The following is a 270612-nucleotide window of genomic DNA, read 5'->3' as shown; positions in this document are numbered from 1 at the left end:
GTGACCGCTGAAGAGGGGTAGAAGCTGCAGCACAGAAGACGGGGAGGAAGGCAGGGACAGCGCGAGGATCGCTGGGACTAGGTAAGTATACCTCAGCGCCCTCACCCCCTCACCTGCCGACCCCACCGCTACCGTGACTCGAGTATAAGCCGAGGGGGGCACTTTCAGCCCAAAAATTTGGGCTGAAAATCTCGGCTTATACTCGAGTATATACGGTAGCTCAAAAAAATAAAGGGAGCACTAAAATCCCTCATCCTAGATATCATTGAATGAAATATTCCAGTTGTAAATCTCTATTCATTACATAGTGGAATGTGTTGACAACAATAAAACGTAAAAATTATCAATATAAATCACAAATAATATCCCACGGAGGTCTGGAGTTGGAATGATGCTCAAAATCAAAGTGGAAAATGAAATTACAGGCTGATCCAACATCAGTGAAAATGCTTCAAGACAAGGAAATGATGCTCAGTAGCGTGTGAGGCCTCCACGTGCCATGATGTCCCAGATGTGTTCAATCGGATTCAGGTCTGGGGAACGGGAGGGCCAGTCCATAGCATCAATGCCTTCATCTTGCAGGAACTGCTGACACACTCCAGCCACATGAGGTCTGGCATTGTCCTGCATTAGGAGGAACCCAGGGACAACCGCACCAGCATATGGTCTCAAAAGGGGTCTGAGGATCTCATCATCTCATCTCAGTACCTAATGGCAGTCAGGCTACCTCTGGCAAGCACACGGAGGGCTGTGCGGCCCTCCAAAAAATGCCACCCCACACCATTACTGACCCACTGCCAAACTGGTCATGCTGAAGGATGTTGCAGGCAGCAGATCGCTCTCCACGGCGTCTCCAGACTCTGTCACGTCTGTCACATGTGGTCAGTGAGAACCTGCTTTCATCTGTGAAGAGCACAGGGCACCAGTGGCGAATTTGCCAATCCTGGTGTTCTGTGGCAAATGCCAAGTGTCCTGCACAGTGTTGGGCTGTGAGCACAACCCCCATCTGTGGATGTCGGACATTCTTCTCTCTTAAGCCTCATGCAACACCATGATGACCATCACCCCAGGACATTTTGACATAATTTGATACCTAGACTCTGAGGAGAGGAGATGGAAGAGAACACATGATGGAATAAGAAAGAAAGTGGATAACTTGGCAGGGAGCTGTGTAGCCAGGACAGGTCAGCTGTAAAGTGGGTATATTTTTTAATTTTTAAACGCCTTCCCAGCCCTCCGAGAATCCAATAAAGTTGCAAAAAATTCTGTGAAATCAACATTATTTATAGAATTTGATGCATATTTGACTCACCTTGAATTGATTTGTCTATCTCTAATTTTAACATATGGCACATACCATCCTGTTTAGCCCTTATGCAGGAAGCCTAACCTAATGTGCGACATCATGTTCCAAACAATGCAACCTCCTTTTGGTGTAAATTTCTGGCAAAAGGTAAGTCAACAAATCGTGAATATACATTTATACTTTATAGTCTGAAAATGTTCCAGATTTACCTTACTGCATGAGATATAGTACAGTCAGTACATCAATGGTGTCACATCCTAATTTTTTAGCTGTTGTGAAAGTTTCAGCATACCAAGGAAGATGTAGATTGCCCCACAACATGCTTGGACTAGAAGTTTACAAAAAACAGAATGTCACAATTGCAGAACACCAATGTAATGTCAATTCATATACTGTAAAATATTAGGTGCAAAATTAATGGAAGCGAGCACTGAATGCAAGCAATGATTAATATATAGAAAGGAGCTCACAGTATCACTCATATGGAAAATGATGAATCTTATTTTAATTGATATGCATCTTTGCATATATAATTGGGTTGATAGGAAATTTGGGTCATTTTGCATGAGTGAGCCTAATAAATGGATGAACTTCCTGCTACACAGCACAGAGTCCTTTGGATTCCCTGTGCTAATCCAGAGTTTAGTGATTGTGTCAGGTGCAGGCCTGTATGCTTCAGCAGCTGCCTCATCCTCATCAATGCAAATGAGCCAAGCCCTACAATCAGACCCTCATGAGTCTTAGGACTGATTGCAAAGGGCAGACTGTGAGCACCACATAGGATTTCACTTTCTAATCATTCCTAACCTGGAAAATATCTATATTTACAGCCCCTGCCAGTTGCAATCTGGACCCACCATGTGCATTGGGTGTGTACATATAATACTAATTATTTCCCTATTATTTAAGCTTATAGCCGTTCCAATGTAATCAGCAGAATTCATTTTTATGCACTGCAGGAGCTTGAAATATTTTATTAAACATTATTTCCTTTTTAATTCTGTGTAGAAATCAATTTTTATACAATGTTTAATAGATGAGACCTATCAGAACCACACTAGGAAGGTGACGTGAAACTTCTGAGCTTATACACGTGATCTAGGTGTGTCGTGAAGAATCTTCATGCAAAAACGCTAGAAACACAGTGGGGGAAATTTATGAAAGCTTTCTAATTCTTAATGCAAATTTAGAGCAGACAGCCTTAACATGATCCAAATTTATCATATTGTGATGAACCTGTCTAAGTTTAAGACTGTCTAGTCTAAGTTTACAGTCATGGCCAAAATATATATATATATATATTTTTACAAAGTTTTCTGCTTCAATGTTATTTTTTTGTCAGATACTATAGTTACTGAACTACAATTATGAGTATTTCACAGGTTTCTAAACTTTTATTAAAAAATACATCAAATGTAATGTCTAGAAATGAGTGAACGTGCTCAGTGATACTCGAATATTACTCAAGTATCTGGGTGCTCGAATATGCTCAGCACTCGGATTTGAAGCTCGAATCTCCGCCCCGCATATTTGGCGCCTGTTTCACAGCCAAAAAACATGCAGGGGATTGCCTGTGAGTCCCTGTAATGCTGTAGCCATCTTGGTAGTGCCATTACTGTAATTGGCATTACTTCATCAAAGGTTATAAAAGAACAGGTGCCGCCACATTTGGCACACGAATGCCATTGCACAGCTCAGAGACAATTTTTATTGGAGGGAGATAGGTCTTGTCCAGGCCTGTGTGCACAGATCAACAAATCATAATCCTGTAGTGTTGATACTGGTGCTGAATCTAAACCATCATGCAAGAAGTTCTTCTAAGGGCTCATGATGTTCTTTTCTTGTTTCTATGCGATACATTCTGCATTTAGCCTAGCGACAGCTGCAGGAGAAGGGAGAGTGGCAGAATACAGTGTCTAGGCAGGGCTTAGGGCTGTGCAGTCCATTGATAAATATATCTGCTGCACATGACCACATTCTTTTTTGGAGAGCTGAAAAAATTGACTAGCTTGTCATCCATAAAGTACTACATTTCATTACTAAATTTCAGAGGTATATAACACTCCAAAAAAGCGTTCCAAAAATTTTATAGATTCAATTACCGTATATACTCGAGTATAAGCCGAGATTTTCAGCCCAAATTTTTGGGCTGAAAGTGCCCCTCTCGGCTTATACTCGAGTCAAGGTGGGTGGCAGGGTCGGCGGGTGAGGGGGTGAGGGCGCTGAGGCATACTTACCTGCTTATAGCTATCCTGGCGCTCCCCCTGCCTTTCACACGGTCTTTGGTGCTGCAGTTCTTCTCCTCTTCAGCGGTCACGTGTGACCGCGCATTAGAAAAATGAATAGGCGGCTCCACCTCCCATAGGGGTGGAGCCGCCTATTCATTTCTCTAATCAGCGGTAACGGTGACCGCTAATAGAGGAAGAAGCTGCGGCACCGAAGACAGCTGTCCGGGAGAAGGAGCCGGACGCCAGGACCAGGTAAGTATCGCATAGTCACCTGTCCACGTTCCAGCCGCCGGGCGCCGCTCCATCTTCCTGGCGTCTCTGCGCTCTGACTGTTCAGGTCAGAGGGCGCGATGACGCATATAGTGTGCGCGGCGCCCTCTGCCTGATCAGTCAGAGTGGAGAGACGCCGGGACCGGACGGCGGGAGCTGCAAGCAAGAGAGGTGAGTATGTGTTTGTTTTTTTTGTACTGCAGCAGCAGCAGCAGCGGCAATGGAAGAGCTTTCTATGGGGAAATATGAACGGTGCAGAGCACTATATGGGGCACAGCTATAGGGCAATAATGAACGGTGCAGAGCACTATATGGGGCACAGCTATAGGGCAATAATGAACGGCGCAGAGCACTATATGGGGCACAGCTATAGGGCAATAATGAACAGTGCAGAGCACTATATGGGGCACAGCTATAGGGCAATAATGAACGGCGCAGAGCACTATATGGGGCACAGCTATAGGGCAATAATGAACGGTGCAGAGCACTATATGGGGCACAGCTATGGGGCAATAATGAACGGTGCAGAGCACTATATGGGGCACAGCTATAGGGCAATAATGAATGGTGCAGAGCACTATATGGGGCACAGCTATAGGGCAATAATGAACGGCACAGAGCACTATATGGGGCAGAGCTATAGGGCAATAATGAACGGTGCAGAGCACTATATGGCACAGCTATGGGGAAATAATGAACGGTGCAGAGCACTATATGGGGCAATAATGAACAGTGCAGAGCACTATATGGCACAGCTATGGGGAAATAATGAACGGTGCAGAGCACTACATGGCACAGCTATGGGGAAATAATGAACGGTGCAGAGCACTATATGGCACAGCTATGGGGAAATAATGATCTATTTTTATTATTGAAATTCACCGGTAAATGCTGCATTTCCACCCTAGGCTTATACTCGAGTCAATAAGTTTTCCCAGTTTTTTGTGGCAAAATTAGGGGGGTCTGCTTATACTCGGGTCGGCTTATACTCGAGTATATACGGTAGTTATCTATAGAGTATTACTTGCTTTGTCGTACATTTTGGTGGTAAATAACACTCAAAAAAAGTGTTCAAAAGGTTTTCTGTATTCACTGAGTCATCCATAGAGTATTATGTGCTTAGTGGGTGAAAAGCTGACAGAGACAGTAGACTCCCGCAAGACTCCCAAGGGAGCTACCAGAGGAATATCAGAGTCAGACCAAGCTGGTGTGACAGTGAAGGTGGTAGGAGCCTGTGGTCCAGGACTGGATGCTTCACTGGAACCACCAAGGCCCAAACTCAGGCCGCAACCTTCACTGCTAGCGTTCTTGCGGACTGCAGACGGGAGAGCCAGGATCCAGGAACTAGTGAGCAGACAGCAGGGCCTAGACTGGTCAGAAGAGAGATGAAGATTAGCCAGAACCAGGGCTGGAGACATGCTAGCAGGCCTGCTAGCCACAAGGTATTGAGATTTGGCATACGGGGGAGATTGTTACAAAAGTTTGGCAGCAGAGATGGGGGTCTATAGGAGAGCTTTGGACCGTAATCACATCTTATTCAATCAGCTGTCAGTAGAGACGGAACACTTGCCTCAAAAGTTGCAAGAGCTGATGGCTGGAATCAGGGTCATGTTTCTCAAAATGGAGAGGCACCATCGCTGGTATGTGGTTGGTGTGATCAGAGAAGGGAGTAGGATGAATCCTTCTTGTGAAATTAACAGGCCTGGGAGATGCTCATTGAGGCAGCTTGAGATGGGTCTATCACTCAAGAGATAGGACTGTCCTTGGGGTTCCCCACCTCCTATCAGGGAGCACCTCCTATCAGGGACTACAGGTGACACAGGGGCTTTCACCCATTTCTACATGTTAGGAGCTCAGACACTACCCAAAGCTGGTTCACTAACAACCCAGGCACCTGGGAATCTAGCTCCAGGAAGCAGGTGGATGCAGTCACCCCAGTGTTCCTAGGAAGATGAAGCGGACACCTAAATAGGATTACTGCATTACCCTCCTTATAATTTTGTATTGTCTTAGCACTTTGTGTAAATATTTTATGAGTGTAGGAGCGCATCAACTACACTTTCAAAATATTTTAATGAGAGCCACCAGTTGCTGCCTTCAAGGGTCTATGGATGATTGGACAGCTCTCCTTAAATTTTTTTCCTGGATTTGCACTGTGTGCAAAACCTTTATGAGTGTAGAAGAGAAACTATACTTTCTTAAAATTTTTATGAAGCACTCCAGTTGGTGCCTTCAAGGGTGTATGGATGACCTCACTTATAAAGGCTTTGCACTTTGTGCAAAGCCAGGAACAAATGAGTGTAGAAGTACATCAACTACAGTTTCAAAATATTTGAATGAGGCCAGCAAGTTGCTGCCTTCAAGGGTCTATGGATGACTGCATTACTATGTTTATAATTTTTTTCCTGGCTTTGCACTTTTTGCAAAGCCTTTATGAGTGTAAGAGTACATCAACTACACTTTCAAATTATTTACGTAAAAACAAATTCTGCATTGAATTTGTCATCCATAGGCTTTGTGCTACATTACAGTGGTATATAAAACTTATTAAAAAACGTTAAAAAAAATTCTGGATTCAACTAACCATCCTAAGGCTATTTACACACATTGAGTAAATGGATGCAGGAATTACTGCACCATTTCTGCATCTCTTGCAGAAAAAACGCAGTGGCAAAAAATGCATGTTTTTGCTGCGTTTTTCCCCTGTGCTTTTAACTGATTTGAGTGAAGTCAATGGTCAAAAACACTGGCAAGAATGGACAGAGAATCAACATGCTGCAGATTATTTTCTGCACGAAATCTGCAAGTCACAAATAAGCAACTTGTGCATGACACTTCAGGTTTCTCTTTCACTTTGCTGGAATCAGGATTGCTTCAGGTGTTGCTAGGAAATCTGCATGGCAACAACGCACCAAAAAGGTACCAAATTTGCAATGTGTGCATAAACCCATACCATATCATGTGCTTTGTGTAAAATTATGGTGGTTTAAAATAAAAAAACAACCTTTCACATTTCATAGTTCCAAAAATTGACTACTGTCATATATACTCTAGACCTTGGTTTGTGTGAAATTTCGTTCGTTTGAAATAAAAAAGAAAAATTGTCCTGCTACAGGTGTACAAATTTGGTCCCTTGATACTTGGTCCCAAGACACTACTATTTCTCCTGATGTGGCATTCCTGCCTTGTACCAAGTGTCCAGAAAAATCACCTGTGCCCTTACTAACATGGTTACTGGGATTGTCCATGGTTACTGGGACACATGGAGAAATGCTTGTGGCCAGGGACACTACATTTCCCTGATGGCACACAGTGTGAACAATGTGGAGACTGGGGAAGAGTCCCACCCTGGTATGGAACATGTGCTACTGACGCCGAGGATTTCTGGCCCTACTTCTATCAGGGTTTCCTACACCTCCTATACCAGTTCCTACTCCCCCTCCTGCTCATCCTCCATCTCCGATGTACTATCTCAGAGCATGTTGTCCAAATCAGCCGGAAGTTGGAATCTCTGTTAGACTCTCAGTGAAGCAGGAACAGGTTCTGCTGAAGCTAATTTGTCATGGGGATAAACTGCATACGGCCACAGAGTTATTGAAAGGAATAACAGACTAGAAAGATCTGTGGCTCTTGCCGCTAAACCTACAACTAGGCATGGCCATTTGTGATAATGGCCGTAACTTGGTGGTGTCTGTGAAGCTTGGCAAGCTCATACATGTACCATGGTTGGTCCATGTGCTCAACTTGATAGTCCAGATTTGCCAGAACTTCTGGTCAAGATATGCTACGTCAGTGCTCATTTCCGCAAGTTAGCTACAGCTGCCGCCACTCTGGGAGTGCTGCAGCGGCACATGCAAGTGCCAACTCACTGACTAGTGTGCGATGTAACCAGCCTCTGGGACTGCACAGTGCACATACTGGCAAAGCTTTGCGAGCAGCAGATGCCAGTTGTAGAATATGGCTCCAACACGCCCTTCGACATTCTGGTCAGCCTCGGCACATAACAACTGAGGAGTGGGCAAGGATGTCTGACATTTGTGTGGTTCTTCAAGACTTTGGAGGACTCCACAAAAGATGGTGAGTGGCGATGATGCCATCATCAGCACAACTTTTCCACTTGTGTACCTACTTAAACAACCACTGCTAACAATTAAACATGAAGCTTTGCATGCGGACCAGGTGGAGATGGAGGACAACAGAAAAATACTACCAAGCTCAGGCCCGATCTCATCTGCTCAGCGAGGATTGGGTAACAATGAGGAGATGGAGGCTGAGGAAGAGGAGGAGGAGGAACAGGAGCTGGCTGATAGCACAACAGAGGCTAGTACCCACACAAGTTTCATCCCATCTCTCCTACGTGGATGGGCTGAGAAAGAGAATGGAGAAGGAGGTGGAGATGGAAAGTAGTCATCATAGTGGAGACAGGGAAGTGTAAGCTATAGGGACCTTGGCACATCACATATATACTGCTGCCTTTCCCATGACCCTTGCTTTACATTCATCTTGGCCAAGAAATAGTACTGGTTGTTCACCCTGCTAGACCCACGCAACAAGGAGAACTTTGCATCTTCCTTCCTGAGGCAGAGAGGTCCACTAAAATGGTGCAATACCAGAAGGCTATTGAGGAAAATATGTTGAAAAAATTCCCATCAGAAAACTTTAGCGATAGGGGCAAGCTTTCTTGTCCAACCAAGGAGGAGAGGTAAGGGAAACACACACCACATACAGCAGAGGCAGGGGCACATTGTCAAAGACACCCTCACAGCATCCAGGGCCTGATGACATGGTATTTTTGATGAGGGAATACTTTTTAAAGGTGGTCAAACAATACCTGGCATACTCCCTAATTCCTCTGTGACCTTCAGCTATTGGGTCTCAAAGCTGGACACTTGGCATGAGCTGTCCTTCTATGTCAAGGAGGTGTTGTGCTGCCCTGCCGCTAGTTTCTTATCTGAGCATGTTTTTAGTGCTGTTGGGGAGGTTATAACAGACAGGTACTTGCACCTGTCAACAGAAAGGGCTAAGGGTGGTTTCACACTTGCGTTTTTGTCTGCAGCGTTTTTTTTCAAAAAAACGCATGCATTTTTTTTTCCTATATTTAACATTGAAAACGCATGCGTTTTTTTGTGTACGCGTTTGGTCGCGTTTTTTGACGCATGCGTTTTTTTACTGCATGCGTTCATTTTCTGAAATGCTACTTGTAGTATTTTTAGAAGCGTTTTTTGGACCAAAAAAAAACGCATGCGTTTTCATGCGTTTTTTTTGGGTCAAAAAATACATTGGAGTCAATGGGGACGCATGCGTTTTTTGGTGCATGCGTTTTTTGCGGTAAAAAACGCATGCGTTTTTTTATTAAAAAACCAGAAAACACACTGATATGCCACCCCCCAGCATAAAGGTGATAAAGGGAACCTAACCCTACCCCTAACCCTACCCCTAACCCTAAGGGATCCTACCCCTAACCCTACCCCTAACCCTACCCCTAAGGGATCCTAACCCTACCCCTAACCCTACCCCTAAGGGATCCTAACCCTAACCCTAATCCCTTTATGGTTAGGGGTAGGGTTAGGGTTAGGGTTAGGGGTAGGGTTAGGGGTAGGGTTAGGATCCCTTAGGGTTAGGGTTATGATCCCTACCCCTAACCCTACCCCTAAGGGATCCTAACCCTAACCCTAATCCCTTTATGGTTAGGGTTAGGGGTAGGGTTAGGGGTAGGGTTAGGGGTAGAATCCCTTTAGGGTTAGGGTTATGATCCCTACCCCTAACCCTACCCCTAACTATTTCTGTTTATAGTGGGTTTTTTACTTTATTTTGATGATTGGCAGTTGTCACACATTTTTCTGCATGCGTTTAAAAAACGCAAACGCATGAAAAAACGCATGTAAACGCGGTTAAACGCCGCTTTTTTTTCACATGCAAAAACGCATGCGTCAAAAAAACGCAGCGTTTGCACGCGTTTACATGCGTTTTTTCACCATGCGTTTTTTTGCGTTTTTTACCGCAAAAACGCACCCGAAAAAACGCCAATGTGAAACCAGCCTAACATGCTTACTCTGGTAAAAATGAAAAAAGCCTGGATTAGCCCAGACTTTTCCACACCACTAAATGACAGCAGCACAAAAAGTGTTTTTAATCTTCAGTATTTGTATGAGGCCTGGTCGTTGTCTTAAATGGTCTGTGGATGACTGAATGACCCTACTTATAATTTGTTCCTGGTTTTGAACTTTGAGCAAAGCCTTTATTAGTGTAAGAGTACATCATCTAGACTGTCAAAATATTTCAATGAGGCCCGCAAGATGTTGCCTTCAATTGTCAATTGATTACCCTCCTTTAGAAAAGGAGCAAAGCCTTTATCAGTGTAGGAGTACCACTACCTGACAATTTGAACATAATGTGTATGAGACCCTCCTTTATGCTTAATACAAGGAGTATCTGTGTCTCTCATCCATCTATTTTTTGGCAGTTATTGCTTCTTTCATGAATTACCCAGAAATTTCCATTTTTTTTAAATAAAAAAATAGTAAAAATGTAATACAAATGAATAAATAATTCTATTTTGGTTTACTTAAATTTAAATTTTTTTTAAAATCCTTTTTAAATCTTGCTTTATATGCAAGTAATCATTATACAGGAAAGAATGTTCCGTAACTTTTTTCCTGTTAAAATAATTTCAATTTCTGGTTGATTTTGAATGTTTTATGGTCAGTTTTTAAAGTGGAGTAAAAGTGTGACACCATTGCTCTCAGCAGCGATCTGGGAGTCAGAGATGCTTCCAGGGGTCTTCCCCATGCTGTTCTTTTTCCATTCAGCACTTTTTCCATCCATTTCAACATTTTTACTGCCCCCATACCTCCTTGTAGGATCTGCCGAAAATATGAATTTCTCATTGACTCCCATTATACTCGTTACTCGAAACAAGCATTAGGAATTTCTCAGTTTTAGTAAGGAGCATTCAAGCATTTTATTAATGCCACAATTTTGTTCCAGCATGTGTTAGGTCTCGAGTTCCCACTTCTGCACAGGGGGAATCTCGGGCCGTCTCCGCTGCGGTCTCCCATTCCTATCCAGCTGCAGTGGAGTCTGCTCAGCAGGGACGTCGGTCCCAGCGTCTTGCTCGGTCTCGCTCTGTACAGAGAGTTACTGCTGCTTCTTCAGCTCCTGCCATTAAAGTCAGTGCTGGTCAGCAACGAGCGGACTTCTCTGGGACTAAGTCCTTATTTGCGCACACTGAGCATTCCCAGGGCAAGATCTCCCGTTGGAGATCGAGGGTCATGTGCTCAGGCTCTGCAGCGCATTCCATTGGTCCTCTTGGCAGGTCTTGGAAGGGCAAAGTTTCTGTGGCCACTTCCTGTCCTGCAACTATATAAACTGCGCATGACCGCACGGCCATGCGCTAGTGTACAATTATTATGTGTGTGTGTAGATGGATGTACTGTATGTCGATGGATGAAAGCTCCTAAGTATCCCTCCCTAGAGTTGTTGACTGCTCGCGGATGATGGTAACTCTCTAGCGCCCGACTATCCATCTGTATGTTACACACATCACAGCGTCCTATAGCTGTGCCTGCCTGTACGGCGCCGTGCGCTTGCCTTGCGCTTTCCATACCCAAGCCTGGGTGGTTAGTGGCGTCCGTCAGTGCAGCATCGCACGCACTCTTGTGCTCATTTATTACTAATAAGGTTCATTACACACCCAGTTGCGGTGTTGTGCCAGCAAGGGTCTAATCGGACTTCAATCCCTTTCGGGGTTAAGTTCGCTGACTACTTGCTCGCGCTCTATGTGCGGTACCGCGGTCCTGTGACTTAACAGGATCGCTTTCTTCACGTTGGGTGAGGTTTAACCCACGTGTTTATACTTTTAGTACCGCCATATAGTCTGTCATTCACTAGCAGCGGGTTTCGCCTGCACGGTGGACCCCGGACTGCGAACGCATCTATATCATCTTACTTGGTGCGTTCCGCCAGTCCTAACATTACACTAGCGCCAGGGTCTGGCTAGTGATGACAGACAAACAGCAATCCTTCCGGTATATCCAGCAGCTGGAGGGTAGGTTGGCGGCTCTCGAGAGCGCAACCTCAGCTGTGGATGTGACCGCAGTTGCTGTACAGGCTGCCAGCGTGGCTGCAGCAACTTGTCCATTGCCACCCCTGTTCCGACATTTTCTCGCCTCCCTCTGCCAGAAAAATTTTCTGGCGATAGCAAATTTTGTAGGGGATTTGTGAGTCAGTGCTCTATTCATCTTGAGCTCCTGGCTGCACGCTTCCCCACAGAGCGGGCTAAGGTGGGATTTATTGTATCTCTATTGTCGGACAGGGCGTTGGAATGGGCTACGCCGCTGTGGGAGCGTGGCGATCATGTGGTGCAGAGTGCTCCGCTGTTTTTGAGCACTCTGAAACAGGTCTTTTTAGGACCTCAAGTCACCCATGATACTGCGCTCCAACTGCTGGCATTAACTCAGGGTGAGTCCTTGGTCAGTCATTTTGCCGTCCAATTCCGCACTTTAGCATCTGAGCTGGAATGGTCGGATAAAGCTCTTATCCCCATATTTTGGAGGGGCTTGGCTGACCACGTAAAGGACACTCTGGCCACTAGGGAGATTCCTACCACACTGGAGGAGTTAATAACAGTCTCCACTCGAATTGATCTCCGTTTTAACAAGCGGAGGTTAGAACGAGCCCAGTGTAGGCAGAGGTTTCGGCTGGCTCCTACTTTCGCCAAACCTCTGGAATCTCCGGTTCTGGTTCCTGAGTCACATGAGGCCAGAGAAGGGTCACAAGCGGGATCTAAGTCCCGGACCGCTTGTGCACTCAGGGTCTGTCATGTTTGCCAGCAGTCAGGACATCTAGCCACCAGATGTCCTCAGCGGTCGAGGAAATGTCAGCGTCTAGTGGTCGTAGGTGGAGGTACACTAGACACGGCGACGTTTGCCTCTAAATTGTCCTTTAAGGGGACAATTACTATAGGCTCATTCTCCCACTCAGTAGAGCTCTGTGTGGATTCTGGGGCAGAGGGCAATTTTATGTCTTCTGCCTTCGCCCAACGTCACGCAATACCCCTGGTTATGCTAGCTCAACCTGTAACGGTACGAGTGGTGAATGGGTCGACACTGCCCTCACAGATAACACACCAGACCATCCCTTTTACTCTGTCCATGTCGCCATCTCATCAGGAGATTATTTCTCTGCTCGTCATTCCAGAGGGAATTGATAAGATCCTGTTGGGAATACCTTGGCTACGGTACCACTCTCCTCATATCGAGTGGTCCTCAGGCAGAATGCTATCTCTCCCGGAGATGGAGGCAATGTCACAGTACATCCAGGAAAATCTGGCAAGAGGGTTCATCAGGAAGTCAGTGTCACCTGCTGGGGCAGGATTCTTCTTCGTGCAGAAGAAGAATGGGGAATTGCGTCCATGCATAGACTACAGGGGTCTTAACGCCATCACCGTTAAGAATAAGTACCCTTTGCCTCTGATATCCGAGCTATTCGATAGGCTTCGGGGAGCAAGGGTATTTACTAAATTAGATCTGCGGGGTGCTTACAACCTGATTCGCATCCGTGAGGGGGACGAATGGAAGACAGCTTTTAACACCAGGGATGGGCACTATGAATATCTGGTGATGCCCTTCGGGCTCTGTAATGCCCCAGCCGTTTTCCAAGACTTTGTGAACGATATCTTTCGGGATATGCTTTCCACCTCGGTCGTAGTCTATCTGGATGATATTCTCATCTACTCTCCAGATATTGACTCCCACCGGAGAGATGTTAGCAAAGTCTTCGACCTCCTACGGGCAAACTCTCTCTATGCCAAGTTGGAGAAGTATATGTTTGAGCAGGAGTCCTTACCTTTCCTAGGCTACATCATCTCAGCCCAGGGATTGGCTATGGATCCTGCCAAACTACAGTCTGTGATGGACTGGCAGAAACCCCATTCTCTTAAAGCGGTGCAGCGCTTTATGGGATTCATCAATTATTATCGCCAGTTCATCCCGCACTTCTCAACTTTGGTAGCTCCTTTGGTTGCCCTCACCAAAAAGGGGGCGAATCCCAAATTGTGGTCTGAGGAGGTCTCCAAGGCCTTTATCTCTATAAAGTCATACTTCGCTAGCGCTCCCATTCTACATCGCCCCGATGTTGATAAGCCATTTATCATGGAGGAGGATGCCTCTTCTGTTGGTGCTGGAGCAGTCCTCTTCCAAAAGGATGCTCAAGGTCGGAAGCATCCATGCTTCTTTTTCTCCAAGACCTTCGCACCAGCAGAGAGGAATTATTCCATCGGGGACAGGGAGTTGCTAGCCATGAAGTTGGCTTTCTCGGAGTGGAGACATCTCTTGGAGGGAGCACGTTTTCCCTTCCAAGTCTTCACAGACCATAAAAATTTGGTGTACCTGCAGACAGCTCAGCGGTTGAATTCTCGCCAGGCCAGATGGTCCTTGTTCTTCTCACAGTTTCATTTCACCCTCCATTTCCTTTCTGGGGAGAAGAACATTCGGGCCGACGCTCTCTCTCACTCCGTTGTGTCATCTGCGGAGGAGGAGGAGGAGCCTCGGCTTATTGTCCCCACCGAGAGCTTGAGAACTGTGGCTCCGGTTTCGCTGGAGTCTGTGTCCCCGGGCAAGACTTTTGTTCCATCCAGTTTGCGACCGGAGGTTCTTTCTTGGGCGCACTCGTCCAGGGTGGGTGGACATTTTGGTACTAAAAGGACATCTGAGCTACTGGCGAGGACATACTGGTGGCCGCATATGGCCCGTGATGTCGCGGAGTATGTTCGGGCGTGTGTCTCTTGCGCCAGGAACAAGACTCCTCGGCAACGGCCAGCTGGTTTGCTTTATCCTCTGCCCATGGCGGACAGGCCCTGGGAGATGGTCGGGATGGACTTTGTGGTGGGCTTGCCCAAGTCTCGTAACTGCACCATTATCTGGGTGATCACCGACCATTTTTCCAAAATGGTGCATTTGGTGCCTCTTCCACGGCTACCATCTGCACGGGCGTTGGCTGTCTTGTTTATCAAGCATATCTTTCGCCTACACGGTATGCCAGACAAAATTGTTAGTGACCGGGGTCCCCAGTTGGCGTCTCGATTCTGGAGAGAGCTTTGTCGTCTACTCAGTATTGAGTTAAATCTCTCTTCGGCATATCATCCAGAGACGAATGGGTTGGTTGAAAGGGCCAACCAGACCTTGGTCACATATCTGCGACATTTTGTTTCTGCCAGGCAGGATGACTGGGCATCCTTGCTACCGTGGGCAGAGTTTGCACTTAACAATGCCGTAGCCGACTCCACCGGTCAGACTCCATTCCTCTTAAATTATGGCCAGCATCCGCGTGTTCCTGTGCCCATGCCTGTGTCTTCCGCTGACTCCAGGGTGGCAGACTGGGCTGTGGAGGCACGGGACATTTGGGATCGCACGCAGGATGCCATTCGGGCCTCCAAGGAGAGAATGAGGTCCTCCGCCGATGTTCATCGGCGCCCCGCTCCGACCTTTGCCCCTGGCGACTTGGTGTGGCTCTCCGCCCGTAACATCAGGCTGCGAGTTGAGTCCACTAAGTTTGCTCCTCGCTACTTGGGTCCCTTCAAGGTTCTCGAACAGGTTAATCCCGTGGTCTACCATCTGGCTATTCCTCCACGCTTGGGTATCACCGACACCTTTCACGTATCCCTCTTGAAACCCGTATACATGTCCCGGTTTTCCGAGTCATCTGCCGGGACATCGGGTTCATCTACGGACGATTATGAGGTGAACGCTATTTTGGGGTGCAAGGTGGTACGCGGTAAAAAGTTCTATTTGGTGGATTGGAAGGGTTATGGCCCAGAGGACAGGTCATGGGAACCTGCTGAAAACATTCGGGCCCCACAGCTCATTGCTGCCTTCGAGCGTAGCGAGGCCCAAGGAGGGGGGGGCCCTAGGAGGGGGGGTAATGTTAGGTCTCGAGTTCCCACTTCTGCACAGGGGGAATCTCGGGCCGTCTTCGCTGCGGTCTCCCATTCCTATCCAGCCGCAGTGCAGTCTGCTCAGCAGGGACGTCGGTCCCAGCGTCTTGCTCGGTCTCGCTCTGTACAGAGAGTTACTGCTGCTTCTTCAGCTCCTGCCATTAAAGTCAGTGCTGGTCAGCAACGAGCGGACTTCTCTGGGACTAAGTCCTTATTTGCGCACACTGAGCATGCCCAGTGTTAAGGCTGGCAATCAGGCAACACAGCGTGCAGTAATCAGCGCACATACAGAGATCTGGCAATAACCAAAAACAATAGGACGAGCTCTGAGACGTGGAATCTCTGTAGACTGCAGTACCTGATCTATCCTCACACAACTATAAGCAGCAGTGGATTGCGCCTATCACTACCTATGCAACTCGGCACTGCCTGAGGAGCTGACTAGCCTGAAGATAGAAATACAAGCCTGACTTACCTCAGAGAAATACCCCAAAGGAATAGGCAGCCCCCCACATATAATGACTGTTAGCAAGATGAAAAGACAAACGTAGGAATGAAATAGATTCAGCAAAGTGAGGCCCGATATTCTAGACAGAGCGAGGATAGCAAAGAGAACTATGCAGTCTACAAAAAACCCTAAAACGAAAACCACGCAAAGGGGCAAAAAGACCCACCGTGCCGAACTAACAGCACGGCGGTGCACCCCTTTGCTTCTCAGAGCTTCCAGCAAAAGTTAATAGCAAGCTGGACAGAAAAAACAGAAAACAAACTAGAAGCACTTATCTAGCAGAGCAGCAGGCCCAAGGAAAGATGCAGTAGCTCAGATCCAACACTGGAACATTGACAAGGAGCAAGGAAGACAGACTCAGGTGGAGCTAAATAGCAAGGCAGCCAACGAGCTCACCAAAACACCTGAGGGAGGAAGCCCAGAGACTGCAATACCACTTGTGACCACAGAAGTGAACTCAGCCACAGAATTCACAACAGTACCCCCCCCTTGAGGAGGGGTCACCGAACCCTCACCAGAACCCCCAGGCCGACCAGGATGAGCCACATGAAAGGCACGAACAAGATCTGGGGCATGGACATCAGAGGCAAAAACCCAGGAATTATCTTCCTGAGCATAACCCTTCCATTTGACCAGATACTGGAGTTTCCGTCTAGAGACACGAGAATCCAAAATCTTCTCCACAATATACTCCAATTCCCCCTCCACCAAAACAGGGGCAGGAGGCTCCACAGATGGAACCATAGGTGCCACGTATCTCCTCAACAACGACCTATGGAATACATTATGTATGGAAAAGGAGTCTGGGAGGGTCAGACGAAAAGACACCGGATTGAGAATCTCAGAAATCCTATACGGACCAATAAAACGAGGTTTAAATTTAGGAGAGGAAACCTTCATAGGAATATGACGAGAAGATAACCAAACCAGATCCCCAACACGAAGTCGGGGTCCCACACGGCGTCTGCGATTAGCGAAAAGCTGAGCCTTCTCCTGGGACAAGGTCAAATTGTCCACTACCTGAGTCCAGATCTGCTGCAACCTGTCCACCACAGAATCCACACCAGGACAGTCCGAAGACTCAACCTGTCCTGAAGAGAAACGAGGATGGAACCCAGAATTGCAGAAAAATGGAGAGACCAAGGTAGCCGAGCTGGCCCGATTATTAAGGGCGAACTCAGCCAACGGCAAAAATGACACCCAATCATCCTGGTCAGCGGAAACAAAACATCTCAGATATGTTTCCAAGGTCTGATTGGTTCGTTCGGTCTGGCCATTAGTCTGAGGATGGAAGGCCGAGGAGAAACATAGGTCAATGCCCATCCTACCACAAAAGGCTCGCCAGAACCTCGAGACAAACTGGGAACCTCTGTCAGAAACAATATTCTCAGGAATGCCATGTAAACGAACCACATGCTGGAAGAACAAAGGCACCAAATCAGAGGAGGAAGGCAATTTAACCAAGGGCACCAGATGGACCATTTTAGAAAAGCGATCACAGACCACCCAAATGACCGACATTTTTTGAGAAACGGGAAGGTCAGAAATGAAATCCATCGAAATATGTGTCCAAGGCCACTTCGGGACCGGCAAGGGCAAAAGCAACCCACTGGCACGTGAACAGCAGGGCTTAGCCCTAGCACAAATTCCACAGGACTGCACAAAAGCACGCACATCCCGTGACAGAGATGGCCACCAGAAGGATCTAGCAACCAACTCCCTGGTACCAAAGATTCCTGGATGACCGGCCAGCACCGAACAATGAAGTTCAGAGATAACTTTACTAGTCCACCTATCAGGGACGAACAGTTTCTCGGCCGGACAACGATCAGGTTTATTAGCCTGAAATTTCTGCAACACTCTCCGCAAATCAGGGGAGATGGCAGACACAATGACTCCTTCCTTGAGGATACTCGCCGGCTCAGATAACCCCGGAGAGTCGGGCACAAAACTCCTAGACAGAGCATCCGCCTTCACATTTTTAGAGCCCGGAAGGTATGAAATCACAAAATCAAAACGAGCAAAAAATAACGACCAACGGGCCTGTCTAGGATTCAAGCGCTTGGCAGACTCAAGATAAGTAAGGTTCTTATGATCAGTCAATACCACCACGCGATGCTTAGCACCCTCAAGCCAATGACGCCACTCCTCGAATGCCCACTTCATGGCCAGCAACTCTCGGTTGCCCACATCATAATTACGCTCAGCAGCAGAAAATTTCCTGGAAAAGAAAGCACATGGTTTGAACACTGAGCAACCAGAACCTCTCTGTGACAAAACCGCCCCTGCACCAATCTCAGAAGCATCAACCTCGACCTGGAACGGAAGAGAAACATCAGGTTGACACAACACAGGGGCACAGCAAAAACGACGCTTCAACTCCTGAAAAGCTTCCACGGCAGCAGAAGACCAATTAACCAAATCAGCACCCTTCTTGGTCAAATCGGTCAATGGTCTGGCAATGCTAGAAAAATTACAGATGAAGCGACGATAAAAATTAGCAAAGCCCAGGAATTTCTGCAGACTTTTTAGAGATGTCGGCTGAGTCCAATCCTGGATGGCCTGAACCTTAACCGGATCCATCTCGATAGTAGAAGGGGAAAAGATGAACCCCAAAAATGAAACTTTCTGCACACCGAAGAGACACTTTGATCCCTTCACGAACAAGGAATTAGCACGCAGTACCTGGAAAACCATTCTGACTTGCTTCACATGAGACTCCCAATCATCTGAGAAGATCAAAATGTCATCCAAGTAAACAATCAAGAATTTATCCAGATACTCACGGAAAATGTCATGCATAAAAGACTGAAAAACAGATGGAGCATTGGCAAGTCCGAACGGCATCACCAGATACTCAAAATGACCCTCGGGCGTATTAAATGCCGTTTTCCATTCATCTCCCTGCCTGATTCTCACCAGATTATACGTACCACGAAGATCAATCTTAGTAAACCAACTAGCCCCCTTAATCCGAGCAAACAAGTCAGAAATCAATGGCAAGGGATACTGAAACTTAACAGTGATCTTATTAAGAAGGCGGTAATCAATACACGGTCTTAACCAACCATCCTTCTTGGCTACAAAAAAGAACCCTGCTCCCAATGGTGACGACGATGGGCGAATATGTCCCTTCTCCAGGGACTCCTTCACATAACTGCGCATAGCGGTGTGTTCAGGTATGGACAAATTAAATAAACGACCCTTAGGGAATTTACTACCAGGAATCAAATCGATAGCACAATCACAATTCCTATGCGGAGGTAGGGCATCAGACTTGGACTCTTCAAATACATCCTGAAAGTCAGACAAGAACTCTGGGATGTCAGAAGGAATGGATGACGAAATAGACAAAAATGGAACATCACCATGTACTCCCTGACAACCCCAGCTGGTTACCGACATAAAGTTCCAATCCAATACTGGATTATGGGTTTGTAGCCATGGCAACCCCAACACGACCACATCATGCAAATTATGCAGTACCAGAAAGCGAATAACTTCCTGATGTGCAGGAGCCATGCACATGGTCAGCTGGGCCCAGTACTGAGGCTTATTCTTGGCCAAAGGTGTAGCATCAATTCCTCTCAACGGAATAGGACACCGCAAAGGCTCCAAGAAAAATCCACAACGTTTAGCATAATCCAAATCCATCAGATTCAGGGCAGCGCCTGAATCCACAAACGCCATGACAGAATACGATGACAAAGAGCACATTAAGGTAATGGACAAAAGGAATTTGGACTGTACAGTACCAATAACGGCAGAGCTATCGAACCGCCTAGTGCGTTTAGGACAATTAGAAATAGCATGAGTAGAATCACCACAATAGAAACACAGTCTGTTCAGACGTCTGTGTTCTTGCCGTTCTACTTTAGTCATAGTCCTGTCGCACTGCATAGGCTCAGGTTTACTCTCAGACAATACCGCCAGATGGTGCACAGATTTACGCTCGCGCAAGCGACGACCGATCTGAATGGCCAAGGACATAGACTCATTCAAACCAGCAGGCATAGGAAATCCCACCATTACATCCTTAAGAGCTTCAGAGAGACCCTTTCTGAACAAAGCCGCTAGTGCAGATTCATTCCACAGAGTGAGTACTGACCACTTCCTAAATTTCTGACAATATACTTCTACATCATCCTGACCCTGGCATAAAGCCAACAGATTTTTCTCAGCCTGATCCACTGAATTAGGCTCATCGTAAAGCAATCCCAGCGCCTGGAAAAATGCATCAACATTACTCAATGCAGAATCTCCTGGTGCAAGAGAAAACGCCCAGTCCTGTGGGTCGCCGCGCAAAAAAGAAATAATAATCAAAACCTGTTGAATAGGATTACCAGAAGAATGAGGTTTCAAGGCCAAAAATAGCTTACAATTATTTCTGAAGCTCAGGAACTTAGTTCTGTCACCAAAAAACAAATCAGGAATCGGAATTCTTGGTTCTAGCATCGATTTCTGATCAATAGTATCTTGAATCTTTTGTACATTTACAACGAGATTATCCATTGAGGAGCACAGAGCCTGAATATCCATGTCCACAGCTGTGTCCTGAAGCACTCTAATGTCTAGGGGAAAAAAAAGACTGAAGACAGAGCTAAGAAAAAAAAATGATGTCAGGATTTCTTTTTTCCCTCTATTGGGAATCATTGGTGTGTCTCCTTGTACTGTTATGGCTGGCAATCAGGCAACACAGCGTGCAGTAATCAGCGCACATACAGAGATCTGGCAATAACCAAAAACAATAGGACGAGCTCTGAGACGTGGAATCTCTGTAGACTGCAGTACCTGATCTATCCTCACACAACTATAAGCAGCAGTGGATTGCGCCTATCACTACCTATGCAACTCGGCACTGCCTGAGGAGCTGACTAGCCTGAAGATAGAAATACAAGCCTGACTTACCTCAGAGAAATACCCCAAAGGAATAGGCAGCCCCCCACATATAATGACTGTTAGCAAGATGAAAAGACAAACGTAGGAATGAAATAGATTCAGCAAAGTGAGGCCCGATATTCTAGACAGAGCGAGGATAGCAAAGAGAACTATGCAGTCTACAAAAAACCCTAAAACGAAAACCACGCAAAGGGGCAAAAAGACCCACCGTGCCGAACTAACAGCACGGCGGTGCACCCCTTTGCTTCTCAGAGCTTCCAGCAAAAGTTAATAGCAAGCTGGACAGAAAAAACAGAAAACAAACTAGAAGCACTTATCTAGCAGAGCAGCAGGCCCAAGGAAAGATGCAGTAGCTCAGATCCAACACTGGAACATTGACAAGGAGCAAGGAAGACAGACTCAGGTGGAGCTAAATAGCAAGGCAGCCAACGAGCTCACCAAAACACCTGAGGGAGGAAGCCCAGAGACTGCAATACCACTTGTGACCACAGAAGTGAACTCAGCCACAGAATTCACAACAGCCCAGGGCAAGATCTCCCGTTGGAGATCGAGGGTCATGTGCTCAGGCTCTGCAGCGCATTCCATTGGTCCTCTTGGCAGGTCTTGGAAGGGCAAAGTTTCTGTGGCCACTTCCTGTCCTGCAACTATATAAACTGCGCATGACCGCACGGCCATGCGCTAGTGTACAATTATTATGTGTGTGTGCAGATGGATGTATGTCGATGGATGAAAGCTCCTAAGTATCCCTCCCTAGAGTTGTTGACTGCTCGCGGATGATGGTAGCTCTCTAGCGCCCGACTATCCATCTGTATGTTACACACATCGCAGGGTCCTATAGCTGTGCCTGCCTGTACGGCGCCGTGCGCTTGCCTTGCGCTTTCCATACCCAAGCCTGGGTGGTTAGTGGCGTCCGTCAGTGCAGCATCGCACGCACTCTTGTGCTCATTTATTACTAATAAGGTTCATTACACACCCAGTTGCGGTGTTGTGCCAGCAAGGGTCTAATCGGACTTCAATCCCTTTCGGGGTTAAGTTCGCTGACTACTTGCTCGCGCTCTATGTGCGGTACCGCGGTCCTGTGACTTAACAGGATCGCTTTCTTCACGTTGGGTGAGGTTTAACCCACGTGTTTATACTTTTAGTACCGCCATATAGTCTGTCATTCACTAGCAGCGGGTTTCGCCTGCACGGTGGACCCCGGACTGCGAACGCATCTATATCATCTTACTCGGTGCGTTCCGCCAGTCCTAACAGCATGTAAATTCCAATTTCAGAATTCAGAATACAAAGTAAGTACATTAAGTGGCAAATTGTATTACGTATTTAAATAAAAACTCCAAAAGTTATCTCCTGTCTAGTAATATGGGCCATGTTATACTAAGGTTCATAGTGACCAATTATAATGAAGAATAAAAGCTTGGAATTATGTAATTAAATATTAAACCTCTTGGGATAATTTTCTAAAGGTTTTTTTAATAGAAAAAACCTAAGATAGAAATGAAATAGACATATACCCTGATGTAAGTAAGTAAAAAGCAACAGTGGATATAAACATAAGGTACTAAGTAAACACTGTTTTGCTCATAAAAGCCATCCCACATTACTTCCAAGGTCAGGAGTAGGGTTGAGTTTTTCAGGGTCGAGTCGGGTTTCACGAAACCCGACTTTCTCAAAAGTTGGGTCAAGTGAAATCAGCCGATCCTATTGAAAAGCCGGGTTCGGGGATCGGCCGAAACTCGAAACCAAATGTAAGTCTATGGTTTTTTTTTTTTTTTACATTTCCTTCAGGGCGATATAGCAGAAAAGCCGGTAATTCAATTACCGTCTTTTCATTTCTCCTGCCAAAACCCGACATGATATGAGACATGGTTTACATACAATAAACCATGTCATATCCCCCTTTTTTCGCATATTCCACACTACTAATGTTAGTAGTGTGTATATGCAAAATTTCGGCGCTCTAGCTCTTAAATTTAAGGGTTAAATTGCTGAAAAAATTGGCGTGGGCTCCCGCGCAATTTTCTCCGCCAGAGTAGTAAAGCCAGTGACTGAGGGCAGATATTAATAGCCTACAGAGGGTCCACGGTTTTTGGCCCCCCCTGGCTAAAAACATCTGCCCCCAGCCACCCCAGAAAAAGCACATCTGGAAGATGCGCCTATTCTGGCACTTGGCCACTCTCTTTCTATTCCCGTGTAGCAGTGGGATATGGGGTAATGAAGGGTTAATGTCACCTTGCTATTGTAAGGTGACATTAAGCCAGATTAATAATGGAGAGGCGTCAATTCTGAAAAAAAAACACACACACATTATTAAAAAGTATTTTAATGAAATAAAAACACAGGTTGTTTTAATATTTTATTGTACGATCAATCCACTCGCTGAAGACCCTCGCTCTGTAACAAATAAAAAATAATAAACCAACAATATCCATACCTTCCGTAGATCTGTAACGTCCCACGTTGTAAATCTATCTGAAGGGGTTAAAATATTTTACAGCCACAAGCTCTGCTAATGCAGCTGTGCTTGTGGCTTTAAACCCCAGCGAATGAAGGTAATGTAGGTCAATGACCTATAGTTACCTTCATTTGCGGTGATGCGCCCCCTGCTGATGTCCTCATATGAACTGGGAACTTTTCCCATGCTCCAGGGACATCCAGAAGGGGGCGCATCACCGTGAATGAAGGTAACTACAGGTCATTGACCTACATTACCTTCATTCGCTGGGGTTTACAGCCATGAGCAGAGCTGCATTAGCAGAGCTCCTGGCTGTAAAATATTTTAACCCCTTCAGATGGATTTACAACATGGGACGTTACAGATCTACGGAAGGTATGTATATTGTTGGTTTATTATTTTTTATTTGTTACAGAGCGAGGGTCTTACAATAGCAAGGTGGCATTAACCCTTCATTACCCCATATCCCACCGCTACACGGGAATGGGAAGAGAGTGGCCAAGTGCCAGAATAGGCGCATCTTACAGATGTGCCTTTTCTGGGGTGGCTGGGGGCAGGTGTTTTTAGCCAGGGGGGCCAATAACCATGGACCCTCTCCAGGCTATTAATATCTGCCCTCAGTCACTGGCTTTACTACTCTGGCGGAGAAAATTGCGCGGGAGCCCACGCCAATTTTTTCCGCGATTTAACCCTTAAATTTAAGAGCTAGAGCGCTGAAATTTTGCACATACACACTAACATTAGTAGTGTGGAATATGCAAAAAAAAGGGGGATATGACATGGTTTACTGTATGTAAACCATGTCTCAAATCATGTCGGGTTTTGGCAGGAGAAATGAAAAGCTGGTAATTGAATTACCGGCTTTTCTGCTATATCGCGCTGAAGTTAATATAAATATATATATATATATATATGTGTCTGAATGACATATATATATATATATATATATATATATATATAAAACGAAACCCGACTTAAGTAGAAATCGCCGACCGCCTACCCGATCACAGAGTGGGATCAGGTCGGGTTTCACGAAACCCGACTTTGCTAAAAGTCGGCGACTTTTGAAAAGTGTCGATCTGTTTCGCTCAACCCTAGTCAGGAGTGTCACATTGATAATTCATTTTTATATTAAAAATTGGCTACTGCCATCTACAAAGGTATCTGTCACCAAACAACTCACTAGACTGGCCAGATGCTTGATGAGTGAAGAGGACGCCTCTGTCTAACATGTCATGCATTTTTGAATGCCACACCATCTAAGCAGAGTTGGAGACACAGAAATTGTGGAGGTCATCCCAGCCTGAATACCCACCAGTGGATGGAATAGTGTCATAATCATCTTGCTCCATCTTCTGCATTTACGCTCCCTTTGAAACAGCAAAGGTAGCATTTAGTATACAGAAGACAGTCACAGGGCTGATCCAAAAGCAGACATCAGCTGTCCCTGACTAATGATGCTGAGTCCTTAGCCCAGTCTTCGGGAGTTTCTTATAGCCTCTGCTCTTACATTTCCTCACATAGACAAAACCGAATCTTGCTGAAGTAGCACCTTTGACTTAGTGGAATGAATCAATAATCCTCTATGAATATGTCTGGAAGACACAGACTGTAACGTTTCTCCTTATGGAGAGTGAAATACCAGCTGGCTTGTCAATGTAAGGAGGCTTATTTGACATGCAATGCTCCTCTGGGAAATTAAATATTCAAATTTCCTCTTCTGAGAAAAAGAGGACTTAAATTCTATAGCGCCACCTGTTGGAAGTAGCGATCCTACAAGTCACAATCAACCCTTCAACGAGTCGTGCAATATGACTTAGGATAAAAGCCAAATCAGTATCTCAATTCGCAAGTCATATTGCACGACTCGTTGAAGGGTTGATTGTGACTTGTAGGATCGCTACTTCCAACAGGTGGCGCTATAGAATTTAAGTCCTCTTTTTCTCAGAAGAGGAAATTTGAATATTTAATTTCCCAGAGAAGAGGCAATTTGAATATGATAAGATGTACAGAACCAGACTTATCTCTAGACATGGAGCAGAATATATGAATTCTTTAGTGAGTATAGTACCACTAACAAATTTATTAGTTTTGACCTCCACTAATAAAATATGTCCTATGACTGTGAAGTCACTGGTTCACAAGCTGGGGATCTTATAGATTGTAAACAAAGCGTCAATAGGATTACCGTATGTGTAATTCATCACAGCTCCTATAATGCTAGAATATTTCAATAAGAGCACAACATACTCATCTTGCCTGAAAATGAAGATCTGAATTTAGGCTGCACAAACCTGCAGTACAAAAAGAAAAGAAAACCATTTACCGTATATACTCGAGTATAAGCCGAGATTTTCAGCCCAAATTTTTGGGCTGAAAGTGCCCCTCTCGGCTTATACTCGAGTCAATGTGGGTGGCAGGGTCGGCGGGTGAGGGGGTGAGGGCGCTGAGGTATACTTACCTAGTCCCAGCGATCCTCGCGCTGTCCCTGCCGTCCCACGGGCTTCTGTGCTGCAGCTTCTTCCCCTCTTCAGCGGTCACGTGGGACCGCTCATTAGAGATATGAATAAGCGGCTCCACCTCCCATAGGGGCGGAGCCGCCTATTCATTCCTCTAATCAGCGGTGCCGGTGACCGCTGACAGGAAGAGCTGCGGCACCAAAGACCAGGCAGAGGGACAGCGCGAGGATCGCCAGGACTAGGTAAGTATAGCATATTCACCTGTCCTCGTTCCAGCCGCCGGGCGCCGCTCCATCTTCCCGGCCGGCGCCTCCATCTTCCCGGCGTCTGCGCTCTGACTGTTCAGGCAGAGGGCGCGATGACGCATACAGTGTGCGCGGCGCCCTCTGCCTGATCAGTCAGAGCAGAGACGCCGGGAAGATGGAGGCGCCGGAACGAGACGCCGTGAGCTGCAATCAAGGGAGGTGAGTATGTGTTTTTTTTTTATTGCAGCAGCGGCGGCAGAGATTTCTATGGGGCACAATGAACGGTGCAGAGCACCGTATATGGCACAGCAATGGGGCACAATGAACGGTGCAAAGCACCGTATATGGCACAGCAATGGGGCACAATGAACGGTGCAGAGCACCGTATATGGCACAGCAATGGGGCACAATGAACGGTGCAGAGCACCGTATATGGGCACAGATATGGGGCACAATGAACGGTGCAGAGCACCGTATATGGGCACAGATATGGGGCACAATGAACGGTGCAGAGCACCGTATATGGCACAGCGATGGGGCACAATGAACGGAGCAGAGCACCGTATATGGGCACAGATATGGGGCACAATGAACGGTGCAGAGCACCGTATATGGCACAGCAATGGGGCACAATGAACGGAGCAGAGCACCGTATATGGGCACAGATATGGGGCACAATGAACGGTGCAGAGCACTGTATATGGCACAGCAATGGGGCACAATGAACGGTGCAGAGCACCGTATATGGCACAGCAATGGGGCACAATGAACGGTGCAGAGCACCGTATATGGCACAGCAATGGGGCACAATGAACGGTGCAGAGCACTGTATATGGCACAGCAATGGGGCACAATGAACGGTGCAGAGCACCGTATATGGCACAGCAATGGGGCACAATGAACGGTGCAGAGCACTGTATATGGCACAGCAATGGGGCACAATGAACGGTGCAGAGCACCGTATATGGCACAGCTATGGGGCACAATGAACGGTGCAGAGCACTATATGGGGCACAGCTATGGGGAAATAATGAACGGTGTAGAGCACTATATGGCACAGCTATGGGGAAATAATGATCTATTTTTATTTTTGAAATTCACCGGTAAATGCTGCATTTCCACCCTAGGCTTATACTCGAGTCAATAAGTTTTCCCAGTTTTTTGTGGCAAAATTAGGGGGGTCGGCTTATACTCGGGTCGGCTTATACTCGAGTATATACGGTATATAATGTTTTTGCAGGTTGAGTCCTAATTGTGAATAACTTTTTTTCACCTCTTATGGTACATTGATAATGTCCGGTATCCCGCATATACCAAAAAAAATGTCTATTATTGGTTTTGCATTTGTCATATTCTGTAGACAAAACTCTAATATAGAAGTGTAAACAGCAGATGAGCGAATATTTCAAAACTGTAATTTGACAGCTCCAGGAAATTGTTTTCAAAAATTCGAATAGCTGCAAATAAATTTGCTGCCAATCGTGTTTATTCCAATTGCCCTCAAACAATATGATCAATACTCTGAGGTTTCCAAGTACTGTATCCTACCACTTTCAAGCTCTTCAATGCAAACACAGCCTTAGAAATGTCAAAGAGATGTAACCTAACAGCACTGTGCAAAAGTTTTAGGCAGGTGTGAAAATAATGCTACAAATTAAGAATGCATTCATAATTAGAATTAATAAATAGTTAAAAAATTCTTCTAGGTACACTTACTCAGTTTTTATAGGAACTTTTATTAGAACATTTTTCAAAAACATCTTGGAGAGCTGATCAAAAGACTTCTGTGGGTGTATATTGCCCAAGTCCTTCTATCTCTTCATGTAATTACACATATACTGGATGTGTTATGATGAGGTAATTCAGTACCACAATGGACATAGAAGTCAGAGCACATACAGTGATCTGACAATAACCCAAAAACATAGAACGAGCTCTGAGACGTGGGAACTCTGCTGACCGCAATCCCTAATCCTCTCCAACCACACTAGAGGCAGCCGTGGATTGCGCCTAACGCTCCCTATGCAACTCGGCACAGCCTGAGAAACTAGCTAGCCTGAAGATAGAAAATAAGCCTACCTTGCCTCAGAGAAATACCCCAAAGGAAAAGGCAGCCCCCACATATAATGACTGTGAGTTAAGATGAAAAGACAAACGTAGAGATGAAATAGATTTAGCAAAGTGAGGCCCGACTTACTAAACAGAGCGAGGATAGGAAAGGTAACTTTGCGGTCAACACAAAACCCTACAAACAACCACGCAAAGGGGGCAAAAAGACCCTCCGTACCGAACTAACGGCACGGAGGTACACCCTCTGCGTCCCAGAGCTTCCAGCAAGCAAGAAAAAACAAATAGACAAGCTGGACAGAAAAAAACAGCAAACAAAATAGCAAAGCGGAACTTAGCTATGCAGAGCAGCAGGCCACAGGAACGATCCAGGAGGAAACAGGTCCAATACTAGAACATTGACTGGAGGCCAGGATCAAAGCACTAGGTGGAGTTAAATAGAGCAGCACCTAACGACTTCACCACATCACCTGAGGAAGGAAACTCAGAAGCCGCAGTACCACTCTCCTCCACCAACGGAAGCTCACAGAGAGAATCAGCCGAAGTACCACTTGTGACCACAGGAGGGAGCTCTGCCACAGAATTCACAACATGGATGATACCGAAAGCAGATAACTGTTGGAGCCATGTCATCATTTCCAGGACTCTGGACTGGTTGTCAAAAATTGGGGTGACACCATGCTTTTTTTTAATTATTTATTTAAATAATTAAAAAATACGGCATGGAGACCCCTCTATTATTGATAACCAGCCTTGCTGAAGCTGACAGCTGAGGGTTGCAGCCCCCAGCTGTGAGTTTTGCCTGGCTGGTTATAAAAAATGCAGGGGGACGCACACCATTTTTTGTAAACAATTTTTTATTTACAGCACAGGAGCCAGCTAATGAATACACACATGAGCCGCTCCTGCTCTCGCTGTTATTAGCGGCAGTTGACACCAGTGACCGGAGGTAAATTTTATACCTCCAATCACAGCTGAGCGCTCACGCTGTATTTTGACAGAGTGGGAACCGCGGCTCTCTTACCGACAGGGATGATTTACAAGCTTTTATTTTTCACAAATGATATATATCCAACAATATACATCAATGAAGATGGGAATAACTCTTTAACGATGATGCATGGTGTAAAGATACAGTTGCAAACCAAATGGTTCAACTCTTTTGCAAATTAGGTTTAATAGAAATATTTACAAACGTTGAAGATCAATGTAAAAATCCCAGTATTGGTAATATAACAAGTGGTTTCCCCAAATTCCACAAAATGTGACTTTTAACCTTTTCACAACCTTGGATATACTGGGTACATCATGGTGATTTTGCTCGCACAAGAGCTGTGCACGTGCGATCGCCGCCAAATGTTCAGCTATCATTATAGCTGAAACCTGGCTCTCACTGCCAGGAGCAGTGCCCGCACATCTCCCAGCATTTCAACCCCCAAATGTTGTGAACGATATTAATCACAGCATTTAGAATGCAGGGAGAGATTGCACATGCTGCCCTCTGATCGGCAGCCCCTCAACGTCATTGCAGGGGCCCGATCGTTGCCATGGTGATTCGAAGTCCTAATGAAAAACTCCCAATAAAACAATTCTTAAATTGCTGATTTTTTTTTCATTCTGCCTCTCAAAAATCAGAATAGAAAGCGATCAAAAAACATTGTATGCCCGAAAATGGTACCAATAAAAATGTCAACTCATCCCGCAAATAGCAAGTCTTCACATGACTCTGCCATAAGAAATAAAGGAAAATTATAGCTCTCAAAATATGAATATGCAAAAAAAATTTGGGGGGAATAAAAAGTGTCTTTTAGTGTGTGACAGCATCCAAACATAAAAAAAATATAAATCTGGTATCGCTGTAATCGCACTGACCAGAAGAATAATGTCACGAAGTGACTGTCCAAGCGTGACACGACCCAACGGGGGCCCTGTGATAGGGAACGGGGAAATGGGCACCTCCTACATTCTCCTAAGGATGAGCCCTAATCTTCCTGTTGTCCCTATACAGGTTCTTTCAACCTGTCGCAGAGCTGGATACCTTAGCCCTCGCTCACCCTGCACCTATTCCTGGGTAGGGAATTGGCAAGTGAGGACACTGGTCCCACTGCTGCACTAATAAACACAAAGGGAAAGTTTAGACCAACAAGAAAAGCAAACAACACTTAGCTTATTGCTGCAAAGCACAGCACAGCAGGAAAGAAACAGCAGATGCACCGGACTCAGCTGAAGAACTACTTCTCCCAGCCAGCTCTTTCTCCAACTTGGTTGATCTTCAGAAGGATCTGTATAACCAACAGTCAGCTGATGCATCAGGTGATCTTATGAAGGATGGTGGGAGTGGTCACCACCAACATCAGCTGACCCAGCAGCAATGCAATGCAAAACAATAACACCAGCGGCCACTGGGGGGGGTGGGGGAAACTGCATTAACCCCAAATGACCAGAAAGGAAAAAAGGTTTTAATCAGAGGGAAACCAGATCTGCCATAGATCCAAACATGGATTGTGACAAATAAACTTGTCTAATCACTTATACTGCACGAGGAACGGTGTAAAAAATAAATAAGACTAATTCTTTAATTGCTGATTTTTTTCATTCTGCCTCCCAAAGATCTCAGTAAGGCTCTATCCTGAGCGCTTACACCGGGCTTTTCATATAAAGCTCTGAAATACGTAATTCAGACAAAACCCCCGGTGGAAAATTCCCTATAATGAGTCAGATGGGGACACTATGGACACTGTCCAGGCTATGATCTAGCAGTGTACGCCTTTTCAGGTGTGCAAAAAAGCACGGATGACCACAGTTTTGTGCCCTTCTGAAAAGAAGGATAATTTTGAACAGAGGCTAGAGGAAGTCCAGAGTGACTCATTATCATGAATGGATACCTGAGGGGTTCCATCTGAATCACATTATGTGAAGATTTAGGTGCAAACCCCATATTAAGTGTTCAGTGTAGAGCGCAGGATAAATGCGATACAAAACGTTATGCTTCAAATCAAACCACAAAAAAGCAAATTCCCACTCGGATCCGTCATCTGATAATTTAAATATAGGGGTTTCCACGTTGCTGGTAGTGCAAAGGCTCTGGAAAAGTGAAATGGCTCCTTGCCCCCCAATAGAAGGAGTTTGGCATGGAGACCTTCATCATTTAGGCTATGTTCACATATTATTATTATTTATTTATATAGCACCATTGAATCCATGGTGCTGTACATGAGAAGGGGTTACATACAAATTACAGCTATCACTTACAGTAAGCAAACTAACAATTACAGACTGATACAGAGGGGCGAGGACCCTGCCCTTGTGGGCTTACATTCTACAGTTCACATATCCAGTAATGATCCATTAGAACGGATCCAGCAGAAATCCGTTAGGAAAAAAGTTGTGCTGAGTTTGCTGACACAACTTTTTAGTCTGTTAATGACTAACTTATCATTGCCAGATCCAACATTTTATCATTGGAGTCGATGTCTATTTCTAAAGAATCTGGCAAGAAAAAGCCTTACTGTGCAAACTGAAACCTCAGCGCCCTGCTGTCACCAAATCTTAAGGTACCTTCACACGAAACGATATCGCTAGCAATCCGTGACGTTGCAGCGTCCTCGCTAGCGATATCGTTTAGTTTGACACGCAGCAGCGATCAGGCCCCTGCTGTGATGTCGTTGGTCGGGGCTAGAGGGCCAGACCTTTCTTTGGTCGCTGGCTCTCCCGCTGACATCGCTGAATCGGCGTGTGTGACACCGATTCAGCGATGTCTTCGCTGGTAACCAGGGTAAACATCAGGTTACTAAGCGCAGGGCCGCTTTCCTAAAAGTAAAAAAAACAAACGCTACATACTTACCTACCGCTGTCTGTCCCCGGCGCTGTGCTTCTCTGCACTCACTGTGAGCACAGCGGCCGGAAAGCAGAGCGGTGACGTCACCGCTCTGCTTTCCGGCTGCCCGGCGCTCACAGCCAGAGCAGAGAAGCAAAGCGCCGGGGACAGACAGCGGTAGGTAAGTATGTAGCGTTTGTTTTTTTTACTTTTAGGCTGGTAACCAGGGTAAACATCGGGTTACTAAGCACGGCCCTGCGCTTAGTAACCCGATGTTTACCCTGGTTACCGGCATCGTTGGTCGCTAGAGAGCTGTCTGTGTGACAGCTCTCCAGCGACCAAACAGCGACGCTGCAGCGATCCGGATCATTGTCTGGATCGCTGTAGCGTCGCTTAGTGTGAAGGTACCTTTACTACAGGTCTTTTGCCGTCTCTAGGAATTTTTTTTACTATCTACCTCTTCTTCCCACATCCAGATAGTTTATGTTCTTTTAACTTTCAACCTGTGTAGTATTGCAGATGGCAGAAACTGTAAGTGAGCAAAAAGAGGCAAGCTATGCTGTTGAGCTACTCTCAACTATTCTGACTTATTTCATTAAGACCATCAGAATTAAAATTGAACTCTAAATTTATGGAAAATTCTATTCTATGATCATATGAGTATCACCTGCAATACACTAATTGCATAGAGATTCTGACATAGTTTTTAACTACACGGATATAGCTTAGCGAGTCCTATTGATGTCTTCTTCATAAATGTAACATTAATTTATTATTTACCACAGTTTTGGGAAACTTGTTTCACTGTGCTAAAGAAACAACACAGAGTACCTGGGGGTTCATTTACATCAAACACGACCAAATAAGTCAAATAAATCATCATGTGAATAAAATGTAGTGTCATGTAAAAGACCACTGGATGTAAACATTCTAAAAATTCCTTAAAAAAATAAAACATGAAAATCTACCTGAAAGCTTGATACTATCTTACATAATAAATTTCCCATTTTTAAGACAAATGTATTTGTTAATTCAAGAATGGTCGCATAAATAATGATATTTACATTTTTTCATAGTCTGAGATGTCATCTTCAAAAGATCAAAATTGGTAAGATATGGACCAAATGCATATTCCTCAAAATAAGCATTCACTTCCTCCATCTGCAACCTCATCCGTCACTATAGCCATTCACTATAGCTTATGTCTGTCTCAGGCATTTCCTATAAAAAATAAATGTAGAGCCATTTCACGACCAGGACATCTTATTAATTGCTACATGCCTTTGGAAGGCTTTTGCCTTTTCCATAGCTGCTGAATAGAAAGCCAAGAAAAATAGCGAGCAATAAAATGAAAAATTTGAACAGAAATAACTGCATAAATACAATAGTAAACAATTTTGTCACACATACAAAAAAATAAGTAGATTGCAAAGTGATTTTGGACTTATAAATTTCTCCTGGTAAATGTATTTCTGCAGTACATGCACTTAGTGAGTGTTAAAGAAATATAGTGCTGAAATAGTTGTCATTTGGAAAATTTATATATACTGTATATATACACTGCTAAAAAAAATAAAGGGAACACTAAAATCCCACATCCTAGATATCACTGAATGAAATATTCCAGTTGTAAATCCTTATTCATTACATAGTGGAATGTGTTGAGAACAATAAAACCTAAAAATGATCAACGTACCATATTTTTCGCTTTGTAAGACACACTTTTTTCCCCCCAAAGTTTGGGGGGAAAATAGGGGTGCGTCTTACAATGCGGATATACCTTATCTGTGCTGCCGTGCTCTGTCCCTGGTGTTGCCGAGTGCTACTGCCGCCACGCTGTCCCTGGTGCTGCTGCCACCACACTGCCCCTGGGAGCAAATTTAGTGGACTCTACACGCAACTTGATATTGTGAGCAGAAAGCCACACAAAGTCGCCAGGTGTGAAAACTGGAGCGGGATGGCGATGCATGTCAGCAGAGGTCCTCATTCTCTCCTTAGAGGCCTGAATGGCATCCCGTGTACGGTCTCCAATGTCATGAGCCTCCACAGCCCACTCTACCACCCTAGAGTCGGAAGACGAAATGGGCATGGGCACGGGAACACACGGATGCTGACCATAATTAAAGAGGAACGGAGTCTGCCCTGTAGAATCGGCGACGACATTATTATGGGCAAACTCTGCCCATGGTAGCAAAGATGCCCGGTCATCATGCCTGGCAGAGACAAAGTGACGCAAATATGTGACCAGAGTCTGATTGGCCCTCTCCACCAATCCGTTCATCTCGGGATGATATGCCGAGGAGAGATTAAGCTAATACTGAGCAGCCGACAGAGCTCTCTCCAAAACCGAGAAGCGAACTGGGGACCCCGGTCACGGAATATTTTATCAGGCATCCCGTGGAGATGGAAGACATGCTTCACGAAAAGCATGGCCAGAGCACATGCTGATGGTACCCACGGAAAGGGGACAAGATGTACCATCTTGGAGAAATGATCGGTGACAACCCAGATGATGGTATTGTTACGGGACTTGGGTAAGCCCACAATGAAGTCCATCCCAACCATTTCCCAGGGCCTAGCTGCCACTGGTAGGGGATATAACAAGCCCGTGGGCCTCTGCCAGGATGGTCAGTTCTTGGCACAAGAAACACATGCCTTTAACGTAGTGCCTAACATCATGTGCCATCCGTGGACACCGATGTGACCTCACCAAAAGTTCAGTAGTCCTCTTGGTCCCGAAGTGCCCACCCAACTTAGATGTGTGAGCCCAAGAGAGAACCTCCTGCCACCGGTTCGGTGCTACAAGAGTCTTGCCTGGAGCTGACTAGCAAAACCGGAGCCACCGTTCGCAGACTCTCCGAAAGAACAATCAGCCGTGGGTTGTCCCCTTCATCGGAAGAGACCACGGAACGGGACAAGACATCATCCTGTAAATTCTTTTCCCCTGAGAGAAAGTGTATGGTAAATTTAAATCAGGAGAATAGAGACCACCTGGCCTGGCGAGAATTTAGCCTTTGGGCCATCTGCAAATAGAGCAGATTGTTATGGTCCGTAAACACCTGAAAGGGATGCCGAGCTCCCTCCAGGAGATATCTCCATTCAGAGAAGGCCAACTTCATGGCCAGTAGCTCCCAGTCCCCGATGGAATAATTCTTCTCTGCCGGTGATGACTTCAAGAAGAAGCAGGGCCTTTTCCAATCGTTAGAATCCTGCTGGTATAATACAGCTTTGCACCAACGGAAGAGGCATCCACCTCCAGAATAAAGGGTTTATCCACATCTGGCTGATGTAACACAGGAGCCCTAGCAAAATGGGACTTTAAGGAGACTAAGGCCTCCTTTGACCATAGCTTAGGGATAGCTCCCTTCTTGGTGAGAGCTACCAAGGTAGCCACCAGAGTAGACAAGTGGGGAATGAACTAGCGGTAATAGTTAGTAAATCCCATAAAGAGCTGCACTACTTTAAGGGAATGTGGCTCCTGCCAGTTCAACACCGATTCCACCTTGGCAGGATTCATAGCCAAACGCTTGGCTGAGATGATATAGCCAAGTAAAGGTAGTTACTCCTGCTCAAAGACACACTTATCAAGTTTGACGTAGAGAGTTGGCACGCAAAGTTCAAAGACTCTGTCAACATCTCAACGATGAGCATCCAGATAGGGAGATAAAATAAGGATGTCATCCAAATAGATGACTACTGAAGTGGATAACATCTCTCGAAAGATGTCATTGACAAAGTCCTGGAAGACGGCCAGGGCATTACAGAGACCAAATGGCATTAGCAAGTATTCATACTGCCCATCCCGGGTGTTAAACACCGTCTTCCATTCGTCATCCTCGCAAATGCGTATTAGATTATAGGTGCCTTGCAGATCTAACTTGTTAAACATCCTCGCACCCCGAAGCTGTCAAACAGCTCAGAGAGAAGAGGTAGAGGATAGTGATGAGCGAGTGTACTCGTTGCTCGGGTTTTCCCGAGCACACTCGGGTGACTGAGTATTTATGACTGCTCAGAGATTTAGATTTCATTCGGCAGCTGAATGATTTACAGTTACTAGCCAGGCTGAGTACATGTGGGGGTTGCCTGGTTGCTAGGGAATCCCCACATGTAATCAAGCAGGCTAGTAGCTGTAAATCATTCAGCTGCCACGATGAAAACAATCTCCGAGCAGTCATAAATGCTCGGAGGTAACACCCGAGCGTGCTCGGGAAAACCTGAGCGAGTACACTCGCTCATCACTAGTAGAGGATATTTATTCTTGATGGTGATGGCATTCAGACCCCCTATAATCTATGCAGGGACGGAGCTCCCCGTTCTTCTTTTGGACGAAGAACCTAGCTCCTGCAGGAGACACCGATTTCCTAATAAAAACCCCCTTGACAAATTTTCCCTTATGTACTTCGACATTGCCTCAGTCTCTGGGAGTGACAAGGGACGATGGGGAGGAAGAGTCTCTGCGGCTTTCTTAGAAAACACTGCCAATAATGCTTGGGAAGCAAAGTTAAATTCGCGGGAACCTCAGGTGACCCAACCTGAACCTGGGCCTTGAGACACCGACCCTGAAGTGCCTTACTCCAACCCCGTATACTCCCCGTGGCCCAATCAATATGAGGGTGAATGGTGACGTAACCAGGGGGATACTCAGCAACACCTCATCGATACCCTCATGGATGATGAGCAAGGAGATTAACTCCCAATGTTTTGGAGACACCTCGAGGGAAAGGGGAATGGTTTGATGGGTGATCTATGTGGGTACGTAGAACCATTAACCACTTTTACTGTAACGGGACTGGACAGCATGACAAGGGGTATTGCGTGTCGTAGGGTGAAGGAAGAGAACATAAAATTACCCTCTGAACCGGAATCCACACAAGCTTCTGCAAAAAAATAAATCGTCCATGGGACAGTGTCACCTTAAACATAATTCTGGAGGACAATACTGCCATGTCTAGTGAACCTCCTCCAATAGCCACTAGACGAGGTCGATTCCCTGCTGCTAGGAACACTTTTTGGCATAATGACCAGGCTGCCTACAAACTTGGCAGATTGGAGGTGCTTGAGTGGGATGAGACTTGGATACTGTTCGAGAAATCTCCATGGCGTCCTGCGACTCCAAAACCTGGGTTGGAGATTCTATAGGCTTGGTGAAGTTTCGAGCAAGCCAAAACCTCTGCCGACACTGGACTCACTCCAACACTCGCTCGGAATGACAAAGGTCGATGCAAGTAGAGACAGAAATTAACTCCTCTGGTGTGGCAGGAATCTCCCTAATGGCCAGAGAATCCTTTGCATGATCAGCCAATCCCTTCCAGAAGACAGGGATAAGAACTTTATCTGACCACTCCAACTCTGAGGCTAGAGTCCGGAAACGTATAGTGTAATGGCTGACCATGGAGGAACCCTGGGTTGAAACAAGAAGTTGGAGCGCGGTCACATGGGTGACACGAGGCCCTAAAAAGACCTGCTTCAGGGTGCTCAGAAAACACGAGACGCTCTGCACCACCAGACAGCTCCTACATCGGTGTAGCCCACTCCAAAGCTCTGTCTATTAACAGGGAGATCACAAATCCCACCTTAGCCCATTTGAATGGAAAACATGATGCCAGTAGCTCAAAATGTATAGCACATTGGTTCATGAATCCTCTACAGGTTTTACGGTCACCCGTGAACTTATCGGGCTGAGGGAGATGACAAAGGGACGGAACAGAGGTGGCAGCGGACACACGAGACACAGCTTCAGAGGCTGCATACCGCGGTAACATCAACAGCTGAGGTCGCACCCTCAAGAGCAGACAACCTGCCCTCCAGCTGCTGAATGTACCTCTGTAAATGCTGCTCATCCGCCATTGCTAGCCAGACCCTGGCGCTAAGATACTGTTAGGGCTGGCGGATCGCACTAAATATAAATAAAGATGAAATGCGATCGCAACCCAGGGTCCACCGTGCAGAGATGTGAAACTGAAGCTAATGAACAATGGTGGAAGCGTGCGGTAAGCGATCTGGAAAAGCACACGGGGTTATACGTCACTCTGTGTGCAACAGAAAGCAATTACGCAGCTCTGTCAGCTTCACAGAGGGGCAATATCAATATAGCACAGCTAGTTGCCACGCTAGTGGAAAATGGCACTATGTGAATTCCCCTGTTGCTTCACAGGTGAGCGCCACCCTCTCAGGGGCAAGGGAACCGGTAGTGGACACAGTCACAACTGAAGCACTCATACAAACTCCTCTCTGAAGAAGCCGGAACTATAAAGGCTATACGCCTGCCCTGAGCACACTCAAACAAGTCCACATTACCATAGAGTTCCACACATGCCTGAACATAAATGATCTTAGCGCTCTGACGGGTGCGCCAGAGATCCTTTTATAGATTGGCACAATCAGACAGGACCTTACTCACGGGCCAATCCACAGCCAGCACAGGACCTGAGCAGCTGACTACTGACTACCAATGAGAAGTCGCTTCACATGCATACTCAGTGGATTGATTTCTGGACTTAGATCCAGGAACATCTGCTCGCTGCCACCTATTGCTAGTTACTATAGCTGTAACTGGAAAGGCATCAGTAACTAGACGAATACCATGAGTCTGAGCATGACGCTGAGATCGACGTCTCTGTTGAGCAGGCTCCACTGTAGTCGGAAAAGAATGGTAGACCAGGGAGACAAATCGTGGGATCCACCTCGTGCAGTAGGAGAATCCTGGCACCTAGCACTCTGCTTCCCCATTTTGGAAATCCCTTAATTGGCTTTCAATTTCCCAGCATATCCAGTTCAAACTATTAACACTGACTTACAAAGCTATCCATAACCTGTCTACTCCATTCATCTCCGAACTAATCTCCCAATATCTTCCCTCACGCAATCTCCAGTGCTCCCAAGACATCCTTCTCTCCTCCACACTTATTCGTTCTTCACGAAATCTTCTCCAAGACTTCTCCCGAATATCTCCCATTTTCTGGAATTATGTGCCCTAACAAGTCTGATTATCCACCACATCTGGATTCTTCAGATGGAACCTGAAAATCCATCTCTTCAAGAAAGATTACAGACTGAAATAACCGCGCTGCCACCTGAACACCACCGGAGCAATTGCAACACCCAAACCCACTGTCTACGCCCTCTTCATTATATTCAATATCACCCAAACCAAAAACAAAGAATTAAAGACACACTGTAGTGTCATTGTCATTTCTGTCCGTTTTTTTGTCCCACTTCATTATGTAGAATGTAAGCCCTCAAAGGCAGGGTTTTCTCCCCTCTGTACCAGCCTATCATTGTTAGTTTGTTTACTGTGAATTATATCTGTATTTTGTATGTAATCCCTTCTCATGTACAGCACCATGAAATCAATGTTGCTATATAAATTATTAATGATTTACATCTGTTAGCCAGCTTGATTACATGTGGGGATTCCCAAGCAACCAGGCAACCTCCACATGTACTTATGCTGGCTAATAGCTGTAAATCATACAGCTGCGGCGATGAAAACGAAATCTCCAAGCAGTCATAAATACTCGGAGGTCACCTGAGCGTGCTCAGGAAATCTCAAGTAACGAGTATACTCCCTCATCACTAATTTTAACCTCATCGCTCCACAGGATTTGTTTCCAAAATGCATCAGTCTTGTATAGATGTTCTTTTGCATACTTCTGATGTTGAATTTTATGGTGAGGACACAGGATAGGCTTTCTTCTAATGACTCTTCCAAGAAGGCCTAATTTGTGCAGGTGTCTTTGAACAGTAGAACAATGTATCACAACTCCAGAATTTTCTAAATCTTTATGAAGGTATTTTGAAGTTGAGCAGGGGTTCTAATTTGCCTCTCATCAATCCTATGAGCAGCTCTTATTGAAATATTGCTTAGTCTTCCAGACCTTATATTGAGCTACACTGTTCCTGTTAACTGCCATTTCTTAATTACATTTCAAACTAAGGAAAAGGCAACTTGAAAACACTAAGGCTATGTTCACACTTTGCGGATTTTGCTGCGGATCCGCAGCGAATTTGATTGCTGCAGATCCGCAGCAGTTTCCCATGAGTTTACAGTACAATGTAAACCTATGGGAAACAAAAAACACTGTGCACATGCTGCGGAACAAAACGCGCGGAAATGCTGCGGATTACATTCCGCAGCATGTCACTTCTTTTCTGCGGATTTTCACCTGCTCCAATAGGAAACTGCAGATGAAAATCCGCATAAGAAACCGCAGTAAAAACCGCGATAAATCCGCAGTAAAAACCGCGACGGGTTTTCACTGCGGATTTGGGAATTCCGCTGCGGAAAAATCCGCAGTGGAATCTGCAAAGTGTGCACATAGCCTTAAGGTACCGTCACATTTAGCGACGCTGCAGCGATCTAGACAACGATCCCGATCGCTGCAGAGTCGCTGGAGAGCTGTCACACAGATAGCTCTCCAGCGACCAACTATGCGAAGTCCACTGGTAACCAGGGTAAACATCGGGTTACTAAGCGCAGGGCCGCGATTAGTAACCCGATGTTTACCCTGGTTACCAGTGCTAATGTAAAAAAAAAAAAAAAAACACTACATACTTACATTCCGCTGTCTGTCCCCCGGCACTGTGCTTTCCTGCACTGACTGTGAGCGCCGGCTGGCCGTAAAGCACAGCGGTGACTTCACCGCTGTAATCTGCTTTACGGCTGGCCGGTGCTGACAGTGCAGAGAAGCAGAACGCCGGGGGACGTGACAGACACCGGAATGTAAGTATGTAGTGTTTGTTTTTTTTTACATTTACACTGGTAACCAGGGTAAACATCGGGTTACTAAGCGCGGCCCTGTGCTTAGTAACCCGATGTTTACCCTGGTTACCAGTGAAGACATCGCTGAATCGGCGTCACACATGCCGATTCAGCGAAGCCTGCGGGAGATCCAGCGACGAAATAAAGTTTTGGACTTTCTGCTCCGACCAACGATGTCACAGCAGGATCCAGATCGCTGCTGCGTGTCAAACACAACGATATCGCTATCCAGGATGCTGCAACGTCACGGATCGCTAGCGATATCGTTGTGAAGTTGGTCAGTGTGAAGGTACCTTTAGCTTGTTTAGTGGGCCTCCACCACCATTTTAATTTTCAGAATGCCAAGCAGCTGCTTAGAAGAACCCATGTTTTGGCATGGCACAAGGTTAGAGAAGGCTGGGTTTTTATAAATCTGTGAAATTTGCATCACTTGACTTTTCCTAGCAATGATAGTGAACAAGCCATAATCCTAACAGGCTAATTAAGTTCTAAAACGTTGGCCAAAGTTACCTGGGCACACAGATGTCCAACTTTTGCATAGGTCCATTTTCCTTTTTGTAATTTTTAAAATTTAAAATATGACAATATTTTTTTGTTGCCTAAAATATAAAGGAAATGGACAGAAACAAAGCACCAGAGAGTTCTGAAGTGGCAAGGAATGCCCAGATCTAAATCCCATTGAACACCTGTTGAGATATCTCAAAATTGCTGTTGGCAGAAAGCACTCTTTAAATATGAGAGACCTGAAGCAGTTTGTAAAAGAAGAGTGGTTTAAAATTGCAGGTAAGAGATGCAAGAAGCTCATTGATGGTTATAGGAAGAGATTGATTGAAGTTGTTTATTGCAAAGGGTGTGCAACCAAATATTCACTTAGCCTGCCAACAATTTTGTCCAACCCATTTTTGGGGTTTTGCATAAATTAAGTTCAATTTTGCTTTTTTTCCTCTCTTTCTTTGTGTTGTTCCAATACATTCAAATTAGATAAACATGTGAATAACAAAACATGTGTAATTACAATAATTTTCTGGGAGAAATACTTCATTTTATGGAATAATTTCAAGGGTGCCAATATTTTCAGCTATGACTGTATAAGATAGCTGTCAGCTGACCCATGATTTGGATGGGAGATCTTTCCCCCAACTCCTCCATACCTAGGGGCACTCATTGTTCTGATAATTTCTGTGTTCTCTATGAGAGATGCATTATCAGACTCTTCTGACAATGGATTATCTTACCAAAAAACATTGGCTGTCTGAAATCGGACAAGCCATATCTTCTCTTCCCCGACATCATCTGATGGAAGAGAGTTCTGAGGCCCTCATACACATCAGACTGTGAGGTGAGCCCGCCTTTATTGGCTAAGGCTAGTTTCACACTAGCATTCAGCAGGGCTGCGGACTTCCTTTTTGATGCCCCGCTCACTGCCGCACCTCTTCATTCAGCTCCGACTATGGCTGCATGCGTTCTGTGTAGCCAATCTTTAACATTGAGTACGCAGGCCATGCGGATGTATGTGGATGCCTCTGCATGCATCGTTTTGATGGTGCGACGACCGCACCAAATTGCAACTCATTGTGTTCGCCGCAGGTCGCCACACCATCAAAACGACGCATGCGGAGGCATCTGCATACATCAGCATGGCCTGCGTACCTAATGGTAAAGATAGGGTACGTACGCAGCATGCCGACGTAGGCGAAGCTGACCGGAGGAGGTGTGGCAGTGGGCTTCAGAGGACATTCGCAGCCCTCCATCTGCAAATGTGAAACTAGCCTTAGGTTAGTCTAATGTGTAGGGAGTCCTGTCACGATACCTGGGTATAAATGCTGCAGGGGAGACTGCACCCAGCAGCAAAGGAGCTGAACCAGAAACCGGGTAACTAACATGAACACCAACGGGACCTTTCACATGAGAGAGTGACCAGGTAAAGCAGAAGGACCTATGATCATGTGACAGAGTGGGAGGCAGTCAGGGGGCAGAGCCAGATGCCGGGGAACAGAGAAGGAACAAGCATAAAAGAATAGTGAAAACATGCCGAGGTCGTAGCCAGGAGATTACAAGATACCAACAGGGAGAGTCAGAGAATAGTCAGAAACCAAGCCAGGGGTCAGTAATCAAGGAAAGCGAATAAGGGCTCCTTCTCACTTGCGAGAAATACATCCGAGTCTCGCAGGTAAAACCCAGCTCTGGCGCCGGCAATCCTGAGCGAAGCGTGCAGCTCCATATATTGCTGTGCGGCTACACGCTTCGCTCCAGAGTGCCGGCACCAGAGCTGGGTTTTAACCTGCGAGACTCGGACGTATTTCTCGCAAGTGAGAAGGAGCCCTAAAGCACATGACAGCAAGACACAAAGCAAGCCAACACACACTACAGAGGTCAAGCATACAGACTGCAGAAAACCTATAGCTGACAAGGATACCAGGTTAGGAGCGAGTATAAATAGCCCTCCCATCTTGAAAGAGAGGCTAAGAACATTAACCCTTGAGAGTACAAGACATAACCTTGTCCTAACCATGACAAGTCCGTAAGGCTTACCAGCTTCTGTGGTCCTTTTCTTTTCTGATGACACTCTTTATAGCATCTCTGGCCAACCTAACAGCAAGTGTTATTTTCTTTCATATACTTCGAAAAACAATGTACACTTCTAAGCTTTGTAGCAAAAAGCTTCTTGTGTAACAAAGTTCACCCCAATCAGATTCAGAACATCAAGAAAGTGATGCCAACTTAATGACACCTTCGTCTCCTGCAGTATGATATTAAGTAACAAGATTTCAGATGTTGCCAACATACACACAAATGGGGAAACTATTATGTTATGCACCTACTGTATGTACTGCATAATTGCCAGTATGTTCTTGATTATTAAATTGTATAGATGGGTATGGATAAATCTACTTGATGTTCAGCAAAATCACAGAGGTAGGAGTTGAATATAACATTGTAAATGTAGTGTTGTCCAACACAGTGTCTTAACCAGTTCATTTAACAAATCGATTCTATGCTATTTTTTTTATAAAGATTTACAGTAAAGTTTGCCAGTGCCATATGCTGAAAAACAGCCACACACCATGATATTCCCACCTCCAAACTTCCTTGATGGTATGGTGTTTTTTGGGGGAAAGACAGTGCCATTTGGCATAAAAACATGGTGTGCATCATGGCATCCAAAGAGTTAAATTTTGGTCTTATCTGGCCAGGCAATATTCTCCCAGTATTTCACAAAGTTGTCTAAATGTTGTTGAGCACTTTGACATGCTTTTTTTTCCCCGGCAATGAAGTCTTGCATGGTGAGTGGCCATAGAGGTTGAGTGCATTACAAACAATTGTATTTGCTGCGTCCAGGTCTTTCTGTAGCTCTCCACAGGTGGTTCCTTTTCTTCTGATAATTCTTTTCACGCCTCTGTCTAAAATCTTGTGGGGAGCACCTGATCGTGGCCAGTCTATGGTGAAATTATGTTTTTTCCACTTCTGTATTATGGCTCTAACAGTGCTCATTGGAACCTTCAGCAGTTTGGAAATTCTTCTGTAATCAATGCCAACGGCATGTTTTGAAACAATAAGGTTGCAAAGTCTTTAAGAGAGGAGACAATTTTACCCATCTGACATGTTTCTTGTATTGCAACTTCGTAATGAGAAACTTTTTTTTGGCCATCAGTTGAACCAGCGGATATTTTTCACGAAATGGCAGGATTGCTTTCTAATTACTGATTTCAACTGGAGTCATGACTTTCCATGGTTTTTTGAGCCTCTATTTCTTCATGTGTTCAGTACTTTTTCCCTGTGTTATTTCTCATTATTACACATAACCTAATTTATGGACATCTATGGTTTGATTTCTTTGCCTGTGTGGATTGAATGGGTTGTTACCAACTTCTGGTAATAATTTCTTGTCAATAGTACTTTTAAAATATATTTACTTAGAAAATTGGTGATGTGTTCAATACTTATTTCACCAGCGGTATACACATCAGACTTGCCTTCTTAAATCAGAATTTAGCAGTTTTTCTGGAAATGAAAATGTTGTTTTAACTAGAATTACCTAAACAAAATCTGTTAATATCTCATATACATCATGCACATCTTGCCATATAAATGTAAACTCATAAGCATGACATTTCACGAGCAAAGATTGTGAGCAGGATTCATGCACAGAGTTTATGGGTACATTTCTTAATTCAAAGTAATTCCCAATCAAGAAATAACCTTTAGATGCAAAAAAAATGTTTAGCATTCAATTCAATTATTAACTTCACTTCTCATGAATAATTAGAAAACAAGGGTTATAGTAAAGTCTCCTTGGGATTACATGAAAATTCAGAAGGATTTGAACAAGTCTACATCCACAGAAGATCTCTGGTTATTTCTCCAAGATGTTGGGAACAACCTACCTGCCTAGTTCCTTCAACATCTGTGTGCAAATATTCCTAGAAGAATTTGTGCTATTTTGAAGGCAAAGTGTACTAATCACACGAATATTGATTTGATTTAGATTACTCTTTTGTTCCTTTTAATTTGTATTTTGTTAATTGCTAAAAATAAACTATTAACAAGTTTGCATAATACTGTATATGGAAAACAGGCAGAATGTGCAGAAAAAGCAGCATATGGGAATGTGAAGAGACAATTGGATATAAACAAACTTGTAGTAAGGAAAACATTCACCTATCTCAAATTCGTATTCATGTTCGGTTCCCGAGCATTTTTTCCCCAAAATCAGCAAAATTTCATTACAGTTCAGTAAAAGATCGTGTTTCCACTAATGTTTTTTTTTTGCTTTTGTCTGTCTAGGATAGTGGTGCAGGGGGGAAGTGATTTATGAGCGGGGGAGTGTGTCTAGGTCAGAGGAGCTGTGGAGTGTAATTTTTTTTTCATTCTTTCATAACTTAATGTGTGTACATTCTGACAGCCAATCGGTGCAGATACCATCTACAATATCATGACACAAAGTCTTCTGTGATTGGTTGTTGAATCAATTGTCACTGTCCATATAAAAAGAGGACATCTTGTTTTGTTGTCGCCATTTTCTCTGTATCACCGTGCAGAGACGCAGCTCATGCTACTGCTGCTGAAAGTGAACTTGTCAGCTAGCTAGCTAGAATCGTGTCCTTTGCAAAATTGGTCTTCCAGCATCTAACTAGACTGTGCTAAATGTGTTGCAGTCCCAGGAAACCCCATTTGCTAATCAAAATTGTTTGGGAAAAAATTGTATTGCAGTGAGGAATCAAAAGGCCCCATTTCTTCTTACAAATCATTAGGCCTAATATTGGGGTTCTGCTAGGAGGCCCTATTTGCTAATCCAAATCGTTTGGAATACAATTTTATTGCAGTCAGGAATCAGGAGGACACATTTCCTCTGAAAAATCATTAACCTAATATAGGGGTTCAGCCAGGAGGTCGTATTTGCTAATCCAAATCGTTTGTGATAAAACTGTGTTGTAGTCAGAAATCAGGAGGCCATATTACATCTTAAAAATTATTTGGTCTAATATAGGGATTCATCCAGTAGTCCCCATTTGCTAATAGAAATAGTTTGGGATAAAATTGTGTTGCAGTGACGAATTCAGAGGCCTGATTTGCTCATCAAAATAGTTAGGTTTAAGAGTGTTGTACAGGCACACTAAGAAAATATATAGTGATTGTTGAGAGTTGCGAATCTGCAGTTTAAAGGGGTGGCAAGGGTTACCTAGCCTGGGCCATTGGGAACGCAAAGGATGACCCAACTTACGTTATCTGCCAAATTTGCAAAAAAAACATTCAGTAGAGGAAAAAATTGCAATAATTTGACTACATGCATAAACCAGCACATGCTAAATCAGCATGCCTTAGTCTGAGAATCTCACTGTGCTAAAATGCCAACTAGCATCCCTCGCCAACCACCGACCAGTGCATCAATCACATCTGCTGCTTCTTCCTCCTCCGTGACCATGTCAAGCATTCTCACATAGGTCTCTGGCCACAGAAACTTCAGTTGTTTACCCCCTAAAGTCGGGGTGAGTGAGAACCCGTCAGTTGTTACCGAAATGGACATGCCTGCTGTTTTTATGTCATCTAGCACAACACATCTTTCTCAATCCACCATAACACCTCTGCCTGCACCTTGCAAACAGTCCAGAAGTGCATCCTGATCAGCCTCTATCAGCATACCAGCCAGACCTCGGTGCAGCAGATGTAGTCACATAAAAGACTGTTTCCTCCTACACATGCCAAAGCTAAGAGCTTGACCTCCACCATCTCCAATTTGTTGGCCACGGAATTCCTGCTTTCCCCTTGGTGGATACAAATAGCTTCCAAAAGTTGATGGCCATCGCAGTCCCCCAGTACCAGTTGCCCAGTCACCATTACTTCTCTAAGACAGCTGTGCATGTGTTACACCAGCATGTCTCAGACAACATCACCCGTTCCTTGAAAAAAAATCTATGTCTGCCAAAGTGCATTTCACCATTGACACCTGGACGAGCAAACATAGGCAGGGGAATTATATCTCACTGACCGGGCACTAGGTGATTCTGGTGGCAGCGGGGGCAGGCAGTCAAGGGCCTGCTCCACAAGTCTTGGAATCCCAAAGGCTTGCGGAACAAACCTCTGTATCTAACACTTCCTCCACTTCTTCTGGCTCCTCCACTCCCTTCTAGGGCCTCCATCTGAGCCCTCAACCCCTCCATTAATGAAACACGAGTTACAGCAATGCAGAGAGAATCTCCCCCATCTCTGTACTGTGCAGCCAGGGCTCACCACAATCAGGCAGGTTTCAAATTAATATACTTTGGAGATTGCAGTCACACAGCTCAAGAGTTCTGGATACAGTTGTGCTCAAAAGTTTACATACCCCGGCAGAATTTTTGCTTTCTTGGTCTTTTTTGTTTTTTAGAGAATATGAATGATAACCCCAAAACTTTTTCTCCACTCATGATTAGTGGTTGGGTGAAGCCATTTATTGTCAATCTACTGTGTTTTCTCTTTTTAAATCATAATGACAACATCCAAATGACCCTGATCAAAAGTTCCCATACCCCATTTCTTAATATTGTGTATTGCCTCCTCTAAGATCAATGACAGTTTGAAGTCTTTTGTGGTAGTTGTGGATGAGGTTCTTTATTTTTTTTCAGATGGTAAAGCTGCCCACACTTCTTGGCCAAAAGCCTCCAGTTCCTGTAAATTCCTGGGCTATCTAGCATGAACTGCGCGCTTGGGATCTCCCCAGAATGGCTCAATAATATTGAGGTCAGGAGACTGAGATGGCCACTCCAGAACCTTCACTTTGTTCTGCTGTAGCCAATGACAGGTCGACTTGGCCTTGTGTTTTGGATCGTTGTCATGTTGGAACATCCAAGTACGTTCCACAGGGTGTGTGAAAGAGCAGTAGATATGAAGGAATGTAGAAGCTAGTAGATAGTGTAGGGTTGCTAATGGTTGCGTAGTCGATGGGAGGTATGTATCACAGAGATGGCTGGTCTCTGATGTAACCTAGAGTATTTTCTCCATTGCATGCAAGCACTGAGAGGCTGGTTTGTTGCACCTGGGACCAGGTTGCGGGTAGCTGAGAGATGGGCGGGTCAAACTACACATATATCTCACCTCTGAGTGTGGTTAACCCCTTCATGACCCAGCCTATTTTGACCTTAATGACCTGGCCATTTTTTGCAATTCTGACCAGTGTCCCTTTATGAGATAATAACTCAGGAACGCTTCAAGGGAACCTAGCGGTTCTGAGACTGTTTTTTCGTGACATATTGGGCTTCATGTTAGTGGTAAATTTAGGCCGATAATTTTTGCGTTTATTTCTAAAAAAATCGGAGCTGGAGGGGGTTAAAAAAAGGTCACCCGGAGCGATCGTAAACCTGGGGGGCAAAGCCACCCCCCCTGGGGTGAAGTACAGGTCCCCCTGCACCTGCGGGTATGGTGACATTTAAATGACCCCGGTCACTGGACCCGCAGGGAAGCGTTCCCGCCATGTCGCCACGTAGGCATCACAGGTCGGATTGGCACCGACTTTCATGACGCCTACGTGGCATCAAAGGTCGGGAAGGGGTTGACAGCCCATATATAATGGAGGCTGTTGTTTGGCACATGGTCTGTGACTGGAAGTGTGGAGGCCCGCAGTGCTATATGGACTGTTTTGTTTTCTGTTTGTTTTCACTTTGTGCGACAGAAGGCTGTCTTTTGTTTACTTAAACTTAAGCAGGTTTATGGAGCTAATAAACCTGACTGGACATTTTCATGAAAACTGCTTACTGTGCTTACCGCAAACCGCAGCTGGGTGAGTAAAACCTTACAATAGATAAAGTAAATAGACATGGTAGAACCATCTTGTAACACAAGCAAAGTAGAAACAAGCTTGTTTGAATGTCTTGTATAGTCTACCTGTCGAAATGCCTTAAGGCCCCTTCACATTAAGCGACGCTGCAGCGATACCGACAACGATCCGGATCGCTGCAGCGTCGCTGTTTGGTCGCTGGAGAGCTGTCACACAGACAGCTCTCCAGCGACCAACGATTCCGAAGTCCCCGGGTAACCAGGGTAAACATCGGGTTACTAAGCGCAGGGCCGCGCTTAGTAACCCGATGTTTACCCTGGTTACCAGCGTAAAAGTAAAAAAAAAACAAACACTACATACTTACCTACCGCTGTCTGTCCCCGGCGCTCAGCTTCTCTGCACTCCTCCTGTACTGGCTGTGAGCACAGCGGCCGGAAAGCAGAGCGGTGACGTCACCGCTCTGCTTTCCGGCTGACCGACGCTCACAGCCAGTCCAGGAGGAGTGCAGAGCACAGCGCCGGGGACAGACAGCGGTAGGTATGTAGTGTTTTTTTTTTTTTACTTTTACGCTGGTAACCAGGGTAAACATCGGGTTACTAAGCGCGGCCCTGAGCTTAGTTACCCGATGTTTACCCTGGTTACCAGTGAAGACATCGCTGGATCGGTGTCACACACGCCGATCCAGCGATGTCCACGGGAGATCCAGCGACGAAATAAAGTTCTGGACTTTGTTCAGCGACCAACGATCTCCCAGCAGGGGCCTGATCGTTGGTCGCTGTCACACATAATGATTTCCTTAACGATATCGTTGCTACGTCACAAAAAGCAACGATATCGTTAACAATATCGTTATGTGTGAAGGTACCTTTAGACTTTAATTAATATGGCACTTCGATAATTTCTGCACAAGTGCCGCCTAATTCATGTTTTAGTAATGTACACATAAAAGTGTTCAAGACTTTTACATGAACAAACCTATACATCCATGCTCGTCATTTTCTGTTTGTGTGTATAACATGGTTTGAGCTTGAGATGTAAGTCTGACTTTCACACAAATCTACATCTATCTCTAATTTCGTATTCGTTGAGATATAATGAACACAGTGAAATGTGTTTGCCGTTCCATGTGCACTTTTCATTGTAAACCTGTTACAATTACAGCGTCTTAATGTGCCAGGCCTGCCAATAAAAGATGCATTTTGTGCCATAGTTAATGGAATCCACTTTTCTAGCTGTGGTGTGCTCCAAGGCTAAAACAAATGCATAGGTTTTCAATTTTTACTATTAGTGCTCATTTTCTGTGTACTGACGGAATATTCTGAACCTTTAGAAAGATGAATACTCATTTTTTTTCTCTTTGTGTTACATCTAATCTATCCAGCCCAAGTAAGTTACAATACCATTGTTGCTGGATGATTTTTTTTAATACTCATTTATGTCAATAAGATAATGGAAAATATTTGATAATTTACAGATGCTGGATTAAAAGGGGTGAAAACATTGAGAAAATAATATACTGCTAGTAAAAATCATCTACCACTTGGTGTTTACAGTTCTTTTGTAAGCCTACATTTTTCCAATGATAACAGACTATAACACTGCGCTAATTACTGAATGTTTAGACGAACTGATAAAAAAGGGAAAATAAGCTTAGGATCAGACTACACTAGACTTCTTTGTAGTCTGTAACCATGGAAATACATTGATTTGCTTTAGAGCTGAACCTTCAGAGTTCTTTTTAGGAAAAGGTGATCATTAACGTGCCTCATTTTTCATTTTGTAGCAACAATGCAGAAAGTTGCTTGTAAAGTAATTTTGCTATATTTATGTAGATGCTCTGTGGCATATGTCACTTTTCAAAAAGAGATAACCTTTAGCACTCAAGTAGTTCACGATAAGTTCACTTTGAAACGATGATTTTTATTAACACTCAGCCGGTATTATTTGAACAACAGACATCATAGTATTCCGACGTTTCGGCAAATTCTGCCATTTTCAAGGAAGTCTACAAGATTAGAAAAAAACAAATGAACAATATCATAATAAACAATACTCAACATCAAGAAATGAAGTGAATGGACAAAGCAAAAAGCTCATATCAGGACCTACGGCTGAATGAAAGACAATGAAAGAGAATATAACCAGTGAACTAGTATTAAGACTGGTGTGAGAAAGGCCAAAGAACCAGTGTAACACATGGGGGCAGACAGCTGAAGGAAAAAAGGGATAACAATGTCCTAAAAGCCTAGTAAGTCATAGGGAAGTGTATAAAAAATGAAAAGAAAACGAAAAAAGGATCCCATATAGAATGTGCCAGTGTATGTATATTGCTGTAAAATATATATCAAGTGCCTTCAGGCAGATAGGAGAAACCGCGCTAAAGGTACCATCACATTTAGCGACGCTGCAGCGATCTAGACAACGATCCCGATCGCTGCAGCGTCGCTGTGTGATCGCTGGAGAGCTGTCACACAGACAGCTCTCCAGCGACCAACTATGCGAAGTCCCCTGGTAACCAGGGTAAACATCGGGTTACTAAGCGCAGGGCCGCACTTAGTAACCCGATGTTTACCCTGGTTACCAGCGTAAACGTAAAAAAAAAAAAACACTACATACTTACATTCCGGTGTCTGTCCCCCGGCGTTCTGTTTTCCTGCACTGACTGTGAGCGCCGGCTGGCCGTAAAGCACAGTGGTGATGTCACCGCTGTAATCTGCTTTACGGCTGGCCGGCGCTGACAGTGCAGGGAAGCAGAACGCCGAGGGACACGACAGACACCGGAATGTAACTATGTAGTGTTTTTTTTTTTTTACATTTACACTGGTAACCAGGGTAAACATCAGGTTACTAAGCGCTGCCCTGCGCTTAGTAACCCGATGTTTACCCTGGTTACCAGTGAAGACATCGCTGAATCGGTGTCACACACGCCGATTCAGCGATGTCTGCGTGAGATCCAGCGACGAAATAAAGTTCTGGACTTTCTGCTCCGACCAGCGACAGCACAGCAGGATCCAGATCGCTGCTGCGTGTCAAACACAACGATATTGCTAGCCAGGACGCTGCAACGTCACGGATCGCTAGCGATATCGTTGTTAAGTTGGCCAGTGTGACAGTACCTTAAAGCAAGAAATCAAGAATCAAAAACAAACCACCGTAATTATATACAATAAGAGGTCCAATGACTAAATAGTCAAAATCGCTGACAAAGGTAATTAATATAATATACCTGCAGCGGTGTGATTGACCAGCGTGCATCCAGTGATCCCAGGAGGTAGGGTGTATGCTGTGGCTGGAAACCGAGTATAAATGCCGCAAAAAAGACGATGTCACTTCTGGTGCAGGATTCGTAAATAGTCTGGAAAAACCCGAAGTGAAACTGAAAGTGCGCACATGTGCAGTGTAACGCCCGAGCGCCAAAGTGGAAAATACCAGGAATAGACCGTATCTACATAGCAGCCACTAAGGCAAGATAAAGCAGGCACATGCACAATGTATAGCAAGAGTCCCATAGCGAAAAAGAGGGGGGTAAAGGACTATTAACACTTATATCTTTAACGCCACTGGGAAGAAAAATAGAGGCAAAAAAATACTATACGGAGGGCCTTACAAAATATGAGAAGAGAGGAGAACAAAAAGAACATCTTAGATAGAACTAATTTAATAATGTAACCAATACATGACAAATAACCTATAAATCCATGGGTAAGACAATAGGAATAAAGAGAGAAGGGGTGTCACCCAGTAGAAGGACGAACTTTGAAAGAAGTGTTGAGATCATAGTGGAATCTAGAAAAAGAACCACAGAAGAAAAATTAATATGAGTCACAAATTTTGCATCCTATAATAATACAAGTTATATTGGCAAAAATCCGTAATATGGTATTAAATCAATATTATCTCTGGAGGGCATCATATTCCCTATTCATCCCTCGTGGGTGGAGTGTCTGAAGCGTGCCTCATTTTTCATTTTGTAGCAACAATGCAGAAAGTTGCTTGTAAAGTAATTTTGCTATATTTATGTAGATGCTCTGTGGCATATGTGACTTTTCAACATTCCTAAGAGTCAAAGGTTATAAGATATCTATATGTACATGAACCATAGCTAGGAAACAGCTACCTATTCAACACCGCTGTAACAAAAAGTGAAGGTTGTTTACACGAACTTCAAGTTTTGCTTACAATGTTGTTGCTATCCTGACCCTAAAATATTAGATAGCAACTGTCATATTATGCATTAAAACTATTAAAAAAGAACTATTCTTCACATTGTTAGAATTTATGGATTGCTATTATACTTTTTCTAGTGAGAAATGACAGACAAGTCTCAAGATGAAAATTCAGTTTAGCTATTAAAAGGTTATTTACAAGTAGTCAAAGTCCATGTTGCAAGTATGAGAAAAATGCAGCGCCCAGCATTAACAAGTAGTGATGAGCTAACCCGTGGATGTTTGGGTTCACCGCATTCGGCCAAACTAGAGTTGAAAGTTTGGTTTAGTATCTGAACTTGACCCCAAACCCAAAATAAGTCAATGAAGACCAGAACTTGGGTTCTTTAAAATGGTTATAAAATGACCAAAGTAAGGGCTAGGGGCTGCAAAAGGAAGTTAAATCGGGGAAAGAGCAGGTCAATTACCCTGCAAACAAATGCAGATAGGAAATTACTTAAAATGACAGAATTAAAAAAATATGCACAATATATTCTTGAACCATGAGATCACCTTTTGGCGGGCTTCGGGAATCCAGTATGGCTTCAAGTTTACCCAGACATGAGGCTCCATCAGAACCTCATGATCTATGATTTTATCACAACCTGGCATTTCTGAGAACAGGTCTCTATTCTGATGTAGCACTGTTGCTCTTGGGCACGGTGTCTGTCACCTTTACCTCTTCCACATCAGCTTCAGGCTTAGCCACTAAACATGGAGTTTCCATGGGGTCCCTATCTCATCATGGCTTAATCAGGTTGACGTGGTACACCAGGTAGGGCTTCCTTCTTCCTAGTTGGTGGACTCTGTAGTTGACATTTCCAACCTTTTCAACTATTTCATAGGGGCCCTGACACTTGGCCAGAAATTTGCTCTCCACCGTAGGTACCAGCACCAGTACTCGATCCCCAGGGTTGAAGTGTCTCTCACTCGCCGATCTATTGTACACCCTTGCCTGTGCCTCTTGTGCTTTAAGGTGATCTTTCACGGTGGTCATCAACTTGGCAATTCTCTCTTGCATTTGGGCCACGTGTTCAATTACACTCCGGTAAGGTGTAGACTTCACCTCCCAGGTTTCCTTTGCTACGTCCAGGAGTCCACGGGGGTCTCAATCATACAAGAGTTCAAAACGGGAGAATCCAGAAGAGGCTTGTAGGACTTCTCAGAGGGAGAACAGAAGGTACAGCAGTAGACAGTCCCAGTCTCGTCCATCATTCTCTACGACCTTCTTCAGCATGGCCTTTAAGGTTTTAATAAACCTTTCCACCTGCCATCCGCCAATGGATGGTAGACTGAGGTTCGGAGTTGTGTGTTTTGCAGGGTTTTGCACAACTCCCTCATCACCTTTAAGTGGGGTCCCTTGGTCCATTAGGATCTCCATGGGCAACCCTGTTCTATAAAAGACATGGACCAACTCCCTTGATATACACTTGGAGGATTTTCGTAGTAGTAAGGCCTATGGATACCGTGTCATATAGTTGAGTACCAAGATATACTGATGCCCCCTCTGGAAGGCTTGACCAAGGGACCCACTAGATCCATGGCTATGCGATCAAATGGAACCTCAATGATGGGCAATAGCACTAAAGGGCTATGGAAGTGTGTTACAGGGAGGTCACTGGCAGGTGGGGTATGGCCTACAGTAATTTACAATTCAATTGGACAACCAGACCAATAGAATCTCTAGAGGATCCGTTCCTGTTTTTTTTTTACCCCTAAATGACCACCTAACACATGAGTATGGGCCATATTTAACACCTTGTGTCTGTACACCCTGGCACTACTAACTGGTCTATTACATCCTCTCTCAGCTTGGTGACCCGATAAAGTATATAATTATTAACTCCCTATTCATGGTAAGATACGGGTATCAGCCTCTGCCTCTTGAGTGACACCATTAAGTACCGTCACATTATCAAACACCCCTTTTAGAGTTAAATCCCTGAGTTAGGTGGTTCCCAAGTTTCCTCCAGGTCAGAGATGTTGGCCTCTGGGGATACTCTCTCATCCTCATCACCAAAAAGAACTTAGGAGCGACTTGGCAACCAGATATCCTCCCTTTTTCCCACAAGTCCCAAAATAATGCAATGCCCTGCCCTATTATAATAGGGTGCAATAGGTCCTTGACTAGGACCACCTCATGGGGCTCGGAGCCAGTTTGTGTTTATGACCAGTAGGGTCATAGGGCAGTCTTTAGAGTCGCCATAGATACAGGGGATGCCCACCATCTTCCCAGGAATCAGCCAATGAGAAATTGTGGCCCCCACTTAGGCTAGGAAACTACCAAAGTCCAACAGGCCAGCCATTTGCAATTTGTTCACTGATATGGGACATGACTGGGGCCCCTCACTCGGTTGAGGGACAGCAGCACTACTTGCAGGATATACAAAATACGAGCAGCACCATCCTGTGCTGCAGTCCATCGGCTTGGTGGTTATGGGACAATGGGCGGCTATGTGATCTGGGGTATGATACTTCCAACAAATTACACTATTGGATGGGGCATTTGACAATAACTCACATGCCTCCTGGGCACTTAAACACACCCCAGATGCGTTGGAGAAGGCTGTGGATTTGGTTGCCAGTCGAACTGAATCAGCTGATGAATCAGCTGATGAGTCAGCTAGGAAAGCCGCAGCCCCATGCACTAAAGGTACCTTCACACATAACGATATTGTTAACGATATCGTTGCTATTTGTGACGTAGCAACGATATCGTTAATGAAATCGTTCTGTGTGACAGCGACCAACGATCAGGCCCCTGCTGGGAGATCGTTGGTCGCTGAACAAAGTCCAGAACTTTATTTCGTCGCTGGACTCCCTGGAGACATCGCTGGATCGGCGTGTGTGACACCGATCCAGCGATGTCTTCACTGGTAACCAGGGTAAACATCGGGTAACTAAGCGCAGGGCCGCGCTTAGTAACCCGATGTTTACCCTGGTTACCATGCTAAAAGTAAAAAAAAACAAACACTAGATACTTACCTACAGCCGTCTGTCCTCCAGCGCTGTGCTCTGCTCTCCTCCTGCACTGGCTGTGAGCCGGAAAGCAGAGCGGTGACGTCACCGCTCTGCTTTCCGGCTCACAGACAGTACAGGAGGAGAGCAGAGAAGCAGAGCGCAGCGCTGGAGGACAGACAGCGGTAGGTAAGTATCTAGTGTTTGTTTTTTTTTACTTTTAGCATGGTAACCAGGGTAAACATCGGGTTACTAAGCGCGGTCCTGCGCTTAGTTACCCGATGTTTACCCTGGTTACCGGCATCGTTGGTCGCTGGAGAGCGGTCTGTGTGACAGCTCTCCAGCGACCAAACAGCGACGCTGCAGCGATCCGAATCGTTGTCGGTATCGCTGCAGCGTCGCTTAATGTGAAGGGGCCTTAAGGCAGTGTTCCTCAACTCCAGTCCTCAAGAGCCACCAACATGTTTTCAGGATTTCCTTAGTATTTCACAGGTGATGGAATAATTGCCTGTTAAGGTGATGCAATAATCACCTGGGAAATACTAGGGAAATCTTGAAAACATTACCTGTTGGTGGCTCTTGAGGACCAGAGTTGGTGAAAACTATATTAAGGGAATGAAATCTAGTATCTAATCCCTAGATACCCTATCCCTGAGCTTCTTCTCTAATTGGTCTAACCAAATCATTAAACACTTGTAGGCTGCTGTTACAGAAGGTCTTAAATTATTATTATCATTATTTATTTATATAGCACCATTAATTCCAAGGTGCTGTACATGAGAAAGGGGTTACATACAGGCTTGTAGATATCGTTTACAGTAAACAGATTTACAGTAACAGACTGGTACAGAGGGGAGAGGACCCTGTCCTTGCGGACTTACATTCTATGGGATAGTGGGGAAGAGACAGAAGGTAGGGGTGAGGCGGCGGCTCTGGCGGTGGTGAGGCGGCGGCTCTGGCGGCTTTCCAGGCACCATTAAGGAAGAAATATGCTCCTTTGTCTAGTGGATCCTTCAATTCTCCCATGTCCTCAAAGGGAAGGGCAAATTTTCTGGAAGCCTTAGCAACAGCTACGTCTAACTGGGGCTTTATCCCAGGATGTGGAAACTAGGTCACCAAAATGATATTTCCTTTTGAGGGATGGCACAGAGGAGTTTTTTCATTCAGGTCTATTCCATTCCTTCTTAATTAGAGATTGCATATTTTCATTAAGAGAAAGTGACCTACACTTCTTCTTTTCAAGTACTCCCTCCAAACAATTTCCTGTACTGATTTTTAAGGATGAGGGTCCATCACTGCCATTGTGGCCTTACAGCCTTGACCAGACCATCTGTTTTTTTCTAATGGAAAACAGTGGCACCCTCCCATCTTTTCCTCTCAGGATGAAGAAGATACCGACGAACCCGAATCTCTCTGTTCTTCCTCTGAACTATTGGTCTCGGATTCAGGGCACCTCCCACTGGTGTTTTGGCTCTTGATATTACCCCACTGGAAGAAGGATTTAAAGGTGCTTTTGACCTCCATTCTGATTACCAATCTTAACTTGGAGGCAAAATTTGAGGTCGCCTCACATGCCACCTGCTCTATGGATGAATGGCAGTCTTTTATCCCCGGTGACCGGTAAATCCTCGCTACAAATTGGGCAACTACTGTGCTTGGTCTTAGCCTAGCATTTTCCTCCCTAAATAAGTGAGAAAAAAAGGGGGACCCCAATTACAAAGTGAACTTTCACGAAGATTACTCACCAGTCAGATGGAGCCGTGGCTAGCGCTTTAAAAATAAGGAATGGGATCCACTGATGGGCCTCTGTAGGCTGGAGATTTATTCACAACACCGGAGCTCCTGCTCTGTTGGGTAGAATGGCCACCTGCTCTATGGATGAATGGCAGTCTTTTATCCCCGGTGACCGGTAAATCCTCGCTACAAATTGGGCAACTACTGTGCTTGGTCTTAACCTAGCATTTTCCTCCCTAAATAAGTGAGAAAAAAAGGGGGACCCCAATTACAAAGTGAACTTTCACGAAGATTACTCACTAGTCAGATGGAGCCGTGGCTAGCGCTTTAAAAATAAGGAATGGGATCCACTGATGGGCCTCTGTAGGCTGGAGATTTATTCACAACACTGGAGCTCCTGCTCTGTTGGGTAGAATGGCTGCCGGAATATGCAATCTGCCATGATGCAGGTTCATGCTGTCGCATCTCCTTCCTCTGTCTCCTTGGTTGCTGCTGCCTTGGCTTCTGCTGTGGTGTTTCACCATCCTGCGCCCCCATTCCCATAGATTACCGCCTATGCTGCAGGGAGCGTCTTACCATGCTCCCTTTTGATTGCAAGCAGAGTCTGCCTGTCCCCAGTGGTGGTGGCTTCAGGACACCGCACCAGATGTGGCATGGGTCTTCTTGTTGCCTGTACCGGTCTGGTCAGGCCTGGACTCCATTGTTCAGTGTTCATTCTTTAGGTACACCATAACTGAAAGGTTCTACATTAAGGACAGGAAACCAACTGATGCGACGGAGAGGTACTGCCTTTTTATCTGTAAATTTCCTTTCCTTGAAAGGCGGATGCCCTATTTCTGTGGTGCAGTCATGGGGAAAGGAGAAAAAATAATTACATTTTTACTACTAAAATTTTGTTTTATCCCCAGATTTTTCATTTTCACATAAGAAGTGGGTAAAAATGTTACCATAAATTGTCCTACAATTTCTACTGAACATGGCAATACCCCATATGTGACTGTACAGTACTGCCTAGCCATACGAAGAGACTCCGGAGAGACGGGGCACTACTTGCCTCCCGGAGACCAGATTTTTCCAGAATAGTTTGCGGACTCCACATACAGAGCCCCTAAGGGCTAGAAGAGCAGAATCCCTCCCTCAAGCAACCTCATTTCGGAAATTATACCGCATTTGGAATTTATCTACAGGTGTAGTGACTATTTTGACTCCAATGACTATTGCCGAGTGAAAATTGCAAACTTTCATTGTAATAACCAGTATGCTGTAGTGGCCAGTACGGCGTAGTGACCAGCAGATTATAGTGACCAGTACGTTATGCCCAGTTCATGCTTCTGGAGACATGCACCCATAAGTTTGGCGGGCTCTCACCGCTTCAGCAATGTCAAACATGTGGACTCTATATGTGGTTTAGGCACACTGTGGGGCTCAGTAGAGATGGGGACATTTGGATTTGAGAGCGCAAAATTTGCTGAATTTCTTTTGAGGGGCGAGGAGCCATTTAGCTTTTCCAGAGCCTTTGTGCTACCAGTAAGGTGGAAGCCCTTATATTTCCATTAACAGATGACAGATTTGAGTGAGGACTTGATTTTTTTGTGGATTGAGTTGAAGCTTTTGTTAGGAACATTTTACATAACATTTGGGATCACATTTATCTGGCACTCTAAGCTGAGCACTTACATCAGGGTTTCCATCTAAATCTCTGAGTGACGTGATTCAGATGAAACCCCCTAAGAATCCATTCACTATAATGAGTCTGCAGAATTACTCTGGACTCTGTCTGACCTTTGTTCAGCGTTATCCTTTTCAGAAGTGCACAAAACTGTGGCCGACAGCACTTTTATGCAATCCTAAAAAAATGGACACCGCCGGGTTACAGTTCCTCCATATGCCTCATTATAGAGAATCTTCCAACAGGGGATCCATCTGAATCACGTATTTCAGAGATTTACACAGAAATCCCGAGGTAAGCGCTCAGTGCAGGATAATTGTGAGCCAAGCCTTGCTGCGATCTTTGGGAGGCAGAATTAATAAATCCAACAGCAGGTGAAGAATTGGTTTTATTCTTTTTACGCCGTTCCTCGTGGAGTAGAAGTGATATGGCGACTTTATTCTTCAGGTCAGTGTGATTACAGCGATACCGTTTGGCTGCTGTCACACACTAAAAAAACGCTTTTTATTGCAAAAACTATTTTTTCCATCTCTATATTTTGAGAGCTATAATTTTTTCATATTGCAGCCCACAGAGTCATGCAAGGGCTTGATTTATGAAGGACGAGTTGATGTATTTATTGGTACTAATTTCAGACACATGACATTTTTTCATCACTTTCTATTCCAATTTTTGGGAGGCAGAATGAACAAAAACCAGCAATTCAGGATTTTTTATTTTATATCGTTGTGTATGGTAACATTTTTTTTAGGTTGTTACAATTTTACATAAAAACTATTTTATGGAAAAAAATAACTATTTTTGCTTTATTCTGAAAGCAATGACATTTTTTATTTTTCTGCTGATGGAGCTGTATGATGGCTTGTTTTTTACGGGACAAGATGACGTTTCAGCATTACCATGATTATTTATATTTGTCTTTCTGATCGCGATTTATTCCATTTTTTGTTCGGCGGTATGATAAAGCATTGTTTTTTTGCCTGATTTTTATTTAGCTTTTTATAGTGTTTACTAAAGGTGTTAACTAGTGGGACAGTGTTATAGGTGGATCATTCCGGACATGGCAATACTAAATATGTGTACTTTTATAGTTTAGATTTTTTTTGTTAAAAATATTTATTCATGGGTACAATTTATTTAGATTTTTTTATTATTTAAAAATAAGTATTTTTACATTTTTTTTTTAATTTATTTATTTTTTAAAACCTGTATTTAACTTTTCTTTCTTTAACTTTTATTTTGTCCCACTATGGGACTTTCATTTTTTGCAGGCTGATCGCTTGTATAGCATAGAGATGCAGGAGCATCCTTATGCTATGCAAACTGGCAGGCAATCTTGCTGATCATGCTTTGAGCATGATCGAGCAACTTTGCTAGCTCTGGTGACTTGTATATCGTCATGATGACATTGGGTCATCATGGCAATGATCGGGACCCCGCGATGATGTTGCGGGGTCTCCAATCCAAGTGTAGAGGGACCTTCTTTCCTCTGGCTGCTCCCGAAATGCTGTGTTCGAGTTCAATCACAGCATTTAGGTTAGAGTGCAGGAAGTGGTTAAGGGCTGCCCCTGGCACTGAGTGTGGGTAGCAGCGATCAGAATCAGATGACACCCGGTGGCGATCGCGTGCACACATAGCCTCTGTGCGCGAAAAATGGCCAGGAAGTATCCATATGTTCCAGGTCAGTAAGTACCAAGTTACAGGGACATATGGATATGTCTCGGGTGGGAAAGGGTTATACAGAAAATGAATCAATGAACCATCCAGGGACGTAAAGGACCTGGGACCAGTCCTTATTGTAGCAAAATAGGTGGAAAAAGAAGGTATCGTAGATGCATTGTTCCGTTTGGTTGAATTTTTGCATGGGTATCACAATTACCAAAACATTACACCAGTAACAATAAAAAAGATAACAGAAAAATTAGCATTTAAGGGGACATGTGAAGGAGAACCTTGAAGCAACATGTGCAAACTAATTTATAAGTTATTGATTTTGGTAGCAGTGACATCATAGCTAGAGAAATTTATAAAGACAGTTATAGTGGAACTGTATGCATCTGTTCCTGAATGTCAGAACTGCAGAGGTCATTTAAGAAGCTTTATGTCTTGGCTTTATTTATTTTCAGTGGGTCTCAATATCTAAGGCACATACAAAGACTGACATCTCATCAATAACTGCAGCCAAAATTAAATATAAAATGTTGCTTATCCATAAAAAATAGTTTATGAATTTAGGATTTAGAAAATGTTCACACACTATAGTGAAAGTCCATTAATAATTGTAATAGAAACTGTGTAATTTTTTAATTTCCCTATGTTGCCGCTGAAGGGAATCTGAAAATTTTCAGCTGAACTACTTCACAAACTATGGCTGTTTGCTTGGTTATCAGCAACAATTCTAGTAGCTTTTTTTTGGGAGGGGGGGGGGCAACATTTTCAATGTTTACTTGTGCTGCATGCAATGGATATACGTTTTATGTAAAAAGAATGGTGATATCACAGAATGATCACAGCTGTGATACACGATATTTGGAGGGTTTTAGAGTGATGTTATGGTTTGAAGAGAGCTCCAAAATTTGAGGCGAGATGCAAGAAGGCCTACATGCAAAAAAATGTGCAAAGGTGATTTTGTATATGTGTATTAGAGATAGAAAGATAGGATGATGCAAAGTTAGATAAGGCTTTGTAGATTAAATGGAGGATACTGGATTGGATTCTCTGACTAGAAGCCAGTGTAAAGAATAACATAATTGGGTGGTATTGTATTAAGAAAAAAAAGGTACAAACAGTTGAAACTAGAAGTTTACATACACTATGTAAAAAGACACTTCTGCATGTTTTTCTTAATATCTGACATGAAATCAAAATAAACCTTTCTCGTTTTAGGTCAATTAGGATTACCATGATTATTAATATTTGCCAAATGCCAGAATAATACGAGGGAAAGAATGTTTTAAGGACTTTTTATTACTTACTGCAAAGTCAAAAGTTTACATACAATAGGATTACTATGCCATTAAACAATTCTGGACTGCCCATATAATGATGTCATGTGTTTGGAAACTTCTGAACCACATGACATCATCACAACTGGAACACACTGCTTTATTGTGTAACATCATGGGAAAGTCTAACGAAATCACCCGAGATATCCGGAAGAGAATTGTGAACTTGCACAAGTCTGGCTCATCCTTGGGTACAATTTCAAGATAACTGAAGGTGCCTCATTCATCTGTACTAACAATTATATGCAAGTACAAAGAAGATGTGAATGTCCAGCCATCATACTGCTAAGGAAGGAGATGGGTTCTGTGTCCAAGAGATGAACGTGATTTGGTCCGACATGTGCATATCAACCCAAGGACAAAAGCAAAAGACCTTGTGAAGACGATGGCAGAACCTGGTAAGATTGCGTCAATATCCACAGTGAAACGAGTACTGCATCAACATGGGCTGAAAGGCCACTCTGCCAGGAAGAAGCCATTACTCCAAAAGAAACATAAAATAGCCAGATTAATGTTTGCAAATGAACACAGGAACAAAGATCTTAATTTTTGGAGACATGTCCTGTGATCTGATGAAATTAAAATTCGACTTTTTGGGCATAATGACCATCGTTATGTTTGGAAGAAAAAAGGAGAAGCCTGAAAGCCTAAGAACACCATCTGAACTGTGAAACATGGGGCGGCAGCATCATGCTGTATGGTTGTTCTGCTGCAGGAGGGACTGATGCACTTCACAAAATAGATGGCATCATGAGAAAAGATTATGTGGCAATACTGAAGCAATATCTCAAGACATCAGTCAGGAAGTTAAGGCTTCAGTCAGGAAGTTAAGGCTTGGGTGGAAATGGGTCTTCCAAATGGACAATGACCCCAAGCATACTGCCAATATGGTAACAAAGTGGCTTCAGGATAACAAAGTCAATGTTTTGGAGAGGCCATCACAAAGCCCTGATCTCAATCCTATTGAAAATTTATGAGCAAAGCTGAAAAGGAAGGTGCGAGCAAGGCGACCTACAAACCTGGGTCAGTTACACCTGTTTTGTCAAGAGGAATGGGCCCCAATTCCAACCAACTATTGTGAGAGCCTTTTGGAAGGATATCCCAAACGTTTGACCCAAGTTATACAGTTTAAGAGCATCGGTATCAAATACTAATGACTTTGACATTGCAGTAAGTAATAAAAATGCCTTAACACATTCACTCGCTCTCATTATTCGGGCATTTGGCAAATATTAATTAATTATGGTAATCCTAATTTACCTAAAACGGGAAAGGTTTAGACTGTTTTCGTGTCAGATATTGAGAAAAACATGCATATGTGTCTTTTCATAAAGTGTATGTAAACTTCTAGTTTCAACTATAAGTTGAGCAGCAGAGTTAAATTAGTTAAGTCATTTAAAAAAATATGGCTATGAGTAAAAAAAAAGCTTTACTTACTTTTAAAAGCTCTTTCCAGCTTCAAAAGTTTTTGCTGACACAGCTTATAGTGGTGACATATTGTTTACAACCCCTGAGTGCTGTAGCCAATGAATTGTCTCATAGATCCTGTGCAGTCTACCTCGGCACCACGGCTAATCCCAATGATTGACTGGGAAGTCTTGTCAAGAGCTTCAGGAAGCAGTAGAAAGGCCACATTACAGTGGCAAAAGCTTTAACATGTAAGGCTGGGTTCACAGACCCGCTTAACGGACTACGTTACACTGCAGCATAACGCGGTGTAACGTAGTCCGTTAATGCCGCCATTACTTTCAATGGCGGACGCATCGCTAGTGCACGCCCACAATGGGCGTACGCTAGCGATGTTCCGTCATTGAGTGACGGACCCGAGACGCGGGCTGCAGCGTTTCCGGATCAGTCACTGCTAGCACACAGCTAGGGCAGATAGAGCTGGCAGATGCTCCATCTGCGCTAGCGCAGTGCAAACATCAGCACTTGCGCTAGTGCAGTCCGTTTAATGGATGTGTTGAACGGACTGCACAACGCAAGTGTGAACTTAGCCTAAGTAAAACTTGTTTTGTTATTTTCAAGCAATACTCAATTACGGCCTACTTTGTTTAAACAAACAAAAAAACAACTCCTTTAAAGATAGCTTGGAGATGTATTAAGCTGCATTCACACTGAAAGATAATCGTGACTGAGTGTTCGTAAGGATGCTCTTTTCATTATAAATTTTCAGTGTAAACCGATTTCCGAACATGCAAAGGAAAAGCAAAATGCTCATTCAATGTGTGAAATTAATTTTTGTGCAGTGTAAATAATCATCATTCTTGTTGGTTCATCATCCTGTGTAAACAGGAATCAAACTGCTCAGATCCATGGTAATCTTTGTACGCTGAATGATCTATGGATTATTTAGTGTGCTTTGTTTACAGCGTTCTGCCTGCATTAACAGGCTATTCGACAACCGCAAATCGGTATTGATTACAGATCTACTGTCATTTATGTCTGTGAGTAGTTCTGTTTAAACAGACCCTCAGTCATTTTATCGCAGGCAAAAAATAAGTTATTGCGCACATGCCAGCACTTTTTGCAGATCCCAGCAGAAGGAAGGGATGGTTACATTAAGTTTTTTCCCATTGGAAATGAAAGATGAAAAGATTGTAGAATTATTGGGGATCTCAGCTGCTGGACGTTTACTGATAGAAACACATTTGTTCAGAGCGGCCTATCACGTTCACTAATCAAAGTTATGTTATGTTTGTGTGTAGCCCATTCACTATCCCCATCTATTCCCCACCCTCTGAAGATGGCTGGACCATGATTGTAAATACATCATTGTAAATACACACCTGTACTTTGTATCTCCCCCACCTCATTGTAGATTGTAAGCTCTCACGAGCAGGGTCGTCTTATTTTGCTTTAATTATTGTATTGTTAACGTTGTTAATTATGACTTTTGTGTTTGAAACTGTTAAACTGTAAAGCGCTGCGGAATATGTTGGCGCTATATAAATAAAGATTATTATTATTATTAGATAAAGCATTTCTGATTGTCAGTTCATAAAAGCATTCTTTGGAATCCCCTTTAAGTTCTTTGCAAAATATAACGAACCGCTATCACTTGTTGTTTAAAAATGAACTTGGCCACCTGTATCCTTTCTCCTTGCCTTGTTGTTTCACATCTCCAAACTGATAAATAATATAGCCAAGGCTTGAAGTTATATGTGAGGAGTTTAGGTTTGCTCTTGAGGTAATGGTCTCAAATAAAGGTCATTCAAATGCAAATTACTATAGTTCTCAAGATGAGCTGCCATGCATCAAAGAGTAAGATCAAAGGCTGAGTGCATAAAAAAGGCCTAAGAGATATTTGCAAAACATTTTTTTTTACATATGGTATTTGATCAAAACAACGTAAACTAAAATAAATAAATAATGTCATTCACATCAAACAGTTACATTCTATATGTAAATAATGATTTTGATCGACTTTCTTTTTCATATACATCACAAGGCACTTCAAACCAAGAACGATAACCCTCGTTTATGGAAGACACAGTCACTCCCTTCTTAATCATTCATGAAGCAGCGCTAACTAGATTAGTGCGTACAGCAGAGCTTCACAATGTATATTACAATTATGCTGCTGTAAGTCATCTTCTATACAGATATGAAAGCCACAGCTCGTTCTTGTGAACAGTGCTCCTGATTCTGGTTAATATGTAAATATATTATAATGTATCAGTGTGGTGAATGTACGAGCACTCGGGTTTCCAGGGCAAACACTGGAGCCATAGGAGGATTAAAGTATGAGAGTGCAGAACACTATCACCCACCAAAGGACTATTTCCAGGTGAAAAAAATGTATACAAGTAATTTGGAAGGTTTTAAAATGTCAACGTAATTAGAACGCAAAATTATATTTCAAATTCTGTTAAATGAATTAAAGCTCCGTTCACCAACAATCCAATGGAACATTATGAATCAATTGAGTGAAAGGAGCTTAACCCCTTTCTGACATCGGACGTACTATCCCGTCCATGTGGGGTGGGCCCCTATGACCATGGACGGGATAGTACGTCCAGCGCGATCGGCGGCGCTCACGGGGGGAGCGCCGCCGATCGCGGCCGGGTGTCAGCTAACTATCGCAGCTGACATCCGGCACTATGTGCCAGGAGCGGTCACGGACCGCCCCCGGCACATTAACCCCTGGCACACCGCGATCAAAGATGATCGCGATGTGCCGGCGGTGCAGGGAAGCACCGCGCAGGGAGGGGGCTCCCTGCGGGCTTCACTGAGCCCCCCACAGCAACGCGATGTGATCGCGTTGCTGCGAGGGTCTTACCTCCCTCCCTCCCTGCTCGAGCCCCGGATCCAAGATGGCCGCGGATCCGGGTCCTGCAGGGAGGGAGGTGGCTTCACAGAGCCTGCTCAGAGCATGCACTGTGAAGGCTGCAGCGCTGCATGTCAGATCAGTGATCTGACAGAGTGCTGTGCACACTGTCAGATCACTGATCTGTGATGTCCCCCCCGGGACAAAGTAAAAAAGTAAAAAAAAAAATGTTCAAATGTGTAAAAAAAAATAAAATTCCAAAATAATGAAAAAAAAAAAAAATATTATTCCCATAAATACATTTCTTTATCTAAATAAAAAAAAAAAAACAATAAAAGTACACATTTAGTATCGCCGCGTCCGTAACGGCCCGACCTATAAAACTGGCCCACTAGTTAACCCCTTCAGTAAACACCGTAAGAAAAAAAAAAAAAAGAGGCAAAAAACAACGCTTTATTATCATACCGCCGAACAAAAAGTGGAATAACACGCGATCAAAAAGACAGATATAAATAACCATGGTACCGCTGAAAACGTCATCTTGTCCCGCAAAAAACGAGCCGCCATACAGCATCATCAGCAAAAAAATAAAAAAGTTATAGTCCTGAGAATAAAGCGATGCCAAAATAATTATTTTTTCTATAAAATAGTTTTTATCGTATAAAAGCGCCAAAACATAAAAAAATGATATAAATGAGGTGTCGCTGTAATCATACTGACCCGAAGAATAAAACTGCTTTATCAATTTTACGAAACGCGGAACGGTATAAACGCCTCCCCCAAAAGAAATTCATGAATAGCTGGTTTTTGGTCATTCTGCCTCACAAAAATCGGAATAAAAAGCGATCAAAAAATGTCACGTGCCCGAAAATGTTACCAATAAAAACGTCAACTCGTCCCGCAAAAAACAAGACCTCACATGACTCTGTGGACCAAAATATAGAAAAATTATAGCTCTCAAAATGTGGTAACGCAAAAAATATTTTTTGCAATAAAAAGCGTCTTTCAGTGTGTGACGGCTGCCAATCATAAAAATCCGCTAAAAAACCCGCTATAAAAGTAAATCAAACCCCCCTTCATCACCCCCTTAGTTAGGGAAAAATTAAAAAAATGTATTTATTTCCATTTTCCCATTAGGGCTAGGGTTAGAGTTAGGGCTAGGGTTAGGGCTAGGGTTAGGGCTAGGGTTAGGGCTAGGGTTAGGGTTAGGGCTAAGGTTAGGGCTAGGGTTAGGGCTAGGGTTACAGTTTGGGTTGGGGCTAAAGTTACAGTTAGGGTTTAGATTACATTTACGGTTGGGAATAGGGTTGGGATTAGGGTTAGGGGTGTGTCTGGGTTAGAGGTGTGGTTAGGGTTACTGTTGGGATTAGGGTTAGGGATGTGTTTGGATTAGGGTTTCAGTTATAATTGTGGGGTTTCCACTGTTTAGGCACATCAGGGGCTCTCCAAACGCGACATGGCGTCCGATCTCAATTCCAGCCAATTCTGCGTTGAAAAAGTAAAACAGTGCTTCTTCCCTTCCGAGCTCTCCCGTGTGCCCAAACAGGGGTTTACCCCAACATATGGGGTATCAGCGTACTCAGGACAAATAGGACAACAACTTTTGGGGTCCAATTTCTCCTGTTACCCTTGGGAAAATACAAAACTCGGGGCTAAAACATATTTTTTGTGGGAAAAAAAAAGATTTTTTATTTTCACGGCTCTGCGTTATAAACTGTAGTGAAACACTTGGGGGTTCAAAGTTCTCACAACACATCTAGATTAGTTCCCTGTGGGGTCTAGTTTCCAATATGGGGTCACTTGTGGGGGGTTTCTACTGTTTAGGTACATTAGGGGCTCTGCAAATGCAATGTGACACCTGCAGACCATTCCATCTAAGTCCTCATTCCAAATGGAGCTCCTTCCCTTCCGAGCCCTCCCATGCGCCCAAACAGTGGTTCCCCCCACATATGGGGTATCAGCGCACTCAGGACAAATTGGACAACAAATTGTGGGGTCGAATTTCTCCTGTTACCCTCGGGAAAATACAAAACTGGGGGCTAAAAAATAATTTTTGTGGGAAAAAATTTTTGTTTTATTTTTACGGCTCTCCATTATAAACTTCTGTGAAGCACTTGGTGGGTCAAAGTGCTCACCACACCTCTAGATAAGTTCCTTAGGGGGTCTACTTTCCAAAATGGTGTTATTTGTGGGGGGTTTCAATGTTTAGGCACATCAGTGGCTCTTCAAACGCAACATGGCGTCCCATCTCAATTCCTGTCAATTTTGCTTTGAAAAGTCAAACGGCGCTCCTTCCCTTCCGAGCTCTCCCATCCGCCCAAACAGTGGTTTACCCCCACACATGGGGTATCAGCGTACTCAGGACAAATTGTACAACAACTTTTGGGGTCCAATTTCTTCTCTTACCCTTGGGAAAATAAAAAATTGGAGGCGAAAAGATAATTTTTGTGAAAAAATATGATTTTTTATTTTTACGGTTCTACATTATAAACTTCTGTGAAGCACTTGGTGGGTCAAAGGGCTCACCACACCTCTAGATAAGTTCCTTAGGGGGTCTACTTTCCAAAACGGTGTCACTTGTGGGGGGTTTCAATGTTTAGGCACATCAGTGGCTCTTCAAACGCAACATGGCGTCCCATCTCAATTCCTGTCAATTTTGCATTGAAAAGTCAAACGGCGCACCTTCCCTTCCGAGCTCTCCCATCCGCCCAAACAGTGGTTTACCCCCACATATGGGCTATCAGCGTACTCAGGACAAATTGTACAACAACTTTTGGGGTCCAATTTCTTCTCTTACCCTTGGGAAAATAAAAAATTGGGGGCGAAAAGAATTTGTGTGAAAAAATATGATTTTTTATTTTTACGGTTCTACATTATAAACTTCTGTGAAGCACTTGGTGGGTCAAAGTGCTCACCACACCTCTAGATAAGTTCCTTAGGGGGTCTACTTTCCAAAATGGTGTCACTTGTGGGGGTTTCAATGTTTAGTCACATCAGGGGCTCTCCAAACGAAACATGGCGTCCCATCTCAATTCCAGTCAATTTTGCATTGAAAAGTCAAATGGCACTCCTTCGCTTCCGAGCTCTGCCATGCGCCCAAACAGTGGTTTACCCCCACATGTGGGGTATTGGCATACTCAGGACAAATTGTACAACAATGTTTGGGGTCCATTTTCTCCTGTTACCCTTGGTAAAATAAAACAAATTGGAGCTGAATTAAATTTTTTGTGAAAAAAAGTTAAATGTTCATTTTTATTTAAACATTCAAAAAATTCCTGTGAAGCACCAGAAGGGTTAATAAACTTCTTGAATATGGTTTTGAGCACCTTGAGGGGTGTAGTTTTTAGAATGGTGTCACACTTGGGTATTTTCTATCATATAGACCCCTCAAAATGACTTCAAATGAGATGTGGTCCCTAAAATAAAATGGTGTTGTAGAAATGAGAAATTGCTGGTCAACTTTTAACCCTTATAACTCCCTAACAAAAAAAAATTTTGGTTCCAAAATTGTGCTGATGTAAAGTAGACATGTGGGAAATGTTACTTATTAAGTATTTTGTGTGACATATCTCTGTGATTTAATTGCATAAAAATTCAAAGTTGGAAAATTGCAAAATTTTCATAATTTTCGCCAAATTTCCGTTTTTTTCACAAATAAACGTAGGTACTATCAAAGAATTTTTACCATTGTCATGAAGTACAATATGTCACGAGAAAACAATGTCAGAATCACCAGGATCCATTGAAGCGTTCCAGAGTTATAACCTCATAAAGGGACAGTGGTCAGAATTGTAATAATTGGCCCGGTCATTAACGTGCAAACCACCCTTGGGGGTAAAGGGGTTAAAGGAGTAGGCCAACCTATGCTTCTTTGAGCTAAAGACTTGCTGACCCATGTCTGACTTCAAGCAAACAGCTTTGGCCACCTGATTGACAGTAAGTGATTATGTCCTGGTCATCAGTCACCTGAATGCTGAAGTTTGGGAGTAGCTGCAGGGGTAAGGCGTCTGGAGTGGGATATCAGAGAAACATCTGATTACATTCTGTTCTTGTCACCTGGCCTCAGAATTCAGATAACCAAAGAAAGGAATATTCTCTCCGCTATCTCCTGAAGTGCCATGGAGAATGATTCCATTTGAACGGAAGACAATAATCCTCTATTTGATGATCAGTGTAGGTCTCAGTGGATGGAGTTTCCCAGGGAAACCCAGTCAGCTGGGCATTTCCCTTCCTGCAGCTGCCAGGTCATCAGCACTCAACATTTTTGTGAAAGTTAATTGTTATTTTTTTCCTCCCACATTCCATTAATTCCTATGAAGGTTAATAAACTTCTTGAATGTGGTTTTGAGGACTTTGAGGGGTGCAGTTTTTAGAATGGTGTCACATTTGGATAGTTTCTGTGATTTAATGTGGTCCCTAAAAAAAAAGGTTTTGTAACTTTTGTTGAAAAATTAGAAATTGCTCATCAACTTTGAACCCTTCTAACTTCCTAGCAACAACAAAAAAATGTTTAAAAAATGCTGCACATGTAAAGTAGACATGTGGGGAATGTTATTTACAGTCATGGCCAAAAGTATTGACACCCCTGCAATTCTGTCAGATAATATTCATTTTCTTCTTGAAAATGATTGCAAACACAAATGATTTGGTATTATTATATTCATTTAATTTGTCTTAAATGAAAAAACACAAAAAGAATTGTCCTAAAGCCAAATTGGATATAATTCCACACCAAACATAAAAAAGGGGGTGGACAAAAGTATTGGCACTGTTCGAAAAATCATGTGATGCTTCTCTAATTTGTGTAATTAACAGCACCTGTAACTTACCTGTGGCACCTAAAGGTACCGTCACACTGACCAACTTCACAACGATATCGCTAGCGATCCGTGACGTTGCAGCGTCCTGGCTAGCGATATCGTTGTGTTTGACACGCAGCAGCGATCTGGATCCTGCTGTGACATCGCTGGTCGGAGCAGAAAGTCCAGAACTTTATTTAGTCGCTGGATCTCCCGCAGACATCGCTGAATTGGCGTGTGTGACGCCGATCCAGCGATGTCTTCACTGGTAACCAGGGTAAATATCGGGTTACTAAGCGCAGGGCCGTGCTTAGTAACCCGATGTTTACCCTGGTTACCTGTGTAAATGTAAAAAAAACCAAACACTTCATACTTACATTCCGGTGTCTGTGGCGTCCCCCCGGCGTTCTGCTTCCCTGCACTCCTCCTGCACCCTGTGTCAGCGCCGGCCAGCCGTAAAGCAATTACAGTGGTGACGTCACCGCTCTGCTTTTACGGCCAGCACTTACACAGTGCAGGGAAGCAGAAAGCCGAGGGACGCGACAGGAATGCAAGTATGTACTGTTTGTTTTTTTTACATTTACACTGGTAACCAGGGTAAACATCGGGTTACTAAGCGTGGCCCTGCGCTTAGTAACCCGATGTTTACCCTGGTTACCCGGGGACTTCGGGATCGTTGGTCGCTGGAGAGCTGTCTGTGTGACAGCTTTCCAGCGACCACACAGCAATGCTGCAGCGATCGGCATCGTTGTCTAGATCGCTGCAGCGTCGCTAAATGTGACGGTACCTTAACAGGTGTTGGCAATAACTAAATCACACTTGCAGCCAGTTGACATGGATTAAAGTTGACTCAACCGCTGTCCTATGTCCTTGTGTGTACTACATTGAACATGGAGAAAAGAAAGAAGACCAAAGAACTGTCTGAGGACTTGAGAAACCAAATTGTGAGGAAGCATGAGCAATCTCAAGGCTACAAGTCCATCTCCAAAGACCTGAATGTTCCTGTGTCTACCGTGCGCAGTGTCATCAAGAAGTTTAAAGCCCATGGCACTATGGCTAACCTCCCTAGATGTGGACGGAAAAGAAAAATTGACAAGAGATTTCAACGCAAGATTGTGCGGATGTTGGATAAAGAACCTCGACTAACATCCAAACAAGTTCAAGCTGCCCTGCAGTCCGAGGGTACAACAGTGTCAACCCAATCTATCCATTGGCATCTGAATGAAAAGGGACTGTAAGGTAGGAGACCACGGAAGACCCCACTTCTTACCCCAAGAGATAAAAAAGCCAGGCTGGAGTTTGCCAAAACTTACCTGAAAAAGCCTAAAACGTTTTGGAAGAATGTTCTCTGGTCAGATGAGACAAAAGCAGAGCTTTTTGGGCAAAGGCATCAACATAGAGTTTACAGGAGAAAAAAAAGAGGCATTCAAAGAAAAGAACATGGTCCCTACAATCAATCATGGCGGAGGTTCCCTGTTTTGGGGTTGCTTTGCTGCCTCTGGCACTGGACTGCTTGACCGTGTGTATGGCATTATGAAGTCTGAAGACTACCAACAAATTTTGCAGCATAATGTAGGGCCCAGTGTGAGAGGTCATAGGTCTTCCAGCAGGACAATGACCCAAAACACACTTCAAAAAGCACTAGAAAATGGTTTGAGAGAAAGCACTGGAGACTTCTAAGGTGGCCAGCAATGAGTCCAGACCTGAATCCCATAGAACACCTGTGGAGAGATCTAAAAATGACAGTTTGGAGAAGGTACCCTTCAAATATCAGGGACCTGGAGCAGTTTGCCAAAGAAGAATGGTCTAAAATTCCAGCAAAGCATTGTAAGAAACTCAATGATGGTTAGCGGAAGCAGTTGGTCGCAGTTATTTTGGCTAAAGGCTGTGCATCCAAATATTAGGCTGAGGGTGCCAATACTTTTATCTGGCCCATTTTTGGAGTTTTGTGTGAAATGATCAATGTTTTGCTTTTTGCTTCATTCTCTTTTGTGTTTTTTCATTTAAGACAAATTAAATGAAGATAATACCAAATAATTTGTGTTTGCAATCATTTTCAGGAAGAAACTGAGTATTATCTGACAGAATTGCAGGGGTGTCAATACTTTTGGCCATGACTGTATTAACTATTTTGTGTGGTATAACTATCTTATTTTTGGGCATAAAAATTTAAAGTTTGAAAATTGCAAAGTTTTCATATTTTGTCAAATCTTCAATATTTTCATAAATAGATGCAAAATTACATAAACCAAAATTTACCACTAGCATGAAGTACAAAATGTCAAGAAAAAACAAATCTCACAATCACTGGGATCCTTTGAGGCGTTCCAGAGTTATTGCGAAATAAAGTGACACTGGTCAGATTTAAAAAAAAAAAATTGGTATGGTCAAAAAATATAGTTCTTACCGATAACGGTATTTCTCTGAGCCCATGACGGCACCACGGAGAGAGGGGATCCGCCCACCAAGGACAGGAAACCTAGGGTACCGTCACACTATACGATTTACCTACGATCATGACCAGCGATACGACCTGGCCGTGATTGTAGGTAAATCGTAGTGTGGTCGCTGGGGAGCTGTCACACAGACAGCTCTCCAGCGACCAACGATGCCGAGGTCCCCGGGTAACCAGGGTAAACATCGGGTTACTAAGCGCAGGGCCGCGCTTAGTAACCCGATGTTTACCCTGGTTACCAGCGTAAAAAACAAACAAACAGTACATACTTACATTCCGGTGTCTGTCCCTTGCCGTCTGCTTCCCGCACTCACTGACTGCCGGCCGTAAAGTGAAAGCACAGCACAGCGGTGACGTCACCGCTGTGCTCTGCTTTCACTTTACGGCCGGCAGTCACTGAGTGCGGGAAGCAGACGGCTAGGGACCTGACGGACACCGGAATGTAAGTATGTACTGTTTTTTTTTTTTTACATTTACGCTGGTAACCAGGGTAAACATCGGGTTACTAAGCGCGGCCCTGGTTACAAGCGAACGCATCGCTAGATCGCATCGCTAGATCGGTGTCACACACCGATCTAGCGATGACAGCGGGAGATCCAGCGACGAAAGAAAGTTCCAAACGATCTGCTACGACGTACGATTCTCAGCAGGATCCCTGATCGCTGCTGCGTGTCAGACACAGCGATATCGTAACGATATCGCTGGAACGTCACGAATCGTACCGTCGTAGCGATCGAAATGGCACTGTGTGACGGTACCCCTACAGATAAAAAGGGCGGTACCACTCTCCCGCATCAGCTGTTTACTAGAGAACGATGGGAGACTATGGAACAGCTTATTAGTTTCAATATTACTTAACTTAATTGAGATACCGCGTGACCTGTCATAAATAAACTATGGCACTATATTAACGTGCACACCCATGAGTGAAGGGAGGGAATGTACGGGTGCCGTCATGGGCTCAGAGAAATACCGTTATCGGTAAGAACTATATTTTTCTCTGTCGCCCATGACGGCACCACGGAGAGATTTGCATAGATAGTACATTCAGGGAGGGACCACCGCTTCCAGAACCCTTTACCGAAAGTAAGGTCCGAAGAGGAGATAAGGTCCAATCTATAGTGCCTATAGAATGTGGAAGGTGATGACCAAATAGCAGCTCTACATATCTGGTCAATCGAAGCTCCGGCCTTCTCCGCCCAAGAAGCTGCCACTGCTCTCGTTGAGTGAGCCTTGACCTTCACTGGAACAGACATTCCACTTGATGAGTATGATAGGCTGATAGCATCTGTGATCCATCTCGCCAGAGTAGCTTTGGAGGCCTTTTTCCCCTTCCAGGGATCCTGAAAGCACATAAAAAGAGAGGCATCCTCACTACTCTCTCTGGTGGCTTCTAAGTACTGTATGAAGCATCTCCTGACATCTAGTGTATGCAATGATTCCTCCTCCCTATTTTTAGGGTTAAGACAAAAGGAGGGTAGAGATATCTCTTGAGTTCTGCGGAACCGGGATGCCACCTTCGGGAGGTATGCTGGATCTATTTTGAGAGTAACACTATCCTCTAAAAATCGTGTATAAGGAGGGTTAGCAGATAGTGCCTGTATGTTGCTTATTCTACGAGTAGATGAGAGGGCGACGAGCAGGGATGTTTTGAGGGATAGGAGTTTTAATGGGATATCCTCTAAGGGTTCGAAGGCGGTTTAGACAGAGTTTTAAGGACCGAAAATAAATCCCATTGAAGGGAACTTTACTGGAAGTGGCCTCGAACTACCTGCTGCCCTGATGAACCTGGAAACCCACCGATTCATAAAGTGATGTTTTAAGGGACAGATTCCCAGAGAAGCCTCTGACCGGGGTTCAAAAGGAGGTTTGTATAGGGATATAATATCCAAGTTTAAATTCCAAGGAGGAGTAGACCGAGAGGGGATGGGTCTAGACCTGGCCAACGCTTTGATGAACCTGGATATCCCAGATATCCAGCCGGGTCGTAATTGTACAGGGCCCTTAAAGCCAAGACCTGAACTTTTAAAGTATTTGTGGCTAGTCCCTGTTCCAATTCCTTGCAGAAACTCTAAGACAGTTGTTATTGGAAACTCCCTCTTCTAACTTGGAACCTGAAAGGAAGTTCCTCCAGGTATCCCCCCCCCCAGCAGTTTGGTGGTTCCTATATGGTCTTCTCTACTCCTGGAAACATTCACGATCAATATTATGGCTAATATTCTGAGGAGTTGCACAAGAGAAGTCTGGGTGACCAGCCTTTTGACCATTGCCACATATTAGGGCTCTGAGTACCGGCCCCCGACCACCTGCTCTATATTTCCACGAGGAGGGGACTTGGAGAAGCAACATGTGCCTGTTCAGACTGGATTACCCAGTCATGCACCGCGACGTCTGCTTGCGTCATAAGGGCGCGTTCTCACCCCGCGCGTGCGCACTAGCCTCCGGTCCTGGACTGCGGGAAGATCAAACCAATAACACACCCCCCCCCCCCGGAGGGTTTCAGCCCTGGGCTCAGCTCCTGTGTTTCTCTGGAGAAGATTCTGGGAGAGGCAGCATGCGGCTTTTTTTTTTTTTTTTTTTAACGCTGCACACCTGGGGCCCCGGCTTTTGCAGATTGCAGGCTTACGCTTCAGGAGGGAGAGCGCCACTCTCCCCGTAACCACAGAGGGACCCCCCTGTATGTTTATCGCTGCTGCGGCATCTCTTTTTTTTTTTTTCGTGGCTAGTGCTGCGGTTTGCGCTGCGGCTCGCCCTTTAACAACTGATTACTGAAGCAGCCTCTTTTTATGCGGCGGCGATTCCCGCCGCTTGATCCAATTATGCGCCTGCACAGAAGCGCCTCTTCCGGCGCCTGCGCAGGAACGCTGTCTGCCGGCGCCTGCGGAGTGTGCCATTATCGCTCTTTCCACCAGCTCGCGCAGTTTGCACAAGATGGTGCCGCACATGACCCGCTGCCCACTGGAGCTCCCGGTCTCTTTGCAGCCTGCCCTAACGCGCGGTTCCCTGCACGCCGGACAGCTATGCAGTGTGCAGGCTGACGCTTCCAAAGGGAGAGCCGCGCCGCTCCTCCCGCAACCACAGAGGGACCCCCCTGGATGTTGCCGCTGCTGCATCTTACCTGGGGAGGTGACCGCGAACTCCATGTCACCTCCCCCACACACCCTAAAGGCCTACTAGCCCCAGCGGTGGTGCCTCGGGTCACCACACCAGCCGAGGCAGAGGGACCCCAGCTGCCAGAGTCGGACTGATTGGCCCCGGAATCCCATGACGATCTTCCTTCTGGTAAGTCTGTAGGTCTCCCATCAAGGTCAGGAAACCAACTGATGCGGGAGAGTGGTACCGCCCTTTTTATCTGTAGGTTTCCTGTCCTTGGTGGGCGGATCCCCTCTCTCCATGGTGCCGTCATGGGCGACAGAGAAATTAGCTCTGTCGCAAAGAGATTAAGGTGCATTACGTTTACACTTTCTTTGTAATTATGCTCTGTTTAAATGATTATTTTTAAGATACATGTATATTGGGTAAACATGTCAAATGCTGCGAGATAAGGAATTGTCCATATAGAAGTCTGAGTCATCATGTGCAAATCTTTCAGATATAAAATACTGTTCAGATGAAGAGAACACATCTTTGACATCGTTCCTATAGCTGAGAACTTATTTACGCCTGCATAATATATCTTCAAATTAATGGATGACTACATTGATTCAATGAGATCAATGACTTACTCCACAAATCCTGTCAGTTGTAACTTTCTGAGTCTGCAAAGAATTCAAAGAATCATAGAACATTCAACAGTTAACTTATTAAAATAGTTTTCGTTGAACTCAAAACCATCTATTTTAAAAGTGATCCACTTTTTATCAATCTTGGGAAAACCCATCCATATTCCCTAGTAGAGATTTAGGACACCAAAGAGACTATACCCACACTAGAGACCCATCATCTTGGCTAAACTCACAAACAGTAAGGCCATGTGCACGTTGCGTTTTGCAGTATTTTTTACATGCGAAATTTTCACAAAAAACTGAAGGGAATCCTGATGCCAGAAAAACAAATGAGAATTCTGAAGTCTCATTACACACGTTGCTTGTTTGTATCTTGCAGATTTAAATCTGCTGCATGTCAATTCTTTGTGTTTTTTCATGCACTGACTTCAATGAAGTCAGTAAAAAAAGTTACAAAAAACGCAGGTCTAAACATTGCTGCAGATTTTCTTTTTTGTAGTGTTTTTAGACAGCAGTGAATGCTATAGAGATAGTTTATTATCAATTTGGCCTCAGTCTCATCATGAGTCAAATAGCCCCTGGGCATCCCAGGAGCACATTTATTTGGTCACTATTCTCCTGCATCGTTTACAGGTGTATTAAATATATTATGGTTGAGTGTGGTTGTTATTTGATTTTGACCCTTGATCTACTCATTTGTTTGCACTTGTTTACAGTGGCATGTACAAGTTTGGGCACCCCTAGTCAAAATGACTGTTACTATGAACAGTTAAGTTGAAGATGAAATAATCTCTTAAAGGCTTAAGATGAAACACATCCTTTGTATTTCAGGCAAAACATACAGTACAGACCAAAACTTTGGACAGACCTTCTCATTTAAAGATTTTTCTGTATTTTCCTGACTGTGAAAATTGTACATTCACACTGAAGGCATCAAAACTATGAATTAACACATGTGGAATTATACACTTAACAAAAAAGTGTGAAACAACTGAAATTATGTCTTATATCCTAGGTTCTTCAAAGTAGCCACCTTTTGCTTTGATGGCTGCTTTGCACACTCTTGGCAATCTCTTGATGAGCTTCAAGAGGTAGTCACCGGGAATGGTTTTCAATTCACAGGTGTGCCCTGTCAGGTTTAATAAGTGGGATTTCTTGACTTTTAAATGGGGTTGGGACATCAGTTGTGTTGTGCAGAAGTCTGGTGGATACACAGCTGATAGTCCTACTGAATAGACTGTTAGCTGCTTTTTTCTTGCCATAATACAAATTATAAGTAAAGAAAAAGGAGCGGCCATCATTACTTTAAGAAATGAAGGTCAGTCAGTCTGAAAAATTGCGAAAACTTTGAAAGTGTCCTCAAGTGCAGTGGCAAAAACCATCAAGCGCTACAAAGAAACTGGCTCACATGAGGACCGCCCCAGGAAAGGAAGACCAAGAGTCACCTCTGCTTCTGAGGCTAACTTTATCCGAGTAACCAGCCTCAGAAATCGCAGGTTATCAGCAGCTCAGATTAGAGACCAGGTCAATGCCACACAGAGTTCTAGCAGCAGACACATCTCTACAACAATTGTTAAGAGGAGACTTTGTGCAGCAGGCCTTCATGGTAAAATAGCTGCTAGGAAACCACTGCTAAGGACAGGCAACAAGCAGAAGAGACTTGTTTGGGCTAAAGAACACAAGGAATGGACATTAGACCAGTGGAAATCTGAGGGTGGTTTGCACGTTAATGACCAGTCCAATTTTTGCAATTCTGACCATTGTCCCTTTATGAGGTTATAACTCTGGAACGCTTAAATGGATCCTGATGATTCTGACAATGTTTTCTCGTGACATATTGTACTTCATGATAATGGTAAAATTTATGTGATATTACCTGCATTTATTTGTGAAAAAAATGGAAATTTGGCGAAAATTTTGCAATTTTCCAAACTTTGAATTTTTATGCCCTTAAATCAGAGATGTCACACAAAATACTTAATAAGTAACATTTTCCACATGTCTACTTGACATCAGCATAATTTTGGAACCAATTTTTTTTGTTAGGAAGTTATAAGGGTTACAAGTTGACCAGCGATTTGTCATTTTTACCACACCACATCACATTCGAAGGGTATGTGCACACGTTCACGTTTTTTCGTGTTTTTTCATGATAAAAACGCATTACAAACTGCAGACATATGCATCCTATCATTTAGAATGCATTCTGCAATTCTTGTGCACATGATGCGTTTATTTCCGCTGCATGACCATCTCTACCCTCACCTACTGTATCCTCACCCATCCCTTGTAGATTGTGAGCCTTCGCGGGCAGGGTCCTCATTCCTCCTGTACCAGTTATGACTTGTATTGTTTAAGATTATTGTACTTGTTTTTATTATGTATACCCCTCCTCACATGTAAAGCGCCATGGAATAAATGGCGCTATAACAATAAATAATAATAATAATAATAATTTCCGCAAAAAAAGCATTGCGGTAAAAAAAGCAGCATGTTCATTAATTTTGCGGATTTTTTGCGTTTTTCCCACTATTCTATGCATTGGGAAAAAATGCTAAAAAAGCGCACAAAAAACGCGCATAAAAAAATGCGTCAAAAACGCATGCAGATTTCTGGCAGAAATGTCCGGTTTTTGTCATGAAATTTCTGCTAGAAAACCCTGACGTGTGCACATACCCTGAGGGGTCTAAATGATAAAAGTTACCCAAAAGTGACACCATTTTATTAACTGCACACTTCAAGGTGCTCAAAACCACATTCAAGAAGTTTATTAACCCTTTCAGGTGCTACACAGTAATTTTTGGAATGTTTAAAAAAAAAAAAAAAAAGAGCATTTAACTTTTTCACAAAAAATGTACTTCAGATCCAATTTTTTTTATTCTCCCAAGGGTAACAGGAGAAATTGGACCCTAAAAGTTGTTGTGCAATTTATTCTGAGTACACTGATACCCCTGTGGGGTAAACTACTGTTTGGGCGCATGGAAGAGCTCAGAAGGGAAAGAGCACAAAATTGCCTGGAAATGAGATCGGACGCCATGTTGTGTTTGGAGAGCCCTTGATGTGCCTAAACAGTGGAAACTCCCCAAGTGACCCCATTTTGGAAGCTAGCCCCCAAAGGAACTTATCTAAATGTGTGGTGAGCACTTTAAATCCCCAAGTGCTTCACAGAAGTTTATAACGTAGAGCCGTGAAAATAAAAAAATGATATTTTTTCCACAAAAATCCTTTTATCGTCCCCAATTTTTTTATTTTCCCAAGGGTAACAGGAAAATATGGAACCAAAAAGCTTAGGTGAAATTTGTCACGAGTACGCTGATACCACAAATGTGGGGGTAAACCACTGTTTAGGTGCATGGCAGAGCTCGGAAGGGAAGGAGTATCGTTTGAATTTTTCAACGCAAAATTGGCTGATCAGACGCCATGTCGCATTTGGAGAGCCCCTGATGTGTCTAAACAGAGGAAACCCCCCACATGTGACTCCATTTTGGAAACTAGACCCCTCATGGAATGTATTTAGATGCATGGTGAGCACCCTGAACCACCAGGTGCTTCACAGAAGTTTATAACTTATAATAAAATCACATTTTCCTCACAAAAATGTTATTTTAGCCCCTAATTTTGCCTTTTTGATAAGGGTAACAAGAGAAATTACACCATACAATTTGTTGTGCAATTTCTCTTGAGTACTCCGATACCCCATATGTAGGGGAATACGACTTTTGAGGCACAGTGCAAAACTCAGAAGGGAAGTGTCACAGATCCCAGGGAGGATATCTTTCTCATTCCGACTGCTCATACTAATATGTCATGAACCGGGGTTGTTTGGTTGCCCCAATTCTTTCTGAAGGGGATTTATCTTTATCCCACTTCCCCATTCTGGTTTAGAACCTGCAGCTCTCTGGCACCCCCCTTACCCTCAGGTCAGACAGGGTACTGCACCTCGAATAATTAGTCCCCAGAAAGGATGCCTTTCTTTGTACTGGCTAATTAGCACACTGCAGCGAGGGCGATATAACTACTCCCACTCAGGCGGGAATAATTATCAATGGTGTCCGTCGCTAAAAGGTTCCCCAAACGCACAGGACAAATCCATTGCCACCAGCTCCGATTCCTTAATTAATATCGGGTCTGAGGCCAACCCAAATTACTAGCATAATTCACTTCAGAGGATGTGACAGTACATTATAGTGCAAGGAGAAACGAAGCTAGTAATTGTATTTATTTTACTCCAAAAGGTACGCAGTGTTTACAAAAGAGTAAAAGATTATAAAAGAAGACAAGCATCGACAAGTATCGTACGTACAAACAATTACAAATAAAAAAGGATTAAAGTTAAAAAAACACTTACAGTTCTCTCATATCATTTAAGGTCATAGCAAACCATGTGGCTGGGGGAGGGGCGAACATCAGAATGCATTACAGAGCATCTCTCAGCTAGCTTCCTGGTCAAAGGCTAGTGAAAAATGAGCTCTCACGGTCTTATACCCCTTGGTCGTGACATCATTGATTGGGCGGAGATATGGCGTGCACTCCTACTTTCTCAGAGGGACTCAGAGTTATGGAAAATTTATATCCACCGTAGCTCCAGGATGCAACCTCGTATAGCGATGACGGAATTACCATTGATCTTGTTTTGCGACTAGCATTCCATTAAGACCAAACATGACCTTCTTTGCACCGCGAGTAAGCAGTAATTCGTTTCTCGGATACAAAGGGTACAGGAAATTGGAAAACGCACTGGGTGATGGCCCGGCCAATGCACATACCAAACAAATAACTTTCATATCTCTGTCTCTAATTGGGGTCAAGTTATGCCTATTAAGTTTGTACATGAACAAAAGAGCACATGGTTTCAGACAAAAGACTGTTTTTTTGCACACTCCTGCTTCGAGAGGGAGGAAGGACAGAGTCCCATACTGTTTCATGTTACAGCTGTATTGTCAGCAGGGAGAAAGAGTTGGGAGGAAGTGGGGTCAGAAAGCTTGCAGCGTGTCTGTGCTCAGCTTTACTGAACGTAGCAGAGCTCAGTGTGCGTGATCATAGACAAACAAATATATCATATTCCTGACAGGAAGAGGCGCGATATAGTTCATATTTTGCTGGAATGGTTTGAGGGTGCCATGTCACATTGGCAGAGCCCCTGAGGTGCCAGAACAACAGAAAACCCCTATATGTGAATTCATTTTGCAAGCTACACTCCCCAATGAATTCATCTAGGGGTGCAGTGATCATATTGACACCACATGTGCCTCTGCCTCACAGAATTTTATACCACTGAGTGGTAAAGAAAGAATAAATTACATTTTTATCACTAAATTGTTTTTAGTTTTTAATTTTCTTAAAGGCTAATAGGATTTTTTTTTTTTCTTTTTACAACAAACTGAGGTACATTTTTTCCAGAGTGTGCCAAAATCCTATATGTAAATCGAGACATATTTTTCAGGCACAGTGCAAAGCTCAGAAGGCAAGGAGCACCAGATTTTACTGTTATGGTTTGCAGGTGCCTGTTATGATCTGGTGGCCTAGGAGCAGCAGGAGACGGACTCTGGAGAAGGTGGTCCCTGTACTGACCGCAAACCCTGAACCTAGAAGCGCAACTAGAAGTAGCCGTGGGGGGAACCCAACACTCCCTAGACCCCTCGGCACAGCCTAAGATCTAACTACCCCTAAAGACAGAAACAGGAAACCTCATAGAAAAAGTCAACCACCAGCACTCGGATGGGGGATGCACGCTCAGGAGTCCAAGGATCCAGTCAGACCCAAAATCACAAGCAGCGAAAAAGGAGCAGCATCCATACCAGGTGAATCGTGTCCAAAACGGTCTTTATTCAGCCATATAAAAGATACAACGTTTCGGCCAAATTGGCCTTTGTCAAGCATACAAAACATCAACAGTGGCCATCTTAAATAGTGTGGAACCTATACAGGGACCAATCACTACCAAGGGGCGGCCTTTATTCAGTCCCATTAAAATCACATAATACATATTCGAATTGTGCGCCACATTTAGAAAATAAACAATCAACACCTGATCACCATCATATTACATAAATATTAACCAAACTGACTAAGAAAAACATAAGGAACATAACATCCGATCGGTGGCCCAATCCTGGCTCTAGCTGTTTCATTGTCATAGTAATATTTCCACCAATCCCAGATGTAGTCCATGTCCACACACCGGTTGTCCAATCGCCATCTGTTTAACAAAGGGCACAACAGCTGATCCCAATGACTCGCCTCTTACCCATGTGGATATATCCGTCCACCTACGAACGCCGGCGCCTGCGCAGAGCGCACACCAAAGTAGCGGTCATCTGACCATCACCTGATGTGGCACACGGCGCCCGCGCCCGGCGTCGCAGGCCGAACGTCATCGCTACTCGCCACAAGCAGCAGATGCAATCACATGACCGGCAGGGCGGTGCCATGACGCATAAGCGCCCACACCCCCAGCACGCCCATACGTCGCATCGCGCCTGCACAAATAGGGATGCTACGAACTTAGCCAAATCCATGGCACCCGCCCTCCATTCACATCGGATAATTTACAGGGCGATTAACAGGGCGAATCATCGTCACAAGGCGATTTGGCAGACAAGGACCAAGGGGAGGAAGAGAAAACATATCAAAGTATAGAAAAACAAAATACAGGACAAAAAGGGAGATTTTCCCAATATCCTCCGTATGTTGCTTGGATATCAAATCCCGAGTGCACTGTAAACACAAATGAAAAAAAAAAAAAAAAAGAGGAAAAAAGAAAAACAATTAAAAACATGCAACAGCACAAATTTAAAAGTACACAGAAACGGAAGCATACATGAGGAAAGGCAGGGGGTCAAGACACATTAACCTATATGCATGTCATATGAATATAACCAAAGAGGTCTTAGCCTATATAATATCTACGTTAGAACATACATATTTGTAGATTATAATCTACATTCAACCTTCTAGGTTGTAGAGTCTCTAAAACCGAGATCCACCTCAACTCCTTTTGTTTAAGTTTAAGTGTCCTATCTCCACCTCTCCTCCAAGCTGGGACCCCATCAATGACCCTAAAGCGCAGTTGATTAATAGAGTGTCTACATTCACTGAAGTGTTTGGGTATTGGAAGTTCATGTAAATTGGTTCTTATTGTGCTCTTATGCTTACTTATTCGTGTTTTAACTTCCATTGTTGTCTCACCAACGTACATAAGTCCACATGGACATACTATCAAGTAGACAACAAATTTCGATGTACATGTATACCGATCTTTAATCATGAATTTTTTACCAGTTCGAGGATGGTGAAAACTATCCCCCTTAAGCATGTTGCCACAACAGGCACAGTTAAGGCAGGGAAAGTTGCCCATCCGTGGAGGATATAATGTCCTCTGGATGGCAACCCTGCCTGTCCCAACATTTGACTTCACCAATTGATCCTTAAGATTACGCCCCCGTCTATAGGAAAGAATAGGACGAGAGCAGAAATCTTGAACGTGAGGTAAACCTTTTTGTAGTAGCCCCCAGTGTCTATTCAGAATATTAGAAATGCCACTGCTGGCTGGGCAATAGGTGGAAACAAATGGTATACGTTTCTGCTTGGCCTTAGTTCCATGGGTTTGAAGCTCACCATCAACTAATCTGGTTACTCTATCCTTATGCCCCAACACTTTCTCCTTTGGATACCCTCTTCGCATAAACTTCTCACACATTTCTGTCAATCTTTTATCACAGACCTCATTATCTTTAACTATCCTCCGTACCCGAACCAACTGGCTCCAAGGTAGTGAATCCATCATTCTTTTAGGGTGGTAGCTATCATAGCACAGAAGGCTGTTTCTATTTGTCGTCTTTGTAAATAGATCTGTCCAAAGATTGTCACCTTGCTTATACAGCATGGTATCTAAAAATTGCACCCTGTCCACTGAGTGTGTCATAGTGAACTTCAACTCAGGGTGCATATTGTTCAGCTCAGCTAGAAAACCAAAAAGATCCTCCTGGGTCCCCTCCCATACGCAAAAAATGTTGTCGATGTAGTGCCACCAGGCCCGGACGTGACACCAGAAGATGGATCTGTACACATGTTGGTCCTCGAGTACCGCCATATAGATGTTGGCATACGTAGGGGCCACATTGGACCCCATGGCGGTACCCCGTAACTGCTGGTAGTAGTCATCCCCAAAGAGGAAAAAATTCCTCCCGAGGATGAACTCCAGCAGTGTGAGGACCAACTGTGCACAATCCGGGGCCACGTCCGAGCCCGACAGCGCCACACCGACAGCATACAGACCCCTTTCATGTTCGATAGATGTGTACAAAGACACTACATCGAAAGACACCAAAAAAGTAGAGGTACTCACAGAGATGGTACTCAATTTCTCCAAAAAGTCACTTGTGTCTCTAATATAGGAACGAGCAGAGGTGGAGAAACCACGTAGAATTTTGTCTAAAAAAATAGCCACTTTGTTACACATAGATCACCTCCCCGATACGATAGGACGCCCGGGGGGGTTTAACAAGTCCTTGTGTATTTTTGGCAATGTGTACAGGACTGGAGTAATTGGCGCAGTAACAAACAAAAATTCAGCCAACTTCTGATCAATGAGTCCATTGTTCAAGGAGTCATTGATCAGAAGTTGTAGCTCCTTCTGGAAAACAACAGTAGGATCACATTTAAGTTTCTTATACACCGCAACATCTGACAATTGTTCCATAATTTCCGCTCTATATTTCGCTGTATCCATGATCACAACTGCTCTGCCTTTATCAGCCGGTTTAATTGTAAGTTCGGTATTATTTGACAGACGATCCAGGGCCTGCCTTTCAATGATGGACAGATTATTATATCCAACATTCCGGAACCCCTCCTTATATCTTTTTACATCCCTCTCCACCAATGCAATATAAGACTCAACAAAGTGATTTTTCACCTGGGGTTGAAAGGAGCTCTTATTAAACAAGCCAGCTCTTTTAAGTGTAAATTCCCCCGTCTTATCATCAATGGATTCATCAGTTTTCAAACTTGTCTCTGAAAAGTAAGAGGTTAGCCGAAGTCTCCTGTAGAAGGCGAATAGATCTCATTCAATTTGAAACCAGTCAGGAGAATTTTTGGGGCAAAAGGAAAGTCCTTTAGACAAAATATCACATTCAATGTCTGATAATTGTACGGATGAAATATTTACCACCAATTCATTGCGGTTCAGTTCCCTTTCCGTCGTTCGTCCATATTCCGTGTTCTCATGGGGGACCTTTGATTCTTCCTCCTCTCTCTGTTCATGCCGCCTCCTCTTGTGTTTCCTGCCGCCTCTGCGGTTCCTCCTTTTGTTGTTGTTGCATCCAATTGCCTGGTTCCCAAAAAACTCAAGGAAGAAGAAAAAGTTCCCAAATTCGAATCATCAGTGGAGTCAGACTCTGCCGTAGTAAAACCAAACTTATGTAGATCCCTCTCCTGTGGCCTCCTTCGTTGTTTCTGTTGGGAGGTCCTAAATCTCTTTTTCTGGAATGCCGCTTGTGCACCAGGGTGCCATGAAAAAACACGGCCTGATCTGTAGTCCTCCATATCACGGAACCACTTGAATCTCTTAGTTTTTTCAATATCAGCACGAAATTTGGCAAGGTTCTCATTTACTTTAGTTTTATAGGCTTCAAACTCATGTGCTGACATCAACGTAGTCAATTGTTGCTCCAAATCCACCACAGATGCTTTTACCTGCTCCATCTCCTTCCGGAGGAATTCGATGTTCAAGAGCATCAAATCAAAAGAAAATTTATTAGTGATGGATTCAAATTTGTTGCAAAATTGGACATTATCTACTAGCAAAGTGGGGCGTAAATGCGGGCGTAAGCCACGAGGTATCCTCTGGGCTTTATAATACTCAGTGAGTGTAGTCACATGAAGTTCTAGAGAGATCAATCTCCTTTGCTCACTCTCGTGTCTCTTGCATACCATATCCGCAGTAGGTTTGCTTAAAAAAGCATTATCACTAGAGGAGCCAGACAGGATCCGTATAGCATCCTCCTCTGTGTACGAAAAAGTTAAGGCATTGTCCAGTTCACCCACCTCTGGATTACTTATCGGCTCCATAGCCTTAATCCGGTGCACGTTGGTTAGGATCCAAATCACAGCCACATAGAAAAAGTCAACCACCAGCACTCGGATGGGGGATGCACGCTCAGGAGTCCAAGGATCCAGTCAGACCCAAAATCACAAGCAGGGAAAAAGGAGCAGCATCCATACCAGGTGAATCGTGTCCAAAACGGTCTTTATTCAGCCATATAAAAGATACAACGTTTCGGCCAAATTGGCCTTTGTCAAGCATACAAAACATCAACAGTGGCCATCTTAAATAGTGTGGAACCTATACAGGGACCAATCACTACCAAGGGGCGGCCTTTATTCAGTCCCATTAAAATCACATAATACATATTCGAATTGTGCGCCACATTTAGAAAATAAACAATCAACACCTGATCACCATCATATTACATAAATATTAACCAAACTGACTAAGAAAAACATAAGGAACATAACATCCGATCGGTGGCCCAATCGTGGCTCTAGCGGTTTCATTGTCATAGTAATATTTCCCCCAATCCCAGATGCAGTCCATGTCCACACACCGGTTGTCCAATCGCCATCTGTTTAACAAAGGGCACAACAGCTGATCCCAATGACTCGCCTTTTACCCATGTGGATATATCCGTCCACCTACGAACGCCGGCGCCTGCGCAGAGCGCACACCAAAGTAGCGGTCATCTGACCATCACCTGATGCGGCACACGGCGCCCGGCGTCGCAGGCCGAACGTCATCGCTACTCGCCACAAGCAGCAGATGCAATCACATGACCGGCAGGGCGGCGCCATGACGCATAAGCGCCCACACCCCCAGCACGCCCATACGTCGCATCGCGCCTGCACAAATAGGGATGCTACGAACTTAGCCAAATCCATGGCACCCGCCCTCCATTCACATCGGATAATTTACAGGGCGAATAATCGTCACAAGGCGATTTGGCAGACAAGGACCAAAGGGAGGAAGAGAAAACATATTAAAGTATAGAAAAACAAAATACAGGACAAAAAGGGAGATTTTCCCAATATCCTCCGTATGTTCCTTGGACATCAAATCCCGAGTGCACTGTAAACACAAATGAAAAAAATAAAAACAAAAAAAGAGGAAAATAGAAAAACAATTAAAAACATGCAACAGCACAAATTTAAAAGTACACAGAAACGGAAGCATACATGAGGAAAGGCAGGGGGTCAAGACACATTAACCTACATGCATGTCATATGAATATAACCAAAGAGGTCTTAGCCTATATAATATCTACGTTAGAACATACATATTTGTAGATTATAATCTACATTCAACCCTCTAGGTTGTAGAGCCTCTAAAACCGAGATCCACCTCAACTCCTTTTGTTTAAGTTTAAAACACGAATAAGTAAGCATAAGAGCACAATAAGAACCAATTTACATGAACTTCCAATACCCAAACACTTCAGTGAATGTAGACACTCTATTAATCAACTGCACTTTAGGGTCATTGATGGGGTCCCAGCTTGGAGGAGAGGTGGAGATAGGACACTTAAACTTAAACAAAAGGAGTTGAGGTGGATCTCGATTTTAGAGACTCTACAACCTAGAGGGTTGAATGTAGATTATAATCTATAAATATGTATGTCCTAACGTAGATATTATATAGGCTAAGACCTCTTTGGTTATATTCATATGACATGCATATAGGTTAATGTGTCTTGACCCCCTGCCTTTCCTCATGTATGCTTCCGTTTCTGTGTACTTTTAAATTTGTGCTGTTGCATGTTTTTAATTGTTTTTCTTTTTTCCTCTTTTTTTGTTTTTATTTTTTTCATTTGTGTTTACAGTGCACTCGGGATTTGATATCCAAGGAACATACGGAGGATATTGGGAAAATCTCCCTTTTTGTCCTGTATTTTGTTTTTCTATACTTTGATATGTTTTCTCTTCCTCCCTTTGGTCCTTGTCTGCCAAATCGCCTTGTGACGATGATTCGCCCTGTTAATCGCCCTGTAAATTATCCGATGTGAATGGAGGGCGGGTGCCATGGATTTGGCTAAGTTCGTAGCATCCCTATTTGCGCAGGCGCGATGCGACGTATGGGCGTGCTGGGGGTGTGGGCGCTTATGCGTCATGGCGCCGCCCTGCCGGTCATGTGATTGCATCTGCTGCTTGTGGCGAGTAGCGATGACGTTCGACCTGCGACGCCGGGCGCGGGCGCCGTGTGCCGCATCAGGTGATGGTCAGATGACCGCTACTTTGGTGTGCGCTCAGCGCAGGCGTTCGTAGGTGGACGGATATATCCACATGGGTAAGAGGCGAGTCATTGGGATCAGCTGTTGTGCCCTTTGTTAAACAGATGGCGATTGGACAACCGGTGTGTGGACATGAACTACATCTGGGATTGGTGGAAATATTACTATGACAATGAAACAGCTAGAGCCAGGATTGGGCCACCGATCGGATGTTAAGTTCCTTATGTTTTTCTTAGTCAGTTTGGTTAATATTTATGTAATATGATGGTGATCAGGTGTTGATTGTTTATTTTCTAAATGTGGCGCACAATTCGAATATGTATTATGTGATTTTAATGGGACTGAATATAGGCCGCCCCTTGGTAGTGATTGGTCCCTGTATAGGTTCCACACTATTTAAGATGGCCACTGTTGATGTTTTGTATGCTTGACAAAGGCCAATTTGGCCGAAACGTTGTATCTTTTATATGGCTGAATAAAGACCGTTTTGGACACGATTCACCTGGTATGGATGCTGCTCCTTTTTCCCTGCTAGAAACAGGAAACCTATCTTGCCTCAGAGAAAATCCCCAAAGGATAGATAGCCCCCCACAAATATTGACTGTGAGAGGAGAGGGAAATGATATACGCAGATATGAAATAAGATTTTAGCATAGGAGGCCATACTAGCTAAAAAGAAAGAATACAGGTCCTTCTCAAAAAATTAGCATATAGTGTTAAATTTCATTATTTACCATAATGTAATGATTACAATTAAACTTTCATATATTATAGATTCATTATCCACCAACTGAAATTTGTCAGGTCTTTTATTGTTTTAATACTGATGATTTTGGCATACAACTCCTGATAACCCAAAAAACCTGTCTCAATAAATTAGCATATTTCACCCATCCAATCAAATAAAAGTGTTTTTTAATAACAAACAAAAAAACCAACAAATAATAATGTTCAGTTATGCACTCAATACTTGGTCGGGAATCCTTTGGCAGAAATGACTGCTTCAATGCGGCGTGGCATGGAGGCAATCAGCCTGTGACACTGCTGAGATGTTATGGAGGCCCAGGATGCTTCAATAGCGGCCTTAAGCTCATCCAGAGTGTTGGGTCTTGCGTCTCTCAACTTTCTCTTCACAATATCCCACAGATTCTCTATGGGGTTCAGGTCAGGAGAGTTGGCAGGCCAATTGAGCACAGTAATACCATGGTCAGTAAACCATTTACCAGTGGTTTTGGCACTGTGAGCAGGTGCCAGGTCGTGCTGAAAAATGAAATCTTCATCTCCATAAAGCATTTCAGCCGATGGAAGCATGAAGTGCTCCAAAATCTCCTGATAGCTAGCTGCATTGACCCTGCCCTTGATGAAACACAGTGGACCAACACCAGCAGCTGACATGGCACCCCACACCATCACTGACTGTGGGTACTTGACACTGGACTTCAGGCATTTTGGCATTTCCTTCTCCCCAGTCTTCCTCCAGACTCTGGCACCTTGATTTCCGAATGACATGCAAAATTTGCTTTCATCAGAAAAAAGTACTTGGGACCACTTAGCAACAGTCCAGTGCTGCTTCTCTGTAGCCCAGGTCAGGCGCCTCTGCCGCTGTTTATGGTTCAAAAGTGGCTTTACCTGGGGAATGCGGCACCTGTAGCCCATTTCCTGCACACGCCTGTGCACGGTGGCTCTGGATGTTTCCACACCAGACTCAGTCCACTGCTTCCTCAGGTTCCCCAAGGTCTGGAATCGGTCCTTCTCCACAATCTTCCTCAGGGTCCGGTCTCCTCTTCTCGTTGTACAGCGTTTTCTGCCACATTGTTTCCTTCCAACAGACTTACCATTGAGGTGCCTTGATACAGCACTCTGGGAACAGCCTATTTGTTGAGAAATTTCTTTCTGGGTCTTACCCTCTTGCTTGAGGGTGTCAATGATGGCCTTCTTGACATCTGTCAGGTCGCTAGTCTTACCCATGATGGGGGTTTTGAGTAATGAACCAGGCAGGGAGTTTATAAAAGCCTCAGGTATCTTTTGCATGTGTTTAGAGTTAATTAGTTGATTCAGAAGATTAGGGTAATAGGTCGTTTAGAGAACCTTTTCTTGATATGCTAATTTATTGAGACAGGTTTTTTGGGTTATCAGGAGTTGTATGCCAAAATCATCAGGAATAAAACAATAAAAGACCTGACAAATTTCAGTCGGTGGATAATGAATCTATAATATATGAAAGTTTAATTGTAATCATTACATTATGGTAAATAATGAAATTTAACACTATATGCTAATTTTTTGAGAAGGACCTGTAGAACAGAGTACTATGCGGTCAGTATAAAAACACTAGAAAATATCCACCGCAGAAAATACGAATCACCGCATCTGACTAAAGAAATGGGGGGTATATTTGCATCTCCAGAGAAATCGCTAGGCTGCAAAAAATCCTTCACAGACTAAGCTGGACAAGACAAAAACATGAAAATGCACAGAGCTATAAGGTCCACAGCAGGTGGACAGCAAAAACAAAGCCAGGACTTATCTTTGTAGAAAAATACAGCAAACTGGAGAGACCAGCAGGGAAGTGAATCCTTCAAGAACAATGGACAACTGGCACTGACTAAAGGATCCTGCAAAGCTATATACCCCAGTCAGTTTTGCAATTAGTAGATACACCTGTCCACTCCTGCAGTCCAGGCACAACTGCATTACCCTCTACAACCACCGGAGGGAGCCCAAAAGCTGAATTCACAACAGGTGCCATGACTGGGAGAACCCATGAGGAGCCAGAACAACAGAAACCCCATAAGTGACTCCATTTTACGAACTACTCCTCTCAACAAATTCATCTAGAGTTGCAGTGATCATATTGACACCATGGGTGTGTCACAGAATTTTATACCATTGGGCATTGAATGCAAAATAACTATATTATAACTAAATACCACCAAAATTTTGTTTTAGCCAAAGATTTAACATTTTCACACAAGAAGTGGATAAAAATGGCACCAAAATTTGTCCCACAATTTCTACTGAACATGGCAATACCCCATATGTGGTTGTACAGTACTACTTATCCATACGGACTCGGGAGGAACGGAACGCTATTTGCCTCTTAGAGAGCAGATTTTACTAGAACAGTTTGCAGAATCCATATACAGAGCCCCTAATTGTTGAAGACCAGAATCCCCCGTCAAGTGATCCCATTTGGGAACTATACACCGTGGGGAATTTATCTACCAGTGTAGTGACGATTTTGACTCCATAGGTATTTTCCAGAAACAAGCAGCAATGAATGTTGCTGAGTGAAAATGTCAAACTGTCGTTGTAGTGACCAGTACGCTGTAGTGACCAGAATGCTGCAGTCACTAGTATGTTATGCCCAACCCGTGCTTCTGGAGGCATGCACCTTTAAGTTAGGCGGACTTTCATTGCTTCAGAAATGCCAAACGTGGACACAATATGTGGTTTAGCTATACTGAGGCTCAGAAGAGAGGGGGTATTTGGATTTGGGAGCGGAAAATTTGCTTAATTTCTTTTGGGGGGCGAGGAGCCATTTAGCTTTTCCAGTGCCTTTGTACTACCAGTAACGTGGAAGCCCCCTACACTTCCTTTACCAGATAACGGATCTGAGTGAGGTCTTGCTTTTTTTGTGGACCGAGTTGAAGCTTTTATTGGGAACATTTTCCATAATGTTTGGGATCACATTTTTCCGGCACTCTACGCTGAGCACTTACAATGGGGTTTCCATCTAAATCTCCGAGTGACGTGATTCAGATGAAACCCCTGAGGGATCCATTCACTATAGTGAGGCAGCAGAGTTACTCTGGACTCCATCTGGCCTCTGTTCAGCAGTGTCCTTTTCAGAAGTGCACAAAACCGTGGCCGACAACACTTTTATGCAATCCTAAAAAGACTGACACCGTCGGATCACAGGTCAATTGGCATCCACAGTGCCTCTATCTGCCTCATTATAGGGAATCTTCCACCAGAAGTTCCGTCTGAATCACGTATTTCAGAGATTTACACGGAAACCTCGGTACAAGCGCTCAGCGCAGGAATAATTTTGCGCCGATCCTTACTGCGATCTTTGGGAGCCAGAATGAAAAGATGAACAGTATGTGAAGAATTGGTTTTATTTATTTTTGCTTTATTATAGGAGAACAAGTGCTTCAATGGAATTAGGCGTTAGGTATTTTTAGTGTTTAGTGTTTGTTATTCTTAAATAAAAATGGAAAAGTGGGTTTTGTTTTATTTCTAATAAAATACCATATATACTCGAGTATAAGCCGAAACGAGTATAAGCCGACCCCCCTAATTTTGACACAAAAAACTGGAAAAACTTAATGACTCGAGTATAAGCCTGGGGTAGAAAATGCAGCAGCTACTGGTAAATTTCAAAAATATAATGCTCCATAAAGTTCATGATGGGCCCATATAATGCTCCATACAGTTGATGGTGGGCTCATATAATGCTCCATAAAGTTGATGATGGGCCCATGTAATGCTCCATAAAGTTGATGATGTGCCCATAAGATGCTACATAGAAAATATGCCCCATGTAATGCTGCATTAAAGTTCATTATGGCCCCATACTATTAAAGGGAACCTGTCACCCCGTTTTTTGAGATTGAGCTATAAATACTGTTAAATAGGGCCTGCGCTGTGTGTTCCTATAGTGTATGTAGTGTACCCCGATTCCCTATGTATGCTGAGAAATAACTTACCAAAGTCGCCGTTTTCGCCTGTCAATCAGGCTCGTCAGGTCGGGAGGGCGTGGTGACATCGCTGGTTCTTCCTCAGCTTTACGTTGGTGGCGTAGTGGTGAAGACACAGCGCGCGATCTGCGCTGTCATCCCTTTCGTCGGTGGGGGCGGCCATCTTCCTGGGGCCGCGCGTGCGCAGATCGAGTGCTCTGCTGCACGGGGCTTCAGGAAAATGGCCGCGGGATGCCGCGCGTGCGCATTAGAGATCGCGGCGGCCATTTTCCCAAAGCCGAGTTTGCATCTCGGCTTTGGGAAAATGGCCGCCGCGATCTCTAATGCGCACGCGCGGCATCCCGCGGCCATTTTCCTGAAGCCCCGTGCAGCAGAGCACTCGATCTGCGCACGCGCGGCCCCAGGAAGATGGCCGCCCCCACCGACGAAAGGGATGACAGCGCAGATCGCGCGCTGTGTCTTCACCACTACGCCACTACGCCACCAACGTAAAGCTGAGGAAGAACCAGCGATGTCACCACGCCCTCCCGACCTGACCAGCCTGATTGACAGGCGAAAACGGCGACTTTGGTAAGTTATTTCTCAGCATACATGGGGAATCGGGGTACACTACATACACTATAGGAACACACAGCGCAGGCCCTATTTAACAGTATTTATAGCTCAATCTCAAAAAACGGGGTGACAGGTTCCCTTTAAATACTCACCTGCTACGGCGTGGTCCCTGGCAGCTTCTCCCGGACAGATGGTCTCCGGCGCCCGCAGCTTCTTCCTGTAGTAAGCGGTCACGTGGGACCGCTCATTACAGGAATGAATATGCGGCTCTACCCCTATGGAAGTGGAGTCCATAGTCATTACTTTAATGAGCGGTCCCACGTCACCGCTGAACAGAGGAAGAGCTGCGGCACCCAGAGACCATGGGACAGGCAGGGACAGCGACAGGAGCGCCGAGACTAGGTGAGTATATGACAGTCCTCTCTCCCCCTCACCCGCCGACCCCACCGCCGATCATGACTCGAGTATAAACCGAGAGGGGACTTTCAGCCCAAAAATTTGGGCTGAAAATCTCGGCTTATACTCGAGTATATACAGTACTTTATTCTGGCTGTGTCTTTATTTACCATATAACTATAGGATTAGAAATGGATAGGTGCCTTATAGATGCTTCTCCATTACTAAGCGATGGGCTTGATTTCACCTGACAATACAAAGGTGACATAAACCACACAAATATGAACTGCACCTGCCACCGCTACGGGGCAAGTGGGAAAAGCAGGGCAAAGTAACAGAATTGGCGCATCTAATAGATGTGCATTCTCTGGGCAGCTGCAGGCTGCTATTTTTAGGCAGGGGGGTCAATATCCATGGCCCCTTAACAGCCTGAGAATACCAACCCCCAGCTGTGAGCTTTAGCAAGGCTGGTTGTCAAAAACGGGGGGACCCCACGCTGTTTTTTGTCAATAACTTGTTTTAAATAACTAAAAAAATGGCATGGGAACCCTTCTATTCTTGATAACCAACATTGCTGAAGCTGACAGCTGGTTATAGAAAATACAGGGGAATCCACGCTGTTTTTTTTTCATTTATTTATAGCGCAGGCGTTGGCTGATGAATACCCTCATCAGCCGCTCCTGGTCACTAATTAGAAGCAGCAGGGGTAGCCTGGAGTAATAGTCCCATCAGCTGCCGCCTGCTATCACTTTTATCACTTAAATATAACTCATCATTCTCCTCTGCTTGCTCCTATCGCCGGCAAAACACGGGAGAATGATGAACAGCACTTACTTTAACGCTTCTTCACTGGCTCCCGTGTGGTACAGATGCGGAACACGAATGCCACATGTGTGCTGCAAGTATTACACACATGGTACCCATATCTCCGGTACGGTTTTTTTTTTTTGCAGTATCAAAAATATCAGGATGTGTGAAAGAGACCTTATAGTGGATTTTTATGTTTGGCTGCTGTCCCGCACTAAAAGACGTTTTTTATTGCAAAAAAAATAGTTTTTACATCACCACATTTTGAGTGCTATAATCTTTCCATATTTTGGCCCACAGAGTCATGTGAGGTCTTGTTTTTTGCGGGACAAGCTGATGTGTTTATTGGTACCATTTTCGGGCACACATTTTTTGATCGCTTTCTATTCCAATTTTTGGGAGGCAGAATGAATGAAAACCAGCAATTTCAGGAATTTCTATTGAGTTGGGTTATGCCGTTCCACGTGTGGTTAAATTGATAAGGCAAAATAAAGTAGAGATCTTTCTCTGGTCCTCCTGCGCTCCCCCACCAACTCACTCGATGTTATAACCTACAACACCTTAGCTATTCGACGACTCACTTGGCAGCCTTAAGGTACCTTCACACATAACAATATTGTTAACGATATCGTTGCTATTTGTGACGTAGCAACGATATCGTTAATGAAATCCTTATGTGTGACAGCGACCAACGATCAGGCCCCTGCTGGGAGATCGTTGGTCGCTGAATAAAGTCCAGAACTTTATTTCGTCGCTGGACTCCTGCTGACATCGCTGGATCGGCGTGTGTGACACCGATCCAGCGATGTCTTCACTGGTAACCAGGGTAAACATCGGGTAACTAAGCGCAGGGCCGCGCTTAGTAACCCGATGTTTACCCTGGTTACCATGCTAAAAGTAAAAAAAAACAAACACTACATACTTACCTACCGCTGTCTGTCCTCCAGCGCTGTGCTCTGCTCTCCTCCTGTACTGTCTGTGAGCCGGAAAGCAGAGCGGTGACGTCACCGCTCTGCTTTCCGGCTCACAGACAGTACAGGAGGAGAGCAGAGAAGCAGAGAGCGCAGCGCTGGAGGACAGACGGCTGTAGGTAAGTATGTAGTGTTTGTTTTTTTTTACTTTTAGCATGGTAACCAGGGTAAACATCGGGTTACTAAGCGCGGCCCTGCGCTTAGTTACCCGATGTTTACCCTGGTTACCGGCATCGTTGGTCGCTGGGGAGCGGTCTGTGTGACAGCTCTCCAGCGACCAAACAGCGACGCTGCAGCGATCCGGATCGTTGTCGGTATCGCTGCAGCGTCGCTTAATGTGAAGGGGCCTTTAGATTAAAAACAACCACCCCCTCCCATGATTGTGCATACACTTCTCTATGGGTCACCTATTTCATGGGCCTGCCTCTGCTGACAGGACCCTGTTCTACCTCTAGAGCCGAAGTGCGGAGCCCGACCTTAACCCAAAAAAATTATTCTAATTCGGTTACAGTTCATTGTCTGCTCGTATGTTTTTTTCTCGCCTGTCTTCTTTCTGTCTTTAAATATCTTTTGTTACCCTACTGACTCACTGTCATAGGTTTCCGGAAGATACAGTCTCGGTCTCTTGGAGACACTACTATAATCATTTGGATTTTAATACCTGAAATAGTTTTCCCCCCTTTGTTTATACAGTTCTATGGTCTGACCCCAGTCCGTTCACAAGATGCTGATCCGAATGATTTTCTTCTTTACTATAGTGCCGCATTCGTTATTTTCTGGATTAAAAGTGTAATACAATTTTTCAATGTTTATCTTCTGATGGGCCGTTGTGGGCCACAATTCTTGATTTTGTTATGGTGTGTTATGAAAATTTTTCTTAAAATAATTAAAAAAAAATTGATAAGGCAGTTTTATTCTTCGGGTCAGTACAATTACAGCGATACCTCTTTTTTAGCTTTATGTTTTGGCGCTTTTATACAATAAAAACTATTTTATGGAAAGAATAATTATTTTTGCATCTCTTTATTCTGAAAGCTATAACTTTTTTATTTTTCTGCTGATGGAGCTGTATGGCAACTTGCTTTTTGCTGGACAAGATGACGTTTTCAGTGCTACCATGCTTATTTATATCCATCTTGTTGATTGGCGATATGATGATAAAGCATTGTTTTTTTTTTTTGGTTTTTTTTATATGGTGTTCACTAAAGGGGTTAACTAGTGAGATAGTTTTATAAGTTGGGTCACTGAGGATGCGGCAATACCAAATATGTATTCTTTTGTGTTTTTTCATTCAAATATTTATTTAGAGAGACTATATATTTTTTTTTATTATTTTTGATTTTATTTTTTTAAATATTTTTACAATTTAAAAAAAAAAGTCTACTTTTTTACTTTGTCCCACTATGGGACTATCATTTTTTGCAGGTTGATCGCTTATATAGCATGGAGATGAAGCAGCATTTCCATGCCATAGAAACTATCAGCTCTGCACTGACAGACAAGCTTGCTCGTCATGCACTGGGCATGATCAGCAAGTTTGCTAGGTCTGGTGACCCAGATATCGTCATGACCACATCAGCTCACCATGGCAATGATTGGGGCCCTGCGTCACGCTGCAGGGTCTCCAATCCAAAGGGAGAGGGGCTGTCAGCTCTCTGCCAGCTTCCGGAATGCTGCGATCGTGTTCACTCGCAGCATTTCAGGGGTTAAAGTGCCAGGAGCCGTGTGTGACGGCTCCTGGCACTTAGTACCAGGTGTCAGAATCACCTGACACCCGGCAGCGATCGCCCGCGCACCTCCATGTGAGAGGGTGATCGCCTAAACGTAATGATCCATCCCTGGTCAGATAGGCCCAGGATGGATAGGCCCAGGGCACATGGCTGGATTATTACATCTAATGTCAGGAAGGTGTTAACGATGGGCCTAAATCTAACCGATACCTAGATAAACCTAGCTACTCAATTTCCTGCCAGATCATAACAAAACAGGGCTCCCAGAGCTGATAACTGGAATTTGAGGTTGCTAGTAGATAGCTCCATCTCCAGACCTTTTTTGCAGGAACTCTAGAATTTGACCTACTGTGACTTCCCCTGTAATTTTTTAACTTGAGGTAGGCAAAAACTATATCCAGGTTCTGGCTTAAATTCTGGTTGTGGCCACTTTCCTGCTCATTAGTGGCCACCAAATTGGGAGAAAAACCTTCTCCCCTCCCCCCCATGAACAGTGCCCTCTCAAATTCCATGCCGTCAGATGTAGGCTGGACACTTGTGGATGCCAGACTGGCCCTTGAGAGACAAGCTCTGGTCATCATCAAGTTGTGTAACCAGCAAAGGTAAAGCAGGCAGCTATCAGCTTTGGAGGGTCGATGGATACACATTATGCTCTAGAAGTGGAGCATCACTGCCCTGGTGCATTGGAAATCGGGGTAATAGTAGTTCAGGTTGATGTCAGCTGTGAATTGTCCAAAAAAATACACCTGAAATCAAACCGTTATTAGTAATGGAGAGGCATCTATCAGACGCCCCCCCTTTACTAACCCAGTAAATGAAAAAAAAAAAAAAACAAATCTTTAAATAAAAACTACTCCACACTTCCTCAGGTTCACGTCATTTTTTTCACTTATTCATAAAAAGCTGTTCAATATACTCCACAGGGTGCAATATTGTATGTCAGGGTGTTGTGCAATTATGTGTCTATATTAGACCAGTATGTTCTGGCTCTGGTACCAGACTGAACTTTATGTCCAAAGCTCGGTTCGGGTACAAGAACTCTACTAGAACTTGGAACCCGAACCCTATTGAAATGTATGGGAAGATGAAATTCGGAGCTGGAAAATTATCTCTCTTCCCGAACTTCCCCCAGAACTTCGCACATTAAAAACGGACTTCTGGGAGAAGTCTGTATTCAGAGTTCAGCACTAGGCACCAAGTGTCAGGTACAAACCCAAAACTTTAAAAGTTTGGGTCTGCTCATCTCTATTCTATATGTCCATGGACTAATCTACATGTCTGTTTGTCTATTATCTATCTCTACATCATTCTGAGTTTTTACCGCTGCATTTTTCCTGCCAAGATGCAGAAATAGTGCACAAATTTCTGCATAGAAATACAACATTTGCACATACCATTACTCAAACATTTCAGGGAAGATATTCTTTTAAAAGCCAGCTGGGGACTCTGCTTCTCAGGTGACTATTCCAAGAGGCCAGTCCCCACGTGCTCCTCCCAACTCCCCTAGACAAACGTGTGGAGAGACTTGTCAAACTAAAGGCTACTTTCACACTTCCGTCTTTTGTCCTCCGTCGCAATCCATCGGTTTGGGCAAAAAACGGATCCTGCAAATGTGCTTGCAGGATGCGTTTTTTGCCCGTAGACTTGTATTAGCGACGGATGGCCACACGTCGCGTCCATTGACGGATCAGTCGTATTTTGGCAGACACGACGCACAACAAAACGTTCAATGTAACATTTTTTGTGCGTTGCGTCCGCCATCTTCGACCGCGCATGTGAGGCCAAATAATAATAATAATAATCTTTATTTTTATATAGCGCTAACATATTCCGCAGCGCTTTACAGTTTTGCACACATTATCATCACTGTCCCCGATTGGGCTCACAATCTAGAATTCCTATCAGTAGGTCTTTGGAATGTGGGAGGAAACCGGAGTGCCCGGAGGAAACCCACGCAAACTCTTTGCAGATGTTGTCCTGGGTGGGATTAGAACCCAGGACCCCAGCGCTGCAAGGATGTAGTGCTAACCACTGCACCACCGTGCTGCCACCGTCTCCGCCCCCTCCTCCCGGACTGCAGAATGGGCAGTGGATGCGTTGAAAAACTGCATCCGCTGCCCACGTCATGCAGTATTTTCACAATGGCTGTCGGCCCGACCGAAATGTGAAAGTAGCCTAAGGCCAGTCTCACACGTCCAGATAATTCCGGTACCGGAGAAAACGGTACCAGAGTTATCCGTGTCCGGGTGTTCACGTAGGCTGTGTGGGATCTGTGTGATGTCCGTGAACGTTTTTAGGGTCCGTGTGCTGTACGTGTGTCCGTGTATTGCAACAATTTTTACAATTTTAACCCTACGACAGGAAAAACGCACACGGACAGCATCCGTGTGCGGTACGTGTTTACACGGACCCATTGACTTTAATGGGTCCGTGTGATCCGTGTGCTCCCACGAACATCGACATGTCTCCGTGTTTTGCAAACGGACACACGGTCCGTGAAAACACGCTGATATGTGAAGAGACACATTTATTTTAATGTGTCTACGTGAGTCAGCGTCTCCGGTACGTGAGGAAACTGTCTCCACACGTACCGAAGCCACTGACGTGTGAAACCGGCCTAAGGGGATGGGGCAAGGAGACAAATGCGGCGGTGATGCAGAGTGAAATGAACCTGACTGAAATAATATTAGACCGGACTCTAGTGAATTGTCAGGTTACGCCTCTACCTTAAAGTGCTATAAACATAAGGATGAATGACCTCGGGGAGATCAAAACATCCTACACCGCGGAGACACCATCACGTGTCTCAACGCAGTGATCCAGAACACTGCCCCCATCCCTTATGGGAAATATGCAAATGCATATGCAAAACAGCTGTCTGTGGATGGATACCATGTTTTGGCATAGGTGGTTTTCCTTTTTAGATGCTGCCCTTTCCGTGTTTGTTCCTTCCGGTGAATGACCTGGCTATTTATTGCTTGCGTTGAGAAGCACGTGATGGTGTCTACGCGGCTTTTCTACATGCATTTGCATATTTCCCATAAGGGATGGGGGCAGTGTTCTGGATCACTGCGTTGAGAAACACGTGATGGTGTCTCCGCGGTGTTGGATGATTTGATCTCCCCGAGGTCATTCATCCTTATGTTTATAGTCCTTTCACTAGGCACTGCTCCTAATAGCTAGTTTCCTACTCCACACTGATGAGGGGCAAATACCCCGAAACAGATGTCTGTGGATGGATACCATGTTTTGGCATAGGTGGTTTTCCTTTTTGGATGCTGCCCTTCCCGTGGTTGTTCCTTCCCGGTGAAAGACCTGGCTATTTATTGCTTGAGTTGAGAAACACGTGATGGCGTCTCCGCAGCTTTTCTACATGCGCCTACCTTAAAGTGAACCTGTCAGCAGGATTGTGCACAGTAACCTACAGTATCAGGTCGGTGCCGATATACTGACTAAAATGATATGCTTGTGCTCCGGGGCAGCCTGTCGGGGGGGTCGTCTTCATGTGGTGCTCTGATTAGGTAATCATCAGTATGGTTTCTGACAGTGACCCTCAATGGCCTGCCCCCTATTTTACATTCTGATTAAATATATTTAAAAAAAATAATAATACCGTATATACTCGAGTATAAGCCGAGATTTTCAGCCCAAATTTTTGGGCTGAAAGTGCCCCCCTCGGCTTATACTCGAGTCACGGTAGCATTGGGGTCGGCGGGTGAGGGGGTGAGGGCGCTGAGGTAGACTTACCTAGTCCCAGCGATCCTCGCGCTGTCCCTGCCGTCCCACGGGCTTCGGCGCTGCAGCTTCTTCCTCTCTTCAGCGGTCACGTGGGACCGCTCATTAGAAAAATGAATAGGCGGCTCCACCTCCCATAGGGGCGGAGCCGCCTATTCATTTCTCTAATCAGCGGTGCCGGTGACCGCTGATAGAGAAAGAAGCTGCGGCACCGAAGACAGCTGTGACAGGCAGGGACAGCGCGAGGATCGCCAGGACTAGGTGAGTATGTTATATTCACCTGTCCACGTTCCAGCCACCGGGCGCCGATCCATCTTCCCGGCGTCTGCGCTCTGACTGTTCAGGTCAGAGGGCGCGATGACGCACTAGTGTGCGCGGCGCCCTCTGCCTGATCAGTCAGTGCAGAGAGACGCCGGGACCGGACGCTGGGAGCTGCAATCAGCGAGGTGAGTATGGCTTTTTTTTTTTTTATTGCAGCAGCAGCGGCCATGGCACAGACTTATACCGAGCATCTATGGGGCAATATGAACGCAGCAGAGCACAGTATGGGGCAGATATGGGGAAATATGAACGCAGCAGAGCACAGTATGGGGCAGATATGGGGATATATGAACGCAGCAGAGCACAGTATGGGGCAGATATGGGGATATATGAACGCAGCAGAGCACAGTATGGGGCAGATATGGGGATATATGAACGCAGCAGAGCACAGTATGGGGCAGATATGGGGATATATGAACGCAGCAGAGCACAGTATGGGGCAGATATGGGGATATATGAACGCAGCAGAGCACAGTATGGGGCAGATATGGGGATATATGAACGCAGCAGAGCACAGTATGGGGCAGATATGGGGATATATGAACGCAGCAGAGTACAGTATGGGGCAGATATGGGGATATATGAACGCAGCAGAGCACAGTATGGGGCAGATATGGGGATATATGAACGCAGCTACTGATGTCTCAATTGATTTTACTTTTATTGGTATCTATTTTTATTTTTGAAATTCACCGGTAGTTGCTGCATTTCCACCCTAGGCTTATACTCGAGTCAATAAGTTTTCCCAGTTTTTTGTGGCAAAATTAGGGGGGTCGGCTTATACTCGGGTCGGCTTATACTCGAGTATATACGGTAATTGCCTGCAGAATTATAGCATATGTAATGTGCACTTCATTTTTTTTTCTTTGCTGGTATCCATAAATAAAAAAAAAAAAAGTTTTAAAATGGCACCAGCACAGTAGCAGCTATTGGTGGTTGCCATCTTTGAGGAGAAATTTGTGTTACTCTAGTAAGATGGTGCCACCTGCGCAGTAGCAGCTATCAGATCGCCGATAGCAGCTACTGCACAGGCGAGGCTGGTTCCATTTTCAAACTGATTTTTATTTATTTTTTTAGGATTTTATGTATACCAAAGAAAAGAATGAACTTACCGTTACATATGCGATCTATATATTATTCATTATGTAAAATAGGGGCAGGTCAATGAGGGACCTGTCAGAGGTCATATGGATGAATACCTAAGCAGAGCACCACATGAAGACCTACCACAGACCACGAGCATATCATTAAGGGTATGTGCACATGCTGCGGATTCGCAGCAGTTTCCCAAGCATTACAGTACCATGTAAAGCAATGGGAAATGAAATCTGCAGTGCACATGCTGCGGAAAAAAACGGGCGGAAACGCAGCGGTTTATTTTCCGCAGCATGTCAATTCTTTGTGCGGATTCCGCTGCGGGTTTGCCCCTGCTCCAATAGAAATCTGCAGGTAAAAACCCTCAGAGGAAACCACAAAAGAAACCGCGGTAAATCCGCAGTAAAAACCGCAGCGGTTTTTCACTGCAGATTTAGCAAATCTGCTGCGGAAAATTCCACAATGGAATCTGCAGCGTGTTCACTTAGCCTAAAGGGAACCTGTCACCCCCAAAATTGAAGGTGAGTTAAGCCCACCAGCATCAGGGGCTTATCTACAGCATTCTGTAATGCTGTAGATAAGCCCCCAATGTATCCTGAAAGATGAGAAAAAAGAGGTTAGATTATACTCACCCAGGGGCGGTCCCGGTCCGATGGCCGTCGCGGTCCGGTCCCTCCCATCTTCTTACGATGACATCCTCTTCTTGCATTCACGCCGCGGCTCCTGCGCAGGGCCTCACTGTCCTTTCCCAAGAAGAGGACGTCATCGTAAGAAGATGGGAGGCCCCGGACCGGGACGCCCATCAGACCCGGACCGCCCCTGGGTGAGTATAATCTAACCTCTTTTTTTCATCTTTCAGGATACATTGGGGGCTTATCTACAGCATTACAGAATGCTGTAGATAAGCCCCTGATGCCAGTGGCCTTAGCTCACCTTCGACGGAAAATAAAGATTACATAACAACAAGATGGATTTTTATCAAGGTATCATTTTAATCAGTATAATGGCACCGACCTGACAGATTCTGTAGGTTACTGAGCACAATCCTGCTGACAGGTACCCTTTAATAGTAGAGCAGGGGTGGACTTATTTGTGCAACCTGTGCAGTTGCACAGGGGCCCATTTCTACCTCCAAAGCAGGTGCAATTTTGCGTTTTTTAGGAGTTCTTGGGCTGCAAAGACCTCATATATTGTTATTGCACAGGGCCCTTTTCTCTCTGTGTCCCCCAGTGGTTAATGCATACCAAAAAAGCAGAGAACATCCCCCTCAAAATATAGACCCCTTTTCCCAGAACAGATGATCTAATTAATGCAGATATTAGGCCCAGCAAGGGCAGGTTTACACAAGCAAGTTTTTATTCCAAGTAGTGTCTGTGGGAAAAAAAAAGTCCTACTACCAAGGTCTTTCAATAGAAGAAATGATACTTCTTGGAAATTGGGCTGTTTAGAAGCAGTTTTTTTCCCACTGAATCTGCATGTAAAAAAAAAAAATTATATATCCCAGAATGCAGTATTTTATTCCGTATGTTGTCAGACTCACCCATTCACTTCTATGGGTGAGCAAGTAATGGATCCCATATGAAACATGTATATCATCAGATTTTTACTGATACATGGCAAATCTTTGACTATTCTCAGTTGTTGCCCATGTGCAATCTGTTTCTACACATTAATTAAAAGAGCATTTACTGTAGTTTCCCATGTTAAAGTTTTCTGAATAAAACTGAATTTTGTATACACTTGTGTGAACCAGGCCTAATAAAGACTCCAAATAAAGTGCAAACATAATTACACTTTTAGGACAGACTCCACACACTTCAAAAAGTAAAACTCCCCAAAAATACCGGATTACTCACCGGTAATGCTCTTTTATAGAGCCCACGACAGCACCCACTAGAGAGAGGGGATCCGCCCCTAGGAACAGGAAACCTACAGAGAGATAAAAGGGGCGGTCCCCCCCTTGCTCCTCAGTTGTTTTACAGAGAATAGGAGGAACCGCCGCTAGGTTTTAGTTAAAAGGCTCAGATAGATAGATAGATATATATATATATATATATATATATATATATATATATATATATATATATATATATATATATATACACATACATACATACATACATACATATATATATATATATATATATATATATATATACACACACACACACTTACAAACTTATACTATATCTTTCTATTATTTACACATCACCGCAACTGTACCACGTGCAACTATATAAAGAAAAGGGAGGGATGTGAATGGGTGCTGTCGTGGGCTCTATAAAAGAGCATTACCGGTGAGTAATCCGGTATTTTCTATTCGCCACGACAGCACCCACTAGAGAGATTTACAGAGACTATAGATTGGGTGGGTTTACTGAGTCAAGGACCGATACCCAAAAGGTTAGATCAGAAGCAGAAGATAGGTCTAATCTATAGTGCCTATAGAAAGGTATTAGGCGAAGACCAAGTTGCAGCCTTATATATAAGGTCTATTGGCACGTTCGCCCTTTCTGCCCAGGAAGTCGACAAGGCTCTTGTAGAATGTGCTCCTACATGCATTGGAGGATCTCTTCCTCTAGCTTTATACGCCAAGATTATGGTATCTCTGATCCAGCGAGATAACGTGTTCTTTGTGACTCTGGATCCTTTGGTTTTACCCTGGAAAGACACAGAGTGAGCCCTACTCCTCCTCCAGTCCCTAGTTCTCTCTAAATAGGCCAGACTTCTGGAGTTGAGTGGTCTTTATAAAAAGTAGGTAATAAGATCTCCTGGGATCTATGAAAACTAGTGGCTACCTTAGAGAGAACATGGGTCCGTTTTCAAAATTATTCTGTCTGATGTCACAGATAAAAAAGGAGGATCTATTGATAATGCATGGAGATTGCTCACTCTTCTAGCAGATACCAAAGCTACTAATAATACTGTTTTCAACAAGATATCTTTTAATGAGGCTGTATGAAGAGGCTCAAAAGGGCTTTGTGTCAATGCATCTAGGAATAAAGTTAGATCCCACTGCGGAATCTGCGGTATATTAATTGGTCTTGATCGCTCACATGCAGATATAAATCGGGATATCCACCTATTTCCCACAACGTCATAATTAAAGAGAGCTCCAAGAGCTGAAACCTGAACCTTCAGAGTGCTTACGGAGAGCCCTAACGCCAGACCCTTCCGTAGAAACTCTAATATAGAGAATATAGGAACTTCAGAAGAAAGTTGTGCGGTATGGAATTCGAGAAATTTCTTCCAGATTTTAACAAATTCTGGTAGTGGAAGGCTTTCTACTCCTCATGAGGGTATCTGTTAACCCTCTAGAAAATCCCCTAAGATTTAATAACCGCCTCTCAAATTCCAGACAGTCAAGTTCATGCCCTTTACCTGAGGATGGAGGAATGGTCCCTGAGACAGGAGGTCCTTGTACTGAGGCAGAATCCAGGGGTCTGTAATTGACATTGCCCTGAGCCACGAAAACAATGGCCTCTTGGGCCAGAATGGGGCTATCAACAAAACCCTTGCCCCTTCTTCCCTTATTTTTCTTATTACTATGGGCAATAGATTCCATGGAGGAAAAGCATAAGCCAGGTCGAATGTCCATGGTACCTGGAGGGCATTGAATATGTCTGTATTGTCCTCTCTGCATAGAGGCAAACACTTTGACTTGACGGTTGGCTCTTGTGGAAAACAAGTCTATTTGAGGTACACCCCATCGGGCTGTTATTAATTTGAAAATCTTTCTGTTGAGCATCCATTCCCCCTGATGAAGAGTGTGACGGCTGAGGAAATCAGCACGAAAGATGCCTATGCTTCTGATGTGTACCGCTGACAAGGATAGCAGATGACCTTCGGCTAACTCCATGATGTCTGATGCCACCCCCATAAGATTGTCTGACCGTGAACCTCCCTGATGGTTCAGATAGTCCACCGTGGCGGTGTTGTCGGAGAAGACCCTTGTGTGAGAGCCTCTCAGCTGAGGGAGAAAGTGGAGTAGGGAATAATATATAGCTTTTAATTCTTTAACATTAGAGGAATTATTAAGCTCTGATCTGGACCAGAGACCCTATCTGATCCTGAAAATGTGCCCCCTCAGCCTTCAGGACTAGTATTTGTGGTCACTTTACTAGAAGGGGGGGGGGGGGAATCACCCATAAAACTCCTTTCGACATATTTTCCCAATTCAACCACCATGTAAGGGAGTGTACTACTTCTAAAGTTAGAAAAAACTGTCTTCTCCAAACATCCTCTCTTTTTAATGTCCTCTTCTAATACAAACTTCTGCAGATGTCTAGTATGGAATTGTGCCCACTGAACCGCAGGAATACAAGAAGTCAGGGATCCTAGCAATGACATGGCACTTCTCAATGACATACGCTTTCTGATCGCTAAGGTCACTTTATCTACTATGGAGGCCTTCTTATCAGGAAGCTTACATATTTGGACAACTGAATCCAGAAGGAGCCCAAGAAATTTTTGACATGTTACCGGCTGGAGTCTGGATTTTCCCCAGTTGACAATCCAGCCAAGTGTTTGCAAAGAAAACACTACTTCCTCCAACCTGTGCTCACACTGTAGGGAGCTTTTACCTACAATCAACAGGTCATCTAGATACAGAATTACCAGTGTGTCTTTTACCCAGAAATGACATTACTTCCAATAACAATTTAGAAAAAACCCTCGGAGTAATAGATAAGCCAAAGGGCACTGCTCTGTATTGCAGATGATGAACCCGCCCATCTATAACAACTGCTACCTGAAGGAATTGCTGGTGTAACTGGTGAATAGGAAGATGGTAATAAGCATCCCTAAGATCCAGTACTACCATGTAACAATTTGGAAATACATTTTTTATAGCTGAACGAATGGATTCCATTTTAAATGTTCTGGGTTTTATAAAGGTGTTCAGTTTTCTCAAATTAATTATAGTTCTGAAAGAGCCGTCAGGTTTAGTAATCAGAAACAAGGGAGAGTAAAATCCTTTCCCTATTTGAGATGGCGGGACCTCTATTAAGACTTGTTTGGACAAGAGGGATTTCAAGGAAGTGAGAAGGAAAGAACCCGGAGGTGTTTGAATAAAATCTAAAGTGAGGCCTGAAGATACCAAATTGATGGCCCATGGATTAACAGTTATTTCCTTCCATTGTTCAACAATTACTAGTAGTCTAGCTCCCACTGGTGAAATATGATCAACGGAACTTATCTGCTGGTTTAAAGGGGCGTTTATTGAACAAATGTCCTTTTGTTTGAACTCTTTATTATTCCAACGGTCCTTAAAGCCTCCCTTCTTGCCAAATGGTGGCTTCCTGAACGCCCTTCTGTAAGAAGGAATAAAGGGATTAGGGAACCCCTTCTTCCTTTCACCCGCCTTAGCATTTCATCTAGGACCGCTCCAAAGAGGTACTCACCCTGACAGGGTATGGCACACAACTTAGACCTGGTTTGGGCATCTCCCTTCCAGTTTTTTAACCATAACGCACGACGAGCCGTATTAGTGAGGCTAACTGTTCTGGCTGCCAGGCAGAGATATAAGGTACGGATTGAGGCATCAGATATAAAAGCCGCAGCCCCCTTAATCAAAGGAATAGCAGCACGCAATTTCTCCCTGGATACGTTGATGTTTTGGTCCAGCTGCTCTAGCCAAACCAGCATAGATCTGCTAGTTGACGTGGCTGAGATTGCTGGTTTAAACGTGGTGACACAGGCTTCCCATGATTTTTTAAGAAGTGCGTCCGTTTGGTTTTTTTTGTCCATAGGATCTGACAAAAAGCCTGCATCCTCCACAGGTAAGGAGGAACGGCGAGAGGTGGATGCCACAGCCGCATCCACTTTAGACCAAGTCATCATTTTCAAAGGGGTACCGCCTTTTACATGATACTGGCACAAAACCCTTTTTGTCCTTTACTCCACTCTCTTTTATCAAGGTCTTTAATGGCCTGATTTACAGGGAACACATGGCCCTTACGTTGGGAAAGACCTGTGAACATAACGTCCTGAGGTGTCTGAGGTTCCTTAGACTCTGATAACCCCATAGTTCCTACCACATTTTCAGGCGAACTACCTCCCAAGGACTGAAGCTCTTCCCGGATCATGAGACATATCTCATTCATTCTGACCGAACTCTCCTGTTGCAAAGTGTGATCTATGCAATTTTGACACAATTTCTTTATATACGAGTCAGGTAGAGGCTCGTTACATATTGCACACTGCTTGTGCTTAGTCTTTCCCGTCCGTTTAGCCGGCTGCTGGGTTCTTTGATCGCCCTGGGGTGTAGAACGGGACGACTTTTTTACTGAGTTAATCAGTGGAGTCACTCACTTTCGAGTGTCCACTGCCTTCCTTTCTAGCATCACCACTAGGCAGGATTAAATCCTCCAGTGGGCGCTCGATATTCTCCTGAGACGACATGTTGCGCACAGACTAATGTCCTATCTGCTCTAATAGTGTAGGATATTTGAGGAAACACACCCCCTCTTTTTTTTTTTCTTCCATACCTGACCAGTGGGGAGTCAGATCGGAGTAGCGGTGTGTGACGCTGGTGTGGGCCATGGCCAGCACTGGACACAGCAGAAGTATGAACCCGTCAAGTATGCTGCCCCATTCTCCACCGTCGTCTATCGCCAGGGCATCGCATCCACCGCTGCAATGGCGTCCATACCGGAACACCAGACTGACCTCGCGCCCCCGGAAGTTCAGCCATCTACTTCTGGGACGCAGTCGCAGACCATACCGCGCATGTGCACGCTCTATCTCTTCCATGCGGCTGAAGTTACCGCTACTGAGCCCGCCGCTGCAGCGCTATCCGTGCTGCACCACCACCTTGAACAGAGGGGTAAGCTATAATTGTCTCACAGTGACTACTTACCGGCTTATAGCCGAAGGGACATCTGCAGCCATGCGGTGGAGCGATACAAGTGTCCCAGCAGGGAGACTGTTGACCATCCGGCATCCATACTGATGCGATCAGAAGAGGGGGGAGCCAACAGGAACATACCCCCGTCTCTGATACTCACTCTGGAGCCCCTGCCGCTCAACAGAGACGTACAGGCGGCAGTCCAGGCGAGCTTTCCTCTTCTTAAACTTGCAGAGATTCTCTCTGAGGGTTTCCCACCAGGAACAGGAAACCAACTGAGGAGCAAGGGGGGGACCGCCCCTTTTATCTCTCTGTAGGTTTCCTATTCCTAGGGGCGGATCCCCTCTCTCTAGTGGGTGCTGTCGTGGCGAATAGGAAAAAATCGATTTTATTCATTTATTTAGAGCCATTAATTCCACGGCACTTTACAGACATTATCATCGTTGTCCCCGTTGGAGCTCACAATCTAAATTCCCCATCAGTATGTCTGGAGTGTGGGAGGAAACCCACATAGACAGGGGAAAACATACAAACTCCTCGCAGATGTTGTCCTTGGGGTATTTAAATACCTCAGCACAAAACAAAAAACAAACAAAACACTCAAAAGAACAGGCTGCCTTAGATTACAGAATACATGGCCTTCCTCAGCACGGAGCCCAGGTCTTTATTAACCCCTTCAAGACCTTTGACATACTTGTATGTCAACTTTGATGCCGTTACCTTTGATGAAGGCTTGCATGCATGCAAAAATTGCATCTTTCCCAGCAGATGATGGCTGATAAATCAGCCATCATGTGCCTTTAACAGACGCAGGTGGGGTGGAGCTGAGCTCTGCCTGTGGCAGTTAACCTTTTAAATGCTGCTGTCAATCTATGACAGCAGCATTTAACACATGCCGTTCACGGAGCGCATCATTCCACACGATGGGTTGCAATGACGGCTGGAGGTCTGCTGAAGAACTAGCCTTCATCGTAGATCGTGATATTCTCTATACACAGCAGCGCTGCTAGCGATGGCATAAGTGACTAGACGCAGTTTACAGTCCCCTAAAGGGACTAGGATATACAGTAAAGTTTTTAAAAATAAAAACAAACGTTCAAATCATCCCCTTTTACCTCATTAAAAAAAAACATATTTGGTATTGCAGCATTTATGAAAGTCCAATCAAAATATGCCGTAATCTGATTGGTAAATGGCTTAACAAGAAAAAAAAACTGGCAGAATTACATTTTTTGAGCATAGCAATCTACTATATAATTGTCTAAGGGTCACTTCCATCTGTCTGTCTGTCCTTCTGTCACGGCTATTCATTCGCTGATTGGTCTCGCCAGCTGCATGTCATGGCTGCCGCGACCAATCAGCGACGGCCACAGTCCGGAAGAAAATAGCCGCTCCTTACTGCCCGCAGTCAGTGCCTGTTGCCCGCATACTCCCCTCCGGTCACCGCTAACACAGGGTTAATGCCGGCTGTAACGGACCGCTTTATGTCGCGGGTACCGCATTCCGTTACCGCCGCTATTAACCCGGTGTGTCCCCAACTTTTTACTATTGACGCTGCCTATGTTGCATCAATAGTAAAAAATGTAATGTTAAAAATAATTAAAAAAAAAAACTGCTATAATCACACTCCGTTGCAGCTCGCGCCGGCTGCCATCTTCCGTTGCAGGTTCCGGTGGCAGAAGGACCTGCCATGACGTCACGGCGATGTCATCACAGGTCCTGCACTCATACCAACCCTGGGACCGGAAGCTGCCGTGGACTACAAGGGCTCCCTCGGAAAGGTGAGTATATGTTTATTTTTTCACCTGTGACAAACCTGGCTGGGCAATATACTACATAGCTGGGCAATATACTACGTGGCTCTGTGCTGTATACTACGTCACTGGGCAATATACTACGTGGCTCTGTGCTGTATACTACGTCACTGGGCAATATGCTACGTGGCTGTGCTGTATACTACGTCACTGGGCAATATACTACGTGGCTGGGCAATATACTACATAGCTGGGCAATATACTACGTGGCTCTGTGCTGTATACTACTTTGATGTGCAATATACTACGTGGCTCTGTGCTGTATACTACTTTGATGTGCAATATACTACGTGGCTCTGTGCTGTATACTACGTCACTGGGCAATATACTACGTGGCTGGGCAATATACTACGTGGCTTTGTGTTGTATACTACGTGGCTGGGCAATATACTACATGGCTGGGCAATATACTACATGGCTGGGCAATATACTACGTGGCTCTGTGCTGTATTCTACTTTGATGTGCAATATACTACGTGGCTCTGTGCTGTATACTACGTCACTGGGCAATATACTACGTGGCTCTGTGCTGTATACTACGTCACTGGGCAATATACTACGTGGCTCTGTGCTGTATACTACGTCACTGGGCAATATACTACGTGGCTCTGTGCTGTATACTACGTCACTGGGCAATATACTACATGGCTGGGCAATATACTACATGGCTGGGCAATATACTACGTGGCTTTGTGTTGTATACTACGTGGCTGGGCAATATACTACGTGGACATGCATATTCTAGAATACCCGATGCGTTAGAATCGGGCCACCATCTAGTATTACAATAAGAGGCAACCAAAACATTACATCTACCCCAAAAAGGAGATCAGTAAAAAGTCAGGTCAGATGCAAAAATATAAGCCCTCGCCCAATCCTAGAGAAATTCCGATATTGTTTTTTTCTCCATTTAAACCCAACTATCCGTGTTTCCTATCTGACCTGGAGGATCACATCACACGGACAGCTTTACCGGAGAGAGAACACGGTAACGGAACGATGCGCTGGGAATCTCCTTCCCTCTGCACCACGTGAGAGAGTGATTGATACAGTACAGCTGGCTCCGCAAAGAAACAAGCCCCCGAGTGGAAGGAAAAATAGAGAGTTATGGCTCTCGGAAATCGCCATGAGGTGGTGAAGGGTTAATGCCAGCTCAGCCCGCCTCCGCTTTACACCCTCCATTTTCTACACTGTGCCGCAGACCCCCAACTCCTAGTTTCTGAATTCCACGGACCCCCTATGAGACCCCGGCCCATTAGCATCAAACAGATAGAGCACTGAGCGCCGCCTCTGACTGCTGCCAGCCGCGCCGCGCCCGCGCACGTCACCGCCGTGCTCGTGCACTTACTCCAAGCCCGCGCTCACAGGATGGCCCCGCCTACTCTCCTGACCGTGCTCTCTGGCAGACAAGACAACCGGAAGACGCCTGAATGCGATCACGTGACTCCACGTTACTGCGTGACGTCATGACCACAAGCCGCCCACGCACTCCGGCATTGCCTCCACATGTGGTCGTTTCCCACCCAGAACAGCGCTGCGCTTCCTGCTATCTAGCTCCTCCCACCCAGGATCTGGTCACATGAGCGTGACGTCACCGAAGGTCCTTTAGCCCACTAGGATTTAACATCTGCCGTGCCTGGAGAGAACGGTGTGTACCGGGGGCAGGAGGATGCATGTGGGGTTTATGGAGCCTTGCCTCACCCGCGTCATGCTCCGGGCGCAGCAGTGCACGCCGTGCAGCTCTACAGTCAGACGCCGGCCAATGACCTCTGCTGTAGTGCTATGAATGGGAGCACGGAGTAACCCTGCCTCCGTCATTGACTCGGCAAAATGGCGCGCAAGAAGAGGGGGCAGATTTATAAAGCTCTGAAAGTACTGTCGTACATAGCCACCAATCACAGCACAGCTTTAGGTCTTCAACTGCTGACTACAAATGAAAGCTGTCATGTGAGTGGCTGCTGTCTCCCATAGCAACCAATGTCAACACAACTTTCAGTTTTCAACAGCAGACTAAAAATGAAAGCCTTGCTGTGATAGGCTGTGGTCTATAGCAACCAATTACAGAATGCTGTGATTGGTTATTATCTTTCCTTAAGGTCCTGACCATTGCATCAGTCTGAGTGTGTCCTATTCTTTTTCCTTGGGCAGAGTCTGAAGAATATCGCAGCATGCACGACTTGCATCCCATATTCTGATCGCATTCGCTCATGCATGGAAAACATCAGACTGCACTCAGATGTCATCTGATTTCACAGACTGACCGAGTGGAGAAGATGGAAAAAAAAGATTTCCTCTCTTCTCCACAATGGAGAAAATCTGATCATCCTATAATAATCCTATCCTGATCAGTGCCATTTATATAAGGCTTCTTTCACACTTCAGTTGTTTGGCGTCAGTCACTTCCGACATAGTGACGGATTGACGGATCCGTCACAATTATTGAGAAAACGGTTCTAACGGATCCGTTTTTTTGACGGATCCGTTACTTGGGGGTTGTCTGGGAAAAGTATCTACTTTTTGGAGCATGCGCAATTGAAAAAACGGATTGGGGCGACGGATCCGCCGAAAAAACGGTTGCGGCAGATCCGTCGCCCATAGGCAGCCATTCTATGGAATGGCGGATGCGACGGATCCGTCGCGATCCGCCATTTCGGCGTTGACAAAAAACGTTTCAATGTCCGTCTATTTTCAGAAAACGTCCGCCAAATTTCGACGGATCTGTCGCATGGCGGATGGAATGGACGACCATCCGTCACAATCCGTCGCTAATGCAAGTCTATGGGAAAATAACGGATCCGTTATTTGAGGAAAATGGCGGTTTTAGACTGACGCCAAACAACTGAAGTGTGAAAGAGGCCTAATCGTCCCAGCTATCTCTGATGAGAGAATGCAGTGGTGACCTCAGCCTTCGGCCTTCACAAACCACCTTGCAGGGGACTGGGACGGGTCCAGCTGGTCATACGTCCGGGCGTTACATGTACGTTGCCTCGCTCCTGACTTACAAGTGTCTGTAGACGACACCCATTTGCCTTTCTTCTCCTTATGAACCTGATTCCGATGCTAAGATGTTTGTGGAAATTAGAAAATTAAAGGCAAACACATTGTACTCCACAGATCTGGGCAGTGACGTGTAGCCGACATGTACACATAAAGGACCTTCCCGCCATCTACAGCAGGTGATCACTGGCATTGGGCACATGTTGGCGTATAGTAATGTTATCGTTGGGGTCAGTGTGTGCTGGTATTCCTGCAGGTTTTACTTTCCAAGCCTTTCCAGTTATGGGATGTGCCAAAGATTGCGCTATGGCGATCCTTCATCACCCCTGCCACTTTTATGGCTGAATTCAGACTGACCCATCTCACGGTCCATTTACAGGCCGGACTCACTTCTGGGCTACAAACCTGAACTTGCTCAAAAATATACCTATAAAGAGAAAAATCAGACAAACTGCACATTTTGCAGTGGTCTCTTCATTTTTGCTAGAGCTGCATTTCTATTCAGCCGCACACTCCGGTCCCGAGTGCCGGATATTGATGCGAGAGACTCGCGCCACACTCGCAAGTGTGTCCCCAGCCTAAATCTGTAATCAGGATGGTGCCCAGTAATCTACAGACACCGTGTCAGGTCGGCACTGTTATACTGATTACAATGATACCTTGGTTGATGAAATCCATCTTGTGGTTGTTGATTAATCTTTATGTTCAGTTTTGAGTTAATGATATGCTCGTGCTCCGGGGCGGCCTTTGGGGGGTCTTCATGTGGTGCTCTGCTTACATATTCATACTGATGGCTTCTGACAGGTCTCTGATCCTTCAGTGACCTGCCCCCTTAATGTCATGCTGCATAGGATATTGTGTATAAAAATAATAATAATATTCATCATGCAGGCACCTGCACTGTAGCATGATATAATGGATAATATGCTTGTTTTCGTTCAGACAAAATTTTTTATTTTCCAACAAAACTATCTTAATCATAGATGATGTTACTGTGCAGGCGCTGGCGCCATTTTACTACAGGGGAAAAAAAATGTTTTTTTCCCTCTTGCAAGATGGCGCCTGCCCAGTAGCATCTATCGGAACGCAATACATGCTACTGCGTCGGCGCCATTTTGATGAAGTTTTTAACCCCACAATACTATATGACTGAATCATAAATGAATATATGCATATTATACATTGCGTCATGGTACAGCGCAGGCGCCACCTCTGGCACCATTTTGATAAATGTTTATTCCCCCCCCCCCCCAATATTTTATGCAGTATGTACAATGGCAGGCAGGTCACTGAGGGATCTGTGACCTGTCAGAAGCCATTAGTATGAATATATAATCAGCACCACATGAAGACCCCCACAGGCCGCCCTGGAGCACGGACATATCATTAACGCAAAACTGAAAATAAAGATCAAACAACCACAAGATGGATTTCATCACCCAACGCATCATTGTAATCAGTATAATGGCGCCGACCTGACAGTGTCTGTAGGTTACTGTGCACAATCCTGCTGACAGGTTAGCTTTAAAAGCAAAACAACTCAAAAATTGGCAAAAAACGTATAGAGGTGCAAATACTAAAGCCATCAATAAAGAGCAAATGACTCCACAAAAGTGGAGAGACACCCATGATGAACGAGTATCTGTTTTTTTTTTTAGTTAAAGATATGTGAAAAGCCCCATAGTTTTAATGGGTCCATGTTCTAACTAGAGGGGAAAAAAAGGAACCAAGTAAAGATGGCTGTTCTCTAATACCATCCTAACTGGGTCGAGGGCAGAGTATGTCAATCCAAGAGATATGACCCGTAGAGGCACTTGTTTGCTATTATCCGTCAGTCTTAGGCAGGGCTGTGTAGTTGGTATAAAATGGACAGACTCTTAAAATGTCTAATAAATACAATGCAGGACGGGCTGTACATTTTTTCTAAGAATTTGGGAAAGTTATGAGATGTCCTATAAATGTCTTTTCTGTTCCCGATCCTAGGATAGTAACATAGTTAGTAAGGCCGAAAAAAGACATTTGTCCATCCAGTTCAGCCTATATTCCATCATAATAAATCCCCAGATCTACGTCCTTCTACAGAACCTAATAATTGTAAGATACAATATTGTTCTGGTCCAGGTAGACATCCAGGCCTCTCTTGAACCCCTCGACTGAGTTCGCCATCACCACCTCCTCAGGCAAGCAATTCCAGATTCTCACTGCCCTAAGAGTAAAGAATCCTCTTCTATGTTGGTGGAAAAACCTTCTCTCCTCCAGACGCAAAGAATGCCCCCTTGTGCCCGTCACCTTCCTTGGTATAAACAGATCCTCAGCGAGATATTTGTATTGTCCCCTTATATACTTATACATGGTTATAGTAACATAGTTAAATCTGGGCTTTTAGTTGAGATGAATCTGTGCTGCACTTTATGCACGTGCTCAGTAGTGACCATCCGCCCCAAAGGCCCCAGTGCAAAGACTCTAAACTATCACAAATCTATAATGAAACTGATCTCATTGATGACTGATCTCATAAGATCAGGGGACATTTTCACCTCCCCCAGACTTAAGGGCCTGGGTGCAACTGCAAACCCTGCACTCAATATACCGTAGTTATGCCACTGTCGATGTTATATCCAAGCAAAATCCTATCACTAGATAAGGTAAAAATAGGCTGTAAAAATGCTCTGGACGTAGCGTCCAGTTTGCTAGAGTATGGCAGATACATGTGAAGGAATGTACATAGCTGATGTTTGTAGGAGTGAAAGCAATGTCTGGATTCAGGGTATGGTAAGTCTAAAGGTACATTTGCTGTGCCAACCACAGCCGTTAAGGCCTATCGGCGGACATTTCATAGCCGGTTTAGGCAGGCTCCTGCACTTCAATGCACACAGAACTATCGGTAATAAATCATTATTCTCGCCAGCCCCATGTGCTCATTCTAGCACTCATTCCTGGTTATCGGCCAGTGTAAGTGCAACCTGAGAGTGAGTTTCACTGCGTCTTGTGTGTGCTAATAGCTCCCAGTATTGGTCCTCCCATCACACCTTGGTATGCCAGCAGGGGCGTGCTTAGTGTCTGCAGACCTGTAGCTCCAGAGCCCACACTTTCCTGTGTAAGGTGCCCATCAGAGCCAGCCTGGCGTACAGTAACCTCATGCAATCTTCTTTCTATTCCAGTGCCTATATATGATCTCCGAGCACAGCTCCTCATATCTTAGACTCTTGGAGAACAAGCCTTCACTACAGAGATGGTAACGTAGCCTTCATGTCCCTCTGTTCATTACTTCATAGCCTGTTTTCCAAGCTTTAGCCATGGTTTCAGCTGTATTGATACTGTTAAATTTCTTATCCCTATAATCAAGGTTATTTGTTTGTTTGATCATAACTTTAGAATTGTTAGCTTTTTTTTAAGTTTCAAGGTATTTTTACACCTGGTTTATTAGGAAATATTTTCTATTGGAAGGATGTCCTAGTCCTGGTCAGTGATGGCCTCCAGTGTCTCCTCCATAGGTTGAACGCAGAGGGCCCATTGTGTCGTCTTTTTTTACTGTATGTTTGTGCATTGTCCTACACCACATCTACCTAGTGTATGAGAGGCAGGTCACACAGGGTGAGAGTGACGGGTGTGACTGCAGGAGACCTCGGACTCCCGTGTGACCCTATCCTGAGTATCAGTGGCCATGTGAAGCATTAGGGCCAGTGCTCATATGTTCTGCACGCTTTCCTTTGGTTTGTTACATGAGCCATCAGGTTTTGCTATTTGTAAAGTAGAGCAAATTGATTCTAAACAAATAGAATTTCCATGAATTTGTGGATTGTAGCAAATCTGAATTTTGGAGAAATCCCTTTGTGTAAATTATTAGCCAGTCAGTCAGTATCTTTGCTGGATTCATCGACTGGGAAATGATTGAGGGTATGTGCACACTGCGGAAAACGCTGCGGATCCGCAGCATTTCCGCAGCTGCGGGTCCGCAGCAGTTTCCCATGAGTTTACAGTACAATGTGAGGCTATGTGCACACTTTGCGGAATAGCCTTAGGAATTTCTGGTGCGGATTCTGCCTCTCCTGGCAGAAAACGCAGCTGCGGATTTGTCGTGTTTTTTGTGCGTTTTTTTTTTGGTGGATTTGCTTTGTTTTTTACCCCTGCGGATTTCTATAATGGAATGGGTACAAAAACGCTGCAGATTCTCAAAAAAGAAGTGACATGCTACTTCTTTTAAACCGCAGCGTTTCCACAGCGGATTTTCCGCAACGTGTGCACAGCTGCTTTTTTTTTTCTCATTGATTTACATTGTACTGTAAATCAATTGCGGATCTGCAGCGTTTCTGCACCTCAAAAAACGCTGCGGATCCGCAGAGAATCCGCAACGTGTGCACATAGCCTAAACCTATGGGTAACGCTGTGCACATGCTGCGGAAAAAGACGTGCGGAAACGCAGCGGTTTAGGGTATGTTCACACGTTCCTGATTTCCATCCTTTTTTTTTCAGGACTGTTTTTTAAAAAACTGCAGCTCTTGGCAGAAAACGCAGGTCCTTTTTTTGGTCCTTTTTTTGTCCTTTTTTGATGCGTTTTTTGATCCTTTTTTTGATCCTTTTTTTGATCCTTTTTTTGATCCTTTTTTTGATCCTTTTTTTTATGCAGTTTTCTATGCAGTTAAAATGGCTGAAAATACCCTAACCCTACCCCTAACCGTACCCCTAACCCTAACCCTAACCCTATTCTAACCTTAGTGGAAAAAAAAAAAAAATCTTAATTTTTTTTTATTGTCCCTACCTATGGGGGTGACAAAGGGGGGGGGTGACAAAGGGGGGGGGGTGTCATTTACTATTTTTTTTTATTTTGATCACTGAGATAGGTTTTAAAATGCACTTTGGAACAAATCTGCCGGCCGGCAGAATCGGCGGGCGCACTGCGCATGCGCCCGCCATTTTGCAAGATGGCTGCGCCCAGGGAGAAGACGGCTGGACGGACACCGGGACTCCGGGTAAGTATAAGGGGGGGAGATTAGGGCACGGGGGGGGCATCGGAGCACTGGGGGGGGGGCATCGGAGCACGGGGCGGTGGGATTGGAGCACGGGGGGGCGGGATCGGAGCACGGGGGGGCAGCCACACTCCGCCCACGCTCTTCCGCCCGCTTCCCCGCACTTCCTGCTGCAGCGGTTCGGCACCACAAACCGCAGTAAAACCCGCAGATATTTTTTTCATCTGCGGGTTTTACTGCGGGTTTAACCTCACAATGGAGTTCAATGGGTGCAGAACCGCTGCAGCTCCGAAAAAAGAAGTGACATGGTACTTCTTTTTTCCCCGCAGCTATTCAGCGCGGTTTTTTTTTTTTGATTTTCCGCATTGTGGGCACAGCAGTTCCTGTTTTCCATAGGGTACAATGTAATGTACCCTGCATGGAAAACAGCTGCGGACCCGCAGCGGGAAAATCGCGGCAATTCCGCATGAAAAAAAGGATCGTGTGCCTTACAGTCCACAGCATGTCACTTCTTTCTGCGGATTCCACAGCGGTTTTACAGCTGCCCCTATGGAAAACCGCAGTTTTAAAACTGCAGTAAAAACTGCGGTAAATCCGCAGCGGTTTTGCACTGCGGATTTATGAAATCCGCTGCAGAAAAATCCGCAGTGGACCAGAATACGTGTGCACATGGCCTAAGAAACAATATAATATCATTCTGCTGGTCCTCCTTCCAAAGACTTTCCAGCTCTGGTGTCTTCTTGACATTTTCCAGTGCTTCTTACGCCGGCTAGGCTTCAGTGCATGTTCTGTAGTCGTTGCCCCATGTGGTCACATAATGACATCATAAAGTGTGTCGAGTCCTACCCTGTGCAAATGAAGAGGAGACCAGAGCTAGTGCCCTTAAGACATTGGAGGGCTGGAGGGACAGGAGATGCGTGATATGATTATGGTATTGTATTTTATTTTAACTTCTCCCTGTCCAATCTTTTTTTTTTTTTGTTGACTGGGCAGCGAGACCGCAGATCATAATACATGGCTTTTTATACATAACAATCAGGGTATATTTGATTTGCATTAAATAAATTCCATGTGAGTTAAACTTCCTTGCCCAGTCCAAGTATATGACTGAAATTGGCTTTTGATAGTTTTGCTTATCCCTAGCAATTTATTGAAGAAAAAAAAGAGTAAACATAAATTTGTGATTATACCTTCATCCAGACCCTGTGCATTTTGGCTTATAATACGGTGGCCCACATAGTCTTTGATCTGGCATTGTGTGTAACTAAAAGCGTCATTCTGACAGCGCCATTTAAATGGAATGCGCAAGGGTGTTCCTAAGGCCCCTTTCACACATCAGTTTTTTGCCGTCAGTCGCAATCTGTTGGCTCTACGGATCCGTCGCAGATTGTGAAAAACTGATGCAACAGATTCGTTTTTTCAACGGATCCGACTAGCGGATCTGGCTAAATAAATCGGAGCATGCTCAGTTAAAACAAAACGGGATCCGGCACCCATAGGCTTCCATTCGAGCAAACGACGGATCCGTCGCTGTCCGTTTTTGCGACTGACACAAAAAACGTTACTTTGTCCGTTGTCTCCGGCCACCGGACAAACATTTTTCGAACGACGAATGAAACATGAGGCCATCCGTCGCTAATACACGTCTATGAGAGAAAAACGGATCCGGCGGCATCAGTCGCCGGATTCGTTTTTTTCAAAATTCGACGGATTGTGACTGATGGCAAAAAACTGATGTGTGAAAGGGGCCTATTGCCCAGGGACTAGTGGATTACAATGGCAGTCTGGGGCTTGCTGAGTACCTCGATCGCTGTCCTCTCAGTCCTGTAAAGCTCAGCCATAGCAACCAAGATTCTCATTGTGACGCCACGTTCACACCTTGAGTATTTGGTCACTATTTTACCTCAGTATTTGTAAGCCAAAACCAGGAGTGGGTGAGAAATACAGAAGTGGTGACATTTTACTATTATACTTTTCCTCTGTTCCACTCCTGATTTTGGCTCACAAATGTTGAGGTAAAATACTGACCTAATACTGAAGGTGTGACCTTGGTGTAATACTGTGGTATTGCTGTAAGTAGTACACCAATTGAAATAATCTCCTTTTTCAACAGTTAAAAAACATAAAGAATAAAAACATATTTAGCATAACTTTGTCCATAAAAGTCCAAACTATCCAAATATGGAATTAATTAAGGGGAAACACTGTGAAGGGAAAAATAATCAAAATGCCAGAATTGCAGTTTTTCTGTCATTTCACCTCCCTTAAAAAATGTAATAATAAGCAATCAACGCATCTTATATGTGAAACTGGTGTCTACAAAAATGTCAGCTCCTATGCCTTGCCGCCTGCCTCCATTAGGTGTATACGGCAGAAAATGATGCATCGTTATAGTCATTTGCCCCATCGGCTTATATGCCCAAAATCCGTTTTTTGAAGGGGTGGAGGGCAGAATGTAAACCCCAACAGAGCTTCTAAACATTGGAAAAATTGCAGTGTAAAATGGCCCTTACTCAATACAGTGGAAGAAAAATGCTACAGAGACGTCAGGGATAGGAGGAGTAGAAATTTGCTGTGGTATTTTACTAATGCAAACAAATAGGCAAATGTGAATACCGCCTATAGACCCTGCAGGCAGTGTTCTTATTGGTGTCCTACCTGGTCAGGGTGGTATATCAGGCTTGAGCAGCTACAACTCAATGTCTAGTTACTTCCAATTACACTTTGCATTGATAACAGCAGTTGATTAAATGAAATGAGATGAAAAAAGCGATTGGTATGTGAAGCCTCAATTGTCATGTGTTCAGCTTGTTAATGTAGATGCGGAAAGACAAAAGTGACCAAATCTACACAGAATGTGGTCCTGCTCCATGATCACCTCTTCCCACGCCATCATGTCTGGGCAGATTAGCTTCTCTATTGTCAGTGATGCCATTTTATCTCCTAAGATCAAACTCTGGTAATCATTGGTACTAAAGCTTAAAGGTATCTTCACACATAACGATTTAGTTAATGATATTGTTGCTTTTTGTGACGTAGCAACGATATTGTTAACTAAATCGTTATGTGTGACAGCGACCAACGATCAGGCCCCTGCTGGGAGATCGTTGGTCGCTGGGAATGATCAGGACCTTTTTTTTTGGTCGCTGATCACCCGCAATCATCGCTGGATCGGCGTGTGTGACGCCGATCCAGCGATGTGTTCACTGGTAACCAGGGTAAATATCGGTTTACTAAGCGCAGGGCCGCTCTTAGTAAGGCTACGTTCACATTTGCGTTCTGCCGGGCTGCGTCAGGCGCAGCCGCGGCGACGCATGCGCCATGAGCCCCTATATTTAACATGTGGGCGCATGGACGTGCGTTTTGCGATGCATGCGTTTTTTTGCCACAAGCGTTAGGGCGCAGAGGACGCAGCAAGATGCATTCTTTTGTGCGTCCAAAATTCGGCAAAAAGGGACACATGCGTCGCAAAACTATGCGTTTTACCATGCGTTTTTGTGCGTTTTTGTTTGAGTTGTGCATTCGCACAACGCAAATATGAACGTAGCCTAACCCGATGTTTACCCTGTAAAAGTTAAAAAAAAAAAAAAACAGTACATACTCACATTCCGGTGTCTGTCACATCCCCCGGCGTCAGCTTCCCTCACTGACTGTGTCAGCGCCGGCCGGCCGTAAAGCAGAGCACAGCGGTGACGTCACCGCTGTGCTCTGCTTTACGGCCGGCCGGCGCTGACACAGTGCAGGGAAGCTGACGCCGGGGGACGTGACAGACACCGGAATGTAAGTATGTACTGTTTGTTTTTTTTAACTTTTACAATTGTAACCAGGGTAAACATGGGGTTACTAAGCGCGGCCCTGCGCTTAGTAACCCGATGTTTACCCTGGTTACCCAGGGACTTTGGCATCGTTGGTCGCTGGAGAGCTGTCTGTGTGACAGCTCTCCAGCGACCACACAACGACCTAAACAGCGACGCTGCAGCGATCGGCATCGTGGTCTATATCGCTGCAGCATCGCTAAATGTGACGGTACCTTAAGTCACACTAAACGACTTACCAACGATCACGACCAGCGATATGACCTGGCCGTGATCGTTGTTAAGTCGTTGTGTGGTCGCTGGGGAGCTGTCACACAGACAGCTCTCTCCAGCGACCAACGATCAGGGGAAAGACTTCGGCATCGTTGAAACTGTCTTCAACGATGCCGAAGTCCCCCTGCAGCACCCAGGTAACCAGGGTAAGCATCGGGTTACTAAGTGTAGGACCGCGCTTAGTAACCTGATATTTACCCTGGTTACCATTGTAAAAAAAAAAAAAAACACTACATACTCACATTCTGATGTCTGTCACGTCCCCTGCACTGTGTCAGCGCTGGCAGTAACAGCGGTGACGTCACCGCTGTGCTCTGCTTTACGGCCGGCGCTGACACACTCAGTGCAGGGAAACTCTCGGCAGCAGCGCATGCATTAGCAGCGCTCCTGCCGAAAGCAGTTTTAACCCTGTGGACGCCGGGGGACGTGACAAACATCAGAATGTGAGTATGTACTGTTTTTTTGTTTTTTTAACTTTTACAATGGTAACCAGGGTAAATATCGGATTACTAAGCGCGGCCCTGCGCTTAGTAACCCAATATTTACCCTGGTTACAAGTGAACACATCGCTGGATCGGCGTCACGCACGCCGATCCAGCGATGACAGCGGGTGATCAGCGACAAAAAAATGGGCCTGATCGTTGGTCGCTGTCACACATAACGAGATCGTTAGCGGGATCGTTGCTACGTCACCAAAAGCGTGACGTTGCAACGATATCGTTATGTGTGACTCACCCTTAAGGCTCCCATGCACCATAATGTCAGCCGAGCCCTCCGATATCTGTAGGATCGTCCGACAGACTAATGTGTATGGGGCCTCCTGACTCTCCACCATTAGAGAAGGATTTAATGGCCGTTACTATTTTTTCCCATGAATATAAGCCTGTCGGAGGAGTCTGGCAGCTGTGCTCCCGTAGAGCACACAGGAGCACTTGGCCAAGCCGTGTGTGCCTGTGTATGGGGTAATTGGAGAGACACCTGTGGGTGAATGATTGGTCGACATGTGTATGGGGCCTTAACTTGTAAAGTGGAAGATTTCAGCTCCGTCACTTAAAAAAAATGGAGTTGTTGTTAAAGTGCCCCTTCTTTTATTAGTAACTCTTCAAAGTAGGTTTCATTTCAGAAGTCCTCACAAAACAGCCACCTATTGGCAGGTAGACACATGCTAACAGAGACTAAGCTTTTATTAAAGGGATTATGCGGTTATAACTTCCTTTTCTGTAATAACTTATCATAGAATGGTAGAGTTGCAAGGGACCTGCAGGATCATCATGTCCAACCCCTTCTCAATGCAGGATTCACTAAAGCATCTCACACAGATGTCTGTCCAGCCTCTGTCTGAAGACTTCTATTGAAGGAGAACTCACCACCTCTCGTGGCAGCCTGTTCCACTCATTGATCACCCTCACTGTCAAAAAGTTTTTTCTAATATCTAATCTGTATCTTCTCCTTTCAGTTTTATTCCATTGCTCATCGTGTTTCCATGTGCAAATGACAATAATGATGATCCCTCTACACTGTGACAGCCCTTCAGATATTTACATACTTGCTCTGGGTTAAAATAATAAAATCATCTGTTACTCGCCTTTCACGGGTCCAGCACTACCTCTCTGCCATTGGGCAGGTTCTCATTTAATGGCAGAAGCAATGATGACTACAATGCACGTCACCCTGCAGCCAATTGCTTAGCTCAGCAGCTCTGCCGGTGCAAACGACAAGAACCGCTGTGCTCGGTGATTGTCTGCAGTAGTGTTTTGCGCTCTAGTCTTGATGTCACTGCTGCAGCCAGTAAACACAGTGCGAAGCAGCAGTGGAGAAGCAGTGCTGGACCCAGGGAGGGTGAGTAATGGCTGATGTTATTATTTTATTTTAGGACAGGAAGGTATAACTGGATTAGCCCTTTTACTTCACACTTGTAGACTAAGTCCCTTGCACGCATGGGATAGATCCCAAATATATCCAGTGAGCACCATTTACGCAGGATATGTTAAAAGTGCATACCCCATTCATGGCATACTGGGCCAGGATGCGCCTTTTTTTCGGCACAGAGTAGTGTAGTCGGCTGTTTTCTGTATAAAGGATGACCATTGTTCTGTATAGAGGATGGCTGTTTCTGACCGTTGATTCCCCATACAGCAGCCTTCCGTAGGGAATAGCCCCTGACATACTGTATACCTCAGTCAAGGGGTAATGGCTGCTCATGAGCTATCACTCATTTGCCACTAAAACCTATATGACTAAAGCTTTGAACGGCATTTTTTAAGACGTTGATAGTGGTGACATTTTTGTACTTTTTTTTTTTTTTTAAACATTTTTTCACTGACTGATATGACTGGCGTAGGGTGCATTTTTGACATGGTGCCAGTTCTCCTGATTTACCAAGCATACGTGCTCCATAACTATTACCTGGGCACCTGGTGATTATAAGAGCTGGGACATACCAAGAAATATGCCATCATTACAGTGTGCACACAACGTCTAAGGAAACGGTAAAAGTCTGCTACAAGGAATGAACATAATGCACAGTAATGTAAAAATGACTTTCTGTGCACGTTATGTCACTTCTTTTAACCACTTCAGGTTTCGAAGGCTGGGAAGCGAATAAAAGGAGTAGCTTGTTCATTCTTTAAGTGGTTTCCAACAGTAAGCCAAACCTCCGACTCCTCAGTTTCCCTGACTCCACGACTCCGACCCCACAGCACTGATCACTACTGAGCATGGACATACAGTAAAGTGCAGCACAGATTCGTCTCAACTAAATGCTGAGGTCCTTAGATCAGGAACAGAACATACATTTATAGGACATTTCATTACATTGAATTCCTGTACACAATTTATTATATATTTTAGGAGTCGGTTCATTCTATACCAGCTCGGACTTCACCAAAATGGACTCTGACTCCAGAGCCGTGGTTTCCACTTGTAAGCCACTCACTATTTAAAGTTTCAATGACAAAAAAATTATGCAAAAAACAAAGGAAAAACACAACTTTTCTGGAAAAGCATCACTTTATTTTCCATAAGAGTCTTTGCCTTGGAAAACGTGACAGGTATCCTGGCATCGAACAGATGCCACGTGCACACATCTTTAATGTCACACCACCAGCAGAACAATGATTATTACATTCTATAAGTGTAATAGAAATCCGCATAAGAGCCTGGGGCCGTGCGAAAAGAATGTCCGGATTTTTTTTCTTGCCTCCATCATCGGTAGCATACCAAAGACAAACCAGTTTTGCTAATAAAAGCTTTTTCCCTGACCTTGTACTTGCCACCGTCTTTACGTCTCCTTGCTCATGACCTTCTGTAACTCGTCAGCCCTTATGTTGACATAAGTAATCTCGTCCTTCATCAGTCCATATTTGCATTTGTTCGTTATTGTAGAGGACACACTTCTTAAGATAACATTTCCTTGTTCGTTAGTACACCGCAATGTTCTCCCTCCATTGAAGGCATATAATGGCTGTGAAGTATGTAATTCAATGTAATGCAATACCTCTCTGCTTTGTAGAACATTCACTGGAAACGCTACAAGTGTTCACGGTCTTTGTGTGAATAAGATTACTGTTCATTTTCGCATTATTAAAAAGGATGTCCCCTTTCAGCAAACCGTTTTTCAATCAACCTGAGTCGGTCAGCTCATTGATTGTCTGCAGTGCTGTTGACGTGACTTTACCGGCGCAGCCCATCAGGAAAGAAGCAGAGCTGGATCCAAAGAGAAACCATAGTGAAATTTGGTGACAATGTGTAAACCATGCTTGACCTAAGTCGCAAGTAGGAGAGACACCAGATTTATGGAAAATGCTTTGAAAACCGGATCTGGCCGCCGGATTCATTGTTTCCCACCTCCGTTTCATGTGTTTTTGGCCGGTTCCGTCACTGTGCGTTTTTTTTCCCGCCGGACAAAAAAACGTTGCAAACGTTTGGACGGATCCGGAAAAAAACGGATGAAACGTCTGGCCATCAGGCACAATCCGGCGCTAATACAACTCTATGGGAAAAAAACTGATCCGGCGTAAAAAGAAACGGATCCTTTTTTCCAAAAATTGCCGGATTGTGCCTGAAACAAAAAGCCTGATGTGTGAAAGTAGCCTAAGCCAAACCTCCGACTCCTCAATTTCCATGACTCCGACTCCACCAAAATGGGCTCCGACTCCACGACTTCGACTCCACAGCCCTACCAGGGTTGTGGAGTCGGTAAGCCAAACCTCCAACTCCTCAATTTGCATGACTCCGATTCCACCAAAATGGGCTCCGACTCCACAGCCCTGATTCTGAGGGAACTCCTTGAAGATGATGTACAAATATGTCTTGATAATTGAATGGACACAGGAGCAATGATTTATGGTTGCTATAACATCCCACGGCCAAGCAATGGCCTCCAATTCTGCTGGTAATCTGTTAAGGTTGTCTGTTGGGGATTTTGACTTGTTTAGGATCATTATTCGTTTGTGGAAGCCATTATCTTAACCCCTTAGTGACCGCCAACACGTCTTTTAACTGACCTGTGATATAAGAGAATAGCCTCCCCATACAGGTGACCGTGCAGCAGCTGTCGGCTGTCCACTATAGCTGACAACTTGCTGCATTAGCCACGATCAGTGTTTGCACCGTCCAACTCTGTTTAACCCCTTAGATGCTGCTGTCCATAGTGACTACATCAAATAAATGGTTTACATAGTGTGGGGGCTTCCTCTTTATCCCAATTGGCCCTCAGATCATGATTGTTTGGTCCTGATGTTTGCCATGCAATTCACGACCAAATAGCGGCTTTAGGCCGGGATCACACACAGCAAGATAGGGCCGAGTCTCGCAGGTTAGAAAAACAAGCTCTGGCACCGGCACTCCGGAGCGGAGCGTGCAGCCGCACAGCAATACATGGAGCTGCACGCTCCGCTCCGGAATGCCGCTGCCAAAGCTTGTTTTTAACCTGCGAGACTCGGTCATATCTCGCTGTAGTGTGACTCCGGCCTTAGAGTCTGACGGCTGTTGTAACCTGTTCAGAAGTTAGCTGTATTAAGGTGGTAAAAATACACATTTTCATTTCTGTCATGCCACTTTGCATTAATTCCTGAATGGTTAATAAACTACCTGACTGCAGTTTTCAATATGTAAGGGGTGCTGTTTTTAAAATGGTATAACTTTTGTGGGTTTCCCACCATATGGAACCCCTAAAGGCACTTCAAACATGGATAGGTCCCTAAAAAAATAAATTTTGTAAATTTCTTTGAAAAAATGAAAAATGACCGCTATATTTTTAAACCTCCTAAGTGCATAGTGGATGCTTTCCTGAAACGGAAAGTACTTGCAAGCAGCATAATACAAAGAATAGCAGGTTTACCCAGAATCCTTTGCAGTAGGCGGAGCTATGCAAATCATCTCTTTCCACCCCAGTCTAATCCACAGCGCCTGGAACCGCCAAGCGTGCAATGCTGCGGATTAGTTTCTAAATTTACACAGCCAACCAATTCCTACCTGTGGACACGTGTTTCGGGCTTTAGGCCCTCATCAGCACAGGGCTGGAATTGGTTGGCTGTATGGAGTGGGGCTCGGTGAGCAAGCGATACATATATCCTAGCCACCTTAGGGAGAGACCCTAAGGTGGCTAGCATATATGTAAACCTCCTAAAACGCTAACAAAATAAAATAACATTTTACAAATGGTGCTGATGTAAAGCAGATGTGAGGGAAATGTTATTTATGAATGTTTTTCTGTGGTATGACTGTCTGGATTAATGGGATAATCATTCACATTTTAAAAATTGCTAGCTTTTTTACATTTTTCTCAAATTTCTGATATTTTTAGAAATAAACACAAAACATATCTACCTAAATTTACCATTATCATAAAGTATAATGTGTCATGAAAAAGCAATCTCAAAATCGCTAAGGGGTTAAACTTCTGCTTTTTTACAGATTGTTGTTATTTTTTCATCAAGAATTTGACATTTTATTGAATCGATTCTTCCTTCTACTCTTGAAATGTTACAAAGCCAAAGCATGATTGATCCACTCCCATGCTTAATATTTGGCGAGATGTTCTTTTCCTGAAATTCTGTGCCCTTTTTCTCCACATGTATCTTTGATAATAGTGGCCAAATAGTTCTGTTTTTAACCTCATCAGTCCACAGGACTTGTTTACAAAATGCATCAGCCTTGTTTAGATGTTCTTTTGCATACTTATGACCCTGAATTTTATGATGAGGGCGCAGGAGAGGTTTTCTTCTGATGACTCTTTTGTGAAGGCCATATTTGTGCAGGTGTCTCTGGACAGTAGAACAATGTATCACAACTCCAGAGTCTGCTAAATGATTCTGAATGTCTTTTGCAGTCAAGCGGGAATTTTTATTTGCTTGGCCTTCGAGACCTTATCTTGACCTCCACTGTTCCTTTTAGCTGCCATTTCTTAATTATACTAGATGGTGGCCCGATTCTAACACATCGGGTATTCTAGAATATGCATGTCCACGTAGTATAATGCACAGCCCACGTAGTATATTGCCCAGCCACGTAGTATATTGCCCAGCCACGTAGTATATTGCCCAGCCACGTAGTATATTGCCCAGCCACATAGTATATTGCCCAGCCACGTAGTATATTGCCCAGCCACGTAGTATATTGCCCAGCCACGTAGTATATTGCCCAGCCACGTAGTATATTGCCCAGCCACGTAGTATATTGCCCAGTCACATAGTATATTGCCCAGCCACGTAGTATATTGCCCAGCGACGTAGTATATTGCCTAGTGACGTAGTATATTGTGCAGCCACGTAGTATATTGCCCAGTTACGTAGTATACTGCAGAGCTACGTAGTATATTGCACAGCCCACGTAGTATATTGCACAGCCCACGTAGTATATTGCCCTGTGACGTAATATATTGGCCAGCCACGTAGTATATTGCCTAGTGACGTAGTATATTGCCCAGCCACGTAGTATATTGCCCAGTTACGTAGTATATTGCCTAGTGACGTAGTATATTGCCCAGCCACGTAGTATATTGCCCAGCCACGTATAGTATATTGCCCAGCCACGTATAGTATATTGCCCAGCCACGTATAGTATATTGCCCAGCCACGTAGTATATTGCCCAGCCACGTAGTATATTGCCCAGCCACGTAGTATATTGCCCAGCCACGTAGTATATTGCCCAGCCACGTAGTATATTGCCCAGCCACTTAGTATTTTGCCCAGCCACGTAGTATATTGCCCAGCCACGTAGTATATTGCCCAGCCACGTAGTATATTGCCCAGCCACGTAGTATATTGCCCAGCCACGTAGTATACAGCACAGAGCCACGTAGTATATTGCACAGCGAAGTAGTATACAGCACAGAGCCACGTAGTATATTGACCAGTCATGTAGTATATTGCCCAGCTACGTACTATATTGCCCAGCCAGGTTTGTCACAGGTGAAAAAATAAACATATACTCACCTTTCCGAGGGAGCCCTTGTAGTCCACGGCAGGTTCCGGTCCCAGGGTTGGTATTAGCGCAGGACCTGTGATGACGTCGCGGTCACATGACCGTGACGTCATGGCAGATCTTTGTAGCGCAGGGCCTGTGATGACGTCGCTGTCACATGACTGTGACGTCATGGCAGGTCCTTGTCACGCAGGGCCTGTGATGACGTCGCGGTCACGTGACCGTGACGTCATGGCAGGTCCTTCTGCCACCGGAACCTGCAATGGAAGATGGCGGCCGGCGCGAGCTGCAACGGAGGGTGAGTATAGCAGGTTTTTTTTTAATATTATTTTTAGCATTACATTTTTTACTATTGATGCCGCATAGGCACCGTCAATAGTAAAAAGTTGGGGACACACAGGGTTAATAGCGGCGGTAACGGAGTGTTACCCGCGGCATAACGTGGTCCGTTACCGCCGGCATTAAGCCTGTGTTAGCGGTGACCAGAGGGGAGTATGCGGGCGACAGGCACTGACTGCGGGGAGTAAGGAGCGGCCATTTTCTTCCGGACTGTGCCCGTCGCTGATTGGTCGCGGCAGCCATGACAGGCAGCTGGCGAGACCAATCAGCGAATGAATAACCGTGACAGAAGGACAGACAGACGGAAGTGACCCTTAGACAATTATATAGTAGATATCAAACTGAGGAAAAAGTAACTTAAAAAAGCTTTGCTATCTTCTCATGCCCTTCTCCTGCTTTGTGGGCCTCCATTATTTTAATAGTGCTAGGCAGCTGCTTAACCCTTTCGCCCCTAAGCCTGTTTTCATATTCCTGACAATGGCCAATTCTGACACCCACACCCAATCGCCGTGGCGCTCAGTGTGAGGCCACACGATCAGTGTGCCGTACCTATATTATTATTATTATTTATTTATATAGCACCATTAATCCCATGGTGCTGTACAAGAGAAAGGGGTTACATACAGGGTTATAGATATCGTTTACAGTAAACAAATTTACAATGACAGACTGGTACAGAGGAGAGAGGACCCTGTTCTTGCGGACTAAGGGTACCGTCTCACAGTTTCACTTTTGTCGCTACGACGGTACGATCCGTGACGGTCCAGCGATATCCATACGATATCGCTGTGTCTGACACGCAGCAGCGATCAGGGACCCTGCTGAGAATCGTACGTCGTAGCAGATCATTTGGAACTTTCTTTCGTCGCTGGATCTCCCGCTGTCATCGCTGGATCGGTGTGTGTGACACCGATCCAGCGATGCGTTCGCTGGTAACCAGGGTAAACATCGGGTTACTAAGTGCAGGGCCGCGCTTAGTAACCCGATGTTTACCCTGGTTACCATCCTAAAAGTAAAAAAAACAAACGCTTCATACTTACCTTCGGCTGTCTGTCCCCGGCGCTGTGCTTTCCTGCACTCACTGTGAGCACAGCGGCCGGAAAGCAGAGCGGTGACGTCACCGCTCTGGTTTCCGGCCGCTGTGCTCACAGCCAGAGCAGAGAAGCAGAGCGCCGAGGGACAGACAGCGGAAGGTAAGTATGAAGCGTTTGTTTTTTTTACTTTTAGGATGGTAACCAGGGTAAACATCGGGTTACTAAGCGCGGCCCTGCACTTAGTAACCCGATGTTTACCCTGGTTACCGGCATCGTTGGTCGCTGGAGAGCTGTCTGTGTGACAGCTCTCCAGCGACCACACAACGACTTACCAACGATCACGGCCAGGTCGTATCACTGGTCGTGATCGTTGGTAAATCGTATAGTGTGACGGTACCCTTACATTCTGTGGGATAATGGGTTGAGACAGAAGGTCGGGGGTGCTGCAGCTCTGGTGGTGGTGAGACGGCAGCTCTGGTGGTGTTGAGGCGGCAACTCGGGCTGTGTTGAGGCGGCAGCTCGGGTGGTGGTGAGGCAGCAGATGGGTTTTCAGGTTCCGTCTGAAGGATCCGAGGGTGGTGGATAATTGAACATGTTGAAGTGTGGAATTCCAGAGGATGGGGGATATTTGGGAGAAATCTTGGAGGCGGTTGTGTGAGGAACGAATAAGTGTGGAGGAGAGTAGGAGGTCTTGGGAGGATCGGAGATTACGTGAGGGAAGATATTGGGAGATTAGTTCAGAGATACAGTTAGGTCCATATATATTTGGACAGAAACAACATTTTTCTAATTTTGGTTATAGACATTACCACAATTAATTTTAAACAAAACAATTCAGATGCAGTTGAAGTTCAGACTTTCAGCTTTCATTTGAGGTTATCCACATTAAAATTGGATGAAGGATTTAGGAGTTTCAGCTCCTTAACATGTGCCACCCTGTTTTTAAAGGAACCAAAAGTAATTGGACAGATTCAATAATTGTAAATAAAATGTTCAGTTTTAGTATTTGGATGAAAACCCTTTGTTGGCAATGACTGCCTGAAGTCTTGAACTCATAGACATCACCAGACGCTGTGTTTCCTCCTTTTTGATGCTCTGCCAGGCATTCACTGTGGTGGTTTTCAGTTGCTGTTTGTTTGTGGACCTTTCTGTCTGAAGTTTAGTCTTTAACAAGTGAAATGCATGCTCAATTGGGTTGAGATCAGGTGACTGACTTGGCCATTCAAGAATATTCCACTTCTTTGCTTTAATAAACTCCTGGCTTACTTTGGCTTTATGTTTTGGGTCATTGTCCATCTGTACTATGAAATGACGATTAATCAGTTTGGCTGCATTTGGCTGGATCTGAGCACACAGTATGTCTCTGAATACCTCAGAATTCATTCGGCTGCTTCTGTCCTGTGTTACATCATCAATAAACACTAGTGACCCAGTGCCACTGGCAGCCATGCATGCCCAAGCCATCACACTGCCTCCGCCGTGTTTTACAGATGATGTGGTATGCTTTGGATCAAGAGCTGTACCACACATTCACCATACTTTTCTCTTTCCATCATTCTGGTAGAGGTTGATTTTGGTTTCATCTGTCCAAAGAATGTTCTTCCAGAACTGTGCTGGCTTTTTTAGATGTTTTTAGCAAAGTCCAGTCTTAGCCTTTTTATTCTTGATGCTTATGAGTGGCTTGCACCGTGCAGTGAACCCTCTGTATTTACTTTCATGCAGTCTTCTCTTTATGGTAGATTTGGATATTGATACGCCGACCTCCTGGAGAGTGTTGTGCACTTGGCTGGCTGTTGTGAAGGGGTTTCTCTTCACCATGGAGATTATTCTGCGATCGTCCACCACTGTTGTCTTCTGTGGGCGCTCAGGTCTTTTTGCATTGATGAGTTCACCAGTGCTTTCTTTCTTTCTCAGGATGTACCAAACTGTAGATTTTGCCACTCCTAATATTGTAGCATTTTCTCGGATGGGTTTTTTCTGTTTTCACAGCTTAAGGATGGCTTGTTTCACCTGCATGGAGAGCTCCTTTGACCGCATGTTTACTTCACAGCAAAACCTTCCAAATGCAAGCACCACACCTCAAATCAACTCCAGGCCTTTTATCTGTTTAATTGAGAATGACATAACAAAGGGATTGCCTACACCTGTCCATGAAATAGCCTTGGAGTCAATTGTCCAATTACTTTTGGTCCCTTTAAAAACAGGGTGGCACATGTTAAGGAGCTGAAACTCCTAAACCCTTCATCCAATTTTGATGTGGATACCCTCAAATGAAAGCTGAATGTCTGAACTTCAAATGCATCTGAATTGTTTTGTTTAAAATTTATTGTGGTAATGTCTATAACCAAGATTAGAAAAATGTTGTCTCTGTCCAAATATATATGGACCTAACTGTATAATGAGGGGACAGGGTGTGGATGGATTTGTAGATCAGTGTTAGTAGTTCGAACTGGATTCGTTGGGGAATTGGGAGCCAGTGGAGGGATTTGCAGAGGGGCGAAGCAGGGGAATAGCGACGAGAGAGGAGGGTTAGCCGCGCAGCAGAGTTGCGGACAGACTGGAGCGGTGCAAGAGAGTTAGCGGGGAGGCCACAGAGGAGGGTGTTGCAGTAATCGAGGTGCGAGATGTTGAGGGCATGCACAAGAGATTTGGTAGATTATGGGCTGAGGAAGGGACGGATTCTGGCAATATTTTTGAGTTGGAGGCGACAGGAGATAGCAAGAGTTTGGACGTGCGGTTTGAAGGACAGGGCAGAATCGAGAGTTACCCAGAGGCAGTGGATTTCGGGTGCGGGAGAGAGCATGATGCCGTTTACCATAATAGTTAGATCAGGTAGGGGGGATGCGCGAGGTGGGGGAAAGATGATGAGTTCGATTTTGTCTATATTGAGTTTTAGGAAGCGAGAGGTGAAGAAGGATATGGCTGACAGACACTCCGGGATTCTGGACTGCAGAGAGGTGACATCTGGGCCAGAGAGATAGATCTGAGTGTCGTCCGCATACAGGTGGTACTGGAAGCCATGGGACTTCTTCCTGGATGTCTTCCTGGAGCAGAACAATATTGTATCATACAATTATTAGGTTCTGTAGAAGGACGTAGATCTGGGGATTTATTATGATGGAATATAGGCTGAACTGGATGGACAAATGTCTTTTTTCGGCCTTACTAACTATGTTACTATGTTACTATGTTACTTTGAGTTGTCCTAGGCCAAGGGTATAGATGGAGAAAAGTGGGGGCCCTAGGACAGAGCCTTGAGGGACTCCAACAAAGAGAGGGCGGGATGAGGAGGTAGTGTGGGAAACGCCAAATATGCGGTCAGAAAGGTATGAGGCAATCCAGGACAGGGCAAGGTCTTTGATGCCAAGGGAAGAATCTGTAGCAGTAGGCAGTAGTCGACTGTGTCGAAGGCAGAGGACAGGTCGAGAAGGAGGAGGATGGAGAACTGTCTGTTAGCTTTGGCTGTGAGTAAGTCATTAGTAATTTTGGTCAGGGCAGTTTCGCAGGAGTGGTGGGGGCAGAAGCTAGATTGGAGGTTGTCAAGGAGAGAGTTAGATGAGAGGTGGGAGGAAAGTTGAGCATGGACATGCTGCTCAAGGAGTTTTGAAGTAAACGGGAGCAGTGATATGGGGCGATAGCTGGGCATAGCAGTTATGTCAAGGTTAGTTTTTTGAGGATGGGTGTGATGGTGGCATGTTTGAAGGCAGAGGGGAAGGTACTAGAAGATAGCGATAGGTTGAACAGATGGGTTAGGGCTGGAATGAGCGTGTTAGTGAGGTTGGAGAGCAGGTGGAAAGGGATGGGGTCAAGTGCACAAGTGGTGAGGTGTGATTTGGAAAGGAGGTGAGTAAGCTCTCCTTCAGTGATGTTGAAGAGGGAGGTTATTAGGGAAGGGCAGAGGTCTGGTATATGGAGTGGTTGGGGTGGTGGAACAGTAAAGGTTTACCTTGTTTGGTCGATCTTGTTTTTGAAGTAGGTGGCAAAGTCTTCGGAAGAGATGAGGGGAGTTGGGGGTGGCAGTGGTGGGCTGAGGAGAGAGTTAAATGTGCTGAACAGTTATTTTGGGTTGTAGGATAATGAAGATACAAGGTTTGTGAAATAGGCCTGTTTAGCATAGGTGAGGGCTAATTTGAAGGCAAGTGTAGCTTTTTTGAAAGCAGTGAAGTCGTCTGGCAGGCGTGTTTTCTTCCAACGCTGCTGCGTGACCCTGGATGCTTGTCGAAGTTTTTTAGTGAGAGTGTTATGCCAAGGTTGCCTATTGATTTGTCGCACTTTGCCATTCATGAGAGGGGCGACTGAGTCTATGTCTGATATGAGAGTGGAGTTATAGAAAGTGGTGGCGCTGTCCGTGTCCTATACTGCGGTACTAGTACGGCGCATGTCGGGAAGGGGTTAAAGAACGCATGACTGCTGTTTTTTAGCACAAGGTTAGAGGAGGCTAGTTATTTATAAAGCTGGGAAATTAGCATCACCTGGCCTTTCCTAACGTTTTATAGTGACCCAGCCATAACCCTAACTGGTTAACTAAGGTCTGAAATCTTGGTCAAAGTTATCTGAGAGCACAGTTTTGATTGGGGTTGCCCAAACCTTTACGTGCCACTGTATAGCTCTCCGAATATGGCAATGCAATATCAAATAATATTTTTGTAACAAAGTTTATTGTGCAAAACTAACAAAACATTAAAAACAGAACAGAATCGAGAACAGTTTCCCAAATTTTGACAAGATGGAGTTTTCATGAAACATTTATTTACCCTATAATATGAAAATAAGGTTAATAATATAACTTTCACTACAAAATCTTCAGTTTTACTCAAATTTGATGCAAAAATGAATAAATCTCTCAAAAACTACTACATCTAGTATTTTGAGGAAGCAGTGACTGAAGGGAGAAGCATACAATAACGTAAAATCATAATATAGGAGACAGTAAAATCAATAGGTTTATGAAGACACAACAGCTATAAAGGTTTAGATGGCAAGCTGCTGCTGCCCTGTGGCTGGTGGAAAATCTGCCAGATGAAATTTAAACATCTAGTAGTTTGTGTGACCTTCATGATTTTTAAGGTCCGCACAAGTCTTCTAGGCATGAAATGAACAATTTGGTGACATTGCAAAATCTATATTTCCATTTCTCAAGACTAACCTCTGTTAGAGGTTCCCTATAGGTGTCCGGTTGGGTTTAAGTCAGAAGACATACTTGGCTACTGAATCACTTTCACCCTGTTCTTCTTCAGAAATGCAACAGAGGCATTTGATGTGTCTTTTTTATCATTGTCATGTTTGAAAAGTGCAAGTTTACCAAGGGCAAGGAGTGAGGGTAGCAACTTCTCTTTCATTATAGAGCAGTACATCTGTGAATTCAATATCTCAATGAAATACAGCTTCCTGACACCAGCAGCACTCATTCAGCCCCAAATACGTACACTGCCACCACCATGTTTTACTGTAGGCACCATGTATTTATGAAAAGACTGAGACGTGGTGGTGGCAGTGTCCTTAGGTGGGGCTGCATGAGTGCTGCTGGTGTCAGGAAGCTACATTTCATTGATGATATCTTGAATTCACAGATGCACTGCTCTATAACAAGAGAAGATGTTACATTACTCCATGGCCTTGGTAGACGTGAACTTTTCCAAAACCACCACAATACAAAACACTTCCGTTCAATTGCTGAAGAACAGTATGAAGGTGATTTGATTACCTGGAGTGTCTCCTGATCTAAATACATCTGATCACCTATGTGGAATTCTGAAGAGATAAATTGAGCCTCACTCTCCGTCCAGCATCCACGCTCTAAGGGTAAGTACACACAGGGCATTTTTGCTGTGTTTTTTATGCTAATTTTCAGCTGCTTTTACAGTACCAGCAAAGACTATGAGATTTCAGAAATCTCATGCACACACATTGGGTTTTTGTGAGGTCCGTATTTTGTGCTTTTCTGCGTTTTTTTTTACATAGGGCATGTCCCTTCTTTCAGCGTTTTTCCAGCGTTTTTTCACCCATTGACTTGAATGGATGGTGAAAAAACGCTGCAGATACGCTAGGTTGAATTTTCTTGCAGCATATTTGCTGCAGAAAAGTCAAGGAGAGACGGATGTGACGTCACACTGGGCTCTGCTACATCTAGATGGCAGGCTGCATGATGCGTTCATGCAGCCTGTCATCCAGCAGCGGACCCCCCATTCACTTAAATGGGGGGTCCAACATTAGTGTTTGACACACTGTCATATGCATGACAGCGCCGCAAACACCGCTTCTGATCAGTGGGAAAATCCTCCCCGCCGGTCAGAGAGCCGCAGCTCTCCGCTGTCAGAAGAGAGCAGGAGCGATCAGCTGTGATCGGAGGTGTAAACTCACCTCTGGTCACTGGTGTTAGCTGATGGGACTACTGCTCCCATCATCTGACACCTACAGCCACCATTTACTGTGAGAGCAGGAGCGACAGATGGGAGTTTTCATCTGCCGCTCCTGCGCTATAAATAAATAAAAAAACCGCGTGGGTTCCCCCCTAATTTTGATAACCAGCCAGACAAAACTCACAGCTGGGGGCTGCAACCCCAGCTGTCAGCTTCAGCAAGGCTAGTCAAGAATAGAGGGGTTCTCACGCTTTTTAAAAAAAAATTATTTACATAAATAATTAAAAAAAACTGCGTGGGGTCCCCCCATTTTTGACAACCAACCCTGCTAAAGCTCACAGCTGGGGGCTGGTATTCTCATTCTGGTAAGGGGCCATTGATATAGGCCCCCCAGTCTAAAAATAGCAGCCCGCAGCTGCCCAGAAAAGGCACATCTATTAGATGTGCCAATTCTGGCGCTTTGCCCGGCTTTTCCCACTTGCTCTGTAGCGGTGGCAAGCGGGGTAATAAGGGGTTAATGTCACCTTACTACTATTGTAAGGTGACATTAAGCCGGCTTAGTAATGGAGAGACGTCAGTAAGACACCTATCCATTACTAATCCTATATTAATTAAAGGGTTAAATAAACAACCAGTAAGAAAAAAGTCTTTTAATGAAATAAAACACACACAATTTTGACAATTTTTTTATTATCTGCCATTCCATAGCGAAGCCCTCGATCTTCTGCAATAAAAATAAAATAAAAAAGCAAACGTATACTCCCTGATCCGTTGTAGTCCGATATAACGAGTGTCCCACGCAGTATCTGGGGGAGATAAAGCTTACACCCAGGAAAGCTGCTAATGCGACTGCTCCCGGCTGTAAGCAACTGGGGAATGAATGAGACGGAGCGGGCGCAGGCTCAGTAACTAGCGGTGACGTCACCGAGCCTGCGCTCCCTCACAGCCTGACCGGAGGTAACCACTGCACCGTGGGAAAATGCCGGGGAAGAACATACTGCAGGTAATGCATCTATTCTATTCTATCTATCTATCTACTCTATCAATCTATTCAATCTATCTATTCCATCTACAGGAAGTTGTTTTTTTTTTCTCTGTGTGCACTCAACTTTGCACAAAGAGAAAACAAGCCCAGCAAAAAACGCACCTAAACCTGCATTTTTTGCACAGCTTCTTTCCTGCCAAGGTGATCGGGCTTTGCTGCAGAAAAAAAAAGCAGCAAAAACGCCCTGTGTGAACTTACCCTAAAAAAAAATATTTTTTTTTTCTAACGTCTTCATTCCATGACTTCAAGAACATCGTACTGCCCTTAAAAATCATGGCGTTCATGCAAATTACTAGATATAGTAGTTCTTGATGTGTTTCCAAATTTTTGGATATTGTACTTGATTTAGTGAGATTTATTTTGTGCTCTGTGCCGAGCACTTACACCAGAGTTTTGTCCAAAACCATACAAATGGGGATTCAGACAGTGTCTCCAGAAGGACCTGCTGGGAACATTGTGTCGCCTCTTATTTGGCATATTTGCAATTTTTATTCTGTAATGTCCTTTGGAAGTAATTTTTCTCACATGCAAAAAAGAGGATCATTATTCATCATTGTTTTTAATCAAAATGTCATTAGCATTTGGTCAGTTTACCAGTTTTTGCCATCAGTGTTCCAGTCAGTGATTCAAACAGTGATAATTCACTGATGGTAAAACAATAAAACAAATTACAAAGCTCCTATAGGTTACAGTGTTACTCACAGACAGCACACAGATTGCACATGAACGCCACCCGTGACCCACAAAACACGAACATGTGGACAGCCTTATAGATTATAATGGGAGTGTGTCCTTTCCGTGAAAAACGCAGAACACATGTTACTCATAGATGTCTGAATGAAGTTTTTGTAAGCAGTGCTGCGGAGTCGTGGAGTCGGTGTCACGGAAATTGAGGAGTCGGAGGTTTGGCTTACCAACTCTACAGCCCTGTTTGTAAGGTGTCATTTCCAAAATCTGTTATCTTTTTGGTTTTCCTGCTATTCTGGCACCTCAAGGACTTTACAAACGGCGCCTAAAAACTTCAGCAGAATCTGATCTCCAAAAGTCAGAGAGCACTTCTTCACTTCGTATGCCTAAAAAGTGATTTCTTACCACGTGTGGGAGAAATTCTGTGACAAATTGTGGGGTCCATTTTCTCCTATTACATTTTGTGAAAATGACAAATTTAGGCTCAAAGCAACATTTTATTGTGGAAAATTACCATATTATTTTAATTTTCACAGCGAAATGTTATAAAATTCTGTGAGACAACTTTGTTTTCAAAATGCTCATGCTCTCTACAACCGTAGACGAATTCCTTGAGGGTCAAAGTTTCCATAGTAGGGTACCTTTTTTTTTTGGTGGGCGCTGCTTTTGGGCTCTGCAGATGCATTCACAAACTTCTAGCATAATCTGCCTTACAAAAGCCGGATGGCAACTCCTTCCTTTCCTCCATGTAAATGGAGGAAGTGCTAAACAAATGTCGGTTACATCTTCTCTCACTCCCTTCCGTGAAATAAAAATATGGGGCTAAAGCTTCATTTTAAGAAAAAACAATTATTGTTACAGGTAATTGAAATTCTGATGTTTTCAGTTGTTTTCATTCTTTACAACTTTTAGGCTGTTTGCCCACGTTGCTTTGCCCATGCTACGGATTTTCCCGCTGCGGAATCGCGTGACGATTCCGCCGCCATAGGATTGTATTGAAACGCTCACTTTACGCATGTGGCTATGCCCACCATTTGTGAAGTGAGCGCTTCATGTGTGGATGGTACTCAGGGTTTGCGGGAGAGGAGACTCTCCTTCAGGCCCTGGGTACAATATTCCCGTAAAAAAAATAGAATTAAAATAAAAAATAGGGATATACTTACCTTCTGATGGCCCTGGAGTCCTCCCGCCTCTCAGCGGTGCACGCGGCGGCTTCCGTTCCCAGGGATGCATTGCGCGAGTCACCTGAAATGACGTCGTGGTCACGCTGCCGTAACGTCGCAAAGGTCCTTCACGCAAAGCATCCCTGGGAACGGAACGTACCGGGAGCACCGCTAAGGAGATCGGGGGGGCCGTCGGAAGGTGAGAATAACCATATTATTATTATTATTATTTTTTTTTTTTTTTTATTATTATTATTTTTAACATTCTATCTTTTACTAATTAATGCTGCATAGGCAGCATCAATAGTAAAAAGTTGGTCACACTTGTCAAGTACTATGCTTCAAATCGCTTGTAAAGCGCAAGCATTCTGCAAGCTAAAAACGCTTGTGTTTTACCCGCGGCAGGGAGTTGCAGGAATGCTACAGACTTTTCCGCAGCATTTCTGTAACGTGGGCACATAGCCTTACCGTACAGGTTAACTAATTTTATACCTTAGCGAACACAGCAATACCAAGTGATTTTTTTTTCTTCTTTACCTTTAAAGGGCGAAATGGGGGGGGGGGGGGGGGAGGTCATATGCATTTTTTGTTCTTTTAAGTTTTTTAAAGATATAAAAAATATTTTATTATTACTTTAATTTTTAGAGTCCTTTACTTGATCCCGTGACCATCTGATTTGATACTACAATGTGGTTATGAATCCAGCCAAGTGCAATTCCGCATTTCTGTTCTTCTTACTCCCATAGACATAAATGGGAGCCACAAAACCAGCATCATGAACTACTTTTATTCCCAGTTTGGGAGTTCACACAACATAGCTTGTTTTGCTACACTGTGATAACTCCCATTAATTTCTATGGGAGCCAAGTGAACAGCATGGAGAGGCTGCGCTCAGGCGTTCTTCCTATCTTGGCCTTATTAAAGGCAAAGATGAGAATAGCCCTTTAATGAGTGCAGGGCAGGGAAGTAGATGGTCACTGTTTTCACCATTAAAGGGAACCTGACACTTGAAAAAATGGTATTAATCTGCAGGCTTCTGAACCTGTCCGGCACTTAGATCCCCACTGCCAGGAGGAAATGGACTTTATTCCTCCCAGTAGCGTCCGGTTTCAGTCATGGAGTGACGCCTGCGCAGGTTCAGTCACTGCTCTGTGTATAGAGATCACTGACTGTAACCGCACCCCCAGCACTGACTGACCGCCGGCCCTCATGAAGACCTGCTGTCTCTATACACAGACCGGTGACTGAACCTGCGCTGGCAACACCTCCATGACTGAAACCGGAACACTACCGGGAGGAATAAAGTTAATTTCCTCCCCACATCTGGGGTGTAAGTGTCGGCACCAGGCAGGTTCAGAACACTAAAAATTCCCCACACCATAAGCACGGAGGACCGTAAAAATCAGGAAAACCTACAGAGAAAGTCCTCCAAAGAAATCATATAAAAATATAATTTTTATTGAGCCATATTCAAAACATAATTAAAAAAAGGATGACATCATACAAAAAGGACAAGCAAACATTGGGCAGAGGTATGAATCCGGTCCAACAATAATGATACTTGAACAAATAACAACAATAGTAACCCACCATAGATAAATCAATAGAAAGCACAGTGCTTAAGTGCATGTGCATATGGACCAAAAACATACTAAAGGACTGAGTGCAGCTAGTTCAGTAATACGATGCAGTATATAATAAGTATATAATAAGCAAAGTTGCTTGAGAGCCTTATAACAAAATATTCCTCTGCACATCTTAGCCATACATAGAAATAAAGTAAGAGAGAGTTCATAATAAATATTTGGCTTGGCTAATGAATGCACATACTTACCCAGAGTCCAGGCTGCCACAACGTACCCCTGACGCGCGTTTCGAGACTCTCTTCCTCAGATGGGGATTTCTCTGTTGGTTTTCCTGAGGTTCAGCACACTGTTAAGCTGCGAATATCTGCAAGTTCATAGCGTTTGTCACGTGACCGGTTTCCTTTGAGAGCCTCTGTAGAGGACAGGCTGTAACCTCAGTTTTGCCATTGTTGGACTGCGCGGTGTCTGCTGAACAATTACCGAATTCTTATTTCCCATCAAGGAAGCAAATCTGAAACTAGGAATACTGTATGTTCAGACATTGCTGTATGTATGATTGTCGCCCTGAACCTATAATTCGAGAGTCGAGACTGCTCCAGCCTGCAGAAAGCGCTTGTTACACTGAGCGTAGTGACTGACCAGGCCCAGTGTCCTGCTGCGCTCCAGCGTGTCTAGTACTATAGCCGACATCCTTCCTCTTTGCGTCACACAGTCAGTCGTGCGCCATAACTGCATCCTTTGTTGGTTTTTTGGCCACCGTTTTATTTTCCATATGCATCTTTATTACTGCTGAATGCTACATGTTGCCTAGAGTGATTACCTGTGTATACGTCGCCATAAATGCTCTGTGCTGCCACTCATACGTCATGTCCACTCTTCTCTGCAGGGTGTGATAGGCATGCAGCTGGTTGTCACAATGGTGATGGCCAGTGTCCTACAGAAGATCATACCTCACTACTCGCTGGCCCGCTGGCTCCTCTGCAATGGCAGGTAACGTCTAATGTTCTCCTAATAACAGTACAGTAAGACCTGAGCGGACGACATCCATAGAACTGTGAAGGTTACATACAAACCTGTAATGTCAGCCACCTTGTGTGCTAGCTCTGCAGGCGAGTCTTTAAGATGATCGAATATGGACAGTATGTTGGAACTGAAAATTAGTCCTGGCAGATCTGGTTTGTGTAATAAATCTTTGACGCAACAAGAAAGCGCACTGTACGCAAGGCACATGTAGAATCTGGTGTGCTGACCACATCTGCATCCTTGTGTCAAGTATGTGGGCCCGGATTGGACTCATCAGCCACCTCCGGACCCATAACTACTAATTCTCTTCCAACCCTGAAGTCATGGTCATCTTCGAAAACGAAGGACGAACATCATCAATAGAGGTCGTGTTCAGAAGAATGACATGTACTTTACAGATTTCTCTCTTCAGAGTATTCCTCTAAGAGCGCGGTCAGATGACCATATACCGGACCAACGTAGTGTGAGGACTCCCACCTCGAGAGTGACAGCTTCTTATTAATGTATGACGCTGTGACGCTCGGGTCAGGAGAGCCGCCAACCAGTCTGTGCAGTGATTTCCAATTAATACAGTCGTCTGACTGCCCCAAAAGCAGCTGTTTGATGGGACAGGTGATAAGTTATTGATCCCCGACCACCACTCCATTTATTATCTATAGGGCTGTCTGCACTAAGCGTTTTCTGGCAATCCATTCGAGAAAAAATACAGCGGCGGTCGGACATTCTGGAGTAAAAGTGCCCCGTTCTGCCTATTCGTGTGATTTCTAGCGGTCGGCCCTCCAAGTGATCAATACGTTATCACCAGACAAGCCCTGTCCCCTCAGTTTGGCCCCTTGTGTCCTCTTTTGAAGGCCCGTCCCCTCGCCACATTCACTGTAGGCCTGATAGGATGTGTGCCGGAGCCTAAAAATGCCAACAGCAGCGCCATTCACAAGGAGAACAGCGATCCGGACGCTCGCCTTATTTCTACTACTAATGTGTTAGAATAATTACCGTATTTCTTTCTGTTCACTATACTGTATGTTACGAAGTGTTTGCTAATGTCTTTACATCTACAGTATTGCAGCTTTAGGAGTTATTTTAAAGGGATGTTTCAGTTTCATGAAATTACATATTATGCTTTTTAAATAATAAGTTACTTATGAGTTTTATGTGTCAGGACATCAGTAATAATAATAATAAATTAATTCCTAGGGAAGCAGTGATGGTGTACTTACTTTTCACACATCTGTTCTGCATTTTGACTTTGTTTTTGTTGACTGAATAGTGACACAGTAAAATCTGCCATCTGAGGTCGTATCTGCCGAGTTTTGTGACCTTCTAAAGAACAGTTGTTTTTTTATTTTTTTTTATTTTTGGCCTCCTGATAAGTGAATGCGCAGGACTTAGTTTGTACTCAGTTCTTCTCATGGCTGTATGTGAAAGTCCTCCTGGATGTGAGCCAAGTGATTTCCCTAATATTACCGCTATGATTATATTATGCAGCTTATACTGGTACCAGCATCCTACAGAGGACGAGTTACGGACACTTGCTGGAAAGCAACAAATAAGAGGAAAGAGCAAGAAAGATAGGTAATGTGTTATTGTGCATGTTCTTGTAAGTGTTCTCACTTTTATATTGATAATGTATCATCAGGATATGTCATCAATACAGGCGGCGGCCATATGTAAGTAAAGTGTGGGGCGGAAACGGCCCAGCTCCGTACACGGTGTAGTGGCCTCTGCAGGTCACTACAGATCAGCTCCTATTGAAGAGAATAAGACCTGATCTGCAGTGCACAGGAAATACAGATCTCCATGTAAGGGCTTGTTTCCATTTTCGAGAAACACGTCCGTGTCTCGCATGTGAAAACCAAGCTCTGGCGCCGGCACTTTCGAGCGGAGCGTGCAGCTCCATGTGTTGCTATGAGGCCGCAGGCTCCGCTCTGGAGTGCCGGTGCCAGAGCTTGGTTTTCACATGCGAGACACGGACGTGTTTCTCAAAAATGGAAACAAGCCCTTAGCAGAAAATGCAGTGGACACAGGTGCACACTGGACGCTGAGAAGCTGTCAGCTCATAGATTGCACGTGTAGGCAGAGGCCTGTCAATGCCAGCGGGCGGGGAGAAGCTGCCAGGTATTCATCTCTCCAGCTAGTCTACAGCATAGTCTCAGTCCGCAGCAGCTTTTAAAATATGTTTTCTCTGAATTTCAAAGCCAAACATGAGTTTTTACAGCCAGTCACTGATACATGCTGCCTATGAATCCGGCAGTATGTATCACCTGTCAGGTTCACGTTAAAGAAGCACTCGTCCCATCAAAGGTTTTATCCTCTTAATATATTGCAGTCATCATATTATATAGCACTGTGTACTTACAATTGCTCACTTTGCTTTTCTGCCCAGTAACACTTCTCTTTTCTCTGCTCTATGCAGAAACAGGAAGTCTCTTGTCCCTGCAGTTATCACTCCCCTCTTCACCTCCTGACCCAGCTGCTCCCTCCTCCCCCCTGCCAGGGACTTTTGCAGTCACTGATGAGTATAAAGGGAAAAATGATCTCCTGTTTCTAGATAAATCTTAGAAGGATTCAGATAGTCAGTTTTTAGTCACATGATGTCATAGACCTGATGGAAAAGAGAAGCATTAGCTGAGTAGAAGGGCAAAATGAGCAATTGTAAGTACACAGTGCTATATGTTATGAAGATTGCAATATATTAAGAGGATAAAAAGTTTGATGGCAGGAGGAGTGCCAATGCTGTTATATGCATGACCAAGCCTTATATAAGATGGCTTATCCTAAAGGATTTCTTGCTGCAAAACTTTAGTTTTCCTTGCAGAGCTGTACTCGAGACTGACTGGTATTGCAGGGATCGGCAGCTGGCACCATGTATTTCTACCTTGTGTTGGTGGAACTCCAGCTTCTCTATTATATGTAATAAACTCACCTGACGTCAGTGTGAATTCCTGCAGTCTTGAGGATGGGACCCCTGTGTGAAACTAGTGATTTCTTCTTCGAATACATAACCAATTTATTAACTAGTAACTAATCAGCCAGTAATGGCTCAGTGCAAAAAAAAACAAGTTTTCTGAAGATGTCTTAATTCCCACAATTACTCCTGCAGTCGTCATACAATTTTAATAGACCAAATACAAGAAGCAGCTAGCAGGCGCAGACCCCTCTCGTTCGTCGTTAGGGAGGGGACGTATGGACCTGCTGATAATTTTAAGTTAAGTGTGTCTTCTTTCCCTTTTCTGTTGCAGAAAGTATAACGGCCATATCGAGAATAAACCTCTTACCATTCCCAAAGATATTGACCTCCATTTGGAAACCAAGACTGTTACAGAAGTCGACACTTTAGGTGAGGTTTCTTTTTGTTTTTTTATTTTGTTTACCATCCAAAACTATTTCTTCTCTTTTATTATCTTGCCCTTTTTGTGCACGTTTACAGTGATGTTCATAGGAACACATGTTTGGCTGAACTTGAAAAAATATTGCAAGGTGGTGCAGAACAAGTCACTAAGAATCAAATTTGTCCGGAAATACTAAATTCAGAGTTCGGTAAAACTCTCAAGCACATTGGAGTCATAATTTGTCATACTTTGTTCCCGTTCCACATCTCCTGCAAAAATAAATTTCAAGAGGGGACTGCTTTTAGAAAGCACGACAGCAGGCTCACACTACCTTTACTTATAACATGTAACCGCAGAGACAAATAACTCGGGATAAGAGCAGCAGACACAGAACATTGAATTTATGATGAAAAAAAATCAAGGTTTGTAACGTTGCTTCAGGTTTTTATTATAAATCATTGGAACAATAAAACATAAATTCATTGCAAATGTGCACATATCGATGTCCATGGTGGGCGCCGGCCAGAAGTACTCATTTGCGGAGCTGGCCGACTTCTTATAGTGGTCGCCACATGATATTGCACACTCACCTATTGATTTGAATGGGAAGCGCATGTGCGGTATCCTGCCTCGGCCTCTGCCAGAAGATGGCCAGCTCCGCAGGTGAGTACTTCCAGCTGCCAACACCGATAACAGCTGATTGGTAGGGGAGCTGCATGTTGATCCTTGGCCAATCAGACATTGATGACCTATCCTAAGCAGCAATTCTGCTTAGACTCTGCGGACGTTTATGCGGTGTATTCCACGTTATTGGGAACCATTACAATAGAATATCCCGGCATATGTTGTATGTGTTGTATTAACTCACGACATACTCAGTGATTTATTTCCTTCCAGCCCTCCATTACTTCCCCGAATATCAATGGCTGGTAGACTTCACCGTTGCTGCTACTGTCGTGTATCTGATAACTGAGGCTTATTACACTTTAATGGGTCCGTCACAGGAGATGAATATCAGCATAGTATGGTGCATGCTCGTCCTGGCATTTGCAGTGTATCCTTTATCATTATCAATGATCATAGTTACATTTGTGTCATTTTTTTATTTTAGAATTGTAAAGACACATTCAGTATTTCAGCGTCTGCGTCCACAGATTATAAGAGTATGTGGATAGAGCGGCGGCATTTGTAAATTTGGCAGAAGTTTTATAAAGATGCTGAACAGTTCACACTTGGATGGTGACAGCTGAGCTTAAAGCGGCAATATAAAATCATGTCTTTCCTTGACGGTCCGTGTCCAGCAAAGTGCTGTTCACTCTGACAACCCATTACTTTAAAGTTGAAGATGGCGGTGAGAGATCTGTCTGTGTCACTTTTGGATTCTTTTTCTTTGTCAAAGCCATGGCAATTCTTATTGTAACAGAAAGCTACCTGGAGTTCGGCCTGGAGACAGGTGAGAAATTCTCATTTCTATATTTTATTTTATTTTGTTTTGTGTTACAAAGTACAAAGGAATATTGAATGTATAAACGATGTGGTCCACCCTCTTGCCCATGTGCATACGCTGCTAAAAAAAATACTTACACGTCACAATGTAGTCCAAAGTTGGTTAAAGTTCAGGGCTATTAATCTGCCCGGGTTAGAAAGCTTGATGTGGATCTATCTCACCTGCTGTGGTGCACTGGAGAGGTAAAAACAAGACGACCCTCAGAAAGGGGATGGTCACAGACAATGACGCTCCCTTTTCCTCCCTGACCAATTCTTCTCTAGTTTTGCATTTTGCTAGTGTTAAGAAAGAAGATATGCACACAATGGGATCAGCCATAAATAATCAATTTTATTTTAACACATCGTTACAAAAAGAGGCAATAAACAAGACAAACAATTAAAAACATTTAAAAACCAAACGGACCAACCCTCATTCCCCAAGACACAATAATGAGGATCAATGTGATAATGCACACAGAATGTGTAGATGGTACAGAGGACATGAAATCGGACAGCAGGTTCACATAATCAAAGTAGAAATCCTCAATGCCCCGTGCTGCCAGCTGACCAGACCCCTTCTGGTCTTGGGGGATGAGGGTTGTTCCGTTTGGTTTTTAAATGTTTTTAATTGTTTGTCTTGTTTATTGCCTCTATTTGTAACGATGTGTTAAAATAAAATTGATTATTTATGGCTGATCCCATTGTGTGCATATCTTCTTTCTTGCTTCTTTCCTGATATTTTTTTATATGCACGTGGTTGATCCCTCTCCTTATATTGTGTGCGGTGCCCGCCTCTCTTTGTTGTTTCTATACATTTTGCTAGTGTTCTGGTCACTACTGGTAGCATGTGGTATTTCCAGCCCATTCAAGTTGCATGCATATTCCAGCTCTTCTAGGATGGCACATCCATACAGGCCAGCATGTTATGCTGCCTCACAGCACAGTCTCAGGAGCATGGACCAGAAAACAGGGTGTTAAACGAGGAGAGCTGGACAGGGTTGTAGAAGCGTATAAACCAAGGGTAGGGAATCTTTTTTTTTTTTTTCTGCCAAGGGCCATTTGGACATTTATACCATCCCTCGGGGGCAGTACAAACTCCGCCCACAAAGTACTTCCTGACTGTGGCACTGGTTTCAGGACGTAATGTTTCATTGCATGCCCTTCAGTAGTGAACACTGTGTGTGTGTGTGCTAACAGAGCAAGAAGAAATTAATGAGCTGGTTGTAATCAAAATACACCTCCCTGCCCAAGAATGCGATCCCTGGGAAACTGCTCGGGGGCCTGATAAAAGGTCATCGAGGGCCGTAAATGGCCCTGGGCCTGAGGTTCCCCACCCCTGGTATAAACCAAGCAGCAGAATCTGTATCTTCTGCTTTGTGTGAGGAGCAGCACTGCCCCGACCTCTACAAAATGACTTCCAGGCTAGTTTCTGACCAAACTGTCATAACCACACCCCATGAGGGCCTGGAGTCCTAGAAGGAGTCCTGTGATCACAGCCCAGCACTACGCAGCTTGGTTGGCATATGCCAGAGAACGCCGGTATTGGCAGATCTGACCCCCGTTTTTTTCACAGATGAGACTAAGTTCACACTGAGCACGTGTGACAGACATGAAGGAGAGTGGAGACACTGTGGTGAAGCTTATGCTGCCTGTAACATCATCCAGCATGAATGGTTTGGTGATGATATGGGGAGTCATGTGTTTGGTGTATGCTCAAACCTCCACATGATAGACCGCGGTACCCCAATTACCAGGATGAAATCCTCAGTACCATTGTCAGACCTTTTGAGGGTGCAATAGGCCATGGATTCTTTGCAGCACAGTGTATAGGCCGATGATGGGAGAATTAATGCCATTGACCTATATGTACACGTTTAGAGAGATGGGACTTAGCTTAGTAAGCGCCTAAAAGCTTTACCCTGACATGATAATGACTGTGTACACAAATAAGCACATTTTATATCTCTTATTACTATGCAGCATATCCTTACATATAGCTGTGTTAGTTATGTGGAAAATCTAGGCAATCTGCTAGCCATTTGGAAAATAAAGCATTTTCAATGTAAACCATGCATAGCTGACCAATGAGCAGAGCTTATTCATCAGCTGATTGAATCAGTTTTGACGTCATGAACATGATTGTTGTCAACAGCCTGCCCCCTCCACCCCCATGAAAGAAAGGGATGTGCTGCCAACGATACCCATTATGTATGAGGATGGAAATATAGCTGTGAGCGGCCTGCAGCGTCTCCAGATTTGTCTCCCATCAAGCACATCTGAGAAGTTATTGGTTGGCAATTCAAAAGGGAGCTGCCAGCAGCGGATCTTGATGATTTGCCAAAGTTCATTTATGTCAAGACAACCATCAATAACCTAATTGATTGTGTATATGCTGTATAGATCAACAGCACTTGTCTATGGGCACAAATCTACCTGTCTAAATGCAGCTTAAAGGGAACCTGTCAGCAGGATTTTGCTAAGTAAACTAGAGACACTGTCAGGTTGGCGCCGTTGTACTGATTAAAATAATTACTTGGTTTTCAGTTAATGAGATTCTCGTGCTTCGGGGCGGTCTTTGGGCTGGGCTTCATGTGGTGCTCTGCTTACATATTCATCCTTATGGCTTATGACGGGTCACTGATCCTTCAGTGACTTGCCCCCTATTTTACATAATGCATAGAATATTGTCAGCTTAGAAAAAAATAATTAACGTCCAGCAAAATGGTGCCTGCGCAGTGCCATCTATCACTTGCCAATAGATGCTACTGTGCAAGCGCCACCGCCATTTTGTTGGAGAGAAAAAAATGTGGCTACAGCAACATGACACCTGCACATTAGCACTTATCAGCAAGCGGATAGATGCTACTGCGCAGGTGCCAGCGCCATGTTGCTGGATGTAAATTTTTTCCTTAGCCCACAATATTACATTCATTATGTAAAATAGGGGGCAGGTCACTGAAGGATCAGTGTGACCGGTCATAAACCCATAAGGATGCATATGAGAACAGAGCACCACATGAAGACCGCCACAGGCCTCCCCGAAGCACGAGCATCTCGTTATCTGGAATCTGTAGATACAGATTAAACAACAACCACAAGACGGATTTCATCAACCAAGATATCATAAGTTATCATTTTATTCAGTACAACCGCACCGACCTGACACTGTCTGTAGGTTACTGAGCACAATCCTGCTGACAGGTTCCCTTTAAGAGATTGGGATGAATTACTCTCCAGCCCAAAGTAGTAAATGCCATCGGGTTGTGACCCTTGTGCCCTCTAACCTTTCTTATTAACCCTAGATTACAAAGTAATGCAGCGTGGAAGGATTTCAATGTCCATAATCTGACTTTCTGAAATGTGGTTTTTTTTCCTAGGTTTTACTAATTTTTCAGAAGGTGCTGTGGAGTTTCTTCAAAAACAAGGCTTGGAGTCTCAGTAAGTATTTTCAGAATCACAATTTTTGTACCCGGCTATGAATCTCTAGGACAATTGAGTCAATAGATTTGATATGAAATGTAAATAATGATATGATATTCTGTGCTGGGAATAACTTTTACAGTTAAAACAGTTGTCTGGTGATGTAAAGCTATATAGGTGGTAACGTGCGGATCAGTGGGGTCCAGCCACTGGGACAAGCATTGATCAGCAAAACGGGCAACGTTTCTCCCTGTTAGCATGGAGCGGCAGTGCACACGCCTGACCAGTACTCCAGCCATTCCTTTTGGTGCTGCCAAGCACTGCACTTTGCTTTTTCCAGCAGCTCCATAGAGAATGAAGGGAGCATCAGTCTTATCCGCCACATCATTTTTTAAATGAAATTAAAGTTCCCTGTTGGGGATAGATTCCTTATCTGCCACACAGTGGATAAGTGATTACTTGTTTTATCTGGATAACCCCTTTAAAATACAAAATGTATACATTCACATATTGAAATCTATTATTCTAGTATCTGTGAAACCCTCCTCCCTATATTAAGAGGATTTAACATCAGTGTTAAAGTGAATCTGTCACCAGACTTTGTTACTTCATCTGAGAGGAGCATGATGTAGATAGGGCAGAGACCCTGATTCCAGCTCTATATCACTTAGTTTACTAGATACAGCAGTTGTGATACAATCACAGTTTTCTCTGCTACAGATCTAGAAGTGCTTTGTTTGATGAGTCCTGTACAACCCAGTCCACATCACTGATTGGTAGCTTTCTCTGTTCTCTGTGCATTAACAGAAAGCTGCTAATCCATGGTGTGGGCTGGGGTTATACAGAGCAGTTAACTATGATCAGCTAGACTTCTAGTCCTGTAGCGAGAAAACACTGATAGCATTGAATCAGCAACACACAGCCTAGGAAATGACACATTTCTGGAATCAGTGTCTCCACCCCTTCTTCATGCTGCTTTCAGGATTACATAGCAAAAGATGTTGACAAATTACATTTAAAGGGGTATTCCAATGACATAAATTGATTGCAGGTCTCTTGGATATACTATCCCTTTATGATCGATTGGTGGGGCTTCAACTTTGGGACCCCCATTCATCATGACTCATCCTTGTACACCTTAGTATGCTTGGAAACTACATCACAACTGTTTTCAAATGAATAGGGCCTATAGCCTGGTGCTGGGAGTGCCACTGTGGAGGGTGAAGGCACCCAAAGCTTTATCCTGATATTATTACAACTAGCTATTGAACCCGTTCTACGCCCGGGTGGTGAGCATTTATATTGGTATATGGTCTCCATCCTGGTATGTGCTGCTCCATCCTGCGTCCCCATCCTGTCATGTGCTGCTCCATCCTGCGTCCCCATCCTGTCATGTGCTGCACCCATCCTGCGTCCCCATCCTGTCATGTGCTGCTCCCATCCTGCGCCCCCATCCTGTCATGTGTTGCTCCCATCCTGCGCCCCCATCCTGTCATGTGTTGCTCCCATCCTGCGCCCCCGTCCTGTCATGTGCTGCTCCCATCCTGCGCCCCCGTCCTGTCATGTGCTGCTCCCATCCTGCGCCCCCATTCTGTCATGTGCTGCTCCCATCCTGCACCCCCGTTCTGTCATGTGCTGCTCCATCCTGCGCCCCCGTCCTGTCAGGTGCTGCTCCCATCCTGCGCCCCCGTCCTGTCATGTGCTGCTCCCATCCTGCGCCCCCATTCTGTCATGTGCTGCTCCCATCCTGCACCCCCGTTCTGTCATGTGCTGCTCCATCCTGCGCCCCCGTCCTGTCATGTGCTGCTCCCATCCTGCGCCCCCGTCCTGTCATGTGCTGCTCCCATCCTGCGCCCCCATTTTGTCATGTGCTGCTGCCATCCTGCACCCCCTTTCTGTCATGTGCTGCCCTATTCTGTCATGTGCTGCTCCCATCCTGCGTCCCCGTTCTGTCATGTACTGCTCCCATCCTGCGCCACCGTTCTTTAATTTGCTGCTCCCATCCATATGCCCCATACACTGCTCCCTAAAGGTTTATGGCCCCCATAAAATGCTCCATAGTATATGCCTCGTACACTGCTCCATAAAGGTTGATGGCCCCCATAAGATGCTCCATAGTATATGCCCCCGTACACTGCTCCATAAAGGTTTATGGCCCCCATAAGATGCTCCATAGTGTATGCCCCTTACACTGCTCCATTATGGTTTATGGCCCCCATAAGATGCTCCATACTATATGCCCCGTACACTGCTCCATTATGGTTTATGGCCCCCTTAACATGCTCCATTCTATATGCCCCCGTACACTGCTCCATTATGGTTGATGGCCCCCTTAACATGCTCCATTCTATATGCCCCCGTATGCTGCTGCTGCAATATATAAAAAAAACATACTCACCTATGGTCGCTGGGCGCCGAGTGCTGGGGGCCTGAGCAGGCGGGGACACCGGCGCGCTGTGGGGGTCAGGTGCCGGTATCGCCGCCAGCTCAGGCTCCCCAGCACTTACTATATTCACCTGTCCTCCGTTCCATCGCTGAGCGCCTCCATCTTCTCGGCCTGTGACTGTTCAGTCAGAGGGCGGCGCCGGCGCGCATTAAGCGCGTCATCTCGCCCTCTGAACTGAAGGTCACAGGCCGAGGACCGGGAAGATGGCGGCGCTCAGCGGTGGAATGGAGGACAGGTGAATATAGGCGATACTCACCCTCCTGGCGGTCCCTGCTTCTCTGTTGGAGATCGCGGTGTGCGTTCAGTGTGAACGCATACCGCGATCTCCCGGGAGCGTCACTCTGTGAGGCCCAGACTGCGCCGGAGCTTGCGCTTGCACAGTCTATAAAGGCTTCGGACAGAGTGACGCTCCCAGCGTTATATTATAGATGACTGTGTACCCAAATAGCCTCGTATTACACAGTTAGGATTTTAGTAGGTAAAAGTTACGTTTACACCCCTCTGTTACTATGCAGTGTGAATGTGTGTGTGTGTGTGTATATATATATATATATATATATACATATATATTTCTCCTTCGCCTCATTGGGGGACACAGACCATGGGTGTATGCTGCTGCCACCAGGAGGCTGACACTAAGTAATACAAAGAAAAAGTTCGCTCCTCCCCTGCAGTATACACCCTCCTGCTGGCTCCCAGCTAACCAGTTCTTGCTTAGTGTCCGTAGGAGGCACACGGACGGGTCTGCTATTCAGACCCAAAGAACTCTTTTTTACCGTTTTTTACTTTTTACTACGGTCGAATGGGGCGACGGATTCTTTCATGTTCCGATCTCCTCGAACCATCAACAGGCGAGCACGGGAGTTTTACCTCTCCGTATCCTCTCCTGCGACGTGGGAAGCCACTGCCTGAGCTGATTTTAGGGGCGACAGGCCCCTTCAAGGGCACCGATCTCCCCCCTCCCTTATCAGACGAGCACTGGAGTTTCACCTTCAGTATCCTCTTCTGCAGCCAGGCCTATTGCCGGACATTCAGCCCTGTCCACCAGGTTTTACCCTCGGCTGTACAGAGGCACCATCCAGCGTGGCGTCCGAGCAGCCCCCACTGCATCACCACTGAAAAAGCGGATGATGGAAGGAGGCAGACGGTTCCTCTCCACCCCTCTTCTGCAGGGATGGTGGATGGAGGCTCCCCAACCCTGCACCGTCCTATCTACCCGGGCACAGCTCCTACCTGCAGCATCTGCCACCCCTCCATATTGGGGTAAGTGCTCCGTGAGATTTGGGTTTTCCGGCGGTCAGAGGAGGGCTCCATAGCGACTGGGTCCCCACAGAGCTTCGCGGCACTTTTCCCCTCAGTCTGCGGGTGCGCGCCAGCCGAAGCCATAAATTTAGTCCCCGGCTTCGGCCCTGTTTAGGCTGCATCCCGGGAAGCCCCGCCCACCGCTTGCTTCCTTCTAGCGGCTCCGCCCCCCTATTCAGGCGCTTCTCGTTCCAGACGAGATCTCGGCGGCCATCTTCTTCCTCCTCCATTGCGGTCACTATTTCTTCTGGAGGGGGCTGCGGCCGGCGGTTTTTCAGCGCTGAAGTCAGCGCTATTCCAGACGGGGGACTCAGAACCTGAGTAAGGTGAATCGCCCCAATATCCCCCCCCTCCCCCCGGCACGCATCCCGGCAGCATTAAGGGACTAGCTTTCCCTGTTTTTTTATATACTTAAGGCTGCAATCTCTGGTGCTCCTGCACAATACAGAATGTATAGTACAGTGTGCAGGCTTGCAAACAGAGAGCTGTGAGTTCCCAGCAATGAAGCTCTCATGACTCATTCCCTGGTGACTCATTCCCTGGTGACTCATTCCCTGGTGACTCGTTCCCTGGTGACTCGTTCCCTGGTGACTCGTTCCCTGGTGACTCGTTCCCTGGTGACTCGTTCCCTGGTGACTCGTTCCCTGGTGACTCGTTCCCTGGTGACTCGTTCCCTGGTGACTCGTTCCCTGGTGACTCGTTCCCTGGTGACTCGTTCCCTGGTGACTCGTTCCCTGGTGACTCGTTCCCTGGTGACTCATTCCCTGGTGACTCATTCCCTGGTGACTCGTTCCCTGGTGACTCGTTCCCTAGTGACTCATTCCCTGGTGACTCGTTCCCTGGTGACTCATTCCCTGGTGACTCGTTCCCTGGTGACTTGTTCCCTGGTGATGGTGACTCGTTCCCTGGTGACTCATTCCCTGGTGACTCGTTCCCTGGTGACTCGTTCCCTGGTGACTCGTTCCCTGGTGACTCGTTCCCTGGTGACTCGTTCCCTGGTGACTCGTTCCCTGGTGACTCGTTCCATGGTGACTCATTCCCTGGTATTTAATACTCTGCCCGGTAGTCGCTGGGCCCATAGGTGCTTCCCCAGCTTTCCATGCCTTTTTATTAAACCCAGGACCAGCATTCCCTGGTCTTAAGGGTCCCCTAGTTTTAAAAGGGTCACATCCCCAGCATTCTCTGCTCTGCCAGAAGCCGGTCTCCTTTTCCTTAGTACTAAATCAGGCCAGTATGCCCTGGTTTTAAAGGCACAGGGCCAGTAGGCACTGGTCTTAAAGGCACATGGCAAGTATGCCCTCGTCTTAAAGGCACATGACCAGCATCCCTGGTCTTAAAGGAGCATGACCAGCATTCTTGTTCTTAAAGGCACATTACCAGCTTTGCTGGTCTTTAAGGCACTTGTTCCAACATTCCTTTCATGACCAGTATTCCTGGTCTTAAAGGCACGTGACCAGCATGCCCTGGTCTTATAGACTCGTGACCAGTATCCCCTGGTCTTAAAGACACGTGTCCAGTATACCCTGGTCTTTAAGGCACATGACCAGTATGCCCTTGTCTTAAAGGCACGTGACCAGTATTTCCTGGTCTTAAAGGCACATGACCAGTATGCCCTGGTCTTAAAGGCACGTGACCAGTATCCCCTGGTCTTAAACGCTATAACCAGTAGGCCCTGGTCTTAAAGGCACATGACTAGTACGTCCTGGTTTTCAAGGCACATGACCAGTATGCCCTGGTCTTAAAGGCACGTGACCAGTATCCCCTGGTCTTAAACGCAATAACCAGTATGCCCTGGTCTTAAAGGCACATGACTAGTACGTCCTGGTTTTCAAGGCACATGACCAGTATGCCCTGGTCTTAAAGGCTCATGTCCAGTATGCCCTGGCTTTTAAAGGCACACGACCAGTATGCCCTGGTCTTTAAGGCACGTGACCATTATGCCCTGGACTTAAAGGCTCAGGACCAGTACGCCCTGGTCTTAAACGCAAATGACCAGCATACCCTGGTTTTAAGGGCACATGACCATTATCTCCTGGATTTCAGCATGCCCTGCTTTTAAAGGCACATGAACAGTATGTCATCTTACAAAAGGCACAAGACCAGTATTCCCTGGTCTTAAAGGCTCAGGGCCAGTAACCCCTAGCCTTAAAGGCACATGACCAGTATTTACTGGTCTTAAGGGCACATCATCTATCCTAAGCTGGTCACCCTAACTGAGCTCTGGAGCACTCACATGCTCCCTCTCCTACAATGGGAGCCGTCGGCTAGCAGGGGCCGCAAGTATTCTAGAAAAATGTACAGGTTCTAGAAAATCTCCATCAACATTTGACGGTGATGCACTGGAAGACCTCTAAGTAGGATACCATACCTGGTCGGAATTTTATGGGCGACGGGTCCCTTAAAGGGCTCCGATTTCCCCCCACACCTTCAAGAGACGAGCACACGGAGTGTCGCCTCCATGTATCTTCTTCTGCATCCAGGTCTATCGCCACAACCTGCCCTGTCCACTCGGAAACCTCAATTCTGGGGATGTGGCGTCCACATTTGTGGCGTCCCAACAAGGAGGTTTTCCCCCCTTTGTATCAGATGCAAGAAAGTGGACGATTCCTCTCCACTTCCCTGTTAAGAAGATGGTGGATCGAGGTTTTTCCTTATTTTCTTCTCTGCACGACGATGGCAGAGACCTGCTGGTTACAGTCCCGCATTCTGTCACTTGGCAGACTCGCCGGGCAGAATTTCTTGCGGTATTCCTACCAGTATCCTGGCCGGTGTATCATCAATTAAGATTCCACAGACAGTCGGATAGCAAATCTAGTTCGTTCCGTCTTGTGGTTTCGGGTTCAGCGCTCTACCCTTCCTTAGCCGCATGGGTTGCTTGACCAAAGGGAGAGAATGAAAGTCTCCGGGTCCCAGACCTTATCTACTTCGTTCCACAGTATAGCTGGCCAATCAAATCTTCTGAGCGGGAGACTAGCAAGGGATCGTATCTCTTCTTCAGGCTCAACCAGCAGTGGAAGCATTGGCCAGGACAGTCTAGATCTAAGGGATCTTGGTTCCAAAATGGAGGGAATGAAAAGTATCTCCATTCCTGGACCCCAAACTTCTAACAACCTTTGACAGGGCCCTTTCATTTTTCGGATGGAGTTCCTCCGCTCAGCCACTACTTCAACAGAGAAACGTGGTTGTTTTCTGGCATCCATCGTCATTCGGGATTCTTACCCTCACATACCTATTTCTCCTCTCTACTATAATCTCTTCGCCTTTCCATTCGCGAACAGTATTTTCACGACCTGGCCCTTCTGCCTGGCTACCACACCAGAGTGGTCGCAAGGGTCATGACGGTTGTCATGTTCTTCTTGCACCTTAGAAGCATGGTCGTCCTTCCTCTATTTGGTCGACTTTGTAGCCGCTCTCCTAGGACTACGCTGAGTCGTCCATATCACTTGCAATTACCTCTCTATTGGGCTAGCAGCTAAACTTAGACAAGTTTTTTTCCCTCATTCTCAGCCCAGCAGATCCTCTTTGAGGATGATCCTGCCCAAGAAGGATGGTTACTCTCTCTCGGGTCTAGGTCGTGGCCCTTCTACAGGGAGCTTGCGCACTCGATCTCTCATTCCCTCGGTTCTTTCAATTCGCTAGGAGGGTTCTGAGGGAAAGGACGTCTACGGAAGCAGTTTCCTTCGCTGCGCTCGTTTTCTGCAAGTCAATCAGGCTCTCAAAGGGTAGTCTCTGAGCTCCTTTCTCTTCCAGAGCCTTCTCCTGGCCCAAGGGCTATTGGGAGATACCATTGCCAGTTTTCTTCTCCCGATCATCTCTCTGTAGAACCGAACAGTACGGCTATTCCTTCAGCAGGCCCTCTGCCTTCTGGCGGGTCTTCAGTTGGATAATGCCTCGGCTGTGCCCCAAGTTAGCCATCTAGCAAGTACCCTCAGTCAAGCGCCATGGCTAAGGTACCTCGCACTCTCTGATGGGCCGAGTTCTATCTTCGGTGATCTCAACAGTACATTCCCTGGAGTAGTACACTGGGCGGCAGACATATTCAGCCGTCCGGGGTTTTTCCTCAAGTGAGTGGGAACTTCACTCGGAAATCTTCCATCGGACCTGCCTTCACTGGAGTACTCCAGAGGTAGTTCGGATGGCGTCCAAGCTGAACGCCAATGTACTCCAGTTCATGGTTTGGCCTCGCGATCCAGGACCATTGCAGTGCATGATCTATTCTTCCATGGTACCAATTTCCATAACCCCTCTTCCACTACGTCTGAAACCTTTTCGGAAGCGGGTAGGGCCCCAGTGATCCCGGGAGACCCGCACTGACCATGTCAGGTTTTTTTCTCGCTTGCGGTACTAGTATTTTTCCGGCTTATTGTCTCAAGCTGGAAATATGGTCTTTCTTGCAGGCCTCAACCTGTAGTTCTTCCCTACCACGTACCATTAAATCCGTGGGACCTTAATGGTCCTGGGCATCTTACAGTGGACTCCTTTTCTGATCCGGATAGACTTTTCTATCAGGGAGGGTCTCTCCCCTTCTTTCTCTGCGTTCTTGTCCTCCTGATGAGTCTTCAGATCTCGACGCTCTGTTCTTTATCTTTTTTCCTTATTACCTTCAAGGCAAGGTTGCCCTCTAGCCATCCTATTCCCTCGTTGCCAAGGGGTATTATATCTCCACTGTTGCAGGGGCATCGTCCTCTCATCTCCTTCGGCTCTAGTCCACAAAGCGGAATGGGTTCTCCATAATCTGGAAGAAGCGAGTGCTCCGAGTGGGTACGTATCGAGGACGACGTCCTTCCAAAGGTTGGACATTTTACTCGGGTTTTTCGATGGTAAGTAGGCTTCCTGACGGTCGCAGGAAGGGTTTAGCCGTTTTTCTTCGGCCACGTTAGCCTGGTGGATTCTTTTCTCCATCCAGGAGTCCTTTCGCGCTAGATGCCAGCCTATCTCCCTGTCTGAGGGCTCTAGGCGCCAGACGTTGGCAAGCACGACCGCAGGCTTGCGAATTTCTCCAGGCCGCATGCATTCTTGAAGCACTATAATTCACTCACTTCCACAGATGTGAGTCTGGGCAGGTGGACTTTGCAGGCCGCGGTGGCGCACTTGTAAGTAGCGGCTACACGGCCTGAAGTGATGTTGTCCCCACCCAGGGACTGCTTTGGGACGTCCCATGGTCTGTGTCCCCCAATGAGGCGAAGGAGAAATAGGGATTTTTGTGTACTCACCGTAAAATCCTTTTCTCCGAGCCATTCATTGGGGGACACAGCTCCCACCCTGTTATTAGCTTATGCTTTGTTTTTATCTTTTGATATGTTATACTCTTATATATAATGTGACATGCTTTACGCTTATGTCGTTATTGATCTCCTACTGCTTTTGCACCGAACTGGTTGGCTGGGAGCCAGCAGGAGGGTGTATACTGCAGGGGAGGAGCTAACTTTTTCTTTGTATTACTTAGTGTCAGCCTCCTGGTGGCAGCAGCATACACCCATGGTCTGTGTCCCCCAATGAATGGCTCGGAGAAAAGGATTTTACGGTGAGTACACAAAAATCCCTATACTAGCTGAAGAGCCCGGCATTTTCCGATCACTCCACTATTTTCCCCACTACTCTCATTTTGCACTCACACCTTTTCATTTTCACCTCACACCTCTCATTTTCACCTCACACCTCTCATTTTCCCCCTCACTCCTCTCATTCCCCCCTAACACTTGTCATTTCGACCTCACATCTGTCATTTTCTGATCACTCCACTATTTTCCCACTCCTCTCATTTTGCATTCACACCTTTTCATTTTCACCTCACACCTCTCATTTTCCCCCTCACTCCTCTCATTCCCCCCTAACACTTGTCATTTCGACCTCACATCTGTCATTTTCTGATCACTCCACTATTTTCCCACTCCTCTCATTTTGCATTCACACCTTTTCATTTTCACCTCACACCTCTCATTTTCACCTCACACCTCTCATTTCCCCCTCAGTATATACATGTTTGTCATCTCCCTTATATATAGTATACACCTGTATGTCATCTCCTGTATATAGTATATACCTGTATGTCATCTCCCCTGTATATAGTATATACCCATATGTCATCTCCCCTGTAAATATTATATACCTGCTGTATGTCATCTCCTCCTGTATATTGTATATACATATGTGTCAGCTCCTCCTTATCTATATATATAATTGTCTAAGGGGTACTTCCATCTGTCTGTTTGCCACTTCCGTAACGGAAATCCCGCGTCGCTGATTGGTCTCGCCAGCTGCCTGTCATGGCTGCCGCGACCAATCAGCGAAGGGCACAGTCCGATTAGTCCCTCCCTACCCCCCTGCAGTCAGTGCCCGGCGCCCGCTCCCTACTCCCCTGCAGTCAGTGCTCGACGCCCGCTCCCTACTCCCCTGCACTCAGTGCCCGGCGCCCGCATACTCCTCTCCGGTCACCGCTCACACAGGGTTAATGCCAGCGGTAACGGACCGCGCTATGCCGTGGGTAACATTACCGCTGCTATTAACCCTGTGTGTCCCCAACTTTTTACTCTTGATGCTGCCTATGCGGCATCAATAGTAAAAAGATCTAATGTTAAAAATAATAAAAAAACAAAAAACCTGCTATTCTCACCCTCTGTCAGAGATGCATTGCGAAATTACCCAGAAGACTTAGCGGTCTCGCGAGACCGCTAAGTCATCTGGGTAATTTCGCAATGCATCCTGGGAACGGAAGATGGTGGCAGCCGCGCGAGTATCGCCGGAGCTTCGCTGGATCCCAGGGGGTGAGTATATAACTATTTTTTATTTTAATTATTTTTTTAACAGGGATATGGTGCCCACACTGCTGTATACTATGTGGGCTGTGTTAGATACCGCGTGGCTGCTATATACTACATAGGCAGTGTTATATACTATGTGGGCTGTGTTATGTACTACGTGGGCTGTGCTATATATTACGTGGCCAGTGTTATATACTACGTGGCTGCTATATACTGCGTGGGCTGTGCTATATATTATGTGGCCAGTGTTATATACTATGTGGCTGCTATATACTGCGTGGGCTGTGCTATATATTATGTGGCCAGTGTTATATACTGTGTGGCCTGTGTTATATACTGTTTGGGCTGTGTTATATACTGCGTGCCCACTGTTAATATTGCGTGGCCTGTATTAATGCATCAGGTATCTATATACATAATTGTCTAAGGGTCACTTCCGTCTGTCTGTCCTTCTGTCACGGTTATTCATTCACTGATTGGTCTCGGCAGCTGCCTGTCATGGCTGCCGCGACCAATCAGCGATGGCCACAGTCCGATTAGTCCCTCCCCTACTCCCCTGCACTCACTGCCCGGCGTCCGCTCCATAATCCTCTCCACTCACTGCTCACACAGGGTTAATGGTAGCGGTAACAGCCCGCGGTGTAACGCACTCTGTTACCGCTGCTATTAACCCTGTGTGTCCCCAACTATTTACTATTGATGCTGGCTATTCGGCATCAATAGTAAAAATATGTAATGTTAAAAATAATTAAAAAAAAACAAAAAACCTGCTATACTCACCATCCGCCGCCTTTTCTGCTCCTCGCCACGCTCCCGGGACCGCTCCATTGCAAGCGGCAGCTTCCGGTCCCAGGGCTGGTGTGCGACAAGGACCTGCCGTGACGTCACGGTCATGTGACTGCGACGTCATCATAGGTCCTGCTCACACCAGCCCTGGGACCGGAAGCTGCCGCTTGCAATGGAGCGGTCCCGGGAGTGTCGCAAGGAGCGGAAACGGCGGCGGATGGTGAGTATAGCAGGACTTCCAACGGGCCTTCGGAAGGTGAGTATATGTTTATTTTTTTTTAAGTCTCTATACTACGTGGCTCTGTGCTGGGCAATATACTACGTGACTGGGCAATATACTACGTGGCTCTGCTATATATTATGTGGCTGGGCAATATACTACGTGACTGGGCAATATACCGTACTACGTGGCTCTGCTATATACTATGTGGCTGGGCAATATACTACGGGACTGGGCAATATACTACGTGGCTGGGCAATATACTACGTGGCTGAGCAATATACTACGTCGCTGGGCAATATACTACTTCGCTGGGCAATCTCTGCTATATACTACGTGGCTGAGCAATATACTACGTGGCTGGGCAATATACTACGTGGGCTGGGCAATATACTACGTGGGCTGGGCAATATACTACCTGGCTGGGCAATATACTACGTGGACATGCATATTGTAGAATACCCGATGCGTTAGAATCGGGCCACCATCTAGTTCTGCAATATGTATGTATATACCAGCCACATAGTATATAGCACAGGCCACGTAGTATTTGCCTGCTATATACTACATGGCTCCTATATACTATGTAGCCTGTGCTATATACTATGTGGCTGCTATATCTATATACATAATTGTCTAAGGGTCACTTCCGTCTGTCTGTCTGTCCTTCTGTCACGGTTATTCATTCGCTGATTGGTCACGGCAGCTGCCTGTCATGGCTGCCGCAACCAATCAGCGATGGCCACAGTCCAATTAGTCCCTCCCCTACTCCCCTGCACTCACTTCCCGGCACCCGCTCCATAATCCCCTCCACTCACCACTCACACAGGGTTAATGGCAGCGGTAACGGCCCGCGGTGTAACGCACTCCGTTACCGCTGCTATTAACCCTGTGTGTCCCCAACTATTTACTATTGATGCTGCCTATGCAGCATCAATAGTAAAAATATGTAATGTTAAAAATAATAAAAAAAACCTGCTATACTCGCCATCCGCCGCCTTTCCCGCTCCTCGCCACGCTCCCGGGACCGCTCCATTGCAAGCGGCAGCTTACGGTCCCAGGGCTGGTGTGCGACAAGGACCTGCTGTGACGTCACGTTCATGTAACCGCGACATCATCATAGGTCCTGCTCACACCAGCCCTGGGACCGGAAGCTGCCGCTTGCAATGGAGCGGTCCCGGGAGCGTCGCGAGGAGCGGAAACGGCGGCGGATGGTGAGTATAGCAGGACTTCATCGGGCCTTCGGAAGGTGAGTATATGTTTATTTTTTTTTAAAGTCTCTATACTACGTGGCTCTGTGCTGTATACTACATGCCTGGGCAATATACTATGTAGCTGGGCAATATACTACGTGCCTGGGCAATATACTATGTGGCTGGGCAATATACTACGTGGGCTGGGCAATATACTACGTGGGCTGGGCAATATACTACGGGACTGGGCAATATACTACGTGACTGGGCAATATACTACGTGACTGGGCAATATACTACGTGACTGGGCAATATACTACGTGGCTGGGCAATATACTACGTGACTGGGCAATATACTACGTGGGCTGTGCAATATACTACGTGGACATGCATATTCTAGAATACCCAATGCGTTAGAAACGGGCCACCATCTAGTACATACATAAATACATATTCTAGAATACCCGATGTGTTAGAATCGGGCCACCATCTAGTATAGTATATACTTGTATGTCATCTCTTCTGTATATAGTATATACCTGTATGTCATCTCCTCCTATATATAGTATATACCTGTATGTCATCTCCTCCTATATATAGTATATACCTGTATGTCATCTCCTGTATATAGTATATACCTGTATGTCATCTCCTCTATATACCTATGTGCCATCTCCTCTTTTATATAGTATATACCTGTATGTCATCTCCTCCTGTATATAGTATATACGTGTGTCATCTCCTATATACAGTATATACCCGTGTGTCATCTCCTCCTGTATATAGTATATACCTGTGTCATCTCCTCCTATATATAGTATATACCTGAATGTCATCTCCTCCTATATATAGTATATACGTGTGTCATCTCCTCCTGTATATAGTATATACATGTACAATGCCTACAAGTAGTATTCAACCCCCTGCAGATTTAGCAGGTTTAATAAGATGCAAATAAGTTAGAGCCTTCAAACTTCAAACAAGAGCAGGATTTATTAACAGATGCATAAATCTTACAAACCAAAAAGTTTTGTTGCTGAGTTAAATTTTTATAAATTTTAAACATAAAAGTGTGGGTCAATTATTATTCAACCCCTAGGTTTAATATTTTGTGGAATAACCTTTGTTTGCAATTACAGCTAATAATCGTCTTTTATAAGACCTGATCAGGCCGGCACAGGTCTCTGGAGTTATCTTGGCCCACTCCTCCATGCAGATCTTCTCCAAGTTATCTAGGTTCTTTGGGTGTCTCATGTGGACTTTAATCTTGAGCTCCTTCCACAAGTTTTCAATTGGGTTAAGGTCAGGAGACTGACTAGACCACTGCAACACCTTGATTTTTTGCCTCTTGAACCAGGCCTTGGTTTTCTTGGCTGTGTGCTTTGGGTCGTTGTCTTGTTGGAAGATGAAATGACGACCCATCTTAAGATCCTTGATGGAGGAGCGGAGGTTCTTGGCCAAAATCTCCAGGTAGGCCGTGCTATCCATCTTCCCATGGATGCGGACCAGATGGCCAGGCGCCTTGGCTGAGAAACAGCCCCACAGCATGCTGCCACCACCATGCTTGACTGTAGGGATGGTATTCTTGGGGTCTTATGCAGTGCCATCCAGTCTCCAAACGTCACGTGTGTGGTTGGCACCAAAGATCTCGATCTTGGTCTCATCAGACCAGAGAACCTTGAACCAGTCAGTCTCAGAGTCCTCCAAGTGATCATGAGCAAACTGTAGACGAGCCTTGACATGACGCTTTGAAAGTAAAGGTACCTTACGGGCTCGTCTGGAACGGAGACTATTGCGGTGGAGTACGTTACTTATGGTATTGACTGAAATCAATGTCCCCACTGCCATGAGATCTTCCCGGAGCTCCTTCCTTGTTGTCCTTGGGTTAGCCTTGACTCTTCGGACAAGCCTGGCCTAGGCACGGGAGGAAACTTTCAAAGGCTGTCCAGGCCGTGGAAGGCTAACAGTAGTTCCATAAGCCTTCCACTTCCGGATGATGCTCCTAACAGTGGAGACAGGTAGGCCCAACTCCTTGGAAAGGGTTTTGTACCCCTTGCCATCCTTGTGACCCTCCACGATCTTGTCTCTGATGGCCTTGGAATGCTCCTTTGTCTTTCCCATGTTGACCATGTATGAGTGCTATTCACAAGTTTGGGGAGGGTCTTAAATAGTCAGAAAAGGCTGGAAAAAGAGATAATTAATCCAAACATGTGCCTGAACTACTTCTTAATACTTTAGGGGAACCAAACAGAATTTTGGTGGGTTGAGGGTGTTGAATAATATATGACCCTCTGAAAAGACTTTTCACAATTTAAAAAAAAAATAAACAAAGAAATAACATTCTTTTTTGCTGCAGTGCATTTCACACTTCCAGGCTGATCTACAGTCCAAATGTCACAATGCCAAGTTAATTCCAAATGTGTAAACCTGCTAAATCTGCAGGGGGTTGAATACTACTTGTAGGCACTGTATGTCATCTCCTCCTATATGTAGTATATACCTGTATGTCATCTCCTCCTGTATATAGTATATACCTGTAAGTTATCTCCTCCTGTATATGGTATATACCTGTGTGTCATCTGCTCCTGTATATAGTATATACCTGTGTGTCATCTCCCCTGTATATAGTATGCACCTGTATGTCATCTCCTCCTGTATTAGGCCTTGTTCACACGTTATTTGGTTAGTATTTTTACCTCAGTATTTGTAAGCTAAATTGTCAGCCTGCTAAATCCCCAGCCAACAGGAAGCCCTGGCAGTATATATTAGCTCACACATACACATAATAGACAGGTCATGTGACTGACAGCTGCCGTATTTCTTATATGGTACATTTGTTGCTCTTGAGTTTGTCTGCTTATTAATCAGATTTTTATTTTTGAAGGATAATACTACCAGACTTCTGTGTGTTTTAGGGCGAGTTTCGTTTGTCAAGTTGTGTGTGTTGAGTTGCGTGTGGCGACATGCATGTAGCGACTTTTGTGAGATGAATTTTGTGTGGCGACATGCGTGTAGCAACTTTTTTTGTGTCGAGTTGCAAGTGACAGGTTAGTGTAGCAAGTTTTGCGCGTGGTGAGTTTTATGTGTGGTGCGTTTTGAGTATGTGCAAGTTTTGTGTGAGGCAACTTTTGCATGTGTTGCAACTTTTGTGCATGTGGCAATTTTTCCGCGTGTGCAAGTTTTGCGTGTGGCGAGTTTTGCACGTGTAGCTAGTTTTGCGTGAGCCTAGTTTTGCATGTGGCGAATTTTGCACGTGGCGAGTTTTGAGCGGTGACTTTTGTGTTTTGACTTTTATGTGGCGAGGTTGTTGTATGTGTGGTGAAATGTGTGCTGAGGGTGGTATATGTGTTCAAGCACGTGGTAGTGTGTGGCGCATTTTGTGTGTGTGTTCATATCCCCGTGTGTGGTGAGTATCCCATGCCGGGGCCCCACCTTAGCAACTGTACAGTATATACTCTTTGGCGCCATCGCTCTCATTCTTTAAGTCCCCCTTGTTCACATCTGGCAGCTGTCAATTTGCCTCCAACACTTTTCCTTTCACTTTTTCCCCATTATGTAGATGGGGGCAAAATTGTTTGGTGAATTGGAACGTGCGGGGTTAAAATTTCACCTCACAACATGGCCTATGACGCTCTCAGGGTCCAGACGTGTGACTGTGCAAAATTTTGTGGCTGTAGCTGCGACGGTGCAGATTCCAGTGTATTGTATTAGAGATGTGAGAAATATAGACAGCCTGGTGGCAATTTGGAAAATGGTGTTCCCCAGTGTTAAAATGTATAATTAATGTATGAAATGTTTACATCCACCTATTGAAATCTATTCCAGTATTTGTGAAGCGGCATGTTAGTAAATAGGTGTAACTCATTAGATCGCTGACAGTAGAACGATCGCTCGCTGGCGGCCATCTCTCCTGACTCCCTCACACACATGAACGTCGAGCACTCCAGTGTCCTCTATGAGACAGCTGCTGCCATACTTGTCCAGTAGCCGCTGATCTCGCTGAACTAATCATTCTCTCCAATGGACATAATTTGTCAGGACATTTAGGAGACCCCATACACATTAGACTGCTGGCTGATATCTGTGGGTTTGGCTGACTTTAGTCTTATGTGCATGGGAAAAATCAATTTCCCACCTCTTTTACCATAGGAATACCTCTTGAGAACCCCTTTGAGAAGCCATCTCAATCTGTGGCCCTTTCAGTAGACTTGTAGTAATCTGTTGTGTACCACCTGCCGTTACTGCCTGTAACAATAGTTTGTTTTTTCTCTCACGCAGAGGGCCGGTGTCCAAGCTTACCTTTAAATTCTTCCTGGCGGTCCTGTGTTCTCTCATCGGAGCCTTCCTTACATTCCCGGGCCTGCGTTTGGCTCAGATGCACCTCGATGCCCTCAGTCAAACAAGAGGAACAGTGACACAGTAAGGAGCATTGATGGATGTCTTATAAAAAGGGTCTTGTTTTACTAATGGAGGATATAAATATATATATATATATATATATATATAATGAGGATATAAACCTGAAATGTTTCAGAAAGAGATGATCTGCACCGTGAGCGTGTCCTACAGAGGTTTTGTTTCTGTGACGATAGAAAAATGAACATGTAGCTTGTTGATGACTCTGTGCAGTGACCTCCATGAAGAGATTGGGAGCTGCTTCCATCCCGCACCCCCGAGCTGCTCAGCATTGTAACAGGATAGAATAGAGACTCTTTAAGTTGCGATGCCAGTTGTCTTTCATAAAGCATTTTTCCCCCTTTTGTTTCTTCTCAGAGAACCTTTTATATATTATACAGATATTTGGCCTAATTTCACCTTTATTTTGCAACTAGAAATACAATATAAATCAAAATAGAGATTCCAACAGCATAAATATTCATACCCGGATGAGGGAAACTTAACATTAGGGATATCTATGTAGAGATTGTAGATCAATGCTCACCTATTATGAGTCACAGACACCACCGCACAAAAGGCCCGACGCGCGTTTCACCCACGTGCTTTCTCAAAGGGAGTGTAGAAATACAATATAAATGCTGTAATTTCCAGTAAATGGGATGTTTCATGTATTTTCTTGCTTCACTTACAGGTTTTTGCTGCATGTTAATTTTTTATCGCCTCTGTTGATGGTGCTGCTGTGGGTGAAGCCCATAACCAAGGACTACATTCTCAATCCACCCATGGGCAAGGAAAGTGTACCCCTGTAAGTGTATTCCCATATATCTGGCCGTGTGTTGCTGCAGTGATTGTCATAGTGAATCGGACGCCAGGACTGATAGTGTACCCATAGTTTACATTGGGAAATAAATGGTGATAAATACGTTAGGTATTGTGCTGGGCTGGCCCTAGAGCCGAATCAGAAATGTTGTGTGCCATACTTTTATGTCTATTTGTTTGTCTAGTTATGGATGCCACAACAGTACACAACTTTGTCATCAGTTGTATCCGGCTTGGGCATAAAATTGTCTGGGCACAACCTTTACATATAGAAAACCAGCTGTACTGTTCTGAATATACTTTAGAAAGTGCAATGCCTAAATGTGATCATCCTTCCTAGCAAAACAAAAAAAAAATTGCGCCAACACCTACAGTGGGGGAAATAATAATTTGATCCCTTGCTGATTTTGTAAGTTCGCCCACTGACAAAGACATGACCAGTCTATAATTTTAAGGGTAGGTTAATTTTAACATTGAGAGATAGAATATCAAAAATAAAAACCAGAAACTCACATTGTATAAATTATATAAATTTGTTTGCATTTTGCAGTGAGAAATAAGTATTTGATCTCTCTGGCAAGCGATTTAATACTTGGTGGCAAAACCCTTGTTGGCAAGCACAGCAGTCAGATGTTTTTTGTAGTTGATGATGAGGTTTGCGCACATGTCAGGAGGAATTTTGGTCCACTCCTCTTGGCAGATCTCTAAATCATTAAGATTTTGAAGCTATTGCTTGGCAACTCGGAGCTTCAACTCCCTCCATAAGTTTTCTATGGGATTAAGGTCTGGAGAATGGCTAGGCCACTCCATAACCTTAATGTGCTTTTTTTTTAGCCAGTCCTTTGTTGCCTTGGCTGTATGTTTTGGGTCATTGTCTTGCTGGAAGACCCAGCCACGACCCATTTTTAATGTCCTGGTGGAGGGAGGGAGGTTGTCACTCAGGATTTTACGGTACATGGCTCCATCCATTCTCCCATTGATGCGGTAAAGTAGTCCTGTGCCCTTAGCAGAGAAACACCCCCAAAACATAATGTTTCCACCTCCATGCTTGACAGTGGGGACGATGTTCTTTGGGTCATAGGAAGCATTTCTCTTCCTACAAACACGGCGAGTTGAGTTAATGCTAAAGACCTAAATTTTTGTCTCATCTGACCACAGCACCTTCTCCCAATTACTCAAAGAATCATCCAGGTGTTTACTGGCAAACTTCAGATGGCCTGCACATGTGTCTTCTTGAGCAGGGGGACCTTGCGGGCACTGCAGGATTTTAAACCTTTACAGCGTAATGTGATTCCAATGGTTTTCTTGGTGACTGTGGTTCCAGCTGCCTTGAGATCATTAACAAGTTCCCTCTGTGTAGGTTTAGGCTGATCTCTCACCTTCCTCATGATCAAGGATACCCCACGAGGTGAGATTTTGCATGGTGCCCCTGATCGATCTTGATTGACAATCATTTTGCATTTCTTCCATTTTCTTACTATTGCATCAATAGTTGTCTCCTTCTCACAAGGTGTCTTACGTAATACGGTTTTGTAGCCCATTTCCAGCTTTGTGCAGGTCTATGATCTTGTCCCTGACATTCTTATAAAGCTCTTTGGTCTTGCCCATGTTGTAGAGGTTAGAGTCTGACTGATGAATTGAGTCTGTGGACAGGAGTCTTTCATAAAGGTGACTATGTAAGACAGCTGTCTTTAATGAAGGTAACAAGTTGATTAGTAGCATCTAACTGGTCTGTAGGAGCCAGAACTCTTAATGGTTGGTAGGGGATCAAATACTTATTTCTCACTGCAAAATGCAAATAAATTTATTTAATTTATACAATGTGATTTTCTGGATTTTATTTTTGATATTCTATCTCTCAATGTTAAAATTAACCTACTCTTACAATTATAGACTGTTCATGTCTTTGTCAGTGGGCAAACTTACAATGCTTATTTCCCCCCTTGTGTCTTTGAGTCATTGGTGCTTATTGAAAGCTTTAAGTCTTGTCTGTAGGATTGTGTTGTGAACAATGTAGAAAAGCTATGATTGTTCTCCATGTCTAGAGCAGTCTCAAATGGCTTGTCCAGTTTCAGAAAACTCTTGTCCCCAGGCGCAATTGGTTAAAAAAAAAGCTGACCATTCTTTACCATCCCCAGGTCCAGCTCAGATTCTCTACCACTGCTCTCGGTGTCTGTTATTGTCTGCAGCGGTGACGTCACTTTAGCAGCACTGCAGCCAATAACTGAGGTCAGCAACTCTGCTTGCCCGAGCTCACTGATTCGATGCAGCGCTGTCAACGTGATGTCACCACTGCAGACAATAAGACACCGCATCAGATATGGTGGGCTAAGTGAGAGTATCACACTATCTTTCTATAGGCTATAAGGCTCTATGTACACTATGTGGGTATACACGGGTGGTACAGGTCACCTACAGAGTGGCACAGGTCACCTACAGGGTCTCATAATTAAAGACATGCACAATGCTGTATACGGTAGTTTCTGAAGGTCCTCAGTATAGAAATGTGAAGAAAATATTCTGACCATATTGGAGACCATAAGGATTCTCGTTTCCCATCTGCTGAGTGGTTATGCTGAATGAGTTCCCTGGAGCGCTTCTTGGCATGTACACAATCTGATGCCATGTGCACAAAGCCTACTAGACGGGTTGGCACAACACTACCTCTAGTTCTCCTGCCCTTTAGTCTAGACCTAATGGCTCAGTGTAAGGGTCTCATGACATCCTGCACTACGTTGATAAAAAGAACATAACTCCATGTTTGTTTTTTACAATGGCAGAATGACTGAGGATGCCTTTGACACCGTCCGACTCTGGATCATCATTTCTCTGTGTGGTTTGAGGTTAACTATGATGAGATACCATCTACAGGCATACTTAAATTTGGCTCAGAAATGTGTGGATCAAATGAAGAAAGAAGCTGGGAGGATAAGTACTATGGAACTACAGAAGATGGTAAATCTGCTCGGTCTAACCCTATTCTGTATTATTCTCCGTTGAGCCCTTATGTAAAATATATATGATTTATTCCATAAAACAGTGCCGACAAACTCTTTACGAGTTCCATGCAACCACGTTAGTATTTCATCATGTCACCCTTACATGTTCTCACCATCTGCAGTTGTCTAGGCATGGATTCAGGAAGGCAGGTGAAGTACATAGAGACCATGGCTACCCACAGCGTCTTCAGCGCCTCCTTTAGATCGTTGATGTTGCCCAGTCGTGTCTTTTGAACCTTGTTTTTCATTAAATTCTAGGCATTTTCTATTGGGTTAAGGTCAGGGGGATTACCTGGCCGGTCTAAAATGTTAATCTTCTGGTCATTGAGAAACTTTGTCACGGCCTTGGGTTTGTGGGCAGGGGCTCCATCATGCATAAAGTTTGATGAATGACCCAAAAATTAAGCAAATATTCATCCAGAACACTAATATAACTACCGTACTTGCTTTAATACTTACATTCTTGGGAAGCAAGTACAAATCTGCCCTGCCCAGCCATTCACACCAAGTTCAGGGTGTTTAACAGTCTTAACTGTGTATATTTTGGGTCATGCCGTGACGCGGTACTCAGGCAGCGCACTTTGAGCCTCCCATGACCAACCTGAAAGTTCTCTCATCACTAAACATCACTTTCTTCCACTTTTCTGAAGTCCAATCTTGATATTTCTTCGAAGAGGTAAGCCTATTCTTGTTCATTGCTGCTGTGAGCAGGGGCTTCTGTGTGGCTGGGCGACTTGGTAGACGCAGGTCCTTCTGCAGGTGGTGATGGATTACGCTCTGGAGGAGCATGGGGTACTTGTTTTTTTAGTTCAACGACCGTTATAGATGGACTTTACATCACCTCATGCTGCAAAAGCATATCAGTCCTTGGTGAAGTCTTTTTAAGTGCACCAGAGCCTGACTTCCTCTGCGGTACAATCCTAGGAGGAGGCAATGATGCCGCCGACCGCTTCAGTTGATAAATTGCCTCTCTCAACACACCCAGATCTCTAACTACAGCAACCACCCCATCCATCCCCTTTCTCTATTAGAGTCATGGCACAGGATTTCTGTTCCATTTTAAGCTTCTTCCGACTCATTGAGGGAGATAATCAAAAACTGTCATATAGAAAAACTGGCTTAGTTTCTCATAGCAACCAATCAGAGTGCAGCTTTCATTTTACCAGAGCAGTGTGAGACGTGAAAGCTGAGCTTTGGTTGGTTGCTCCGGGCAATAAGCCAGTTTTACTATATGACTGTTTTCGATCATCTCTGTTGTGTGCACTTTTAAGAAGTGAAATCATGACGCAGATATTACTTGTAAATTTTGGGGTGGGTTACTGCACAAGTGTAAAGATTTTTTTTCTTGCCAGCATTGTATACAAATGACAGATGAGATTTATTTTATGGAAACTTCACTTAATTGGAAAATATTTTGGTTAACCCAGAACAAGCCTTGATAATATTAGCGCCTCACCTTTAGCTCGATGAGAAAATACTATTCATACAGACTACGATGTAGCTGCGGACATTACACACTCCAGTATCAAGTATTGCAATGCGCGAAAGTCATGGCGTCTTATGAATATAGACCTAGATCAGTAACAGGGTGAAACCTAGGAGCCATTGTAGAGTTGTGTCTATGCAGCTGACAATTTAACAAGGGGGTGAAGAATGTGAGGCTTTCCATTTTTTTCCTTCTTCTATACTAGTGACCATTGGCTCTCCATGTGTATGTCACCATAAGGTTGTCTTTTCTTTAGTACCTTCTCAATGTTTTTTTGGTTGTACAAGTGTTACAGCTGGCTTTTAATACAGGCGGCCTGGTTTTTCTATTAAAGGGGTGTATTCCTCTTCTGTCTTGAGAAGTGCACCGTACCGCTACCTCCCATCTTCCTGCTTGCCAGGGGACTGTATGTTCTTGAACTTTAAGGGTATGTGCATACGTAGGAAAAGAGGTGCAGAATTTCTGCACAAAATCCGCATCTCCTGGCAGAATCTGCAGCCGCGGTTTTTATGCGGAATTGCTGCGGATTTTGGCACTGCGGATTTTTAACATGGAGGAGTGCAGAAACACTGCAAATCCGCACAAAAGAAGTGACATGCACTTCTTTGAAATCCGCAGCAATTCCGCACTGATTTTTCGGCACCGTCTGCACATCTTTTTTTTCCCCCCATTAAATAACATTATACTGTACATCACAATGCGTTTCTGCGTGGAAAAATCCGCTGCGGATCCGCAACAAATCCGCATCGTGTGCACATAGCCTAACAGTTCGGACCAGTAGCACCACCTGGACTGTATGGTGTCCCATGCTGAAAGTAGTTACAGCTTTGACTCTACAAAATTGGAGGAGCCCAGAAGAGCTTTCAGGCGTGCGCTCCTTGTATAGGCAACCCGCCACCTCTAATCAGCATCAGCAGTGGCCAGTAGCCTAGGCAACAAGCCGTAAAATACACAGTTAAAACATTCTTGAGAACAGAGATGATTTTTATTAAAAGGTAAATAGAGGACTTACTTGTTTATTCAAGTACCGTATATACTCGTGTATAAGCCGAGCTTTTCAGCTCATTTTTTTGTGCTTAAAACGCCCCTCCTCGGGGCGTGGCCTGGATCTCACACAGGGAAGACGTGCCTCGTTGCAGCTCCCGCTTCCAGCCAGCAAAAATCACCCTTTCGACCCCAGTGAGAGCGGCTAAAAGCCCCCTGTAGAGAGCTGGACTTAGAGGAGAAGTGGAGGGTAGGCGGCGAGGAGTAGAGAAGCCGCTGCTCTTTACACGGGCAGCGGGACATCCAGCAACCTCGAAGCAGGCGCCATCATGGGACGGGCGCCATCTTCCCATCTCCCCGTGGTACCTACCCAGATCGCCTCGTCGGAGGAGTTCAGCGTCCGGTGTCCCTGCGATCAGAGCCTGGATAACAGACCGCGGGTGGACCTCTGCGGCGGTTGAGGGTCCGGGTCCCCTGGCGGAGGAGCAGCCGTCGGGTGAGGAGCGGGCTTGTTTACCGGAGGAGAGAAAGGTGAGCCGGACGCACGCGCACTTGAGAAGACGCCGAGAATCAACAGCGACGCCCGAGGGGCTCGATCAGCCGGTCTGGTAAGCGGGTGGCGGACAAGTCGCTGCGTGGCTCCAACGTTCTGTCTGTGGGGGCTGCCGGGGAAGCTCCTGCTACATGCGGAAGCGTACATTAGACCTACCTGTTGCTGTGGGGCTTGATTGGCGGCAGACTCCTGTCTCGCTGAGCGAGGCGCTTGCTGGCCACGAGTGTGACCTCTGGTCTGAGGGTTCTGCTTTCCCCTCTTTGGGGCACTGTGGCCTGTCTGGACTTGTGCCACAGGGGAGGAGGACATTTTACCTAGCGCATCACACTATAGCACCAATACCGCCCTATCCTCACGGATATTCACATATGTCAGCTCACCATCTTCAAGGCCGCATGGGGTTATTCTTCAATGTGAACATGCATTAATAGACTTCTCCTGAATGCACGAGTGGTGACTCAAACGCACGCTAAAATCATAAAAGAATGGTCAAATCTAATAAAGAGCGTGCTAAAACCTTAGCTACAGGCGTATATCAAGGCAAACAGAGTGATATGGAAAAATTTCTGAAACATAAATCAGTGTTGGCTAGGTCTACACCTAAAAAACCTTACTCAAATACTACCTCAGAAGACCATGTCGAGGAATCCGAATCAAGCGATGAAGCTTCGGGCAGTGACATTGCCCAATCAGACTCAAGGAAACTATCTAGATCATTTTTCAAAAAAATTACTAGCTCAAGCCATAAAACCATTGGTCACTGAGATATCTGGTATGAGATCAGACTTATTACATATAGGCAATAGAGTGGAATCCTTGGAATCATCCCAGACCTCTCTCATTAGTCACTCTAACAATATGAGAGATCATCTGGACTTTCACAGAGCACAGCTAAACAACTCTTTTCTTGCCTTGGAAGATCAGGAAAACCGGAGTCGCAGGAAAAACATAAGAATAAAGGGGCTGCCCGAAAGTGTCTCTACAGAAATATTAGAAAAATCCACGAAGGAGATCTTTTCCATTCTAATTCCACAAGAAAAATGCGACCAAATTGTAATAGAAAGAGTTCACAGGTCACTCAGACCCAAACCGAAGTCTTCTGAACCCCCGAGGGATGTGATCTGCGGCTTATTGAGTTACTTAGACACCAATGCTATTTTGTCTGCTATTTTGTCAAGAGATGTTAAAAATCTTTCCTACGAAGGAACTTCTATCCAACTATATCAGGACATTGCACCATCGACCCTTGCAAAAAGAAGAGTCCTAAGACCCCTCCTAGAGGTATTACACTCACGTAAAGTCCTTTATAAATGGCTATTCCCGTTTGGATTATCAATATATGGAGAGGGCAAACAAGTAACTGTAAAGAACCCCGAAGATTTATCCAAGGTTTGGGACACCTTTGATATCACCCCTGTTGACATCCCTTCATGGCTACCTTTAGACATGGATCTTCACACGCCTCCCCCTATCAATGCCTATGCTGGAGGACAGGGAGACTGGTCTTCAGTAAAGAGACACACGTCCCCCAAACAAGGAACAAGGAAGAAAAAACTACCCCCCTGAGTCTTTTTTCATCTCTTCTAGCCGTATTTTACTGCTTATGGGTCCTTGAGATCCCATCCAACTTTGATATGTCTTGAACCATTTTGACTTAACACATCAGCCATTTGCTTGCGTGTTATTGGTCTACTTTGCCTATTTTATAAGCTAAAATTTACCACTCGTGTATTTGTAATGTAATTTCCTGTCTGCTATGGGAGGAACGTTCGACCCCCTACCTCTGCTGCAGACGGGTAGTATGTTCTTGGTATATATAAGTTGTTTTATTTTAGTAGTTTTCAGGGTTTCTGTTACCCTAATAGTTTGTTGGCATGGAGCACGCATACGACCCCTTTTTTACTCCCTCTATTAAAATATGGGTGATAATATCGACTCAGCCACTATAGTAGTGGCCTCATACAACGTAAAGGGCTTACACTCCCCGTGTAAGAGGAGCCAGGTAATGAACCTTTTACATTCAAAAAAGTCTAATATAGTTTTCCTACAAGAAACACATTTTAAAACGGGAAGAGTCCCAGATATGTCCAGATCTCGTTACCCGACCTGGTACCATAGTACAGGTGGTTCGGCGTCCAGAGGAAGGAGCATTGCTATAAAAAAAATGTACCTTTTGTACTAAATGACTGTCTATCAGACTCAGAAGGCAGATACATTATAGTAAAGGGCCTCTTAGCTAACACTAAAGTTACCCTGTGTAATCTATATGCACCAAACGAATCAAATTGGATGGTTATGTAAAACGATAAATACCCTTAAACTATTCACTTAGGGTCTTTTGATAATGGGTGGGGACTTTAATGTATCACTTAACCCATCCCTAGACACCTCTACGGGCAGGTCAGCCCTTTCCCAGAGGGCCCTGAGAAAACTACATCTCTCCTTACAAAAGCTAAATTTGCTAGATCCCTGGAGAACACTCTTCCCTTCAGGCCGAGATTACACCTTTTATTCACCCCCCTGCAATAGCTACCACAGAATTGATTATCTACTGACACAAACGGCCAATCTTCCACTAGTTAAAACTGCAACATCTCTCTTTCGGACCACGCCCCTATTTTTCTCGAAATAAGCATATTAACTCTACCGCGGTCAGCCAAGTCATGGTCACTAAATGAGACTTTATTAGACTCTGACTTTCACATAACAAAACTGTCAGACACTCTTGATTTTTTTTCCCAAAATATTCTACGTTCTGGCCCACCCTTACCTATAGTGTGGGAAGCGCATAAAACAGTTATGAGGGGGGAATTCATAGCTTTAGGTTCCCATCATAAAAAAGAAAGAGCAAGACAGACTATTTCCATATTGCATCAAATTAATTCCCTTGAGCGATTGCACAAGAGATCTCAAGTAAATAAGATACAAGCAGAACTGACTGAACTTAGGAACTCATTAAAGAACCTTTTAAACATTCACTTGGCCAAGACTTATATGAGAAGCAAACAGAAGTTCTACCTCCACGGCAATAGAAGCAGTAAACTCATGTCATCACTACTTAAGAAACAGAAAGATAAGACGTTCATCAGACAACTTAAAGCTTTGGACGGTTCTTCAATTTTTGAGACCGCAGAAATTGCCGAGGAGTTTAGATCTTTTTATGAAAAATTATACAACCTAAACATACCTGATAGCATTCAAGACCCAACAGCAGCTATAGATAAAATCAAAGAGTTCCTGACCCCATTAAAATCTCCTTAGAAGGCCACTCTCTGTTAATTGCTCCGGTTACCCCTAAAGAAATTCTAGACACTCCACCATTCCAAGCGGAAAGGCCCCAGGCCCAGATGGCCTTCCTGTTATATACTATAAAAAATTTATAAAATCACTACTACCCCACTTGGTGTCCTTATTCAATTCTTACTTAGAGGGTCAGCTCCCCCCTAGGCAATCCTTGGAGGCCTTCATCGCAGTTCTCTCGAAGGAGGGTAAAGACCCCAATTTGTTCGCCAGCTATAGACCAATATCGTTGCTTAATGCAGACACCAAAATGTGGGCTAAAATCCGGCAGAATGAGCAATTTTTTACCTAAGTTAATCCATGCTGATCAGGCGGGCTTTGTTAGGGGCAGGGAGGGGAAGGACAATTCTACTAAGGCCATACAGTCTATAATGTTTGCAAAGACCCAAAATGATCCCTTGGTACTCTTGTCAACAGATGCCGAGATGGCTTTCGACAGAGTGAGCTGGAGGTATATGGAACAAGTAATGATTAAATTTGGCTTCCCTCCACAATACATAACAGCAGTCCTCCCTCTACTCTCAACCGACGGCCAAAGTTAGGATTAACGGCACCCTGTCAAACAGCTTTGATATTAACAACGGGACTAGGTAGGGATGCCCTCTGTCGCCATCATTGTTCATATTAGTTATAGAAACTTTGATACAGAGCATCAGACAGGAACAGCGCATAAAAGGGTTGACGGTGGGTCGGGGGTCACTTAAAACATTAGCTTTCGCAGACAGCTTGCTCTTTCTTATTTCCAATCCGTCTCAGGCCTTCCCAGTCATTCTTCAGATTTTTTATGAATTTGGCCTTCTCTCTAACTTTAAATTAACACAACAAAATCTGAAGCATTAAATATTACTCTCCCATACTCTCAAATTTCCTTCATCCGCACTCAGACCCCCTTCTCGTAGGCTACCAACTCTATAAAATATTTGGGAATATTAATAACTAGAGATCCTAACAATTTATTTCAAAGTAATTTCACCCTTTTAATCAAAAAGGTCGAAATTTTGATGAATAGATATAATTTACCCACACTATCCTGGATGGGACGCATCAATGTGTTCAAAGCTTATATAATGCCTGTAATATTATACACCATGAACATGGTCCCGATACAGATCCCCCAGACCTTTTTCGGATCATTAAAATCATTAATAGGCAAATTTATCTGGAAATCAAAACCGGTTAGATTGCCATACAGGCTCCTTTCCTACCCTGTCTCCTCTGGGGGATTGGGGGTCCCAGACCCCCTTCTTTATTACAAAGCTATACACCTCAGCAGATGGTTGAAGGTAGTGTCTTGTTCTGAGGGACGGGAGGGGGATAGTATTGACTTGGCTCTATTGGGCTCGGGAGGTTTGCCTTATCTCTGGACTAAAGGTTCCTTCACACTGAGCAACTTTAGAACGATAACGATAGCGATCCGTGACGTTGCAGCGTCCTGGATAGCGATATCGTTGTGTTTGACACGCAGCAGCGATCAGGATCCTGCTGTGACATCGCTGGTCGGAGCTAGAAGGCCAGCACCTTATTTCGTCGCTGGATCACCCATTGACATCGCTTAATCGGCGTGTGTGACACCGATCCAGCGATGTCTTCACTTGTAACCAGGGTAAACATCAGGTTACTAAGCGCAGGGCCGCGCTTAGTAACCCGATATTTACCCTGGTTACCATTGTAAATGTAAAAAAAAAAAACACTACATACTTACATTCCGGTGTCTGTCACGTCCCCCGGCGTCAGCTTCCCTGCACTGTGTCAGCGCCGGCCGGCCGTAAAGCAGAGCACAGCGGTGACGTCACCGCTGTGCTTTACGGCCAGCGCTTACACAGTGCAGGGAAGCTGACGCCGGGGGACGCGACAGACACCGGAATGTAAGTATGTAGTGTTTTTAGTTTTTTCACATTTACAATGGTAACCAGGGTAAACATCGGGTTACTAAGCGTGGCCCTGCGCTTAGTAACCCAATGTTTACCGTGGTTACCCGGGGACTTCGGCATCGTTGGTCGCTGGAGAGCTGTCTGTGTGACAGCTCTCCTGCGACCACACAATGACTAAACAGCGACGCTGCAGCGATCTTGTCTATATCGCTGCAGCGTCGCTTAATGTGATGGTACCTTAAAGCTAAACCACCAACCACTCTGGATGAGATAACTTCAACTACATTGCATATTAAAAGGTTAGTGATTGGGGAACTCCCGGCAGACACTTTTCCCTCTACACTGACACCGATATGCTCGATACCATTTCTGATGGACTTAGATTTTCAGGATCCATATAATTTATGGTCTACCTTACCTAGAGAAACGTTGAACAATTTTTACGGAATAAAATATTACAAAGAGGGGTTTGGCCACCAAATACATTAACTCAACCAAAAAAACTTTCTTCAAAGGCACCATATTCGACGCATACTTTAGCAATTCAAATAAAAATTTCCGACTAAGTCCAATTGGTCCTGGTTAGATATCATGACCAAACTTCCACTCCCACGGCTAAAAATTTTATCCCGCATCTACTCTCATCTTAATCACCCCAAGCGCACAATTTAAACCCTCATTTATCTACTCCTGGGAACTGGAGCTTGAGGGTATGTACACACGTATCTGTGAGGGCTGCGGATTTTTCCGCAGCGGATTTGATAAATTCACAGTGCAAAACCGCTGCAGTTTTTCCTGCAGATTTATTGCGGTTTCTATTGCGGATTCCGCTGCGGGTTTACACCTGCAGTTTTCTATTGGAGCAGGTGTAAACCCGCAGCAGAATCCGCACAAAGAATTGACATGCTGCGGAATGTAAACCGCTGCGTTTCCGCGCGTTTTTTTCCGCAGCATGTGCACTGCGGATTTCGTTTCCCATAGGTTTACATTATACTGTAAACGCATGGGAAACCGCTGTGGATCCGCAGCAAAATCCGCAGCGTGTGCACATACCCTAATACCACATTTAGAGAGGCCCAAATATCTAGAATGTTGTCCTATGCCCGTGGCTTTTCCAGGTGCATACTCCTAAAAGAAAATTCCTACAAAATATTAACCAGGTGGCATCTGACTCCGGCAAAGCTCCTTCAACTGGGTCTTGCTGATAATGATACTTGTTGGAGATGCTTCAATCCCGGGGGTCACCACTCACATATATTCTGAGACTGCCCAAAATTAAGAAATTACTGGGATGGTATTGGGTCCGTTCTCAAAAAATTACACCTAATGAAAACAAATCTTAGAGCAACAGAAGTTCTCCTTTCATGCCCATCTAAAAACTTTTTGCCAAAAAAACATGGTCTCCTCCCATTGATGCTAAGTGCTGCGAAACACTTAATTGTTATACATTGAAAGGATGCAGCTCCTCCCACCATAGCGGAATGGCACACCAAGATAAATCAAATCTCTCGTCTTGAGGAGTTGTCTAGTTGGGAGAATTTTAGCCACAATTCTTATGTGTTAGCCTGGGCCCCATGGAAAAAATATCTTCAACACTTCTTGAGAGGAGTCCACTACTACTTTAAACCTTTTATCACCTGAAAGCTTTTACACAAGTTCACCTGCCTCCAATGTTCTTTTTTGAAAGATTATGCATATTATTTCATATGTATAATTATTGAGTGTGCATGCCCATGCCATTTGTTATAGTTTGTTATTACTGATTTATTGTTATGTACCCCCTTTTCCTCCCTTTCCTTACCCCTACCCACTACCTTTCCCCCTCCCCACTACCTTTCCCCCTCCCCCTATTTCCCCTCCATCCTAAACCAACTCTTAATCTGTAGCATAACAGATTTCATTGAAAGAAAGTGTTGTGTGTAATCTGTGTTTGTTAAACTGGAAAATAAAGAATTTACAAAAAAAAAAAACGCCCCTCCTCGGCTTATACACAAGTCATTGTCCCAGTCCAGGGGGTGCAGGCGAACAACGGGTCACAGGAGGGAGGAGGCGGCGGCTGTGGCTAAAGCCTGTGCCCCCTGCTAAAGAGAAATGAATATTCACTGCACTGGCAGTGAATATTCATTTCTCTTATAGCGCACAGTTACAAGCAGCCGGCTTTCAGCAGCTGCCGGGCTACCATGTGTCCCTGCTCATTAAGGTAATGAATATTCACCCATCTCCACTCCCATATGCGTGGAAAGAAAGAGGTGAATATTTATTACCTTAATGAGTGGGGACGAGGCCGGAAGAGTGGCTGGCACCAGAACGAGATGCTGTGAGGGCGCGCAGGGAAGGTTGGTAGGATGTTTAAATTTTTTTTTTATATAGGGATGGGGAGCCATGCATACAAGGATGAGGAGCCACTCTTACAAGGACAGGGTCGGGGAGCCATGCAAACAAGGACAGGGAGGGGAGCAATGCATACAGGGACGGGGAGCCATGCAGACAAGGACAGGATGAGGAGCCATGCATACCAGGATGGAGATGAGGGGACAATGCATACCTGGCTTATACTCGAGTCAATACGTTTTCCCGTTTTCTTGGCAAAATTAGGTGCCTCAGCTTATACTCTGGTCGACTTATACACTAGTATATACGGTACTTTGCAATGTTATCAGTTTAACAACATGAGACAATCTCTTTTAAGGTCCTTTCAGAAGTGAGCACTTTTTTACTGCACATTGAACAGCACACTGATGGATTCTGTCTTATTTTAGGTGGCTCGAGTGTTTTACTACCTTTGTGTTATTGCACTTCAGTATGTGGCACCTATGGTGATGCTCCTGCACACGACCCTGCTCCTGAAAACATTAGGTAAGCTTGAATGTGGCACCGGACCTCTTCAATAACACCACACATGCTCATATTAAAGTCTTGAATTCTGTTTTTAGTGTGTGTTAAAGGGAACCTGTCACCGGGATTGTCCCATGTGAGGTAATGCCAGTACCTCTCAGCCTTGATATACAGCATTCTAATATGCTCCCAATCCGATCTGCAAGACAAGAAGAACAGCTTTTATTAAACTCGCCTACAGGGCGTTGGGTCCGGTGGGCATTGCTGTTTTTGTTCAGTGCCTCCCTTCTTCTTGCAACGCCCTCCTTCTTCATGTGGAATGTCCCGTCCTACGTCATCCACACAGTGTCTCCCGGCCTCACGCTCCCGTGCAGGGGCATTTCTCTGCTCTGACCAGGTACCAAGTAAGGCTCCGCAGTGTGCATGCGCTTAATTGTAAAGTGCTGCAGAATATGTTGGCCTTATATAAATGCAATTCTTATTATTGTGCGCCATGGCTCTTTGACCTTTCGCAGCGCATGCGCACTGCAGTACTTTGCTCTGCCCTCGACAGAGCGGAGAAGTACGCCTGTGCAGGAGTGCACTGCCGGGGACACTTTGTGGGTGATGCAGAGCGTGATGCTGGGGACACTGTGTAGATGTCGTAGGACGCATCATCCACATGAAGCAAGGAGGAGGATGATATCGCTTGAAGAAAGGAGGTGGTGGACCAACACTGCGAATGACCATCGGACCCGACCGGCCCCGTAAGTGAGTATTATAAAACTTCTCTTTCTTGTCTTACAGATCACATTGGGGGCACATAGACAGCATATCAGAATGCTGTATATCAGGGCTGAAAGGTGGTGGTGGCATCTCATATGGGACATGCCTGGTGACCGGTTGTCGTTACTTCTTTTCCTTGTTAGGTAATCATTCTTGGGGGATCTACGAGTCCAATTCTCCATTAGAAGCAGCGCAAGGATCTAGCCCGGCTTTCTCTGAAGTGCCATGCCCTGAAGAAAAAATGAAGGCGACAGTATCACAAATTACCGTAGCACTCGGGGGATTGAAGAACGTTTTCTCCCCTCTTCTCTTCCGGGGACTCTTATCCTTCCTTACGTGGTGGATAGCTGCTTGCCTTTTCTCTACAAGCCTCTTCGGTTTGTTTTATCATCAGTATTTAATAGTGGCATGATCAACCCCATGGCATTATCCTAAAAGGACCAAGTATGAGACAAGAAGCTGCACCGACAAGAGCACATGGATATCGGCAGCGTCATGTCTCGTATCAATGTTTCCTCTGTTTTCTCAGGGTAAATATTGTATCAAATCACTGTTGTGAGCTTAATCTTCATTACCTCAGAGGACGAAGACGACTTACCGTAACTGCTGAGTCACATAATAGTTAGTTTTGTTTTTCTTTGTGATTTTTCTTTTTTTTTTTGCTTTTTATAACAAGTTTCGGACTGAAGTAAGATTACCTATGACCTAGTCATCTTTTCTTAGCTGCACTCACATCGCTTAGTGTCTTTTATTTTCTCTCTTAAATATGGACGCCGTGTCAACGAAGCTTATGACAAATTCTCCTGCATTTTTCTGTCAAGAGCTCTGCCATACAAAGAAAGTTGAGGCTTGAAGATGACTAGTTTATTTCTGCTGGGTCTGTCCATTTTTAGTGACACAAGTTCCAGCAGGACAGAATATATTGCTACTGTATATTACAGTAAATGTATGTGAACAACTGTGCGGTTATCTGGTGACTTTTCTATGTCTGATGGACATGTGTGCTTGAAGGCGGGTAAGTAGAGATGAGCAAAAAGATTCACAGGAGCCAGGTCCAGTGGCGACATCGGTGGTCTTCGGCTGCCGGACATCGCACCGGCCCTAATAGAAGAGGCGCCAAGGGTTCCGGCTGGCAGGAGGTTTGCGGGGTATTGGTTGGCAGCCACAGGTACTGACGGGACCAATCAGCCAGGATCCTGCAAATCTTTTCGATGATCTCTACTGGTAATCTAATCCTATCGTGTACGATAGTTCCTCCATCACTGCCCACATAAACACTTAACAAGTGTCGGTGCTAGACGTGTCAGACATGGGATTGTGTGTGTGTCTATATGGCTGAAGAGTGGGGATGACACTGCAAAAGTTATGCATCATTTTTACTAAAGCTTAATCCAAACATCACTCTAAAATCACATATTAGAAAGTGTTTTAAATGTTTATTTTATAGGAAATACTTAATTAGACCATTTTCTTTGCAGAGGTGTATACAACTTGTGTGATCTGACTTTTTATTTATTTTTAAAATCCTTTTTTAAAGGGTTCAATGCAAAACGCTGCTGTAAACATAATATAAATGTTTATTTCAGATCAAACATATTTATATGCAATCATGTAAAAGTAAATCTTTATCAAGTTTCTAAACTCTAGAATTCATGGTGTTTCCTAAGGTGTTAAATGCTCGGTAGTCCTGCTTTTTGTCTTGCTCAGAAACCGTTGTAACCAGGGTTATATAAAGGCATTTCGTTGTTGTGTTACAATAACCTTTGGAGATGGAAATATTTTAAAGTGCCCTTTTTGCAAGTTGGACAAAAAATCCGTCAAACACTACAGTACTGGTAGCCAAAGGAATGAGCTACAGACCACTATTTTTTTAGCTAGCCATATAAATGAGGTTGTCTGCTGAATAATCGGCCGACAGCTTTAGGCCTCCTACACATTAGGTGAAAGTTAGCCAAATCCACCGATGGTAATACCGATCATCTGATACTTATGGGTAATGCCATATAGAATGTAATAGGGCAGGAACAAAAACAAATTGTGGAAAAAGATTCAGCATAAGGCCTCATTCAGACGTCTGTGGACCACTTACATGTTCTACCTGTGGTTTTCATGGATAGAGCACATAGCCATTATAGTCCATGGAGCGGATCTGTTCACATGTCCTAGATTTTTTGTGACCATGTGCTGAAAATGGTTTTTGGAGACATGTCCGTTTTTGATCCAAGTCTACGGGTTGTCAAAAATCACCGATGGCACACATACAGTAATACGATATGGTTGGAATTCGCTGATATTGAGAACTGGGTGCTTTGGTAGAGAAATCTATAAATTTGAAAAGGCATAACCAAACCTCTCCAAATGAGACTGAAGGCTTTATATGATCATCAGCTGGTATAAATACAACGTTTCGTCCTACACCAGACGCTTTTCTCGGCCACATCGAGGCAGAGCTGAAGAGTTGGATGCTGATTTGTGACCCACATGTCTTACGACCACATCCTACACTTCAACTCCCTCTCCTATGGCTGAGATCAAGGGCCGAAACATTGGCCCATTTGTTTGTATGTATCCTGTATTATATCTGCACTAATTCTCTGGAGTGCCTTGGTTACGCTTCTGACAGCACACATTGTCGTCCAAGCATTGCCTGTACGTCATTAACATTGTAACGTGTAGAAGAACCTTGCAGAGAAAATCTGATGATGAAACACTGATGAAAATCAACTCTACAACACCGTAGAACAATGGTCCTTGTTTTTACAGATGTCTGAATGAGGCCTACCTTGTATTTTATTCACGGAGATTCCTGCTCCTTCTGGGCCAGCAGTCCAGTGGGTGGTCCCAATCAGTGATCGGCAGCTATTTCTATATGCACATGGCACTATAAAATGCCGCCTATAGATTACGCAATATTTTTGATTTAACGGGTTCCCTTTAAATGTCTGGCGTTGCCGTTCATCTCCATACATTTTTTTTTAAAAGGAGTATTCACTAAGACGTTATCAACACATTCTCGTAAAATTAGCACAAAAACTGAAGAAATCATTTGATTTGTTAATATATATTTAAGAAATGTGTTACAAATTCATCGATTGTTGCTTTTTCGTGTGCTTAGTTTTTCAGAACAGAGATCTTTTTTTAAAACCAGTTTTGTTAAACATGCCGTACATTAGTTGAGGCTTGTGATCAATCAGAGCCATGTGAATAGTGGCTATAAGGGACATTTAGCGTAACAGTGCTTACAGAGTAGAAGATTAGGGAAAATTCTGGATTTTACATATAGTACTGTTTATTTTTAATTCATTTTGTATGGTTATTAAATGGGTTTTATGTTTTTATAGCGGTATTCCCATTGCGTACATTTGTGTAATATTCAAAATATAATCGGTAATTTATAGTACATGCGTATTGCACCAAGGGGACACGCATCGATCACACCCTTCTGTCCATGTATGTGAACTCTGATCTTCTCTCCATTCAAAACAGCACGTGGCAGATCCCATTACTAGATACATGCTGGTCCCATTGGTGGGACTCCTATGTAGCACACATTTATGGCGTATGCTGTGAATATGCCATACATACACAAAATGGGAGTAACCCTTTAAAGGGAACTTAAGAGCTGATATATTCTGCCCGGTTCATGGGCAGCGTGTATCAGGCACAGGCTGCATGATTTCAACCATATATTTTTAACTTTGAAACGCTGCGGCCTTTCAGAGTAGAACAGTCTAAATGCCGCTGGACTGAGCCGCACTGGAGATTAGTCGGACAGGCGGGTACCCGGCACCTGGTCCCCCACCCTCTGCCTTTGAGTGATAGGTCTCTATACAGGCATGCAGGGAGAGACCTGTCACTCCAGGGCAGCAGGCGGGTGGAAGCCACCGGGAGCCGCCTGTCTGACTAGGCTCCCTGGGGCTCAATACCCGCAGCTATTAAAGTATATTTTTCTCTGAAACGTCGCAGCATTTCATAACAGATGTGGCTGGAATTGTACAGCCACTGTCTGATACATGCTGACTGTAGATTGGTCAGCGTGAATCAGCTGTCGGGGTCCCTTTAAGCAGATAAATGCCTTTAAATGTTAAAGGCATAGAGAATATGAGGCTTTATGACTAAGAAAATTTGTTGTCTGTCTGTGGCATGCATGATGCTAACAAATTGTTACAATTCTATGCATTAAATTGTTAATTTGATGGTCACTGGTCCCCAAATTTATTTGTATTATGTATATTTAGCCTAATGTACAGTTCTTCATCCTCTCTGGATTTTCCACTGGTGCCAGCATTTTATGCCAGCAATGTGTTGTGTGGATACACATGGGTTTCTGACTTTTAGTCTTATCATATTGATTATACCTATGTTATGTCAGTCATCCACCTACTACCTACCTGTCATTGTTGCTGATTACATTTTTGTGACCATTGCCTCCTGCATGAACTTCAAGTCCAAGCTGCATTATGTTAAAAGGCTTAAACACTTAAGGGAATATGTACGCAGGTTTTCGCTATGTAATCTGACAGCAGCATGAAGTAGGGATAGAGACCCTTATTCCAGTGATGTGTCACTTAGTTGACTGGGTGCAGCAGTTGTGATAAATTCAATTTTCTCTGCTGCAGATGTAGCAGAGCTGTTAATGCTGACCCCTGTTAAACCCTGTACACGTCACTAATGGGCAGTTTTCTGTGTATTTTGTATAGTGGCAGAGAGCTGCTAATCAGCGGTGGGGGTGTGGTTGAACCTGGAGGTACGAGGAAGCTAATTCTGTAATGATAATCTCCTGCTGATAAAACACTGGTTGTATTGAAAGAAAAGCATAGCCTAGTAAGTGACACATTGCTTGAAGCGGGCTCTCATCCGCTACCATCATGGTGCTCTTAGATTACACTCCCCGACAGAAGTTATGTCCCTTATCCATGTTATATAAGTAAAAGCTTATAACCTGACGTTAAATTCATCCATTGGTTGTATAAATTATTCTTTTGAAAACTGAAACCCTCCGAAATGTGGTTTATGTTAAGAAAATAAATTGGCACCAATGCAGAAATATTGATCAGTTAATGGACACAGAATGGCCAGAATTTGGCAAGACAAAAGTTTTGTCGCCTGGTCATATAACGCACCCAATCCTAGTTTACATCCTCACCTGTGCTCAGTAAATGATCGGTTAATTAGTGTGTGTGTATAAAAAGAAAGCCAGCACCCCAGACCTTCACTTGAACGGCAACTTGAGCTCTGGCAACATGCAAAAAATCCACCCTGCGACCAAAGCCTGGATTATCAAGAGGCTGAAGACCAGATCCACTACAGAGGTGGCTGGCACCTTTTAATGTGTCTCAGCGTCAAGTACAAAGAATTAAAAAAAGATTTGAAGAGACTGGAGATGTGTTTGACAAGCCCAGGTCTGGCAGACCCCACAAAACAACTGCTCAGGAGGAACGTTTGTTGGTTAGAAAATCCAAAGCAAGCCCCTCTTCCACTGCAGCAGAGCTCCAACAGGCCTGGTCACCTCAAGTCCCTGTGTCAACTAGAACAGTTTGTAGGATTCTGTCTCGAAATAGCCTCCATGGTCGAATCAGTGCCCAGAAGCCAGCACTAAACTAAAGGCAAATAAAAAACCGTGTGGCATTTGCAAAGTCCCACAGCCTGCTAAACAGATGGACGCTGCAAAAGTGGCAGAAGGTGGATTTCTCTGATGAATCTTCAGTAGAATTACACTACAGCTGCCGCAAATACTGCAGGAGACCTACTGGAGCCCGTATGGATCCAAAATTCACCCAGAAAATAGTTAAATTTGGTGGTGGAAAGACTATGGTCTGGGGTTACATTCAGTATGGGGGTGTGCGAAACATTTGCAAGGTGGAAGGGCAATATCAATAGCCTAAAATATCAAGAAGTATTAGCTACCTCTTATATTCCAAATCGTAAAAGGGGTAAAATTCTGCAGCAGGATGGTGCTCCATCTCATACATCCATCTCTACAACAAACTTCCTCCTGGCGAAAAAGATCAAGGACTGGCCAGCCCAGTCACCAGACATGAACATCACTGAGCAAAACCAAAGAATCTAGATGAACTCTGGGAGGCATGTAAGACTGCATTATCTGCTATTCCTGATGACTTCATTAATAAATTGTATGAATCATTGTTGAACCTCATGGATGCAGTCCTTCAAGCTCATGGAAGTCACACAAAATATTAAATATGACTTTAATAGCACCACAACTTCATTCACCAATGTTATGCAACATATATTTGTATTTTAAGTTAATTCCTTGAATATCACATTACTTTCTGTGGCCGACAAAACTTTTGTCTTGCCAAAATCTGGCCATTCTGTGTCGATTAATTGATCAATATTTCTGCATTGATGCCATTTTATTTTCTTAACCTAAACCACATTTCGGAGGGTTTCAACTTTCAAAAGAATAATTTATACAACCAATGGATGAATTTAACGTCAGGTTATAGGCTTTTATTTACGGTACATAACATGGATAAGCGACATAACTTCTGTCAGGGAGTGTACATAACAAAAACCTGCATACAGATTTCCTAAACCTAAAATTCACATGAACTTAAAAAATGAAATCTTGTGTGTGTGTACCATTTCCCTCCTCACTTTCCTAATTCTTAGACAGTCTTAAACTGTATCACACTGGTGTATGCTGCATCTTGAGATGTCTGGTCTAAGTTTATTCACCGTAGTTGGCTTACTTTACGCCAGGAATTCTCTGGCGCAGTGTTACACATTACACCAAGTCCTCTTTTTCTGCCTTGAAAAATATTCATGCCCCCAGCAGTTTCTTCCACATGCTAGCTGTGTCACCTACATGGCATGTGGCAGAAGGTGCTCTGGTCAGATGACATCAAAGTGGAACTTTTTGGGCTAAATGCAAAATGCTATGTGTGACGGAAAACTAACATTACACCATCCCCACTGTCAAACATTGTGGCAGCATCATGCTGTGGGGATGCTTCTCTTCAGCAGAGACAGGGAAGCTGGTCAGAGTTGATGGATGGAGCTAAATACAGGGCAATCCGGGACGAAAAACTGTTAGAGGTGGCAAGACTCATAAGACTGCGGTGTAGGTTCACGTTCCAGCAGGAAAATTACCCCAAAACATACTGCCAGAGCTATAATGGATGGTTTTTATCAAGGCATGGCATAAAATCCCAATAATATACATTTAAGTTTGTGGTTGTAAGGTGAAAAAACGAGGAAAATTTCATGGGGGTATGAATACTTTTTCAAGGCACTGTATAGGAATTTTCTCAGGTTGTTAGACCCGCTGGTCAGGTAGGGTCTTCTCGTCCAAGCAACATCCATTTTTCACTGATGTGTGAAATTAGCCTTCACTTGACTTTTGTGGGAGCATTTGGAAACGTGCTCTGAGACCTGCGCAGAGGTTATTATTACTCAGGTATTGGGGGAGGAGGTGAGCTGTGACATCACCTATTGTGATGGGGGATTCTGTTCTATCTCCTGTATATAGAGGCTTTATCTGCCAATGTTTTCTAGACTGTGATGATAATAATACGACTTCTAAAAAGGATGTTCTAATGTTATAGTAAGTAACCAGTGAGAAAATGTCAAGATTTCATTATTGAATAATAATATAAATAGCTGTATGGAAAATGGGAAATATACAGTGGGGCAAAAAAGTATTTAGTCAGTCAGCAATAGTGCAAGTTCCACCACTTAAAAAGATGAGGCGTCTGTAATTTACATCATAGGTAGACCTCAACTATGGGAGACAAACTGAGAAAAAAAAATCCAGAAAATCACATTGTCTGTTTTTTTACATTTTATTTGCATATTATGGTGGAAAATAAGTATTTGGTCAGAAACAAAATTTCATCTCAATACTTTGTAATATATCCTTTGTTGGCAATGACAGAGGTCAAACGTTTTCTGTAAGTCTTCACAAGGTTGCCACTGTTGTTGGTATGTTGGCCCATTCCTCCATGCAGATCTCCTCTAGAGCAGTGATGTTTTTGGCTTTTCGCTTGGCAACACGGACTTTCAACTTCCTCCAAAGGTTTTCTATAGGGTTGAGATCTGGAGACTGGCTAGGCCACTCCAGGACCTTGAAATGCTTCTTACGAAGCCACTCCTTCGTTGCCCTGGCGGTGTGCTTTGGATCATTGTCATGTTGAAAGACCCAGCCACGTTTCATCTTCAATGCCCTTGCTGATGGAAGGAGGTTTGCACTCAAAATCTCACGATACATGGCCCCATTCATTCTTTCATGTACCCGGATCAGTCGTCCTGGCCCCTTTGCAGAGAAACAGTCCCAAAGCATGATGTTTCCACCACCATGCTTTACAGTAGGTATGGTGTTTGATGGATGCAACTCAGTATTCTTTTTCCTCCAAACACGACAAGTTGTGTTTCTACCAAACAGTTCCAGTTTGGTTTCATCAGACCATAGGACATTCTCCCAAAACTCCTTTGGATCATCCAAATGCTCTCTAGCAAACTTCAGACGGGCCCGGACATGTACTGGCTTAAGCAGTGGGACACTTCTGGCACTGCAGGATCTGAGTCCATGGTGGCGTAGTGTGTTACTTATGGTAGGCCTTGTTACATTGGTCCCAGCTCTCTGCAGTTCATTCACTAGGTCCCCCCGCGTGGTTCTGGGATTTTTGCTCACCGTTCTTGTGATCATTCTGACCCCACGGGGTGGGATTTTGCGTGGAGCCCCAGATCGAGGGAGATTATCAGTGGTCTTGTATGTCTTCCATTTTCTAATTATTGCTCCCACTGTTCATTTTTTCACTCCAAGCTGATTGGCTATTGCAGATTCAGTCTTCCCAGCCTGGTGCAGGGCTACAATTTTGTTTCTGGTGTCTTTTGACCAAAGGGTCTTCACCATAGTGGAGTTTGGAGTCAGACTGTTTGAGGGTGTGCACAGGTGTCTTTTTATACTGATGACAAGTTTAAACAGGTGCCATTACTACAGGTAATGAGTGGAGGAAAGAGGAGACTCTTAAAGAAGAAGTTACAGGTCTGTGAGAGCCAGAAATCTTGATTGTTTGTTTCTGACCAAATACTTATTATCCACCATAATATGCAAAAAAAATGATAAAAAAAACAGACAATGTGATTTTCTGGATTTTTTTTTCTCAGTTTGTCTCCCATAGTTGAGGTCTACCTATGATGTAAATTACAGACGCCTCTCATCTTTTTAAGTGGTGGAACTTGCACTATTGCTGACTGACAATACTTTTTTGCCCCACTGTATGTATTTTTAGCATAACAAATAATTTCAATTTTAGGTAATTTTGTAATATTACCTTTTAAAGTGGTGATATTAACAGCAACCCACCACCTTTTGGACTGAAAAATGACTATTTGTCATGTGTAGTTTCCGTACTGACTTTCTCCACTGCTTTGATCTGCATTGCATTCCTCCTACTTCCAAGATGGCCAGTGCAGTGGTAAGTCCGGGGTCACATTAGTGTATAGCATCCGATGTGATATGCTCAACCTCTGCTGCGAGCGTGAACCGGAAGACATGCTTCTGTGCTCTGATCCTTTCTCATGCGAGAATCAGATCATGGGTGAGGAGAAGGAAAGATTAATCTCTCTATCTCCTCCATTGCCTGTCTCGTCTTATATTGGACTGCACTTGGATGACATCTGAGTACAGTCTGATGTTTTGCACGTTCCCATTGACTTGAATGAGTGCGCACCGTGCGTTATATGCTGCCAATCACAGCATGCTGCATTTTTTTTCTCATGCCGTATCGGCAAACTTCACAAATCTGCTCTGCCTAACGTTGGTCAGAGTGCAGTACCAGATTTTCTCACATTGCACTCCTCCGTATTATACGCCAGTGTGAGCAAGCCCATAAGCATGCCTTCCTTGTGCAGTGGGAGAAGATAGGAAAGACAGAGATGTGCGGCTTACACTTAGGGCTCATACTCACTCGCGTGAAATACGGCCGAGTCTCGCATGTTAAAACCCGGCTCTGCTGCTGGCACTCCAGAGCGGAGCGTGCGGCCGCATAGCGATACATGGAGCCGCACGCTCCACTTCCAAGTGCCGGCGGCAGAGCCGGGTGTTACCATGCGAGACTTGGCCGTATTTCATGCAAGTGAGAAGGAGCCCTTACCGTTATACTCCCATGCCGCTAATCTGGCCATCTTGGAAGCCGGAGGATCAGAATGCAGATCTGAGCAGAGGATGCAGCAGCAGACAAGCGGAGGGCACCAGGTGGGGTGACTATGAATGGCAACGTGTCACTTTTCAGTTCTAGTGTGAAGGGTTAAGGTACCGTTACACTAAGCGACGCTGTAGCGATATAGACAACGAGCCGATCGATGCAGCGTCGCTGTTTAGGTCGCTGTAGAGACGTCAAACACGGCAACACCAGAACGATGCAGGAGCGATCCAGTGACGTAACGGCGACTCACTTATCGTTCTCGATGGTTGTTAGCTCCATGTTAAAACATTGCTGGCATCGTTGCTTTTGATGTCAAACATGACGATACACGCCGACCTGACGACGAAATAAAGTTCTGGCCTTCTAGCTCCGACCAGCGATGGCACAGCAGGATCCGGATCGCTGCTGCGTGTCAGGGTACTGTCACACAGTGCAATTTTGATCGCTACGACGGCACGATTTGTGACGTTACATCGTCGCTTAATTATCACTCCAACATCGTAGACTGCGGTCACACTTCACGATGCACGGCGCTGGAGCGATAATTTCATGACGTATTTGCGATGTAGAAGTCGTATGGGACAGTCGTACGGTCGTGTCACACAAGACGATTCAGAGCAAATTTTGCATAATCTATGCGTGACGTTCACTAGGGGCGTGTTGTGCTGCTAGCTAGTGTGCTGATAGGCCAAAGGTTCTGTGCACACAATTGGTTGGAAAATTTGTCACCTGAGCGCTATTGTTCCCAATGCCACCTCACTGCTTTCAAAATTTCCTTTCTTCACTTCGTACTTGGACACTTGGTGGACCTGGACATCGGATTTTTGTACTTCTCAGAATATACCACGCTTTGCACCGCAGCTTCGAGGTATGTAAACCGCTTGGGCGTGTTGGATGTAACGCTGTATGGTCGGCATGAGTGCTTCGTTCCGCCGCTGAAGCGAAGCGGATGGTACGCTGTTGTGACTGGAGGGCTACAGCGTGGCAGATGGTACGCTGTATGGTCGGCAGGAGCACTTCGTAGTACGCTGTTGTGACTGGTGGGCTAGAGCATGGCAAATGGAACAATGTGTGGTCAGCATGAGCGCTTTGTGCGGCTGCTTGTATGTATGTGGTGGTTCCCTGATTTGGGTTATGGTGGGCTAGAGCATGGCAAATGGAACAATGTGTGGTCAGCATGAGCGCTTTGTGCAGCTGCTTGTATGTATGTGGTGGTTCGCTGTTGTGGGTTATGGTGGGCTAGAGCATGGCAAATGGAACAATGTGTGGTCAGCAAGAGCGCTTTGTGCGGCTGCTTGTATGTATGTGGTGGTTCGCTGTTTTGGGTTATGGTGGCCTAGGGCGTGGCAGGTGGAACAATGTATGTTCGGCATGAGTGCTTTGTGCAACTGCTGTAGTGAAGCGGGTGGTATGCTGTTGTGGGTTATGGTGGCCTAGGGCGTGGCAGATGGAACAATGTATGGTCGGCATGAGTGCTTTGTGTGACTGTTGTAGTGAAGCGGGTGGTGGCATAGGTCGTGGCATATGGGAAAATGAATGCTGTTTTTCAAAGTGGCGTTTGCACCTCTGTGACGTTTTTTTTTTAATGTTTTGTCCACCTTTCACTGTAGCTGTTTTAATGTACTATTTGTCAAACGCCTAACTTTTTTTGTTTTTATTTTTACAGATGTCAAATCGTGTAGAATTTATACGCGAGTTCCTGGAGATCTACCAGTCTTTCCCATGCCTTTGGAAAATAAAATCGCCTGAGTATTCTAACAGGGAAAAGCGTAAGGCCGGATATTCCAAGCTGATCGAATTATACAATCTCCATGCACCGGAAGAGCAAGCCACAGAAACTGTAGTAAAGAAGAAAATTCAGGCGCTGCGCACGGTCTGGAGGAAGGAGCTCAATAAGGTCCTTCACAATTCCAAGTCTGGGTCTTCAACAGAAGAGGTTTATGTCCCGAAGCTATGGTATTTTGATTACCTGAATTTTCTTCGGGACCAAGAGGTGCCACGGTCATCAACGTGTTTGCGGTTGTTGGCACCCGTGGAACCGACAGTACCTCAGAACCACGTCGAGCTGGACTCACAAGGGCAACCAGTACGTACATCTTTGCAGCACTGTTTCACCAATGTGGCCTATAATTCGATATTATTTTTCAGCTTTGTCTCCATCTGATTATACCATGAATTCGAAGTTTTATCATTTTTCTGTACAGACCATAACTCTGTCGCAGAAAAGTATTACATGGCGACATTCTTAACCCATACCATCTATATATAGCAACTTTTCACATGTATACGAATATATATTTTTTATGCGGTTAGGCTGGTGTACCTCGTTTCTTTTTTGTTTTTAATAATTTCCTTTTTTATTTTCTCCCTAGGAGGAGAGTGCACAGGACAGTGCACAGGACAATGCACAGGACTGCTCCACAAGTGAAATAGTGGAGGCTGCACCTGCACGGAGTCAATGGAGGCAGGGTTCAAGGAAGAGGAAAGCCACCTCGGACGTCTCCCATGAACTGTTGAGCATGGCCAAAAAGGTGTTGACGCGCAAAACCAGCCCTGCTTTGGAGGGTTTTGGACTGTACATCGCTGATAAACTTTCTACAATGGAAGCAAGGCAGCGAACTTTAACCGAGCGTCTTATTTTTGAGGCTGTTAGTAAGGGATTGGATGGCAGTTTAGATGAAAACACACGGTTGGTTTCTTCACGTCCAATTGAGCGGCCAGAGTCCGCATATTGTCCACCCTATTGGCCACAAACTCCAGGACGGCCCAATTTCCCCGTGTCCCACTTTGGCCCGTCACACCAAAACTCATACCCGACAATGCCGTCTCACATTTCTTCGCCCATCAGGCACCTTCATGTTCGGAACGAAGATTCGGTGTATCACGATTTGTGATTTTATTTTTTTTGTTTTCTTACGGATTTTTAAATTGTGATGTTGTTAAGAATTGGTTAATAATAAAAACTTTTCATTTAACTTCACTCTCAACAGCTTGATTGGTGGGATGTATATATTGTTAAATTAACAAACTTTTTTTACCTGTACAACACACAACAAAAAAAGGTCAGACACTTGGTTTCTATTTTGGCCCCGACGCCAACTGTTGGCACATGTCCCGAAGCTTCTGCAGCTACCCCATTGCCACATTCTGCTGCTCCTGAATCCGCGCCATAGTGTGGATAAGCCTTTCTATACCGGCTTCCAGATCCTCCTTGTTCACACCGACGTCAGCTGTGGGTCAACAAACATAACATTAATAACACAGCAGTCTCCCGATGTGTCTTTGCTTCTGTGAAGGAAAAAAACAAAACTGTCAGCATATATGGCAATACTGACTGCGGGGGGGAGGGGGGGTGAAAGAGGGGGCCTGCAACCAAATCAAAATCACTTTATTGTGGGAACCTACTAGGATGTTGAGGCACGGAGGGCACTTCGGGATCAGAGTCCGTGTCGAATGCCTCGTGCTGTCGGCAGCGGCGCTGTTTCTTTGCCTCTGTGAAGGTTAAAAAAAAAGGTCTGTCAGCATATATGGCAACACTGGCTGCCGGGGGAGGGGGGGGGGGTGGAAGGGGACCTGCAACCAAATCCAAATCACATTATTGTGGGAACCTACTAGGATCTTGAGGAGTTGACCCGGAGGGCTCTGGGACATCAGAGGCGGTGTGTGATGCCTCGTGGCGGCGGCGCTGTGTCTTTGCCTCTGTGAAGGAAAAAAAAAATGGAAAAATGGTCTGTTAGCATATATGGCAACACTGGCTGCCGGGGGAGGGGGGGGAAGGGGACCTGCAACCAAATCCAAATCACATTATTGTGGGAACCTACTAGGATCTGGAGGCGTTGACACGGAGGGCTCTGGGACATCAGAGGCGGTGTGTGATGCCTCGTGGCGGCGGCGCTGTGTCTTTGCCTCTGTGAGGGAAAAAAAAAAAAAAAGGTCTGTTAGCATATATGGCAACACTGGCTGCCGGGGGAGGGGGGACCTGCAACCAAATCCAAATCACATTATTGTGGGAACCTACTAGGATCAGTTGTCGTTGACCCTGAGGGCACTGGGACAGTTGACCCGGAGGGCACAGATCGAGAAGAGGCTGTGCGGGATGCCTCGTGGCGGCGGCGCTGTCTCTTTGCCTCTGTGAAGGAAAAAAAAAAGTTCGGTCAGCAGTTAGCTGTGCCACATAGTACTTTTCGCCGTTCATACTGCCCCATAGCTGTGGCACATAGTGGCTCTGCAACGTTTAAACTTCCCCAAAGCTGTGGCACATAGTGGCTCTGCAACGTTTAAACTTCCCCAAAGCTGTGGCACATAGTGGCTCTGCAACGTTCAAACTGTCCCATAGCTGTGGCACATAGTGGCTCTGCAACGTTCAAACTGCCCCATAGCTGTGCCACATAGTGGCTCTGCAACTTTCAAACTGCCCCATAGCTGTGCCACATAGTGGCTCTGCAACGTTTAAACTGCCCCATAGCTGTGCCACATACTTTTGGGTACCTGCGTACTGACCTCTGCGAATCTCCTGGCGAAGCTCCTGCAGGCGCTCGGGGCTTTTGGACTTGAGATCGCCCCATTTTTTAACAATCTGGGCCTTGCTGCGAGTTATCCCAAACCGCTTCCTGAGGCCCTCAGACACCACACGGACAACTTCCTCCTTGTGCTGGTTGCGGTGCAGCACCAGCCCTGTTGTTTCGTACTGCATCCGATCCATTGTTCCAATAAGGAACTTGAGCTCTGGGATGCCCATAGGAGGATCACGGCGACTGGCAGCCATTATCAGGATGTCAGGGAACCAAAACAAGCTAGCGCAGGCACGCCGGAACGCTGTAACGTCATCACGCCGTCATAGACCACGAGCGTACATTACGTGCCGCTCCGGCGTTATATAACGATCCTTCGAACGGCATTTACTATGTGCGTTCCTTTCGTAACGCTCAGCCGTCACAAATGTGACGCTGTCCATAAACGGCAACGCTATTGCGATGCCGATCGCGCGGCACGACGGCGGAGTCAAGCTCCTCCTCTGGGCGTTGCCGTTCAGGGTCATTCAATCTAAAATGGCGGCGAGATTGCGTTCTGCTCCTCTGGGGCAGCCAGAGCTCCTTTTTTTTGTTACCAAGATGGATGCCCTGGATTATGAGGGTCTGGAGAGTCGCCCTACCCACCCAAACATCCACAAGCGGGAAGTGCTTGGCCGCATTAGCAGAATGATGAAGAGGAGGTTTGGCGTCCGCCGCAGTCAGCTTCAACTGCGGAAAAAGTAGGCTGACCTCCGCTACAAAACGCCACTAATTTTTGAGGAGTTGCGTGCGGAGGCCAGGCGAGGCAAGTACTAGTATGGGGGGATTGGGAGATGCACGCTGTCAGGAGGGGGGGGATTGGGAGGGAGTCTAGCGCTCATGGTTGCCAACGTGACCTCAATTGAATTTAAAAACATGCCCCGTTTTTGTAAAATTTAGTTATTTTCCAAGCAGAATATGCGTTGTCCGTGAGAAACCTTGTCGGGTTCCCTAATCTCAACCACCATCTTGCAATTATTAAGATGTCCGTAATTTTTAGTTTCTCAATTTACCAAAAAGATTATCGGAGGAGGTTGGCCTACTGATGAAATAATACGTTTTCCAAAGACAGGCAGACCATTGAACACCAGAGCCCACAGACATGTCAGAGTATCGCACCCCTGTAAAGTGTGATCTCTATTTTATGTTTCAGTATATTGTAAGCTTTGATCTGCAGCACTCAACATTTTTGTGTAAACATTGTGATTCTTTACTTTAGGTGTAGAGAGACAGCGGCGGCAAGTTATACCATCCATTGCCACCAGTACCCCATCTTCAGACACCAGTGGGAGCCCACAGTCCGGGACATCACGTAAGTTCACAATCATTGATTGCATTTTTTTTTACATCACACAGGACATAACAGGGTAGCTGAAATATTTGAAGACATTACCGGCGCAGTAATGACCAGGCGGCCTACCACACCTCCACCATCTGTTGCGACCATGCACCCTCGCACCCCTGTGAAGTGTGATATAAATTTTCAGTTTCAGTATATTGTTAGCTTTGATCTGCAGCACTCTACATGTGTTTTTAAAGATTGCGTTTGTTTACTTTATGTGTAGAGAGACAGCGGCGGCAACGTATAGCAGCCATAGCCAGCAGTCCAACACCTTCCGCCACCAGTGGGAGCCCAGAGCCCGGGACGTCACGTAAGTTAACAATCATTGATTGCAATTTTTTTGTACCTGCATACGTGTCATAAGAGGGTTGCGGAAATATTTGAATACATTACAGACGCAGTAATGACCCAGCGGCCTACCACGCCTCCACCATCATTAGAGAGCAGACGGCCTCGCACCCCTACACCACCCTCAACACCTCCCTTTCGCCACTCCTCTTCCTCCCCCGGGTCGTTGGCATTCTCCCCAGAAGCTAACATACGTAAGTGACCAAAACAGCGAGCGCTTCCCAACGGCGTGTTCCATAGTTAACCAGATCTGTTATTATTTCCTTTTCGGTGCTGCAGCAGTGGCCAGATCTCTGGGATGGGAAATTAGCAGCTCTGGTTCTGGCAATGAGGAACCGGCGTCCCTTCTCCGTAAGTATCAAGATAATACGAGTGGTTATCTGCGGGATGTCACAAAAGACAACTAAAACTGTAAAATTTAATAAAATAAACATCGCCCTGTGGTGCCAGACCAAATTGAAATTTACAACACCCTAAATTTGGTCCTGCCCCAGAGGTCGAGATGTATTTTCAGCGGAATCAACGTTAGTTCTCCAACCTCTTCTATCCACAGAACCGCCCACCGTGAGAGAGCTCATGGCGAGACAATTGCGCCTGGAGCGGACAGCAGCGCTCCTGCAGCAGACAGCAGCGCTCCTCCAGGCTCAAGTAGAACAGCAGGGCGTGACGCTGCGACACCTGTTGGGCCGTGGAAGGAGATAATTTTTTTTTGTTTTTTTTGGTTATGTAATATTTTGTTGTTAAATAGTTAAATACCAAGAAATTGTTACAAAAAAACAAAAAATCTTCGCATTCTTTCTTTAATGTTTACCGAGCTATAAGGGTTAACAGCACCATTTTATAGGCATCTCATTTAAAGTAATTTAGAGAGGTTTATATGATTTAAAATACGATTATGTGTGGGTAAACCATTGATTGGGTGCATGCATGGCAGAGCTTGAAATGGAAGGAAGTCGCTATTTGACTTTGGAATGCAATCTAGACCGATCGCTGTAACGTACTATCCCGTCAATGGGGATTATCGAGTCACAGGACACCTTGACGGCATAGGACGTCATATGAGTTGCCCACTTTATCTAAACTGAACAACCAAGAATTACGGGAGTAATAAATACAATTTAATTTTATTACACAAAAGACAGTGACCTACTCGCCATATTAAATTGTGGACACGAAAGCATAACCTACATATTGTTGAGTAAACAGCAAAGCAAAAAGACATATTTTTTTATACGGCGCGATCCTGCCAGGGTACAGCTCCAGAACCATTAAAGTACTGACAGTATTTTTCGCGACAGTCCCTTGCATTGTCTGCCTGTCTGCCAGATCCAAGTGCTTGAAGAGCTGTTAAATTATCAGGTTGTGTACGCCATTCCCCGGGCACAATATCTCCGGTTCTTGCGTCCACTGCATCAATAAACGAAGGAGGAGAATAGGAGCTCGTATCATGACGTCTCAGGAAATTATGGAGCACACAGCATGCCAAAACCACAAAGTCTATAGACGGCAGCTTCAAGTTGATAGCTGTGTGGAACACTCTAAACCGATTTGCCATAATCCCAATGGCATTTTCAACCACACGACGGGCCCTCGACAACCGGTAATTAAAGATTCTGCGCTCCGGTGTGAGTGTTCTCTGTGCAAATGGCTTTATCAAATGTGGATGAAGAGGGAAAGCTTTGCGATGAAAACAAAATTGAGGTTTGCTTTTGTGTCTTCATTTAGTGGCAACTGCAGTTGATTGTTCCTCAAGCTTTCCCCAAATGAAGTGTGTTCAAAAACTCCACCGTCGGAGACTCGACCATTCATGCCAACATCCACATCGACGAACTCATAGTTCGCATTGACAAGGGCCATGAGGATCACACTGAAATATCCTTTGTAGTTGAAAAAAAAGGATCCAGAGTTGGCTGGTTGCGTGATGCGCACATGCTTTCCATCTAATGCACCACCGCAGTTTGGAAACTGCCACAGCTCATCAAAATCGGAAGCAATCCTCTTCCAGTCATCCGCCGTCTTGGGAAACTGCAAGATGAGAAGGAAACATGTACAAATTAGGTCAAATATATTGTTGTGCACATACACTATCATGTGGACATCCTACAGTGATTGAGGCGGAGTATGGATTAGTATAACAAAGTCAACAACCCTGAGTATGCAGGCAGCCATTTTATCAGATGGCTTCGGTGACTGAGAGGGGGTGCTAAACAATATATCGAAATTATATAATCAATAAAATAACGTTGGGAGCAGCAAATAAAAGAAGGGTGGCGCAGGGTTGGAGCAGCACATATCAGAATGGAGCCGCAAAATGGTTGCATCACATGTCAGAATGGAGGCGCAGGATCACAGCAGCACATGTCAGAATGGGGGCGCAGGATGGGAGCAGCACATGATAGGATGTAGAACATATACCAATAGAAATGCGCGCAACCAGGGCGTAGAACGGGTTAAATAGCTAGTATAATATATTGACATAACACAGCAGCCATAAAAATATAGTAGTACCTCCATATAATGCCTTAAGCTCTGCACAATGGCCTCGCATGTCTCCGGAATCACAACGCTCAGGAAAGGTCTGGAAACAGCTGCGGAAAACTGCAAATCCTGAAGAGACCTTCCTGTTGCCAGGAACCGCAGTGTCACCGCCAACCTTTCATCCACGGGCACGGCTGCACGCTTCGGCGTATCACGCCTTTGTATGAGTGGCGTAACAGCAGACATTATTATGTTGAAGGATTCCTCTGACATCCGAAGGTAGTTTCGGAAATCATGAGGGTTATTGTCACGTAACTCTCTTATGAGACCCATGTGTGACAATGTGGATCTTTTCTGCAGCCAGCTCCGGGTCCACATGCGACGTTTTCGTTTAGGACGTCTCTCCTCTTGGAGACGTGCTGCCTCAAACACCAGGGCAGCAGCAACAACAGAACTCTCATCGGAAGTGAGCATAGTTCCTAAAAAGAAAACAAACGTACAATAAATACACGTGCTTACAAAACAATGTTCTGACCATTGATCTAATAACTATATATGTTACTACTGGCATTAAATGGGGCAGTCAACCATCTCGATCTGTAAAAGGATTAAATAATTGGGCCACGCTACAGCTGTGTACCTGAGGTTCTCTGGCCTACCCTACTCTCCATAAAGGAACAATCGACCACGCTCCAGCGTTTATCCCCGTTGAAGCGCAACATCTGCTACGCTGTAGCGTTATACATACCTTTTGCGGTAAAAGTCTGTAGTTATAGTAGTTATAAAAGTCCAGGGAATCCAGCGAATTTAGGAGTTCTGTTTCCAGCACGTGCTACAGAGAGAAATGAATAGAGCGCTGGACAGCTCCGGTTTTATCCGCTGGGAACAATAGTCCTTTGTTTGTCGAATGAGCGCACAGTATTGTACCGCCCAATCAGCACACGGGAGGTGGAGAATTTAGCGCTCCTACGTAGCCAGCTCCTCCGCCCTTTACATCGTATACAATATCGTGCACACCTTTGTTACACCATGCGATCATGCCGCCACAGCGGGACACTAGACGACGAAAGAAAGTTTCAAACGATGTGCTACGACGTACGATTCACAGCGGGGTCCCTGATCGCAGGAGCGTGTCACACACTGCGATATCGTACCTATATCGCTCGAACGTCACAAATCGTGCCGTCGTAGCGATCAAAATTGCACTGTGTGACGGTACCCTCAAACACAACGAGATCGCTATCCAGGACGCTGCAACATCACGGATCGTTGTCGTTCACGGATCGTTGTCATTCACGGATCGTTGTCGTTCTCGTTGTAAAGTTGCTCAGTGTGAAGGTACGGTACCTTTAGTTTGGATTAAAAGTTATGTTGCATTTCAAAAATGTTATTGACCTTTTGGTGATTTTAGTCCTTTGTGTAGACTAGATCATGTGTAGTCCTTTGTGTAGACTTAGTAGCGTAACTACTGGGGGGCAGAGGGGGCCTTCGCCTCGGGCCCTGTCACATGAAGGGGCCCTCTGGGAGCCGTCACTGCCACTTCCATGATGAGGCACAATACAGCACAGGAGGAGAGCAGCGAAATGCCTGCTCTCCTGCCTGAAGGTGATTCTGCACGCTGGCTGGGCAGTGGCAAATTTCCCTCCTGCACTGTATTGTGCTGACCACCTCAGGAGCTTCTCCCAGGCTGCAGGTTTCTTCCCTCCATGTGCAGGCTGGGACTGGCTCAGGGCAGGCACCCTGGGTCCTAGTGCCCACCTGCATTTCAGATACATCCTGGTCCTGCTGCAAACTTCATTGGTAAGTAGGGATAAAATGCATTTGATTGATAGGCATGTCATAGTCCCTGGGGGGTAAATGTGAGAGGATTGGGGTGTTGTGGGGGCTTAGGTGGGGGAGGGGGACAGGGCACTGAGGGTGAATCTGAAGATAAGGGTATTGTGAGGGCTGAGGTGGGTGAGGGGCGACGGCACTGGGGGGCTGATTATTATACGGTTTTGTTATGAGATTATATGCCCTCCATCACATGCAATAGTTGTTTTCTGGGATGGGGAGGTAGGGGGCTTATTATACTTACCAGCTGGGTAAGCCATGAGCTGCATCACATTTAAAGCATCACTCCAGCATTTTTTGTTATTTCACCGCTGGAGTGGCGCTTTAAGGCTATGTGCACATGTTGTGGATCCGCAGTGGATTTGACGCTGCGGATTCGCAGCAGTTTTCCATCCGGTTTACAGTACCATGTAAACCTATGGAAAACCTATGCGGAAAATACAGTTCAGAAGTGCTGCTTTGTATTTTCCACAGCATGTCAATTCTTTGTGCAGATTCCGCAGCGTTTTACACCTGTTCCTTAAAGGGACTCTGTCACCTGAATTTGGAGGGAACAATCTTCAGCCATAGAGGCGGAGTTTTCGGGTGTTTGATTCACCCTTTCCTTACCCGCTGGCTGCAATATTGGATTGAAGTTCATTCTCTGTCCTCCGTAGTATATGCCTGCACAAGGTAATCTTGCCTTGCACAGGCGTGTACTATGGAGGACAGAGAATGAACTTCAATCCAATATTGCAGCCAGCATGCAGCAAGCGGGTAAGGAAAGGGTGAATCAAACACCCGAAAACTCCGCCTCTATGGCTGAAAATTGTTCCCTCCAAATTCAGGTGAGAGTCCCTTTAATAGGAATCCGCAGGTATAAAAACGCAGGTGAAATCTGCACAAAAAACTCTGGAAATCTGCTGGTAATCCGCAGATAAAACAGTGCATTTTACCTGCAAATTTTTCAAAATCTGCATGGAAAAATTAGCACACGAGTCCGCCACGTGTGCATATAGCCTCAATCCAAGGCCAACTATCTGATACTCACCTTCCGGCGTTTCCATCTGTTTTCACCACCGCATCGCTTAGGTCCATCTCGTGCAGTTTGTGACCTGTCCGCTGCTCCAGTGTTTCATGGAGTGGTACGGTGGTCACTAATCAATGTGAGTCTATAAGAGCCTCATTCTGACCTCTTTCTCACCTCTTCCTGACCCTCATACACTTACATTGAGCGCTTGTGATGCAGCTTCTAACTTCTGGCCAATCAGAAGCTGTGCTTACAAGATGGAGCGGTGCCAAAAGCGGTGAATTCGGCGCAGGATGAGTATATGACCGGGGCAGGCCACTTGTGCTTAAAGCAGTGGAAAAAAAGCCCTAGAGTGGTGTTTTAATAATAAGCAGAATGCCAAATCATGACAGGGAGCGCCTGCTGTCATGAGCCCCCAATATCACTAGCGTCATCAGGCTGTCATATGACCCCATGTTTACTATGTGCATGTGTCAACTAGAAAGGTTTGGTTTCTTTCAAAAGGAGAGACATGAGAGAAGCCAAAAGAGTTGTCACTTAACCGCCTGCTGACATCAGCGATGCTGGGGCCATTGTTACTGTACATAGGGGGGGTGGGGAGGGGAGACATTATTAAATGTCAAATGGGCACTTAAGAAGCATTATTGTTATAGGGGCATCAGTGCGCATCTACTGGGTGGTAGAGGCTGCCGAGTCGGCTGTCAGTCGCAGTAAGGTTATGTGCAGCCGTGGATTTGGCTGCAGATCTGCAGCAGTTTATACAGCAGCATGTTAACCTTTGGAAAACCACATGCGCTGTGCACATGGTGCGGAAGATACTGCGCGGAAACACTGCGTTGTTTTTTCTGCTGCATGTCAATTCTTTGTGCGGATTCCACAGTTTTACACCTGTTCCTTAATAGAAATCCACAGGTGTAGAGATGCAGGCGAAATCCGCAGGTAAAACGCAGGCCTCGGAAAAGTCTGCAATGGAATCCGCAACGTGTGCACGTACCCTAAGAGGCGCAGTTACAGCTGCTGTGACTGAAACCGTACCGGCACCGCCTCCGAGGCTGCAGTGAGGAATAAAGTTAATTTCCTCGTGGCAGCATGACTCTCAGTGCAGGCGACGCATGGTGTCAGAACACTATTAAATATTATACTGTGTTTTGGGGGACCAATGGGGACATCATTATTCCATGTATAGGGGAACTCTAATGGACATCATACTGTATGTACGGGATCTTTGGGCCCATCATACTGTGTATAAGTCAGCTGTGAGCATACCATACTGTGTATAGGAGCTGTGGGGGCATTATACTGCGTATAAGGGAGTGGTTAGCCCATTATACTGTGTACAGGGGAATTGTGGGAACATCATACTGCATATGCGGGAGCTGTGCGCCCATCATACTGTGTATAAGAGTGCTGTGAGCACACCATACTGTGTATAGGGGAGCCGTGGGGGCATTATACTGTGTATAAGGGAGCAGTTAGCTTATTATACTGTGTACAGGGGAATTGTGGGAACATCATACTGCATAAACGGGAGCTGTGGGCCCATCATACTATGTATAGGGGAACTATGAAGGCATTATACCGTGCATAGGTGAGCTGTTGGCCCATTATACTGTATATAGGGGAGCTCTGGGGGGGCATTATACTTTCTATAGTGGAGCTCTGTTGGCATAAAATTGTATAGTGGAGCTGTGGGCTCATACTGTGTATAGGGGGCTGTGTGCTCATCCTACTGTGTAGAGGGGAGCTGTGGGCTCATCATGCTGTTTATAGGGGGCAGTGGTGACATACTATGTAGAGGGGAGCAGTGGGGACATCATGCTGTGTATAGGGGAGCTGTAGTATCATATTGTGTATAGGGGAGCTGTGGGGTCATTATACTGCGTATAGGAAAGCTGTGGGCCCACCATACTGTGTATAGTCAAGCTGTACATGGAGGCTACTTAGGGGACATTATTAAATGTTAAGTGGGCACTTAAACATTGTTATAGGGGCACTCAGAGTATTGAGACCATCAAAATTTCATATGTGGTATTACTTTTTAGGGACAAAATATGGAGGGCACTAGCACAGGGCATTAATGTTTTCTAGGGGTGAATATTATCTAGAGAGCACAAAGGAGTCATTATTACTATGTAAGGGGCTCAGTGGTGGCATTACTATGTGGGGCGGCACCATTATTGTACCACACAGCAGGTGCAGTAATAGGGACATATACGGCAGCAGTGGCCCATGTGAGGCAGTGACCGGTGTCATATGCGAGGGTCGCTATGTATCCCCCAGGATGTGCTTAGAAGCATATTAGATCCGCTGGAGTGCCCTGTGCTCACAGCAGGTTGCCTGTGAGACACAGGGAAGAATAAAAGTGAGTGTGAACTGGGTCAAGTTATTTGTCCCAGAAATTATTCAGGAAAACCCGGTATGGGCTTTTATTTTGAAACGGACTGCAGGAAGGTAGTGGGGCCGGTCTGTTTCCTCCAGCCCAGATCTTATAGTGGCCCATGGCCATAGAATCTGGAGGCAAGAAAAAAAAAACCCTGCAAGAGAGTTTGGGTGTGTCAGTCTGGTCTGGGAGTCAGACCTAGCAGAAGGCTTATGAGGAGCTCCTTCCGTGTGGAGCAACACGGGCCAGGCAGAGCCTGAAAAGCCTGACACCCCAGTGTACTCAGTGGTGTAGTACGTTCACGGCAACGATTGTGGACTGTTTTCTTCCCGGCTGCATACCGAAGGACTTGTTTGCTTTCTTTCCCGGTTTGTGAGTATGCTGTGAAATAAACAATACTTTATTTGAACTTTATATGGGTCACTGCCTATTCACTGCACAGCAAGGACATCGCTACATCACATATGGTTGGAGAATGCGGAGCAGTGTGAATTAAGGCATCCCCCAACGCCATTTGCATGTCTGTTATTAAGCCTGCTACATTGCAACTCAGGCCTACAGACAAAATGGAAGAGATCCTGAGGCAGCTGGTCCTCACACAGCAACAAACTAATAACCTGTTGCTGCAGCAAATTACAGCCCTGCGTGAGGCACCTCCAGCACCGACCCTGGAACATCACGATGCCCGAGACAAGGTCCGCTCCGCTTTGAGGAAATTGAGTCCGGAAGATGACGTGGAAGCTTTCCTCACCGTCCATGAGCGCACGGCAGAACGGGAGAATCTGCCAGCAGCACAGTGGGCTGAAGTTGTGGCTCCGTTCTTGAGGGGTAATGCGCTAAAGGCCTACTTTGACCTCAGTCGGGAGGATGCCCAGGACTATTCCAAGCTAAAATGTGAGATCCTTGCCCGACTGGGGGTTAATACTTATGTGAGAGCTCAACGGGTGTTTTCTTGGACTTTTGTGGAAGCCCAGCCTGCCCGGTCTCAGATTTTTGACTTATTGCAGCTTGTGAAACGGTGGCTCCAACCTGAGACTTTAACCACAAGTCAGATAGTGGAGAGGGTGGTGGTCGACCGACTGGTGAGGGCTCTGCCAGCAGCCATACAGCGTTGGGTGGGTCAAGGGGACCTGGGTACCCTAGACCAGGTTGTAGGTCTGATAGAGTGATATAAGGCCACCCAGGACTTTATACGGGACACTGCTCCACTTCGGCTGTCACGTAAGGCTCCGCCAGCTCAGGAGTCTGAGAAAAGTCCACGACCCTCCACTGGGACAAAACCAGACCGAGTCCGTGCTGAGGGGTTGTCTCAGAAAGAGAGTGACCACAGACCTGTGTCCCCTAAACTGGCTCCAAGGTTACCTCGTGCCACAGTCATTACGTGTTGGCGGTGCCAAGAACCTGGACATGTGGTTGCTAATTGCCCCCTAACAACGGAACCCATGGACTGCGGGTATACCCGCCGTGTGTCTATGTATGCCCAGCCAGTCTGCATTGCCACTACAGACCCTGCCGGTACCGAACCTCAGCTGTGCAGAGTGCTCGTTAACGGGTACCAGACAAATGCTCTCTTGGACTCGGGGAGCTTGGATACCCTGGTACACGGGTCCCTGGTTGCTGGGGACAGTCCTAATGGACGAAAGGTGGGGGTAGTGTGCATACATGGGGACCTCCGAGAGTACCCGACTGCGGAGGTCACATTCTCCACCCCATATGGAGATAAAAAACATGTGGTGGGAGTGGTAAAGACTCTTCCATATGGGACTGTGATAGGTAGAGACTTGCCGTTGTTCTGGTCCCTCTGGGAGACCAGAGTTAACCCTCTCTGGGTAAAAAGCATTCCGGGTGCAGAACCCGAAGAGCCCGAGTCAGGGACACCTGCCGTAGGGGTCGCCACGATAGGGACAGTGTGTAATCCCGATAGGTTTCCCCTAGAGGTGTTGGCAGGAGAAGTGGAAGAGAATCCACCAATTCCTGAGCTGGAGGTGTCACCTGGTAAGTTTGGGACTGCCCAGCTCCAGGATCCCACTCTGACCCGGGCAAGGGAAAGAGTGATCGAGGTGAATGGGGTGGCACAACAACCTGGTGCAGAAAAGGAGTTTCCCCGGATGACGGTCAACCAGGAGTTACTGTACAGGGTTGATAAAATCCGGGATGAGGTGGTGGAACAACTGGTAGTGCCCCAACCCTATCGTCGGGTGGTGCTTGACATGGCTCACACTCACATGTTGGGGGGGCACTTGGGGGCCAAAAAGACGTTAGAGCGTATATTACAGAGTTTTTTTGGCCTGGTGTCTACGCTGAGGTTACAAAGTACTGTGACACATGTCCTGAGTGTCAACTAACCTCACCCACCACGAACTACCGGAGTCCGTTAGTGCCTCTGCCCATCATAGAAGTACCGTTTGAGCGGATAGCGATGGATCTGGTGGGACCGATAATAAAATCCGCCCGGGGCCACCAGCACATATTAGTAGTCGTAGACTACGCTACCCGGTATCCAGAGGCGATACCGCTCCGGCACACTTCGGCTAAACTAATAGCCTGTGAACTGTTTGCCATGTTTTGTCGCCTTGGGCTTCCCAAGGAGATCCTTACAGATCAGGGTACCCCTTTTATGTCTAAAGTGACAAGGGAGCTATGTAAATTGCTCCAAATTAAACAGTTGCGTACGTCAGTGTATCATCCACAAACCGACAGGTTGGTCGAGAGGTTTAACAAGACCCTCAAGGCCATGCTTAAAAAGGTGGTCGCCAAGGATGGGAAGAATTGGGATATGTTATTGCCATATTTAATGTTCGCCATACGCGAGGTACCGCAGGCGTCCACAGGATTCTCCCCATTTGAGCTGTTGTATGGCAGGCACCCGAGGGGACTGCTGGATGTAGCCAAAGAGACGTGGGAACAGGAGCCCACTCCACATAAGAGTGTTATCGAGTATGTGGCAAGTATGCAGGATCGGATTGCTGTTGTGCAACCCATAGTAAAAGAGCATCTGTTGGATGCCCAGGCCGCTCAGAGCCGTACCTATAATAAAAGGGCCACGGTCAGGTCCTTTAAAGAAGGAGACCGGGTGTTGGTACTAGTACCCACCCCAGAGAGTAAACTCATGGCCAAGTGGCAAGGGCCTTATGAGATACAGGGGAAGGTGGGGGAAGGGAATTACAAAGTGTACCAACCCAGGAAAAGAAAACCCGAGCAGTTGTACCATGTCAATTTGCTAAAGGCCTGGAAGGACTGAGAATGTTTGGTCACAGAAGAAACTACGGTCATACAATCGGAGGTTCCTCTGGCACTGGCCAATGACACAGCCGGCTGTGAGGTAAAAGTCAATGATGCCCTCACAAAACAGCAGCGGCGGGAGGCTCGAGCTTTGGTACAGCAGAATATGGATGTGTTCTCAGAGCTGCCGGGGCGAACCTCGGTGATTCAGCATGATATTGTCACTGAGCCCCAGGTAAAGGTGCGGATGAAACCGTACCGAGTGCCAGAGGCCAGAAGGCAAGCCATCGCGGCCGAGGAAAAGCAAATGCTTCAGTTGGGAGTCATTGAGGAGTCCCGAAGTGAGTGGGCTAGCCCCATTGTTCTAATACCAAAACCAGATGGGTCATTATGCTTCTGTAATGACTTTAGGAAGTTAAATGAAGTGTCAAAATTTGACCTCTATCCCATGCCACGGGTGGACGAGCTAATTGAGAGACTGGGGAAGGCCCAGTACTTCACCACGCTGGATCTCACAAAAGGTTACTGGCAGGTTCCGTTAACAGAGTCAGCGAAGGAAAAGACTGCTTTTATAACCCCAGAGGGTCTCTTTCAATACGTTGTCTTACCTTTTGGGTTACATGGAGCTCCGGCCACATTTCAGAGGCTGATGGACATTGTGTTAGCACCACATAGAGACTATGCGTCAGCCTATTTGGATGACATAGTCATCTTTAGTATCGACTGGGATACCCATCTGTCCCAGGTACAAGCAGTGCTGGAGTCTCTTAGAGCTGCAGGGTTAACAACAAACCCAAAGAAATGCGCAATAGGTCTCACGGAAGCCCAGTACTTAGGATATGTGATCGGCCGGGGGGTTATCAAACCTCAAGTGAACAAAATTGAGGCCATTCAAAACTGGCCCAAGCCCTTAAATACCAAACAAGTGAGGGCATTCCTTGGCATCATTGGGTATTACCGTCGATTTATACCCAATTTTGCTGGTAAATCGGCTTCCCTAACAGACCTGTTAAAAGGGAAGAAAACGGTGATGGTCAAGTGGAATCCTCAAGCAGAGGAAGCGTTCCAGTCTCTGAAGTCGGCATTGTGTGGACAGCCGGTCCTCATCAGCCCCGACTTCAAGAAAACCTTTATTGTGCAAACCGATGCCTCAGAGGTAGGCTTAGGAGCGGTGTTGTCGCAAGAGGTGAACGGGGATGAGCATCCAGTCACCTATTTAAGCAGGAAACTGACCCCGGCAGAGAAAAATTATAGCGTAGTGGAGGAGTGCTTGGCGATCAAATGGGCCTTGGAGTCCCTACGCTACTATTTGCTCGGGCGTCAGTTTTGGTTGGTAACGGACCATTCACCCCTCGTCTGGATGAGAAATGCAAAGGAAAGGAATGCCCGAGTCACCAGATGGTTCTTGTCCCTACAAAATTTCAGCATCTCTGTGGAACATCGGGCTGGGAAATCACAGGGAAATGCAGATGCCCTGTCACGGGCACCATGTATGCTGACAAATGTTCAACCCCACAAGTCTGAACAGAGGGGGGGGTATGTGAGGCAGTGACCGGTGTCATATGCGAGGGTCGCTATGTATCCCCCAGGATGTGCTTAGAAGCATATTAGATCCGCTGGAGTGACCTGTGCTCACAGCAGGTTGCCTGTGAGACACAGGGAAGAATAAAAGTGAGTGTGAATTGGGTCAAGTTATTTGTCCCAGAAATTATTCAGGAAAACCCGGTATGGGCTTTTATTTTGAAACGGACTGCAGGAAGGTAGTGGGGCCGGTCCCTTTCCTCCAGCCCAGATCTTATAGTGGCCCATGGCCATAGAATCTGGAGGCAAGAAAAAAAAAACCCTGCGAGAGAGTTTGGGTGTGTCAGTCTGGTCTGGGAGTCAGACCTAGCAGGAGGCTTTTGAGGAGCTCCTTCCGTGTGGCGCAACACGGGCCAGGCAGAGCCTGAAAAGCCTGATACCCCAGTGTACACAGTGGTGTAGTACGTTCACGGCAACGATTGTGGACTGTTGTTTTCTTCCCGGCTGCATACCGAAGGACTTGTTTGCTTTCTTTCCCAGTTTGTGAGTATGCTGTGAAATAAACAAGACTTTATTTGAACTTTATATGGGTCACTGCCTATTCACTGCACAGCAAGGACATCGCTACATCACACCCAGTATTGGGATATCAGGTGCAGTAATAGGGTCACATACAGCAGCAGAGGCTCAGCATTGGGATTTCAGGTGCAGTAATAGGGACACATACGGCAGCAGCGGCTCAGTATTGGGACATCAGGTGCAGTAATAGGGACACATACGGCAGCAGGGGCTCAGTATTGGGGTATCAGGGGCAGTAATAGGGACACATACGACAGCAGCGGCTCAGTATTGGGATATCAGGTGCAGTAATAGGGACACATACGGCAGCAGCGGCTCAGTATTGGGATATCAGGTTCAGTAATAGGGACACATACGACAGCAGCGGCTCAGTATTGGGGTATCAGGGGCAGTAATAGGGTCACATACGGCAGCAGCGGCTCAGTATTGGGGTATCAGGTGCAGTAATAGGGTCACATATGGCAGCAGCGGCTCAGTATTGGGGTATCAGGTGCAGTAATAGGGACACATACGGCAGCAGCGGCTCAGTATTGGGGTATCAGGGGCAGTAATAGGGTCACATACGGCAGCAGCGTCTCAGTATTGGGATATCAGGTGCAGTAATAGGGACACATGGCAGAGGCTCAGTATTGGGGTATCAGCAGATTGATTAGCTTGTGCAGGCTGGACGGTGCTGGAAATGTGAGACGTATGATATGTCTTTGTTGTAATCTCTGCAGACAAGTCCTGGCTGGAGAAGTTCTCATGTTCTAGGCCAGATAAAAAAGATGGGAAAAGTGAACAACTCCATAAGAAAGAACATCAGCTGTAAGTCACCATCTAAAACTGTCCAGTGATCTCTTATATGGTCTGCAGGACTGGGATCTACCACAATATGGTCTCCATATAGTAATATCAGTGTTTGTTTTTGTCTATAGATGTTTTTTCAGTCGAGAGTGCGGTCATCTGCTGATGTTCCCCTATGCTCACAATTGGGGTGCACCTTGTAGCTGTACTCAGGGTTACCTGGTTAGGGGCCCACTCAGATTTTTTGCCCCCACCCCCTAAGCTAAAACCCTAGCTACACCTCTGTGTAGACTAGACCATGAGAGCAGTAACCCATCCTGAGTTTCTAAGGATGTATTCACAAAGCATTTTTTTTTTTAGGCCAGCAAAAAAGACACGGCTTTCAAGCAGAAATACCGTATATACTCGAGTATAAGCCGACCCCCCTAATTTTGCCACAAAAAACTGGGAAAACTTAATGACTCTAGTATAAGCCTAGGGTGGAACATGCAGCAGCTACCGGTAAATTTCAAAAATAAAAATAGATACCAATAAAAGTAAAATTAATTGAGACATCAGCAGGTTAAGTGTTTTTGAATATCCATATTGAATCAGGAGCCCCATATAATGCTCTATAAAGTTTATGATGGGCCCATAAGATGCTCCATATTAAAATATGCCCCATATAATGCTGCACAAATGTTGATTATGACCCCATAAGATGCTCCATACAGACATTTGCCCCGTATAATGCTCCACAAATGTGGATTATGGCCCCATAAGATGCTCCATACAGATAACTTCCCCATATAATGCTGCACATGGCCACATAAGATGCTCCATACAGATAACTGCCCCATATAATGCTGCACATGGCCACATAAGATGCCCCATACAGATATTTGCCCCCATATCATGCTGCACATGGCCACATAAGATGCCCCATACAGATATTTGCCCCCATATAATGCTGCACATTGCCAGATAAAATGCCCCATACAGACATTTGCCCCCATATAATGCTGCTCATGGCCGGATAAGATGCCCCATACAGACATTTGCCCCCATATAATGCTGCACATGGCCGGATAAGATGCCCCATACAGACATTTGCCCCCATATAATGCTGCATATGGCCGGGTAAGATGCCCCATACAGACATTTGCCCCCATATAATGCTGCACATGGCCACATAAGATGCTCCATACAGACATTTGCCCCATATAATGCTGCACATGGCCACATAAGATGCCCCATACAGACATTTGCCCCAATATAATGCTGCACATGGCCACATAAGATGCTCCATACAGACATTTGCCCCCATATAATGCTGCACATGGCCACATAAGATGTCCCATACAGACATTTGCCCCCATATAATGCTGCACATGGCCGGATAAGATGCCCCATACAGACATTTGCCCGCATATAATGCTGCACATGGCCGGATAAGATGCCCCATACAGACATTTGCCCCCATATAATGCTGCACATGGCCACATAAGATGCTCCATACAGACATTTGCCCCCATATAATGCTGCACATGGCCACATAAGATGTGCCATACAGACATTTGCCCCCATATAATGCTGCACATGGCCGGATAAGATGCCCCATACAGACATTTGCCCCCATATAATGCTGCACATGGCCGGATAAGATGCCTCATACAGACATTTGCCCCCATATAATGCGGCACATGGCCACATAACATGCTCCATACAGATATTTGGCCCAAAAGCTGTTGCTGCGATTAAAAAAATAAAAAAATTACATACTCACCTTTCCTGTTCCACCGCTAACCGCTACTGTGTCTTCCCATCCTCAGCACCGACATTCAGGAAGAGGGCGGCGCACACTAATCGCGTCACCGCGCCCTCTGACCTGAGCATCACTGCAGAGGACGCGGAAGACACAGCGGCGCCACCGATGGCATGAGGAGCAGGTGAGTATCGGGCACTGCCTCCCCATCATACTTACCTGCTCCTGGTGCCGTCGCTGCAGGTCTGTTCCCCGGCGCCGCATTTTCTTCCTGTAGTGAACGGTCATCATTACCGCTCATTACAGTAATGAATATGCGGCTCCACCTCTATGGGAGGTGGAGCCGCATATTCATTACGGTAATGAGCGGTACCATGTGACCGCTCAGTACAGGAAGAAACTGCAGCGCTGGAAGAAGCAGTGACCTGCAGGGACCGCGCCGGGAGTAGGTAAGTATAATTAAACAGCCCCCCGCTCCCCCTCCCCTGCCGACCCCTGCGTATGACTCGAGTATAAGCCCAGAGGGGGACTTTCAGCCCAAGAAAGTGGGCTGAAAATCTCAGCTTATACTCGAGTATATACGGTACTTATCCTAAAGCATTTTCGTTTTATTAACATTTCCTAAAGCTGTTTTTTGGGGGAGGTAGTTTTTGTGTGTTTTTGTGCTGATACTTTGGGGGCTAATTTCAGGCATTTTAGAACGTCCATTAATCAATGACTATAACATAACATAGTAACATAGTTATTAAGGTTGAAGGAAGACTTTAAGTCCATCTAGTTCAACCCATAGCCTAAGCTAACATGCCCTAAAATGTTGATCCAGGGGAAGGCAAAAAAAACCCATGTGGCAAAGAGTAAGCTCCACCTTGGGGAAAAAAATTCCTTCCCGACTCCACATATGGCAATCAGACTAGTTCCCTGGATCAACACCCTATCAAGGAATCTAGTATATATACCCTGCAACATTATACTTTTCAAGAATGGCATCCAGTCCCCTCTTAAATTTAAGTAATGAATCACTCATTACAACATCATACGGCAGAGAGTTCCATAGTCTCACTGCTCTTACAGTAAAGAATCTGCATCTGTTATTATGCTTAAACCTTCTTTCCTCCAGACGTAGAGGATGCCCCCTTGTCCCTGTCTCAGGTCTATGATTAAAAAGATCATCAGAAAGGTCTTTGTACTGTCCCCTCATATACTTATACATTAAAATAAGATCACCCCTTAGCCTTCGTTTTTCCAAACTAAATAGCCCCAAGTGTAATTACCTATCTTGGTATTGCAGACCCCCAGTCCTCTAATAACCTTGGTCGCTCTTCTCTGCACCCGCTCCAGTTCAGCTATGTCTTTCTTATACACCGGAGACCAGAACTGTGCACAGTATTCTAAGTGTGGTCCCACAAATGACTTGTATATAGGTAAAATTATGTTCTCCTCATGAGCATCTATGCCTCTTTTAATGCATTCCATTATTTTATTTGCCTTTGCAGCAGCTGCCTGACACTGGCCACTAAATATGAGTTTGTCACCCACCCATACTCCCAGGTCTTTTTTTATTGTCCTTTTTGCCCAGAGTTTTAGAATTAAGGACATAGTTATACATCTTATTACATCTACCCAAGTGCATGACCTTACATTTATCCCCATGAAAGCTCATTTGCCATTTATTATCCCAAGCTTCTAGTTTACATAAATCATCTTGTAATATAATATTGTCCTCCTTTGTATTGATTACTCTGCAGAGTTTAGTGTCGTTTGCAAATATTGAAATTCTACTCTGTATGCCCCCTACAAGGTCATTAATAAATATGTTAAAAAGAAGAGGGCCCAATACTGACCCCTGTGGTACCCCCACTGCTAACCGCGACCCAATCCGAGTGTGCTCCATTAATAATGTGAGCAGAAACTCTGACAAATCTCTACAAAAGTCACCCAAGCGTTTTCTGGCACTTGGGAGATACTTTATAGAGTATCTTCCAAGTGAAAAATGCCCAATTAATGGTCGTCTTGCTTTCAACCACTTCGTGTTTTTGGAATAATGAAGCAGCTAAAGACACACAAAAGCCTAAACATTCCTACAGCAAGTCATTTTTACATAGAAATAAGTAGAAAATTCTTTTGGGACATTTTTTGGTCGCTTTTTCAGGCATTTTTCGAAACGAATGTGCTCCAAACCCACCTGAATAAGAGCGTTGTGTGCACATACCATGTCTGTGACCTGGTATTCTTCTTAGAAACATACTTCTTTCATGTGCAGTTCCTCTGTGCCTGCTTCATTCTTCACTATTTGTTTTGTTTCAAGTGCCTCCCTCCTCATATTCCCCTGCTTGCTCTCTGTGGAATGAAGAAATTCCCTTGGTGGGCTCACCCCAAGTGGTAGACTTAATTTTAAATAATATTTATATACTCTTGACGTTCCTCCAAAAAAGCATATGAATGTATTTTATACCTCATTAACATGTTAAGGAAAATATCTGCTTGGAAAACAAAATGAGCTGCAAATTTTAAAACCCAAAGCATATTGATGGTTACTGCAGGCTCCACACACACAAAAAAAGTTTTGCCATTCAACTATGATCCCAAAGGGCATTTCTTCTCTGGATTTTTCCATTGATAAAATGATGCAATACAGCAACAAATGTTCCCCTTTGCCTTGCAAAGTGTCAAATCTGCAGAATAAACTGACAATATCTTCAGTGCTGGGCAATATAAGCTGCTGCTGCTGTTTTTCGCGGCACGTATAGGAAATTTCTTTCTAATCTCATGCACAATGCTGGCACTGTCAAAGCAGTTACGTGGCAACATAGCCTAAAACTACAATGGGCCTAATTCATGTGGGAATCTGCCGGTCAATCTACAAATGAAATCAGAGTTTCAACTGCAAATTCACTGCTGAAGTAATGATCATTATGACTACATCTGCTGCTCATAGAATATGCATTATATAATGCCCTCCACCACCTCACAGTGTAACTGATATGATGGGCGGCAGTTACGCATTGTATTTCATAAGGAACCATAGAAATAAATACATTTTCCAAGCACTAATACTGTTTAGAATTTGGTTTTGCTAATGTACATGGAAGGCTTTGATTCTTCACCAAGAACGTTGATCTTTATTTCTTCTTCAAGCACATTGGCTCTTTGGTTCTCCACCAAGTAGGTTTGCTCTTTTGTTCCTGCTCAAGTACAGTTGTGTTTGCCCCTTCCTGATTTCACATTCTTTTGCTTGTCCCACTTAAATGTTTCAGATCGCCAAACAAATTTAAATATTAGACAAAGATAACACAAGTAAACAAAATGCAGTTTTTAAATGAAGATCTTTATTATTAATGGCAAATGAAATCCAAACCTTACGAGCCCTGTGTGGAAAAAGTGATTGCCCCCCCACCTTGAAACATAAATAAACTGCAGTTTATCACATCTTTGGGAAACATTTTGAGACTGATAGATCTCAATTACTTTGTTTCTCATTTGTTCCAAAATTTCTTTGGATTGCTGCATGATGTCTAGCTTTTGAGGATCTTTTGGTCCGTTCACTTTGTCAGGCATATTCTATTTAAGTGATTTTTTTGATTGAGAACAGGCATGGCAGTAATCAGGCCTGCGTGTAGCTAGGGAATTTGAACTCTGCTTCCCAAAGATGTGATAAACCCCAGTTATTCTATGTTTTGAGGTGGGGTGTGGGATCACTCTTTCACACAGGGCCCTGTAGGTTTGGATTTCTTTTTCCGTTAATAATAAAGACCTTCATTTGAATACTGCATTTTGTGTTATCTTTGTCTATTATTTAAATTTGATCTGAAACATTTAAGTGTGACAAAGATTCAAAAGAATAGGAAATTAGGAAGGCGGAAAACACTTCCTCACAACTGTATGTTGGCTCTTTGGTTCCTTACCAAATATATTGGCTCTGTGTTTCCTCACCAAGCAAGTTGGCCCTCTGGTTCTTCAAGTAGGTTGGCTATTTGGTCCCTCTTCAAGTACTTTGGCTCTGTGTTTCCTCACCAATACGTTGATTCTTCTCCAACTACATTTTCTCTTTGTCCAGACTATGATGGAGAAGGTTATATTAGTGGCACAGTTAACAAATAACATTATACTACATGAATTAATCATATTTCATACGTCCAGTTTGTCAGAATCATTTTTGTGATGACATCTATAACTTTTTTCCGTATATGACCTGTGACACCATTGTTAATTGTATAGGGAGGTTTCCGTGGTTTTAGACAAGGTGAGATGGGATTGTGCGCTGTGAAACTGTTTTGATTGGTAGCTGTGAATAAATGCCCACTTCTCTTACCAGTGAAGATATCATAAAAATGAAGCAAGTAAACCATTTCAAGTTGGCAGCTATTGACTCTTAAAAGCGGCACATTATACCTGAGTGACTAACTCAAATAATCCTTTCCAATTATATCTTTGTTGAGGGGTCGCAGACAGATTGGTTTTGCGTTAGATATTTGGTGGGCTTCTCCTGTTAGTCATACATACTGTCAGAAAAGTCTTTATTGTGTTCAGCCTAAAATAGATGCTGGAATTCTCTTTGATCTGTTCCTTTTCCTTACATCTAAACCAGAATCCACTTTAACAAAGTCTTTTTGACACGAGAATCTGAGAGAAAGAAATTTATCTTGAGAAAGTCACACTGAAACTACAATAGTGTAATATACAGTATTCCCAACAAATAGAATGTGTGCAATTCTAAATATATAAGCGGATGGCATTCGCAAGGTCTGTATCTCCTCCACAAAGGTCTCGTACTTATAGATCAAAGGGGAACATTGTATTTATGTGCCTATGAAAAGATTTCATTTCAGTATACAATATAAGACACAAATTATTTGTATTTCTACCTGCTTTTACATCTCACAAAGTAGAAGTGTATAGTTAAACGTGTATAGTTAAAACTTAGCTGGTACATGGTATTTGGGGTTACTCTTCCTGTCTTTCTTTTCCCATTGAAATATTAGAGACGAGCAAATCTTTTAAATTTAAATTTTCAAGCTTTGACAAAAAGTACCTCAAAAATTAAGTACTCCTATTGCTTAGTAAATACATGTATAAGACTGATGTTTCCTAGGACTGTATTCAAGCTCTTTAATTCAAAAACAGCCTTAGTAGTGTCAGTTAGCTCAAAATACAGCTCTGGCAAAAATTAAGAGACCATCATATCAAAACCCTGCCATGGGCAGTCCAATCTCCAGACCTGAACCCCATTATAAACCTCTGGAATGTAATCAAGAGGCTGTTGGAAGCCAAGCCATCAAAAAAAGAAGAACTGATTAAATTTTTGAACCAGAAGCAGTGTGAAAGACTGGTGGAAAGCATGCCAGGACGCATGAAAGCTGTGATTAAAAATCATGGTTATTCCACAAAATATTGATTTCTGATCTCTTCCTGAGTTAAAATACTAGTATTGTTGTTTCTAAATAATTATGAACTTGTTTTCTTTGCATTATTCGAGGTCTGGAATCACTGTTTTGTTTTGTTTTAAATTTTGACCGTTTTTCTTTGTCAGACAAAAATACAAAATGTATTGCTTAGAAATTCGGAGACATGTTGTCAGAAGTTTATAGAATAAATGAGCAATTGACATTTTACTCAAAAATATACCTATAAAGAGAAAAATTAGACAAAATGAACATTTTGCAGTGGTCTCTTAATTTTTGCCAGAGCTGTATATGGCTATAGCTTTAAAAATGGTAACAGTTTTTCACTGTGGGTTTTCGAAGAAAGGAAGAAAAACATCAGTCACCAAATCCTTGTAGCTTAAAAATGTCTTTAATTGCATTTAATGTGGACAGTATTCAGTGGTCTGTGTGTGTATTCAGTTGTGTGGGGGAAGGTGGACGATGGCCATTTTGCGTCTATATAGCGCTTCTATCCAGGTCACTAAATAATAATAATAATCTTTATTTTTATATAGCGCTAACATATTCCGCAGCGCTTTACATTTTGCACACATTATCATTACTGTCCCCGATGGGGCTCACAATCTAAATTCCCTATCAGTATGTCTTTGGAATGTGGGAGGAAACCGGAGTACCCAGAGGAAACCCACGCAAACACGGAGAGAACATACAAACTCTTTGCAGACTCTCCCTATCTCTATCACTAAGCTGTGACATCCCCTCACTATCCAGATTCACTCCAAAATGGCTGCTGAAGTCACTGCCACCGCTTTTATACAGGCTATTATAATCCATCCTGATTGACTGTGCTACATCATGTGATGTTATATCAGTAGAAGGAAATCCATTTGGTTGCGCCTGAGGTTATCTGAGCCTTTTCTAGCTGATACAATCTGCTGTAATGTGGATTTTTGGTGATTTGCGTAAATCAGATCTCAAATTGTTCAAATTTGCCAGGCTCAGCAAGTTCCTAAGAAACTGACATGGATTTGATTTACAATGCATGGACACATTCATTTATTGTAAGCATGCATACACTGAGTAAAGTGTGCTTGTACATGGTGTGCCCTCATTTAGGGACCTGATTTGTCAAAGCAGTCTTCCATTAAAGCTGTTTTTGTTTTCTACAGCAACTAATCAGAGCTCAGCTTACATTTTATCAGATGTGGGTAGTCGTGATGAGAATGAATGTGTTTAACTAGGAATTTGATTATGGAAATCTTTGTACGCACAACCTTATTCACAGAAACTCACAGCTGTCTTGTTGGTCAATTTCAAGATCTTTCAATTTCAGCAAGAATCAATGTACATAGTTTGGTGGGAAAGTGGTATAACAAAGGATTTGTGGTCAAAGCTTAAAAAATGGACGATCATGTTTAGATAAAATTAGTTGCAGACATCCAGGAGAGGATGATCAGAGCCCAAAGATATTGACTTAAAAATTATACCAACTGATTTACCTTGGCAGAACAACGTACCACCGTGTACAGAAATAATTTCACCTGTAGCCACACTGAGTTACAGTATTATGCAAGAGTTGAGTGAGATAAACAGAAGTTTTGGGTATTATAATTTTGCTACTAGATATCATTGTACTTGGCCTTTTGGACCCATTGCAATATATCATGTTCGGTCCAGTGTGATTCCATCATCTAACAAAGAGTGGAAATTCACATACGGTTCACCAATGGCACCTACATGATCCGCAAATATGCGTTTGGTGAATTCTTTGCTTAGAGTGATGCTGTCCGACAAGTAGTCGAAGATAACCTGCTTGCATATTAGTGCTGTGATAGTAATGTATGTAAACTTATGCAATTACACAGCTAATAGTAGTTTTCTTATGGCAAATGGACCCTACATGGATTCTTCATGTGATAAAATACAGGAAAGACACATCCTCTCCCCCCTGCACCATTATACTTGTAATTATTACTTTTGAACACTGTATAATCAAACAGGAACATGAAGCTTTTATTCAAAAGATGATATTTATACAAAGAAAATGTTGTCAAGCATTTTAAGGGAATATCATTATGATACGGCCTATTGTTTAAATCCATTTCTGCTGCTAAACTTTTGGTGATTTGAATTTTTTTTAACATTTCTATGTATTATGCATTTGATCTTATGGAAGTCAGATCCCATCTATTACTTCTGTGATATACATGGCTCCTATAAAGCATATCTCACAATGCTGCTAATAGCAGCTTAGGCAAGATGGCTGCCCCCATTACCACGTACACAAAATAGAATAAAAAATAAGAAATTCAACATTATAAAGTTTGTACTGTTATATAGTACACGAAACAGCATTTCATTAATGTGCTGAATAGTCATTCTACAAATAACTTTTTAACCCCTTTCTGACATGGGACGTACTATCCCGTCGAGGTGGGATGGGCCCCCATGACCATGGACGGGATAGTACGTCCAGCGCGATCGGCGGCGCTCAAGGGGGGAGCGCCGCCGATCGCGGCCGGGTGTCAGCTGTTTATCGCAGCTGACATCTGGCACTATGTGCCAGGAGCGGTCACGGACCGCCCCCGGCACATTAACCCCTGGCACACCGCGATCAAAGATGATCGCGATGTGCCAGCGGTATAGGGAAGCTTCCCGCAGGGAGGGGGCTCCCTGCGGGCTTCCCTGAGCCCCCCGCAGCAACACGATGTGATCGCGTTGCTGCGAGGGTCTCACCTCCCTCCCTGCTTCCTCCAGCCCCGGATCCAAGATGGCCGCGGATCCGGGTCCTGCAGGGAGGGAGGTGGCTTCACAGAGCCTGCTCAGAGCAGGCACTGTGAAGGCTGCAGCGCTGCATGTCAGATCAGTGATCTGACAGTGCTGTGCAAACTGTCAGATCACCGATCTGTGATGTCCCCCCCTGGGACAATGTAAAAAAGTAAAAAAAAATTTTCAAAATGTGTAAAAAAAAAATAAAAAAAAATATTCCTAAATAATGAAAAAAAAAAAAATATTATTCCCCTAAATACATTTCTTTATCTAAATAAAAAAAAACCAATAAAGTACACATATTTAGTATCGCTGTGTCCGTAACGGCCCGACCTATAAAACTGGCCCACTAGTTAACCCCTTCAGTAAACACCGTAAGAAAAAACAACGCTTTATTATCATACCGCCGAACAAAAAGTGGAATAACACGCGATCAAAAAGACAGATATAAATAACCATGATACCGCTGAAAGCGTCATCTTGTCCCGCAAAAAACGAGCCGCCATACAGCATCATCAGCAAAAAAAAAAAAAAGTTATAGTCCTGAGAATAAAGCGATGCCAAAATAATTATTTTTTCTATAAAATAGTTTTTATCGTATAAAAGCGCCAAAACATAAAAAGATGATATAAATGAGGTGTCGCTGTAATCGTACTGACCTGAAGAATAAAACTGATTTATCAATTTTACCAAACGCGGAACGGTATAAACGCCTCCCCCAAAAGAAATTCATGAATAGCTGGTTTTTGGTCATTCTGCCTCGCAAAAATCGGAATAAAAAGCGATCAAAAAATTTAACGTGCCCGAAAATGTTACCAATAAAAACGTCAACTCATCCCGCAAAAAACAAGACCTCACATGACTCTGTGAACCAAAATATGGAAAAATTATAGCTCTCAAAATGTGGTAACGCAAAAAATATTTTTTGCAATAAAAAGCGTCTTTCAGTGTGTGACGGCTGCCAATCATAAAAATCCGCTAAAAACCCCGCTATAAAAGTAAATCAAACCCCCGTTCATCACCCCCTTAGTTAGGGAAAAATTTAAAAAATGTATTTATTTCCATTTTTCCATTAGGGCTAGGGTTAGGGCTAGGGCTAGGGTTAGGGTTTGGGTTAGGGCTAGGGTTAGGGCTATGGTTAGGGCTAGGGTTAAGGCTACAGTTTGGGTTGGGGCTAAAGTTAGGGTTAGGGTTTAGATTACATTTACAGTTGGGAATAGGGTTGGGATTAGGGTTAGGTGTGTGTCAGGGTTAGTGGTGTGGTTAGGGTTACTGTTGGGATTAGGGTTAGGGGTGTGTTTGGATTAGGGTTTCAGTTATAATTGGGGGGTTTCCACTGTTTAGGCACATCAGGGGCTCTCCAAACGCGACATGGCGTCCGATCTCAATTCCAGCCAATTCTGCGTTGAAAAAGTAAAACAGTGCTTCTTCCCTTCCGAGCTCTCCCGTGTGCCCAAACAGGGGTTTACCCCAACATATGGGGTATCAGCGTAGTCAGGACAAATTGGACAACAACTTTTGGGGTCCAATTTCTCCTGTTACCCATGGGAAAATACAAAACTGGGGGCTAAAAAATAATTTTTGTGGGAAAAAAAAGATTTTTTATTTTCACGGCTCTGCGTTATAAACTGTAGTGAAACACTTGGGGGTTCAATGTTCTCACAACACATCTAGATAAGTTCCATGGGGGTCTATTTTCCAATATGGGGTCACTTGTGGGGGATTTCTACTGTTTAGGTACATTAGGGGTTCTGCAAACGCAATGTGACGCCTGCAGACCATTCCATCTAAGTCTGCATTCCAAATGGCACTCCTTCCCTTCCGAGCCCTCCCATGCACCCAAACGGTGGTTCCCCCCAACATATGGGGTATCAGCGTACTCAGGACAAATTGGACAACAACTTTTGGGGTCAAATTTCTCCTCTTACCCTCGGGAAAATACAAAACTGGGGGCTAAAAAATAATTTTTGGGGGAAAGATTTTTTTTTTTCAATTTTCACGGCTCTGCGTTACAAAGTGTAGTGAAACACTTGGGGGTTCAAAGCTCTCACAACACATCTAGATGAGTTCCTTAGGGGGTCTAGTTTCCAAAATGGTGTCACTTGTGGGGGATTTCTACTGTTTCGGTACATTAGGGGCTCTGCAAATGCAATGTGATACCTGCAGACCATTCCATCTAAGCCTGCATTCCAAATGGAGCTCCTTCCCTTCCGAGCCCTCCCATGCGTCCAAACAGTGGTTCCCCCCCACATATGGGGTATCAGCGCACGCAGAACAAATTGGACAACAAATTTTGGGGTCCAATTTCTCCTGTTACCCTCGGGAAAATACAAAACTGGGGGCTAAAAAATAATTTTTGTGGGAAAAAATTTTTGTTTTATTTTTACGGCTCTCCATTATAAACTTCTGTGAAGCCCTTGGTGGGTCAAAGTGCTCACCACACATGTAGATAAGTTCCTTAGGGGGTCTACTTTCCAAAATGGTGTCACTTGTGGGGGGTTTCTACTGTTTAGGTACATTAGGGGCTCTGCAAACGCAATGTGACACCTGCAGACCATTCCATCTAAGTCTGCATTCAAATGGCACTCCTTCCCTTCCGAACCCTCCCAATGCGCCCAAACAGTGGTTCCCCCCACATATGGTGTATCATCGCACTCAGGACAAATTGGGCAACAAATTTTGGGGTCCACTTTCTCCTGTTACCCACGGGAAAATACAAAACTGGGGGCTAAAAAAATAATTTTTGTGGGAAAAATTTTTTGTTTTATTTTTACGGCTCTGCATTATAAACTTCTGTGAAGCACTTGGTGGGTCAAAGTGCTCACCACACCTCTAGATAAGTTCCTTAGGGGGTCTACTTTCCAAAATGGTGTCACTTGTGGGGGGTTTCAATGTTTAGGCACATCAGTGGCTCTCCAAACGCAACATGGCGTCCCATCTCAATTCCTGTCAATTTTGCATTGAAAAGTCAAACAGCGCTCCTTCCCTTCCGAGCTCTCCCATCCGCCCAAACAGTGGTTTACCCCCACATATGGGGTATCAGCGTACTCAGGACAAATTGTACAACAACTTTTGGGGTCCAATTTGTTCTCTTACCCTTGGGAATATAAAAAATTGGGGGCCGAAAGTAAATTTTTGTGAAAAAATATGATTTTTTATTTTTACGGTTCTACATTATAAACTTCTGTGAAGCACTTGGTGGGTCAAAGTGCTCACCACACATCTAGATAAGTTCCTTAGGGGGTCTACTTTCCAAAATGGTGTAACTTGTGGGGGGTTTCAATGTTTAGCCACATCAGGGGCTCTCCAAACGAAACATGGCGTCCCATCTCAATTCCAGTCAATTTTGCATTGAAAAGTCAAATGGCACTCCTTCGCTTCCGAGCTCTGCCATGCGCCCAAACAGTGGTTTACCCCCACATGTGGGGTATTGTCGTGCTCAGGACAAATTGTACAACAATATTTGTGGTCTATTTTCTCCTGTTACCCTTGGTAAAATTAAACAAATTGGAGCTGAATTAAATTTTTTGTGAAAAAAAGTTAAATGTTCATTTTTATTTAAACATTCAAAAAATTCCTGTGAAGCACCAGAAGGGTTAATAAACTTCTTGAATATGGTTTTGAGCACCTTGAGGGGTGTTGTTTTTAGAATGGTGTCACACTTGGGTATTTTCTATCATATAGACCCCTCAAAATGACTTCAAATGAGATGTGGTCCCTAAAAAAAAATGGTGTTGTAGAAATGAGAAATTGCTGATCAAATTTTAACCCTTATAACTCCCTAACAAAAAAAAATTTTGGTTCCAAAATTGTGCTGATGTAAAGTAGACATGTTGGAAATGTTACTTATTAAGTATTTTGTGTGACATATCTCTGTGATTTAATTGCATAAAAATTCAAAGTTGGAAAATTGCGAAATTTTCATAATTTTCGCCAAATTTCCATTTTTTTCACAAATAAACGCAGGTACTATCAAAGAATTTTTACAATTGTCATGAAGTACAATATGTCACGAGAAAACACTGTCAGAATCACTGGGATCCGTTGAAGCGTTCCAGAGTTATAACCTCACAAAGGGACAGTGGTCAGAATTGTAAAAATTGTCCCGGTCATTAACGTGCAAACCACCCTTGGGGGTAAAGGGATTAAAGTTTATTGGGAAAGTTCCCCCACCCCCAAAAAAAGAATCACTCCAAAGTGCCGCCCACTGGGAGTATTCCTTCAGTTTTGCTGTCTGTTGTCAAGTGTAATCCTCTACCAGCAGAGTCACTGAGATGGATTACAGGAGGTATGGAGAGTCAGGTATTTGTTTTTCTGCTCCTGCCTGTCAAACAGCATACAGACAGCTAGAAGGCTACCTGTTTAGGAAAGGAAAGCCATTGTACAATGGCGTGACCAATGCATGATGGGAAATCAAGGAAAGCGGCCATGGTGCTGGCAGAATTTTGATGAAGAACTACCACGGTACCAAGCTTTTCTCCAGGTTTGTATGAAAAAAAAACATTCTCTTTAAGGAGTGAAATATTTTAATCTTGATATTTCAAATCTTTAGTCCTTCATAGCCACTATTTTGTTAGCTAAGGAAATCAAGTAACCAATACTGATGAGCTAATACTTTCGGCACTATTACTCGCAAGAATAGTAGGGTATTCAGGCTATTCGTTACTCGGTGAGTAACTAGGTATTTACCTCGGTATATTCGAGTGACCTGCCCAGCATGTTTGGCACTTTATTTGCAGCCAATGCGCATGCTGGACTGGCTTGCCAATCACAGTAATGCCAGTGCCATCTTTGGTGTGGCATTATTGTTATTGGCTGGCCTTCCAGCATCATAGGGGATATTTAAAGGCTGTCATTGCCATCTTGCACACATTGCATCTGTGTAGGGAGAGTGATAGAAGCTTATAATGAGCGTTATTCATTCCAAAAAGCTCTTTTAAGAGCTGAAGATTGTAAAGATAAGTTGCTTGTTAGGTGGGGATAGCATAGGGAGAGAATTAATAGGAGGGGGAGTGAAAGGCAGGCACTTGGGGGTTCTCATCATTGCAAGTACATGCTGCAGATCTCTGCTATTTTCTACTGTGTTATACTACTGTGTTGTATAGTAGTTAGTATTAAGAACAGACTATGGGATTAGGATGAATTATGGAGGGGTTCATCCACTACCAAAATATACAAATCAGCTATTTGTAGAGGAAAATAATATTAGGTAGTACCAGCATATACAAAACCAGTTTTTGGAGCTACATAATATTCCTGTGTAGCAGCCTTTTAAGATTTTTTTTTACCACAAAATAATATTCCTCAGTGCCCGCATATAGTAACATCCATTTTAAAGCTAATTGCTAAATAATATTCCTTGGCTATTGCTTAAATACTTAATATTTGTCTAGCAGTTGTTCAACTGGTGCAAAACCTCTTGACCTATGGAAACTATTGCCATTAATTTCCCTGAGTCTGCTGTTGGCATGTCTTATAAAGGCGATGTAAAAAAATCCTCCCCAAAGTTATGTTTGTTGAACAAATAGCGTATCTTTATCTAGCAGTTGTGCGAGTGGTGCAATCCAGGCAGAGATAATCAAATGTGACAATTTAACATTGGCAATCATTTTCATTACTCCGCTGTTTTAGGCTAGTTTCACATTTGCGTTAGAATCCACAGCGTTTTATCTGCAACTTCAAATGCATGGACAACCGCATGTAAAAGCATACAAACGCAACGTTTTTTAGACGCATAAAAACGCAGCGTTTTCACACTTTTTCATGCGTTTTGCATGCGTTTGCGTTTTCTGTGCTCATGGTGGAAAGTTTAACAGGAGAAAAATCTAGATAAACAGACACCGCCAATTGGACTACAGTGGGTGTGTATTTTGGGATATCTATCTATATATATATATATACATATATATACATATATATATATGTATATATATATATATATATATATATATATATAGACCCTTGGACTGCTGAAATCTTTAGTTTGCTACTGTATCCTGCATCATGATGGATCTTCGCATGGAGAGCTTTTAGTTAATCCTGGATTTAAGTATCAAGCTGTTTCTTGCCTGTGCATTTGCTTGGGAGCAACAAAGAAATAGAGAGCAACAGAGAAGGACACGGCGTCAACATTTTCGGAGACACCCCATTATTGAACTCCGGGAGAGCCATGAAGCCTACCACATGCTATATGGCGAGCTTATTGCCAACCTGGACAAATTCCCGAGATATACCAGGATGTCTCAAGACTTTTCAGGATTTGCTTGGTTGTGTCCAAGGAGCCATCCGCAGACAGGACACCCAGCTCTGTAGAGCGATTCCTGCAGAGGAACGTCTCCTAGTTGCATTAAGGTACGTAATAATTCTAAGCAAATGCCAGTCATAATTATTGTTGGTCTGCCATGTATTATTTGTATTTTCCTTTATGTCTTTAGCTAAACATCACCATAAATCAAATTGATTGTAGTTTTATTTTTTTATTTTATTTCAGATTTCTGGCAACCGGAGAGAGCTTATCATCCCTCCACTTTCAGTACCTGCTTGAAATTTCCACCTTGTCTGGAATAGTTGCGGACACCTGCCGGGCTTTGTGGAACGTTCTCCGGGATGAATTTATACCCCTACCCACCGAGAACATGTGGATGGAAATTGCAGAAAAATTCTGGAGTGTGTGTGATTTCCCCAACTGTTTGGGAGCGGTGGAGGGAAAGCACATACGCATTATCAAACCCGCCAGAACTGGATCGGAGTACTTCAACTACAAGAAATATTTTTCTGTAGTGCTCATGGCAATAGCAGATGCGGACTGTCGCTTTATTGCCGTGGACATTGGAGCTTTTGGCCATGGCAATGACTCCCAGATTTTCAAGTACTCTGATATGGGCCAACGTGTGTATGGCAAAAATTTTAATTTTCCCCTGCCATGACCTCTCCCCAACACTCAAGGCCCACCAATGCCATTTGTTATGGTTGGGGATGAGGCCTTTCAGATGTGTGAAAACCTACTGAAGCCATATTCCAGTCGGGACTTGAACCACACTAAAAGGATTTGTAACTACAGACTGACCAGGGCCGAAGAACAGTAAAGTGTACCTTTGGGATTCTTTTCTCAAAATGGCGCATTCTTGGGACAGCCATTAATCTAAAAATGGAGACAGTCGATGAGGTGATCAAAGCCTGTGTGGTTCTCCACAATTACATAATGGCTAAGGAGCGACCCAACATTGAACTGGATGAACCAGTTGCAAACCCATTGCCAGATTACCAGCATCACCCGCTGCGGTCAACTGTTGAAGTCGGCTACATGTGAGACCAACTTGCTGCCTATTTTGATTCTGATATTGGACGTGTGGCATGGCAAGACAATATTGTGTAAAATGTCCTGTTGGGTTTGGGTCTGTACCAGTTATGTTTTAAATGTTACTAATATTTTTTGTTAATAAACTACGTGTTTTTATATCTTGACCGAGTCTCCTATGTATTTCCTCTAAAAACCACTTAGGTTGCTAGTGATAAAGGTAGTTGACGTCATTAAGTCCTGGTTCTGTTCTGCAGTATCTATTAGACGCAGACTGAAGAGAAGATGGAGGTATAATACAAAGCAGATCTATACTCATCAGGTCATGTGTCACAAATAATGACTTCATGAGCACAAAACGCAGCCACATGAATTCACTATTTCTGACACCTGACCAGATGCCTTGCATGACCTCCATCGTCTCTTCAGTTTGTGTGAAATAGATTACATACACTGAAGAAAAAATGGAGGTTATACAAGGCAGTTCTCTACTCACCAGGTCAGGTGTCATAACTAAGGAATTTGAGTATAGTTCTGCTTTGTATTACCGCCATTTTCTCTTCAGTCTGCGACACAGATTAAGCAAACTGAAGAGATTATGGAGAAAAAACAAGTAATATTTTTTTTTGCCACCTCATAGCTCTATACCAAACACACAAAGCTGCAGTGTTGTACTTACTAACTACTGGAGCTATGAGTTGGCAAAAAAATAAAGTGTGCGGCGTAGTATTTTATTTGGGGCATGGTGTGTGATGACAGCGGCGAAATACACAAATAATCGAACAGTATTGGGGTCAAAAAACATTATTATTTATTTTTTAACAAAATTTAACTGCGCTTGCTTGGGGTAGAGTGACAGAACTGTGGGGTGTGTAGCTGTGAGGCATAACTAAGTTTGGATGATGCAGGGGTGGCAGGAGAAGGGGCAATTAAAGTAGTGGGGTCTGGGAGTTCGGGGATGGGGCTTTACGCATGAGAGGGCTGAGACACTGGAAGGGTGAGACAAACCTGACATTACAGACACATTGGGAGGTGAGGGGGGAAGAATACAGATAGTCCGCTGCTTTTTATTTTTTTTTCCCTTTTTGGGATCTACGTGTAAGTCTGGGGAGTCTCGGTGGGCTAATTTGTTGCGGCCTGGTTGTGGTGGGCGACCTGTCAGGGTCCTGCTGCTGCTGCATTGTGCTTGTAGAGCGGACAGCCATGCCAGAGTCCTGCGGCTGCTGCATTGTGCTCGTAGAGCGGACAGCCATGCCAGAGTCCTTCTGGTGATGCAGCATCGTGGTTGTGGAGCGGAAGGCCATACCAGGGTACTGCTGCTGCATGGTTGTGGGGAAGGCCATGCCTGGGTCCTGCTGCATCATGGTGGAGCGGAAGGCCATGCCAGGGTCCTGCTGCTACATGGTGGTGGCAGTGGAGGAGGTCCAAGCAGGAGCAGCAGTTGCCATGGTGGTGGCGGTGGGCTGTCCTACAGCACTCGGCATGGTGGTTGTGCTGTAGTGGTGTCCAGCAGTGCTTGGAATGGAGGTGGCTTTGCAGTGGTATGCAGCTGAGCTCAGCATTGAGGTCAAGCGTGACAGTGTGGGCACAGGTGGAAATCCTGCCACTGTCTGCTGAAAATACTTACTGCTGCATAGCCTGCACATAAGCAGCATTGCAGGCCTGCATGACACTAAGCTGGAGATCAGGAGTAAGGTGTTCCAACATGCCCTTCTCTATTTGATTGAAAAAATGATGTGCTGGCCTCTGGAGGTTGGCTTTCACTTGTTCAATGCTTCTGGTGACATCCTGGATACATGAATTCATATGGTTTATGGCAATTTCCAGTCTGTCACCCATCGCCTTGAGTGCGTCATGAAAGACCAAGCTCAAGTGCAAAAACTCGGGCATGAGTGACCTGTCCGAGGCCCTCTGCTGCTGCCGGGAAGGGCCCCCCAAAAAAGAGGCAGAGGATTGGGACAGGGGAGCACCTGTTGGACCAGCTTCCTGGTCTCAAGTTTGTGTGGCAGGCCCACTTGCTGCAGCGCTGCTGGAAGGCTGTGACGGGTCCGTGGCTGTTTGATGAATGACCGCTCCAGAACCAGGGTCAAGAGTGCTGCTCCATGTGCTGTGAAAAAAGAAGAAAAAAATACATTAATACAAAACATTTACAATAGTAAAGTGCCAACTCCTGTGGAATAGAAAAATACAGGTTAGGCAATCCAACACAACCCATTACACCACAAAAAATACTTACGTTCTCTGGGCAAGGACCGGTCTCAAAAATGCAAGGATGCGGTTATATTTGTATTTGCAGATTCTTGCTCCAGAACCATTAGGAACCCTGCTCTCTTGACGAAGGAACTTGTTGAAGTGATCCTTCACCAAACGCCAACGTGTTTTGACTTTGAGCACTGTTGAAAAATATAAATGGTAAGACAATGCACTTTTGACCATGATCACACAACTGTGTGTGATGAGAGAAACTCCTGAGAGTTTCTCTCATCACACACAGTTGTGTGATCCCGGCCAAGGTCACTGCTGCAGCACACCGCATTGTAATACTTACAAAATGCATTTCGGACCCGAGTCGGGGTGTTGTGCCAGCCATCTCACATCGCTTTGGCCACCTCATTCCATAGCCGCCGGATCGTCACGTTGTCCGAGTGCTGCGGAACCCGGGTGTCACATTACGGGACTCGCTCATGGACCAGGGAGATTAGGAGGTAATTTTCAATGAGATCCTCATCCCATTCTGGAACCTAAAAAATAAATAAAGAAATTAATGTTGGAGACATTAACATAAGGAAAAGAAAGAAAACAGAGACAGAAAACTGGCATGAATATTCAAAGTCAAGAAAAAAAAAGGAGTCAAGAAGTAAAAAGTAAAGAAAGAGGAAAATAAAGAAATGAACATTCAAGAATAGTAAAGTCAGGATACAATAAACAGTCAGCCAGGTATACTTACACGCTGCCGCCTTGCTACCCAAGCGTCTCTACGCTGCTCCTGCTCGGCCTCTGCCACAGTGGAAGAACTGCTCTAAAAAGGAAAAAAAAATTTGTCACGTGTAGATGTGACAGTGAATACTTACCAATCTGAAGATGTGAGTACTCATTTCACTGACATTTCCACCTTGTGCAGGCCCAAGCCGTTGTTCCTCAGAAGAAGAAGAAGATGACATTCTGATGCATGCAGAAAGAAAAAAAAAATGACAGAAATTAGGACAAATAGAGAGAGAAAATTGAAAACACAGACATTGGCTTTGATATACTCACTTTGTTCAGAGTCTTGTTTCCTCCAAGGTGCTTTCCTGCGACTGATCTGCTTCCCAGTCTGCTGTGTAGTGACCTGCCAATGCCCACTCCCTCCTTCTATCAGTTTGTAGTGGGGGGAGGCTAATCAGCGTCTAGAAATGTTTTCCTGTGGTACAAAACATGCGTTCACAAACGCAAGCAAACGCATGTGCTTGCAAACGCATGCGTTCACATATACCATAATGCATTTTTTTGCCGCATTCCTTGCGCTAACAACCGCATACGTTTCTAGGCGGCAAATGACACCTCTGAAATTACTACATGTAGCGTTTACCACGCCAAACCGCAGACAAAGAAACGATGCATGCGTCGTCAAATGCGGCAAAACGCAACCTATCGCAAGCAACCTAATGTTCAGCGGAGAGAGCCACTGATCGGTCTGTTCTTTTATCCCTTTCAACAACTCGGCTGCATTTTGAGCTTTATCACCTAAACATATGAGCTTCAGCAGAGCATGCTGCCGATACACCAAGGCAGTGCTGCAGACCTCCCAGGTGGGGAGTGATGGGGATGCTAGTTAAGCTGAGGAGGAGGAAAGGCAGTAACTGGAATATGAGGAGACTGAAACCCTGATGGTAGTTGGGCCCGCTATTCTTAGTGTGGGTAAGATGTGTGATGTCCCAGCCTCTGACTCTGGCACAGACTCCACCAGGTTCACCCAGTGTGGCATCATGAAAATGTAGCAAAGTTGTCCACATGTTTGTGGTAAGGTGGACCTTCCCCGTGACTGCGTTGGCCAGAAGACTCAGTTCCCACAAGTCAAAACGGCAACATTTCCAGGGCTAACAATTTGGCAATGTGTGTTTAGCATTTTGGCCTGTGGGTGGGTATATATTTCTACTTTCTGTTAAACGTCTGCAGCAGGGACAACTGAACACTGCTCTGGGACAAGGGGCTGGACGTGATTGCTGACTGTTGTGTCTGTGCAACTGCAGGTTGTGGGCAGGAGACATCAGCTCTTGCTTCATGGACAGCAGATTGGGAAGGATGTAATAGGGAAAGGAACAGTGGTTTCACCATTAGACACAGATTTTGAACCCAGGCGTTCCGCTCACCTACTGGGTGGTTGGCTGCCATGTTCTTTTGCATGCAGGTGGTGCTCAGGTTGGCAGTGTTCTTAAATCTTCTTAGCTTGGTTTGACAGAAGTAAACTGCCATACAGGGGAACAACGCACCCTTGGCCTGTTATCTAGCTGAGGGCTTGGGCTCTTTGGAATAGTTGTTCGAGTTCTCCCTCTGGTCAAACAACTACCTCTACTTGCCTGTTTCCGTGCTATGGATCCATCCCTGTCTGCACTGCTGTGCTCACTAAGCATGCCACCATTCCAGGTTGGATCAGTGGCCTCATCATCGACCACATCATCTTCCAATTCCTCAATCTGATCCTCCTTCTGTGTTGCAATATTAGGCTGACCTGATGGCAAATGTGCATCATGATTAACCTTTACCTCTTCATACATGAATTGACCTTCCCCAAAGTGGTTTTCTCCCGACCATAGGTGGTCAAATGTTTGTGCATCACTGCACTCCACCTCCTCATGACCCTCTTTAATGGTGCACATTGAAAGGCCTGACAAATTACAATCGAACGTAAACAGTTCCTCAGAGTGGCCAGCGTTGAGGTCATATGTTTCCTGGGACTCTTGATTGTGGGAGGAAAGAAGACCAGGTTGAGGATTCAGAGGCCCAGCCTCTTGGTTACTGAGACTGGACTGTGTGGAAGATTTAGTGGCGCTACTTGTTAACAAACTGGAGCTTTTGCCACCCAACCCACAACATTCTTGCACTTGTCTGGGTTTGTCAGTGGTGTGTCATGCTGACCACATTTTGACAGGAAGCTAGCATGAGATCCAGTCACCTTCTGATCTGTAACACGGCCTTGGCGGGCACCACCACATCCACGTCCCTTAACGTCACCTTTTCTCATATTGAATGCTTTATGCTTATGAAAAAATAATTTCCTGGCTTTATTTTTGACAAGTACCCTCACAGAGGTGTTATGTACAAATTCATGTACAAATTCACTATATCTACCAATGTGTGGCATTTTTTTAAAGATATCATCTTTATTACACAAGGCAATAACAGACTCACGAAAATTAGAGGAAAATAGTCACGTTTGCGCAGCTCTGCAGGCTTTGTGCCAGTCGCACAATTGCCAGATAAAAATATCAGCTTTATTACACACGGCAATAGCAGACACACAAAAATTAGAGGTAAATAGTCACGCTTGCGTAGCTCTGCAGGCTTTGCGCCAGTTGCACAACTGCTAGATAAACACATGAATGCATTAATATGCTCCACACAATTCTTCAGGTTTCAGCCTTACACAGAATAATAATATGAGTGATGAAACATACTCTATATGTATACTGCTAGTTTGAAAATCTTACCCACACATCCCGTTATAAAGGGAAATTGGACATAATACCTCTGTTAGTAAATGCCATATACTGCTCATATACTCAGCACCCCAGTAGGTGGGCAGAATACCTGGATACAAAATCTGTGTCTCCCAAATGTAAAAGTGAGAGCCCTCACAAAAGTTAATGTAAAAAATAAAGCCAAAACATTCCATGTGAACATATTCACCACTGATATATCGAGTATTAGATTACAAAGACAGGACGGACAACAGTGTGAGCAGCCTCTTCTTACCTTACTACTAGGGTTGAGCGAAACGGGTCGAACATTTTCAAAAGTCGCCGACTTTTGACAAAGTCGGGTTTCATGAAACCCGATCCGACCCCTGTGCGGGGTCGGCCATGCGGTACGCGACTTTCGCGCCAAAGTCGCGTTTCAATGACGCGAAAAGCGCCATTTCTCAGCCAATGAAGGTAAACGCAGAGTGTGGGCAGCGTGATGACATAGGTCCTGGTCCCCACCATCTTAGAGAAGGGCATTGCAGTGATAAGCTTGCTGTCCGCGGCGTCACAGGGGCTATAAAGGGGCGTTCCCGCCGACCGCCATGTTACTGCTGCTGATCTGAGCTTAGGGAGAGGTTGCTGCCGCTTCGTCAGAAGCAGGGATAGCGTTAGGCAGGGTCCATTAACCACCAAACCGCTTGTGCTGTAGCGATTTCCACAGCCCAACACCATCTTCGGTGTGCAGGGACAGTGGAAGCTACATTTTTTTTCCCCCTCAGCGCTGTAGCTCATTGGGCTGCCCTAGAAGGCTCCCTGATAGCTGCATTGCTGTGTGTACGCCGCTGTGCAAACCAACTGCTTTTTTCAAAGCACAAATCCTCTTGTTCCTTCCTTTCTGCACAGCTATCTTGTTTGTTTGTCCACACTTTTTATTTAATTTGTGCATCAGTCCACTCCTTATTGCTGCCTGCCATACCTGGCTGAGATTACTGCAGGGAGATAGTAATTGAAGGACAGTTCCTTTTTTTTTTTTGTGGGAGATTAAGATTGGCATTACTGCTAGAGTGCCATCCCTGTCTGTGTCATCTCTCACTCAGTGGGCCATAGAAAGCCTATTTATTTTTTTTGCTTGATTTGGGTTCTAAAATCTACCTGAAAAAATCACTACATCAATCAGTGGGAGAAAAATATTGGCCTCAGGGCTTGTGTGCCACTCCTTACTCCTGTGTGTGCCATCTCTCACTCAGTGGGCCATAGAAAGCCTATTTATTTTTTTGCTTGATTTGGGTTCCAAAATCTACCTGAAAAAATCACAACATCAATCAGTGGGAGAAAAATATTGGCCTCAGGGCTTGTGTGCCACTCCTGACTCCTGTGTGTGCCATCTCTCACTCAGTGGGCCATAGAAAGCCTATTAATTTTTTTGCTTGATTTGGGTTCTAAATTCTACCTGAAAAAATCAATAAATCAATCAGTGGGAGATTAATATTGGCCTTTGGGCTTGTGTGCCAGTCCTAAGCGTGCCATCTCTCTCTCTCAGATAGTGGGCCATAGAAAGCCTATTTATTATTTTATTTATTGGGTTTATAAATTTTCCCTGGAAAAAAAAAAAAAAGTGGGAGATTAATATTGGCCTCTGGGCTTGTGTGCCAGTCCTGAGCGTGCCATCTCTCTCACAAATAGTGGGCCATAGAAAGCCTATTTATTTTTTTGGTTGATTTGGGTTCTAAATTCTACCTGAAAAAATCAATAAATCAATCAGTGGGAGATTAATATTGGCCTTTGGGCTTGTGTGCCAGTCCTAAGCGTGCCATCTCTCTCTCTCAGATAGTGGGCCATAGAAAGCCTATTTATTATTTTGTTTATTGGGTTTATAAATTTTCCCTGGAAAAAAAAAAAAAAGTGGGAGATTAATATTGGCCTCTGGGCTTGTGTGCCAGTCCTGAGCGTGCCATCTCTCTCACAAATAGTGGGCCATAGAAAGCCTATTTATTTTTTTGGTTGATTTGGGTTCTAAATTCTACCTGAAAAAATCAATAAATCAATCAGTGGGAGATAAATATTGGCCTCTGGGCTTGTGTGCCACTCCTGACTCCTGTGTGCGTCCTCTCTCACTCAGTGGGCCCTAGAAAGCCTATTTTTTGTTTTATTTGTTTTCTAAATTCTCCCTGAAAAAATCATTTTATTTTATTTGGTTTCTAAATTATTCCTGAAAAAATCATTTTTTATTTATTTATTTTTTTCTAAAGTCTCCCTGAAAAAAAAAAAAAAATCAAATCGGTGGGAGATTAATATTGCCGTTTCTGCTTGTGTGCCAGTCTTGACTCCTGGGTGTGCCATCTCTCTCTCTCCAATTGTGGGCCATAGAAAGCCTATTAATTTTTTTGCTTGATTTGGGTTCCAAAATCTACCTGAAAAAATCACTAAATCAATCAGTGGGAGATAAATATTGGCCTCTGGGCTTGTGTGCCACTCCTGACTCCTGTGTGCGTCCTCTCTCACTCAGTGGGCCCTACAAAGCCTATTTTTTTTTTATTTGTTTTCTAAATTCTCCCTGAAACAATCATTTTATTTTATTTGGTTTCTAAATTCTTCCTGAAAAATTCATTTTTCCAGGACGTCCCTCCTGACAGCACCCCGGAGGACGTCCTCCTCCTCCTCGCAGGGACAGGAATCACACGAGAGTTCAAATATCCGGTTCCACCCACCGAACCTCAGTGTTTTCCTGTCCCTGCACGGAGGGACACACGCAGAGAAGCAGCAGGCTTACCGGGCTCAGGAGGATCGGGCGGGCCCTCCAAACCTTCCTCCTGTCAAGCGGCCCAGGGTCGAAACTTCCCGGTGGGGAGTCCCTCTACCCCAAAGGCCCGGAGCGGACGAGGCTCCGGGATTGAACCGCTCCTCCCGGTGGGAGGCTCTTGGTTCAGGACGCGGCGACGATCCATCAGCGTCTCCCTTAGTCAGTGAGCGCTGCTTCGGACGCTTCAGCGTCGGCACTTCCGGGTATGGGGAGTTGCGTCACTTCCGGTCTCATCGGAGCCGGCAGAACGTCATTTCTGGTGGCGTTCCACGAGCAGTAAGCAGAACGCTCCAGCGGAGAAAGCCGACAGAGCAGTCGCTATTGCGCTAGCGTCCTGCACCTGTGGAGGAGGATTCAACTATTCTGCTACAGGCAATGGAAGAAAGAAACGCCGAGGAGGGGGTAAGCCTGCCCTGGGCAGTACACCCCTTGTATACAGGAAATCCCTCGTTCCATCTAGCCTATTCTCCCTATCTTATGTTGTCTAGGATAAGGGAAACCCCGCTGCTCCCCCGGTCACGACTAAAAAATCTGGGAAGGTCATGGTGAAAAGTTACAGATGTCCCGTATGCCATATCAAACTTCCAGATTCCCATGGCAAGACCCTCTGTGACTCCTGCACGTCTAAAATCATGAAGGATGAGCAGTCATCACTATTTACTGAGATGAGATCCCTTATCCGGGAGGAAGTACAGGCTTCTATAGCCAGCCTATCTCATTCTCGGCCTTCCAGTCCCATACCTGGTCGCAAGCGAGCCAGGAAAGAGGAGGCACAGGAGGAGCCAGAGTATTCATCGGATGAAGGTTCCGAGCCTAGGGACTCTCTATCAGAGGAGGAAGGAGAGATTCCCGTAGAAAACCAGGACCGGGGCAGAAAGTACCTCTTCCGTTCCGAAGAGACAGATGAACTGGTCCAGGCGGTCAGGAATATGATGCAGGTCGAAGACACTGCTAAGCCCCAGTCCAGACAGGACTTAATGTTCGGGGGTCTTGTGGCACGAAACCAGACTGTGTTTCCCATTAGTGACCATATTAACATAGTTAGTAAGGCCGAAAAAAGACATTTGTCCATCCAGTTCAGCTTATATTTCATCATAATAAATACCCAGATCTACGTCCTTCTACAGAACCTAATAATTGTATGATACAATATTGTTCTGCTCCAGGAAGACATCCAGGCTTCTCTTGAACCCCTCGACTGAGTTCGCCATCACCACCTCCTCAGGCAAGCAATTCCAGATTCTCACTGCCCTAACAGTAAAGAATCCTCTTCTATGTTGGTGGAAAAACCTTCTCTCCTCCAGACGCAAAGAATGCCCCCTTGTGCCCGTCACCTTCCTTGGTATAAACAGATCCTCAGCGAGATATTTGTATTGTCCCCTTATATACTTATACATGGTTATTAGATCGCCCCTCAGTCGTCTTTTTTCTAGACTAAATAATCCTAATTTCGCTAATCTATCTGGGTATTGTAGTTCTCCCATCCCCTTTATTAATTTTGTTGCCCTCCTTTGTACTCTCTCTAGTTCCATTATATCCTTCCTGAGCACCGGTGCCCAAAACTGGACACAGTACTCCATGTGCGGTCTAACTAGGGATTTGTACAGAGGCAGTATAATGCTCTCATCATGTGTATCCAGACCTCTTTTAATGCACCCCATGATCCTGTTTGCCTTGGCAGCTGCTGCCTGGCACTGGCTGCTCCAGGTAAGTTTATCATTAACTAGGATCCCCAAGTCCTTCTCCCTGTCAGATTTACCCAGTGGTTTCCCGTTCAGTGTGTAATGGTGATATTGATTCCCTCTTCCCATGTGTATAACCTTACATTTATCATTGTTAAACCTCATCTGCCACCTTTCAGCCCAAGTTTCCAACTTATCCAGATCCATCTGTAGCAGAATACTATCTTCTCTTGTATTAACTGCTTTACATAGTTTTGTATCATCTGCAAATATCGATATTTTACTGTGTAAACCTTCTACCAGATCATTAATGAATATGTTGAAGAGAACAGGTCCCAATACTGACCCCTGCGGTACCCCACTGGTCACAGCGACCCAGTTAGAGACTATACCATTTATAACCACCCTCTGCTTTCTATCACTAAGCCAGTTACTAACCCATTTACACACATTTTCCCCCAGACCAAGCATTCTCATTTTGTGTACCAACCTCTTGTGCGGCACGGTATCAAACGCTTTGGAAAAATCGAGATATACCACGTCCAATGACTCACCGTGGTCCAGTCTATAGCTTACCTCTTCATAAAAACTGATTAGATTGGTTTGACAGGAGCGATTTCTCATAAACCCATGCTGATATGGAGTTAAACAGTTATTCTCATTGAGATAATCCAGAATAACATCCCTCAGAAACCCTTCAAATATTTTACCAACAATAGAGGTTAGACTTACTGGCCTATAATTTCCAGGTTCACTTTTAGAGCCCTTTTTGAATATTGGCACCACATTTGCTATGCGCCAGCCCTGCGGAACAGACCCTGTCGCTATAGAGTCACTAAAAATAAGAAATAATGGTTTATCTATTACATTACTTAGTTCTCTTAGTACTCGTGGGTGTATGCCATCCGGACCCGGAGATTTATCTATTTTAATCTTATTTAGCCGGTTTCGCACCTCTTCTTGGGTTAGATTGGTGACCCTTAATATAGGGTTTTCATTGTTTCTTGGGATTTCACCTAGCATTTCATTTTCCACCGTGAATACCGTGGAGAAGAAGGTGTTTAATATGTTAGCTTTTTCCTCGTCATCTACAACCATTCTTTCCTCACTATTTTTTAAGGGGCCTACATTTTCAGTTTTTATTCTTTTACTATTGATATAGTTGAAGAACAGTTTGGGATTAGTTTTACTCTCCTTAGCAATGTGCTTCTCTGTTTCCTTTTTGGCAGCTTTAATTAGTTTTTTAGATAAAGTATTTTTCTCCCTATAGTTTTTTAGAGCTTCAATGGTGCCATCCTGCTTTAGTAGTGCAAATGCTTTCTTTTTACTGTTAATTGCCTGTCTTACTTCTTTGTTTAGCCACATTGGGTTTTTCCTATTTCTAGTCCTTTTATTCCCACAAGGTATAAACCGCTTACACTGCCTATTTAGGATGTTCTTAAACATTTTCCATTTATTATCTGTATTCTCATTTCTGAGGATATTGTCCCAGTCTACCAGATTAAGGGCATCTCTAAGCTGTTCAAACTTTGCCTTCCTAAAGTTCAATGTTTTTGTGACTCCCTGACAAGTCCCCCTAGTGAAAGACAGGTGAAACTGCACAATATTGTGGTCGCTATTTCCTAAATGCCCAACCACCTGCAGATTTGTTATTCTGTCAGGTCTATTAGATAGTATTAGGTCTAAAAGTGCTGCTCCTCTGGTTGGATTCTGCACCAATTGTGAAAGATAATTTTTCTTGGTTATTAGCAGAAACCTGTTGCCTTTATGGGTTTCACAGGTTTCTGTTTCCCAGTTAATATCCGGGTAGTTAAAGTCCCCCATAACCAGGACCTCATTATGGGTTGCAGCTTCATCTATCTGCTTTAGAAGTAGACTTTCCATGCTTTCTGTTATATTTGGGGGTTTGTAACAGACCCCAATGAGAATTTTGTTACCATTTTTCCCTCCATGAATTTCAACCCATATGGACTCGACATCCTCATTCCCTTCGCTAATATCCTCCCTTAAAGTGGACTTTAGACAAGACTTTACATAGAGACAAACCCCTCCTCCTCTCCGATTTTTACGATCCTTTCTAAACAGACTGTAACCCTGTAAGTTAACTGCCCAGTCATAGCTTTCATCTAACCATGTCTCGGTTATTCCCACTATGTCAAAGTTACCTGTAGATATTTCTGCTTCTAGTTCTTCCATCTTGTTTGTCAGGCTTCTGGCGTTTGCGAGCATGCAGTTTAGAGGATTTTGTTTTGTTCCAATCTCCTCACTGTGGATTGTTTTAGAAATGTTCTTACCTCCCTTCTGAGTATGTTTTCCTGGGTCGTCTTTGTTCGAGTCTAATGTTTTTCTTCCCGTCCCCTCTTCTTCTAGTTTAACGCCCTCCTGATGAGTGTAGCGAGTCTTCTGGCGAATGTGTGTTTCCCAGGTTTGTTGAGGTGTAGTCCGTCTCTGGCGAGGAGTCCATCATACCAGTAATTCACACCGTGGTCCAGGAATCCAAATCCTTGTTGTCTGCACCATCGTCTTAGCCAGTTGTTTGCATCAAGGATCCTGTTCCATCTCCTGGTGCCATGCCCGTCTACTGGAAGGATAGAAGAAAAAACTACCTGTGCATCCAGTTCCTTTACTTTCTTCCCCAACTCTTCAAAGTCCTTGCAGATTGTCGGTAGGTCCTTCCTTGCCGTGTCATTGGTGCCAACATGTATCAGAAGAAATGGGTGGACGTCCTTGGAGCTGAAGAGCTTTGGTATCCTATCGGTCACATCCTTGATCATCGCACCTGGAAGGCAGCATACTTCTCTTGCAGTTATGTCCGGTCTGCAGATGGCTGCTTCGGTGCCTCTCAGTAGTGAGTCTCCCACCACCACCACTCTTCGTTGCTTCTTGGCTGTACTTTTTGCTGTCACTTGTTGCTGTGTGCCCTTTTCTTTTTTGCTTGCTGGTATTGCTTCATTCTTAGGTGTGCCATCTTCATCCTCTACAAAGATTTGATATCGGTTCTTCAGTTGTGTGGTTGGTGATTTCTCCATGGTCTTCTTGCTTCTTTTGGTCACATGCTTCCACTCATCTGCTTTTGGAGGTTCTCTGACACTTTTTGCACCTTCTGTGACCAGTAGAGATGCTTCTGTTCTGTCTAGAAAGTCTTCATTCTCTTTGATGAGTTTCAAAGTTGCTATTCTTTCTTCCAGACCCCGCACCTTTTCTTCTAAAAGGGCCACTAGTCTACACTTCTGACAGGTGAAATTGGATTCTTCTTCTGGTCGATCTGTGAACATGTAGCACATGCTGCAGCTCACCATGTAGGTTGTCACATCTGCCATGTTGCTCCTAGATCCTGCTGACTTGCTGTGTGTTTTCCTTCTTGTGTAATCTACTCAGCCAAGCTCTCTTGCAATAATGTCCTACAGGCAAAAATTCCGCCGTAAGGCGCGCGGTTTGGTGATGCTTTCGAAGCAGCTGGTCCCGGCTGTACCCAACGATCTTCTAGCTTAGGGAGACTTCGCTTCTCCCAGAAGGCACCTGGAATATGCAAATTAGCCTCCTGAAGCTTGAATCCCTGGTTTGGTGATGCTTTCGAAGCAGCTGGTCCCGGCTGTACCCAACGATCTTCTAGCTTAAGGAGACTTCGCTTCTCCCAGAAGGCACCTGGAATATGCAAATTAGCCTCCTGAAGCTTGAATCCCTGGTTTGGTGATGCTTTCGAAGCAGCTGGTCCCGGCTGTACCCAACGATCTTCTAGCTTAGGGAGACTTCGCTTCTCCCAGAAGGCACCTGGAATATGCAAATTAGCCTCCTGAAGCTTGAATCCCTGGTTTGGTGATGCTTTCGAAGCAGCTGGTCCCGGCTGTACCCAACGATCTTCTAGCTTAGGGAGACTTCGCTTCTCCCAGAAGGCACCTGGAATATGCAAATTAGCCTCCTGAAGCTTGAATCCCTGGTTTGGTGATGCTTTCGAAGCAGCTGGTCCCGGCTGTACCCAACGATCTTCTAGCTTAGGGAGACTTCGCTTCTCCCAGAAGGCACCTGGAATATGCAAATTAGCCTCCTGAAGCTTGAATCCCTGGTTTGGTGATGCTTTCGAAGCAGCTGGTCCCGGCTGTACCCAACGATCTTCTAGCTTAGGGAGACTTCGCTTCTCCCAGAAGGCACCTGGAATATGCAAATTAGCCTCCTGAAGCTTGAATCCCTGGTTTGGTGATGCTTTCGAAGCAGCTGGTCCCGGCTGTACCCAACGATCTTCTAGCTTAGGGAGACTTTGCTTCTCCCAGAAGGCACCTGGAATATGCAAATTAGCCTCCTGAAGCTTGAATCCCTGGTTTGGTGATGCTTTCGAAGCAGCTGGTCCCGGCTGTACCCAACGATCTTCTAGCTTAGGGAGACTTCGCTTCTCCCAGAAGGCACCTGGAATATGCAAATTAGCCTCCTGAAGCTTGAATCATATTAATCATATTATATTAATCATATTAAGGCTATGATATTGGAGGAATGGAAGGATGCTGAACGCAGACTTGTGTTATCTCGTGACTTTAAAAGTCGCCTGCCTTTCGATCCTGAGGATGTCAAGTTGTGGGAGGAGATCCCTAAAATTGACGTTCCGGTTGCGAAAGTAACAAAAAAGACTGCTATACCTTTCGAAGACTCCTCTAGCCTTCGTGATCTTATGGACAGGAAGGCTGACATACTCCTTAAAAGGGCTTGGGAGGCCTCTACAGCCCTGATTGAAACTAATATTGCGACCACTTCAGTGGCCAGATCTATGTATCTATGGATGGGGCAGCTAGAGGAGCAGCTGTCCAATAAGACCCCCAGATCTGATATCTTGCATTCCCTTCCCATAATGAAATCAGCAATGGCCTTTTTATCTGATATGACAGCTGAATCAGTTAGATTTTCAGCTCGTAATAGTTCTCTTTCTAATGCGGCTAGGAGGGCGGTGTGGCTAAGATCATGGTCAGGTGACAACGCCTCCAAATCCAAACTCTGCTCTATCCCGTTTTCGGGACAGAGGGTGTTTGGTCCAGCGTTAGACTCCATCCTCGAGTCAGCCTCAGATAAAAAGAAAGGTTTTCCGGAGGACAAACCAAAACGTTCTCAGTCCTTTCGGAGAGGCTTCTTCTCCAGAAAGCAGTTTGATCAGAGGGGTCAGGGTCGGTCCAGCAGAGGATCCTACAGAGGCTCCCGAGGACAGAATAGCAGGAACAGAGGTTCTTTCTTTAACCCTGCCTATAAAAATAAATCTTTATGACGCCACTTGTATCGGAGGGAGGCTTCCGAAGTTTGCAGGAAACTGGGCGCAAATTACGCAGAATCAATGGGTTCTCAGTACTGTATCCGAGGGTTACAGTATAAAACTTTATTCTCCTCCCCCAGAAAGGTACATTACTCCTACGCTAATCGGGGCAGATTCGGCCATATTAAAAGACTTACAGGAAATGGTCAGGACAGAGGTAATAATTCCTGTTCCTCAGTCAGAGTTGGGAAAAGGTCACTACTCTTCCCTCTTCACTATCACATCGGGCTTCAGGAGACTCCCGTACCATAATAAATTTAAAACCTTTGAACCATTGGGTGAGATACAAAAGGTTCCGCATGGAATCCATTCGCTCAGCAATCCCTCTTATAAATCAAAACGCGGTCATGTGCACTATCGACCTAAAAAGGGCCTACTACCAGGTCCCAGTACATCCTTTATCTCAGAACCTACTAAGATTTGCAGTAGCTCTGCCATCTCGGATATACCATTATCAATTTCAGGGCCTTCCCTTCGGTCTGGCTTCTGCTCCTCATATTTTTACCAAGCTTGTATCAGAGATGGTGGCCTTTCTAAGGAATCAAGGCATCATAATAATTCCGTATTTAGACGATTTCCTTCTCGTGGCAGATTCCGTAAAGCTGCTAGAAGATCACTCAGAGCAGACCATTGCTCTAATGAGACATCTCGGATGGGTAATAAACTGGCAGAAATCCGATCTCGTACCAGAACAGAGGAAAACCTTCCTGGGAGTGCTTTTGGACTCCAGACGCAGAATATCTTTATTACCCGACCTCAAGCGAAGGATAGTCCAGACTCGAGTTCAATATCTATTGGAACATCGAGTCACCATAAGGACGGCAATGAAGGTTCTAGGACTAATGACAGCCTGTATACCATGCGTCAGATGGGCACAGGCACATGCAAGGCAGCTACAGAAGCAGATCTTGGTCACCTGGGATCGACGTCAGTCATCACTGGAGGCTCCACTAAGGCTATCTGTTCTAACACGAAGATCCCTCACCTGGTGGATGAGATCAGAAAATCTAAAAGTGGGAGTTCTGTGGATCACTTCTCCTTACGTAATCATTACTATGGACGCCAGCGCATGGGGCTGGGGAACTCATCTACAAGGAAAAATTTTGCAAGGCAGGTGGCCAGAAAATATAAAAAACAGATCGTCCAATTTCAGAGAACTCTACGCGGTATGGCAAGCTCTAAGACACAATCAGCGCAGTCTCTCAGATTGTCATGTAAGAATATTCTCAGACAATGTAACAACAGTCTCATTCCTGAACCATCAGGGGGGTCCAAGATTTCAACCACTGCAGGATCTAGCAGAGACAATCTTCAGCTGGGCAGAAGACACGGTGTTATCCATAACAGCGATCCATTTAGAAGGATCTCAGAACGTGGTAGCGGATTATCTAAGCAGACGGAACCTGTGCCCAACAGAGTGGGAATTGGAACAGAGCATATTTCGAAGATTGTGTCTCAGATGGGGAACTCCCAACATCGACTTATTTGCAAGCAGGAGGAACGCGAAGACTCCAAGATTCTTCTCTCTGAACCCCTCGGACTTACCAGAAGGAGTGGATGCTCTGAGCCATCGATGGGATCAACCTCTGTCATACGCATTTCCACCACTGGCAATAATTCCCGCTGTGCTAAGAAAGATCAAAGAAGATCAGGCAGTAGTCATACTGATCGTACCATATTGGCCAAGAAGGAGCTGGTTTCCAGTGCTGGGGACTCTAGCAATCGACAATCCAGTCGAATTGCCTATCAGAGGGAAGGTCATTCACCAGGGTCCAGTGTATCACCCAGACCCAAGCAAACTCCGTCTTTCAGCCTGGATCCTGAAAGGGACATCCTGAAATCAAAAGGATTGTCAGACCAGGTCATATCCACTATCCAGGGTAGTAGGAAACCAGTTACCTCAGCCATCTACTGTAAGATCTGGAAACGCTTTTGCCTAGAGGGAGGCAGGTCTGACGTGGTATCTGACTCTCCGGACATCCCGGGTATCTTAGACTTTCTACAGAAAGGATTTAATCTGGGTCTTCGTCCTAGCACATTGAAGGTCCAGGTGTCAGCGCTAAGTGCATTCCTGGATTACCCTTTGGCATCTCACCCATGGATTATGAGGTTTATTAGAGCCACACAGAGAATGCGTCCCTCCATTAGACAACTGTCTCCATCTTGGGACCTTAACTTGGTTCTTAGGGCCTTATGCAAGGGTGTCTACTCTTCCGGGGAGAATATGCCTATTCCTATCCTCACTCGTAAAATAGCTTTCTTAGTGGCGATCACTACGGCTAAGAGAGTGGGAGAGATTCAGGCTCTTTGTATCAGGGATCCTTACCTACAGATCAGGGAAGACTGCCTAATCCTGAAACTACATCCAGCCTTTATCCCGAAGGTAGCTTCTAATAAGAATAGAAACCAGGAAATTATTCTCCCTTCATTTTGTAATAATCCAGCTAATGACAAAGAAAGGGCCCTCCATTCTCTGGATGTTAGGCAAGGGGTACTAGACTACTTAAAAGCCACAGAATCTTGGCGTTTAGATTCCAACCTGTTTATTCTGTTCGGTGGAAAGAATAAGGGTAAGAAGGCCTCTAAGGCCTCCATCGCACGTTGGATCACTAATGTGATCTCAGACGCTTATAGGTCAGAAGGTATCTCTCCCCCTTCAGGTTTAAAAGTTCATTCTACCCGAGGTGTTTCTGCCTCCTGGGCGGAGCGTGCGGGAGCTTCGGTAGAACAGATCTGTAAGGCCGCAACGTGGGCTAGGGCTGACACTTTCTGTAGACATTATAAGCTTGATGTAACTTCTGGTCAGCACACGGCTTTTGGGAGAAAGGTCCTCCAAGCGGTAATCCCACCCTGAGGAGGTCCTTTGGTACTCTCCGGGGTGCTGTCAGGAGGGACGTCCTGGAAAATAGGTATTAGTCATACCGGTAATTATGTTTCCAGGAGTCCATACTGACAGCACCGGTAGTTCCCCCCCATGTATGTAATAATCTCAGGTATATTCAGACTTGTGCCTATATATATTATTTGTAATGTAATTAAGTCATTAAAATTTTATTTGCATTATTCCATGTTTGGTTCTTGTTACAACACTGAGGTTCGGTGGGTGGAACCGGATATTTGAACTCTCGTGTGATTCCTGTCCCTGCGAGGAGGTGGAGGACGTCCTCCGGGGTGCTGTCAGTATGGACTCCTGGAAACATAATTACCGGTATGACTAATACCTATTTTTTGTATTTTTTTTTTCTAAAGTCTCCCTGAAAAAAAAATAAAAAATCAAATCAGTGGGAGATTAATATTGCCCTTTCTGCTTGTGTGCCAGTCTTGACTCCTGGGTGTGCCATCTCTCTCTCTCCAATTGTGGGCCATAGAAAGCCTATTAATTTTTTTGCTTGATTTGGGTTCCAAAATCTACCTGAAAAAATCACTAAATCAATCAGTGGGAGAAAAATATTGGCCTCTGGGCTTGTGTGCCACTCCTGACTCCTGTGTGCGTCCTCTCTCACTCAGTGGGCCCTACAAAGCCTATTTTTTTTAATTTGTTTTCTAAATTCTCCCTGAAACAATCATTTTATTTTATTTGGTTTCTAAATTCTTCCTGAAAAATTCATTTTTTTGTATTTTTTTTTTCTAAAGTCTCCCTGAAAAAAAAAAAAATCAAATCAGTGGGAGATTAATATTGCCCTTTCTGCTTGTGTGCCAGTCTTGACTCCTGGGTGTGCCATCTCTCTCTCTCCAATTGTGGGCCATAGAAAGCCTATTAATTTTTTTGCTTGATTTGGGTTCCAAAATCTACCTGAAAAAATCACTAAATCAATCAGTGGGAGAAAAATATTGGCCTCTGGGCTTGTGTGCCACTCCTGACTCCTGTGTGCGTCCTCTCTCACTCAGTGGGCCCTACAAAGCCTATTTTTTTTTTTTTTCTAAATTCTCCCTGAAACAATCATTTTATTTTATTTGGTTTCTAAATTCTTCCTGAAAAATTCATTTTTTTGTATTTTTTTTTCTAAAGTCTCCCTGAAAAAAAAAAAAAAATCAAATCAGTGGGAGATTAATATTGCCCTTTCTGCTTGTGTGCCAGTCTTGACTCCTGGGTGTGCCATCTCTCTCTCTCCAATTGTGGGCCATAGAAAGCCTATTAATTTTTTTGCTTGATTTGGGTTCCAAAATCTACCTGAAAAAATCACTAAATCAATCAGTGGGAGAAAAATATTGGCCTCTGGGCTTGTGTGCCACTCCTGACTCCTGTGTGCGTCCTCTCTCACTCAGTGGGCCCTACAAAGCCTATTTTTTTTTTATTTGTTTTTTAAATTCTCCCTGAAACAATCATTTTATTTTATTTGGTTTCTAAATTCTTCCTGAAAAATTCATTTTTTTGTATTTTTTTTTTCTAAAGTCTCCCTGAAAAAAAAAAAAAAAAATCAAATCAGTGGGAGATTAATATTGCCCTTTCTGCTTGTGTGCCAGTCTTGACTCCTGGGTGTGCCATCTCTCTCTCTCCAATTGTGGGCCATAGAAAGCCCATTAATTTTTTTGCTTGATTTGGGTTCCAAAATCTACCTGAAAAAATCACTAAATCAATCAGTGGGAGAAAAATATTGGCCTCTGGGCTTGTGTGCCACTCCTGACTCCTGTGTGCGTCCTCTCTCACTCAGTGGGCCCTACAAAGCCTATTTTTTTTTAATTTGTTTTCTAAATTCTCCCTGAAACAATCTTTTTATTTTATTTGGTTTCTAAATTCTTCCTGAAAAATTCATTTTTTTGTATTTTTTTTTTCTAAAGTCTCCCTGAAAAAAAATAAAAAATCAAATCAGTGGGAGATTAATATTGCCCTTTCTGCTTGTCTGCCAGTCTTGACTCCTGGGTGTGCCATCTCTCTCTCTCCAATTGTGGGCCATAGAAAGCCTATTAATTTTTTTGCTTGATTTGGGTTCCAAAATCTACCTGAAAAAATCACTAAATCAATCAGTGGGAGAAAAATATTGGCCTCTGGGCTTGTGTGCCACTCCTGACTCCTGTGTGCGTCCTCTCTCACTCAGTGGGCCCTACAAAGCCTATTTTTTTTAATTTGTTTTCTAAATTCTCCCTGAAACAATCATTTCATTTTATTTGGTTTATAAATTCTTCCTTAAAAAATCATTTTTTTTTTATTATTTTTTTTTTCTAAAGTCTCCCTTTAAAAAAAAACCAAACAAATCAGTGGGAGATTAACATTTACATTTGCGCTTCAGTGACAGTCCTGCGTGTGTGGCATCTCTCTCATTTGTTGCCACCAACAACAGAGTGTGTAACATTGTGCCTGATTTTCGTTGTGGTCTCACCCACCTGTAAAGGGGTAGCTAAATCATACTGAAGTTATAGCTCACCGTGTAAGTTGTGTGACAGCAACAAATACCGTTAGTTTGGTAACGTTTTTAAAACAATGAGGAAGTCTGGTGGAAGAGGTCGTGGCCGGGGGCGTTCATTGTCAGCTGGTAATGAGGGTAGTGGTAGTGGTAGAGCATCAGATGGTCGTGGGAAAAAAAATATTGCACCTAAGTCTGGAGCTGTGGAGCCAGGTTCGTTGTCTGGCTACACAAGGCCTCGAACGCTCCCTTTTCTGGGAGTAGGAAAACCGCTTTTAAAGCCGGAGCAGCAAGAGCAAGTTTTGGCTTATCTTGCTGACTCAGCCTCTAGCTCTTTTGCCTCCTCTCGTGAAACTGGTAAAAGTAAAAGCAGCGCTTCGTTAGTGGATGTTCACGGTCAGGGACAAGTCGCTTCCTTGTCCTCTTCAGCAAAAACAACAACAGAGAAGAATGCAGCAGGCGACACAACGGGTTACTCCATGGAGCTCTTTACACATACCGTCCCTGGCTTAGAAAGTGAAGCAGTTAACAGTCCATGCCCATTACAAGTTGAATCTGACATGGAGTGCACTGATGCACAGCCACAGCCAGACTACTATGCTGGTCCTTTGACTCAGACCACAACATTGCCCTCGCAGGGTGCTGATCAAGAATCAGACCCTGATGAGACTATGTTGCCCCATCACGAACGCTATACCACCGACCGACACGGTGACACAGACGAAGTTGCACACGAGCTACAAGAAGAGGTAATAGATGACCCAGTTCTTGACCCCGATTGGCAGCCATTGGGGGAACAGGGTGCAGGCGGCAACAGTTCTGAAGCGGAGGAGGAGGGGCCGCAGCAGGCATCAACATCGAAACAGGTTCCATCTGCCGGGCCCGTATCTTGCCCAAAACGCGTGGCAAAGTCAAAACCTGTTTGAGGACAGCGTGGCCATCCGGTTAAAGCTCAGTCTGCAATGCCTGAAAAGGTATCCGATGCTAGAAAGAGTGCAGTCTGGCATTTTTTTAAACAACATCCAATTGATCAGCGCAAAGTCATCTGTCAAAAATGTTCAACTACCTTAAGCAGAGGGCAGAATCTGAAAAGTCTCAATACAAGTTGCATGCATAGACATTTAACCACCATGCATTTGCAAGCTTGGACTAACTACCAAACGTCCCTTAAGGTTGTAGCACCCTCGGCCAATGAAGCTAGTCATCAACGCAACATCCCTTCCGGCAGTGTAGGGCCACCTTTTTCTGCACCACCTGCAGTATCTGTGCAGGTTTCTTTGCCAGGCCAAAGCAGTCAGGGTCAGGGAATCACCAGTTTCGTAGTAGGAAACACTGCATCTAGGGCACCGGCGGCAACAATACCATCTCCCACCGTCTCTCAGTCTGCCATGTCCACCGGCACCCCCGCTAGTTCCACGATCTCCAGCTCTCCAGTCCATCTCACCCTACATGAGACTATGGTTAGAAAAAGGAAGTACTTAGCCTCGCATCCACGTACACAGGGTTTGAACGCCCACATAGCTAGACTAATCTCGTTAGAGATGATGCCCTACCGGTTAGTTGAAAGCAAAGCTTTCAAAGCCCTGATGGACTACGCTGTACCACGCTACGAGCTACCCAGTCGACACTTTTTTTCCAGAAAAGCCATCCCAGCCCTCCACCAGCATGTTAAAGAGCGCATCGTCCATGCACTCAGGCAATCTGTGAGCACAAAGGTGCACCTGACAACAGATGCATGGACCAGTAGGCATGGCCAGGGACGTTACGTGTCCATCACGGCACACTGGGTAAATGTGGTGGATGCAGGGTCCACAGGGGACAGCAAGTTTGGGACAGTTCTGCCTAGCCCACGGTCTAGGAAACAGTTGGCTGTAGCCGTTCGCACCCCCTCCTCCTCCTCCTCGTCCTCCTGCAGAAGCGAGACCTCGTCCACAGACCGCAGTCGCACAACCACTCCATCCGCAGCTGCCACTGTTGCACACCAGGTCTCCCATTATGGGGCAGCTACTGGCAAACGTCAGCAGGCTGTATTGGCTATGAAGTGTTTGGGCGACAACAGACACACCGCGGAAGTTCTGTCCGAGTTCTTGCAGAAAGAAACGCAGTCGTGGCTGGGCACTGTAGATCTTGAGGCAGGCAAGGTAGTGAGTGATAACGGAAGGAATTTCATGGCTGCCATCCCCCTTTCCCAACTGAAACACATTCCTTGCCTGGCTCACACCTTAAACCTGGTGGTGCAGTGCTTCCTGAAAAGTTATCCGGGGTTATCCGACCTGCTCCTCAAAGTGCGTGGACTTTGCTCACATATCCGCCGTTCGCCCGTACACTCCAGCCGTATGCAGACCTATCAGCGTTCTTTGAACCTTCCCCAGCATCGCCTAATCATAGACGTTGCAACAAGGTGGAACTCAACACTGCACATGCTTCAGAGACTGTGTGAACAGAGGCGGGCTGTTATGTTTTTGTGGGAGGATACACATACACGGGCAGGCAGTAGGATGGCAGACATGGAGTTGTCAGGTGTGCAGTGGTCGAAGATTCAAGACATGTGTCAAGTCCTTCAGTGTTTTGAGGAATGCACACGGCTGGTTAGTGCAGACAACGCCATAATAAGCATGAGCATCCCCCTAATGCGTCTGCTGATGCAAAGTTTGACGCACATAAAGGATCAGGCGTCTGCAGCTGAGGAAGAGGAAAGCCTTGATGACAGTCAGCCATTGTCTGGCCAGGGCAGTGTACAGGACGAGGTAGCGGGCGAAGAGGAGGAGGAGGACGAGGAGGATGATGGGGATTATTATATTTTTAATGAGGAAGCTTTTCCGGGGCCACTGGAAATTGGTGGCGCGGCAAGGCCGGGTTCTGGTTTTTGGAGGGACACAAGTGATGTGGATTTGCCTGAAACTGCCCCTCAACCAAGCACAACCACAGATTTGAGAACTGGAACTTTGGGCCACATGGCGGATTATGCCTTACGTATCCTCAAAAGGGACACACGCATAACAAAAATGATGAACGATAACGATTACTGGTTGGCCTGCCTCCTTGATCCTCGCTATAAAGGCAAATTGCAAAATATAATGCCACATGAGAACTTGGAACTAATATTAGCAACCAAACAATCAACTCTTATTGACCGTTTGCTTCTGGCATTCCCTGCACACAGCGCCCGTGATCGTTCTAACACGAGCTGCAGGGGCCAGCAGACCAGAGGTGTTAGAGGGGCAGAAATAAGAAGTGGCGTTGGCCAGAGGGGTTTTCTGACCAGGTTGTGGAGTGATTTTGCTATGACCGCAGACAGGACAGGTACTGCAGCATCAATTCAAAGTGACAGGAGACAACATTTGTCCAGTATGGTTACTAACTATTTTTCATCCCTTATCGACGTTCTCCCTCAACCGTCATTCCCATTTGATTACTGGGCATCAAAATTAGACACCTGGCCAGAATTGGCAGAATATGCATTGCAGGAGCTTGCTTGCCCGGCAGCTAGTGTCCTATCAGAAAGAGTATTCAGTGCTGCAGGTTCAATACTAACAGAAAAAAGGACTCGTCTGGCTACCCAAAATGTAGATGATCTAACCTTCATTAAAATGAACCACAACTGGATTTCGAAATCTTTTGCCCCACCTTGCCCGGCTGACACCTAGCTTTCCTATGTAAAGGTCTTGCCTGTGGACTATTCTGAACGACTTTTCCAATCTCGTAATTTGCAGCACCTGATTGTCCAGCATCCGACATGTTAACACCTCCCTAAATGGCCAAAGTTCCCACACGGGGCCGTGGTATCGCCACTTGGCGCCAGCACCCGTGAGAGTACTGTTTGTCTGAAGAGGTGGGTGTGCCCGCTTTTGGTCGACGGCACTGCCACTAGGTCCCTCATAGTACAATAAAGTGTCTGGCGGTGGTGGTGCGCACCCAACGTCAGACACACCGTTGTAATATGAGGGGCCCTGGGCCTGTACCGCCGGCCACAAGACAGTCCCCCCCCCAGGTCAAACAGTGCTCTACCACTTGCAAAATTTTCTCTCACAGCTCCACCAATGTTTAGTCTATGCGCTGACATCGTTAAATGCCTGGCACTGTCAATACCATTGTATTGACATTTTTCTTATGTTAGGCCTTCGAAGCCTGTCTTACACTATTTATGCACATCAGCGGCTCTCCAAACATGACATGACATCTGCTAATTATTCCAGCAAATTTTACATTCAAAAAGTCAAATGGTGTTCCTTCTCTGTTGAACCCTTCTGTGAGCCTAAACAGTAGTTTTCACCTTCATATGGGACATCGGCGTGCTCTACAAAAATAAACACAACAAAGTTTATAGTGCAGTTTCTTTGTTACCCTTGTGAAAATGCAAAAATTGGGGGTAAATTAATATTTTTGTGGGAAAAATTTGATTTTTTTCATTAAAAACTTCTGAGAAGCAGCTGGGGGTTTAAGGTGCTCACCACACATTTAGATACGTTTCTTGGGGGTCCTGCCATGCACCCAAACAGTAGCTTACACCCACATATTTTGTATTGGCATACTCAGGAGAAATTGCAAAACAAATTGTGGGGTTGATTTTCTCCTGTTATCCTTGCGAAGTAAACAATTTGGGGCTACAGTAACATTTTTGCGAAAAAAAGTTAAATGTTCCTTTTTCCTTCCACATTCCTTTAATTCCGGTGACGCATCTGATAGCTTAAGAAACTTAAATGTGTTTTTGAGCACCTTGAGGGGTGCAGTTTATAGAATAGTGTTACTTTTCGGTATTTTCTGTCATATAGCCCCTCAAAGTCAATTCAAATGTGATATGGTCGCTAAAAAAATTTTTTGTAAATGTTCTTCATAACAAAGAAATTATGTTTGAAAAACTGTGCTAATTTATAGTTGACATGTGGGAAATGTTATTTATTAACTACTAGATGGTGGCCCGATTCTAACGCATCGGGTATTCTAGAATATGCATGTCCACGTAGTATATTGCACAGCCCCCATAGTATATTGCCCAGCCACGTAGTATATTGCCCAGCCACGTAGTATATTGCCCAGCCACGTAGTATATTGCACAGCAACGTAGTATACAGCACAGACACGTAGTATACAGCACAGACACGTAGTATACAGCACAGACATGTAGTATATTGCCCAGTCATGTAGTATATTGCCCAGTCACGTAGTATCTTGCCCAGTCACGTAGTATATTGCACAGCCACGTAGTATATTGCCCAGTCACATAGTATATTGCACAGCCACGTAGTATATTGCCCAGTCACGTAGTATATTGCCCAGCCACGTAGTATATTGCCAAACCACATAGTATATTGCCCAGCCACGTAGTATATTGCCCAGTCACGTAGTATATTGCCCAGTCACATAGTATATTGCCCAGCCACGTGGTATATTGCCCAGCCACGTAGTATATTGCACAGTGACATAGTATACAGCACAGACACGTAGTATATTGCCCAGTCACGTAGTATATTGCACAGCCACGTAGTATATTGCACAGTCACGTAGTATATTGCACAGCCACGTAGTATATTGCCCAGTCACGTAGTATATTGCCCAGTCACGTAGTATATTGCCCAGCCACGTAGTATATTGCCCAGCCACGTGGTATATTGCCCAGCCACGTAGTATATTGCACAGTGACATAGTATACAGCACAGACACGTAGTATACAGCACAGACACGTAGTATATTGCCCAGTCACGTAGTATATTGCACAGCCACGTAGTATATTGCCCAGTCATGTAGTATATTGCACAGCCACGTAGTATATTGCCCAGCCACGTGGTATATTGCCCAGCCACGTGGTATATTGCACAGTGACATAGTATACAGCACAGACACGTAGTATACAGCACAGACACGTAGTATATTGCCCAGTCACGTAGTATATTGCACAGCCACATAGTATATTGCCCAGCCACGTAGTATATTGCCCAGTCACGTAGTATATTGCCCAGCCACGTAGTATATTGCCCAGCCACGTAGTATATTGCACAGTGACATAGTATACAGCACACAGCCACGCGGTATCTAACACAGGCCACGTAGTATACAGCAGTGTGTGCACGATATCCCTGTTAAAAAAATAATTAAAATAAAAAATAGTTATATACTCACCCCTGGGATCCACCGAAGCTCCGGCGATATGCGCGTGGCAGCCGTCATCTTCAATTCCCAGGATGCATTGCGAAATTACCCAGATGACTTAGCAGTCTCGTGAGACCGCTAAGTGTTCTGGGTAATTTTGTTTCGCAATGCATCGCCAGGAACGGAAGATGGCGACAGGAGCGAGCGGCTTTGGCGGACTACGGAGGGTGAGAATAGCAGGTTTTTTTTTTTTTAATTATTTTTAACATTAGATTTTTTTACTATTGATGCCGCATAGGCAGCATCAATAGTAAAAAGTTGGGGACACACAGGGTTAATAGCAGCGGTTACGGAGTGCGTTACCCGCGGCATAACGCGGTCCGTTACCGCCGGCATTAACCCTGTGTGAGCGGTGACTGGAGGGGAGTATGGGGCAGGCGCCGGGCACTGACTGTGGGGAGTAAGGAGCGGCCATTTTCTTCCGGACTGTGCCCGTCGCTGATTGGTCGTGACTGTTTTGCCGCGACCAATCAGCGACTTGGATTTCCATGACAAACAGAGGCCGCGACCAATGAATATCCATGACAGACAGACAGAAAGACAGACAGACGGAAGTGACCCTTAGACAATTATACAGTAGATTTTGTGTGACATGACTTTCTGATTAAAGGGCACAAAAATTAAAAGTTTTAAAACTGATACATTTTTGCCAAATTTCTGATTTTTTTTTCACAAATAAACGCAAGTAATATCAAAGAAATGTTACCACTATCGTGAAGTACAATATATAACACAAGCAATCTAACAATCAGCGACTTCTGTTGAAATATTCCAGTTATTACCACATGAAATGACACTGGTCAGAATTATAAAATTTAGCCTGGTCATCAAGGTGAAAGCATGCTCGTGGTTGAAGGAGTTAATAATTACTTTTCCTTTAGTTACGGTATTTACTTTTTTCTATTGACAAGGAACATTTTTTTCATGCAAAACATTTTTTTTTTCCAAACTAAGAGAGTAATGAAATGGAATTCAACTTTGTTTTAAAACCTGACTGGAGATCATTATTGCTAATAAAATTGCTAATAAGGTCTGTTTGGATTTCTTAATAGCGCTACCATCTCCACACTTACATGGTAATTGATCCCAATCCTCATCATGAAAGTTCATTGGTAATTCAGTGCCAAAGTATTGAAGACCTCCAAATTAGGTGAGAATGATTTGGCTGATGTTTATTTACAACCCATTTGAACCAATTTCTTAGTAAATGGAGACTGTTAACTATAAACCTCTCTGCATTCTGTTAGCAGCACTATAATAGCATTGTGTAGTCATCCAATTAAAAGCTTGTCTGCTTTGCTGATACTGCTAATAACACTGCAACCTTGTTTGTTCACGTTAGGCCTCATTCATACATACAAGAAAACAATGTATGTGAAAAAAACAGTCCGAACTTCATCAGTGTTCTAATCATTACAATCATTGTTTTGGATCTTATTACTAATGGTGTTCTGGATCATATTATCATCGGTGTTCTGGATCAGGTCACCACCGGCGTTCTGGATCATATTATCATCGGTGTTCTGGATCAGGTCACCACCGGCGTTCTGGATCAGATTATCATCGGTGTTCTGGATCAGGTCACCACCGGCGTTCTGGATCAGATTATCATCGGTGTTCTGGATCAGGTCACCACCGGTGTTCTGGATGAGATTATCATCGGTGTTCTGGATCAGAGTCTCATCAGTGTTCAGGATCAGGTCATCATCGGTGTTCTGGATCAGATTAGCATTGTTGTTCTGGATCAGGTTACCACCAGTGTTCTTGATCAGATTATCATCGGTGTTTCTTTTGCTCATATGCAAAAAAATGTGAAAAAAAATTGCAAAACTTCTGCACATTGTAATGTTAATCATGGGCAGCACACAGATTGCACATGAATAGAATTACTTCTATTTAATGGCTCCGTAGTCAACGCATGCGCATACCGCGATCTCCGGCATAATTTTATTGAAGTATTGCACTACAAAATTAAAGAGTACCTTTCACCAGCAATAGCACTATTAACCTGCAGATAGGCGATTAATCTGCAGTTTAATAGTGTTATTATGCTGCCCGGCGCATACACGCAGCCAAATGCAGTGGTGAGAAAAATAACTTTTTTCTCCCCGACAGTGTTTGCTTTCACCACGGGTTCAGTCACTGCTCTGAGTATACTGAGTGGTCACTGTATCTGCGCTCTGGCCCTTACTGACACTGGCTCTATATTGAGGCCAACTGTCAGTCGCGGTGCTATTACAGTGGCCTCTCTGTATACTCAAAGCAGTGACTGAACCCGCTGTGCCCCGCCTGCCCCTTTACTAAAACTGAATGCTGGCAGGGAGAATAACGTAAATTTTCTCCCCGCTGCATTCGGCTGCATTCAGGCACCAGGCAGCATAATAACGCTATTAACCTGCAGATTGACCGCATATCTGCAGGTTAACAGCGTTATTTCTTGTGACAGGTCCCCTTTAATTTTGTGGTCCATAACTTCAATAAAATGGAACCGGAATCAGCGCGTGCTCATACTGCGATTTACGGCACCATTTTAGAGAAGACACTGTATATGCAAATTCACACATCAAACACACCACACCAAACACACACACACAGTCTCCATCCTGGTGCTTGTACTGTCCGGTCTGAACGGTGACTGGCAGTCGTGAGGTGTGGTATCCAAAGTCCTGCTTGAAGCACCAGTTGGTAAGAAACGGTTGTGCTCCTGCAAGTATTCCATTCCCCCCTGCAAATCATATGTTTTAATTTTCCAATAAAGAGGAAACATTTTAAAGGATGGTGAGTGTTTTTTTCAACTACTTTTTCCCGTCTCCTCATCACTGTCGGCAGGGAGGTGCGGTATCCACAGTCCCTGTGTCTAACAAACAGCAGAGCACACTTCGGTCTCTTCATCACCGCCGGCCGGGAGGTGCAGTATCCACAGTCCTGGTTTATGACAGTACAGCACACCCTGGTCTTTTCATCACTGATGGCTGGAAGGTGCGATATCCACAGTCACAGTGTCTCACCGTCAGCGCAGCACACGCCGGTCTTCTTATCGCTACGGGTAAAACCGCTGCCACAGAACCAACATTGTGGAGATGGCTCTGATCACATCAGACAGCGATGCCCCCTCCTCTCCAATAAAATTATGCCGTAGTGAGGTATGCGCATGCCCTGACTCCAGCGCCTTGAGTCCTTTGGACAGAAGGACACATCTCTGGTTATATTATAAACTAGCTATTGAACCCGTTCTACGCCCGGGTGGCGAGCATTTATATTGGTATATGGTCTCCATCCTGGTATGTGCTGCTCCATCCTGCGTCCCCATACTGACATGTGCTGCTCCATCCTGCACCCCCATTCTGTCATGTGCTGCTCCATCCTGCATTCCCATCCTATCATGTGCTGCTCCCATCCTGCGCCCCCGTTCTGTCATGTGCTGCTCCCATCCTGCGCCTCCATTCTGTCATGTGCTGCTCCCATCCTGCGCCTCCATTCTGTCATTTGCTGCTCCCATCCTGCGCCCCCGTTCTGTCATGTGCTGCTCCGATCCTGCTCCCCTGTTCTGTCATGTGCTGCTCCCATCCTGCGCCCGTTCTGTCATGTGCTGATGCCATCCTGCGCCCGTTCTGTCATTTGCTGCTCCCATCCTGCGCCCGTTCTGTCATGTGCTGCTGCCATCCTGCGCCCGTTCTGTCATGTGCTACTGCCATCCTGCGCCCGTTCTGTCATGTGCTGCTCCAATCCTGCGCCTCCATTCTGTCATTTGCTGCTCCCATCGTGTCATGTGCTGCACCCATCCTGCGCCCCCGTTCTGTCATGTGCTGCTCCCATCCTGCGCCCCCGTTCTGTCATGTGCTGCTCCCATCCTGCGCCCCCGTTCTGTCATGTGCTGCTCCCATCCTGCTCCCCTGTTCTGTCATGTGCTGCTCCCATCCTGCGCCCGTTCTGTCATGTGCTGCTGCCATCCTGCGCCCGTTCTGTCATATGCTGCTCCCATCCTGCACCCGTTCTGTCATGTGCTGCTGCCATCCTGCGCCCGTTCTGTCATGTGCTGCTGCCATCCTGCGCCCGTTCTGTCATGTGCTGCTCCCATCCTGCTCCCCTGTTCTGTCATGTGCTGCTGCCATCCTGCGCCCGTTCTGTCATGTGCTGCTCCCATCCTGCGCCCGTTCTGTCATGTGCTGCTGACATCCTGCGCCCGTTCTGTCATGTGCTGCTCCCATCCTGCTCCCCTGTTCTGTCATGTGCTGCTCCCATCCTGCGCCCGTTCTGTCATGTGCTGCTGACATCCTGCGCCCGTTCTGTCATGTGTTGCTGCCATCCTGCTCCCCTGTTCTGTCATGTGCTGCTGCAATCCTTCTCCCCTGTTCTGTCATGTGCTGCTCCCATCCTGCTCCCCTGTTCTGTCATGTGCTGCTGCCATCCTGCGCCCGTTCTGTCATGTGCTGCTGCCATCCTGCGCCCGTTCTGTTATGTGCTGCTGCCATCCTGCGCCCGTTCTGTCATGTGCTGCTGCCATCCTGCCCCCGTTCTGTCATGTGCTGCTCCCATCCTGCGCCCGTTCTGTCATGTGCTGCTGCCATCCTGCCCCCGTTCTGTCATGTGCTGCTCCCATCCTGCGCCACCATTGTATTATATGCCCCCCATAAGACGCTCCAGTGTGTATGCCCCCGTATGCTGCTGCCATATAAAAAAAAAAAATACCATACTCACGTATCGTCCGGCTCCAATGCAGGTGTGTCTTCAAGAAAATGGCGCCGGAAAGCACGGACTGCACAGGCGCCGATTCCGGCAGCATGAATCGGCGCCTGCACAGTCCGCGCTTCCCGGCGCCATTTTCTTGAAGACGCACCTGCAGTGGAGCCGGAGTGTGTCTTCAAGAAAATGGCGGCGGAAAGCGCGGACTGCGCAGGCGCCGATTCCGGCAGCAGGAATCGGTGCCTGCGCAGTCCGCGCTTTCCGCCGCCATTTTCTTGAAGACACACTCCGGCTCCTCTGCCTGTGACTGGTAAGTCAGAGGGCGGCGCCGGCGCGCATTAAGAGCGTCATCGCGCCCTCTGAACTGTCACAGCAGAGGAGCCGGGAGACGGAGCCGCACGCAGCGCTGGAACGGGGAAAGGTGAATATACTTACCCTCCTGGCGGTACCTGACTCTCCGGTGGAGATCGCGGTGTGCGTTCAGTGCTTACGCATACCGCGATCTCCTGGGAGCGTCACTCTGTGGGGGCCAGACTGCGCCGGCGCTTGCGCCTGCGCAGTCTATAAAGGCTTCGGACAGAGTGACGCTCCCAGCGTTATATTATAGATGTATGTTATATCTATTTGATACACCATGTGTATAGTGATGACAAAAATAAAGCTCTGGGTCCTCCTGCATTAGAATAAATCTATGCTAACAGTGTTTCTATGCTAATTGTTCAGTCCGCTAGAGTACGTTCACACAAAGCGAAAATACCGTATGTTTTTCATCTGGAATTTCTTATGTTTTATCATACAAGAATTGCATATGAGATTTTAGGAAATCTGCAAAAAAAATCACTACTCATCTCTTGCAATATACTCAGTGCCTCAGATTTGTAACTGCTGACAATGGAGTTTCTGCCTTAAGGCCACGTTTACATGTTCACTATTTGACAGCAGTGTTTGTAAGCCATGAGTGGGTGATAAATGCAGAAGTGGTGATGTGTTTCTATTATACTTTTCCTCTGATTGTTCTACTCCTGATTTTGGATTACAAATGCGGATGTAAAATACTAAACGTGTAAATGTGGCCTTTTCAGGAAGACTGTCTCCGCTGACAAATTTTAGTGTACTCTGGTGGGCTGTATACAAGAAAATAAAGTTTTAAAGGTAGTGTAACTCCAAACTGAGGGCAGTGTAAATCAGATCCTAGCTACATAATTGCATCAAGGTATTTTTTTTCTCTGACATATAATTTAATGATCCAGCTTCCCCACTGTAGGTGTTGAGAGGTCTCTTTCTTTGTGAAAAAATTGTCAATCACTTGCAGCAACACTGGGAAAAGCCATCCAGGGTGGAGCTGGACTAGCTGTCTCTCCAGCTAAAATCCCTGGCTGGGTCTAAAAACTCTAGAGAAAAATATACCTGGCTGCAATTATGTGGTTAGGGCAGCATGAAGCCGGTGACAGGCTGGACCAGGGCCAGCGTCAGCACCCGGGCAAGTGCCGGGGCCCTGAGCAAATAGGGGGCCCACTCACCGTCGGGGACACTGGCACGCTATAGTGCCGGCCCCCGCGAGTGTACCCCACCTGCTCCGTGCCTCAGCACTTGTGATACGTACCTCTCCCGGTTCAAGCCCTGCAGCGTCTGTCTTCCATCCTCTAACTGACGTTCAGGTCAGAGGGCGCGATGACGTCACCAGGGCGCGCCCTCTGCCTGAGCAGTCGCAGCACAGAGAGCAGGAAGACGCAGACGGTGAGGAGTCCAGAGCAGAGCAGCGTCACGCAACGAGAGGTATTTCATTTTTTTTTTAAATATTTGGAGCAATATATGGGGACCATCAGAAGGGGTCCATAAATGGAGCATTATATGGGGCTAATTCTATATGGAGTATCTTATGGGGCCAATAATATAGGGAGCATCTTATGAAGCCAATTCTATAGGGAGCATTATATGGGGCCAATTTAATATGGAGCATCTTATGGGGCCAATTCAATATGGAGCAGTATAAGGGGCCAATTACATATAGAGCAGTATATGGGGCCAATAATATATGAAGCATCTTATGGGACTAATTATATATGGAGCATTTAATATGGCCAATTATATATGGAGCATTATATGGGGCCCATTATACATTGAGCATCTTATGGGGCCAATTATTTCTGGAGAATTATATGGGACCCATTCTGTAAGGAGTATTATATGGGGCCCATTCTGTATGGAGCAATATATGGGACTCAGTATACTGTATGGGGCCGATCATATACTGTATGAAGCATTATATGTGGCCCATTGTATATGGAGCAATAGATGGGGCCCATCATATACTGTATGGAGAATTATATGTGACTCACTATACTGTATGGAGCATTATATGGGGTCAATTCCGTATGGAGCATCATATGTAGCTCATTCTGTTTGGAGTACTCTGTGGTGCCCATTATACTGTATGGAGCATTATATGAGGCTCATTATTCTGTATGGAGCATAATATTGGGCTCATTATTCTGTTTGGAGCAATATATGGGGCTCATTCTGTATAGAGGACTATGTGGTGCCAATTATACAGTATGGAGCACTATATGGGGCCATTATACTGTATGGGGCAGTATATGGGGCTCATTATTCTGCTTGAAGCAATATATGAGGCTCATTATTCTGTATAGAGGACTATACTGTCTGGTTTCTGAGCTAATGCAGAATGCACAATAGATATCACTCATGTAATGTAAGAAGTAAGTGAAATCTTTGGCATTGTACTATACCTATATTTCTCTGCCGTATCCGTGCATTATGAATTGTGGTATGTGTTGTCTGCATTTATGTGTGTGCATTATACTGTGTGTATATGCATTATAGTGTGTATGGGGGGCTGCACTATACTGTGTGTGCGCAGTGGGGGGCTGCATTATACTGTGTGTGTGGGGGGGGCTGAATTATACTGTGTCTGGAGGGCTGCACTATACTGTGTGTGTTTGTGCTGGGGCTGAATTATCCTGTGTGCATGTGTGGGCCTGCATTATACTATGGCGGGCTGAATTATACTGTAATGTGTGTTTAATTAGACAGACATATGCATTTAAATGATTGTTCTCACTTGTCATCTTTGGGAGCACGCACCACCCCTTTGCCTCTCGCCTTACTGTTTGCTCTTTATGATTGAAAGTCAAGACCAGCAACATGGTTGCACTGTTGGTCTGAATTTTGTGCTCCCCGATGCTAGAGCAACATCGGAGGAGAACAGGGACACTAAAGTTGGCTCAACTTTAGATCAATGCTTATACTGCTCTATTAAAAATAGCTTATTCCCGTGTACACACTCCCCAACACAACTAGACTACAGAGGTGGCCAGCAACCCTCACATTAACCTAGGCATTAAACAATTACATTAAAAATGCCTCTGACCTTGGGAACAGCATACTTTTTAGTAAGATTAAAATTGCAAAATTACTTTTTTTAATCACTTTACAATTTTAACAATGATTATTGTTGATGCAACCAATATACTTTATATAGGGTGCCATTAAGAATACATATATATTTGTACATAGTTGAAAAGCAACACAGTTACAGTTAGAGCCGCAGAATACCAAAATGTTCTAGATGAGCTTAGGCCAGGAAGACACCCGATAATCTCCACGTGCACAATGTAAAGTAGCATCATTCATGATGTCAAGCAGCTGTAATGAGTTATATTTTATTGTATTTCAACATAACATAATAAAAGATTATATTTCAAAAAGTCAGCAGGGGGTGAAAGTATCATGATGTTTTGCCTATTGGTATTTGTGTCTAAGGCTTCTTGTTGTTCCAAGTGATGCTGTTGCAGTCAGACACTATGGTGTTTTGTGAAGGTTATCAACAATGAGCAGCTTCAGCAAAGATTGTAAGAAAAATTCGAGTGATTAGAAAGCTCCTGGGATGCAGGCCTTGAACCGTCTTATTCTGTGCAGACATCTAAGGGGTGCCAGTCCCCTTTTGCCCGCCCTGATTTTCGACTGCATGCAGACTGTTGTCATTTCAACTGACATCTTCATCAATTTCACAATTGAAAACATTCACACAATATGTTGTTACCAACAGACATCAAGCTATAGAAATATTAGGAAACATAGAAGACCGAATGTTTTATAAATAGCTTTCATTTCTTCCTTGACTACATCAGGAATAATTATGCAGAAATGTAAAAATAGATTACTAAAACCATATAGAAGTCATTAATATACAGTGAGACCCCACTTCCTCAAGCTAGGTTCAAAAAATAAGTCAGTTCATTCTTAAAGTGTAACTGTCATTTTAATTTTTTTATTAATAGATCAATAGCACATATAAAAATGCCAAGTCTGATAATTTATTCTCGAAATTCTCAATTCACAGGTAAAATCTGAATTTAGTGAAAACAAAATGGTGCATTACTGAGTTAGAAGATAACAGTTACTACTGATAAGATTCTATGTATAGGGAGGAGGGGATGGGAGGAGCTATATACAGAGCTCCTCCCCCAGCTCATATAGAATCTTATCAGTTGCAATTGTCATCTCCTATCTCAGAAATGTAACATTCTGTCTTCAATGTAAAGAGGGGTCAGAGGGCACCACTGTAAATGAATATGGGAAACACCTGATCTATCAAAATATAAAAAGAATTCATCAGATCGGTAGGCTGC

At 44.7% G+C, this 270612-nt stretch overlaps 2 protein-coding genes and 1 long non-coding RNA gene across 5 annotated transcripts; 2 read left to right on the top strand and 1 right to left on the bottom strand.

The window, feature by feature from the left end:
• Positions 1 to 52424: 52424 nt before the first annotated feature.
• LOC138664592 (uncharacterized) lies at positions 52425 to 114705 on the bottom strand. 2 transcript variants are annotated; one of them, XR_011318369.1, is made up of 3 exons: positions 114625 to 114705; positions 52887 to 52984; positions 52425 to 52553 (listed from the first exon to the last, which is right to left on the bottom strand). It is a non-coding gene; the product is annotated as an uncharacterized lncRNA (long non-coding RNA). The 2 variants fall into 2 exon arrangements; XR_011318368.1 differs by having other exon boundaries at positions 52954 to 52984.
• On the top strand, positions 114653 to 191147 carry TMEM161B (transmembrane protein 161B). Of its 2 annotated transcripts, XM_069751406.1 has the most exons (14): positions 114850 to 114924; positions 116391 to 116452; positions 119435 to 119508; positions 145854 to 145957; positions 147476 to 147562; positions 149230 to 149327; positions 150217 to 150373; positions 150621 to 150772; positions 154185 to 154245; positions 171214 to 171354; positions 172025 to 172138; positions 174933 to 175107; positions 186105 to 186201; positions 187089 to 187904. In XM_069751406.1, exons 3-14 carry the CDS (start codon positions 119506 to 119508, stop codon positions 187355 to 187357), a joined length of 1458 nt encoding a protein of 485 aa, XP_069607507.1. In that variant the 5' UTR covers positions 114850 to 114924; positions 116391 to 116452; positions 119435 to 119505; the 3' UTR covers positions 187358 to 187904. The 2 variants fall into 2 exon arrangements, with proteins under 2 accessions (XP_069607498.1, XP_069607507.1); XM_069751397.1 differs by lacking the exon at positions 116391 to 116452 and having other exon boundaries at positions 114653 to 114924; positions 187089 to 191147.
• A 5880-nt stretch (positions 191148 to 197027) lies between these two features.
• Positions 197028 to 200092, top strand: LOC138664577 (uncharacterized). The gene is made up of 2 exons (XM_069751386.1): positions 197028 to 199203; positions 199490 to 200092. The coding sequence occupies exons 1-2, from the start codon at positions 198784 to 198786 to the stop codon at positions 200009 to 200011; spliced, it is 942 nt and encodes a 313-aa protein (XP_069607487.1). The 5' UTR covers positions 197028 to 198783; the 3' UTR covers positions 200012 to 200092.
• The last annotated feature ends 70520 nt before the right edge of the window (positions 200093 to 270612 follow it).

Source organism: Ranitomeya imitator, chromosome 1 (assembly GCF_032444005.1).
Source record: "Ranitomeya imitator isolate aRanImi1 chromosome 1, aRanImi1.pri, whole genome shotgun sequence".
NCBI lineage: Eukaryota > Metazoa > Chordata > Amphibia > Anura > Dendrobatidae > Ranitomeya > Ranitomeya imitator.
This window is presented reverse-complemented; position numbering and strand designations above follow the sequence as displayed.

What these genes read in the sequence shown, in the direction of transcription:
- TMEM161B (XM_069751397.1), top strand. An exon ending in GGAAAGAGCAAGAAAGATAG is followed by an intron (nt 147,563 to 149,229) that starts GTAATGTGTTAT and finishes TTTCTGTTGCAG; the next exon opens with AAAGTATAACGGCCATATCG. An exon ending in ACAAGAGGAACAGTGACACA is followed by an intron (nt 171,355 to 172,024) that starts GTAAGGAGCATT and finishes CTTCACTTACAG; the next exon opens with GTTTTTGCTGCATGTTAATT.
- LOC138664577 (XM_069751386.1), top strand. Translation starts at nt 198,784, where the DNA reads ATGTCAAATCGTGTAGAATTTATACGCGAGTTCCTGGAGATCTACCAG. An exon ending in TGGACTCACAAGGGCAACCA is followed by an intron (nt 199,204 to 199,489) that starts GTACGTACATCT and finishes TTTTCTCCCTAG; the next exon opens with GAGGAGAGTGCACAGGACAG.